This window comes from Lepidochelys kempii, chromosome 1, assembly GCF_965140285.1.
Source record: "Lepidochelys kempii isolate rLepKem1 chromosome 1, rLepKem1.hap1, whole genome shotgun sequence".
In the NCBI taxonomy this organism is placed as follows: Eukaryota; Metazoa; Chordata; order Testudines; family Cheloniidae; genus Lepidochelys; species Lepidochelys kempii.
In genome coordinates, this window is record NC_136380.1 from 282,621,097 (window position 1) to 282,909,454 (window position 288,358).

The 288,358-nt window shown below is 42.7% G+C and overlaps 2 protein-coding genes across 7 annotated transcripts; one reads left to right on the top strand and one right to left on the bottom strand.

Annotated features, from left to right (window-relative positions):
* The first annotated feature begins 28,736 nt into the window (after window positions 1-28,736).
* On the top strand, window positions 28,737-43,406 carry CSRP2 (cysteine and glycine rich protein 2). 4 transcript variants are annotated; one of them, XM_073327708.1, is made up of 8 exons: window positions 28,737-28,880; window positions 31,195-31,291; window positions 32,050-32,120; window positions 37,645-37,763; window positions 40,209-40,377; window positions 41,955-42,087; window positions 42,629-42,722; window positions 43,093-43,406. In XM_073327708.1, exons 4-8 carry the CDS (start codon window positions 37,652-37,654, stop codon window positions 43,167-43,169), a joined length of 585 nt encoding a protein of 194 aa, XP_073183809.1. In that variant the 5' UTR covers window positions 28,737-28,880; window positions 31,195-31,291; window positions 32,050-32,120; window positions 37,645-37,651; the 3' UTR covers window positions 43,170-43,406. The 4 variants fall into 4 exon arrangements, with proteins under 4 accessions (XP_073183809.1, XP_073183806.1, XP_073183805.1 ...); XM_073327705.1 differs by lacking the exon at window positions 32,050-32,120; XM_073327704.1 differs by lacking the exons at window positions 31,195-31,291; window positions 32,050-32,120 and having other exon boundaries at window positions 28,738-28,880.
* Window positions 43,407-55,121: 11,715 nt separating this feature from the next.
* ZDHHC17 (zDHHC palmitoyltransferase 17) lies at window positions 55,122-183,776 on the bottom strand. 3 transcript variants are annotated; one of them, XM_073327710.2, is made up of 18 exons: window positions 183,117-183,201; window positions 168,101-168,227; window positions 162,588-162,691; window positions 140,150-140,272; window positions 136,476-136,553; window positions 134,902-135,046; window positions 123,095-123,159; window positions 122,278-122,440; window positions 110,711-110,836; window positions 107,693-107,835; window positions 99,517-99,619; window positions 83,269-83,391; window positions 77,017-77,079; window positions 71,385-71,478; window positions 68,548-68,631; window positions 67,750-67,907; window positions 60,384-60,478; window positions 55,123-58,265 (listed from the first exon to the last, which is right to left on the bottom strand). In XM_073327710.2, exons 2-18 carry the CDS (start codon window positions 168,125-168,127, stop codon window positions 58,127-58,129), a joined length of 1,833 nt encoding a protein of 610 aa, XP_073183811.1. In that variant the 5' UTR covers window positions 168,128-168,227; window positions 183,117-183,201; the 3' UTR covers window positions 55,123-58,126. The 3 variants fall into 3 exon arrangements, with proteins under 3 accessions (XP_073183812.1, XP_073183811.1, XP_073183810.1); XM_073327709.2 differs by lacking the exon at window positions 168,101-168,227 and having other exon boundaries at window positions 183,117-183,774; XM_073327711.2 differs by lacking the exons at window positions 136,476-136,553; window positions 168,101-168,227 and having other exon boundaries at window positions 55,122-58,265; window positions 183,117-183,776.
* Between the last annotated feature and the right edge of the window lie 104,582 nt (window positions 183,777-288,358).

Genomic DNA, 288,358 nt, shown 5'->3' on the forward strand with positions numbered 1-288,358 from the left:
TAGGCGCTGCATTAAAGCACTTGGTAAAGCATGTGCTATGCTGTAAAGACCCATGCTGTCCCAACAGCCCATATGAAAATGCTGAACACAGTACATATGGCATTGATTTTTCATCTCATCTCAAACTGGGAATAGCAAAACTAGAAAAGAGCCAAAGAAGGGCTTACAGGTGTGTGGGTGAGGGAGCGGTAGAGCTCCCCCACAAAGAGGGATTTAAAAGCCAATGTACCGTAATGTGCCCTGCACTTCCCATAATGCAAGAACAACAGAGCATTTCATGGAATTAAAAGAAAAGTCAAGTAAAATGGATAAAAAGAAGTATATAGAAGTATATGCAAATAAATAAACACTATAACAAATTGCCATGGACAATACTGAGGCAGTTAGCTTAGTAAGAGTCAGGAAGGGGTTAGACTTATCTGAATACAAACAACATCTGAAGATACAGTAGCTAGAAGAATCATTACAAAAAGCTACCAGTTCTCCTCCTTCATGGTCACCCACTGGAGTCAAGAAGAATTTTGTCCCATCATATAGTGTTGTGCAATTATGCAACATATAGAGACAGGAAAGTATTGATTCCAATGGCATTACGACAATTCACACCAGCTAAGGATCTAACTAGGATGCTGGACTATGTCAACCATTGGTATGGTGAGCCATAAGAGCTAAATTCACAAAGGAGCATAGGCATTGTGATGCTGAGTGCTGCAGTGATTAATTTTTAGGCAACTGGGGGTATGTCTACACTGTGTCTGACCAATGCCAGCTGACTTGGGCTTGCGGGGCATGGGCTAAGGAGCTGCTTAATTGCAGCATAGAGGTTTGGGCTTGAGCTGCTGCCTGAGCTCTGGGACCCTCCCACCTCTCAGCATCCTAGAGCCTGGGCTCCAGCCTAAGCCAAAATGGCTACACCACAATTAAACAGCCCCTTAACCCAAGCCCTGTGAGCCCGAGTCACCTGGCTTGGGCCAGCTGCGGGTTTTTAATTGCAGTGTAGACATATCCTAGAAAACTATGGGGATTCACAAAGGGAGATAGGTGCCTAAGAATGGAAGTCATAAAAACCCAGCAGGCGGAGCTACCTACGCTAGCCAGTGGGAGGGTGTGTCCTAAGCCCCACGCTGCTCAGGAAGTGCAGCACCGAAGGCCAGCCTGAAGGGAGGTGCCCATGTCTGCTTGGGATTCTCAGCTGTGAACCCACTTGAGGAGGAGCATGACAAGAACCTCCCTCATAACTTTCAGCCCAGTGATCAGAGCCCTCACCTGGGATATGAGAGAACTGAGGTTCAAGTCCCTGGTCTGCTGGAGGAAGAGAAGGGATTTAGAACAGAGATTTGCCACCTCTCAGCTGATGTGCTCTAAACACTGAGCTATAGGATACTCTGATGTTGGGGCTCCCTCAGCCTCTCCTGTTAAAGATGTTACACTCTGGATAACTAAATAGTCTCTAACAGGAGGACTGGATCCTCCACTGCCCCAATGAGTGCCCTACCCACCAGGCTACAGAGTCACTCTCTTTCTGGCCCAGTGATGATTTATTTATCCATCCAAGCAGACCTATGTCAACAGAAGAGATTGAGGGACAAGCCCATCACACTATTCCATAGTCCAGTGGCTAGGCCTCTCACCTGAGAAGTAGCAGAGCCAAGTTCAAATCCATGTTTGCCCCATCTGACAGAGTGGGGCTTGAAACCAGTGGTCTTCCACAGCCCAGGTAAAAAGTCTAACTGGGCTAAAAGTTATAAAAGGGAAAGTCTTTTCCCCCTCTCCGCTAGCTGCTTTTTGTAGAATTAGGTGGCCTCTGCGTACACCTACTAGGTAAGGCCCTATATGCAAGATAGGTGGAGTAAATCCTATCTTCCCCCCTGTTTGTGAATTGCACTGGGGCTTTGGCATCTAGATACCTAGACTGAGGCAGCAGTGTGCATGCTTATAGACACAAAGAACTTTTACTGCAAAAATATAGGCATCAAGCGAGTTTAGGTGACTCCAGGGTTAGGTGGCAGCTGAGTGGCAGTTTTGTGGTGGCACCAAAATCTGAGACTTATGTGTCTCATGTGGCAGTTGGGGCCTAAGTCCCTTTGCGAATCTAGCCCTAAATGACTATGTAAAACTCTGTTAAGTATCACTATCAGAGCAGGGCCCTAGGCGAATTAAGGCATAATGGGCCTCTCCCCACCTATTACTAGGTTTCCAGTCTCTGTGGTGGTGGTGATATCTCCACAAGTGAACACAAAGGCTGCTTGAACACATACAATCCAGCTACCAAGGCAGGAGCACAACAAGTAAAACAGGTACGTGAGCACACTGGAAAAAGTGTCTGGCATGGTGACATACTAGCCTGTGGCCTCATTGCCAGACTTTGAATGGACAGGTTGGAAACAAAGGATAAAATTTACAAGTGCCTAAGCCCTAGTCTACCCTAGGAGTTTAGGTCGAATGTAGCAGCGTTAAATCAATGTAAACCTGCACCCGTCCACACAACGAAGCCCTTTTTTTCGACTTAAAGGGCTCTTAAAATCAATTTCCTTAATCCACCTCTGACAAGTGGATTAGCGCTTAAATCGGCCTTCCCAGGTCAACTTTGGGATACTGTGGATGCAATTAGATGGTATTGGCCTCCGGGAGCTATCCCAGAGTGCTCTATTGTGATCGCTCTGGATAGCACTCTCAACTCAGATGCACTGGCCAGGTAGACAGGAAAAGGCCCACAAACTTTTGAATTTCAATTTCCTGTTTTCATGGTCACCTGCAGCTTGCCATGCTGGCCAGAGCTCATCAGCAGAGGTGACCATGCAGAGCTCATTAGCAGAGGTTACTATGATAGAGTCCCAGAATCGCAAAAGAGCTCCAGCATGGACCGAACGGGAGGTACGGGATCTGATCGCTGTATGGGGAGAGGAATCCGTGCTATCAGAACTCCGTTCCAGTTTTCGAAATGCCAAAACATTTGTCAAAATCTCCCAGGGCATGAAGGACAGAGGCCATAACAGGGACCCGAAGCAATGCCGCGTGAAACTTAAGGAGCTGAGGCAAACCTACCAGAAAACCAGAGAGGCAAACGGCCGCTCCGGGTCAGAGCCCCAAACATGCCGCTACTATGATGAGCTGCATGCCATTTTAGGGGGTTCAGCCACCACTACCCCAGCCCTGTTGTTTGACTCCTTCAATGGAGATGGAGGCAATACAGAAGCAGGTTTTGGGGATGAGGAAGATGATGATGATGAAGTTGTAGATAGCTCACAGCAAGCAAGAGGAGAAACCGGTTTTCCCAACAGCCAGGAACTGTTTCTCACCCTGGACCTGGAGGCAGTCCCCCCCAAACCCACCCAAGGCTGCCTCCCGGACCTGGCAGGCGGACAAGGGACCTCTGGTGAGTGTACCTTTTAAAATACTATACATGATTTAAAAGCAAGCATGTTTAATGATTAATTTGCCCTGGCATTTGCAGCTCTCCTGGATGTACTCCCAAAGCCTTTGCAAAAGGTTTCTGGGGAGGGCAGCGTTATTCCACCCACCATGGTAGGACACTGTACCACACCAGGCCAGTAGCACGTATTCGGGAATCATTGTAGAACAAAGCATTGCAGTGTATATTTGCTGGCGTTCAAACAACATCCATTCTTTATCTCTCTGTGTTATCCTCAGGAGAGTGATATCATTCATGGTCACCTGGTTGAAATAGGGTGCTTTTCTTAAGGGGACATTCAGAGGTGCCCATTCCTGGTGAGCTGTTTGCCTGTGGCTGAACAGAAATGTTCCCCAATGTTAGCCATGGGGGGGGGGGGAGTGAGGGGCTAGCCACGTGGTGTGGGGAGGCAAAATGCGACCTTGGAACAGAAGCACATGTGCTGTGTATGTAATGTTAACAGCAAGGTTTACCATGAAAGAGTGTAGCCATTGTTCTAGAAAATGTGTCTTTTTAAATACCACTGCCTCTTTTTTTTTTCTCCACCAGCTGCATGTGTTTCAATGATCACAGGATCTTCTCCTTCCCAGATGCTAGTGAAGATTAGAAGGCGAAAAAAATGCACTCATGATGAAATGTTCTCTGAGCTCATGCTGTCCTCCCACACTAACATAGCACAGATGAATGCATGGAGGCAGACAATGTCAGAGTGCAGGAAAGCACAATATGAGCAGGAGGAGAGGTGGCGAGCTGAAGAGAGTAAGTGGCGGGCTGAAGAGAGTAAGTGGTGAGCTGAAGAGAGGGCTGAAGCTGAAAGGTGGAGGCAGCATGATGAGAGGAGGCAGGATTCAATGCTGAGGCTGCTGGAGGATCAAACCAATATGCTCCAGCGTATGGTTGAGCTGCAGGAAAGGCAGCAGGAGCACAGACTGCCGCTACAGCCCCTGTGTAACCAACTGCCTTCCTCCCCAAGTTCCATAGCCTCCTCACCCAGACACCCAAGAACGCGCTGTGGGGGGGGCCTCTGGCCACTCCACCCCAGAGGATTGCCCAAGCAATGGAAGCCTGGCATTCAATAAGTTTTAAAGTTTTAAACTTTTAAAGTGCTGTGTGGCCTGGTCCTTGCCTCCTCCACCACCTCTCCTTGTGCTTCTCTCCTCCACCACCTCTCCTGGGCTACCTTGGTAGTTATCCCCCTCCTTGTGTGATGAATGAATAAAGAATGCATGAATGTGAAGCAACAATGACTTTATTGCCTCTGCAAGTGGTGATCGAAGGGAGGAGGGGAGGGTGGTTATCTTACAGGGAAGTAGAGTGAACCAAGGGGCGGTGGGTTTCATCAAGGAGAAACAAACAGAACTTTTGCACCGTAGCCTGTCCAGTCATGAAACTGGTTTTCAAAGCTTCTCTGATGTGCACCGCGCCCTCCTGTGCTCTTCTAACCACCCTGGTGTCTGGCTGTGTGAAACCAGCAGCCAGGCGATTTGCTTCAACCTCCCACCCCGCCATAAACGTCTCCCCCTTACTCTCACAGATATTGTGGAGCGCACAGCAAGCAGTAATAACAGTGGGAATATTCGCAAAAAAAAAGGAGTACTTGTGGCACCTTAGAGACTAACCAATTTATTTGAGCATGAGCTTTCGTGAGCTACAGCTCACTTCATTGGATGCATGGGAATATTGGTTTCACTGAGGTCTAACCGAGTCAGTAAACTGCACCAGCATGCTTTTAAACATCCAAATGCACAGTCTACCACCATTCTGCACTTGCTCAGCCTGTAGTTGAACAGCTCCTGACTACTGTCCAGGGTGCCTGTGTATGGCTTCATGAGCCATGGCATTAAGGGGTAGGCTGGGTCCCAAAGGATACATATAGGCATTTCAATGTCCCCAACGGTTATTTTCTGGGTCTGGGAATAAAGTCCCTTCTTGCAGCTTTTGAAACAGACCAGAGTTCCTGAAGAAGTGAGCATCATGTACCTTTCCCGGCCATCCCACGTTGATGTTGGTGAAACATCCCTTGTGATCCACCAGAGCTTGCAGCACCACTGAAAAGTACCCCTTGCGGTTTATGTACTCGCCAGCTTGGTGCTCCGGTGCCAAGATAGAGATATGAGTTCCGTCTATGGCCCCACCACAGTTAGGGAATCCCATTGCAGCAAAGCCATCCACTATGACCTGCACATTTCCCAGGGTCACTACCCTTGATATCAGCAGATCAGAAGTTCCTAAGTCTGATAGGCACTTTTGAAAATTGTACCCAAAGATGCTGAACAGGAAGGATGAACCACACAGTGCTGAGTGAGCAGGTGGTCAGTACATCAGAGGCTCTGTTGCTGGGCACTGGATTTGCCAAGCCCTCTTTGAACTCAAAGATAGCACAAGTGAATGGCTACTACTTGTATTTGTCAGCAAATACAGTATCACCAACAATTAAAGTGCTTATCTCTCAGCTGATTTTCCCAGTTTATATAGGGCCTGATCCTAAGCCCAGTGAAATTACTCAGTCTTTCCATTGATTTCAATAAGCTTTGGTCCATAGAAAGTACAATCAAACAATAAAAAGTAGTTTTAGTCCATCTTGTGTTTATTTGAAATAAGAAATCGTTGTACTTTGTATTACATTCCACATAAAATGCCTGCCTTTTAGCAACAGTTGCTCAGTTTTGATTTTGTTAACATGTTTGGCTAAGAAAATAATACTGAATTGAAAAAGATATCTGACTGCAAGACAAACTAGAAGGAATGTACGTGTAAATAAATAAAAAAATAATTTAAATTGTGAATTTCAGAAACAGATAATTATTTGCTTAACATTCAAAGTTAGTTGTGAAGGAATATATACAGTGCCTGGTGGGCATAAGATGGAGTATTATTGCCAAGTAAGAACAGTCTGGAATGAAAGTCCCTGTGTTATAATGTACAGTGAAATGTATAGGTTAGATTTCAGGATGCAAAAATAATACAAAACAAGCTTTAATATTGCAAAATCCTGTTTGATGGTTATACTTTTGCCCCATTATTTTAGCTATGAGATGCTCCATTTTGTAAGATACTCCAAGTTTGTTAAATTTTGAATGTTGTCCATGTGGCCAGTGGAGGGGAAAAAATCTGAAACTGCAGACCAGAAATGAAAAACAAAAGGCTGTTTGCTAAAGGAATGGTACCATAAGAATAACCCTGAGCACTTTACAACTTCAGAGTACCAGTTTGCATATGGTCTCATGATCTGGCCCTACCTACTTAGGCCTCACCACACCTCCTGTGAAGTTGGTTATTATTATTCCTGCTTTACAGATGGGGGAAACTGACAAAGAAAAGGATTAATGGATGTCCAAAACTCACTGAAGTCATTGGGAGTCTTCTAATTTTCTTCACTGGGTTTTGGATTAGGCTCTGTGGTCTTGTCTAGACTAGGATTTAAAGGAATGTATTGTTAGAACATGCTTGCTGAAACATATTAAGTCTTTTGTAGACAAGACAGTATAGACTTTAACACATGTTAAATTGGCTAAGCATGTGTTAAATGGCATGTGCCTTTGTCTACTCTAGACTTTTAAAATATGTTAGCTAATGTGTTAAGTAGCATGCTCTAACAACATACTCTGAAATCTTAGCTCTGGTCTACACTATGGGGTTAGGTTGAATTTAGCCATGTTAGGTCGATTTTAAAATGACTGCATCTACACAACCAACCCCGTTCCATCGACCTAAAGGGCTCTTAAAATCGACTTCTGTACTCCTCCCTAGTGAGAGGAGTAGTGCTAAAACCGACCTTGCTGGGTCGAATTTGGGGTAGTGCAGACACAATTTGACGGTACTGGCCTCTGGGAGCTATCCCAGAATGCTCCAATGTGACCGCTCTGGACAGCACTTTGAACTCCGATGCACTAGACAGGTAAACAGGAAAAGCTCCGAGAAATTCTGAATTTCATTTCCTGTTTGGTCAGTGTGGCAAGCTCAGCAGCACAGGTGACCATTCCCCCCAGAACTGCAAACGAGCTCCAGCATGGAGTGAATGGGAGACACTGGAACTGATTGTTGTATGGGGAGAAAAATCTGTGCAGGCCGAACTCCGATCAAAAAGAAGAAATGCTAATATATATGCCAAAATTGCACAGGGTATGGTGGAGAGAGGCTACAACAGGGACACACAGTAGTGCCTGATTAAAGTTAAGGAGCTTAGGCAAACCTACCAAAAGACAAAGGAGGCAAACGGTCACCCCAGGTCAGAGCCCCATACATGCCGCTTCTATGATCAGCTGCATGACATTCTAGTGGGCTACCCTACCACTACCCCACCACTGTCCGTGGACACCTGCACAGGGAGGAGGACTTTGTGGATGAGGAAGAGGAGGAGGAGGAGAATGTGCAGCAGGCAAGCTGTGAATCCGTTCTCCCTGGCAGTCAGGACCTTTTCATCACCTTGGAGCCAATACCCTCCCAAGGCGGGATCCCCGACCCTTAAGCCGGAGAAGGCACCTCTGGTGAGTGCACATTGGTAACTACAGTACAGGCTTTAAAAGCAATAGTGTTTAATGATTGATTTGCCCTGAAGAATTGGGATGCATTCGCGGCCAGTATAGCTACGGGAAAAGTCTGTTAATGTGTCTGGGGATGGAGCGGGAATCCTCCAGGGACATCTCCATGAAGCTCTCCTGGACTTACTCTGAAAGCCTTTGCAGAAGGTTTTTGGGGAGGGCTGCCTTATTTCGTCCTCCATGGTAAGACACTTTACCATGCCAAGCCAGTAGCAAGTAGTCTGGAATCATTGCAGCACAAAACGTGGCAGGAAATGTCAAGCACCATTCGATCTTTATCTTTCTGTATCAGCCTCAGGAGAGTGATATCATTCATGGTCAGCTGGCTGAAATAAGGGAATTTTTGTAAGGGAACAGTAAAAGGACCCTGTTCATGCTGGGTTGTTTGTGCTTGGCTAAAAGGGATCATCCCAGAGAATAGCCACACGGTGGGGTGGGGGGAAGCTGTTTGCTGCACATCCTCCCGTAAACCACAGCCCCTCCTTTTAAATGTGAAACCCAATCCATTGCTTGCTATGGGAAAGGATGGCGCTGCAGTTTGAAATCATTCCCACATGTTATGAAGGTGTAAGAAGCCAACCCCGCATACCAAAAGGCTTACCATGGCTGCCTGGAAACCGAATTCTGTTGCCCAGCCATTTGTGATGTGTCACCAAACCGGCAGGTGCTCAATATAAAAGGCAAAATGCGACCTTGAACCTAAAGCACATGTGCTGTCAGCTGTGAATTGCTTGATTCACTGTGAAAGAGTCTCCCTTTTGTTCTCAGAAATGTATCATCTTAAATTTTACTCTCCCTTTTTATCCCCCCGCAGGTGCAAATGTTTCTATGCTCCCCCTATCATCTCTGTCCCTGAGGTTATTGCAGATTAGAAGGCGAAAAAAACGCACTCGCCATGACGTGTTTTCTGAGCTCATGCAGTCCTCCCACACTGATAGGGCACAGCTTAATGCATGGAGGCATTCAGTGGCAGAGGCCAGAAAAGCATTAAGTGACCGCAATGAGCAGAGGCAGGAGGTGATGCTGAGGCCAATGGGGGAGCAAACAGAGATGATGAGGTGTCTGGTGGAGCTTCAGGAAAGCCAACAAGAGCACAGACCCCTGCTGCATCCATTGTATAACTGCCTGCCCTCCTCCCCAAATTCTATATCCTCCTCACCCAGATGCCCAAGAACGCGGGGGGAGGGAGGACTCCAGGCACCCAGCCGCTCCACTCCAGAGGATGGCCCAAGCAACAGAAGGCTGTCATTCAAACAGTTTTGATTTCTAGTGTAGCTACAATAAGCAATGTGGCCTTGTCCTTCCCTCCTCCAGCACCCCACCTCACCTGGGGTACCTTGTCAATTATCTCACTTTTTTTTTTAATTAATAAAGAAAGAATGCATGGTTTCAAAACAATAGTTACTTTATTTCCTTTGCCAGCTGTGATCGAAGTGGGGAGGGTGATTGGCTTACAGGGAATTAAAATCAACAAAGGGGGCAAGTTTGCAGCAAGGAGAAACACACACTACTGTCACACCGAAGCCTGGCCAGTCATGAAACTGATTTTCAAAGCCTCTTTGATGTGCAGCCTAGCTGTGCTCTTTTAATCGCCCTGGTGTCTGGCTGCTCAAAATCAGACGCCAGGCAATTTGCCTCAACCTCCCATCCTGCCATAAACATCTCCCCCTTACTTTCACAAATATTATGGAGCACACAGCAAGCAGCAATAACAATGGGAATGTTGGTTGTACTGAGGTCTAACCTAGTCAACAAACAGCACCAGCGAGCTTTTAAACATCCAAAGGCACATTCTACCACCATTCTGTACTTGCTCAGCCTATAGCTGAACTGCTCCTTACTACTGTCCAGGCTGCCTGTGTATGGCTTCCTGAGCCATGGGAGCAAGGAGTAGGCTGGGTCCCCAAGGAGAACTATTGGCATTTCAACATTCCCAAAGGTAATTTTCTGGTCTGGGAAGTAAGTCCCTTCTTGCATCTGCTCAAACAGCCCGGAGTTCCTAAAGATGTGAGTGTCATGCACCTTTTCCGGCCATCCCATGTTGATGTCGGTGAAACGTCCCTTGTGATCCACCAGTGCTTGCAGCACCATTGAGAAGTACCCCTTGACGTTTACATACTGGTTGGCAAGTTGGTCCAGTGCCAAGATAGGGATATGTGTTCCATCTATCGCCCCACTACAGTTAGGGAACCTCATTGCAGTAAAGCCATCCAGTATGACCTGAACATTTCCCAGAGTCACTACCCTTGACAGCAGAACGCCAGTGATTGCATTGGCTACTTGGATCACAGCTGTCCCCACAGTAGATTTGCCCATTCCAAATTGATTACCGACTGACCGGTAGCAGTCAGGCATTGCACGCTTCCATGGGGCTATCGCCACTCTCTTCTCAACTGTCAGGGCAGCTCTCATCTTGATATTCCTGCGCTTCTGGGTGGGGGAAAGCAACTCACAAAGTTCAAGGAAAGTGGCCTTATGCATGCGAAAGTTTCGCAGCCACTGTGAATCATCCCATACCTGCAACACTGTGTGGTCCCACCAGTCTGTGCTTGTTTGCTAGGCCCAGAATCGGTGTTCCACTGTATCAACCAGCCCCACTGCCGCCATGATGTTCCAATTGCCACAGGCCATGCTTTCAGGAACGTCTGTGTCCATGTCCTCATCACAATCATCCTCATGCTGGCGTCTCTTAGCCCGGTTCTGCACATACTCCAGGATAATGCTCAAGGTGTTTACAATGCTCACATCAGCAGCAGTGAGCTGAGTGGGCTCCATGCTTGCCGTGCTATGGCATCTGCGTGGGTAACCCAGGAAAAAAGGCATGAAACGATTGTCTGCCGTTGCTTTCAGAGAGTGAGAGAGGGAGAAAGGGAAGGGCAACTGACAGCATGTACCCAAAACTACCCTCGACAATGTTTTTGCCCCATCAGGTATTGGGAGCTTAACCCAGAATTACAATGGGCAGCAGAGACTGCGAGAACTGTGGGATATCGACCCAAAGAGCACTGTTCTGTAAGTCATGCTAGCCATGGTATTGAGGACACACTCCACCTACTTAATGCACTTAGTGGTGTCATACACAATTGACTCTATAAAATCGATTTCTAAAAATTGACTTCTATAAAATCAACCTAATTTTGTAGTGTAGACATACCCTTAGTCTAGACAAGCCTACAGCTTGCTCAACAAAACACATGAAGTTAATATCATAATCAGGATCAGAATTTAGGCATTCCTTTCTCCCAGACCTGTGTGTGTTCCCGGCACCACACTGCTTCTCTAAATAATAGCATGCTGCAGAATGGTCACAACAGGCACTTCAACTCATGAACTCATAGACATTAAGGCCAGAAGGGACCATTGTGATCATCTAATCTGACCTTCTGCACCTTGCAGGCCACAGAACCACGACCATCCACTCCTGTAATAGACCCCTAACCTCTGGCTGAGTTACTGAAGACCTCAAATTATGGTTTAAAGTCTTCAGGTTACAGAGAATCCACCATTTACACTAGTTTAAACCTGCAAGTGACCTGTACCCCATGCTGCAGAGGAAGGTGAAAAACTCCCAGGGTCTCTGCCAATCCGACCTGGGGGAAAATTCCTTCCCAACCCCAAATATGGTGATCAGTTGAACCCTGAACATTTCGGCAAGACCCACCAGCCAGACACCTGGGAAAGAATTCTCCATAGTAACTTAGAGCCCTGCCCATCTACAATTCCATCTCCGCCGTTGGGAGTTTTTGCTTCTAGCATTCGCAGATGGGCCCCATGCTATTGTAGGCAGTCTCGTCATTCCATCCCCTCCATAAATTTATCAGGCTCAATCTTGAAACCACTTAGGTTCTTTTGCCCCCACTGCTCCCCTTTGAAGGCTAGTCCAGAACATCACTGAAACTCCTCTGATAGTTAGAAACCTTTGTCTAATTTCAAGCCTAAACTTGTTGATGGCCAGTTTATATACATTTGTTCTTGTTTCCACATTGGCCCTTAACTTAAATAACTCCTCTCCCACCCTGGTATTTATCCCTCTGGTGTAGTTATAGAGAGCAATCATATCTCTCCCTCAGTTTTCATGTGGTTAGGCTAAACAAGCCAACCTCCTTGAGTCTCCTCTCATACGGTAGGTTTTCCATTCCTCTGTCATCCCTCTCTGCACCTGTTCCAGTTTGAATTAATCTTTCTTAAACATGGGAAACCAGAATTGCACACAGTATTCCAGATGATGTCTTTCTCCTCCTCTGTCACTTCCAGCTGATACATCCCCAGCTTATAGCAAAAATTCTTGTTATTAGTTTTTAATTGTATGACCTTGCACTTTGCACTATTAAATTTCTATTACTCCAGTTTTCAAGATCCTCCAGATCTTATTGTATGATGTTCCGGTCCTCCTCCATATTGGCAATACCTTCCAACTTTGTGTCCTCTGCAAATTTTATTAGCATGCTCCCATTTTTTGTGCCAAGGTGCGACATTATCTGATTAGAGTATGACCATGCAAATCATTATTGCTACCACTGTTATATAATTGCAACGAATCTTATACAAAGTGTGACGCATGGCCAGAAAGGATTAAGCAGCTTGCAGGCTAATTGACCCAGATTCAACCTTTAGGAACATATTGGTAGATAATGTTTGTGTTTTTGTGTATTTACATATATACTGTTAGAGGTTAACAATGTAATCAAACAGTCCCTGTCTAGGCTGTATTCTGTTAATTCAGAGATCAAAAGGACAACTTAACATTTAAATGAACTGTAAACATAGTAATATCACTGTATTAATCTCTCTTTGAAATGTATAGCAAATCACCTGTGAATGGTGGAAAAACAGACAATTGCCTTATGTTAATCCCGGTAGCTAATTATTGCTGATGATTAGGAAATAGGTCTACTTCAAAGTCTCCATGATTGCCTATTGTTCACTTAAGGACTCCGACCTGTCAAGAGAAGGCCTAGAACTGTATAAAAACCCCTTGGGTCCTGATCCTTTTTACCTCAGATCTGCTTGATGCTTCATGCAGGGGAAGTGTAAGTCATAAGGCTGAGATCTCCAGTCCTAACTGGATTGCCCTGAACATGGACATTGGACTAATGGACTAATTCTGAAAGAACTATTTGCAACTGCAAAGCTCATCATCTCTACTATGAATCTGATCTCAGAACTGTACTTATATCTGTATGTATATTGATCTTTTAACCAGTACTCTCTCTTTTTTATTTTTTAATACAATTTAGTTTAGTTGATAAGAATTGGCTGTAAATGTGCATTTGGGTAAGATCTGGGAGGTAATGTGTCCAATCCTTTGGGATGGGTAGAACTTTCTTATATGATGAATAAGATTTTCAGTAATCCTCATCATATTTGACTTGGGTGTCTGCGTGGGAGCCTGATGTTGGGTTGCTTTAAGGGAACTGTATTGTTGGCTTCAGGGTAACCGGTGAGGTATTATAGAAGCAGTTTTGTGCTGGCTTGGTGAATCTAAGTATTGGAATATCCACCAGCTTTGGGGATTGTCTGTCCCATTCTTTGAAGTTCACCCTAACTGAGTGACCTCAGTGCAGCTCCCCGGGACTCTGGTCACACAAGGTCATTAATAAAAATGTTAAATAAAATTGGTCCCAAGACCAATCCCTGGTGAACTCCACTAGTAACTTCCTTCCAGCTGGAGAGTTCACCTTTCTGTATAACCCATTGTAGTTTCCCCTTATCCACCTTTCACCTCTCATGTTACTCCCCATCTTCTCCAATTTTACTAATAATTTCCCATGTCGAACTCTATCAAATGCCTTACTGAAATCCAGGAAGATTAGATCTACTGCATTTCCTTTGTCTAAAAAAAAAAATCAGTTATCTCTTCAAAGAAAGAGATCAGGTTGGTCTGGCATGATCTACCTTTGTAAAACCACTTTTATGGTTCAAACTTCTATAGCCCACATCCATTATAGCACAAGCGGCTTAGAATAGATTTACCTGGAAAATCTGGTTTTGTATGTTTTAAACAGTCTGTTCAAAGCAGCCAGAAAGGAAATAAGAAGAAAGAAACAAGCAGGAAAACATCTGAAGAAATTTGAGAATCTATGAATTTATACTTGGAGTAGTAATGACTCAGTAAGTAAAAGCAGGAAAGAATGTTTTACTTTAGGAAAGAAAACACTAGTAAAGGTACAGAAGATGCAAGGGGAAATATTGCAGGCCATAATTTCATACTTTAGCCAAAAGGGAACTGCAATTTAGAGAAGAAAATGAATGGGGAACAATAGATAAAATCTCAGAAAAAAGATTTTCAGTGGCACTAGTCATATTTCCATTGGGTTGGGTTAGAAGAAGACAGTTTTTACTTAAATGGCCCACATCTGTTTCCACTAAAGTCTGCTGGGCAGAATAAATAACATTGTATGTGACTATGGTGAATGAGACTTCATTATGTATATACCAAATCCTACTTAAAATTCTACCTGCTAAGTCAGTCTCTATAAACTTTATTTTTAGACAAATACTTTTGCATTCAGGAGATATACTTTTGGGGGATGAGTTAATAAAAATCATTGTTGATGGTAATAGAATATAAATCAATGGGCTCTTTATTAAGAATACAGGTAATGCACTTCCAGATACATTAAGAGAAGCATCAGAGTACCGGGGGAATTATTCTAACAACACAGCTGGCATGCAGCACTTGGGAAGAATATAGAACATCCCTGTGCTTTACAGAAAATGTTTTTACTTCCTGAGACCAGGAGGCTGAGGCTATAAAATTAAGTTTCATTTTCTATAGAAAAGGTTTTACAACCCTACTATTAATAGAAGTAGGTATTATTTCCTTTTATTATTTCCAAAATACCATTATCTTACTGTCCCTACTACTAACCCCCTTATCAATGGTCTGGTCATCTCTTCCATTGATTACTGTAACTTGCCCCTGTTCAGCCTTCCTGCTTCTTACTGTATCAGATGTAGGCTGCCTCTCCGCATCTACAAGGCCCTACATAATCTTTCCATTACATACTTTTCTACTTTTACTCCCCTACTCCCCATCTTTCTTCTTTCTGCCATTTATGCTCTTATCCAGTCCTATTACATTTTTGCTTTCTTTGTCTTCTTTTGCCACTCTTGCCTTCTTCATACCTTCTATTGTTCCTGTGATGTTACACCCCATATTCTTCATAGAAATATGGTTATGATATGAATATGGCCTACGATATATTTTATGTAAGATGGGTCTTGTAAGGTATCATAGGAAAAGTTATATTTTACTGAATGTGATTATCCAATTTGTATGCTTGTATCATTTCTGTATGTAAAGTTAGGAATATTGACTATGTAACAATTACAACTGTGTGTGTATTTGGGAAACACACACCAGACAACGGGCCATCTCAGCCTTGATGAGCCATTAGGAAGAAACAACAAGACTGTGAAGACGTTAATCTCTCTCCTTCCTGAGAGGCATCCTGGGACATAGCTGTGACACCATTAAATCAGGTGGTAAGATCACCTGATACAAAATACCACCTTGGACACTGCTGGTACTTTTCCTCTGTAGGAGGATAGGGATCAAACAAAGGTTTACCGCCTTAGGTAAATCCTTTTTAAGGCTGGGGAGGGAGTTAATCTGGACTCTCCTCCATTGCCTACGCAAGAAGAAAGACTGCTGAAAGTACCTGAGGAAAAAGGCAGGGGTGGGTCCAGACTGAGACGGGGGTCCCGTCTATAAGAAGAGATAACTGGAACTCTAAGCTACAGAAACTCTGCATCTGGCCTTATTCAACATTTAGGGTGAGAAATTACATTTTGTAACCTGTTTCTTCAGTGAATCAAGCTTAGTTTGAATGTTTTGTTTTATTTGCCTCGTAATCTGCTTTGTTCTGTTTGCTATCCCTTATAATCACTTAAAATCTGTCTGTTGTAGTTAATAAACTTATTTCTTGTTTATAACATAACCCAGTTTGTGTAATCAATATCTGGGGGGTGGGGGGGGGGTGGGAAGAAGCTGTGCACATCTCTCTTCACATTGAGGGAGAGGGCGAATTTTTATGAACTTGCGCTGTGCAGATTTTTCTATACAGCACAAGACAATATACTTTTGGGCCTGCACTGCAAAGGAGGTGGGCACCTGAGTGCTGGGGCAAGTCCCTTGAGCTGAGTCTTCCCAGAGCTGATCTCAGTGTCTGTCTCTTTCTGCAGCTGGGTGTGGCCCTGCCTGTGTGTGTGCTAGAGGAGGCTTAAGAGCCTGGCTCAGCAAAACAGGGTAAAGGGGGGCCAGGCTGGCAGGACAAGTGGGCTCAGTGGCATCCCAGTATATCAGGTGGCAACTTAAAGGAAGGCAACCCGTCACGGTGCCTATAATATTCCCCCTGTTCTCACCCACCAAGCACCCTCCCTCATCACACATAGACACATAGATATTAAGGTCAGAAGGGACCATCATGATGATCTAGTCTGACCTCCTGCACAACGCAGGCCACAGAATCTCACCCACCCACTCCTGCAATAAACCTCTCACCTATGTCTGAGCTATTGAAGTCCTCAAATCATGGTTTAAAGACTTCAAGGTGCAGAGAATCTTCCAGCAAGTGACCCAAGCCCCATGCTACAGAGAAAGGCGAAAAAACCCCAGGGCCTCTGCCAATCTGCCCTGGAGGAAAATTCCTTCCCGACCCCAAATATGGCGATCAGCTGAACCCTGAGCATATGGGCAAGATTTACCAGCCAGATACCCAGGAAAGAATTCCCTGTAATAACTCAGATCCCACCCCATCAACTTTGAGTCCCCTCTTAAATCCCACCTTTTCAAGCAATAATCCCCATAGTCACCCTCTCCTGAACTCCTGTCCTTGTGTCTCATTTTATTTACACTGCAAGTTTTTTGGGGAACAGTGCGTGTCCTTCTACATGTGTACAAGGCCATCGACTTTATGGGGTCTTTTAAAATTTTAAACTTTTAAAATTATTATTATTTACAGTTGAACCTAGAGGTCCCAACCAAGATTAATGCCCCACCATGCGAGAAATTGCAATGAATTAATTATTTTCATGCACTGTAAGCAAATACAAATAAAATTCAGTTTGTTAAACTAAACATTCCCCTGCAATGCTGGAAAAGCAAATATTACAGCCTTGTGCTGATGCACGTCAATCAAAATGATAAATTGACTTTCAACAGAGAGCAAAATCAATCAGACGCAGAACACCTATGCTCACTCTCCAGGCCCAATGAAATGTCAAAAGCAAACCAATGACATAAAAGAATAATTGATTCAAAAAACTATTTCAATCTCAATAATCAAAGTTGCTGCCAGAAGACAGGTAAGGAAAACCTTGTAGGTTGTGTGGTTTTTATGTGAGGAATTTCCCTTTATCTGAAGATTTTATATCACTTGAAAAAAGAAAACAACATTCTATAGAAATCTCTTTAGTGCTTTCTTCTCTTGTACATGAGTGTTTTGTAGCTAGTGACGAGTGTACTGGACATGTCCTGTTTTGTCTTGGAAAACTAGGTTTGTGCGCTGTTACTCAGTGTGTGTTATGTAACCAGGTCCATTCAAAGTGGAGCACATTGCTAAAGACAATTAATAAGCAAAGGCTTGAAAACAAACCGTCAACAGCATGGAGAAGTGGCCCTGAATGCCCTTGTAGCCATACTGCTGCTGTGGTCCTGTGCCAGGATATGAAGATCACTGCCAAGATTCTGCAATGCTGAGTGACCGTAGCTCTTAGTACTCTTCTTTGATGCACAGCTAGTTTTTCTCAATATGTGAGGTAGGGAGTGATATAAATTATCATCCAAAGAAACCACACAAGAGAAGAATGCATTATGATGCCTGGTTACTCAGTGGTACACAGTCTGGGCTGCATGCCTCGGATTAGGTGTCCTGTTGACAATAATGAGGGCGCACTGTAGATTATGTTGGCCTATATGTCAGCATTAGCTAATTACCACACAGTGACATCTGCAAGCATTCAGTCTTGACCTGAATGCTTTTCCTGTTGAAACCTCCCCTTCTTTCCCCCTGCCACACACACACACAATCAATGTTTCCAGGGTACATTTAATTATTCGCACCAGTAAAAGTAGATAATTAATTAGTAAAAGAAGTCATTAAAATACCTGCACCAACTATAGTAATTATAACACAGACTTAAGACTTGAGGATCATATGCTTCTTTCCATTACACAGCATTGATGGGCGCCGCTGAGTTTAAGTTATACCTGGGAAAATACAGCTAAATGGAGTCATCATGTGATAGCTACCACTAACCCTGCACACCAACTATACAGGTCAGACAGCACAGGCAGAAAAGGGGGACAACTGCTCTCATATATTCTTGTCCCAAAGTAGTGGAATTTATGCCAGATGGGCTGCCTGTGTGTACCCTGTCAACCCCCTCAGAAGAGCCACAGGAATGCAGTGACACTGGGGGAACACCAGGAGCATGGCTACTGAGCCTGCTGTACCACTAGGAAGCCAGAGAGAAGCAGCGGTACAGCTGCTGTGCACATAAAGACTGAGCTCCCCTGAATCTGAGCAATTCTTAGCCACACGTCCTCAATCAGTATGGACTGGAGACCATGCCCACTGCCCTTGTGGGGAGACGCTGCTATTTTTATATATGGATGCGGAGTATGGCTGCAGAGACCAAAGGTCATCCTCCATTTTGGTCATCCCAGATGTCAGGGAACAGAACAGACAATAGTCGGCTGCAGGTTCTGGTTGCTGTTAGGTAAAGTTTAAATAAAAATAACCGAATTGATAAAAACAAGCTCCCCATGCTGTAATAAGAAGCACAACAAAGCCCTTTCTGCGATGCCACATATTCAGCTTTGCCAGGTGATTAAGGCAGCACAATTCTGGCTCATCAGCAGCCCTTGTATCTTTGAGCATAAGTGTTCTCCTTCAGTAGGTTTTCCACAGAATGGAGAACATCCACCCTTCAATATTTTGTTACTGTGAACTGAAAATGAAGGATTTCTGTAGTGTACCTCTGATGCTCCCTATCACAGGTGGAAGAGACAAAACAGGATGTGATCCCACCAAGCTCCTCTATAGAAACTCCACGTCATTAAAACTCTGTAAGTATGAGGAGACATGCTTGGGAACAAAGGAGTTACAGAGCAACCTCTCACTTCAGTTTACTCCCCTTAGGACCTGGCAGATTTCCTGCCAGAAGTCTATTCAGGGAGTTAGTGCCCCTCCCTTTCCATTGCATTGGAGGGGAGAGGTAAGGGTGTGGTCATTGTGGGGAAAAGACAGTGGCGTCATGGATCATAAGCAAGCCATGCTGCCAAAGGGAGGGAGGCCAAAGGAACAGTATGAAGAGGCCAGAATCCACAGAGATGAGGTATGATTTTCCAGTGAAGTTTAGAATGCTGCTGAGTTTATAGATTACAACCCCTTGGCTTCTTCTGTGAGGTCCAGAGTCCCTCTCCTTTTATGGAAAGATGCAAAGGAAATTCCACTAGGAGAATCTCATGGAATTCTGAATGGAACTTGTGACAGTTCCCAGGAGCACTTAGGGTTGTGAGGCACTTCACTACCATCTGCCCTTAGCATGAGGAAGCCTTGTCTGTGCCTGCTGTGAGTCAGCTCCCCAACTCCACTGGCAACCACGACACCATTCACTCCCCTCTAGGCCTCATGGGCCCCGCTGTCACAATACAGTTTAGCAATTGGCACACCCCAACCCTCGAGCCCTCCAAGGTTCTGCCTGGAGTGTACAGCCCCTGGTCCACTGGACACTCAGATTCACTTCTTCCAGCTTACCAGATCCACCTCAGATCACTGCTTCACTTAGCACACACAGCACTTAGATATGTTTGTAGTGAAATGAAGTATAAGTTGAACAAACAAAGCATAGAGATTCAAGAAGTAGCAAATACAAGTATTGGAAACAAATGGATACCTATAAAATAAAATTATAACATGCCTCCTAGGGCCTAGACTTAATTAGCAAAATATTCTCATGTCTGTAGAGTATTGCTCACCCAAAATCCTTCCAGTGCTTTACAGCCTGGCTGGCTGTGACCCTCCTTTCATGAGATAAGCATACTGTGAGTATGCCTGCCAGGTGAAGTATTAAGTGTGTCTTCTTGTATTCCCAGATATACCAGACTAATCCTGTATCTTTATTCATGAACAGGGCACTCCCTGTTGTTCATTTAATCCCGTAGACTTCTTCTCTTGCAGATCTCTCAGTATTTCATTCATTCAGCCTCTGGCTCAGTATGTAAATAGGTACACAGTGTGAGGTATACAATACACAAATGGCCAGACAAGAAGATAGGTGTCTCTTACCTTCTGCCTGAAAGGAACATTTCCAAGTTACCTCATCTCGAGGTAACCAGCCTTAACTCCAAGACCATAACAACATAAGCTACATAATTCCTTAAATATTATCCACCCATACATTTCACAATGATTATGATGACCAGTGGGCTACTGGCTCTCAGTAGAGACCTCACATGCCTCCCTTTGGTGAACTATTATGCAGATATCTGATCCAGGGATCCCTGTAAAATCCTATGGACTCCCTGTGCCCTCTGCCAGTTGGCACCAAAGGGATCCTTGGGTCCCTCCTCTCCTTTCCTACCAAAGCTTACAGTGGGTTGGGTCACCTAGGACCTCACAGTCAGCCAAGAAAATTAGATCTGAGGTGGGTATGAGAGGGGTTGGTTGCCTGCAAAAGAGGGGTGACACAACCAAGCCTGAAGTGATGCTCTCTAGCTGGCAAACAGAGAATGCAACAATAATCCCCTACCCTGGGGTATTTTCTTTTATGTTTTCTGCTCTTACAGGATATGAAGCTAGATGCAATGGTGCCACAGTGCTTGGGAAGGCCACAGGGTGCTCATACTGGGAACAGAGTTTGTGTAAATATGAGATTTATTTCCAATCTCATCGATATATTTCGGTTTGTCTTCTGATTTTTCATCTCATGGCAATACTGCCATCTGCTAATCAGATGGTCCCATATCAGACACTGCTGTGTGACCAGTCTGGGCCCATCCCCAGCAAATCTCTCAGCAGTCATGCCACATTGTGGCAAAGTCAGCCCATTTCACCCTGATAGCCACTCTGTGTCTGCTATCGAATATTAAAAGCACTTCGTTTCTGTCTTCAAAGAAAGTCACAGCATTATTGAAACAAGCTGTTTGGGACCTCAGCTTTAGTTCTGCAACTAATGAAATTCTGTCAGACAGTGACAGCTCCTGTAAATCTCTGAGACCAGTTAAGCCCTCACCCACAGGTTTTTCCATGGCACAATCTGGCCCTGTAAGCACAGTGAGTAAGTCAACCTTTATTAAGGAAACCAATGCTTTCAACCAAAATTATGTTCCCTGCCAGGAGAGTGATGTCATTACTAATACAGGTATTAGCATTCTGCTGAGCTGGCACCTTAAATGGAGTTCAAGTTTTGCTAAGCTTTTCTGAGAGCTCTTCTGAAAACCTCAGAACTTGAATATAATAACTTCAATATTTTGCTCAGCTTCTAAGCTCAATGACCCTGATAGCATCAGCACCAGCGGTCTGCATGGCAAGTTACTTCACTAGATGTATTTAGGATTAAATACAAATTGTATGTTTTTTTCATCTTCTTTGTGGGTTTTTGATAAGCCTACAGAGACCTCAACCAGGATTTAAACATGGGGTAGAAAAAACAGAATAAATATAAGACATCTGCCTCTTCAAGCAATGTCTTATAAAGAGTTGCTTAAACAAGGAATTTCACTCCACTCACGCTTCTTTAATGAGGAGCTGAGCCATTTACAAGAATTCCTTTACAGCCCTGATCAAATTTAGCTGAAAATGTTTTGAAAGCCCACATCTAAGGATTGTAAAACAGTACAGCCTATTTGCAGGCATGTTTCAGAAAAACTGAGGTCTTGTGACTGCAGGCTGGCCTGTATGTGTACAGCCCTGCACATATCATGACCCCGTTTAAGTCAATGGCAATCCACCAGGGCATGAGGACAACTGAGCAGAACAGTTTGCTGAATTGGATTCTGAGAATATGATCCAAAGTTGAAAGATTCCCCTTGATATCCATGGCCTTTAGATCAGGCCCTAAGTACAGATGCAGGTCAGCATTAGTTATCATTTAGAACAAAACTTAACCTTAAAAATAACCTTTTCTAATCTTAAAAGCAGGCAAATCTTCAATGAGAGCCAATGTGTGAATAACAAACTCCTTTGAAACTATTAGGCATTGAATGTCATGCTGTATGTCATTCGCAAGGTCACTTTGCATAGACTTGAAATAAGGTCACAAATCTGACCTATGACCTTGATGTTGAGTAGCATCAATGATCTTCATGTAGGTAATATACAGGTAAACAAAGATGCAATTCATAGAATCATAGAATATCAGGGTTGGAAGGGACCTCAGGAGGTCATCTAGTCCAACCCCCTGCTCAAAGCAGGACCAATCCCCAATTTTTGCCCCAAATGGCCCCCTCAAGGATTGAACTCACAACCCTGGGTTTAGCAGGCCAGTGCTCAAACCCCTGAGCAATTGTTTGTAGATTTGATAGAACTGTATTGATTAAGGAGCGGAAGATCATGTAATTCAGTAATCATTAAAAAAGTAAGTGCTCATTGTCACTAGGTGATAATGATTTCCATACAGGTGAAACACATGTAAACAAACAGGGCTTTTTAGATTAGCTAGAATTGTATGAATTTACAAAGAGAACCTCTCAGGTTAGGGGAATTACTTTTAAAAATGTAACTTACTTATACAGAAGCTTCCTTGGACATATATCTCTAACTAACTCTATATTTTGGAACTTAACAGCTCATTCAAAAGTCATAATCATAGGTCTTTGTACAGTAAACTCTACAATTATGTTGCCTGTGCTTCCTTCTTTGTGCATTTGTTCAAATTTTGTTGATTTATCATTAGTTTATATTTTTGTTCAATAAATTAAACAGTTGGTTGAGATTACGACTGAAAAGCACTATGTATGAGGAAAGCAGTATTAAAACGTATGCAAATTTAGACAAGGAAAAAGCATATCTGATGAGGGGCAAATAAAAGTCACAGCATGAATTGCTTTCTCTTCTCTTTCTCACTAATACTGTGTAAAGCTTACTTTACAATCCCCCTTTGCTATGAACAGGTTTTGAGAAATTAATTGAGATACTGAGGATATCACTGTGAATACTTGGCCTTTAAGGTTTATAGCAATGAGAAGGCCTACCTTTGGCTTTAAAATAATCTTTCATATTAAGTGGGGGGGAGGGATGACTTACAAATCTTTTTATTGTTGTTTTACTGACTACAATATTTCAGCATTCACAAGAATACTTTTATTAATATTACAAGATACTCTGAATAATAACCATGTCAGGGTATAACTATCAAGGCTCATTAAAATCCAGAAAGGGAGAAGCAGAATAATTCCCCACCACACAGACACACATACAAAATAATAACAAGGAGCAGTAATAGAACAGCAGATTGACATTCTTTGTTTTAAGTAGACAGAAGTTGGGGCAACATTTATAAAAGCAATCCAGGATAAGATGATCCCAGGTGCGTGGAAAGACCTTAGTGGTTTGTAAAAAGGCTAAAGATTGCGACATACAACAAATGTTCTAGAAGCAAACTAGGTCAGACAAACTGTGATTTATTCAGCCTCAAAAAAAAAAGAAGCAAAACCTACTGTCATATATTACAGCACAGCTTTGACCAAAGATTTGGGGAGAGTGCGCATGCTTTGTTTCAACGGTTTTACAAGTGACGGGAGAGTGCTGCTTGTTTATACTTTCAGAAACTTTATAAAGTCATTCAACACAGGCAAGGAAATCAGAAGGAAACAGAATAATACTTCCCTACCAACAATCTAAACCTATATATGCCACTGCCATAAAGGGAGCAAAAAAATCAGTAGATGTTTTCAAATCTTTTTATCCAAACTTAAACCATTTTTCTAATTATAAAGTGCTGAAGTCAGACTGGCCGCTGGATCCAGGTACCAGATCTGGATTTTTGTGGCTGTGGCACTCTTGCACCAAGGCATGTCAAAGGTTAGGTTGGGGGTTTTTTTACTGGGGAAGAAGGGGAGGGAGGGTTGTGTGTGCAATTGCAGCAGCCAGATTTGTTCTCCATTTAAGCCAGTAGTGGGCAACCTGCGGCCCGTCAGGGTAATCTGCTGGTGGGCCGGGAGACGGTTTGTTTACATTGAATGTCCGCAGGCACGGCTGCCCACAGCTCCCGGTGGCCGCAGTTCACCGTTCCCAGCCAATGGGAACTGCTAGCGGCCGTGCCTGCGGATGGTCAATGTAAACAAACTGACTCGCGGCCCGTCAGTGGATTACCCTGACGGGCTGCGTGTGGCTCGCGGGCCTCAGGTTGCCCACCACTGATTTAAGCAGTGGAATTTGGGGGCTGGGGCCAAACACTGGCAGGATCCAGTTTTATCTAGACTCAGTGTCATGGAAATAATAAAGCTCCCCTTACAAAAAAATAAAAAGCAAAATAAACCCTAAACAAATGAAAAAACACCTCCCCCCGCCCCCAAAAAAACCCCCTGCCTTTCACACGCACCACAGTGAATCTAAATGTTGATTTATAGGAGATGGACAAAGAAAGCCTTTTTTCATTACTTTTAGAGTGACTGGGCACATACACACTGTCCTTTGCATTGAAGTTCTATACGACTGATTGAAGAAAGGTCTATTTACAATGACAAAGGTGTATTTACAATCCACAGGAAACCTTCATGTGGGCACACACAAGCCAGGTTTTAACTCACCCCAGAACTCTTTCATAGCTGACAATGCTCACAGTTGTGATATTCCACTGCAAGGCAAACACATCGCTCTGGAGTACAGCTGGTCCAAATCTTGGCCTACTCTTGAATTCCAGCCTGGCAGCCAGGCCTCACCCCCACCCCCTGGACATTGGAATCTGGAGTCTCCTTCTTTCTTCTTCTATGTCCAGACTTGGGCAGGCTGGCTATCCTCTCTAGTTAGTGGGTGGTGATTGCTGGCTGGTGGATCTGACTTCTCTTTATGCCCGATGTCTATGGTAGCTGAGACTTTTGGGGACAGCTAGCTGGGTTGGGGACATTCCCTATGAAGTTGGGTGTTTTTTACGTCATCTGGGTTCCTGCTGCTGGGAAGCAAAATCATTCTCCAAATGTTGGTTTGGCCTGGCTGCATATGTCAGGATGGCGCTAACCATGTTTGTGAAGGCTATTGAGGAGATGGGGTTGGCTGTCCAGGTTTGTGAGTCAAGCTTCCGGCCCACCAACTCCTCCTCCTCCTCTTCCCTGTCCCAGGCTCCAGTGGCTGCCAGTTTCATTTTCCTGGCCACTGCCCCATGCTACTATCTGTCTGAAAGAGGAGCTCCTACTCACAAGTTCCCAAAATGGCACAGGAGTCAATTATGATTTTATCATTATTTATATTACTGTGGTGCCTGGAGGCCCCAAACAGGAAGTAGCCTCCCCCCACCCAAGTGTTAGGTGCTGTACACATATATAATTAAAAAGACAATTTCTTCTTTAAAAAGTTTTCCCACACAAAGAATTTACATCCTAGTATAGGGTGTAACAAACAAACAGAGAGAACAAGTAGCAGTAAAACAATCCTGTTTATTCAAATAAGCAGTGATTGGAGGGAATGAGCTACCGCTGAGCTTGGCTGGGCAGACCTTGTGAGGGTCAAAGGAGGTGTCAATGACTAGACAATGGAGGAAAGGAAAGAGAGAGGGTCTTAGAGCAGAAGTGGAGTCATGGTCATTGATAGACTGGAAGTTACAGAAGGCCTGGAAGAGGGGATAGATGAGCAATGTTGAAGGAGTCAGGGTGGAGGTCAGATAGAGAATTCAGCAATGAAGAGTAGGAATTAACCATTCAGCATGATATCTTGAGGTGCTGCACTAATGGAGGTGCCATCCTTCTGATCAGATATAAGTAGGAGGCTGTGTCCATTTGTGGGCAATAAAGACCTGATCCAAGGTTGCAGATTAAACAAGGAGGGAAACGTAATGAGACAAGGTGCTAGGGGATCAGATGCAAATTTTATCTGCACAAAGTTCTGAATATACAATTTCCTCCCTTTATATGACCTTTGAAAGAACAGAAAAATCTCAATTTTTGCTCCCTTGACTGGAAAGTTTATGTTTATCAACAGGAACAGCCAGAATCAAAACAAATATATTATTTGGAGAAAAGCGAAACACAGGTGAAAATGAGTCCTGATTCTTGTTTTCAGACAGTGATTCTACAAAATATAGTGAATACAGAGCTATACAAAATTCTCAAATATACAATACTGTTAATTTTTTTTCTGGAGGATTTTGCTGTGCGTCAACACAGTCATTGATGTGTCAACAAACTTATGATTGTCTCCCTTTCCCCCATAGTTATGCCCCTACATTAGACTGACAAAAGATCAAAAGTGGGGAAACTTAGTCTTGGAATTAAGACGGTCAGCTAATTTATGTGAACTCACTCCATAGTGTCAAGCTATTGTACAGGTCTCAGCCTCTAGTTACAATAAGACAAGTTATTAAAAACAGTGCCAATTGGTTTCTGAATTTCCTTGTGTTAGGTAGTTTCAGAATCTTAACAGAACTGTAAAGTCATTTTATTCTAATTTAGATTTCCTTTGTTTATATTTATAATAGTCTTTAGAAAGCTTTATCAAAAGAAAAAACTTCTTAGCATATGGAGGAGAACCATGGTGAAGTGATAAATATTCTATCTCCAAGCTAGCTCACTGTGGGGCTGGGAGCGGGATTGGTCAGACTAGAGGAAATGTGCATTAGACACGATAAACAGAATCTGCAGTAGCCAAACTTCTGGCTCTGTCCACCTCTTTTGTTCTTTCAGAGGAGATCCTTTCTCTTATTGCAGTGTCAAAGGAAGGACATGAAAGTCAGCTAACAACTACTTCTTTTTTCTTTTTCTCTAAAGCCCATAGGGCCTCTCATAACATAAATGCTAGCATTTTTTGTGCTGCATCAGTGTGGAAAATCACTTTGGGACAGGCTGCCATGGTTACTTACGATGAGTACTACCTTACTCCACAAGAGAGCAAGCAATGAGTTTGATCATGGAGTAAAGCTCTAAGGAGTGCATAAGCAAGGCAGCAGAATGTGGCCCTTCATCATTCATTGCAGTGAGAAAGAAAAATAATAATAACGAAGGAAAATATCTGCAAGTAACCATCACAAACACAGGCAGCAACCTCTGAACACTAAGTGCTCCTATTATCTCATTCTAAGGGGAGAGGCCAGCTAGCATTTGTTCTTGTTATTCACATGCCTGTTGTGCATGTAATTTTTAATCTTATAATACGGACAATTTGTGGTCTCTGAATGTGCAGCAGGTGTTGTGATTTAGGGCTTACACGAAGTGGTGCTATCAAAAATGCCATTTTACTTTAGAATAATTATAGTGTTTTGTAAGAAAATGTCCACACATAAGAGTTTGCTGAGAAAGTACTCCCTGTGCTGAAATAAAGAGCACCTTTGTCTGAATACTCTGCTGATTTAGTGTTTGGTTAATAAACAGGGCTTCTTCTTGATCAGAGAAAACACTATAGATAGAGAGGAATCAAAAACAATCAACGCACTAGGTCCTGTTGATACTAAAGAAGGAGCCATGTTTAAAATGACATTAAAACACAATTCAAACATGGCTCCCAGAGAACTGTTTTCTAACACAGAATTAAACATTATTCAAAACCCAAGTTCACCACTAGTCAAGAATTCAATTAAGAATTCAGGATGATATCTTGAGGTGCTGCACTGATGGAGGTGCAATCCTTCTGATCAGATATAAATAGGAGGCTGTGCCCATTTGTGGTCAATAAAGATCCCTCAGCATTTGTGCAAGAGTATGGAGTTGTTAGCCATGGTTAAATTGTAATTTGGATATGTACCTTTCTATATCATTATTACGTATAGGATTTTTCACATCCTGTCCTTCTATCCTGTAACTCAGATGCTACACTCTGCTCCAGAAGCGGCTGCATTTCAAACCTGGGTGAAGTGATTCATGGCCATATGCCTTTTGTAAAACACCTTCGGATCCTCTTGGGTGAAAGGTGTTGTAGAAAAGTAAGCTGCTTTGTCTTATTAGCAAACCTCTCTCTTTAGTAACAAGAGGTTATAGGTTACTGACTTTCAAGAGCCGGAAAAGTGCTGCTCGCACAATTATTTCCTCACACATTTATCAAAAAATAAGGGTTTTCTCCTAGACAGATTTTCTGCTTTACGGCTTTCTTTTTTAGATGTCTACCATCTGATTGCCACCGTCCTCTGAAGTGGGTTCTGAAGGATCGCTGCGAACGCAGCCTCAACACTTACTCCAGACGCCTGCGTTGCTATGGCAGAAAGCAGAGTGAAACGTGCCGTTTATTGTGGTCACCCCGGATTGCAGTTGTAGGCGACGCTCAGTCTCAGACCAGCTAGCGGAGCTCAGCTGTGTGACACAGCTACGGGCTGGGAGCGGGGAGAGAAGAGGGGGAGGGCTGGGAATAAGACCCCGTCTCCAAACTACCTGCACGCCCAGCCCTAGATTAACACTCCCCCCCTGCGGCCGCGGAGCCTGGAAATCCAGCTCCCCGGCTGAGCACTCCCCGAGCCGCCCGAGCTGAGCTCCTGCAAAGCGGGACCCCAACCTTCCTCCAGGAGACGTCCGGGGCGTGGGGGCAGGGGCTGCAGCGGAGGCCGCTGGTTCAAGGTCCCCAGTGGCTGGGGCCTGCGGCCGGCCAGGGGCGAGGGCCGGGGACTGGCCGGGGAGGCGCGCGGAGCCGGGCGGGTGGGGCTGGGCTTCCCGCTCTAGCTCCGCCCCGGCCGCGCTCGGACCCTTTAAACAGGCGCCGGGGCCGCCCCAGCGGCGGCTACGGAGAGTGAGTCCGGCCGCCGCCGCCGCCTTTCCCCGAGCTGCTGCGAGCCGAGGCGCTGCGGTGAGTATCCGGCTGCCCCGGGGCCGGCGGCTCCTGGCGGGGCGGGCGGCGTCCTGGCGCTGCAGCGGGGCCCCGCCTTGGGACTGGCGGTCCGGGGGGCAGCGCGCGGGGGCTGCCGGCTGCTCTGCCCTGGGCGCTCCCCGGGGCTGCCTCACAGCCCGAGCGCCCCGCCGCTGGGCGCGTGCCGGGCTTCGCGCTCCCCCCCGCCGGCTTGCGGCGCGGGACGAGAGAGACGCGACCCCAGCGCACACTGACTCCCTGGGTGGTGAGCGGGGGCCCGCGGGGTCGGGCTAGGGCGGCCCGCTGCCCTGGCCGGGGCTCCTCCGTACTGCCGCCTGTTCTCCAGCCCCGGACGCTGGGCTTTCCGTGCGAGGCCGGGCGTCATCACAGGTGGCTCACCGAAGAGCGTCAGGGTTCATGGCACCGTGCAGGGCCTCTGAAGCCGAGCCACTCTCTGCCAGTTCCCCTGCGGGTTGGGAAATCCCTGGCCTGTCGGACCTCCTAGATGCAGTGACTCCTTGGGGCGGTGCATTCGTGTTGGAGCCTGAAGCTGGCCCAACCAGCCCTGGGGGCGGATGCACCTCGAGTGAGTAGGGCAGTGATTTCAAATGGCAGCGAAATGGCTTTCGCTACCTCATGAGACCAAAATACCACCTGTGCGGGTTTTGTGGTCTCCCAGTAAACTTGAGTATGTGCCCCCAATGCCGGGCATTTCTGCAAAAATATATTGGGTTAATTAGGCTAAGGGCTGGATTTACGCCATGCGTGCCCCTGGGAACAGCACCCACCCTGCCTACAGCTGACATTCGTGTTGCACAGAGTTTTAGAGGGGTCAGGTGCCCCTAGAACACTAGTGCCCCTAGGCACCTGGCTAATTGGAAATCCAGCCCTGCCTTTCTCCTTGGCCAAATTAAATCCCTGGATATTGGATGGTTTAAATAATGCGGATATCGGTGGGTGCTTGACTAATTAGTAGTTTGCTAGAAATGCCTTGACCCTGACACGTACATCTGTTTGGATACACTAGATTGATACTTGCAATAACTTAATCTCCTAAAACTATGCTATATAGCATTAAATTAGCTAAGTTAACTAACTGGCAGTTTCTGTGGGGTAATGGTAGTGTAGAATCAGTAGCCCAGCTTGTTGTGGGGTACTGAGTTCAACCATATCTTCTACTGTCTATGAATCTCCAGCATCTTGGGGGGCCGGGAGGGCAAGAGAGCGAAGAGCTGCTTCAAAATCACTTAAGAATAGTGGGTCTGGAGGGTTTGCATTTCAAAGTTTGAGTTGACGGAAGGCAGGAAGGTGTGAGTGGACTAACGTACATAAATTCAAAACATCAGTTTATGAAGCAATCTAAATTCACTTGCTATCTGATACCTGTGGAAAAGAAGCACATACAGTAGAACCTCAGAGTTACGAACACCTTAGGAATGGAGGGTGTTGGTAACTCTGAAACATTTCTAAAGTTGTGGTGGTTCTTTCAAAAGTTTACAACTGAACATTGGCTTAATACAGCTTGGAGACTTCACTATGCAGAAGAAAACCGCTGCTTTTAACCATCTTAATTTAAACGAAACTAGCACAGAAGAGTTTCTTCACCTTGTCTAATTTTTTTAAACTTTCCCTTTATTTTTTTTGTTAGTTTACGTTTAACACAGTATGGTACTGTATTTGCATTTTGTGCAGGGGATGGTTGGTTTGTGTTTCTCCTGCTGCCTTGTTGTGTACTTCCAGTTCCAAATAAGGTGTGTGGTTGACCAGTCAAGTAGAAACTCTGGTGTTCATAACTGTGAGGTTTCACTGTAGTGGATATGTGTGCACATAGCATTAGCTTGCCAAGCTGATTACTTATGTTCCTGGCCAAAACAATTCCATTTTCAACAATTCTATTTTTGTCACAATAGTTACACTAACAAATTTGGAGTAGTACATGACTAGAATGGCTTGGTGGGGTCTCTTATTAAAGCTATTAGAAAAGCTAGTCCGATGTACATCTAAAACTGGCTTGATGTAAGATTAGGAGCTTGAAAGATTTCTCTCCCCCCTCCCTCAGCGTTCTTCATAAGCAGGGGCTCACTTCCCTGAAGCAGGGTTTACTTCCAGAAGTTCAAGTACACAGCAGGTAAAACTTGATTATCTGACTATTAAGTGCTAAGTGCTGACAATGCTGTACAAGACAGTTCCTGCCCTAAGAAAGTTGCATGGGTTTTTTTGGAGGGGGAGGAATCTCATGCTACAACGGCCTATCAGTAGAAACTATAAATACTAAACACTAAATAGTAAATGCTTCACACTTCCCTGTTTCTAGGTTGCCATTTTATGAAAGCATCATGGAGGTTTTTTTTTTTTAAAACACTGCATCGGGAGCGTCTCTAAAAGTAGTGCAACATTTTCCAGACTCTAAGGTGAGTTGTTTTTTGAGGCAGTTTTGTACAGTGTAGCTAAGTTTTGTGCAGATTTGGACAGTTGGGGTAAGGTCTCTTGCTATTTTGTCAGGTTCCATGACTGAATGGTTGAACCAGCTCAGAGCGCTCAGCAAATAAACTTGCAGGGCTTTTGCAGGAGACAGTCCTCTCATCCAGTGGAATGACAGAGAACATTGTGAAGCAACAGTCCTCTTGGGGTGTTGAGGGCATGGGGGAATCTCCACTGGCTCAGAGAGCATCTTAGTTTTGCCCTGCCTTTTTTAACAGGATTCCAAACAGGTCACTGCCCCATGACGTATCCAACCAGTAGTGCGTGTTTGTGGAGTTTTTTGGTTTTGTGGTTTAGTATCGCAGGTGGCTAACTGGGCTCTTCTGTGCCATAGGGAGATTGTACTAGTGCGTGCTCGTATATGGAAGTGTTGTAGTGATAATCCTAGTATCTGCATGCCTGTTTCCCACAACTAGTTCTAGAAGTGGGATAAATATTGAAGTGGAAAATGGAAAGTGTCATTTTGGGGATCAGAGCTGAGCAGGAGAAACTAAGTAAAGAAATGCTGCATTTTCCCATGGGCCAGGACTCCAAAACCCAGGAACAGTTAGTTGTTTGCAGTTCGCTTGTGAAGGCAACTTGGTTGTGAACTGTTCAGCTATGTGAACATTTCATGCAGCTCTGTGTAAAATATTATGTGCAGGGGAGTAACCCCACTCTTTAAGTTCCTATTGCTTTAATTTTATAGCTTTTCTGCTTCTGGCTGGCTCTGACAAAACTCTAGTCTTTTGACTGCATCCAGTGGAAACTCAAACCCAGGTATCCTTTTTAATGTGTAGATAATGTATAAGGTTCCTGGATGGGGAGCTGCCTGGAAGGCACAGCTCTACCCATGCACCTACTACTGTGTGTACGTATCTCTTCTTTTGGTAGCAAACAGGGTTGGTCGCCTAATTGCAGGGCACAGTAGCTGCCTCTAGGTGTTCTTGAGGCATCCTCACTGCCTTGATCCCTTTGAATTGCATAGGAGTATGGCTTAGCACTTTCCTCACATGCTGCTGTTTAGCATATTGCCTGTAAAATATCTCGATCAATTTTGGCTCTTGTGTCCTTCACTAGTACATTGAGTTCTGTCATCATGGCTAAAACTTCTGAAGGGTTAAAGTTGGCTTCTTTTCCGGACTGCTGCTTAGGCAAGATGTCCTACTTGTGACTCTACAGACTGTGCATGTTTAAATGCACAAAACAAGAGTCCAATCTTCAATAAGAATCAAAGCTTTAAGGTCAACTGCCTACAGAATTTTTGTCCAACCCTCGGACAAATGCTTTACTTAACATAATATGAAATGTGAGTTTCTAGACCAATCACTGAGCAAGGGCAAGGAACACCTTTTAAGATAAGGTGTTTTTTTTAATGTAGAATGAAACATTTCAAACACTTGCATTGTTTTATTTTTAAAAAAATTGCTTAAATATTAGTGACTGCTGACTTAACCCTATATTCCCATCAGAGAATGGCACCGAACTGGGGAATGGGAGCGGGGTAGTACAGTCATGGCTTTCAACGTGGCGTAAATCAGAGCACCACTCTGAGAAGGGGTGCAGGGTATAGAACTGAGTACCTCTTGGCAGGCGCATACTGCAAGTCCAGGTGTATGCTCCTGTGGAGAGGAGGGTGGCTGCCAAGAACTCCTAAAACAAAATAGTTCAGAATTATAGGGTACCATTGGTACAAACATCTGGAAAACTTAGTACCACGTCAATGGCTCTTAAATTCATTAAAGGCCTGCCTGAATGAGCAGAAGTTTTATCAAGTTCTGCAAGCAGCTTTCATGAGCTACAACATCCTCCCTACCCTTCGGAGGACTGAAATCAGAATGCTATTAATCTGCCTGTGGGCTCTAATGTGTAGCATAGCTCATGTTGGAATAATGTAGACAGAACACATGATATCTAGCTTTTAAGTGGAAAGAATTGATCTTTAGGGCAGGACTACATACCGTGTTCTCTAGCTATCTGACCACTCCGAGGTGCTGTATGTGGAACAGATTAACAGACTGCTTCTCACTGAAGTCCGTCTTCTAATCTTGACTGCTTGGGGATGACTTGTGCTGATAGCTCAAGGAATACTGCTATAGAAGCTCCTATGGAAATGTTAAAGGGGAGGACAGTTGGCCTTGGTCTCCTCAGGGACACCCACCTTCTTGAAGCACTAACCTTTGTTGAAGTTTGAAAATCAAAAGCCTTAAGAACATCAAATTCTGACTTCCTTTAAATTCTGTCTAGATACTTGCATAGCCTTTATCACAGTAGTATCTGTGCATCTTGTAATTCATAATGGATTTTATCCTCCCAGTGCTTCTCTGGGGTATGGCAGTGCTTTCCCTATTTGACAGCTGGGGAACAGAGACACAGGGTAGATTAATTGACTCTCCCAGTAAGGCTGTAACTGAGCTGTGAACCTGGGTCTCAGTCCCTGTATCCAATCACTGGGGCTATCCTTCTTACTAAATATTTTTATAAGAAAGAAGAGGCAATTAAATAATGTGTGTGTACATAGGGGGGTTCAAATGTGAAAACAAAAACAAAAGGCAGGTCAGTGCCTTGTAACAGTGCCAAAGCCCTGAGAGGCCCAAGAAAGAAGCTTATTTAATAAACAAAATTTCAACTTGGCCTGTTCTCAGACGCATACAGAGTGGGAAGGAATCTCTTCTCCATTCTGCAGCTAATGTACAAGGGTTTGGAAGAGGAATGCAGCCTGTATCCCTCTTTCAGAGGACCCTGTTTGCCATGATTGATGTCAGCTGCTGTGTGGTAACACAGCCAAACACTTGAATAAAAGAAATGGAATCTTAATTTTTAGACTCTACCAATGCCAAGAATGACAAATAGTGGTGTCATAAAACAAATCTTACTAGCCCGCTCAGAGTATTAGTTATTGCCAACCCATTGAGAAGCAACTGTGCTAACCTCTTGGAAAGGGTGCACAAAGAAATATTTCAGTAGTTAAATTAATGTCACCACCACAAATGGAACAGCTACTAAGCCACTTCTGTATTAAACAGAACATTTCCGTAAACCTCTGCTTAAGAATTTGCTTAAGATGTCCCAATTTGAGTTAATCAGCAGTTAATCTTGTTTTCCCACATTCCACTAGTGGCTGTCCTGTCCTGTCCCCCCCCCCCCCCCAATTGAGCAAAGGTCTCTTAGCAGTTACTAAGCAACATTCCTTTTGAAGGGCATGCTGTCACCCTTGTCCTGAAACTGTATTTTCCCCTCTGTGATCCCCCCAAGGGCACCCACTTAAAGGTTTCCAGCTCCCAGTCCTTCCCTCTCTGGGCAGAGACGTGTATCTCACTCCCTTCTGACTGGATTTTTTTTTTTTCAGGCTGCACAGCTCCCTGATCTATGCTGTGATATCCCCAGCACACCAGTCTGCCTAAAGTCTAGTGTCTACACTTGGCTTTCTCTCCAAGGGCAGTGAACAGTGTATTGCTAGCTGTGATAAGTTACCACACAGCTCCTTCTAAGCAAGCACATTTACTCTTAAGGGAAAAACCATTACAGCGATAGCATATAACAGTAAAAGAACCTACATGCATGTTTAAAAGCACACCAAGGGTCACCCCAAAGCCAGTCTGGGGCTCTAGTAGGTGTCAGTCCTTCAAATCCCCACCACTGGGTTTTCCCTGTGGTTAAAGTTCTGATCAGTCTCTAGATCAGGAATCTGAATGAAGACCCCAAGTCAGTTTAAGGTTAGTCCATTTATCCCAAAGTCGTTTGTCTATTGGTCTCTGGAGAATCTGGTTTGAGAGCCTCCTAAGAAGGTGGTACTTCTCTGGAGGTGTTTATAACCACTGTGCTTTGCCTTAATCATCCCCGCTATTGTTTTCAGTTCCTCAAGGAGCTGTGGTAACCCTAGAGACACAATCCTTGGTCTACAAAGATACAGAAGCCATTCATACAGCCTGGTTTCCCAAAGATAGTGACTCGGAAGCATTCCTTTATAGGACACTAGTCAGCCTTACAACTCCAATTCAAAACCCTGCAGACAGCAGTGAAACTATCAAGAGCATGGGTGGTGGGTGGAGCCCCCCTTTGGAGAGGCTAGCCCCCAGAGCCACAAGCCCCCCACCTGGAGGAGTCATGAGCATCTGCCCCCCCTTGGCTGGGGGTGCCTTGGGCTGGCTGGAGGCCCAAGCACTCCTCCTTTGACTGGAGGAGCCCTGGGCCAGCTGCAGCTGCGCCATTCCTCCCCTCCCCAGACCCCAATCAAAGGTCTCACTGTCATCGGAAGAAACTTTTCATATGCCCCATGCAGGTTCTAGGGTGGCTGAGGAGGCAGAATTTGCCACTCAGCTTTCTGGGTTCATCAGTAACCTCTCTGGAGTCTCGGGAGTGCCAGCACTAGGGGAAGCTGAGCTTCCCCTGGCCTATTATACCCACTGGCCATGGTCAGGAGTCGTACTGACTACAGTACTTGCTACTGCTCTTTGGGGGAACTACTAGGAACAGCAAATGCAGGTTTGAAAGTTGGGGGGGTGGGAGAAAAATACTTCTCCACTTTTCTTTCTTCACATCCTCCCTGAACAGAAGGTCCTGGATGGGTGAGTGTGAGGGAGCTTCAGATGTCATTCCTATCAACCTCTGACTAATCAGATGGAGTCCAAAGCACAGATCAGGGACAGGTCTGCCTTTTCAGTAATTGGAGGTAGCAAGAGAGGCTGAGTTGTGCCAGAGAAGCCTCCACTTTTTTTCCCCCCTCCATGTCTACCTCTGATTCGTATAGGAGACCTTTTCAAAGGCACCAAGGGCTGTTAGGCAGGCCTTGTGGCCCTGTAAACTTTCCCTATGTCAATACCCTACTGCCGTAATATTTACACATAGGTGAAATCCTTGTCTTAAAACTACAACATCAATGGAATTCTGGGTCTGCATTAAAAAACTAACAACTGGGCCTCCTCTGTGGTGTTCAGCGTACAGTCATGGGCCCTGCCCCAAAGAGCTCACAGTCTCCATTTGAACAAGAGCCAACAAATGGAAAAAAGTAGGGGGAGGGAGCATGAGGAAACAGCTGAACTCTAAGATTTATTTTCTCATTAAAAATCCTGACCTCTTACTGCAACAGCACTCTATAAAGAAGATTTAAGAACTAACAATGTTTTTATCTTGACTGTCTGGAAAATTACATCTAATGAACAGTCTCATTTGAGAAACAAAATCCAGTTGTCCCAAGGGCCTCCCAGTGTCTACCTTAACTGTAGTGCTCTTCTGCTTAAATTGGAATTTTTTTCAGCAGTTAGCTTTTGGCATTCACAGAAGTGCCATCCTAGCAGCACTAGTTTTCCTTTACAGCTGTAGGGGGTGGAGTGTCTCTACGAGCAAATATTTAAGTATCAAACCAGTAAGTGCAATAATGATGGTGTTCCTAAAATTTACTGCAGCTTAGTACGTGACAAGAAATAATACTACATGCTTGTGGTTGTCAGCCATTTTCTTTCACAAAATTACTACTTTGAATATTTGGGCTCACTGCACATGCCTGCCTGGTGAAGGTGAGATTTTATGTCACTAGCACGAGGATGCCTCAGAAATGATCCCCATTAACCACTAAATTTCAGACACTAGTTCAGAAAAACACTGTTCTTAGCATAGCAAATTGCTCTCCAGTTAGGCAAACCTTGTGGTTTATGCCATTTTCCAAGGCATAGACTCTGCAGAAAAACAAAATGCCTTTGTTGGCACAATTGGTTGGCTTCCATCAGAAGAGAGAAACCGGATTAATGAAGTATAGAAACTGAAATTACATCCGTCTGGGAGGGTGTTCATTCAAGGTACAGTAAAGCCATTATGCATGCAACTTTGTGCATATCCAATTCATGTAACTTTCAAAATTCTGAACAGGCAATGTAAAACAGGGAATGTAAAAAAAAATTGGTTTTTGGGAGGCATTATCTTCTGTTTCCAGGTCTCCTGCTTAATGCACCAAGCCATATTGCATACAACAGTGGGAACTTAAGGGTTTAAAGATTTGTTCCTTATGCTTAATTGGAGGCTCCTGCAGCATTACAGATAAGCCCATAAAGGCTGTTTGACCCTATGAGTACTATCTGGGATGTAGAATGTGTTTAGTACTCACAATCTGACTACTATAGACACTTTCTTATAGAACTAGGCTCAAAACGGCCAAAAATCTGGCAGACTGGCAGCATTGTGTTAAATTACTACAGTTCTTAGCTCAGACTCTTTTGTATTGACTCTTTGAGAACTGTACCTGTGAAATAATTCAGTGAACAATCTCGATCTTGCTGCTCTGTCTCAGATTACTGATGTATCTTCACAGAGTCAGGATGCCAAACTGGGGAGGCGGTAACAAGTGCGGTGCCTGTGGACGAACAGTCTACCATGCTGAAGAGGTTCAGTGTGATGGGAGGAGCTTCCACAGATGCTGCTTTCTTTGCAGTAAGTATTCCTCACATGCTGCTTTTCGTGTCATGCCAACTCTTGTCAATGAAAGTTTCAGTGGCTCTGTTGCATGTCTGACTGAACAGTGTCAGAGCAAGATGTTCTTCTACAAATGTATCCATAGGGGTTACATAATAAAGGCTCTGAGTTGGCATGTGGGAAACTGAATGGCAGTGCAAGTTACCAGAGTGGTCTAGTTTTGGGGGCCCCCAGGAATGCTATGAATGCTGTCAGATTTAGGTTAACTTGTCACCCTTTCCCTTATGCCTCATAAGGACCTCCATGTCAGTAGAGGGAGAGCTCATCCAGAACCACTGAAGAAAGGTGTTCCTCTCTGGTGTGGGAGAGGTCCTAAAGAGATTTGTTAAACTGAGCCTAGATCTCTCCTTCACAACCTTATGTCTGGAAAAAGGCAAGGAACATGTTTTAGAGTGAGAAATCTACATTTGAATTCTGTCCAAACAGGTAATGGCACAGCAAGAAGGCTTGATTTGTTTCGATACAGTTTTGTAGAGCCAAGCTTCTACCTCTGTATCTGTTGGAAAGTAGATGGAGGGCTGAAGGAATAATTAAATGAGTCCTCCCTTTCTCTCTTTCACCCAGGTCCATGTAGATTGCGTAGGATATTAAAGCATCAGTAGTTTGGCTGAATTTCTAACTAATACGTTTAGCGGAGCGAAAATCCTAGCCCCCCCCTTGGCATAGGAGGCTGTGGGTTATTTCAGATGAACAGAGTCCAAGTCACTATTTTTCAGTCTAACCAACTCATTCAGGCATCAAAACTAGCTTTTTCTGCTGTAAAGATTGTTTATTAGTTGGAAAAAAGGTATTCTTATAAATTCACAAACTGCCTGTCTAACAAAATCAGAGTACTTCAACTTATTGCAAATATGCAGTGTCACTTTGCCCAGCTTTCTGGCCTCAACTATCTGGGGACAGAATTAGGGTTCAGCCTTGCTTTAAGGAAACTACAGTTACAAACAGGAAGACTTTCAAAATTAGCTTGCCACTAATATCTGCAACATCCCATCTATGTGTGGTGATGGGATATAGGTGTGTTTATATTCCTTTTCCTGGTACTCTACAGCAATTGTAGCAAATTATTTGGCTGTGGCTCAGTTGGCTTAAGTTCAGTTTTTATAGAAGTTTCTTCTATTAAAACTTGGAACATGCAGTCAAACAGTTGGTTGGTTTAGTATATTTCACTATGAGCGAAGCCAAGGTCATGTTTATGTCTTTAAGTCTTTATGTTTTAAACTCAGCAAAACTAAAGACTTGTATTTTAAAATTGATTAATTGCTCTTAATTACTATAAAATGCCATGTATCAACTGTCTACTGCAGGGGTTCTCAAACTTCATTGCACCCTCTTCTGACAACACAAATTACTACATGACCCCAGGAGTGGGGACTGAAGCCTGAGCCCTGCCACCCTGGATATGGGGGGCTGAAGCTCATTAAAACAGGGTCATGACCCACTTTGGGGTCCCGACCCACAGTTGAGAACCGCTGGTCTACAGAATCCATGCAATAAACAAAGGTTTCTGTGTATTTTGAAGCTCTTACAGCTTTTTTTAAACAAAGTCTTAAAGAACTGGGTTGTAGTTGGGCTTTCAGTCCAACCTGCACCCTGTACAGGCATCAAAATGCTATGACTGGAGAAAGGGCACTAAACTTAGTTACAAAAGCAATGTTTAGAAGAGGGAAGCAGAAATAGCTGTAGTCCTTACAATGTGACCTTGGGCAAGTCTTAACTTCTGTCCTCCGATCAATCTGCATAATACATCTAATTCTTTCTTGCCTGCTAAAATGTTGCCGTTCACACATGCTTTCATTCTTCCTGAAGTTCTGCATTCCTCCGAAAAGGAGGATCAGCCACTTGCAATAGAAAGATGCCTCTGATGAAATTATTGGGTTACTGAAAGCAATCTGGTTCTTGGGTTTACAGTTCTAGTCTGGTATCCATAAAAAGTAAAACAAACCCCAGGGTCTAAAATAGCAGCACAAAAGCTGTGGAGAAGCAGCTTGCCCATGTGAACAGAGGGCCCTGAACTGTCAGACAATTAAATGCTTCTGCACTGATGCAGATGCTTGTTTCCATGTAACTTGAAGCAAGAGTGGAAATGGCTGAGTTTAGTATCTGGTTTTCTGTGTAACCTCATTAATCAAACTACAACAAGTTTCCATTCTTTAAATATCACCATGAGGGTGGGAGGGAATAGAGCCTCTTTATGAAGCTAAACATAATTCACCAATTCAAAAGAGAAGCTGCCTCCTCTAATTTTCAGCAGTCCCACAGCTCATTAGGAAGAGTTCATAAGGAACAACTGTGGACAGGGGAACCCATGACATCTGGCATTTGACTTTTTTTTTTTTGATTTACTGCATGTGCTATGGCTGAAAATTGCCCCTTCTGGCAATTTAAAACTTTTTTTTTCCCCAGTGGTTTGTCGGAAAAACTTAGACAGCACAACTGTAGCAATTCATGACGATGAGGTTTACTGCAAGTCCTGCTATGGAAAAAAGTATGGTCCTAAAGGTTATGGCTATGGCCAAGGAGCAGGTACACTCAACATGGACAGAGGCGAGAGACTGGGCATCAAGCATGACAAGTAAGTTCAACTCTTCATTATATCTCACTGCAAGATGTACAGTTGGCATGTGATCTTCATGTTGTGCTAAAGATTCTTCATGCAGGAGTTAAAGGCCAAATGCTCTTACAGATGTATAATGTGGCTATGCTCTAAACACACTAAAATGCCAGCATATCCCACAGCAGAATATTGAAGTAGAGAGACACTGTAGGTCAGAGGTGCACTGAACCCATGATGCGTGTTCCTGCAGTCCTGCTGCACACAACTTCCACTGTTATCAGTGGGAGTTACCTGAAGGCAAGACTTTAGGATCAAGCTTTTAATCTCTCTGGATTATGAAAAATTATATTGTGCTGGTTACTGGCTTTATGCAAGTTTAAAGATTACTGAACATGTCTTGTTTAGTATTCAAATCCGACTTATTGGCTGATAGGCTCATACACTAAGCTTTGACAAGGTTGTGTTCTTTTTATGAATTAAAATAAAGGAGGATTTGAGGTGGTATACAGATTTATTGTCTCTATGGAAAACTTAATCCTGCTCTAAATTGAAGTGCCTTACTGCATTTCAGTCTGTCAGGTATAGCAACTAGTTGGCCAGGCAGTAGCAAAAGTGTGATAGAATTGGTTCTTTAAAGCAGGTCAGGTAAAAGTACTTAAAGCTATATCAAAACCTGTTCAGAGTAGGAGTTTGCTATCTAAACAGCAAATGCCATAACTAGTACACACTTCTAATGACTTCTAGTTCCATTAAAGTTCAACTGTTCGTAGCTCAGTCTTGCTAAAATTCCAGCTTCTAATCTTAACAGTTGAGATGTAAATTCTCATGAGGTTGTTCATTCAGTATCTCCAAATTTAATTTAGAAACTGGCATACTGACTTGGGCAATGGCTCACCAAGTCAGCATCCGGTATTAGATACTACTTTGTGGTGTTTACACCTTCTGGGTAACTGGGAAGTACTATGGCATGGAGGAAACCTATCATGTTGTCATTAGGTCAATTATTATTATGCAAAATTGCCTTAAAATAACAGCTTCTCAGCATGGAAAACACCATTAATCAAACCACTTCAGTGTCTTGATTTAAAAAAAAAAAAAAGATAAGGTGAGGGTGGATTTTAAAGACAAATGCATGTGGCTGGGGCTGCAGTTATTATGGATTCTGGCGAAACCTAGGTGTGTATAGTTACAAATAATTATTTGTATCCTGTATTCAGATATCCCCCGCTCTCCTCTTTTTAGAGCAGTTGTCTACAAACTGGGGGTGTGCCCTCATTGAGGAGCATGGAGGAACGTTCAGGGGACGTGACAGGGCTGGGAGGGAGCACCACCCAGCCCTGTTCTGCCCTCAGCTAGACTTTGGCCCTTGGCTCCTAGCCGACTACAGCTCTGGCCCCAGCCTAGGCCTCCTTACCCCTGTCCACCCCTCCCCTCGAGTTGCGGCCCCACTCCTGGCCCTGGTTCCTGACTGTGGCTTGAGGAAGGCGGGTATAGACAGGGGCAATGGGGGCTTTGACATGAAAAGCTTGAGGACCACTGTTTTAGAGGGTAAATAGGCACACAAGACTGACCTACTATATACCTCTTCCTTCTAGCACACCATCTCCTCACCGACCTACAACAAGTCCAAATACTTCAAAGTTTGCTCAGAAATTTGGAGGTGCAGAGAAATGCTCTAGATGTGGTGATTCTGTTTATGCTGCTGAGAAAGTAATAGGAGCTGGAAAGGTAAAATAGATTTTGATAAAGTTCTTTGCTGAATAGGATGTGGGGGGGCAGGGACACACACAATCGAAGCAAGGTTTGGCTACAAACCGTTTTTTCAGCATATTTAGCCAGAAAGAGTCAGGTAGGCCAATTACTGTGATGCAAAATTCCCTTCGTATAGCAGCTTCTCTGCATGGAAAACACCATTTAATCAAACCAGTTCAGTGTCCTTTAAACCAAGATAAAGGTGGGGGAGGGTTTTAAAGATAAGTGCATGTGGCTGGGGCTGCAGTTGTTAGATTCTGGCAAAACCTAAATGTATTTAGTGTTTTACCTAAAGCATAATATTTCTTTGCTGACTTGCATCTGAAAAAATCTGTTAAAAGAGCTGGTCTCTGTCATCTATCATGTCGTTGCATTATTTAAGTGAGAAACAGAAAACTCCTAGAGTAGGATCCTTGTCTGCTTTAGGCTACAGGAGTCTGTGTACCTATTGCTATTTAAAAGTTACTCTCAAGAGTGTCTAGTAAATACAATGACTTATACTCTTTGCTTCTCTTAGCCTTGGCATAAAAACTGTTTCCGATGTGCCAAGTGTGGGAAGAGTCTAGAATCCACAACCCTGACTGAGAAAGAAGGTGAAATTTACTGTAAAGGTAAGCTGAAGAAACATGCTGGAACCCTAACAGTCTACAGTTCAGAGTAGCATGTGTTCTAAGGAGCAGAGATCTCCAGTTCGGATCTGGAGTGGGAATCCTGTGCTGACATCTCAGAAGGATTCCTCCCTTTTGACAGGGTTTGACATTTAGCACTGCAGTATTGCTAAAAATTGTTCTGCAACTGTGCAATATTACTTATTGATCTGTTTGAGGAATAGTTAAATGGCTCTAAATGCTCTATTCTCTAGCATCCTTCCATGAACACTGCTTTTGCTGAGCAGTCCTGAGCAATAGAAGTCCAGTAACTTGCAGGCATCCTAACATGTCTTTTCTGAAAACATTGCTTTTTTTTCCCCCTTCCTTTCAGGCTGCTATGCAAAGAACTTTGGCCCCAAAGGATTTGGATATGGGCAGGGAGCAGGTGCCCTTGTTCATGCTCAGTGAAAGAGTAAAATCCAAGACTGATCATGGTTCATAGAGACTCTTCCTCTGCAACAAGGCACAGCTTAAGTGTTACTAGTTACTGTGAAACTGACACTAGTGTATTATAATATTGCTTAGATCAAGCTTTTACCAAATACTAAAGCACTATATATTTCTCTATTTTTCTTGTAGACCACATGTTAATGAACACTGTGTTAGCACTGTCATTCCACTTCAATAAAGCTTTGCATATTGTGACTTTTTTTTGTTTAGTTTATCTTTAAATTATCAGGTAAAAACTGCTACCCTCTGACTCACCAGTATAAAGAGCTTGAGACCAGTGCTGGATGAAGGCACTTGGACCTAGTGCCTCAGCACCTGGAGTCATGTGGTTACACCAGTTTCTGCTTAACTTAAAAAGCTTCTAGCCCTTATGACTGGGGGAAGGAGAAGAGCCTTGAATTGCCCTGTGTATGCCATTGGGGGTTTCATTCAGAGACCTGCTGAATAGGGGCACCCTTGGCAACACCTCCTCAGCAATGGACTCTGGCATGAGAAGTGGGGAGTGGGCCCTGCTCACTTACCCCATAACTAGAATGCATCTGCATGGGTAAGTACTAGAGGATGCAGGGGGTATTACTAGGTATTCCATATGGAGACAGAGCTGTGGGGGAGCATTGTGAGTGTACCTAGGGCCTTGGGTTTGCCTTAATTTAGTCATGTTTCTGTCTACTTTTCCGTTTCCTGCCCACTGTAGAAATACTAAGTGAAATCCTGTCTCCTTAGAAGTCAATGACACAACTCCCAGTAACTTCAGTGGGTCCAGGATTTCACCAATAGGGTATACAGTGTTAGACCTGAAGGATTCTTGGAGAACTAGTGACACTGCATCAGAAGAATAAAAACCTGGGGAAGTGACCATTTCTTTTGCCAAAGCTCTAAAGAAACAATGAAAAGAACTTGAGTCGCTGATTTCCTGAGCTGAAAGCATAGGTCTCCACAGCTTGAGCTCAAGCACCAGGCTCTGTTGGTGAAGTGTGTTAGACTGATAGCCTCTGTGTTTCAGGCACAGAAAGGGACACAACCCACTCCCACTAGTGGGATACATAAGCACCTCTGTCCACCCAAACTGGGCTGACAGCCCCTTTCCAAACTCTTTTCAAGCAAAAAAAAAAAAAACACAACAGGGCACAAAGGACCATCTTTCCATAAAGTACACACTTCAATCTGTGACAGTTCCTCAGATTTGTCACCTACAAAAGATAGCTCCGCTTTGGGAATCTCCCTCACATCCTCAACTGTGAAGACTGAAGCAAAAAATTCATTTAGTTTCTCTGCAATGACTTTATCGTCTTTACGTGCTCCTTTTGTATCTCAATCGTCCAGGACCACCACCCCCCCTCCCCCGGTTGTTTAGCAGGCTTCCTGCTTCTGATGTACTTAAACATTTTGTTGTTACCTTTTGAGTTTCTGGCTAGCTGGTCTTCAAACTCCTTTTTTGGCTTTCATATTACATTTTTACATTTAATTTGGCAGTGTTTGTTCCTTCCTATTTACCTCACTAGGATTTGACTTCCACTTTTTTAAAAGATTCCTTTTTATCTCTCACTGCACAAACTAACATTTAAAGTTCAAACAAATTGTTAGCAGTCTTCTAAAACATGCCTGGGAGAACACTGCAGTCTTGTTCTAATGCTTGAAAAACAGATAATGAGTTAATAGAAACTAGTTAGACTTGAACTGACCAAGTTGGCAAGTAAGCCTTGCAAACAAGAACCCCTCCCTTTTCTTAAAAAAAAAAAAAAAAAAAAGTGATAATGCAGTTAATGGATGTAGTCTTTGAAATCCTGCAGCTCTGTAATCAACTATGTGACAGCCCCAAAGGTTGGGGGAGGGCAAGTTGTGTAGAATGGGGAAGAAGGAAACAAGCATTACTGATGGAACCTCTTAAAAGTCTAGAGAAGATAGGCATGTTCCTGCATTGTTTGTGCACGCAGCCAAAAACTGATTGACCTCTGCTGCTACTGCCAAAATATTAAAAGGGCATCACTCAATCACATCTTATCAAGGAACTTTCACCACTGTCTCTACATGTAATGACCACTAATATTTTCAGTCTTCCACACTACCATGGTCTCTTACTCTAGAGTCGTAGGTTGCCACGGTAAAGTCCAATCCTTTCATTCTTATCTCTTTTAGTATGTAGGTAATCAGTCTAGAAAGGAAAAACTTACAGGGTCCTAACGTAATTTAAAATGAAGTGCTTCCTTGCTTGCCAGACATGGTGGAGAAAGGAAGAGGAATAAAATGAAGCTGACTTATTTTTAATTGATAAGAGGAGATAGTAGCAATCACAAACTACTCTGAAGTGGCTCTGTGACCACTCCTACTGTGTGAAAGCACTGTATGTGATTAAAGCCATTTCTCCAAGTCCAAGGATGCATCGCTGTTTCTAGCTTCCAGCAACCCATAGAAAGCCAAGTGCTTAGTTCATCTTGTGTGACTGCCTGCTCATTGCAGGCCACAGACCATCACACACCTCCCCCTATATTAGACCCCCCTAACCACCAGTTGAGTTACTGAAGTCTTCAACTCCTGATTTAAACATGTCACATTACAAGGAATCTACCATTTATACTAGTTCAAGCCAGCATGTGACCCATGCCCCATCCTGCCAAAGAAGGTGTAAAACTCCCAGGGTCTCTGCCCTGGGGGGAAATTCCTTCCTCACTTCTCTGCCAACCCCCTAAATCAATAAGCATGTGAGCAAGACCTAGCAGCCAAACACCTGGGAAAGCATTCTCCATACTAATGCTTCTTTGTCCTTTTTGTTATTGGAACACAGTCTCTGGTTTGCTGCGCCCTCTGCATAAGGAACAGTAACACAAGGAACCATCTCAGCATGTTTGTTAACAAAGCAAAGTATTTTGTACACAGAATGGCACCTTTTAACACTAGCTAAGTGCTGGTTCCACCCAGGGCCTTCCAAGGTGGTTTGTACGCAAACTGAAACAACACCAGCCCCAGGGGAAAGGTTGATGTCAGGCCAGCTTGCAGACCAAGGTTAAGTTATTAACTTCTGGGGTGAAGCCAGCAGAGGGGACTTATGATTTGGCTTTTCTTAAGGAGGCTTACAAAGCCCCTGACTCGTGGTTTTTTTAATACTATCACTTATTCTTTCCTAGGGATGGTGCTGTAGTTCAAAAATAAAATGTCAAAAGTTGCAGACTTAACATCAAAGCTAGCCAGTGCAAACACCTACTCCCTGGCTCTTGATTGGGAAGCTCCAACAACAGGAGCTAGGCTCCTACACTGAGTGGGGGCATATTCCTGAGATGGTTCTACTGGGCTCATCTGACCAGTTCACATTAAGTAATATGCAAGGAATGCATATGACTCAATCAAACCCTCAAGGAGCAAACTGATGCATGGGCCAAAATCCCCTTTTCTTCTAGGCCCTGCTCAGCAGGCACACAATGGATGACTAATCCATGGATGAGGACAGGAGCAGGCCTGCAGCTCTGTAGTACACCCCTGCCACAAGTAAATCTGAGCCCCAGCACAGTCATTTCTATCACGCACACACCTCTTTATCCTGTCTATGCCACCAGCAGCAGAATTTTATTTGACAATTTCTAGACCGGCTGGAACAGCCATCAAAGGTACTTAGCTTAAGATGCACAGTGGTCATGGCCTATGTTTTCCCTGATTTTCAGAAATAACTTAGTCACACACCCCCAGTCCAGGTATCAGCGCCAGATGGAAGCATAAGGTGGATTCATGGAGCTAGGATTTTTTTTCTCTAAGGAAGGCTTCATTCTTACTCTTCACCCAGCTCTTTTTTTTTTTTTTTTTTTTTTTTTTTTTTTAAAGCTAGCCCCAACAGGATGCATTGGTTGGTTGCCCTTGGAATAAGCTATATTCATCACTGAGAGTGAGTAGGGTGAGGCAGAACAGCATTTACAAAATAGATCTGAGGAGGTGGTGCTATGGCAGCTCAAAGCAGACATCTACCTCCTCCCACAGCCCAGCTGAAAGTGCACTAAGAAAAATGGACAATGGTGGCATAACTTGCCAACTGAGGGGAAGTTTCCTCCTACCCCCAAGGCAACTAGTGGGTGGATTATGCAGGAGGATTTACATTCCCTCTAAAGCTTTGCCATTGAAAACAGAACTGTGGATGATGCTGTTTCAAAGTGTCTAACCCTTTTGAATCTTGCTTAGTTCTTGGCCTCAGTAATAGCTGGTAGCAGTATCATAAATTAATTATGCATTCTGTGTACCCCTTTTTAAATTACTGACAATTTCACCGGGCATGCCCAGCTCTAGCGTTGTAAGAAGTAGTACATGGGTGCTTCTACAGTTATATATTGCTATCGTGTCACCTCTCCCTGAAATCTTAGTCCTAACTTTTCCATGGCACCAGTCAGTTTCATTACCCTTTCTATCTCTACAATTTATGCACCTACCTCACACTGATTTCAATGGGAGATAGGTACCCACATTTCTTTGGGGCTTTGGGCCACCGTATCTAATGCTTCCCATGATGTTGATAAATTGACTGCAGTGGTGTTCTCACTCATGTTGAAGTATAATCTAGTCTAACAAGTCAAAATATTCTGATAGTTGCACAAAAGCATGTTTCATTTGAGACTCAAAGATGGCTATTGTAATGGACAGTATGGATTTATGGGAAAAGAAAAGAACTTAAAGTTAATCTTCCCTCCTCATTAGTTCCTTTTACCGTACCCAATACAGTACCTGAATCCTTTTATTCACCTACCATGAAGTGTGTGTGTGTATGTATGCCATTTCCACACCTGTTGAATTTTTGGAGCTTTCTTATATTAGTCCACCTACTTGGGCATAATTCCTCCATCCCAAAAGATGGCGACAGCCCCTTTCAGTTTTGACACAAGCCCTTCATATTTCTCAGGCTGGCTCAGTTGATGCCAAAAGCAATTCGGGAAAAATTGTCTACAAAATAGAACTCACTCCCTGCCTGAAATCAAAACTGCTAATCTGAAAACCAGGGATCTATATGACTGGTGTAGGGGACCCTGAGGAAAAAACTTTACAGGTCAGAAACATTTCCCTTTCTTTCTTCAACTTTCTGTGCCAGCCCCACATGCAGCCTCTGTAATGCCAGTATTGCCAATCCTGAATTTATACGGCAAGGCAGAATTCAACCAATGATACTTTGTAAATGTACATCAAGGGTTGCCTGCTAGAGAGAGAAAATGCACTGAGACCAGACCACGGTCCCATCCTGGGCTGTACCCAAGATGCACAGTGCTAGGGGAGACAGGTCCTTTACACCCCCAATCCTGGGACAGGCCAAGCACCAATCTGGTCCTCAACATAAGTGTGGACAGCCTTAGGATTGCTGTAATTTAACTCCTGGCTGCCAGTTCTCACAAGGAGCCAATCCAACAGCTAGGGAATGCCAGGGCATGTTAATACCCCCTTTGCCCAGCTACACTAAAAACTACTTGAAGGGGGGTTGGTGATCCTCCTTTAGCTGGTCAGCCTGCTTTATGGCTGCTTTGTGCTACTAGAGTGCATGAAGCAGCCTTAGTATGACTGAGGATATGGCCCCAAAAGGTTAATTGGGGCATCATTCTTAGTTTCCCAAGGTACATTAACAACTTGGGAAATTCACCTCATTGGTAGACCTTAAGTGAGATGGATTTTTCAGGCTCAGTGGTAAGTACCTTGCACTATAAAATAGCTCCATGGAGCAGAAAACCCATGAAGCTGCCTCTGCCAGGAGTGTATTTATTTTCAACATGAACTTGACTGGGGAACCATTAGTATGGTTCCTAGGTTGGATTAATTCTTGGTCTCCACATAATCTGTATTCCAGAGGGCAGGAGTACACAGGCTACATTTATTAACTGTACATTAATTCTTTACACCCATACATGGAGTGAAGCCCTTCACCTTCTCAGGTGCATGCTGAAATGCAGATGCTGCACTGTATACTACCGAGAGTCAAAAGAGTATACTTAAACATATCTGATATAGACTAAACAGAGCGTAGTTCAAAGAGTCCTTTTCATTATTTGTTGTAGCTACAGTAAGTAGACACAAACACTCACAGACAACAGCATCAGCAAAATTAGGGGATGCTTGGTCTATAGCTGCACAGTTTGGCATATTGTGCATTGTTCATTTCACCATAAATAACACTGCTTTTAAGTCTTGGAAAGGAAATCAGAAGTGATTTACATCACAAAAATTGGGGGTTTTCTTGACATGCCTTATGGCAAGTCACAATGATTAGTTATGGCTCCATTTTGCTCCTAGTCCCCAGGGCATTATGTTATTTAAACCACAGAAAAGCAAGGAAGCAAAATATAACCGTAATGATCGAAATTATGCCTCTCAATGTAATACAGTTAGACTACCATTGAAGTGACTTCATCCCTCTTTCACACTTATTCCAAACGTTTCAGCAGCAACAAAAACTTTTTATGAAAATCTGCTCTGTCACCTCACCTTACGTCTGGAGTAACCCCATTTACTTCAGTGGAGTTACTCTGGATTTATACTGCTGTAAATTAAGAAAAATTTAGACCCAGGAGCAGTAATTAACATGACATCGGTTTGTGGTCTAAAAGGCTCTTAACAGTACTTAGGAGTTTGGGTGATATAATTACAGGACAAAAGTTAAAGTAATTTAATTCCAAGAACTAAATTCAGCCTGGAGTTAGGAAGTCTGAAGGGAGACTGGGTGAGGAAAGTGGTCAGTGGAAGCATGTAACTAAAAGAACCAGGCAGAGGAAAAGACGGGCTAGTGAAGGAGAAATAGAGCTCAAGAACAGGTTTGCAGAGTTGGAAAATGAAGAAGGGGCTCAGCAGGTAGAAGGTGGAAAGGCAAGGAAGAAGAGAAGAGCAGCTAGTCCTATAGGAAAAGGGGAAGAGTCAATGGAGACTACACCAAATATGAGCCCCAGGAGGATACAAGATGGGTTGAAGAGGATTACAAGGGAGAATAGGAATGGAAAGAACTTGCAGCCAGAGGGAACAGGGGATAGACTGGAGAATAGCACCGTCACCAGGAAAAGGCAGGCCTATGAGATCAGGTTCTCTTTACTGAGAAGAATAGACAGGCCTGTAACCAGAGCTGATTCAGAGAATAGAAGGGTATGCGGTCTTCCAGGTGCTAAGATACGGGATGTAGACCTGAGGTTGAAAAGGATCCTAAAGGGAGCAGGAAAGAATCCCCTAATTATCCTTCATGTGTGAACAAATGATACAGCTAGATTCTCGCTGGAAAGTATTAAGGGAGACTATGCTAGGCTGGGGAAGACGCTTAAGGAAATCGAGGCTCAGGTGATCATTAGTGGGATTCTGCCTGTTCCTGAGAAGGGCAACAAAGGTGTGATAAGATGATGACTATCAACAGATGGCTTAGGCAGTGGTGCTATAAGGAGGGCTTCGGGATGTATGGCCACTGGGAGGCATTCATGGACAGCAGACAGTTCTCTCGGGATGGACTTCATCTGAGTAGGGAAGGAAATAGACTTCTAGGATGGAGGCTGGCACAACTGATTAAGAGAGCTTTAAACTAGGAATTTGGGGGAGATGGTTGGGAGATATCCAGGTTATCTCCACGCCGGATTTTAGCATTGAGAGGGAAGAAAACAAAGTAAGAAAGGATACAGCCGTGGGTAGGTAGAATGTATATAAGGAGGAAGGGCAGTGTGGATTCCAGTCTAATAGGTTATACTGGCAGTAGAATGACCGTGCCTAACAGGGTACAGAATGTGAGCCAGGCCAAACAGCAAAAATTAAGGTGTTTGTACACCAATGCGAGGAGCCTAGGTAACAAAATGGAGGAACTAGAGCTACTGGTGCAGGAAGTGAAACCAGATATTATAGGGTTAACAGAAACATGGCGGAATAGTAGCCATGACTAGAGTACAGGTATTGAAGGGTATGTGCTGTTTAGGAAAGATCGAAATAAAGGTAAAGGCGGTGGAGTAGCATTGTACATCAATGACGGGGTAGAATGTAAAGAAATAAGAAGTGATGGAATGGATAAGACAGAGTCCATCTGGGCAAAAATTACATTGGGGAAGAAAACTATTAGAGCCTCCCCTGGGATAGTGCTTGGGGTGAGCTATAGACCACCTGAATCTAATTTGGATATGGATAGAGCCCTTTTTAATGTTTTTAATAAAGTAAATACTAATGGAAACTGTGTGATCATGGGAGACTTGAACTTCCCAGATATAGACTGGAGGACGAGTGCTAGTAATAATAATAGGGCTCAGATTTTCCTAGATGTGATAGCGGATGGATTCCTTCATCAAGTAGTTGCTGAACCGACTAGAGGGGATGCCATTTTAGATTTGGTTTTGGTGAGTAGTGAGAACCTCATAGAAGAAATGGTTGTAGGGAATAATCTTGGTTCAAGTGATCATGAGCTAATTCAGTTCAAACTGAACGGAAGGATTAACACAAATAAATCTGCAACTAGGGTTTCTGATTTCAAAAGGGCTGACTTTCAAAAATTAAGGAAATTAGTTAGGGAAGTGGATTGGACTGAAGAATTTATGGATCTAAAGGCAGAGGAGGCCTGGGATTACTTTAAATCAAAGCTGCAGAAGCTATCGGAAGCTTGCATCCCAAGAAAGGGGAAGAAATTCATAGGCAGGAGTTGTAGACCAAGCTGGATGAGCAAGCATCTCAGAGAGGTGATTAAGAAAAAGCAGTAATAGGATGAAATGTAATAGTGAGAAGTGTAAGGTTATGCATTTAGAGACTAATAACAAGAATTTTCGTTATAAGCTGGGGACGCATCAATTAGAAGTAAAGGAGGAGGAGAAGGACCTTGGAGTATTGGTTGATCATAGGATGATTATGGTGAGACCTCACCTGGAATACTGTGTGCAGTTCTGGTCTCCCATGTTTAAGAAGGATGAATTCAAGCTGGAACAGGTACAGAGAAGGGCTACTAGGATGATCCGAGGAATGGAAAACTTGTCTTATGAAAGGAGACTCAAGGAGCTTGGCTTGTTTAGCCTAACTAAAAGAAGGTTGAGGGGAGATATGATTGCTCTCTATAAATATATCAGAGGGATAAATACCGGAGAGGGAGAGGAATTATTTAAGCTCAGTACCAATGTGGACACAAGAACAAATGGATATAAACTGGTCATTGGGAAGTTTAGACTTGAAATTAGATGAAGGTTTCTAACCATCAGAGTGAAGTTTTGGAATAGCCTTCCAAGGGAAGCAATGGGGGCAAAAGATCTAACTGGCTTTAAGATTAAACTCGATAAGTTTATGGAGGAGATGGTATGATGGGATAACATGGTTTTGGTAATCAAATATTCATGGTAAATAGGCCCAATGGCCTGTGATGAGATATTAGATGGGGTGGGATCTGAGTTACCCAGGAAAGAATTTTCTGTAGTATCTGGTTGGTGAATCTTGCCCATATGCTCAAGGTTTAGCTGATCGGCATATTTGGGGTCGGGAAGGAATTTTCCTCCAGGGCAGATTGGAAGAGGCCCTGGAGGTTTTCCGCCTTCCTCTGTAGCATGGGGCATAGGTCACTTGCTGGAAGATTCTCTGCTCCTTGAAGTCTTTAAACCACGATTTGAGGACTTCAATAGCTCAGAAATAGGTGAGAGGTTTTTCGCAGGAGTGGGTGGGTGAGATTCTGTGGCCTGAGTTGTGCAGGAGGTCGGACTAGATGATCATAATGGACCCTTCTGACCTTAGTATCTATGAATCTAAGTCTCTAGGGTTATGTCTACACTGCAGCTGAAGTGAGCATCCCAGCCCAGGTAGACACACTTGTGCTACCAAGGCTTGAGCTAGCGTGTCAAAAATAGCAGACTGGACATTGCGGCTCCAACGGAGACCTGGACTAGCCATCTGAGACCACACCCAGCGGGTCCAAGCAGCCACCTGAACTGCAAGGTTCACATTGCTATTTTTAGCATGTTAGCTCAGCCCCACTAGCAAGAGTCTGTCTACCTGGCCTGGGAGACTCGCTCCCAGCTGCAGGGTGGACATATCCTAAGTGGCAATCAGTGGTGTAAGCTGCTCAGAAAACGATTGTGAATTATACTTGTGTAACTAGGACTAATTTGACATTAGGTGGGCTAAGGGGAAAGCAGCCCCTGGGAGATTCCAAATTGTAGACATTCCATAGGGAGTTTGCGGAGGGTAGGTTTTATACCAAATGACAGGTCTAGGAATCAACCTCAAAGCCCTAAACAGCCACCCTCTCCCCAGCAATTCTCATTGCTGGCAGCTGTCTCAGAACTACCCACCGCCTATCTCCTTTTTAAAATGGGACTTTCCACAAGAGTGCCCTATGATAGGAAGGGTCATTATCTTTCCTCCCTGATCTTCGTAGAGCTCGTACAAGAACAATATACCTCCTCCTCCCTGACCACAAGGCAGGCTCTGGCCCCAGCCTCAGCCAACCCATTCTACTCCTAACAGGTCCAAGGAAAAGGGGGAGTGCACTGCCTTGGAGATGCTGTCTTTACATTTCTTCCCTGTGGGATGGGAAGATCAGTGCAGAGAGGGTCCCTTCCATGTGCAATTCTAAGGGGCTAATCCAGCCTGGGGTATGTTACACATGTGTAACACATGCAGGCTAGCTGGAATAAAGGTATACCAGGAACAGGAGGATGGAAGATACAGCACGGTCCATCCTCTGTTTCACACCTTGTTTTTGCTGCTGCAGAGTGTAAATTACATTTATATTGCTCATCTGCTAAAATGCCTGACTAGTGCAAGTTACACTAATTTACCCCTTCTATTTTATTTTTGATCAACTGATATCACGATCCAATTCTCATCTCATATTAGTGAAAACAGGACTAACTGCATTTCAGTCAGTGTGTCAAATGCTTGGCTGTGGTCATAAGCTACCTTTGCACTGTGCTGATCCCAAGGTCCATCCCAGCATTAGTTTGGTCCCTGATATAAATGACAACATCTTGGGCAAATTTAATGCGTCTGTCAGGAGCCTCAAGGAACTATTCTGTCAGTCCAGGATCTGGCAACCATAAGAAAGTCTGGGCCATACCCATTTCTCTCCTCCATGTCCTCACATTCAGGAGCCAGGGGTGTGTTTAATCTGCTACTCAACTTTGCACTTAAATTCCAGTGGCTGGCTAAGCTGGCTTTAGGGCATGTTTGTGCTAGCAGAGTGGCACAAAGTTGCCCCAATATACACAAGAATCAGGCCCAGTGGATGTGAGAAGAACTGATGTGAGAAGAGATGCAGACCGCCACTAATTTCTGTGTCTTCTCAGAATCTGACATCAGGAATGAAAACAAGTTATTGTATCTACCAGTGAGGCTGAACCAAAGATGCCCTTAAAGTTGTTTCCAGTCTTTATTATAGGTGGGTTTATTATTATAAATTATTTATTATAAGCAAAAGCAGGGGAAGTTTCTAATTTACTTTCCGTCTCTGCAAAGTTAAATTATTAAAAGAACCCAGTTCTTCCTAAAAACAGGAATGGTGTGTTGCCAGCATATTCCACTTCAGAGAATGATACAATTCATTGGTGGATAGTATTTATTTTAAAACACAGAGCAAATTTACTTGATGCAACCCCACAGATGAAAAGAGAGGTGTGCCAATGTTTATGTTAGTACAGAATTTGGCTCATGCTATCTGTAAAACACTTGGGAATCTTTTTGGAAAGGTGCTACGAAAGTAAATACAAGATATTACAGTATTATGATATTGCTATTTTCTTTTTCAAAACACTGTAGAAAACAATTATATTATCCTCTCTTCAGAATTACATTGGACAAAATAACATCTGGAAATGTGTTGTGCTGCACCATAAGTTCATTTAGACCCTGTCATGAGACAACTGTTCAACCATATTGCTGATGGAGCTAGACAGCTTATTGAATAAACTTAGTGTGACACAAAAAGTCAAGACAAACACTGAAACTAAGAGTCAATATTTATTTGATTAATAACTTACAAAAATTTCACAGATTTAATTTATGTAAGGAGAGCTAATTTATTAAACATTTTACAGATTTTTGTTCACCATGTAATACATCAAGATCCTGACAGTAGTAAAATGATACTTGGCACAGTTATAAATAAAATACAAAACAATGTATCCATAAGCTTAAAATGTAATGATGCTGTTTTATGCATATTAATTTTCAAAAAGAAAATCTGGTGGACACCAAAGAACACAGAAACCTGCAAAGAAACAGCACATGTTTAGGGCTGAGACAAAATTTCCATTTACTCAACCTAGATGAGATAAAGCTGATCTGATTTCAGTCTGGATCAGCTTCATGAAGTTTTGGAAGTGATGTAGTTTTGCTGTAATACGCAAATTGTAAGTTTAATAGTTTACTTGACAGAAAAAGGCTGCAAAGATGGCTTTTCCCATTCTGATGGTTTCAGGTCATAGGTCTCAGTATTCCTCAAGATAATTAACTCTTTGTATTAGAATTATTTATATGCCCTAAATCCAGGACATTTGTAAGTTGATTCTAAACCTATTATATTTTCTATTAGCCAAACTGTGAATGAAGCATAATGAAGCATAACTCCCACTAGGGAGCTATGCTCAATTAAAAACTGCAAAATTAACCTCATATTACCACCAAAGTCCACCCTTGTTTTGCAAACATTCTGGTACACAGACTTTGTTAGTTAATTGGACAACTAAAATAATAATGTACTTTAAACATCAGATGACTGGTGCTATGAAAGGTATTTACTAAACACTGTCAATTGATTGAAGTTCTTTATGTCAGCCAACCCCAAATAGAAACGGGAAAAAAGTTTTTCCTGGAGGTGCAGAACATTACCTTTGATTATAAAATAAGTAATGAAATTTTGAAGGCTTATTCCTGCTTTTTTTCCCATTTAGAAATTAAAAAGATGAATAATGGTGTCATTTGTTTTTGTTCATGTTAACAGAATAATTGTTATAATTCTAAATTCTGACAAAATGGCACAAACCTCTTGCCACCCTGTAACCAACTCCTCCCAAATATTGTATAAAAGATAATGTTGATTTTTCCCCCAGCATTAAATGTTCAAGTACACTAACGTTACGTTTCTGTAAATCTTGATATCTGGTACTTGCAAACTATGCGAGTGTCTTGTGTTCAAAGAAACAGATAAAGAAAAAAATGTCTACTTGCAAATACTGAACATCACCTATTTACAGTTTCACTGCTCCTCTTACTAAGGCAAGGGGCTGGAATACCACTAGATTGCTTTTATACTTGTAATCTGCATATTACAGAGAATGCTAATTTTGCCAAGCATCAAACATGCAGTGAATTTGCAGGGTATAACGCCTATTAACAGCAATACTGAACATCACTAAAAGCTCATTAGATATCTTCCTACACTTTTTGGTTGATAAAATGAAATGAGCAACCTTAAATATACTAACACGCACTCACAAAGAGAAAACTATTTGATAAATTATTTATATACAGATACACATTCTTTACAGTGGTCTCATCAACTACTTTCAGGTCCCCTCTGAAAACTCCCTTCACAGATTTCTCGAACCACTAGGTTGCTACAGCACTTAAAAGAGAACTAATCCAAGTCTCAGTCTCTCTGTAAACAATAGTTAAGGAAACAGTGAATAATTCACCATGAGTATAGGAAAACGCTATAACAGAAAATCAGTGCATCACATTCAAAAACAAAAAGCCCATTTGGAATGAGATTTCAGATCATTCCTTACCTTTCAAACATATTTGCAGTGTGAGAACTTAACAGAAAAAAATCTCAAGGGTGATTTCGACTTGCTGACATACCATCTTCTTCAGAATGTCCTATTAGATTTTTCCATTCATATGTGCTATTAACAGAGATCACACTTTACTTAAGCTTGGATTCAATCATTTTATATGCAAAGAAAATGAGTGTTTTAGTCAGTTTTCACAATTTGTTTTGCAATCACATGGAATTTAAAACGGTTATAAACCTTTCTTTTCCATTACTAAGATTTTGCATTCACATCTTTGGTACCCCTATACAACTTCTCTTCAAACCTTTCCAGTCACTATGCAATATATTATACTGGATCACTCTTAGTATTAAATGGCTTATATCATTTGTTCAAAGATATCAAATTAAATTCTGTTTTATTTTTTGCTGAATATCATATAGTATATATTGTGGTCTATTTTTAAAAGGTATATCATGCACTTAAGCAGGGCTTTAACTTCGACAGAAGAGCTTTACTTACTTGTGCAACTGTTTATTTTCAGACTATACAACCTCGAAACAAGGTTATTACAAGTATTTCACTGTACCGGAAACAGATGGCCATAACTGCTGATAGCCATAAAATATAGGTAACACACTTATTTGTGAACATTATATTATCCTCATGTGCCCTGCTTCCGAAGCTTAACACATTACAGTGGATCCCCAATAAAACCACATGATTTTAATCACAGTATTGAAATGCACATTTTCCCATGTACATAATACTACAGAAAATCAATATAAAATCACATTACAGGAACTTAAATGCAGCAATCTTAATGAAGTCTGACTGCATTGTGAAATTTAGTTTTAGACTCCAGATTCTTGCTCCAGTGGAATTATTCAAATTGGGAAATTAATATTTCTGTTCAGCACAACATGACTAGGTATGTCAATACTTTAATAATCTCATGCTCCTTTGTAAAAGGTGTTAAATAAAAAATCCAACAACAAATGCAGTGAATATGTTGTTGTGAATAATTCTCATGTTAAGAATGGTTAAAATCCCTTTTTGATCTTCCTCCTCTTCCTTATCAGGGTTGGCAGTTTATTCTGTCCATTTTTACCTTTGTTAATAAAACTCTGATAAAGAGAAGGTATCGTAAGATTCATCATTAGCCCTACACATAGCATGCTACAGTTCAAAGGATGTGGATTCGAGAGAGAGAAATTTTCAGGCACCACTCAGATATCGTAGGCTCACAGGACGAAGGTGGTGCTACACTAGCTGGTAGCCTGCTCCTGAAGTTTGGTCATATTCTATTGTATACTGCCTTGTCCAGTCCACAATAACAGGACGAAAAAGACCACAGCATCTGAATTCAAAGAAGTCTATAATATTCCTTATACATCCATGGCTTAAAAAAAACAAACAAGACGACATATGTTAGTAAGTAACATCACAATTCACTTAGCATAGTGCAAGTTTGTCTACCTCCAAATTTACCATGTCTGCTTGCTCTCCAAAAAGTTCCCCAAATGTAGAAAACCCAAAGTGGACGCTGAATCTCTGAGAGCACAACTGACTCTTTAACCTTAAATCAGCCATTCCCCAAGTATGCCAGGGTTATACAACAATGACTGGACATCATCCTATCTTAAAGTTAAGAAAAAATGAGAGGGAAATAAAGACTTACTAGAATATATTTGATAGACAAAGCAAACAATAGCAACAACAGAACATTAAATAAAAAGAATTGCAGCATTATCCTGCCTTTAATCTCAGATAATCCTATTTTATTTTTTCCATTTTATAATATGTGAATATTACAACTTCTAAGCATAGACTGTAAAATTACATGAACTCAAAAATAACAAAACTGAATCAGCTCAAGAGAAATTCCTGAACCAGGAACCAATCTCTACCCCACCACAGGCAATAAATAGTTTGAACCAATAAAACAGGCATTACAATGCATCCTGAAGGTCATGCTCTGTTGAACCAACAGGAAAGCAAAGTTCAGAGATCAGTGCCATCCACTAAGACCACAAATAACATTGAAATTTAGGGAAATATGAGAACAAGAGCTTCCAAAGTACAGAGTATGAAGAAGCTAAGACACAAACTATCTAGAGATTTATAGACAAAAATCAACACCTTGAACTACACCCATTGATGAACTGGAAGCCAAGGTAATCTGCAGTGCACAGGTGTAATATATTCCATGCCACAAACATTGCTAACTGTTTAGCGGCCACATTTTACGCTAGCTGAAGTTTCAGAGTAGTCTTGAAAGCTAGTCCCACACAGAGTGTATTGGAACCATTCTGGAAGTGGCAGAATGGTTCCATTCTGGAAGTGGCAAAGGCATGGATAACTTCGTAAGTCCCCTATCCAAAAGGAATCGTTGCATCATTAAGAAGTGCCAGACATGAATATGAAGTGATTGTCCTCCCAGGATCACCTTCAATTTAATTAATACTGGTCTTCAGATTATGTGGTGGTTCATAGGCTACAGATCAAAGATCAGTGTGAACCCCTGAACACTACAAAATATAGAGTATACACATCTCTGTGGACCTAGACAAGAGTGATAGCTTCCAAGTCCAACAGCTGTTACATCATAGAGCTTATTGTCAATTTCTTAAAGTTTTACAGTCTCTAATATGTAAAAAAATCTCAGGAAGGAAATTGATTTTTCATCGGAAAGTTTCTTTTTGCTTGTAATTACACTGAAGATGAGTAGGCCTTGATTTTCTGGAAATTAAAACTTAGGTAACAGGATGTAGACTAGAAAGATCAGAAGTAACAACGAGAATATCTGAATTCCTGAAAGGACATTGAGTAAACAAACCGTGGTTGACACCTTTGCTCCATCTTGTAGGCAGTGCTTATTTAGTCAGTTCAAACACTTGTTTCATCATTTTAAGAAGCACATCCTCTAAAAGCTCCTAAGCTGATAGAAATGGCTACAGGATGTGGAATTTGAAATCATGAGGAAAGCAATACATTGCATCTGCTCTGGGCACAGCCTTGTGTTCCCCAGACAAAGAGAAATCTGATTGCGGCTGTGCTGCATCTCTAGAAAGGTCATGACCACAAGAAGTCATGTTACTAGTCTCACTTGCTAATTTCGTCTGCATGGTGGGACTTGAGAAGAAATGTTGAAGGCAAGTCCTTTTACTAGCACAAAAACAAACTTAGTGAAATAGCAGCATCCCCTACAAGGAAGGTGCTTTCTATTTTTTTTTACCAAGAGAAAGACTATTACCCTCCTGGGAGCAAAAATTATTTTATGTTAAATCATCAATGGCTGGATTCATTTAGAAATATTAATAGTAATTATAAGTCACTTTCCATAATCAGATACATTAGCTTATGGTAAAAATAGCTGTTCAAATTCAGCTTTTAAAAACTGAAATTTTGGGATCCTATCAGCATATGGAAGACAGTTTTCAGCATTCAGTTGTGAAGTTCATTTGTGGTTTGGCTATCCATATGAGAAATAGCGTTTTACACATTTTTATAAACTTACTTGAATGGGCTTTCAATAGATGTTGTTGTGACTTTAAAGTGCTTGTATCGTCTTGCATTCATCCTTTCATTGGTAGTGATACCTAAACAAGATATCTAGAAAAGATGGGAGATACGCAAACAAACACTTAGAATTTCCAAAATTAAAGGCAAACCAGGAGAGAGAAAGGCTGGAAAAAAAACTCCACAGGGCTGTTTAGTGTGGGACCACACACAATGCAAGCTGCATCACTCTGCCTGTACATTTCAACCACCTGTGTTATTCGAGTCTTTCTTGAGTGAACAGAACCAGCTGTGTCAAATTGTGTAGTAGTTTTCATTTTTAATAAATCTTGATATCCAGAAGAAAAATCCCTAATAATCTATATTGGAGATAATAAATAAGATAAGCAATTATTTTTATTATAGTAGATATTTAGGAATTATCTTAAACAATTTTGAAACAACTTTTCTTCCTTCTTGGCGCTGATATTTAAAGTAACTGTGAGATATTTTTGTAATTTTTTCCCCTAAAAGAAATAATAAATTGGGCTGAAAACACCTTCTGCATGGGTCACTTGGCTCAAGCAGTGTTAACAGTTTTCAGCAACTACTCCACCATTTTGTCTTAAAAAGGGGGAGTCTGAAGAAGTCTTCCATTATGCAAGGCCTGGATTTACTGTAGTGTATTGCATGTGCAACACTGGAAACAAAAGTAGTAGAACTCCCTTAACAATTAGGAGCACTATCATAAGCTAAAACGTTAGAATTCTTAGTGTCATATGGTAACTCAGCCCCATGTTATGGGATCAACAAGTCAGGTCTGAGAATCCTGAGCATTCAGGAAATTACACTCAGGTTTACTTGCCTTTTCTGGATATACTGAAGTTTTGTCCCTTTAACAGACAGGTATCTAAAGAAAGAGGACATGATTTAAAAAAAATGAAAGCCTAAAGTTAGGCACCTATGGCCAAGTTCTCCAGGAAGAGGCCTGATTTTCAAAAATGAATGAGAACTCCTGAGTACTCATATTCTCTTTTAAAAAATCAAGCCACTTATTTAGGAGTTTAACTTTAGGAAACCATTTTTGAAAATCTTGGCTAGGTCTTTTAATCTTCTCCAGGGAATAAGGAAGCTGTTTGGAAGACAGGACAGAGAGTGGTAAAAAATGATAGGAGAGTGATCCCATCAGAATGGTCAGCCAAGGGATCAGTCAACTTTACTTTCAAGCCATCAAAGAGGAATCAAGAGACGGGCTGTGGAGTTAAAAAAGCAGAGAACAAAGCTCCTAAGAAAGGCCAAGTTAGGATCTCTTAGAACAGATTTTGGCAAGTTCTTTTAAGTTACCTTTTATCTTCCTTCACACAATCGTAAAAATAATTATTTGGACACATTTAATAATGAAGTTATTGCACGTTTCATTTTTCATATTTCCTACACTGCATGTTTTCTGCCTTGTAAATAGTATTAAATACTACAATTATAATAACTTTGTCTTCATCACATTTAAGGGTGTAAAGCATTTCATGAGGCACCGTGAGAAAAGTGTTCTTCCAGGTTCCATAGAATTTGAAGAAATATCTACCAACATATCCCATTCTAAAGTAATTTATGTATGGAGTTTAATGGATCCTGGGATTATTGGGGATTGGAAGGCACATTGGAAAGTTGTATGTTCACATTGCTTTAGTACTCTGGTACTTTATATTGGTTTGGAAGCCACACTGAATAGATATGGTCACCCTGGCTCATTTATCTTGGGCAGGAAATCCCACTGGAAGGTAGTGTGGTGGCCCTGGTTCACAAGTATAAACTTGGAATCTATATTCGTGGTTGCTCTAAATCATCGTTACAGGAGAGAAGGAAAAAGCTGAGATGCCTGATAGTTTACTTCAAAGTTTGGAGTGTGGATCTTATTTCTGATATAACGGGAAACACTGAAGTGGTAACTAAGCCCTTGTGAAGAGACTTGTGATAAGACTTTGTTCTTTACTGTTAGAATAGATAAGGAAAATACAGCTAATGTGATGTATTTGAATATTATTTTCCTGTCTAAACCTGTAGTTGATAATTCCATTAACTATAAACACTTGGCCTATGATTTTGTTAGGATATTTTAATAAACTTTCCTCCTTTGGCTTTTGTACTGACAGATTGTGCAAAACACACAATGGTCTCATTAGATGGGCAGACATGGGAACATTTGAAATACAGATCCCAGCCCCCACAGAACATATTGAACTGTTTGGCTCATTCCAAGACTACTCAGACAGATTGTTCATCCATGCTACTGTTTTGGGTATTGGTTAGAGTTTCAGTCTGTGTTACAAGAGTGCTGGTCAGACATGGTAATGAGGTATCTGGGAAGGAAGACTGACAATTACATTCAAAGGAAAAGCTAAATGTCTGATCACAAGAGATCTTTAGTGTGAGAAAATTCAAAGAATCTAATTCTATTTCTAGAATTACATATTATGTGAACATATTCATTGATTTCAGTGGGATACGTGAATACTCAGTGATTCTTAGTGAGGAAAACGCACAAAATGCATGAAAATTGTTTCAGTATAGTGCATCTTTTACTCCTGACAGAATTCTGCACCTCTCTAGGGGCAGAGAATTTATATGGTCCGCATATTTCTGTGCCCCCCCCGGGCACAGAAAAATGCAAAAGAAATCTGCAGGGGGACATACACCTCTTCCCTGGCAACGCGTGTGTTCCAGTGTGCCTGTAGCAGACTCAGACATGCAAATCACTGGGGAGGGAAAGAGGTGCCTGTGTGGGAGACGTTGATCACCATCAGTGGGTGGGGCTAGGCGTGTGTGCCTGCCAACGAGTGAGAGAAACTCTGTCCCTCTCACTTGCTACTAAGGCTCACCTGGCGTGGAGGGGTAGGGCTTTTTATTATGCATGAGGTAGACTGTCCTGGAGGCAGAAATGTAGCAGCCTGCCTGCACAGTAATATTGTTAACATTCCTATTGTTAGTTAACTGTTCCCATTCTCAGACAATTCCCCCAGGAGCATAAAACCTCTAAAAGTTTTAAGGCCACTACATTGCCAGAGTGACAGTAAGGGAATCAGCTAGGAAGATCTATGTGTTTTTTCCTGTGCCAAAGTGGCACAATGGAGTTAGTTAGATTACAGCTCAGAATTTATTTTACTTATCGATAAAAAAAAAAAAAAAGACTGAGGGAAAATAAAATATTTACCAAGCAGTCAATACAATGTCAGGACAATCAGAACCAAGCACTTCCCAAAGTACCCAGCCAGGTCCAGGACAATGATTAGCAAAGCTAAATGACTTTCATGTGTGAAAGTCTGAGCAATTTAAAATGACATTCTACTTTTTCTTCCCCCCCCCCGTTTGGTGTTCTGTAATGTAATTTAAATGATAATCCAGGATTATAACTGGAATGCAGGGTATCAGTTACCAAGTGTTTGTAACTTATCTTTCATGTGTTCAGGTAATGTTGAATAGTTATTGTGACTTTTTTCTGTATTGTAGTTTAAATAAATTACCAAAACAATTGAAACTGGTCTGATTATATTGCATTATTTTGACAAATAAATATGGAGAATTTTGCAGGATTATTAATTTTTTTGGCGCAGAATCCCTTCAGGAGTACTCTTTTCCCAATGGAACAGCTGCATAGCTCTTTCCTTGTCTAGATGTCTGTTCAACCCTCCCATTATCATTTTTGAGAGCTTTAAGAATGGATTTATAACTGCCACCATCCTTTCCACAAACTATACCAAAATATACGTAAATAACCTATTGACTTTGAAAAACTAATATAGTTCTTGGTATAAGAAATATTACCTGCATAATATCAACTTTGATGTTTTGTATTGTACTTTACAGAGATGTATACATAGACTTTTTTGGAAGAGTAAAGTTAGGTTTACAAAACTGGATCTCATCTGTAACTACTCTGATCTACAGCAAATACACACAATTTATTTCTTTATTATATGCATTTGTAGTTCTATTACTTTTATTTTATGTAACCAGCCAAGAGCCTGAACTAATTTTGCATTGAGCTAACAATATGTAGACCCAACTTACTATTTTTAGACTATATATGTACTAGGAAAATCACCACTGCTGACAATAGTTAACAACAATGGGTCCCCTCAACTGGTGCTGGAAACTGTTTAACTATTAGTGTAGATTCCATTGAAAAGGTTTTGTCCAGTTAGTTATACAATGCATAACTGAGACCAGACTTACACAACTTGTATGCACTCACAGTACTGAACTGTTTTAATCATGTTTCACTCCTGCCTTCTGCAATGGTGTTAAATATTTTTGTCCCATTACACAAGCAATTAAACAGTTTGCAAACACGAGTTGAAAAAGAGACAGTGAAGACCTACTACTGACAACCACTGTCAGCAATGGGCTAGTTTTCCAATGTAGACAAACCTATAGTCTAGGGGTAGGCAACACATACTCTGCTGCAAGCTAAATGCAACTTCTGTGGCAAAGCCATTCATATCTGTGTGCTCCAGTAGGAGAAACTGGAAATTCTGTGGCAGTTTCTGCTAAACTAAGGATGAATGTTTTTACTAAATTAAGATGAAATTGAATAATACAAGTAGTACAGTATTGCATCTATAATTTATTTTGATATCAAATTAAATTTATTTTATTCCTCTATATTTTCCCTGTGCCACAGGGTTTTTTTAGGGCTGTCAATTAATCACATGATTAACTAAAAAAACCTAATTGTGATTAAAAAAAATTAATCACACTGTTAAACAGAATACCAACTGAAATTTATTAAATATTTTTGGATGCTTTTCTACAGTTTCAAATATATTGATTTCTATTGCAACACAGAATGCAAAGTGTACAGTGCTCACTTTATATTATTATTTTTATTACAAATATTTGCATTGTAAAAGTGATAAACAAAAGAAACTGTATTTTTCAATTCACCTCATATAAGGACTATCGTGTAATCTCTTTACCGGGAAACTGTAATTTACAAATGTAGAAATTTTTTGCTATATAACTGCACTCAAAAACAAAACAATGTAAAACTTTAGAGCCTACAAATCCACTCTGTCCTACTTCTTGTCAAGCCAATCGCTAAGACAAAAGTTTGTTTATATTTATGGGAGATACTGCTGCCAGCTTCTTATTTACAATGTCACCTGAAAGTGAGAACAGGTGTTTGGATGGCACTTTTGTAGCCCGAGTTGCAAGGTATTTACATGCCAGATACACAAAACATTCGTATAACCCTTCATGCTTTGGCCACCATTCCATGCTGATGATGCTCATTAAAAATTAATGTGTTTGTTAAATTTGTGACTGAACTCCTTGGGGGAGAATTGTATGTCTGCTGCTATGTTTTACCCGCATTCTGCCATGTATTTCATGTTATAGCAGTCTCGGATGATGACCCAGCACATGTTCATTTTAAGAATAATTTCACAGCAGATCTGACAAAATGCAAAGAAGGTACCAATGTGAGATTTCTAAAAATAGCTACAGCACTCGACCCAAGTTTTAAGATTCTGAAGTGCCTTCCAAAATCTGAGAGGGACGAGGTGTGGAGCACACTTTAAGAAATCTTAAAAGAGCAACACTCTGATACGGAAACTACAGAACCTGAAACGCCAAAAAAGAAAATCAACTTTCTGCTGGTGGCATCTGACTCAGATGATGAAAATGAACATGCTTCAGTCTGCTCTGCTTTGGATCTTTATCAAGAAGAACCCATCATCAGCATGGATGCAAATCCTCTGGAATGGTGGTTGAAACATGAAGGAACATATGAATCTTTAGCACTTCTTGCACGTAAATATCTTGCAACGCCGGCTACAACAGTGCCATGCGAATGCCTGTTCTCACTTTCAGGTGACATTGTGAACAAGAAGCCAGTAGCATTATCTCCTGAAAATTGTAACCAAACTTGTTTGTCTGAGCGATTGGCTGAATAAGAAGTAGGACTGAGTGGACTTGTAGGCTCTAAAATTTTACATTTTTTTATTTTTGAATGAAGGGGTTTTTTTTGCACATAATTCTACATTTGTAAGTTCAACTTTCATGATAAAGAGATTGTACTACAGTACTTGTATTAGGTGAATTTATTTTGTTTTTTACAGTGCAAATATTTGTTTTAAAAATAAATATAAAGTGAGCACTGTACACTTTGTATTCTGTGTTGTATTTGAAATCAATATATTTGAAAATGTAGAAAACATACAAAAATATTTAAATAAGTGGTATTCTATTATTGTTTAACAACGCAATTAATTTTTTTAATCGCTTGACAGTCCTAGTTTTTTTTTATGACAAGGAACTACATGGAAAATGTTGTAAGAGGAAAAAGCTGGAAGTTTGGTAAGTTGGGGACCTCAGCACCTGGGAGGACCCCGGTGGGAGTCAATTTAGCTGGAAGCTTCTGCTAAAATCATTAACAATGAACAGTTACTGTTGACATATAAACCATTGCACTGAATTTTTGAAACAAGACTATGCAGATGCAAATTAGATACCTTTTAGAGCATGCCAGCAGGGTCTACCTGGGGCAATTAGACCACAACATGTTAGAGTGCTTTATAAATCACACCCCTCTAGAGAGCTGTGCCGTGCCATGTAGACAAGCCAAGCAGTCTCAAGTTCCTGATGACTGCTCCACTAAAAGCTAGGAGCGTCATGAAGGTGATAAGTGAAAGAGTATCAGCATTTAAATCTCTTTGAGTGCCATTTAGAAGCACTAATAATTTGCAACAGGCTTTACCATGTAATATGAAATAAGGGTACAGTTTTCAAAAGCACTTAAGTGACTGAAGAGCCTAAGTCCCATTTTGAAAAGTGACTTAGGAGGCTAAGTCTCATTGAAAGTCAATGGGACTTAGGAGCCTAAGTGCCTGAATTGCTCTTAAAAATGTGACTTAGGCACTTTTGAAAAAAATTATCCAAGGTTTCAAACCAAGAAAATGTCAGCCAAAAGTGATTGAAGAAAGCCTTATAATCTAATTCAATGACTGTCCTATTTAAACTATCTTCACTTGTATGGCTGTCAAGGGAGCTACTGAATAGAGACTTCTGATCCCTTTCACTCTTACTAAAATGATCATTTGTACATGTATACAAAGAACTTCACACTCTTTCAAATCCCAATAAAACAATTCCCCTTTTGCTTGGTGACCCTAGATCCCCTCCCTATCCTAAATGAGGCAACCCCTATGACTGACAACACAATCAGCTTTCTATTCCCTCTGCAAACCTTGTTTCTGTGATCACTGAACGTTGTTTTATAACAATGTTAAGTAAACTGAAAAGGAATATTTGATGTAATGGGAATGCAAATTTACTTTTAATATTCAGGGTTGACTATAATAAGTAACAAATAAAGTGCCTTTTCATACCTGATACATCTGACACATGAGTAACACAGCCACCCACATGAAATGAAACACACTATTTAGAAACATCCAAAACATCCAAGGTGAACAGGTGGCAATTTGTGTAATATATGTCCACAATCCATCCTTTGTGTAAGTAGTCTCACAGTGGATTCCCCAGTCTGGAAGAAGAAAAAAAATTATAGATTTAAAAATCATATAAAATCCTCAGATCACTCATTTTTTCTATATATCAATGTACTATTTAAATTTGAACTGATCAGAAAACTGACAAAGGGCAATTTTTTTAATGAAATATGGAAATAATTTGCAAAAATCTTCCCAATTTCTCCCTCCTTTTCTAAGCAGCTGTAATTTAAATTCGCAGAGATGATAGTAAGTTAATGAAGGGCATGGAATAATAGTAACAAGGACTACATAGAATTCTTAATTAGATATTTTTTCTGTAATAACTAGGTATTCTTCTATTCTAGAACACCTAAACTGGGCAGTTACTAAAGCAAACCTCAATTCCTGGAGGTAACTGGAATGGGTTACCTAGGGAGGTGGTGGAATCTCCTTACTTAGAGGTTTTTAAGGTCAGGCTTGACAAAGCCCTGGCTGGGATGATTCAGTTGGGGATTGGTCCTGCTTTGAGCAGGGGGTTGGACTAGATGACCTCCTGAGGTTCCTTCCAACCCTGATATTCTATGATCCCAATACAAAAATGGTATCAAAGTATAACTCTGATAGTGCACACACTCATAGGAGGAACTAAATGAAATATTGTACTTAAAAACAATTAAGAAAAAATTTACTCACAAGAGATACAGCCATAAATCATCCAACAGATCATAAAAAGCAAAAAGAACAGATAGCCCATAAAATAGCGATGGTTCCCTGCCCCTAAAGATGAACACAAACAACAGGAATTAATTTCTTCCACCCTGAGAAAAGGTCAGTAATACACTTGAGGGCTGATGTACATGTGAATTCAATTTAAATTATTTTAAGACAACACTGCTAATTACTTTATATGGAAACATTACTCTCCAGAAACATTACATTAGTCTGTAAAATCTATATGACTTCTTAGAAGCTTGAAAATAGGTGTTTTTCTCCCTTACAACTTTGCCCTTTCAGTAGGGCCAAACATTGTTTTATTTTTCTGTGCTCCTACCATACTGCAGCTGAAATTCACACACGCTTGTGTAATTTACGATCTGCTTTATTGATATCAACACAGCTTTAGGAACTGGTTAGTTAACAGCTGTTGCAGAGCCAGGAAGAGCTCAAAAACTGTTTTGGTATGTCTCAAAAATACTGAATTACTTTTGTTTCTTGGCAGCAGAGGGCAGGTGTTTTTAATAAGACGGACAGAAAATAGAAATCTGGACAAAAATCCACATCCTGTTTTGACAATTAAAGGTATAGGAAAAGTTGACCTTAAACTGCTTGACAGCCAATTGAAAAGAAAACATACAAAAGATGGATAGACAACAATTTAGGTTAAACAAGTTGTTAAAAAAACTGGTTATATTAATGAATGAAATTTAAAGAATTCTACTTGTAATTGAATTTAAAATTGAGTGAATGACCCATACCATACCATAACAGAATTTGCTCAAAATGAAACCACTTTTACATGTGTTAATATACCTGATAGATGCATTTCTAATATTGTGATACGTTTATTTGTATATATACACTATTCAGAACTTCTCAACTTTCCCTCAATTTGTAGAATACATTCACTAGTACAGCACTCCAATGACCCAAGGATGTGCACTAATCACACAGACACTGCAGACGATAATAGGCTACAAAAGATGTGTCCCTCAGTATCCAAGAAGCAGAGCACTTAATTGGTCATTTATGTCAAATATTTTGCCGATTAAACCAAGAGCTTCCTCCAGAGGCAAAAAATAATCAAGTGCTTTTAACAAGTGAAATGAACAAATAAATAAGCAGAAGCAGAAAACCCAAACATACAAATTAGAACAAGCACACAAGGCACTTCCTTCCTCCAAAATCAAACAGCTTCCTTCATCTGTAAACATGTAATGTTGTTTTTATAAGCAAAGAATATATGAGGAATGATGTTGGAAGTACCTCAAGTATATGTTAGAAGGTGAATGTGAGAGACACAGAGACTGTGTGTGTGTGTGTGTGTGTGTGTGTGTGTGTGCGTGCGCTGATCAGCTGGGAGGCACTTTAATCTCTCCTGCGCAGCCACCCAAGTGCGCAACTTACAAAGAACAGTTTCAGGGCCACATGGGGACAGGATGGTGCAGGGAAACATGGGATGGGGTAGAGGTATGGGGGCAGATGTGCCTGACTGAATGAGAGTCAAAAGAATTGTTCTATACTCTCACCCACACGCAACAACCCTCCAGGTTCACTGCCAGGATCCTTCCCAGCAATTACTTCCCTCTCCCTCAGCTCCCCTGACTCCCCCAAGCCTTTGTACTGCTTCTGAGGGGTGCAGGAAATACAGTTCTGTATTGTAGTTTAAATGAATTATTACGCAAAGTTCTGTATTAATATGCCTAGTAAGGAATCTATTCGTAAAAAAAACACATTTCCTGAATCTTTTTTGTTGTCTGTATTATTTCAGACTTCCTTGCTGAAGGTATTTTGAAATAATTTACCAAAATAACTGAAACTGGCATGATTATATCGTGTTATTTTGACAAAAGAACTATTCAGAATTGTGCAGAATTTTAAAATATTGTGCACAGAATTTTTTTTTTTGTGTGCAGAAATTCCCCAGGAGTAGAAAATCCACCTAGATGGGAAGCCATTTTGAATCTACGGACACATAGCAAGAATTAATTGAGCACTTGACTACAGTTCCCTAAAGGAAAATACTTGTTTGTGAGTTTCTCTGTTACCCAGGCTTTAATTTCCTAGTACTCCACGCTTCACCTCATATATATATTAAAGAGAATAGTCACCACTGCAGTCAGTATATGCGCTCTTGTTTTTGTAGCAAATGAAAAAGCTGCTGTATTGATAAGTATCTGAAAATGTGATTAACGATTTGCTTTAGAGTTCATATTTGACAAAAACATACTTACATACTGTTTATGTGGTGTTATAATTATAGCTGAAATAAAATGTTTAAATAGGGATGAAAGCAATTTACTTAGGACTTGTCTACACAGAGCAGAAATGTGCACCAGAGGGGTCTGCTTTCTAAAGGACACTTACGTGTCGTATTCGAACTGGCCTGTGTAAAGCCTGGTGATGCAAACATTTTAGTTCATGTCAGCAGGAATACCATGGGTCAGTTAGTGCACACCCCTCCAGTGCACATTTCTGCTCCATATAGATAAGCCCTCAGAAACAAAGCTAGAAGTACTTATGCGTGGATTGGTAACAGAGAAGAGAACTGTGAATAATGCAATGAATCAGAAAGAAAGAAAATTTAGGCTGAACATCAAGATGCTTTTGGTGAAACTGAAGACCTAGAATAGTCTTTCCCAGGAAGTTGTCAGAAACCATGTTACTGTGGTCATTTAAAACAAGAATTTACAATGTATAGAGGAATATACTGTAGAGAACAATCCTGCACTGAGAAAGGGGTGGACAAACTGACCTAACTGTATTTTTCCCCTCTCTATTTGTTAAGATTCTATGTTTGAGCAATCACTTACCTACACAGTTACCCACCCATGGGCAGTGGTGGTCAAACTTTGCTATACATCGATTGCACACGCCACAATGTTTAGACCTCACTGGCTTCCGTATCTGTTTGACAGATATTTATGGACATATAATTACAAAAAGCTTTACAGCAAAGCGAAAATAAAAGTCTGACATTTAGACTGGCAGAAAAAAATGAACTTTAATGCATGTTAAAATACTTTGCTGCTGTTAATCCCTTAGATCAAGGTCAACAGGAATTTAAAAGCCTAATGGGTAATTCAGATTCCATTAAACAATTAGTGTCTTAAAATTTCATCATACGTCAGCTATAATATGCATGGTATAAAAATCTATTTAAAATCTTTTCCCTTAAATAAAAATGTCATATCATAAAAAGTATCAAATATTTATTTCTCTTTCCATCCACCCCAAGCCCTCTAAATCCTCTAGGTATCTGAGTTTTGGGTGCAGATTTGTTTCATTTCAGCTATTTTATGTTGACAGAGTATTGACATTATGATTGAGATGATTCTTTGGGCATTATTCATAAATGAACCCTAATGTAAACAGAATGCTGTTAATGAAGCCTATTTACCAAAGACAAGAATATGAATTTAAAGAGAACTTCCAATGGGACTTTTGCTCCAATGTTCACTTTGACAATTTTGAAAACCACTCCCAAACTGAGTATATTTTGTAAATTAAATATAACATGGTTATGATGAAAAATCAAGAACAAAATACACAAACAAACCTTGAAATACAAAATATATGAACAAACCTTGACATTAAAATACATTTAAACTTTAAAACTAAATATTTAAAAAAAACTTAATTACTTATCCCTTTAAATCTGAGTTTAAAGTTCTATGTTTATTATACAAAAATTAATGACACCATAAACATTATAGAAAAAGTACTTCCAATAGCTGTTTGTCATGTCATTAATTCTTCCATGGGAAACAAAATGCATACTTCAGGTCTCAGTAGGTAAATGCAGGAAGAAATTATTTTTAAACAGTTTGTTTCAAAATGTAAACATAGTTGCTTAGACTTGCAAGTTAATCCACAATTAGGAAATGTTAAAACACTTCAGGATTTAGAGAAACTTTCCAGTTAACCTGGAAAATATCTAGACAGTTATGACACAAAGCAAAAGATACTTCTTTTTCAGGCTCAACGTGTCATTTAACCCAAAGTTTGTTCTAGCCCATTTTAAAATAAAATAATAGTTTTGAAAGGCTTTGTGAAGCTTACTTATCTCTTAAGAGCCTTCCCCAAATAGATTTTATTGTACATAGATCCTGAAACAACTAATCTGAAATGCATATACCCAGAGGGGTTTTCCTTTGTATGGTAGAAGGGAGTATAACACAACAGTTCAAGAAGCTTTCACAATAACTAATAATGATTTTGTGATGTTGCCTATACGGATCAACAAAAGACAAAGCCCCATGTGACTAAACTGTATGTAGACACACATACATGTATATACGTACGTACATCATGTTACATTACATCAGAAAAATCAAAGTACTTCAGTTTCACAAAACCTCTGAAAGTATTAAAGTTTTTAAAAAACCATTACAATTCTCATGATTCAATAGAAAAAGGCCTAAACTTTTTGTTAAACCAGCAATGGCAATTCTGAGTCAAACTGAAATGTTTACTGCAAATATTCATAATTCTCCCCTTTCCCCCACCTCCAAAAAATCACAGAATACAAAGGTACATAAACTTCTCAACATACTTTTCTTTTTTATAACACAAAACTTCTTCAACCAGGATACTTGGGAGAAACTGAATGCTTGTTCAAACTATAAGAGTTTTGCTACATAGCTTGAAGTTGCTGTAAGGATGCAACAACCAATCACATTGGTTTATTTCAATAAACCTTTTATAAAATGTTATTTTTATTTGTCAAAACTTTGCAGCTTCTCACAAGATGTGTCCTGTATAAAGGCCAGAAGGGGACACGGTCATCATCTAGTCTGACTTCCTGTACAACACAGGCCATAGAACTTCCCCACTCTTGTGGCTCTTCTCTCAACCCTCTCCAATTTATCAACATCCTTCTTAACTTGTGGGCACCAAAACTGAACACAGTATTCCAGCAGGGGTCACACAAGTGCCAAATACAGAGGTAAAAGAACCTCTCTACTCCTACTCCAGATTCCCATCTCCTTTAACCGCAGCAACATGCTGGAAGCGCACATTCAGATGATTATCTACCACATCCCCCATACCTTTCTCAGAGTCACTGCTTCTCAGGATAGTCTCCCTCATCCTGTAAGTATGGCCTACATTCTTTGCTCCTATGTGTTTCCATTTAGCTGTATTAAAATACATAGTTTGTTCACACCCAGAATACCAAGCGATCCAGATTGCTCTTCATTATTTATAGCTCCCCCAGTTTTTGTATGATCTGCCTAAATATGGATTCTGATGCCCAGGATTAAGGCAGCCAACTTTGAAAAGGTTGCCAACTGTAGTAAAATAGGCCCACATTAGGCTTAAGCAGGCTATGGTTTCAAACTGAGTTTGTATTTTTAGCATGAGTGGTAGGACTGAAGCATGTAAAAGGATGAGATCATGAGAAAACACAAGTTATTTGTGTTAATCTTGTAGTGACCCTTAAAAATACCAGTGTTATCTCATTTAAGGTTTGGGTTGAGGTAACAGAAATAAAGAAAATATAGTTAATTGGGCACCAGGCATGGTAAATAATTGGTTTGTTTAGTTTAGTATAAAGAAATGTGGAGTTTGGTAGTCAAAGAGAAATACAGCCAAATGAGATAAGATGCAAACCTTGAAGAAAGAGGCCCAGTCATTAATCTTGTCTTGACCGGGGCAGAGGACAAGGGTCAAACTTAGCTCCTTCATCTGGAGTTAGTAAGGTCTGACAACAAACAATGACATCACCTGTTTGTTATAGTGTATTAAAAAAGCAAGGTTTTCTCGGGGTACTTTGTCAGTGCATTTCCGTATTCCTCTGGAGTCACCCCATGATGGGAAGGTCCCTCCCAGGCCTGATCTTGTTGAGAGTATTTTGGCCAGTATTTATAACTGTATTGCTGTTGGGTACATAATACAAGAGTATATGCTTATGTTCGTACATTGGGTGTAATTATCACTAAGCGGCCATTGAATTAATGAAGGAATGCTTGTGTGGAAACTGAGTCGTGGTAAACCTTAATAAACTTATTAAGAAAATAATTTCCAATACCAATAATACAATTTTGCATGTTCTTTGATCTTGATTTGCTTTTTCCACGCCAATGCCACATAACAGACTGCTACAAAGGATATTATTCAGCTGTCCCTTCTGTTGGCACTAGGGAGGCAGCATGCCTTTTGTTATATGGCAGATAGCTCCTACTCCCAACTGCATGGAACTTTAGGTAACAAGATGGGTTCTGCAGCTCAGATAGAACCACTACTATTAAAATGGGGTTAAGATTATTAGTTAAGTGATTTCTCTTAATAGCAGCAAAAGGCCAATGCTTGGCCATTTGGACGAATAAAACGGTACTGTATGTGTGCATATTTAAGAAGATTTGACAATTTTTTTAAAAGTTGGCATTTTGTTATTAGTATTCCATCTCATGCAAAGCATGAGTATGTACTATTAGTAGACTTTATAGTCTTTTATATTTGCTAATCACACTTTAAAAGGAATGTGCATATTATGTTTTCTTGTGGAACTAGATAGCGGCCCTTGTTTTCTTGAAGCTGATTTCCATTTTAAAATGTTTTGAGGGGGGTGTGAAAATTAGTATTTTTTCTTTTTAAGATTATAGCCAAATTTAAAAAGTCCAGCTTACTTTGGAAAGAAACTATTTTCACGCTCTAAAGGAGATTATTTTAGTTATGGCAATGCCAGATAGAATGTTGTAAAGTCCAACACCAGAAAAAAAAATGGACACATCAATGTAAAATATTATTGAGTTTCTAGAAACTTTAAAAAACACAACTGAATAGCGCATTTAAAAACTGTATAAAATTAGTTATCCAATTCTCTTTTTAATAAAAAATGTAACACACATATTTCCTTTAAGCCTCTGTCCTTTCTAGTTGCCTAACAATCTGAAAGTCCTAGAAATGTGAAGAGCTAGGAATGGTTCACTAGTTTTCCAAAACTGAAGCAATTACATTTAGTCTGGTTTGGTTTAGATATCCTTCAAAGTTAAACTAAGGTGTTCACAAAGATACAAGATTTAGCGCAAATTTTGTCCCCTAATAAACATGAAGTTAAAACAAAGACCTTGATCCTCCAACTAAGAGCATGGGGGAATACACTTTTGAGCCTGCATGGAAGCTAACCGACTTCCAGCGGGCTCTGCATGGATGCAGCTATCTATTTACACTCTATCAGTTGCAGGACTGTGTCAAAGTTAGCAAAACTCAATCCATAGGGTGTTCTCCATCACAATTTTTACCCCATGCTGTTCCTTGATTTTACCTGCTGCTATAGAAACTATCATTTTATCTATAGAAATAGCTAATACCTCATTAATGAGAAAAACAACTTTACATTATACAAAGGCATAATTTAAAGTTGTCATCTTTTTTACTGTCAGACAATTATCTAAAGAAAAATGGTTCCTCATACTGAATGACTCCATAAATGATTGTATGCCATATGGAAACTGCTAATCAAAGCACTCCTTTAATATTATTGATTAAAAAGTATGCTCTTCCAAATAATTATCAAAACACAAAAGGGTTTAAAAGCGTACAGGTATTAAGAAAACAATAATGCTTATAAAGTCATCGGCAAGCATGCCTGGAAGTACAAAATACATTGGTCAGTAGCGTGAACTGATGGTCAAAGCTCTCTCATCAGTGCATTAGCTAAACACAAGAAAAAATGAGATGAGAGTTCTTGACTGCAACCCAATAATTGGATATTATTAATCAACTTGCAGAAGCGAAAAAACTATTAAACTAAATTCTGTGGATAAATGTTTCAGCTCAAGGCAATCAGGATACTGAAGAAACTATTTAACTACGACATTTATCAACAGCATTTAATTTAGTTAGTTTTACTGAAATTTCACAAGTCAGTGAATTTAGGAAGCAAAAGACTAAAAGGTGGAAACAGTATCAAGTTGAAGAAGGAAAAATGAGCCAACCTATATACAAACTAAACAAGCGAGTTAGATGTGAGTCAATGAGATCAAATATTGGGCTAAATTTTGCTCTCATTTATATCAGTCAGTACAATCCCATTTACTTCAGACTGGTTGCACAGAGAGAGCAGAATTTCACCCCCACAATCTTCATAATATGTAGCATGCCCAGCAAATAATTTTTTACTGGGTAAAGACACTTAGATTCTAGCATTGTGTTAAGATTAACAAATTCTCTGCATAAAGTCAAAATTATCTCCCCCTGACATTACCGTAATTCTTATGAACAGACCCACTTGAGCTTTTTGGAAAACACTATTTTGATGTAAGTTTTTTTAAATAACGTCGATCTCTGAAATAACGTGGAGAAAAGGGGTGGTGGTATCTCATTTACTATATAAATATCCAGTTTTGCCCACCGCACACAGCCTCCCACCCCCAACACTGATATTTACATGTCAATTAAGTGGAAACAAAAATAAATAAATAAAAATAAAAAGTATACTACCAAACAGGTACTGCAGAATATACTGAGGTCCAGACTTCCTGTCTCTGCAAGTTCAACTATTGTCTTCAGAAGAAACAAGAAATAAAATTAGTATTTAAACTTTTAAACACATACCCATCAAATTTCCCATGTTAAATTATTTCTGTAGCTCATATTCAGGCCTGTATGCTCAGACTATCTCAGGCTTTGCCTACACACGGAATATTTAATTTAAATAAATTTTAAACCTATTTAAACTGGAGCAAAACTCTATGTAGACATTTATTTCCAATTAAAAGTGGCTTATTTAGTTTACCTGAAACCTGTTCTTAATTGATTTAAGCTAAACAGATATAAAGCAGGTTTAGACTGACTTAGAACATCCACACAGAATTTAGCACACAGGTTTAACTAAATTGATTTTAAAATCACACATTTAAACAAACTATTTTGCATTTTGATAAATCCTCAGAGATTACCTTCCAGTCAGGACCCATCAGTCAAGAAGGAGATATTTAAATTCAGTGGTATACAGTCCAAAGTCTCAAAGCTGCAATTACCTACTCCATAGAATGTTCTTTTCGTAACCACAAAAGTAGTAATAAAAGCCAAACCTCCAACCCACTATGCATCATGCTACGCTTATGGCTCAAGTGATATACAACGGTGGATTTCAGTTACAAGATCCCAGTTTCCTTACATTAAATTAGATCCTTTCATTTTATATGTCCTTCCAGTATCTATTTTGTTATTGGAATAGTGGTGAGTTATTACTCTAGGAAATGAAAATAGTCTACATTTCCAACAAACTTTATATTTCAGCAGCTGAAGATTGTGCCACAAGAGGCTTTTATATAAAGTCTGCAGTGTCTGGAAAATGTATAGTCACAGGAATTGTCCTGAAAATGTCTTTTGCCAAAGCTACTTTTCTTGGCCCGGGAAGAATTCACTCTGATTAGCATGAATAGTTAGGGAATAAAATTAAAGACCAATACGCTTGTCTAATGTGTACCTTCAGCCATAGTACACAAAATATATTTTAACCATGGTTCTGGGTTTTAAGTGCCCTGTCACGTTGGTGTCTTTGGATCCATATGATTTTAACTCCTTCCTCACCTCTCTCGATTAGAAAAGGAGCAGAAGGTACTTACGACTATTCTGTCAGTGGAACAAGCCAAATGAAGTTGGTATGCAAGAAGGTTTACCTTTACTTCCTAGTTTAGATGATGGCCACCAAGGGGGATACCTCAATCGAAGATCCCCAAATGCCTTTTCAATTCTTCCAAGACACTACACGGAGGAACTGGCAGGGGGTGAATATGGAAATACACTAGACCCTGGGGCTCCTTCTCCAAAGCAGCCAGTAAAAGCTACAGTCAATGGTTCAGGGAAAAACCAGGGCCTTCTAGTCCTCTCTGCAGAAATCAGAGGAACTAAATGTGGCACTAGGACCAGTAGCCTCTCCTCCCTCCTCCAAACGGGAAGCAGCAGCAGTTTCCTTCTCCCCTTCCTCATTCCTCTCTCTAACAATCCCTTCCTCTACGCTACACTTCAATTCCAAGTGACTCCTCCAAAAAACTAATATAAATAAAACAAACAGATGAAAAACAAAATACACAGAACAGGAGGCATGTCCACCATCACTGTGATCACTTTGGGCTGGCTTTTGATACCGTCTTGCATGTTTGGGACCTCTCCAAAGTAGTTCCATTGAATTCAATGGGAGTAATTGTAGAATAAAGCACTATTCAACATGGTCTGTTGCTTATACAATACACTGCATGCCTTTTACTCTTTGGGGTCTGTTTTCCTGTATGTTTGTTCAGTGAGACAATCCAGGCCAGATCCTGACTGGTGCCTTTGGGCACTACCAGAATAAAAGTAAATAAATTGCTACTACTACACCTAATAATAATCTGAATACAGTTTGGAAAGTGGGAATTGCCTGAACTACTTCAAATTAGTCTAGGAAGCAGAAATACGTCACTGAAAAGGGCAAGCATGTCAAAAGAAAAAACATCTGGAAACTCTGATGTTGCTGGCATTTCCAGATACACTTACCGTGGTCTGCTGGATTGCCTTGCCTATTTGTTCAACAGGGAGGGGAAGCACAAATTATTTGGTGCCCTGACTTTGGTTCACTTTAAGGTAAGTTACGAAGCAATGTGTGGAAACTACTACAATGCCCAGAATATTTTAGCTGGTCATTTTTATGATGGTCCATTCTAGAGCTGAATTAGTTGCAAAGTGTGTGCATCAAAAAATCCATAACATTAGCACAATGACAAAATCCTAATGGAAGAAGACTGGAAGCTGGCTAATTTTTTTAGACCCTGATTCAGCAAAGCACTGAAGCATGTGCTTAATTTGAAGTAGGTGAGCAGTCCCATTGACTTCAGTGGGACTCCTGTGTTTATGTGGTTTGCTGACCTGAGGCCACAAGGAGGCTTACTTACTACTCGACAAAGTGTTAAAATTCTACTTACCATAATTATTTAGTCCTGCTGAAGGAATGGTACTTAGATTGGACTAAACCAGCATCCAACTTGGTGGATGTACAGTAACGGAAAAGCGGTTCTGTATGCCTGAATCTGCACATTCACTGATATTAAAGAAACAACTGATCTATCATGTAAACAAAAATAATCTAACCAATCACAACCTCATCAGAGATTACTACTCAGCACATGGACAAATATATAATTCCAGGCAGCCTGATGTCATTCCGCTGTGATTTGCAGAGAGTTGCATAGCATGCTGGAGACTGGGATTCCTAGGTTTGATTGCTCAAAAACTTCATTTAAAAAAAGGGCAAGTTAGAACTGCTAAGAGTAATGGGCTTGAGTATCAGAAAATGATTATGGTAAAAGATTATAAATGCATCTGGTCATAAATTATATGCCAAGATGAATTACTCTCAAATGCCAATGAAAGCTAATCTCAGATGTCTATCTCAGCATCAGAACCAAAGAAGAAGCTTAACTCTAACAGAAGTCAATATTTTGTCAGTAGAAGCTCTAGCTTTATTGGTGTAGTATATTTAAATTACAGTAACTTGTAAGTTTTATTCATTTTTAAAACAGAATTGGCAAAATCTTTAAGCAATGACATTTAAAGTGACAGCTAGTGTAACACTGAAAGACCCCGGTCGTCGGGATTGAACCTGGGACCTCTGGAGCTTAGTGCATGAGCCTCTATAGCATGAACTAAAAGACAACTGCTTTTTAGCTACAGCTATAGAGCAGACTCATTGAACTCTAAGTGGTCTCGGTGCCACTAGATGGGACAGAACACCACACCCAGGAGGTGTGTGGGTTACATACTTCCCTTAGGTGAGGAAGCGCATCCTGAGCTTCAGAGACTTCCCAGTTGAAATCCGGACGAGCCCCTACTTAGAACGCAGACAGACCCCAGTCATCGTCGGGCAGGATCAAACTGGGGACCTCTGGAGGTTAGTGCATGAGCCTCTGCAGCAGACTCATTTAGACTCATCTCTAAGTGATCTTGGTGCCACTTGATGGGACAGAACACCACACCCAGAAGGTGTGTGGGATAGACTAGTATTAGAGACAAGATGAGTGAGGTAATATCTTTTATTCAACCAGCTTCTGTTGCTGAGAGATGCAAGCTTTCAAGCTTAGACAAAACTCTTCTTGAGGACTGGGAAATGTACTCAGAGGGTATGTCTACAATGCAATTAGACACTGATGGCTGGCCCTTATCAGCTGACTCAGGATCCTAGGACTTGAAATAAGGGGCTGTTTAATTGGGGTGTAGATGTCTGTGGTTGGGCTGGAGCCTGGCTCTAGGACCCTACAAGGTGGGAAAATCTAAGAGCTTGGGCTGCAGCCTGAACCCAAACGTCTACATCACAATTGAACATCTACTTAGGCTATGTCTACACTAGAGAACTTATGCTGACGGGAAAGAGCTCTCCTGTCAACATAATTAAACCGCCTCCAAAGAGTGGTGGTGGCTATGTCGGCATGAGAAGCTCTCGCACTGACACAGCGCTGGGCACACTACCACTTATGCTGGAGAAACTTGTCACTCAGGGGCGTGTTTTTTTCACACCCCTGAGCATCAGAAGTTTTGCTGACATAAGTGGTTCAGTAGATATGGCCTAAACCTGAGTCAGCTGGTACAGGCCAGCTGCGGGTGTCTAACTGCAGCGTAGGCATGAGTGTCACAACTACACACAAGGTGCAACAGATTGTTTAGCGTAAACAGTTAAAACGTATTTCACGAGATCATTCAAGGTGAAGGGGCCAGTTAACACCTCTCCAGTAATAGGGGGAAAACTGGGACGGGTGTTAGTGGGTTATAGATCAGGGGTGGGAAAAATACAGCCCGTGCGCCAGATCTGACCCATCTAACATTTCTGTCCAGCCTGCCAGGCTCTTTGGCTGCTCCCTCGCAAACTCTGGGCAGCTAAAAGTCCCGCAGTGCAGTGGGGGCTCAGACAGGCTGCTTGCCTGCCGTGGCCCCATGCCACTCCTGGAAGTGGCCGGCTGCTGCTGGCATGTCTCTGTGCGCCTCTGGCAGGCGGAGGAGGTGGCTTCGTGTGCTACCCCTACCCCCAGCACCGTCCTCACAGTTCCCATTGGCCAGAAACTGCAGGGGATGGTGCTTGTGGGCACTGGAGCGCATGGAGACCTGCTGCCCCCCTCCCTCCAATGGGCACGCAGAGACGTGCCAGCAGCAGCTGACCGCAGCCACTTCCAGGAGTGGCGTGGGGGCACAGCATGCAGGCAGCCTGCTGAGCTGCGGTCCGGGAGGGCCACCTGTGGTAAGCACCTCCCGGCCAGAACCTGCACCTTGAACCCCCTTCCCTCTCCTCTGCCCCAGGTCGGAATCCCCTCCTGCACCCAAACTCCCTCTCAGACCCTGCATCCTCTCCTGCACTCCAATCCCCTGCCTCAGCCTGGAGCCCCCTCCTGCACCAAACTCCCTTCCAGAGTCCACACCCCTCACCCTCTCCTGCACCCCAACACTCTGCACCGGCCCGAGGCTACCTCCTGCACCCAAATTCCCTCCCAGACCCCAAGCCCCCTCCATTAATATAGTAGAAATGTGCGGCCCATGACGACTTACCAAAATTTGTGGAGTGGCCCCTGTGAAAATTATCGCCCACTCCTGTTATAGATTGTTGTAATATGTCATAAATCCAGTGCTTCTACTCGGTCCATGATTTTTAGCGTTTAGCAAAGTTATGAATTTAAGCTCCCAGGCTGGTCTTTTGAAGGTGCTGTGCATCTTTGAGGATGGGGACTGAGAGGTCTGATATAGAGTGATCTCTTTGTGAAAACTGGTCATCCACAGGTGATAGAGTGCTTTTGTCATTTTTCTGTGCGAGTTCATTCAAGAGCATAGTGATTGGCTGGGTTTCACCCACATAGTTGCTATTGGTGCATTTAGTGCATTGTGAGGTACACCACATGTTGTGATTAGCATGTGTAAGACGCATGGATCTTGATAGGTATGTTGTGGGGGGTGTTGATTACCTCCCGCCCCTAGCTTTTTTCCCCTCCTTTCTTCTGGAGAGGTGTTCACTGGACACTTCACCTTAATGGTCCCTTGAAATATATGTTAACTACTCATGCTAAACAATATGTTCAACCTTATATTTAGCTGTGACACTGAGTACATTTCCCAGAACTGAAGAGCTGTGTGAGCTTGAAAGTTCATCTCTTTCACCAACAGAAATTGGTTCAATAAAAGATATTCCTCACCCAACTTCTCTCTTCAATATCCTAGGATCAACATGGCTATAACACTGTATACAGCTAATATTAAGTTAGTCCCATAATTAAGTACATTAGGCACTCAGGTACTACTGCAATGAGAGAGGTACAAGAACGTACATAGAACAGAGCAGATTTTTAGGCTTCCATAAATAAATCTGGATTACCTAATTTATCATCACTTTTAACCTCATCTCCTCACTTTTTGAGCCTAATATAAAGACTTACACACACTACCATCTCATTAAATTTAAACTACAATTTTATTTTGTGAATTAAAACATCATGAATGTTAAATTTAGAAAGCAAGAACTGCACACTACTTGCAAATAAAGACAAGGGAACGTGTAAGATAAATGCAGAATCAACCTTTTGATATTGCTATGCTTTTGTTTCACAACAATTTACTCTTATTTCCCTGTGCTAAACAGCAAGTGACTCAACATTTGGAAACACACAGGTAACATCCTTCAAAAAGGACATGGTATTTTCTCCCCATCCTCCTAAAAAAGTCTGTCGTATTTTTTACCTTTTTCTTTTGTTCTTCTGTGGCTTTAATGATTCCTGGGTCTGATTTCCAGGATTTTCCAAAATTGTAGAAAAGTGCAACACTATTGGCAAGGAATGGAAGATGTATAAAGAGAAAACTGAGATGTGTTTAAAGTCAAGGAATCTAAAGAAGTTCAAAATGAAAAAAATTACAGAAAGACCAAACCGGGCTGAATTAACACCATCTGTCAACTTGAAATAAGATGACCAAGAATCATTTTGTTCTAAAAAGTTGCCAAAATCAACAACACTTAAAATAAGCACAAAATATTGTGTCCTAAGGACATCTATTGCACTCTATAGTCTGTAGAAGTTTTCTTAAGGCAGTTTGACTGTCTGTTCATAACTATTTACACTATGTTAAAATATGAATTATCATAATTCAGTTATTCCTATCTGTTCTTTGTTTTTAATTTAAATTCCATATAATATTATCTCCTTAAAGTATTTCCTAATTTTACAGTAAACATCTAGAAGTTCTATTTATAAGATGCTCATTTGTCTGCTTATGTTTTCATTGTCTTAAAATTCCAGTAAAATCACCAAAAAGAATGCTTTTAACCATATAAGGGATTGTCTAACAGAGAATGATGTTACATGGCCATAATCCCTCAACCTATGCTCATTTCCAAGATACTCAACTCAGAATTTATACACTAATTTGAAAGCTCTCCCAGTGTAAAGCAAAATAATTGAAAAAGCAAAACTGTTGGGTTTTTTGGGTGCTGTTTGAAACATGATCCTCTTATAAGCAAATACTCATATTTCAGACCAATGAAAACCATTTTAAAATATATAATCTAATACCTATAAAATAAGAATTCTTAGTATTCCTGAAAGTGTTTATAAATTCAAAAGCAATACAAATACAAGGAATAACCACTAGTTTAAAAATGTTTCCTATGCTAGAATATACACAGCTTTATAGTGGTTTAAATAATAGAATTAACAGATTTCCTAGTAATACCCAATAATGAGCATGAAGTACAGCACTTCTGAGGGAGCCAAAAATCTGGCACGTTAGTGTACCATTCCGACTAACATGTACATGAGTAAAGTCACTCATGTGTGAAGTCCCACTGACTTCAGTTGTCATTGGGACTACCCATATGAGTAAAGTTTGTTATTTATGTACATTTTTGCAGCATCAAACCCTGAATATGGATTGATAAGCATAGTGTTTTACATGGCTGTATGTACTAAAATTGGCATCTGAACATTTTATGCATTGATAATCTGTAAAATTTTATGTGAGGAATTTTATGGAAAACTCTGAGAGTCAAGCCCACAGTATTTAAACAATTGTTTGCTGAAATGAAGTATATTTCATTAATTCTGTATGTCTTGTACCCTATCATACTCTAAACAAACTTCCTTGCTCTGATTCGGTTCTCTGAAGGAAGACACTCATTGTAGATTTGAACTGTAACTGAAAATGTTTGATAAGTTAATTTTAATTTTTAATATTGTGCTCTTCACAGTAGCCTCTTAGCATTTTAGCTCACTATAAAGACTAATTAAGCTTGAATAGAACAAGCTCTTTTTAGTAAATGTATAACTAGCATACCTCCATGTACACCATAACTTACTATATGCCCCACTGCATTTGATCTCTACTGATTAAAAGTTGAGTTTAATCTTTTTTTTACTAACTCAGTTTCTTGCTAAGTGCATTTTTTGAAATTAGCTCTTGCCAAAAATAAGTTCACTTTATTTATATTGCTTTAAGGGTTTACATTTTCTCTAAAATACTTACTATTTTCACTGATATTTGTGTCATAACAATAAAAAAGCAGGACAACTGAAACATCTTCTATTTAAAATCCCTTAAACAGACATCTGCTATGAACAATAAGGTACAACTGAAAAAAATTACGATTCATTCCAAATTACTAAATGTCACGTCTAGACTGCTAAAAAGAAATACAATGACAATTTATTTTCTGTCCAGTAAAATTGCTTTATAACCTTCAATTTGTGGCCTTACTTTTAATCCACTGTATTAAATCTACTGTATAAAATTTGGACAGTATGTTCCTGTGACCAAAACACTGCTCATGCACCTGGGTCCCACAAGCAGTAACTCAGAGATATTTTTTTTCTGCATGTTCCTCTCACCCTGTGTACCCTTCACTCACACAGATTATATGGACAGAGTCTAAGGATATGTCTATACTACAAAATTATGTCAATCTAAGTTATGGCGACGTGTAGCCACCACAGTAATTAAATCGCTTGGGCATGTCCTCACTACGCTCCTTGGGTTGTGGTGTGCATTCTCACCAGGAGCACTTGCACCAATTTATCTGACAAGTGTTTGCCATTGTGGGACGGCTTTTGAAAGGCAGCAACAATCAACGTAAGCAATGCAGTATCTACACTGACACTGCATCAACCTAACTACATCAACACTGACTCTATGCCTCTTGTGGAAGTGGAGTTATTAAGTCAGTGTAGTGGGCAAGTTACATCGGTGGGAGTGACATTTTAGTGTAGACACTTACAGAATTAGGTGGATGTAAGTTGCCTTACATCAACCTAACTCTGTAGTGTAGACCAGGCCTAAGAGTTCTAAGATAAAATGGCAAAGTTCAACCCCTCCCTTGCTATCCTTTATTAGGAGGACTCCATAAGATAAGTGCAGCGTTGATAGGGAAACTATCCTCGTGAAGACAGAAAATAGGCCATATGCGTACTGCAACTGAAAGGAAGGCTGAATGGGGCAGTAGGATTATGGATGAATGACAAGGGGATGGGAGTAGGTCAAATCTCAGCAGAGAATTTTGGGAAAATGAAAACAGGGAGCAAAAAAGTGAGGTGAACAAAGAAGAATCTGAGTGGGGGAAGGTTATGCTGACAGAGGCAATTCAGAAGCCTCCTGGGGAAAAGGGCAGGCACACTCTGGACATTAGAGTAATTTACTTCAAGGAAGACCTATGGCAATTTACAGAACTTTTACGGACACCTGCAGTGTATGTGGAAAAATACATGACACTTTGAAACATCTACAGTATAGGTGACATTCTACCTGGAGGCAAAGCACTGATGGCTGGAGCGGGATGAAATTTTTTGGATGAAGAGTTTATTTATCAGAAAATGCAGTTTCAGGTCTACAAACTATTTGTGAATTCATGTCAAGTTCATGGACTAATTTTGATGGAACCAAAAGAGTCAAAATGCTTTGTTAATATCAAAATGAAAATTTTGTTTGGACTTTTAGACAGACATTTTCACAGCAAGCAAAGGATTCACAAAGATGGTGTCTTTCCCCCCATAAAAGAGTTAGCCCAGTGGTTAACATGCTCTTCTGGGAGGCAGGGAGACTCAGGTTCAAGTCCACACACTAACTGAAACTGATGAGGAAAAGGGATTTAAACTTGGGATTCCCACATCACTGGAGAGTGCCCTAGCCACTGTGCTAAGGGATATTGTGAGATGGGGCTTTTTCACTCTCCCCTCTGGAAGCTGTTTTCTTTTCTTTTCTTTAAAGGAGCTTATAAGGGAGGCCCCACCCACCTCTTCCCTGCTGCCACTTTTGTTTGTTTGCTTTCGTCAAAATGCCTGAAAGTCTAAACGAAATTTTTCAGGTTAAAACTAAACATTTCCTTTTGACATTACCAGAAAGTTTTGTGTTGAAATTTTTCATTTTGGTAACATTAAAACATTGTGATTAACCGTTTTTTTTAATTTGTTTTGTTTTTAATTTCTACGCACTGAAAAATTTAAACAACTGTTTTTGGATCAAGCTGAAACTATTTTATTTATTTTTCAAAACTCCCAATGAACTCAAAACTCTGTTATCTGCCCAGCAAAAGTTGTGGCCTCACTTTTCAGCCCTAATATTTTCCTTACTCAGACCCAAGTAAAGAGAAGTACACAGCTGTAGGGGTGGCTGCAAAGCTGAAGCATAATGTTGGCAGCAACTGCCCCTCTGCAGATTTCCCACTCGGCAACTTTCTATGCAGTAAAGGGTTCCAGAAATATTTAGGTCTTAACCCTAAAGCAAAATACTAAAATGAACTTAACCAAGACACTTCCCGGTTTTCACTGTGTGAGACAAAGTGCAAAAATCCATGACCCATTTATTACCTTACTACAAAGTAACACCTTTCACTGTAATTATCAGAGCAGTCTGAACAATTATTATTGTCCCATTTAAGTGACAGAATACATAAATGGTGATGTGAATATTTGATTAGCTAAGTTCGATCCAAAACTGCAACCTATTTAGTGGCTTCAATTACACACAAATTGCTGTTAATTTATAACTACATATCAAGCAAAATATTGGTTGGAACCAGAGCTGTACATTGAAGGAGGGGGCCAGAGGGGGGAGAGAAAGAGAGAGTGTGTGTACGTAAGTGTATGTATATAAACACCGACATATCAGGACACTCCCCCAGAGCATTCTGAAGAAATCCAATTACTCAACAGGTCTCAAATCTACACTTCCATAACTAGTAGCCTCTTTGTCTTTTTGAATGTAAGTCTTCCTTTGTTCTTTTCTTGGATTTGTCTCTATAATTTTGACTGTATGTATGTGTGATTACTTCATTTTGTAAAGTTTTATTTAAAAAAACTATGATCGTCTTATCTGTTCAGCTATCAGCATTAACTGGCCAACTAGTAGAAATTTAGGGAGGGAATTTCAAAAGCATCTAAGGGAGCTAGAGGTCTAACTCCCATTGAACGTGAACGAAAGTTTATGCCTAACTCCCTTATCTGCTTCTCAAAATCCGACATTCAACCATTATAACATGAGGGGATATCAAAGGTGAAGAAAGGCATAAAAATGATATAATGTAGTCAGTTTTTAATTGGACTAGTGATTGCCATTGATTTGTTTTTTTGACTTGCGAGTAAAAATTATACTAGAAAGGCAGATCTGCTGTATAAACAAAAGGGTTTTCAAGCAGCATTTCTTGAAATAGACTTAATATTGTTCCTAATTCTTTCAGATTGGTGAAGCAAGACTAACTGCTTAGTAGGGTGCACACATGAAGTGTAAGATCAATATATGGTGGAAAATGAAACTCATCTGTTGTTTGGAAGCCAGATAGCATCATGTTCAATTTTTGGCAAATAAGAGCCAAAATGCAGAATCCTTAGACACTAAACCATCTCAGATTTGTTTCCCTCTCCTTACAGGTTTCCTTTTGGTTTTTCTTTAGTTGTTTACTTGTTAGATCTTTACTTGGGAATTACATGCCGAGTAAGAACATTCACTGGCAAATAAACATAGTAAACACAAGAAACTAGATAGTATTATAGGTTTCAGAGTAGCAGCCGTGTTAGTCTGTATTCACAAAAAGAAAAAGAGTAATAGTGGCACCTTAGAGACAAATCAATCTATTTGAGCTCACTTCATCGGATGTATTCCACTGAATGCATCCGATGGAGTGAGCTGTAGCTCACAAAAGCTTATGCTCAACTAAATTGGTTAGTCTCTAAGGTGCCACTCCTTTTCTTTTTTAGCTAGTATTATATTGATTTTTAAAAAGTTAAAGTTGTAGATCATTAAGAGTCATTTTGACATTTAAAGGTAAGTGCCCCATAAGCCTTTGCAACAACCTCATTGTATTCAAAAGTGACATTGTGAAAACTAAGTTACTATTAGTATTTTTTCATTAGGGATGAGTGTTTTGTGACAACCTAGTTGAGAGACTGAATTCTGTAAGCTGTCATAATTTAATTGATAATTTTAAGTTAGAAGTCTTTGTAATAAGATGCCAAATTCATTCTAGTTCTTCTGGCAAATTGCCCTATAGCTTTATTGAAAAAAAGAAATTACATGCCTGCTTTATTTTTGTAGCATAAGACAGAGAACTGTGGTCAGAGTAAGAATCTTTATATTTTTACAGCTTTACATGATTACTTAGAGCAGAGCACAATATTTCTTTATTCTCTGTAGTGTCGGTAAAGTGATATCTGATGAAATTCCTCGTTGTGGCAGTTTTCATTAAATGAATCTGGCAAGTCATTTTACTCAAAAACACTTCCAAAAGGATTCATTACACATCAAGTTGCTTTATGGGGACTTTCAAAGCAATAATATTAAGTAAAAATAATACTTTGCATTTCCATATTGCCTTCTATCTAATGATCTCAAGATCTGTTTAGTTTTCATGATCTGTTCTACTTTAAATTTATGTTCATTTCTGAAAGTGTTATAAAGTAACATTTAACAGTCCAGATATGTTTAATAATAAGCACTCTTATTTATATAGATAACAATTCAGTATACACAATTCAACGTCCAGTTAAGGTAATACAACTTTCTACTTCAGAAGCCAGTGAGTTAAGAAACTGAATATCATGACAAATATTTAAAAACTTTAAGATTAACAGCTGATTTTCTGCAATTCCAGGGTAGTCACGTGAAAAGTGAAGCAACTTAGCTAAATCACAAGGTTTCACACATTAGGCTTTCTGTTGTATCTTAAACTGATTTGTTTGTTACAATCCCTGTCTGATGTGGCTCTAAGTGGTGGGAGTGATCACACAATGCAAACAAAATCTATGTTTATTTCTGTGGAAATGAACTGAAATAATTTAAAAGTAATTTACCTGAAAGTACATTATGATAGTAATATGTGATACAGCAGGTCCCCAGTATACGTCGGGGTTGTGTTCTTGAGAAGGGCGACGGATACCGAAATGACATATACCGGGGACCTGCTGGTAGAACAGTGGTATAGGCAGAATGGGACACTCGGGTGACAGCCGGAGGGGTAGGAGTGATCTGGCCAGGGGCTCCCGGAAAAATGGGGGGAAGGCGTAAAAATGCACCCCCACACCACCACCTGCTCTGCCTCCCCCACCCCGCAGTGCTCGAGGCTTGCCCAACTCTGCCTGGCACTCCTACTGGGAGGGGAGTGGGATCAGGGTGCAGGGGCTTGCCCCGCTCCGCGCTCCAGCCAGACCCCACTCCGCGACTGGAGCGCCGGAGCTAGGCAAGCCCCGGTGCCCCGACCCCGCTCCTCAACTGGAGTGCTGGGCGGGCGGTGTGGGGCAAGCGCTGAAGCGGGAGCAGAGCCGGAACTGGGGAGGGGTGGGCCTGGATGTTAAGTAGGTGAACTGCGGCCCACCCATGACTACACATAGCTGTCGCTCATCAATAGGGGAACGTGTTCCAATTTACATCAGTCCCAATCCACATCAGTCCCAATCCGCACATCCGTCGTTTACAACTTACTGCAAATGGTGGATATGCGGCTTGGGACGGATGTGAATTGGAACACGTTCCCCTATTGATGAGTGATGGATATACAAAACAACAGCTAAGAGGGAGACATATACCCCCCAGCAGTAATTGAAAATGGCTCCATGTGTCCCACTGTGTCTTTTGTGTGTTTACAAGTGGAATTTGACCCCATATCTGTTGTAAAAATACAGGATATACAGTAGTGTATGAATAATAAAGCTGTTTGTGCAATCTCTTCTCAAATACAGCTGAGTAAGATATTTGCAAATCCCTAACAAATATCAAAATGCTCTTTTATAGGAATAATTTTCCAGGATATCTGCATTTCATAAACTAAACTGTTCATAGTATCATTTTTCTCTGTATAGACATAGCATGCAACTGATTTTAGATATTTTCTAGCCTCTCTTTTATACAATGCAAGATTTATAACTTAAAGCAGCTTACAGAATGTGAGCCAAGTTAATTCCAGGCCAAAAGAAGTTTGTAGTTAAATTTCTCCACTGATATGAAAAGGCATTCCCATTTGTGTATTTTAACTTGACAAAGAAAGGGACCTGAAATTTCTCTTTAAATTGATAAGTTTTGCAGGGGAAAGGGGAACAAAGATACTATGTGCAGCATATCATTTCATAGAGGTGTTTTTTTTAGTAATGGTGCTGAATGCAAGACAGTTCATCATGATTTTCAGATACAAATCAAAGAGCCTTCTATAACTTTATAGAATGTGCATTGTGCTTAAAATTTTAGTGTGTAGCCTTCATTCTTTTCCATATTGTATCTGGAAATGAGAGTCATCAAATTGCATAAAGCAACATTATCCAGCTGATGTGCATTCATTTGCTTTAAAGAGGATTTAATCTACACGTCTGCTTCCGTTTTCATAACATAGCCACATGATACTACAGCCAGTTATTTAGTACAATCATCAGAAAAAACAGACCTAAAATTCTCTTTCCCTTGGTTTGCACAAACATTTTCTATTTGGTTCAGGACTGCTTCTGTTACACAGATCATCCATTGCGGATTCTCAGCATGTGTTCTGAGGTAAAATAATTTGCCCCAAACACTCTAATATCCAGCATTCATTCTTCTCACTACTTTTTATACTAGATGTTTAATTTCTACACTTATAGATGAGGAGGTTACTTATCTGTAATCGGAGGTTCTTTGAGATGCGTGGTCTTTATCTGTATTCTACTGAGGGTTTATGGATATGCACCATGCATCCTGAGCCAGAGATTTTTCTTGTAATAGTGTTCATTGATCCACACATGCACCTGTGGCTCACCTCACGGGTGCATACCAAGGTGATAAAAGCTGGGGAAGACTGACCGCGTCTCCAGTTCCTTCTCTACCGCAAATCCAACAGATCCACAGCAGAGGGAAGGAGTGTGGGAAGTGGAATACAGATAGGGACCACACATATCGAAGAACCTCCAGCTACAGGTAAGTAACCTCCTCCTCTTCTTCTTCGAGTGATGACCCCATTGTATTCCACTGAGGGTGATTAACAAGCAGTATCTAAGCCAGAAGAGGGTGCAAGGACGAGAACAGTTGAGCGTAGGACACTGTGCTGAATGAGGCATCTGTCGCAGAGTTCTGCACCAAGGCATAATGTGTGGCAAAGGTATGCACTGAACTCCATGTGTCCACTCTACATATATTCTGAGGCAGCACATCATGGAGGATGGCTGTGGTTGAAACAGTAGAGGCAGTATTGATCTTGCTTGCTGACCTAGAAGGAACGTAGGCAGGAGGAGCAGATTTTTAAAGCCTGGATTTTTGGCATAGTCCAGTACCCGCACGTGGGTACTGCAGTGGGAGTATTCACGGGGATCCACAATAGGGCCAGCACAATGGATCCGGAGGGTGCTGAGGAGGGCCTTATGGCACAGGAAACCAGTGGCTCTGCAGCAGCTGGAGTGGAGGATACTGCCACAATGTAGAAAGCCTCCGTTGGTACTCGTAGTGGCAGGAAAAGATGGATGCCCCCTGACTTTCATTCAAGTCCTCCAAGCACGAAAACTCAGCCCTGGTCTACACTAGGACTTTAGGTCGAATTTAGCAGCATTAAATCGATGTAAACCTGCCCCCGTCCACACGATGAAGCCCTTTAATTTGACTTAAAGGGCTCTTAAAATCGATTTCCTTACTCCACCCCTGACAAGTGGATTAGCGCTTAAATCGGCCTTGCCAGCTCGATTTTGGAGTACTGTGGACACAATTCGACGGTATTGGCCTCCGGGAGCTATCCCAGAGTGCTCCATTGTGACCATTCTGGACAGCACACTCAACTAAGATGCACTGGCCAGGTAGACAGAAAAAGAACTGCAAACTTTTGAATCTCATTTCCTGTTTGGCCAGTGTGGCAAGCTGCAGGTGACCATGATGGAGTCCCAGAATCGCAAAAGAGCTCCAGCATGGACCAAACGGGAGGTACGGGATCTGATCGCTGTATGGGGAGAGGAATCCATGCTATCAGAACTCCGTTCCAGTTTTCAAAATGCCAAAACCTTTGTCAAAATCTCCCAGGGCATGAAGGACAGAGGTCATAACAGGGACCCGAAGCAGTGCCGCGTGAAACTGAAGGAGCTGAGGCAAGCCTACCAGAAAACCAGAGAGGCGAATGGCCGCTCCGGGTCAGAGCCCAAACATGCCATTTTAGGGGGTTCAGCCACCACTACCCCAGCAGTGTTGTTTGACTCCTTCAATGGAGATGGAGGCAATACGGAAGCAGGTTTTGGGGACGAAGAACATGATGATGATGAGGTTGTAGATAGCTCACAGCAAGCAAGCGGAGAAACCGGTTTTCCCGACAGCCAGGAACTGTTTCTCACCCTGGACCTGGAGCCAGTACCACCCGAACCCACTCAAGGCTGCCTCCTGGACCCAGCAGGTGGAGAAGGGACCTCCGGTGAGTGTACCTTTTAAAATACTAAACATGGTTTAAAAGCAAGCATGTGAAAGGATTACTTTGCCCTGGCATTCATGGCTCTCCTGGATGTACTCCCAAAGCCTTTGCAAAAGGTTTCTGGGGAGGGCAGCCTTATTGCGTCCTTCATGTTAGGACACTTTACCACTCCAGGCCAGTAACACGTACTTGGGAATCATTGTACAACAAAGCATTGCAGTGTATGTTTGCTGGTGTTCAAAATCTGTTCTTTATCTGTGTTATCCTCAGAAGAGTGAGATATAATTAATGGTCACCTGGTTGAAATAGAGTGCTTTTCTTCAGGGGACACTCAGAGGAGCCCATTCCTGCTGGGCTGTTTGCCTGTGGCTAAACAGAAATGTTCCCCGCTGTTAGCCACGGGGAGGGGGGAGGGTTGAGGGGGTAGCCACGCGGTGGGGGGAGGCAAAATGCGACCTTGTAATGAAAGCATACGTGCTATGTATGTAATGTTAACAGCAAGGTTTACCCTGAAAGAGTGTAGCCACTGTTTTATAAAATGTGTCTTTTTAAATACCGCTGTCCCTTTTTTTTTCTCCACCAGCTGCATGTGTTTCAATGATCACAGGATCTTCTCCTTCCCAGAGGCTAGTGAAGCTTAGAAAGAAAAAAAAAAACGCACTCGAGATGAAATGTTCTCCGAGCTCATGCTGTCCTCCCACAGAGCACAGACGAATGCGTGGAGGCAAATAATGTCACAGTGCAGGAAAGCACAAAATGACCGGGAGGAGAGGTGGCGGGCTGAAGACAGGGCTGAAGCTCAAATGTGGCGGCAGCGTGATGAGAGGAGGCAGGATTCAATGCTGAGGCTGCTGGAGGATCAAACCAGTATGCTCCAGTGTATGGTTGAGCTGCAGCAAAGGCAGCTGGAACACAGACTGCCACTACAGCCCCTGTGTAACCAACCGCCCTCTTCCCCAAGTTCCATAGCCTCCACGCCCAGACGCCCAAGAACGCGGTGGGGGGGCTATCGGCCAACCAGCCACTCCGCCACACAGGATTGCCCAAAAAAAAAGAAGGCTGGCATTCAATAAATTTTAAAGTTGTAAACTTTTGAAGTGCTGTGTGGCATTTTCCTTCCCTCCTCCACCACCCTTCCTGGGCTACCTTGGTAGTCATCCCCCTATTTGTGTGATGAATGAATAAAGACTGCATGAATGTGAAGCAACAATGACTTTATTGCCTCTGCAAGCGGTGATCGAAGGTAGGAGGGGAGGGTGGTTAGCTTACAGGGAAGTAGAGTGAACCAAGGGGCGGTGGGTTTCATCAAGGAGAAACGAACAGAACTTTCACACCGTAGCCTGGCCAGTCATGAAACTGGTTTTCAAAGCTTCTCTGATGCATACCGCGCCCTCCTGTGCTCTTCTAACCGCCCTGGTGTCTGGCTGCGCGTAACCAGCAGCCAGGCGATTTGCCTCAACCTCCCACCCCACCATAAACGTCTCCCCCTTACTCTCACAGATATTGTGGAGCACACAGCAAGCAGTAATAACAGTGGGAATACTGGTTTCGCTGAGGTCTAAGTGAGTCAGTAAACTGCGCCAGCGCGCCTTTAAACGTCCAAATGCACATTCTACCACCATTCTGCACTTGCTCAGCCTGTAGTTGAACAGCTCCTGACTACTGTCCAGGCTGCCTGTGTACGGCTTCATGAGCCATGGCATTAAGGGGTAGGCTGGGTCCCCAAGGATACATATAGGCATTTCAACATCCCCAACAGTTATTTTCTGGTCTGGGAATAAAGTCCCTTCCTGCAGCTTTTGAAACAGACCAGAGTTCCTGAAGATGCGAGCGTCATGTACCTTTCCCGGCCATCCCACGTTGATGTTGGTGAAACGTCCCTTGTGATCCACCAGAGCTTGCAGCACTATTGAAAAGTACCCCTTGCGGTTTATGTACTTGGCGGCTTGGTGCTCCGGTGCCAAGATAGGGATATGGGTTCCGTCTATGGCCCCACCACAGTTAGGAAATCCCATTGCAGCAAAGCCATCCACTATGACCTGCACATTTCCCAGGGTCACTACCCTTGATATCAGCAGATCTTTGATTGCGTGGGCTACTTGCATCACAGCAGCCCCCACAGTAGATTTGCCCACTCCAAATTGATTTCCAACTGACCGGTAGCTGTCTGGCATTGCAAGCTTCCACAGGGCTATCGCCACTCGCTTCTCAACTGTGAGGGCTGCTCTCATCTTGGTATTCATGCGCCTCAGGGCAGGGGAAAGCAAGTCACAAAGTTCCATGAAAGTGCCCTTACGCATGCGAAAGTTTCGCAGCCACTGGGAATCGTCCCAGACCTGCAACACTATGCGGTCCCACCAGTCTGTGCTTGTTTCCCAAGCCCAGAATTGGCGTTCCACAGCATGAACCTGCCCCATTAGCACCATGATGCATGCATTGGCAGGGCCCATGCTTTCAGAGAAATCTGTGTCCATGCCCTGATCACTCACATGACCGTGCTGACATTGCCTCCTCGCTCGGTATCGCTTTGCCAAGTTCTGGTGCTGCATATACTGCTGGATAATTCGTGTGGTGTTTAATGTGCTCCTAATTGCCAAAGTGAGCTGAGCGGCCTCCATGCTTGCCTTGGTGTGGCGTCCGCATAGAAAAAAGGCGCGGAACGATTGTCTGCCATTGCTCTGACGGAGGGAGGGGCGACTGACGACACGGCTTACAGGGTTGGCTTCAGGGAACTAAAATCAACAAAGGGGGTGGCTTTACATCAAGGAGTATTTCAGGCAGGACTTCATGAAGGGTTCCAATAAGAAATGGTGCACCTAAGTTATTGTTCTTATTGGAACAAGGAGGTTAGCCTGGCCTCTGATTGATACATGGCTAGATTTACCTCACTGCACCTTCTCTGTGAGTGACTGCAGTGTGACCCAGAGGAATGAGTCCCCTAGACGGGGGAGGCGGCAAATAAATACAAAACAAATCTGGTCTATTTCTTGTTTTGATCCACTCCATCTATCTTTTACATCTTTGGCTGGCAGCAGACGGTGCAGAAGGACTGCATGCCATCCACATCTCATGGCTGCTCGGCAGAAGATGGTACAATACGACTGCTAGCCATCCTCATCTCTTGCCTGCCTGGCAGAAGATGGTACAGTACGACTGCTAGCAATCCGTATCGCCTGCCTGCTCACCATAAGACGGTTCAAGAGGACTGACTGCAGGACTAAAGAGAATGACCTGGTCAAGTCACTCCAAATTTAGTCCCTGCGCCCATGTCTGCCCAGGCGCTCCCAGCCGACGTGGCCAGGAGCACCTCGGACATGACGAGGACGGCTACCAGTCGTATTGCACCGTCTGCTGCCAGAAGGCAATGGGTTGCTGCTACTGTGTAGCAATGCCGTACCGAGTCTGCCAGCACCCAGGAGACATACGGTGACGGTTACCTGAGCGGGCTCCATGCTTGCCGTGCTATGGCATCTGCACAGGTAACTCAGGAAAAAAGGCGCGAAACGATTGTCTGCCCTTGCTTTCACGGAGGGAGGGAGGAAAGGGGGGCCTGATGATATGTACCCAGAACCACCCGCAATAATGTTTTAGCCCCATCAGGCATTGGGATCTCAACCCAGAATTCCAATGGGCAGCGGAGACTGCGGGAATTGTGGGATAGCTATCCACAGTGCAACGCTCCGGAAGTCGACTCTAGCCTCGGTACTGTGGAAGCACTCCGCCGAGTTAATGCACTTAGAGCATTTTCTGTGGGGACACACACACTCGAATATATAAAATCAATTTCTAAAAAACCGACTTCTATAAATTCGACCTTATTCCGTAGTGTAGACATACCCTCAGAGGCTGGTTCACTGGTGGAATCGGCAGAATTGTGCACACCGTCAGAGTGGGGGGTCGAGCAATGCCTCAAACATGGCATGTCTGGTGCCAGAGATAATATCTCCCTGGAAGTAGAGGGCCCCAGAAGGTGTGGAGACCTTGGCTCTCTAGGGCAAACCTGATTGGAGCTCTGGCACTTCTCCCAACCTCCCCGGAGTCAAGTCCCTGGAACTGGAGCAACAGTCTTACCCAGAGTGGATGATTCTCTGACCCTGAGGGATGCTGATGTGTGTGCTGGTTCCACTTGATACCAGTGGATCCATCAATTTATGTGGCTTCTTTCTGTGTTTGCGTGCTTTAGGGCACTCCATCCCTATGACTGGAACTCATGGAAGGAGTCTCTCCCTTCTTAGGCTTAGAGGAAGACTTATAACCTTACCTCCTGACTAGGCCCTGGCGCAGGGACCACAATGGTGGCACCGTTGGTGCCTGCCTCAGACTTTGTAATTAGAGGTGCACTCCTGGCAACCTCAAACCAATATATCGGGGGGAGAGGGAGGTTGCTTGGCCAGGGTCCGAATGAGGTCTCATAGTGACTTCCACGAGGTGCTTCCATATTGGAGAGTCTGGCATTCTCAGGTATGACTTGGAAAGGGCTGGCAGATACTGCACCTGGATGAAATGTGGGCTTCTCTCAAGCAGTAGAGGAAGTATTGATCTTCCTTGCTAAAACTACCCCCAAAAAGGAGCCCCAATCCTGCTCCTAAAACTATCAAACTACTAAAGATTACTATAAAAACAATAAAAATGGTAAAATTATGAACTGTATATTTTTTAAGTATGTCACATGTAAGAGGACACTAATAGTTCCAACCCAGACGATGAGGCGGTGAGAAGGAACTGGAGACACAGTCTGCCTGCCTTGCCCTTTATCACCTCGGATGAAACCATGAGGGAGCCAAGGGCACATGCACAGACCAACAGACACTAGTACTTAAAAAATCTCCAGCTCCAGATGTGTGGTTTAGATGTGTAAACCCTCAGTGCAATCCAGTAGGGACCATCAATCAAAGAAGAACTTAATGTTATATATCTTTGACTGATTATGTTAGACAACACTTTTTAAACAAGATTCTCAAAGTTTTTAGGCACAGTGGCACTCAAACTTGTATGTTTACATCCTAAGAGACATGAAAGACCCAAAAAGAAAAACAAAATTTGCAACACTACTTTTTAACTTCAAAGTTGGGCTTAAATAGTATCTAGGAGTAACAGATCACTCTTTAATCATGAAAAAGCAGTGGTAATCAAAGGTATATCAGTGACTGCAGTGATATTGGATTGTCGAGCCAATATCTTTCATAAGCATTACATTCACTTAAAAATACTTAAAACTAGGAACATTAAGTAAAAATTAAACAGGAGTTAATACAATGTGTTGGTTGATTCTTTGTTCAAATGATAAAATATTATTAAAATGTGTGATCCCAGAGAAAGTAGAACAGAAATTTAACTCAATTAATATGGTAAACTGAATTTTTGATGAAATCTGACTCAATTTCTACTTTCTTTCTGAACATGGCAAGTTTATGTCTAGGCAGATCTAGTTATATGTTCTGTCCAGTGGCTAATATTTATAAAGATGTGATGTTGTCAAATCCCAGCAATTCTAATTATTTTCGTAGAATATATTCTATTTAGTTTCATAAGCTGTTTGAAATATTTTATTTAACACATTTTTTAAGTCCATATAAAATGGAACTTGCAAACTACTTAGGAATAGCTAGTTATGGCTGCACTGCCAGTAAAAATGCCAGAAGTGATAAATATGAGTGAACAGTGAAAATGAAGTTATCTATTTATCCTAGGAAAAGCATATATGCTACTGAAGTTTAAAGACTATAGGTCACGGTGAGTTCATGTAATTATAACCTTTTTGGCAACATATGGCCTTGACATGTCTATACAGCCACTTGCATTTCTCTGCTAAAGAAATGAAAAAAACACAGAGAAAGTTTGGATAGACATTTTTAAGGAAAAGGTTTGAGGAAAACATTGTTACTGGTATAAAGCAATAATGTAATTTTAAAGCAGTACAAAAATAACCATTAAGAGTTTTGATTACTATGGCATAGTAAAGTTCTATTTTAATAAAACCAATTAAGCATTAAGAATTTTAAACGGTTGTAGTTATTTTTAAAATTACTATTCATTCTTTACTTTTGAGGTCATATTTAGAACTCAGCACTGACGTTAAACATATACAAATCACTAAAATGAAAAAGGATATCATTCCAAAACCAGAAAAACCATGTCACATACATCCAGAATTTAGTTGCCAGGTATATTCCAAGAGGCAGTGCACTATGCATTGAGTGATCAAAGAATGATCTGTAAAACAACAGAAGTGATGTCATCATATAGTATGTTCTTTTGTACATAATTTAAATTCAGTATCAGTACACATGAAAAACCTCCTTTTAATGTAATACATTAAATAAGAATTAGATCTCCCAATACTGTTAGTAAAAGATTTTGCTTCTGGAGGTCCTCAGAGTCTGTAGAAGTCCCATTTTTCAAGATGCCCTGATGCAGAAGGATGGATGAGAGTCAGTTAATGTCACTCCTCAGATGGTCAAAGGGGTAACTATGGTGTAATATAAGACACAAGGGAAGCGGGGCTGATATGAATCTTTAATCAAACATAATGTTAACGTTTTATGCTATCCCTAGGTCAATACATAAACTCTTAAAAAAACAATTTTAAACCTAGTCTAAAATAAGATATTAATGGTTGGACTCAATCTGCATTGAGTTGGACTCAATTACCCCATTCTCCTCTATGTTCATAGACATCATATCATTTCCTATTAATGGATTCCAAGACCTGAAGAGACCACTGTGATCATTTAGTCTGACCTTGTACATAACAGAGGTCATAGAACTTTTCCTCACTGTTTAAAATGTATGCCTTATTTCCAGTCTGAAGTTCCAGCCACTGGATTGTGCTATATCTTTATCTGCTAGATGCAAGAGCTCATTATCAAATATTTTTCCCCATGTTGGTACTGATGGACTATGGCCAAGTCACCTCTTAATCTTCTCGCTGTTAAGCTAAATAGATAGAGCTCTTGGAGTCTACTACTATAAGGCATGTTTTCTAATCCTTTAATCATTCTCATGGCTACTCTCTCAACCCTCTCCAATATATCAACATCCTCCTTGAATTGTGGGCACCAGAACGGGACACAATATTCCAGCCAGGGTTCCACCAATGACAAATACAGAGGTAAAATAACCTCTGCTTCTACTTGAGATTCCTGTTTATGCATCCAAGGACTGTATTAGCCCTTTTGGCCAGAGAATCGCACTGTCAGCTCATGTTCAGCTGATTAACCACCACAACCCCCTAATTTTTTTTTCAGAGTCACTGCTTCCAAGGATAGAGTCCTCTATCATGCAAGTATGGCCTGTATTCTGTGTTTCTAGAGACATATATTTATCTTTATACTTTTTATTTATATATTCATATTTAGACATATTAAAATATGTATTGTTTGCTTGTGCCCATCTTACCAATGACCTGTTCTCATTATTTACCACTCCTCCAATTTGTGTGTTACCTGCAAACTTTAACAGTGATGATTTTATGTTTTCGTCCCAGTCACCGATAAAAATGTTAAACAACATAAGGCCAAAAACTGATTCCCACGGGACCCCACTAGAAAACATACCCGCTCAATGATGACTCCCCATTTACAATTATATTTGGAGACTTATCAGTTAGCCACCTGAATCTTATAAATTACATGTGTAATCAGTGATCAGGCTCTTCACTTTTTACCACAGAAACAACAACAACAAAACAAAGAAAAGGCATTCAGTCTTCTGTGTAATCAACAAAAATCTTTGAATTGATTATTTTAAAGTTGCTCACACAAGTGTCATGTTGCCTTAATCAGTGACTCAAAATATTTTTAGTAGGATAACATGCTTAGATTATAATACAATACTTCATATGCCACTGACATTACACCATTTTAGAACTGTTGATGAAATGGAGAAGTCTTAACAAATGTTTACTCTAAAGCCACATGCTGACAGCAGTTAGAAATCACTGCTAAAGTGCTCACTCAGCAATATTCACATTGCGGTTATTTTAATAGAGTTTGAAGTGAATTCCTAGCCAAGAGAATGGACAGAAGTTGTGAATTACATTTACACAAGAGATTCCAATGTCAGAGTGTTCAAGAAAACCATACAACACAAAATATATTTTTTAAAAAAGATCTAAAAAAGGAAATATATATGCCTTGTTTTCCTCAGTCTGTAGTTACAACAAAAATGCCTGTTTTCTCCTATCTCTTGCTTTTCTCTCATTACAGCTTCAGACAGAGATTCTTCACAGAAACATTATCAGAAGGAAAACAGTAGAGTCAGTTTTCCATTTCATTTAATTCACTTATTTCTATGACAGGAAGCTAGTTCTTCAATTAAGCCAAAAAGAAACTTAAACACTGCATATAAGCCAGCTAATTCTCAAGAGCTGTCCTGAGTTCCAGCTAAGAATACCTATGAAAACATTTACCATTAAAAACAATCTCAACGATACATATAAAATGATGGAGTCTAAATTAGCTGTTACCACTCAAGAAAGAGATCTCAGAGTCATTGTGAATAGTTCTCTGAAAACATCCTCTCAATGTGCAGCGGTAGTCAAAAAAGCTAACAGAATATTGGGAATCATTAAGAAAGGGATAGATAGTAAGACAGAAAATATCATATTGCCTCTATATAAATGCATGGAAGGCCCACATCTTGAATACTGCATGCAGATGTGGTTGCCCCATCTCAAAAAAGATACATCGGAATTGGAAAAGGTTCAGAAAAGGGCACAAAAATAATTAGGGGCATTAAACAGCTTCCATATGAGGAGAGATTAATAAGACTGGGACTTTTCAGCTTGGAAAAAGAGATGACTAAGGGGGGATATGACAGAGGTCTATAAAATCATGACTGGTGTGGAGAAAGTAAATAAGGAAGTGTTATTTACTCCTTCTCATACCACAAGAACTAGGGGTCACCAAATGAAATAAATATGCAGTAGGCTTAAAACAAATAAAAGGAAGTATTTCTTCACACAATGCACAGTCAACATTTGGAACTCTTTGCCAGAGAACATTGTGAAGGCCAAGACTATAACAGGGTTCAAAAAAGAACTAGATAAATTCATGGAGGATAGGTCCATTGATGGCTATTTGCCAGGATGGGCAGGAATGGTATCCCTAGCCTCTGTTTGCCAGAAGCTGGGAATGGGCGACGGGATAGATCATTTGATAATTACCTGTTCTGTTCATTCCCCCTGGGGCACCTGGCATTGGCCACTGTCAGATGACGGGATACTGGGCTAGATGGACCTTTGGTCTGACCCAGTATGGCCATTCTTACGTTTTAATGAAAAAAATTGAGCCTACCTGTCACAGAATAGGTCAATCACTGGGAAGCGGGCCATTCAAGGACACACCTCAAGGTTCCTCTCCACAACACTGAACAACTTAAACAACCTTCCCACATCCTGCCTTCCATCATACCTACATAAAATAGTCACCCTCATCCAATGTTCCCTCTAATTTTTTTTCCATCCACATGCAGAATGAATTTGGTTATGTGCACTATATTGAGGTAATGTGCAGATGTGTGCCACCAGTAGAAACAAAATACCTAGATATAATATATATTTTTAAAAAGTTACTATGGGGATAATTACTCCAGCCAGGACAGGTTAGGCATTTTATAACTCACTATTCAAACAATTAAATTTAAGCATAAGAGAGAACTAAAAATTATGAAATGCACAGATCAGTCAAAAAACTAAAAAAGCACGCTTTGAAAACAGTATCAACAAGTACCACCACCACCACCACAAGTATGTGTTGGGAGATGAGAGAGAGAGACACACACACACAGACTCTGTGTGAGTGTGTGTGAGAGAGAGGCTTGCCCCTTTACGTAGATTGACACTCACCAGGCTGAAGCCTGCTTGTTCAGACACAGCAGCAGCTACCAGCAAGCTCTCTCCGTCCCACTCCTGAGCCCTGTTGTGTCCTGTCCCCCAGCTCTGTGGAGATGGGGTACAGGACGGGGGGACACCCTGACATCAGTGCCCCCCTCCTACTTCCCCACTCTGCGAAGCAAGCGGGAGGTTCCTGTGAGCAGCTGGCCAGGGGCTGCAACGCAGAGGCAGGAGCAGTGCGTTAGTGGCAGGAGGGGCACCTGAAGTGCGTGGCACTTGATAGATTGCTGAGCGGCCACGCAGCTTAGAGGGAACTTAGCCCTCATCTACATCACACATTTACACCAAGGGGATTCTCTGGTGGAGACACCCATCTTTAGAAGAATCTTGCTTTATGATTAAAAGGAAAATTAGCTTTTAGTTTTTTTCAAAAATTTACTTCTGGGGTGCTTTATAATCAGTTTGTAAACTGCTCTGAGGCTTTCCTCTTGAAATTAGCATGCTTCAATCAGAGTTCTGACACAGAAATAAAACAGACACTAGACTGAGGAACACTATAACTCTCAAAGGCAACTTTGGAGACAATCAGAAACTTACTGAAGTGGTAACTGTGAAAAGTAAAAACTACTTTTTCCATAAGTAATTATTATATGAATGCTAAATATATCTAGCACAGTACGTGTCCTACAAACTATCTACAGGGCAGACTGAAAGGGCTTCCAAACATCTTTCTTAGGAAAACAAGCTACACATGCATTTGCTAAACTTTCCTGAATACATACTTACAGATTGATCTGGGAGTTTGTTTTTAGGTTAAGAATTTAGAATGCTATGTAAGTTTATCTAGACACAGAGAAATCACCACCACAGGAATCAGATAAATATTCTAGCAGTAATATTATATTGTAGCCATCCAATAAAATATTCTTTCCTTAAAAAACAAACAAGGAAGCTAAATACAAAGAGGTTAATTTAATAATATTACAATTATAACGAATCAATAGAATGTAAGGACTTCAAATTTAAAGGTATTCCGTACCCAAAATTTACACTGAGAGTTTTCTGTTTTAATTTGGTAACCTGTTTGCTCTGTGGTATTGAGACAAAATTGGTGTATAAAATCTGTATTTAACCTGAAAACTAACAAAATAATATAAGTCTAAAGAAAAAAAACCCTTATAATTATTTGGATTAATTAATTCTAGTTGCAATTTCCCATCATTTTAAGTGCCTGTGAAACATATAGTATGGCAGCATTAATATTACAGAACACATTAACTTTTCTTCTTACAGTATAGAAGAACCACTGATAATTATATAAAAAGGCAAAGAAAAATATAATAATAATAATAATAATAGTTTGGTATACACCTGGTTTTAACTTTAACCCAATCACCAATTCTCATACCCTTTCAACCTAACTCTTTCACATATCCACCAGCCTACTCCCGCAAGCTCACTCACCTGTTTACCAAGACATCCAGTAAGAACAATCCCAGCTTCTGTTCCACTATATTGCTGTCTGACCACCACTTTATCACCAAAACATTTCTGTCAGCAGTTAATACCCACCCTCCAATAGCTAAGAGACTATTCTTCATTACCTCTCCTTTACCCAGAATGGGAGAAAGAAACTTGTACTACATCTTGGATTTACACAATTACGTTTCTCTTCTAGTCAACTGTTATCCATGCATTATCTTGCTTTTCTTCTCAGTTTGTCTCATATTCTCACTAGAAAGACAAGGTGGGTGAGGCAATATCTTTTATTAAGAGACAAGCTTGTCTCACCAACAGAAGTTGGTCCAATAAAAGATATTACCTAACTCACACTCTTGTCTCTCTAATATCTTGGGACCAACATGGCTACAGTAACACTGCAAACAACAACAGATCATATCCTTACTGTTATTTAAGTTTGTTTTTAAAAAGAGAGGTTACTTACCAGTAACTGCTGTTCTTTGAGAGTGTCGCCTCTGTGTATTCACACTTGTGGGATTGGCACCTCCAGTCCAAGATAGGGGAGTCTACCAATGTCACTGGGTCTTTGCTGACCCTGAAGCAGAACTGGAAATAATGGGTGTTGTCCTTGGTAATAATGAGATCTAGTTGGGACTTACTCCCCTTGTATAACAAATACTGCCAGATTTATACCTAAGACATTTGTGCTGCTGTACAAAAATTCTGTTTAAATAATCTGCCTGGACATAGTTTTTCTCTGGCAAAAAGTTTTGGTCTTGAGCAAAGGGAGAGAGTCTTGCAGGCTAGGCAACCAGCTTTCAACTCCAGAACCATGATGTGTAGACAACTCCTAGAGAGTCCACAAACCTTGAAAAAAGACTGAAAAACAAGGAGAACATGCCAGTCCACTATGTGGAAACAACACACTAAAGGTAAAGGAGGTGAGAAAAGAATCCCCTAATAAGCTTGTGCTACTTTCACCTTTTGCATTTTCTATGAACCAAGACATTAATGGGTCAGGTGTAAGTAGAATAAGAAGCAGTACCTTTGCTATCAGTTGTATGGAGGCACAGACATAGCCTGGATAGCAGTATCACCTAGTTACATTGTTACAAAACGTGTCTGTGGATCAAAGTCTAGAAACTTGTGAAATCAGGGACTTGTTGCCACTTATACCATATATCAAACCATTTCAGGCAAGTGGCTTATCAGAGTCAATCGTGCTGAAACCTCAACACCAGACTCAGTCAACCTAAATGGATCCAAAGACCAGGTAGATTTTCGGGGAGGGCAAGCAGGATGGTTGCCCTGGATGCCAACTTTTGGAGGCACCTCATCACTACGCCTGGTTTTTTTTTTCCTCCTCCTAAGCTTCTCAGGGGGCACCGAAAACATTTACTATCCTGAGAGGAAAAATATCTTGGGCCAGCCCTGCTGAGGACTGATGTCACTTGTACTGGTACTGGATCACTTCACTGAGAAGTTCACCAGAGTCCAGCATGCTGGACTCAGTCGACCGAGATGGATCCAGAGATCTGAGTGCCACATACAGTATGCTCTGAACCACTCCTTGTTCTCTAGTCTATGGTGCCAAAATTTTGGTGCCAGTGCCAAGACTTCGGCACCAAATTAGGCAGACAAGTCCAGATTTCCACGTGGACTCTGGTACTGTGACGGTGCCAGAACCTTCATACCGAATTATGCCAATCCAGCCAGAGCCATATCTAAGGGACTGAGACCACAGCACTGAATTAGATCAACCTGGAGGAATCTGGGGATCTTGGTGCCTTGTTCATGGTTTAAGAACCTTGGAAATGACTGCCAACCAATTAAGACTGAGGAGTTGGATAATATGTAAGCCAGACACAGAGCCACTTAGGTTAGCACATTGCCAGACTTAGCAGACCAGGCCTGAGGAATCTCTTTTAGCAGTAGGGATGTGTGAGGCAGCCCTTGTGGTCCACATAGTTCTAGATGACACCTGTGCAAACAGATACCATTTCTTCTTTTAAATAAAGAAACCCATAGTGATAATTTAACTAAAACAGCCCTGAAAGGGCAAAAGAAAATCACTGACAAAAGAAGCGAGGACACTGCATGTGACCCAAACTCACTACCTCTTTTGGCAGTTAAGGAGGAACTGAGGGACAGTTTTATACCTTTGAAATCCTCCACATGGGGCAAAAGAGGAAGAAGAAAGTGGACACAGAGGACACTGGGTCACTCAGTGCCAGGGAGCACCAAGCTCACATGTGGGAATATTCAGAGGCTACTCAAAGAATATAATGTATAGTACTGAGAAGTAAATTAAGGGTCAAACAGTCCACATACTTTGCAAGTCCTCTGGAGAGCCTCAGAGGATATTGATATTTACAGTCATTATTCAAAACATAGAACATAATTATTTTAATGACTGGATGACAGATTTAAAACAACAGATTTAACTAACTTTCTGTTTGACAGTCATCTCTTCTGGCCACAGCAATAATTCCTGATGTTATATTCCACTTTGTATGAGTTTCTGAATGACTTTCAAAATGTTTCAGAATTTTAATTCTGAACAGTAATTAATTATTAACCTATTTACAATTCTACCTTGCTTCCCCTATCCCTCTCTAATAACTTTCCTCTTGACTGTTCCCTTCACAGTTTACACCAATGGTTTAACAGACATTCAGTACCCTCCCTCTGGAGACTGAATGTTTCTCTGCTCCTAGCCTTATTAGCTCAGTGCCTTTCATCTAAAATTAATTCAAAGGCTACATTTCTGAGATGACACAGCATTAGAGAGCCAAATCTCACAGACCTTTTTTCTGAAATGTAACAGTGATAAAACAGAAGTTCTTGCAAAGAATGCTATATATCCAAAAGATGCATATAGATCTGTCAAAGAAATCTAATACAACTTTTATTAAGTAAATGAACAAGACATATTTTAAACATTTGTCTGGGTGTACTAGATTGAAAAAGTTGCCTGATAAAATACTTACTTTGAAAGAAACTGTACCATAGCCCATACACCACCATACATTAGCCCTTTAATGAGCCACGAATCAACATCTAGGTCTGCTATAAACCCAACCAGCCAAATAACTAGGAATGGAGTTCCTAGCATCACCTTCTGACGAAATTCCTGCACAGAAACAAATATTTCAGTAAGCAATTTACAGTTCTTTTAGTTTCTTCTTTACAGTTCTTTAACAATCTAACTAAAACAGTCATAACTCATTTAAGTCTAAGAGCCTTAGTATGGGAAGGGGGAAAAAAGCTGCTTTTCTAAATGTATTTTTCTTCTTTTAAGCCTGCTCATACTATGCAAGCCATTTCTTTCCTAAATGGAAACTAGAGATTTCCTACTAAAAGATGTCTTGATTTCTCTTCTAGCATCAGTGATTAGTCAAACAATTTTCATGTGTAAAATGCTTTTTATTCAATTAGACTAGTTAAAGACCAAATTCAGAATTCATAATTTTTGAGCAAATCAAGTAACACGGTTGACCTCTGTAGATACCTGAGTCGTTCAAATTGGCAACTATGTTTTACACACTAAGAAAAACTAACATAAAAGCCATAATGCAATTAGGTTGGAAGTTAGAGACAAATTAAGAAAGTAATTTATTTAAAACATGGAAGATTGTAAAATCATTTGCAGCATTGCATATGGAAATCTAGTTAAGAGTAGATTGATAAATAAGGGGTAAAAGCAACTATAGTAAAGTGGAGTGGAAAATGGCTAAAAATAGTACCGTGATGTTCCACATTTGTGTCTCAATCACCTTCAGATCAAAAAAGTGCTAAGATTAGAACTAAAAAGATTTTATACATGCCATAGTTGCAAACTCACTCTGGGATATAAAGTCAAGTTATGTTCTTTCTGACTAGCACATTATCTCCAGTAACCTTTACCCAACTAAAATATATTTTACGTGTAGCACAGGAGCTATTGAGATGTATAGCTCTATACATCTTGAGGTAAATATTCTCCAATTGGAATTCAGTTAACAATTATACTGATCATGCCCAAGTGGGAACAAAATCCAGCTCACTATCAGCACCATAGGGGCTCTGCTATCCTAGCAGGACAGAAGAATAGTAGAAACTTATTGCTGTCAGTAGGTTAATCTAACACATAGGAAGCAGGTTTGTGGGATGAGAAAGTTCTACGTTTACATAATCACCTTTTTCACTTTTGTCTCTGTGACAATAGCCACAGTTTAAAGCAAACCTTTTATTTCGGTTATCCCAATAGCGCAGAGCCAGTACACTGAAATTACATAAAGATACCCCAGTAGAGATGGGTGGAAACAACTCTCTGCATTGTACTAGACAGTGACATGAAGCACAGGTGACATGCTCAATAACTCAAAAAGGGAGTTAGCCACACTATCTACAAGAGGCCATATAACTCTGAGTTTAGTATATATGACGAGAAAAGTAACAACTAATGTGTAAAAACAAAATAAAAAGATGAAAGTGGTTCATTTTGGTGCACAAATATCACACAAGAACACTACTTTCATGGTAACTCTTGATGATCTGACATATAAGCGAAGTGTAGGCGGTAACTAATAGCCAATTACAATTTAAATACGCAGTTAGATCAGAATACAGGCTACATTCAAGTTATCAAGCAATCAGCAGAATTATGCAATTACTATATATTACATAGTAAATGCTATGAAGCTTACAAAAAGTAAAATTGCTTACCTAATATTCATGTAACTTTGATCTCATATAGTTAGACTGTAAGCATTTTGGGACAGGGGCCATCTTTTAGTCGTGTGTGTCTATACTGCCAAGCACAGAGGGGACTCAATTACTGACTGGTATACCAATCCTTAATTGGGGCCTCTAGGCACTACCACAATATGAATAAAGACTAACAATTTAAGTATTTACAAGTGTTAACTTAAAAATGCCGGAGAAAAGATTTTCTCAAAGACTGTAACTAAGGTTTTCATTACCAAGATACACTATCTTCGAACCAAGAAACAATAATTTCAAGCCTCATGTGCCGCATTTACAGAATATCTGGCATCACAGCCATCTCGCTAACAGATGAAAATTAATTCTAGATGGAAATCCCCTGTATATATTTTATATAGATAGCTATTTATTACAGAGACTGACAGATCTCTCTCCTAGACACCTCCATTTCCCACTCCTCCTCAAAGATCCTACAATGTATTCCATCCATTCTTCCTCTGTAAGATTTTAAGTCAGTAAACACCACTCAGCTCAGGTCCAATATTCTTCCTGTGCACAGAGTTCGAAAATAAGCCTAGGTTCTAAATTGTCATTCCCTGGGTAACAAAAGATTAAAATGTCATTAGCCCACCACGCCAGTGCACTACAAACAATTTTTAAAAGCAGTTCATTTTTGTAGAAAATGTATGTTTTTGTTAAATTGAGCTGCTTATTTTTAAAGCTGACAGGTGAATTGCTTATCCATCAATCTAATACCACTGCTAAGGTTAAATATTCCAATTAGAATTCTATCTTACAATCAAATAAAAAGCCTTTGAAAACTAGGTAGCTTCATATGCCACCATTATACTGTCGCAGTCAGCCTCTGTGTTCCTTCACTTTGTCATACAACACTCACCAGCAGTTATACAGGAGAGCAAAGTTTAGGAAATAGCCTGAAACTTCTATTATCTGAGGGTGATTGAGAATCAGATTTGTCAAAGTATCTTGGCTCTCCGCAGGAAGCATACCGCATTGCTCCGAAGGCACTCTCCCTGCTGCTCAGTCAATGCAATAACATTGCCGTTGACCCTTGGAAAAAACTACAAGGCTGCTATGGCATTGATATAGAAGATGGATATAAGACGACGATATGAGATAATCCCAGAACTGAAACATGGGAAAAAGTTCTTGTTAATATCTATCTACACGAGCTCTCGTGCCATGCCAGCCACTGTAGTATTGAAGCACCTTTTTTGAAAAGGGAGGAATATGCCAAAAATATGGTTTTACATAATGAAAAATGTGAGGTTTCTTCTCACCTTATCAGCCTTTAGCTTTCTGAGAAATGATGGACTGTCGTATCCCTTTGCCTGTCTTGCCTCCTGTAAGTGGTTGATCATCCAAACATTTTTTCTCTGTTTTGCCAAATCAAGCGGTGATTCTCCCTGCCAGGAGTTTGAAAAATGGGAGAAATTTAATTTAAAAATAGAAAGTATTCAGAACAGTTTTACTTTTAAAATAGAAAATCACCCACATAAAATTATCATCATATTGAAAAGACATTAAATAATATTCTGGTATTATTTCACTCTGATGCTTACTTTGACACCAAATAGACTGTTCATTCCCTCCAGTCTTTTTCTTTTCACTTCCCTTATAACTGCGTGAGTGATGAGCACAATGCTAAATCCATGCTCATGACATAATTTCTATGTCTCAAATGCGACAACAACTATTGCCTTTAGGGATCCTCTGGCAAAACAAATCTGTGTTTAAATGTCCTGAACACTCAGTCTCCTTATCTGTGTTCCCGCCCCCCCAAACTATTGACAGGCAGCAGAAACTAAACCAAAAACATAAGCATTTGTTGCCCACTGGATCATGGAAACTCTCCACTGTATATGATTACTCCTCAGTTACTTCTTTACCTCAAGGAAGACATCATCACTAGAAGTCACTAGTACTACAAAATGTTTTCTATGAGAAAAGTTTCTCACAATTTAATGTTACTAGGTCAGCCCCAGCCTTTGTGGTCCTAGGAAGAAAATGGAGAAGGACAGGAAGTATATGGATTGCTGGCATCCAGTTTATCCTACCATTATGAGGTCCTTATGCTTGGCTTGTGCCAGGTTCTTCACTTATCTTGAAGGGTCCCAAGGCAGCAATGACATTGTCCTAGTTTCTCTCTCATTGCACACTCAGGAGGGGAGTTAGAGAGAGTGAGAGAGCAAGCGAGCGCACGGACTAAATGGATTTCCATCCACAGAGATTGACATCTGTTTTCTACTCCAAGAAAAAGAGCTAAGTGAAAATTCATGACTAGGGTCAGATGTTATAGCGGAGGCAAGAGACAACCAATTGTAGGTACCTCCAGCTCCAGTTTCGCATTTGACTCCTCCTCTCTTCTACTGGAGTTAACTCCCCTCCTAAACAAAGCATTCATGGAGGCTTGAAAAATAGCTGAATCCTCCATCACTCGGCCATGCCTAAAAAAAAATGAGACAGGTACCAGAAACTGAAGTTACCCAGAAAGGGCACAGTGTACTAGCAACTGAAGAGGAGCCTTTCAAAGCCACATAGGACAGTCACCTAACTACCATTGAATGCTAGTGGGAGTTGGGCACCTAACTTCCATTTGAGCCTTTGAAAGTCTCATCCTGAGTCTCCATTAAGGGATTAAGTAGTACATTATGGAAACCCTGAAGTGCATTTTTGTGGCTCCTCTGGGGAGTTTCCTTCCACGTCCTATATATGAGTGTTGAGCCAGCCTAGTCCATCAGAAACTTACACCAAAAGTTATCTTTATTCTCATTGTTACTCAACCAGAGTATTAAAATATAGGTTAAGCTAGCTCAACCCTCTGAGGAAACAGAAAATTCTGGGGATCAACCACAGTGAATACCCTGTCTACTCACAGATCTATTGGTTTCTTGGATCACTAATCTCTGGAAAACCCTGAGACACTAAGTTTTTGGTGTCATTTTACATATCCAAATTATAAAGATTACCTGTGGACAAGTAATCCCCTCTAGGAGTTGTTCTCCTAAGTAAATCCTGCAGTTGCCCCATTTCCAGCTGATCATCCCTTCTACTAGAGGGCCATGTGACACCTAGTGACTGCTTAGATAAAAAGACTGCAGGAGCTTTAAAGAAATCCTTTGACTATCCTTCTAATCAACTGGCCATTTTAGTGTATTCCTTTTATTAATATGGAGGCATAACTGATTTATTAAATACATTTTAATATTTATAACCTACATCAGGGAAATCAATTCTGGTCTATCAATACACTTATCTCTGTGCCAGTAAGTAATAACTATTTAGCTTGATGTGATCCATCATGTGTGATCTTAATGATCAGAAAACAATAGTCTAAGGGCACGTTAACGGGACATTCACAGTCAAGCCTTTAAAAGATATGACTGAAACCTCATACCAAGAAAACACATCAAGGATCCACTCTAAGATTCACTGGTAGAGTCAGTTAATTCCTCTTTCAGTAAATGCTCTCCTTATTTTAGAAATTCATGATTTAATAGCATAATTATTACTTTCATTCTTCCTTTGGAAATGGAAGACATTACAAGTACTCAAATAAGATTTCCACTGATTTGTTTTAATAGACAAAATACTTGCCTCATCTATGAGACTACCTCAGTCCGTTCAATAAATTATGGGTAAAAATACTGGATAACTGTGAGAGAATCATTATAACATGGGGTTACTGCCTAAGATTCAGTCCTTTCTCTCAGTAATGAAAGTCATTCTATCTCCTTTCCAATCCAATCCTCAAAGGAAAAGAATATGATCTTACCACCAGGAAGAGTTATTTATCTTCTTATTTTTATTGTTCAAAAAAGAGTTGAAACAGACAACCCCATATTAATTAAATTAGAAATGGCAAATTGATGCTATATCATCAACCCAGTATACTGCCTAGTGTCATCAGATCTCCAAGATGTGTGTCTCCATGTTTCTAAATATCAAGCTGACTAGATTCACTCTAGAAGCTTTTCTATTTCAGTAGAGAGCACTGATTTTTCTCCCTACTGTCTCTTGATCATTAACCAAAATCCTGGAGGTAGTCTTTCTGTTCAAAAGAAAACCATTGCCTTACTTGGATAACTGGTTCTGACCTGGGTCAACTCCCTCAAAAAAGCTTAAAGGGTAGTGTGATGTCATTTACTAACATTTTTAGTGCCTGGAGCTGACTGCAAACTTTTCCAAAAGCTTGAGCTCACTTGTAACATTTCAGTCTCTAACAAATCAGGAAATAAGATGGGTTTTCCATCCAGAGGATTCAAGAAATACTTGAAATACAAGAAATACTTTAGCTATACTACATTTTCAGTCAATTCCAAGCTCTCTGAGGAAAGAACTTTACTAGACAGGGTTATGGATATGTCCAGATCACCATCTGTTCCACATCAACAGTTCAGAATTGACAAACGTCTGAAAAAAAATCAAAATCTGATTTAAGGATAACTAGCTATGATTAAAAAGGCAGGAAAATCTAAAGTTGAAGCATTAGTCAACTGAAAAACTGGGAACAAGATGGGGCAATTTTCTTCTATTATGGACAGCATCAACTTAATTTAAACCTACATTTCTAAAACAAATTTTTATTTTGAAAACGTTCCTATAATAGAAAGCCAGATTTTTGTGACCAGGCCTCCTCAAACTCAATAAGGGAAACCTATAAATGTAAAAGAGAGAGAACAGTTATTTATTTTACAGTAACTGTTGTTCTTTGAGATGGTGTGGTCAGTGTGGATCCTCATGTAGGCGTGTACGTGCCTTGTGTGTGAGACTGGATTCTATAAAATAGCAGTATCTGCTGAAACCATGCATGAGCGTGTGCCTGTTTTTGCTCCCAGACAAGGGCATCAAGGGAGAAGCAGCTGCAACCCTTTCTCACTTCCCTTGCATTTCAAAGCCTCTGGAGCAGAAATTCTGATATTTAGTGTTGTCCCGCGTGGCACAAAGATCTATTATGGAAACCTCTAATGATGGGTATATGCTTTATGATGGATCTCCACAGGGACCACTCATGATTAGCAATAGACTATTTGTTCCAGAAGTCTGTCAGGTCGCTGCTCATTTGCAGGAGGTATAGAGCCATTGGGTATGCCTACACTGCAATGAAAAACTCGTGGTTGGCCAGTGCTCAGGCTGCGGAACTGTTTCATTGTAATTTAGACTTCCAGGCTCAGGCTGGAGCCCAGACTCTAGGACAACTGCAAGGTGGGAGGGTCCCAGAACTTAGGCTGCTGCGGAAACACGGAAGTCAACACTGCAATGAAACAGCCCCACCAGCCAAGCCCAGCAAGCTCAAGTTGGCTGCCATGGACCAGCCACAGGTGTCTATTTGCAGTGTAGACATACCCGTTGGGGTAACCCATTTCAGTGGTACCATGTCCAGAACTTGATGGCCCCTAGAAAGAGAGGAGACAAGCATACACCTCCTTGCTTGCTGACATAGTGCTTTGAGCTGTTACAGCTGCTCAGTGTTTCTATTTGTGGAACTCCAGTGTTACTAACGCCAGCATAGAATGCGGCTTGCTAACTCAGCAAACCCTGATGTTATTCAGAAATAACTCCAGGCATGGTTCAGTGACAAAGGCACTTGGCGAGGTTTATTGCCCTTAAGGCACAGTCCCAGCACCCTGGCTCCATGGTTACAGGTACACTAAAATGTGAGTGCCCTGTGGTAAGGAGCAGTTCAGTCAGCAGCAGGAGTCTCTACTGTCCCCAAGGCCACACAAAGGGTTAAGGCAAGGTACCCCAACATTTAGAGACTAAGACAAACAACTTATGTACCCCCTTACATGTTTCATAACATCCACTTGTTACCTCCCGTTGTACCTTGCTTACAGATGTCCCAGGCAAAACATCCCTATTCATCATTTCTGTCAAACCCTCTTATCTGGTGTCAAGTCGCGAGGTACCTGGGCTAATCTTTTGGAGTGTGTTTATACACATACCCAGTATTTGTTGCTTCTTAGGAATACTTGTATTTTAGCAACACTAACAATACCTTTGCCAAGGTCATGTATCAGACAGTAAACTTATAAGGATCTGCTTTAATACATGGCCTGACTTTGGTTCATGGCCTAACTTTGCTGACTATGGTTCAGGCCTCAGATCTTTCACCAAGCCCAGTGCTCCAGGCTCTCTTTCTCCTACAATGTGGAGACTTATGTCTTCTGAAGAACAGGTCCCCTGAATTTGTAGATGGTACAGATGGGTTTCCCAACCACGACTGATATATCAATATTAAAGTTCTTGCTGGGGAACTAGAAGAGAATGGAATCCTCTCACTAAAAACATTCTTGGTTTTCTTCCACCACCTCAGTTCTGTGATGACATGAGAAGGAACCAAAATATTCTTGTTCAGCTGGTGTCTCAACAGTGAACAGACAGAGCTAGGGTGGCCACAGGTGAAGCCTGGCAAGTGGCATTATGTACATGATTGAATCCAGAATGACTCGATTCTCCTGTCAAATTTGCTGCCTCTGAGAGGAAGCCAGGTTAGTAAAGAAGGTGGAAGATGGGCACTTTCTAGAGAACATTACCTTCTTTCTTGTGGATACTTTGGCTGACAACTCTCTGAGTATGATGGAGTCCTCTGCCAGGGCTGGTATTCGTAAGACTTCCTATAAGGAGTAGCATATAATTCTGAAGGACTGTAGTGCTGCCCATGAAGTTCTTGAGGGAGTGGCGTGTGTTGTCCACTTTCTGTCTGAAATGCTCAATTCCCATTGACCGGGGGTTCTGTCACATGTGTCCATGGCCACGTGTAGTGATGGTCTCTCAAACATTTGGCCCTTCTTAATTTTTTCCTTTAACTCACCCCGTTCTCTTACAAGATTTTAGATAGGAAGGGAAGGACCCTCTCCCAAGTGAGAAAATTGTATTTAGTAAACGGGGCTTGGTAATTTGCCACCTGGAGGTAGAGTAAAGCTGATGAATATGCCTTGTTCAAAAAAAAAAAAAAAAAGGCGGGGTGGGGGGGAGTGGTCCATCCAGCTTTTCGGATCTTTGTCCTTGGGTGTGACTTTTGTGGACTTCGATTTTTTCCAGTGCTGTTGAAACAATCGGGGACCCTGAGTATGGATTAGCATAAAAATGTTCAAAGCTCTTTGGTGACATCTAATATTCCTCCTCCATTTTTCTGAAGTGAGAGCAAGAGTAGTGTAATCCTTTGACTGGTTCCAGTATCCCTTCATCAAATCAAAGAGTCTGTGAGACTTCTCACCAATGTAGAAATGTAGTCTCAATATCTCAGGCCTCCATAATGCAGGACAGGAAGCCTTGAAAAGCTTTGAAGACAATTTATTTGAAGGCTGTGGCTGGTGTCACCACCTTGTCCAATGAGGAAGATGACATCTTGTGTGAAGATGGGAGGAGTTGTGATCCCTCCGTCATTGCTGACCCTTGGGGCTCACATCAAGTTCTGATGTGGGTGGCCTGGCTAATGAGGCCACCAGGGAATGGGATCTCCTTTTCCTGGAAATATGGGAGGGAAAATCTGTTCCTTGACATGAGAGACAGCAGTCCCCAACAATTCCAGTATGACCAGGATGGTATACCATATGGGTGCTGGCCAGATCAGTGCCACCTCACACCCCAGTACTCTCTTTGGGAGTTGCATTCTTAAGGCAGAGGAGAGGGATCTCCACTTGATGCCCACAAGAAGGAATTTATTTCCTCTTTAAATGTCAGTGCTGTAGAGAGATATAGTATCAGGACCGGTTCCAGTACAGGAAACACCTCTAAACATGATCCAAATTCCTCCAGTGGGTATCTCGCACTCATGCTAGGCTCCCCTTCACAGATTCTGGTGCAGAGGTCAGCCACAAAGGTCTCATTCCCTGTGCTGCTTCCAGTCTGACTGAGGAATCAGACACACTATTTGAACAGTGATGTTGTGTGTCTGTCTTCCAGAACTTCCCTTCACATATGAGCTATAATTGGCCTCTATGAGTGAATGTTGTCCTTACATACAGGCACAGGTGCTTGCTTAACTGCCTGGGATGCAGGTGCTATAGCTGTCAATGCCAAGGCTGTCAATACTAAGGCTTTTGGTGCTGAGATTTCCAGGGCTGAGGGCTTTGTCTATGTTGACATAGCTGGTGTTGAATTAATTGATGCCAGCTCCACTCGTGCTTCTTTTTACCTTCTTTCCAGTGCGTGACCTTGGGGTCTAATTGTGCTTGTGGGAGAATCGGCCAATTCTGGCTTGTCTAGTAGTGACCATCACATCCAGGTCCAATATGGACTGCTCTAGCACATGTTGCTTGAGTCAGGCATCCCTGGATTTGTGGGTCCTGGACCAAAAGCATTTGCCCATAGAGCACCTGTCCAGGATGTGACTCTATCCTATCATCCACCGTGTACGTCCTTAATAGGGATCAGTCTGTCATAGTACGGGCAGGGTTTAAATCCTGAAGGTTTGCAGTCTGCCGTGAGGCATGGTGGATGGTGCGAAGTGCCTTGCTCCACTGTACAGAGGGGTCTGTATTAACTTTTCTTCCATTTTTTTTTCTTTTTTTGTGGTACAGCGAATGAAAGGATTGTGAAGATGTTTTCTTCACAAACATAATGAAAGAAATGGTTTTAATGCTTCTAAGAAAAGTAGCAGGTTGGACACTTGCTAGTTTCTGTTCCACTGTCACAGGTGATCAGGGGGCGGGTTGTGGCTACCTGCCCTTTATGATCTCACATAGCAGGATGAGGCAGCACACGGTACATGTGCAGCCCTAATGGACAGTGCTATTCAAAAGAATGATCTTGCACCCATGAAGCAAATGTGCACCTATGGAGGGATCCAAACTGATACACATGCAAAGAAGAATCTCAGATTTCGTGTTTTAACCAATAAAGCTGATGGAAAAAATATATGAAAAATAATCAAAATCTTGTTTTTTCAACATTTTCTGACAAGTTCTAGACAAAAAGGTCTAACCTTTTCCTTGCAAAGATAACCTTGAAAATGCAAGTTGACAAAAGCCACTGTAGAGCAACTGCTAGATCTGAATGTACATTACTGATTTTTCTAGGGATCACAGCTTATTCTTGGTTTCACTTATAGCCACTTGGCAGTTCATCTCTGGGAGGGCCCAGAGTAGGACACAGTCATGCTGCCAAAGGTGGCATTAGGGCCTCTGCAAGTTCTCTCCCAGTCCGTTATATATAGTCACATTGGTCCCTTTTCTGAGCAGCAAGCATAACCATTCGGCCACAAGGAGGAAGAGCACAATAGCATGCTATGAGCACAGTAGCACAGGTGGGAAGAATGTATCCAGATCCGGAATAGCAGAGACTTTTTAGCCTTCCTCAAAATTCTCCGAGGGTAAAAGAAGCTCACCCAGACCTTTCAACAGCTGAGGAAAATGGATGAAGAGACAAACCTCTTCACCTGCCATAAAGGGAAGGCACTTCACATTTATCTGACACCTATTACCAAAGATTGCTACGAAAGACAAAAAAGTCTCCACCTCTTTAGAGACAGCAACATGGCAAAATTTCAATAGTTACCCACTTCCAAGTGCACAGGTTTGGGAATCTAACTGGGACGGTAGACCCTGGACTTTGATGATAGATTCTTCCCCTCCCATCTCTGATATTTACTAGTAGGCTTAGTTTTTCAGCTAGTGGCTATCGAAGTATTTGAGCCCCACCTCTCCCTCTAACTCTCATGCACAATAAAATAAGAAATTAACTTAAGACAGAGCCTGAGCCACTATTAGTGGTTACAGAATTGCCATGGATTTGGTATGCATATTTATATCTAATCAGCAGAGATCTTCTATAATTCTACTCCTGAAAACCATGTCCCTTTTATAAGAACTACCAAAGCTTACAGAAAGATAGCACTTAGGACCAAGCTAGTAAAGTTAGAGAGACTCTCATAAAATCTAACTCTGAAAATTATTGAGTCTGATGATTTGTCACATGGAAGCATATTAAGAGTATTATTCCCAATGTGTACAACATTACATACAAATGTTATTATTCTTACAAGGGGACACTAGGTAAGAAGTTGCTACAAGCACTCTTGGGGTTCAATATTTATTACTGTCTGTCTTTACACTCGACATGTAGTTGTGATCCTTTACTCACACACCTTTACAGAACAGACTGCATTTATAACTCCCTTAAATCTATTATACTTATCTGGAGTTCTAACTTTCCCCTGAGAAAGTTCTGTCACACTAGATTAGGCAATCAAGAAGATCTCAGTTTTTCTTACCCTTGAAAGCATTTTTCTGGAATTGTTTTCCCAGCCTGAAGGGGGATAAACTGCTGGCCCTTTCCTGCAAATTTCCTTTTATAGTGCTCTTGCAAGAAAAAGTTGTTCAAAGGCCAGAGCTTACATTTACTCTGAGAGTTTACTAAAATCTTCATTTAAATCAGGACATGCCCATGCCTATTTCCCTCCTTTCTCCTATCCCCCCCAGCCCCCGCAAAAAAAACAAAAAACAAAACACCCCCAGCTTTATACCTAGAGTGAGTATTAAAGTTGAATATTTACGCTTCAAGACTGTTTGTATTTTGCAGGAGTCACAAAATGGAGCTATCATTTCCAAAACTCAAATTGCCTGATTAGTTCTATAATGTACTAATAAGGACTATTTATGACAAAAAAAGGTTCCTTGTCCAATTTCTATTAAAATTAATTAGGTCACAGTTATGGGTTTGTCCTAGGTAGAAAAAGGAGATACTTCTGTACATGAGATATGTACATGGTCTCTCTCAGTCTATTATTTTATTAAGTAACACAGAATAGGAGCTTTTGCTGCAAGACTTGGACAGCTGCTGCGTCTGTTCAGAATCTACCCACACTGACTACAAAGACCACAGAACTTCACATTAGTGAATCAAGTGTGCAATAAGAGTCATGATCATTTGTTTTCATGACCACAATTAGCTTATTCTTTCTAATAAATAAGATCTATCTGGCTATTTTATTACACAATAGTTTATCCAGCTTTTTAGATCAGTGGTTACATATTTTCTTCTATCCATTTGTAGTTCCTTTCTATATTTGACTTTGAAAATCATAGACTAGGGAGTAAGCACCTGTGATAGAGAAAGAATGTCTGTGGAGAACATACCATGATCCAGCAGGTTAAAAGCCTATTTTCTGTCTGACTGCTGCTGCCTGCCAATAACCGAGGAGACGATACAATATGCTGTTCCAGACTAAAGGATATCCCTTTATGAAAAGCAATATTTTTAGGTGAAGTGATTTATTATATATAATATTACATATACACTGCATATATGGTCATTTTATAATTAATAGTTGAAGAGATGCCACAGAAAGTAGCCACATGTTTGGGCTTGTAAGAGTTGAGGCTGAAAATATAATTCATCCATGGTTAACTATACAGGTAACTAGTAGAGTATTACAGCATAGTCATGCAAGCAAATGTGTGAGGCTAGCCACTTTGGTTCAAAGCATGGAAAAAGCAAAGTAGACTTTGTGATGAATTTTCATTCAAGAATACCAAGATTTGTGACCGTCTAGAATGCAACAACATAGCTTCAATTGCTGTAAACTTATATTGCACTTGCTTGCGGGTCTGACCTACACTGGCCAAGAAAATGGATACCCTTAACAATACTGTGTGAATTCATATAAAATATGTATATTACTTAAAGTTCATAAGTTGATTGTCTCTGCGGCTGACAACATAAGACAAATGCCTTTATCACCTCGAGTGAACCCACAGAACAAATTAACTGACCTATACCACATGCAGTATGTAATAATTGCAAATATCGGGCTGGGTTCTCCAGTCTGTCCATCCTTATTGTGCCACCCAGGATTCAAGCTAAAAATGGCCACTGGAGAATCCCCCTTGTGGAGATGAACACACCTCTGGCACGCACAAGCAGTGGAGCCTGTTTTTATGCCAGCTGCCACAACTCTAGCACACATGGTGTGCTGGTAAATGGCTGAGGTGTTGCAGCTCCACTATTCCAATTATCTATTGATCCCTTAGGGTACACTGCAATAAAAAACGGGTGCCACAGAGTCTCAGAGCCCAGGTTAGCTGACTCTGGCTTGCACAGCTCAGGTTGGGGGACTAAAAATAGCAGTGTAGATGTTCAGGCTCAGGCTGGAGCCTGGGCTCTGAGACCCACCCCCCTCCAGGGAGTCTCGGAGCTCAAGCTCCAGTCTGAGCCCAAACATCTACATCACAGTTTTATAGCCCTGCAGCCCGAACCAGCTGACTCGGGCCAGCCATGGCTGTGCCACGGGTCTTTTACTGCAGTGTAGACATAGTGCCTTTGTGCCAGTGGCATAACTTGGAGCAGCTACTTGGCGGTTCTAATGCTAAACCACAGAACTGTAACTGGCTCCCTAATGACTCCACCCCATCCCTACCATCAAGCAAAACTTAGTCACATGGGAGAAAAATGAGACAATTATATTCCTTTAACCAATATTCTGTAGTTATGGAACATTCTGACTGCCTTGTGAGACGGTGGAAAATTGGAGCTTCTGTCCTCTTTCCAGAAAGCAGCAAACATCCCACACCTCAAATCACCCCAAAACTTTTAGCAAGATTAAATTTTCAGTCACACTCTTTCAATTTTATACTCAGAAGCATATGCTCCCACAAAAACTGATGTGCACATCTTTGAGTGCTTATGTGTTTTTGCAGATACACATAGTCACAAACGTATTTTTGCAGATGCAGAATTAGAGGATATGGGCCACTCTTGCTGAAAAATGGGTCCCAAATTTAAACAATATAGTTGCACAGTTTCCTCAGTATCATCATGACCCCACATCACCTCCTAGCAATTATCTAACTTCTAGTAATAATATTACTGTACATCATTTATAATAAAAGATTAAAATGTTTACCTTGATATTTTGGGCATCAACATTAGCTCCAGCTTCTAGTAGAAGACTAATTACTGTAGTATTTCCTGCTAGCACAGCCCAATGTAGTGCTGTATTTTTGTGATATTTGTCCCCAAGATTAATGGAAACATTAAAAGTAAGCAGCAATCGAGTTGGATCCACACTAGAAAAATAAAAGCTTGGTTAGATCTACAAAGAATTAAAAATCACAATGCACTTTGTTTATGGGTTTGATTTACTTAAGCATCTTAGTGCATCAACTCAGACAATATTAATCAGAATACCCCTTTTTTATAGTGTTAAGTACTAATGGCCAATTCTGCTTCCACTGAAATAAATTATAAAACTACTTTTGAATCCAATGGAATCTGCACAGGGCTATAAATTAGTTAATAAGTGTAACAAAGCTTCTTCTAGATGGTAGCAGAGCACATATTTTCACATAAATTCTTGTTTTCCCATGTATCACAGAAAAGTGACAGTATCATTACAAATATATAATACCATGCAAATGTCTACGTATTTGATGCATAGCAATGAGGGTACAAAACTTCTCTCGTTCCTCATCATCACACAACTCCTATAGAAGAAGCAGCAGAGGAAGGAGAGGGAAGAAAACACAGTAATAATGTTAAACAAACAATGCCCTCTCTTCTTCACTAATTGTCATAAATCAGGCAAATTATAGTAGGGTTGATGACATTATGGGAATAATTTAGCTAGCTAAAAAGATAGTGACTTGTTTGTTTTTGTATTTTATATTGTCTGATTAAGGCAAAGTGCTTTGAACAGGTCTGTATTATAATGAGTTTATTACCTGTGTGTTCTGTAAGCTGCCCACATTAAAGGTGTCATTCCATTTTGATCCATCATATCTACATCCTGATAAAAAGAAAAGCATTAGTGAGAGAAGTAAAAAATGCTACAATTTCAGTATACTATAGGAACAGAGGATTTGCCATGCTGTATCAGATATTGGTCATTTAAGTCTGGTATCCAATCTTCAATGTAGACACTGAGGGCTTGTCTACACAGCCCCACGGTTAGGACTACAGGGGGATGAACTGCAGCACGCACCAAAGTGCTGTGCTGTAACTGCCCCACCATCTCTGCTGGTGCAAACCAAAAGATACCTAGTTTGTATTAACATAGTACTGGTCTGGAAAGGCCTTCGTTAATGCAAACCACGTATCTTTTAGTTCATACCAACACTGCCCACATGGGTGAATTACAGCACAACTCTTTGGCGGGTGCTGCAATTCACACCCACATAGTGCCTATTGCAGTGCAGTACAGACATAGCCAAACTGATGATTCACAAGAAAACAAAATATAATGAAGTTGTGCATTGCAAAACCTGGGAGCAAGAGACGTTTTTCCCCCCTCTGTGCTTGGCATAAATAAGATAATGCCCTAATATTTAAGATTTGATGAATGCCTGCAGGAAGCATAATCAAGCACTTCTGCATTTTAATACATCTTTTGTATTTACAACGCCAGGTTTTGTATCCACAAAAATCAGTATTGAATTAACATTCTCTCCTCCAGGATATTTGTATTAACTATTGTTGAGGAATACTGGAACAAGTAACATTAACTGTAAAATTAGTGAGCAAGTCCATAAAAAAGCGAAATTGCAGTAATGTGCACTTGCGAATGTTTTTAACTGGCAGAAAGAATCCTTACATGGAAATTTTTAAATATGACAATTCTAAACAGTACCATGTTATAAATAACATATTTTAGCTAGATGAAATGAATGAGGCAACAGAATGTAGTTAGTGACAATGTTAGGTTCTCAGAATGATAAATACTGGCTAAATGTAAAGTATTTGTGTTTAATTATGTGTGGACAATCATTAAATGGATAGTAAGAACATGCTTTCATTCTTTTTCATTTTTGTAGATTAGCAGCCATTTTATTTTCTGAATACTTAAAATACCTTATTTCCCCCCTCGTTCTGCTTTTAATAACTTTACTGGTAGGAAAAGGATGTTATATCCAACAACAAAAAAAATCGCTTTTTAAAACAAAATAGATATTATGTGTACATATGCCCACACACATAACCCCTAGAATACATATCATAGATCACTGGTTATATTCTCTCTCTTAAAAATTTGAACAAGCTATTTGCTTAGAAGGATGACTGACTGACCTTCTACAATGTCTGGAGTCTGGCTGACACTTTAAAAAAAAAAAAAAGTAAGTATCGTGACCAATTAGTTACTTGATCCCCAGCCCAACTCCTGTAATATTTTTGGTTTTGTATCACCACCAAATAAATTATATTATTGGTTTTGAGCCACTGGGGCTGTTTGACATTATTGTAACTAATTTTCCTTCAATTCTTGAATGTGGGCTGCCTTAAACTGCACCATAAGAAACATGTAATTCAAACAACCTAATTTCCCTTTTTGTATCTGTGATAGATGGTGTCCAACTTGTCAAATATGAATGTTGGCTCCTAAGTAATTTTAATACTTAGTATTCTATAGTTATGTTTATGATCAGCTATGCTTTTAGGTTAACTGCAAAGAAGGTAAATCTCAGTTTGTATGACAACAAACCATTCTAAAAGGGTCTAAAGGCCATCAACTGGATGAATACGCCAGTCATTTACAAATGGTCAAAAATTTCTGGCTAAAAATGTCCTTTTTGCAAAACTGAAGTTTTCCATATGAAAGTTTTGATTTTCCAACAGGAAAATTGTAATGTTTGCCTCTTGGCTGCTTGTCCAAAAGGCTCTTGTCAATTTCACTTTCTGCTAGTGAAACTGATAAAAGCTTTCCCCTAGGACTAGTGAAGCACAGAGCCCCCACTGTCTGTTGCCTGTCTCCCCCGTACCCCCATCCCAGCCAGCTCTGGGAGCTGGAGAGGCAGAGTGCGCTGATGACAGGAAAACATGAGGAATTCTGCCACCATGGGAGGTGTAGTCATGTCCAGGAGGATGGCTCACAAAGATCACTGCCAGGTGTGTTCTTACTGAACTGAGGGATACACTTTATAATTTTAAAGGAAGTAAATAGACCAGTACAACTGGATTTGGAGCTGCTACTGGAGAAATCCAATGGTGCCTTGTCCACACAGAAAATCTCTTCCACTGGGCTTTGTATGTCACTCTGGTTCAGGGTTTCTTGCTTTGGACCAAGATGTCTTGAGAATACAGCCGAGCAGCTTTTTCTACAGATGTCAGCCAGCTAACATCCAAAATGCCAGATTCAGGGATGTCTGATTTGGATGCAGGACTGGACCATTGTTCTGCAAGACCAGATTCAGTAGGACCAGCGAGGTCATGGGTCTCCATACTTACAGGTTAATAAAGTTTGAGTACCAAATTGTCTAGCCCATGTCTGTGCTATCATAATGACCTGAACTGTGTACTGCCTCAATTTCCTGAAGAACCTGGGTATCATGGGCATTGATGAAGAGAGGTATAATAGACCAGGAGCCCACAGAATAAGGAAGGCATCCAAAAGGAAACCTGGGCTCATGTCTCCCTGGAGCAGAGGCTGAGGCACTTGTGTCATGGTGCAAACAGGGCCACTTTTGTAAATCCCTATTTGTGCAAGACGCTTAAGGAGGGCTGCAATCTTGAGGCACAACTGAGGGTTCTCTGATGAGTCAGTCCGCCAGTTTGTTCTGGAGCCTAGGAGGTGCAGAGCACCATGAGATCCACCAGTCCATGGGATCCAGAGAGGGGAATCACAGAAGCAAGGGTAGCCATATGGAATTTGAAACAAGCAAAGAAGGTTGAGATAAAGATCAAGGATGGGTCTCCAACCCCTTTCTTCTTTTTGATTAAGAAACAGTTGGAATAAAATCCCTTGCCTCTGAACTCTGTGGCATTTCCTCTACCCATCCTAGTTGAATGAAGGAGTCCACTTCTTGCTTAAACAGTCTCCCATGAGAAGGGTTCCTGAAGATGGACAGGATGGGTGAGGAGCGGACAGAAACATTTTGAAACTGGATAGGATATCCCTTGTTGATTATCTGAAGGAGCCACAGATCTGAGGTTATCCCATGCCAGGCGGTTGCCAAAAGGAGTGTTGGACGAACAAAGATGTGAAAGTGATCCAGCCACAGTCTCAACACACACATCAAAACTGGTTCTTTCCCGAAGCCCCAAGTTGTGAAGCAACCAAGGAAGAAGCAGAGGGTTGCCTCTCGTAAAATCACTGCTTCTTCCTCAGGGTCTCCTCGGACAGTTGCTTAGTACCATACTGAGATTGTGGTCTCTGTCGGTAGAACAGTTGCTGTTTTGAATTCTTCCTCCCTGGAGGCTGGGACATACAGGCCCAAGAATCTTAAGGTTGTTCTGGAGTCTTTAAAGTATATGGAGCAATTCATATGTACCACTATTAAAGAGGTAATTGCCCTTGAATAGGGGGCCCTCAATGGTAACCTGACCTCCCTTGGAATTCCCAATGCCTTAAAACTAAGCAGACTTCCTCATCACCATGGCATCTACCATTGTCCTGGCTGTTCTGTCTGATACACTGAGTGCTCCTTGGAGAGGCATTCAGGCTGTGAGCTGGCCTTCTGTCAAAGGGGACTTCACTTCCTCATGCTGGTTTTTCAGGAGTCTGTCCATAAAATTGCAATCTTTGTCCCATATTAAAAAAAAAATGTATTTGGGGAACAGCTCCTGATAATTCGTTACTCTCATCTGCAAGCTTGCTATGGGGTACACCTTTCTCCCAAAGAGGTCTAACTTCTGGTCTTTCTCCCAAGGGATGGTCTTAAAGCAGCATAGCCAGCCTGACTTCTCATGAGGACTATGGTGTTGGTGAAAATATTCCAACCCTACAGCAGACATCTCTCAGCACTTTTTGATGTGATGTGACCAAGGCCAGCCTATGTCAAATCACTTTGGCCAATTCAAACAGTCTGTTATTAATGGGCATGGCTGACTGTCCCATAGAGGAAGGCTGCACTATACCCAGAAGTCTGTGTTGCTTCTCCTGGGTAACCTGCAAAAGGATAAGCAGCATCTCCACCAATCTTTTTAGCAAGTACCTTTAGCTCATCCACAGAAGTGGTGGATGGAGGCTTAACCAACTCTGTCTGGACAGAATGAGCTGACTGGAGGTTGATATACTGCTGGAGAGTAGTATAACCTCACCTGCCAGAAGCTGAATTCAATACTGAAGTGGAACCCGAGATGACTGGAGCTGCTTCTTTGACAAGAGGGACCTGGCTCTCAAGACTGGATAAAGCCACCTTCCTGGAATAGGGATTCACCCCCACTTGAGGGACCAGTATAGCCTCAATTGATAGGGATAATGAGGATGGCTCTTGAGTGGGTAGAAGGTGGGGTGTGCTCTATGGATCCCTGATGATCTTCTGGTGCCCCTCAAATATTCTTCCTTAGATTCTCTGCCTGATTCTCACTGTGACACTCACAGAGGTGTGGGAGCAACTCCGGAGAAGAAGCTCTGCTGTGTACCTCTGGGGAAAAAGAAAAAACGTAAGCCTCTTCCAAAAATGGGGCAGATCTATCAGGTGTACTCCATCTTGTGGGCAACTACCCCCCCATAGCCTCTCAATGAGAGGCGAGTCCGATACCATTCTTACAGAGAGATGTCTCACTGGTGCTGTGGAGGGTAGTGGTGCCGACAAAGAGAGTTGGCACACAGCTGAAACTGAAGTCAAGGAAAGAGATCTGATTACACAGACACTTGGTGCCATAATTCCCAGTGCCTGCGTGAACAGTGCCAAGATGCTCAATGATGATACATTTGGTGCCAAAGTCTGTGTCTTTCTATCAAACCCGGAGGCAGCACTGTCCTTGGTGTAGGAAGAGGCCATCTACAGCAACTTTGGGTTTGGTGCTGGGGCGCTGGTATAGGATTCCACTTCAAGGCTTTTGGAGGAGTAAGCCTTAGGAGAGGCTTTCTCCATCCCACGCTTGGAGAGTGGGATTGGTGCCTGCCCTGGTCCCTGAAGCGGTGCTTTTTAGGGCCCGTTTCTGAACACATCATCTATGCGGCTGACAAGTGGGTCTTATGAAAAGCCACCAAGAGTGGCATCTCAATTCATCAGGGCATAGGCAGTATGGAGCTGACCAGACACCTGGAGCGTCTCTGAAGGTCTACCCGGATCCAATGAGGCTTGCATCTTTCCAAGAAGAAGAGTTTCAGCTTTGCCTCTGTCGTCTGAGTCCTCTTGAAGTATGACATGCAGATTAAGCAGCACTCGAGAGCACAGCCTTCTTCAAAGGACAGCAGACACAAGGAGCATCTGTTGTTCATGGGCATAGCAATGTCACAGGAGTAGATCTTTAACGCCGGTGACTTAGGGTTAACCACTGTACAAGGGGGCTCTGCACAAAGGAGAGATCTCTTGTATGGAATGGAAGTGGGAACTATCATTACTGTATCTAAAATTAAGTACTTCAAAGCAATGGGCAAAGAAAATTTATCAACAAGAACTAATGCTAACAAACTTTTCCTAGTGAGAGAAAGAATTGTGCTAGCTACTTGCTAAGATCAAAGAATGTGGATATTACAAGGTCTAACAGTCACAAGCAGTAAAAAGGAACTAAGTGCAGGTTGCAGCTGGCCCACACTTTATCATTTCAGATTCAGGGAGCGAAAGTGCACTCAGGGCACAAGCATGGACCCAGTGGACACTGCTATTCAAAGGAATCCAACCTCACACGCCTGAGTTACATGTGCACCCAGAGTGGAATCTGTGTGGATAAATCGCTCAAAGAAAAAATTCCAGTTTCCACACATCTTTACTCCTAATGGTGCAGTGGGAACTGCCCAGGGGAAAAGGGACGAGGGTTGGGGCATGCTTATATCCCATTGATCCATGGCTGCCAGAATGGTCCTTGGAGCCAGGGACATCCAGTAATGCTTAGAGCAGCCTCATAGCTACTTTAGTTGTGCAAGAGGGCCAAGCCCAGAAACACAGGGCCCAAGCTTCATGAGTGCAAAGGTTACATACACACACACTCCACCCGCCAAGTAGTCCTTGGCACTGCTCAGAATCAGAGTTTCTGAGCAGTACTGCAGCTATGAGTGTTAAAAAAATGAATTAGTGCTTGGCAACGTCTTCATGATTTTTCAACAATTTACGTAAGCAACCTTTGAAATTGGTTTGTACCACTTTATGTAGTGACAAGATAAACAAGTACAGTGGTTTTATTTTAAAACCACCTTGCTTCAAGTTTTTCCTCTCTATTTCATTGATCTGTAGAAAGAATCTGTTTTTATCTATGACAACCTAAACTGGGTTGTAGATTCTGATACTTGTGGACAGTGAGTGACAGGAGTCTTGGAGAGACACTGAGCACTTGGTAGAGGAAGGTCAAAATTCACAAGTAACAAGATAAGGATCCTATCTGGGCAACAGTAATTGCAATTTCCAGTCCCAGACAGTGCCATAAAGAAGCAGGTGGGAACCAGAGTGAACACAGGGAGAGCTGAGTGACTGCAGGGCATCAATTCTGCAAATGAGTAATTAACTTCCTGGATCTGAGTATTCCTATTGAACTCACTCAATGGGGCTAGTCGTATGCGCAGTTACTTGCATCCATTTACAGGATGGGAGTTTACAAGTGCAATGGCAGAATAGTTTCATAAAAGGTTGTATAAAATTTTTGCTTTTAAAATACACATAGAAGTGTGGTTTTGTAAATTTTCCACTATCTTTCTCTATTACAAAACATGAAATAGTATTTTAACTTCAATAACCATAAATATGTAAAAACATACCTAAATACATAACACCACAATGTTTATTGATTAAATTACTATGCATTTTGATAACATATGCAGGCACAATGCTTAATTTTTCAACTTCATTTTCTCAGCTGTTTTCCAAAATAGCCAGAGTAATTAATACAGATTACAGATTCTTCATGTAATATTAAATAGACATTGTAAAGGCAAAATGGGCACAATTTTTAGGTTTAGTAGTAATAATCTTTTACAAAACTCATGACCAGGAGAAATGTTTCCATGAGGATATTTTTAATTCCAAAAGAAATAAAATACAGCTACACATCCATACACTCACACCTCCCTATACACACAGTTTCTTTTGAAATAAAATTATATATTTATACATATATTACATATGTAATAAAAGTTTATTATTTATATAGTATGTAACAATTATAAAGAAACATTTCTTTGGTGTTTTTGCAACTAATATACAAGATTTTATTTATTTATTTATAAATTTGTAGTTTGATTGCAATAAATATATATTTTAAACCCAACAGTGCTGCTTTAACCAATGACTTTTGAAAGAAAAAACACTGTGTATATATTACACATACATAAAAAGCCTTACCAAAAGTCACTGTTTTACACACACACACACACACAAAAATTCATTAACAAAATGCATGATTATGGAATTTTCTGATGCAGGGCGAGATCCTTAATAAAAATTCTATTGATTTCTGTCTACACCATTTATGCTGTTCAAACACACGTTTATCTACTATGTTTGGTCAACATCTTCATGTGTACCTTACTGCATAGTGATTAGTATAACAAACTTTATCTGTTTAACTACACAAACAGTTTAATAAAAATTGTACGGCTGTCAATTAACCGCAGTTAACTCACACGATTAACTAAAAATTAATTGTGATTAATCACACTTATAACAATAGAATATCAATTGAAATTTATTAAATATTTTTGGATGTTTTTCTACATTTTCAATATTGTATTCTGTGTTGTAATTGAAATCAAAGTACCCAGTGCTCACTTTGTATTATTATTTTTGATCACAAATATATACACTGTAAAAATGATAAACAAAAGAAATAGTATTTTTCAATTCACCTCATACAAGTATTGAAGTGCAATCTCTTTATCGTGAAAGTGTAACTTATAAATTCAGATTTTTTGGGGGGGTTTACATAACTGCACTCAAAAACAAAACAATGTAAAACTTTAGAGCCTTCAAGTTCACCCAGTCCTACTACTTCTTCTGCCAATCGCTAAGACAAACAAGATTGTTTACATTGACATGAGATACTGCTGCCTGCTTCTTATTTACAATGTCACCTGAAAGTGAGAACAAGCATTTGCATGGTACATTTGTAGCCAGCATTGCAAGGTATTTACATGCCAGATATGCTAAACATTTGTGTGCCCCTTTATGCTTCAGCCACCATTCCAGAGGACATGCTTGCATGCTGATGATGCTCGTTAAAAAAAAAAGTGTCAATTAAATTTGTGACTGTATCCTTGGGGGGAGAATTGTATGTCTCCTGCTCTGTTTTACCCACATTCTGCCATGTATTTCTTGTTATAGCAGTCTCGGATGATGACCCAGCACATGTTCGTTTTAAGAACACTTTCAGAGCAGACTGACAAAACACAAAGAAGGTACTGATGTGAGATTTCTAAAAATAGCTACAGCACTCGACCCAAGGTTTAAGAATCTGAAGTGCCATCCAAAATCTGAGCGGGACGAGGTGTGGAGCATGCTTTAAGAAGTCTTAAAAAGCAACACTCTGATACAAAAACTACAGAACCTGAACAACCAAAAAAGAAAATCAACCTTCTGCTGGTGGCATCTGACTCAGATGATGAAAATGAACGTCTCAGTTCGCACTGCTTTGGATCATTATCGAGCAGAACCCATCATCAGCATGGAAGCATGTCCTCTGGAATGGTGGTTGAAGCATGAAGAGACGCGTGAATCTTTAGCACATCTGCCATATAAATATCTTCCAACGCCAGCTACAATGGTGCCATGCGAATGCCTGTTCTCTCTTTCAGGTGACATTGTAAACAAGAAGCAGGCAGCATTATCTCCTACAAATTGTAACCAACCTTGTTTGTCTGAGTGATTGGCTGACCAAGATGTAGGACTGAGTGGACTTGTAGTCTCTAAGGTTTTACATTGTTTTGTTTTTGAATGCAGGTTCTTTTGTACATAATTCTACATCTGTAAATTCAACTTTCATAATAAAGAGATTGCACTACAGTACTTGTACGAGGTGAACTGAAAAATACTTTTTTTTTTGTTTTTTTACAGTAAAAATACCTAATCAAAAATAAATATAGGTGAGCACTGTATACTTTGTATTCTGTGTTGTAATTGAAATTAATATATTTGAAAATGTAGTAAACATTCAAAAATATTTAAAATAAATGGTATTCTATTGTTGTTTAATGGCATGATTAATTGCACGATTAATCACAATTATTTTTTTTAATCACTTGACAGCCCTAAAAATTGATTACTGAAAGCAACAGCTTTGAAAAAGTATTTTAAAAGTTAGAAAGAATATACCAAGACCATTTTCTGCTACTGTTGTCACTATACAGCAGAATCTAAGCAGAAAGTAAATATGAGGCAAGGATTGATATACAGCAATATGAGATTGAAGATAGTTATCTGTGCTACAGCACCATCTGCTGTTCCATCTCAGCTACTTTATAAAGGAACTAAATATAATACAATATACTCCCAATTATCCAAATAGCACGGGGGACACGGGTTTTATCTGGATAAACTAGAGTGTGAATAATCAAGAGGGTAGAAGCCATTCAGTAGTGGGATAGCCTCCCCAGCAGCTGGAGTCTCGTCGTCGTCGTCCTCCTCCTTGCAGTCCTGGCCAGGGGTCTCTACTCTGCCCTGCTCCACTCACTCACTCCCCTGACAACAGGGCTGCAGAAGGCTCCCTGAATTATTGAAGGGCTGGTGACACCCAGTCTCTGCAGGGGCAAAGTATGGGGCAGAGCACAGACTCTGGGACTGGGACTCTGCTCTGCCCTGCCAGGACTTCAGTCTTCCCTCTATCTTGTGCCTTTAGGGATTGGGTGTCACTGGCCCTGCAGCAGGGCAGGGAGCCCTCTACAGCTCTGATGTCATGGTCCTACTCATTCACTCCCATGATAGCAGGATGCAGAGGGTTCCCTGGGCCGCTGCAAGAGCTGTTTAGCAGCAGGGTGACCTCCTTCATGGCCGGGAGTTCCGCCTCTTCCTCAGAGTCCTGTTCAGGGGGTCTCTGTTCTATTATCCAAACCTTCACATTATCTGAATCCCTTCTTTATGCCCCAGCATGCGATACATGGTGGACAAGAACGGGATTCAGAAAATGCAGAGGTTTGAATAATAGAATTTTGGATAAATGGGAGTATACTGTATATGTTTACAAGGTCAAAGCAGCCAGAAAACAAGAATAAAGTAGAAAACAGGTTGATGGAGCTCAGTTATGCCTGGATAGTCATTGCCTGCTACAGAGCATTTACCTGGAATGTATTGTTTTTAATTACACAATATGCTGATACTTAATAGCTATAGGATTATTTGCACAAAGACACCGATTCTACAGGGATAGAGGTGTTAGATTCACTAGATTTTGTTGTATTGCTTAAAAGATTGTTACTACAAAGAATGGGTTATAGTATGTAATGCTGGGATGTTATTAAAATTATTTCAACTTATATTTTACATAATGCGTAAGTGGTAACAGACTAATTTTTTGTAACTGACTTTTATGGTCATGTTAAATTTCATCAGACTGATTTGAATGAACAGCAGCATAACAAAGATACACAATTGGAAGTACCTAGTAAAAAAATATAAGAGGGGATTTTTTTTTAAATGAGTTATGGAGACCATACCTGAACTCTCCTCTACCAAGAACAAAACAGTGCTGAGTCATGTGTGCAAGCTAGCCAATAATTACGGCGAAGATATTTTCATGGATATTTTTAGTGAAAGTCACAAAAAGGTCATGGGCAATAAAGAAAAATTCACGGAAGCCCGTGACCTGTCTGTGACTTTTACTAAACATATCCCTGACAAAATGGGGAGCCCAGCTGCAGGGTCCCCACACTGCCAGCAGAGGTTTTGGCAGCTGCAGAGACCGCTCTCAGGTCCCCCCACCACTCCCGGCCGCTAGGGCTGAATTCACAGAGGTTGCTTGAAGTCACCGTGACTTCTGCAACCGTGACAAGATTCCGTGACTTCTGCAACCTCTGTAAAAAAAAAAAAATCTTAGCCTTATCTATAATTTATTTCGAAAATACTAATGGTGACTTTGGTTTAATACCTTTCAGACACACAAAATGAAGGATGGTGGGACATTAGATGAGTTAATCTGAGAAGCAAATTATTTTTTATAGATGTATTGACACATCCCACAGCAAGGATGGGGAGATTGTTTTATTAATTGTTTTGTTGGGTGTATGCACAAAGGTGTACAGGGAGCTAAAACAAAAATGTTCAGTCTCATGATATCATCATGCCTCTTTTGCCTTGTTTGGCTGTTTACGTGAGGTTTCAATGTTTTGGAGATTTGTGGATAAGTGAAATATACTTAATTAAAATGACATTCAATGAAAGTAAGGAAAATAATATATAAATTCACTAGTATTTACACATATTATACTGGCATTAAACACATATGAACAAAAGCTAAAGTGCTCGCACAACTGTTAACAGATGGTATATGCTTCAATTAAAATGCAGTAGTCTAAAACTACAAAACAGTAATAATACAAAAAGACATTACAGTTTCCAAAACGACAGAACATTACTCAAATTGTAAGCACAGTTTTTAACTATTTTCTTACTACTGAAATATTCTCTTTAGGAGTCTATTTATTAAAATGTGTTATTTTATTTGAATTTACCTGTCCCTTTGCTATCAGGTAAGCAACAATAGATGTATGCCCAAACTGGGCAGCCAAGTGAATACAGCTGCATCCTTCCCCATCAATTAGTGATGGATCTGCACCATACTTCATCAGTTGTACAACCATGGATAAGTGACCCTGTCTAAACATAACAGTGAACACAAACACACCTGGTTAATTATATATATAAAATTTGGTAACATATTTGGATAAGAAAAATGTTAAATTCCAACATTTTTAATTAATTAAATAATTATATCATTATATCACTCTGAATTGAAGATTAAGACAACTTTTCCTTTGAAAACGATGATCACTATGCATCTGATTCTGCAAATATGTGAACAACCAAGTATGAGACTAATTAATTTTAAATTTTGGGTTTTTTTTTTTTTTTTAAAAAGTCTATGAACAGATTAGTTGATTTTTTTTTTATTTTATTTTTGCAGGGAGGAGATGCAACGTATCCTTCTATTACGGGGAAAACGAGTGCTGCTTTGGGACCGACACTTTTCCTGCACTGCAGTAAAAGCATCCACAAAATCTTTTTAGCATAATAGCCATCAGGGTTCTCACCATTTTTGTGATAAGGTGCCAAATATGCACAGTTGTCAGTTAGTGCACAGCTGCGACACCACAAAACAGGCCCTTCCAGTCAATCAGAATATGGCTTTGGTCAATTGGTGTTCAAAGTGACACAAATTTTCTCTGAACCTGATTTAATTTAGAGCAGTAATAATCTGTTTAACAGTTCACCTTATAATACATATATAACCAAATATGATCTTTAACCCAAAAGGAATAAATTAGTTTTAATATTTAAAATTAAGCCGAACACATTAGCTTAATGAGTGGATTTTTCATTGCCAAGTATCAACATAATTTAATATTTTAAATGTTCCAAAGGCCAATATCCCAGGCCTTCTTTTTGCAGTACATAATTATGAATATTAGTACATATATACTTCCTTTCCCATTCATTTCTACTTAACTGTATCTGAAGGAGTAACTATTAGAAGACAGTTGTCTGTCCAGTACTGTACACAGGAGTTCATCCACCCCTTTTATTCTTTGACAGTGTCCTACATAATAATTCTGGTCTCTCCTGGTGTTTAAAATGCACCTTTAATAATCTCCTGAATTTATGAGGCAATGCTCTGGACAGCATCAGACACAAACTGTCTCCTGACTGTCATCCTCCACTTCTGTATTACTAGATACCACCAGATACTCAATAGCAAGATTCTCAAAGCAACAGTGAAGAGCCGCAAAGCGACAACTGACTCAAATTTTTATACAATATATATCCTCTCTTATCATAATGATCAGCCTCTTCTACATCTATAGACCAGTTTGCTAGTTTCAGATGAACTGAATGTCCCGTCCTTAGAGACCAAACATATAAATGTACTCAGTTACTGCCACCAACCCAGTTTCTCAAGTTCACTCGTACATGGAGACACAACTCATACCCATAATAGAAGTATATAATGGAATCTAATTCAAATAACAAACAACAAATTGCTGTCTAATTAAACTGGAAGTACAGAAAATCCAGACTTTTTCCCCACCTCGTTGCCCAGTGAAGTGGGGTGGAATTTAAATCTCCTCCCAGCTGATCAACAATAGCACCCTTTGATATGTAGAATCTAAAAACATAATGAAAAATATACATTTAATCTAAATTGTTTTGATTACAATCATAAACATGAAAGATAAGTGACAAACATATAATTAAAAAGAGACATAAGATGCAGGTTTAAAAAAAATATGCCCAGCCTTCCTATAACAGATCTTCTCCTTGAAATTACCGGTCTTGAATTTTTGATACACACAGCTTTTTGCTGGTCTAGTCTTATTTTAACATTACTTTTATTAACTGCAAGATTGCTAATTTAGTTATCACTATATGTGTTAATGTAAAAAGATTTACATTATTATAAATAGATGGAAGGTTATTTACAATATTTTTTTAAAAAACTAAGTTATAATTTAAGTTCAGTGGAGTAAAAGAGATCTTTGTGTTTGACTATGGAAAACAGACAGGAATACTTGCAGAATTTTAGTGAAGGTAAAACACAGTTTTAGACAATTCAATTTGTAGCATGTATTATCACTGGAATGTCCCTACTGAAATCACTGTTCCAAGAATGAATGTTTCTGTTATGCTTTTAACCAAGTGTAAAGATTTTACACGCTTCTCAATTACAGTTATTAGACAGAGGACAAAAAAACATTAGATACTTTAAAAATGACTGGATAGAAATTAATTTTTCTGAAAAACATTTTTTAGCAGACTAACCACCTGTAGGACAAATTGAATTATCCACATTTAATCTGTAGCAATTCATATTTATAACATATGTGCAGTTTTTGTGAGCTGAGATAATTATTTTCCCTACTGAAGTATGCTTTCCCTAAGAGATTAAATTGGTAAAATGTAGAAGACAATGTAAGTCATAACTAACTAACAAAAAAGGCAAACATTTTTTTAAGCACAAGTCTTGTCAGAAATTTTAACAATACAGTTACTTCAGTGCAGGTCAATGGAAACCTCTAACAGTTAAAACTGAATCTTACATGCAAAATTTGGTCTCAGATCCAGATTTCAGGCATCTTAAAATTTGGAGGTGTTCAGCCCAGTATAAAGCAAGAATCCACCTGTAAAATTCTGATCTGGACTCCAAAACAACCCTCCAAGCCATCCCTAACCTGGTGGATCTTCAGATCTGTCATTTTGGTTCATTACCCTCTCAATTTTCAATAAGTTATTTTGCTAGTAAATCATGTATGAAGAAATCATATGATAGGGCTCAAAACACCTAGTTACAAGAACATCTACAATAGAAGAAACATGGAGAATATTGGGTCTCTTTTTTAAATTCTAAATGCCAACAAAGAGAAGTTATATATCACTAACTGTTTGCCTCTTTCACAGTGAGGCAGGCCTGCATGCAGCCAGTTAGGAGTGACATAACTACAGGGTTTACATTTGCTTTTAAATTTAATAAAGAAAGAGGGGAGCAAGTGCATAGTCAGGAGGGAGGTTTTTTATATATAACTTTGCAGGTGAATTTAGTGGTTATGAAAGTGAGTGAATAACTACACTACTCAGAACTAGCCATCATACAGGCATGGTACTGTGCAGAACTTCCTCATTAACTTCAATTCTCACCTACATCACTTCTATACTTTCAGCAAATCCCTGACAAGGGAATGACCTTGTAGGGGAGAATAGTTCCATTTTTGGAGGGGAGAATAGTTCTGTTTCAGCGCTCATTCAGCCTTTGGACTCTATTAAGAACAGTGCCAACTGAGAGGGGAGTATTTGTAATACGAGCACATGTCATCCAAGAACTCAACACTGGTCAACCCCTTGGATTTATTGAATGAATAAGAAAATACAAGTAAGATTACTTTTTAACAATGGCTTTCAGATGCTACTGTACCTTTTTTAATAAAGCAATATAGATACCAGACAAAAAAAATACATATATGTTGGTAGTTTAAGTTGTTTAAGACTTCTTTGACATTCCAGCCACTGCAGTTGTCAGACAAGCCAGAAGGAGAAGGAAAATAAGAAGGGGTATAAAAAAGGGAAGAAGAGCAAGAAAAAGACAAAAACCTCTCTCACAAAAGAGCCCTGGTTGCTTAAAGAAATCAGGTGTCTTACATTTTATCAGTTCTGTACATAGACTCTCCCTCAAAATGATAGGGAGAGGTAGAAGACTGCCTGTTGTTTTATCTAAAAGAAAATGGACATACAATCAGTCTTGTTATTCTTTTACACTTTTCCATGACAGTGTAAAAGGAGATTAGTTGTCTTTGCCATGGGAGCTGCAATAACACTTGTTCTTCTGTCTTTCAAAACCAATGACTAATGTACTTCCATGTCTGTATTTCTCCATCAGTGGTTCTGCATAATGGAAGGCAAAATGAACTGCAACAGGAAAAAAGTGCCCTTAAAAAGCAAATCATGATGACAACTGTGGCTTCGTGAAGGATCTGGTGGCCAAAGAACCTATAACAACAGATAGGACCTAGAGACTACCTGGAGAATCTCTTTATGCCTCATTTTTGCCTTTTCATATTTGGTTGTGTGTGTGGCTGCACATGCACATTAACACAGTAGAACTATTTTGAAACCTGCCATTGAGTCAGTGAACTTAATGTCAAGTGCTCTTGGCATCCTGCCAACCCCCATGTTATACTGACTACCTATCTAGTGTATACATTTAGCTCATTTTTTTAATTAATGCAAAAGGAATCATATGTAACATTCACACACCTATGACCTTGCAGAGTAACAAACACTAATGATTATTCCTTACTTACTTTAGTCTCTGTTCTAAAAACCTAAAGGATTTTTTCTTTGGTCATCACTTCTTGTATTGTATAAGACAAAAAAAAAAAACTGGCTACTAAGCATTTAACAGGTCTTATTCTTGGGTACTACGGCATCACAGAGATTCTGCAAAATATCTAGACTGGGGTTTCTGGCTTTCATTTTTTACTAGGGCTGTCAAGCTATTAAAAAAATTAATCGCGATTAATTGTGCTGTTAAACAATAACAGAATACTATTTATTTAAATATTTTTGGATGTTTTCTACATTTTCAAATATACTGATTTCAGTTACAAGATAAATCTAAAATACATTTTGTATTCTATTTTTTATTACAAATATTTGCACTGTAAAAAAAACACAAAAGAAATAATATTTTTTTCAATTCCCTCATTACAAGTACTGTAGTGCAATCTCTTTACCATGAAAGTTGAACTTACAAATGTAGAATTATTTACATTGGTACAAAACTGGTGTACATACAGTACTTGTATGAGGTGAACAGAAAAATAATATTTCTTTTGTTTATCATTTTACAGTGCAAATATTTGTAATAAAATTAATATAAAGTGAGTACTGTACACATTGTATTCTGTGTTGTAATTGAAGTCAATATATTTTGAAATGTAGAAAAACAGTCAAAAATATTTAATATATTTCAATTGAGATTCTATTGTTTAACAGGGTGATTAATCATGATTAATTTTTTTAATTGCAATTTTTTTTTTTTTTTAGTTAATTGCGTGAGTTAACTGCGATTAATCGACAGCCCTATTTTTTACCCTTAAAATTGAGAACGAGTGTGCTTAAAAAGGAACTATGAAATCTATTTAGCATTATAGACAAACACAAAAATTACTTAAAGACATCATTGATGTTTAGCTATATATTAATACATACTTCACCAGATCTATTCTGTTGTTGATTGCAGCCCAGTGGAGAAGTGTAACGTTTTCTTTGTCTGGCTGCCGTACATCATAACCTGCTTCCACCAACTCTCTACATCGTTCATATATTCCATACCTTGAAGAAGAAAAAAAATTTCAACTTATTATCATAAGCAAAAACCAACACATAGGAAACAATCAGGTACTTAGATACCAGAGAGATGAGCACAGTATAAGAACTTACGCAATTACAAGATTGTTCTCACCTGCTGGAGATAAACAAAAAGTGAGTAAGAAACAGCAAACTTCTTATGCAGAGGGATTACCATGACAAAGTTTTCTTTTTTCCACCTGCTGCTAATAGGAGAAGCATGAAGACAGGAAACTTGTGCACAAATAGGACAAGACAATCAGTCAACTGCATAAGGAGTTCTTGAAAGACTATATTACGTCTGTGAAAGAAACGAAGATTTTGCTCCTCTGCCATAGAATTTCATTTTTGAACTAATTAATCAATCTAGGTCGACCTGAGACTACAGTTTAGGTCGACCTGAGACTACAGTTTTCCACCAAGAAGTGCTCTCTTCCCACTTCCCTGGGAAAAAAAAAACAGACAATATAATCTCAGTTTATGGAAGAATAAGCAGAAGCAGAAGCACTGAAAGCAGTGACCCCTGTGCAACCACATGCAAAACTGACTGTTCTTCATGGATAGTCAATACTACCTGGGACCAAAGTTGACCAACATCAGCACTTCCTTTCAGGAGGAAAGTTTACTAATGTTGAGAAGCATGTAGCTGCTTGGGCAGAATTCAAAAAACTACTACTAGCTACTGATAACCCAGCTAGCTACTACCCTGTCTCCATGCTCCTTTTCATGGGCAAAATTACAGGGAAAATTATGACAATACCTGTACTCTATTAATGTCTGAGTCCTAAATGCTCAAGCTCCAGACTTTGATAAGGAATCGTGACAGCTCAGGTTGCACTAGTCTCTCTCAATGTCACAGCTGAAACACAAACATTCTTGCTGATGCACCTATCAGCAGCTCTCAACAAAGTTTATCAAGAAGAACTGCGCTGGAACCACAACTCTGAACTCATTTGGGGGGTAATATAAAAAACCATAATGCAGACTGTTGCATTTAACACACAGCCAGCTAAAGGATTATGCCCATGTGTCCCTTCCTCACAGGGGGCAAAGTGACCCATTCTCTCATTCCTTCACCACTCAGAGTTTCAAGAGGAGTTTCTGAGCTGCAAGTATGGATGATGGGGTCGTGGGATCCACATGCACAAAACATCTCAGAGAACACTACTTACTATTAGGTAAGTAACTGTTTCTTTTTCTTCAAGGTCCTCTGCATGTGGCTCCCACTTATGGTGATTAACTAGCAGTTTGGTAAGCTAAGCAGTGAGAGATAGGAGCTCATCTGCACATGGACAGTAGAACTGGTCTTCTAAACTCAGCATACACCCCAGATGCTGATACGAGAGAGTAATGGTTGGTAAACATGCAAACTGAGGACCATGTCACTGCTCTACAAATTTCAATGACTGGAACTCTGCTGAGGTAGCTTGGCTACTGGTAGAATGAGCAGTCACTCAACTTGGTAGCTGTAACTTATGGATGACATATGAAATCTTGATACTGTTCACAATCTATTTGGTTAATATCTGAGATGAGTTTTGTCTACATTTTGATACATTTAAAGCAGTGGTTTTCAAACTGTGGGTCATGACCCAGTACTGGGCTGCAGAACGTAAAGCACTGAGTTGCAGCAGTTCTGGTCAGCACCGCCGACCGGGCCTGTTCCTACACCGCGCTGTGCCCTGGAAGCAGCCAGCAGCAGGTCAGGCTCCTAGGTGAGGGGGCCATTGAGCTCCGTGTGTTGCCCCCACCCAGAGCACTGGCCAATGGGAGCTGGGGAGGCGATGCCTGCGGGCAAGAGCTGTGTGGAGCCGTTTGCGCGCCTCTGCCTAGGAGCCAGACCTGCTGCTGGCCGCTTCCGGGGCGCAGTGCAGTCCGCAGTGCTAGAACAGGTGGAAACCCTGCCTCTGCACCACGCCTGCGCCACTTACTGGGGGCCGCCAGAGGTAAGCCTGCACCCCAATCCCCTGCCCCAGACCTGATCTCCGCCCCCCCTCAAACCCGTAGCCCCTTCCTGCATCCCAAACCCCTCATTCCCAGCCCCACCCCACAGCCCTGACCCCCTCACTCATCCCAACTCCCCGCCTCAGCCCTGAGCCCCCCCAAACTTAGAGCCCTTCTGCACTCCAAACTCCTCATTCCCAACCCCAGGCTAGAGTCCTGACCCCCTCCCACACCCCAATCCCATTCCCCAGTCCAGAGCCCCCGCCCACACCCTGAACCCCTCATTCCCAGCCCCATGCCGCAGCCCTCACCCCCACACCCCAACCCTCTGCCCCAGCCCTGAGCCCCTCCCACACCCCAAACTCCTCATCCCCAGCTCCACTGGGTCACGGGCATAACAATTTTCTTCAACTGGGTCGCCAGAAAAAAAGTTTGAAAACCACTGCTGTAAAGAGTTTAAGAGATTGTCTGAAAGATCTCATTCTAAGATAGTACAATAGGGCTCTTAAATATTTTGTCAGTTGTATAAGAAAACACAAAGAACCTTGAATAAAGGATGAAAGTCTGAGATTGCAACTTTGATGAAGTTAAGCAAAAGTCCTGACTTTAAGCAACAGAAGATATATCATTAATCCTGGACTAGATGTTCAGAGGCGATCAGAATATTTTGACCATATCCTTAGGAAAAAATGTTTTTATTGAGCTATGTATGTTTTCCTAGTCAAAGTTTTTCTAACTTTCCATGAAAATTCTCTTGACTTCATTGGAAAATTCTTTATCCAATCATATTAACTTTACATGTTAACTATCCAATCATGTTAACTTTTCCTGGGGGAATTCTGTGCCACTGCAAAATGCAGAATTTTTCAGAAATTAATGTTGGGCATGCAAAATTCCCCCCGCCCCCAAAATGGGCTGCAGAGATGTTGGCTGCCACTAGGGGCCACTGGACCTGGCAGAGGCCAGCTCCCAAATAGAAGACAAGGCCAGGGGGAGGGAACCGGAGGGTTCCCAGCAGCTTCAGTTCCCAGCATGCCCTGAAGGAAGGAGGAGGCAGAATGCAAGGAACTCCTTGCAAGCCCAGGGACCCAGCATCAGGCTGTTTCTCCCTCTGGATCCCTGGCCTCTAGGAGAGTAGGGTCTAGGAGTGTCTGGGCTGCAGCTGGACTCTGGAGAGTGTGAGTGTTTGGCTGGGGGGGCAGAGGGTGTGTGTCTGGGCCCGAGGGGGTGGGGTGTGTGGCTGGACTCTCGGAGGTAGGGGGTATGAGTGTCTTGGCTGGGGTGGGTCCCATGGCTGGGCTCTGGGGCGGAGGGAGCAGAGAAGCAGGAACTGGGTTGTCATAGGGGTTTCTTTAAACTCTACTCCTGGGGAAATTTGGTTGTTTGTCTGTATTGTTACAGACATATTTGCTGACAGGTATTTTGAAATAAATTACCAAAATAACTGAACCTGGCATGATTATATAGTGCTATTTTGAAAAATAAAATTTGCAGAATTTTATAATATTGTGCAAGGAATTTTTAATTTTTTGGCGCAGAATTGCCCCAGAAGTATAACTTGGAAGTTTCCAGGTCGTGCGGTGAAGACACAGTGGGTCCAGATACAGCGGGTCCAGATACAGCAGGGGTCGGCAACCGATGGCACACAAACCAATATTTGATGGCACGCTGCTGCATGCCAGGTCCCAGCCATCGGTCCCACTCAGCCCGCTGCCGAACCCAGGCCGGCAGCGAGCTGAGGGGGGCTGGCGGCTGGGACCTTGGCAGGCAGCAGCATGCCATTAAAAATCCTGCCCATCCCGGCCCGCTCTTCTCCGCCCCCATCCCCCCCCCCCCACCCTTCCCCCCAGGAGCAGGGTGAAGAAGCTTGGTCCTGCCTGCTGGTGCAAGGCAGGCAAGCTCCCCACTCCCCCGCCTCTTCCCCCAGCATGCTGGGTTCCTGCCCCTCCTCCCTGCCGCTGATCAGCTGATGGGACGGGGACGGGAGGGACGGGGCCGGGGGAGGGGAGAAGCGGAGCCGCAGCATGCTCGCTGCTCCGGGAAGGAGACAGAGAAGAGGTGGGGGTGGGGGTGGGGACGGGGCCTTGGGGAAGGGGGGTGGAATCAGGGCATTTCCCCTCCAGCCCCCTCTGTGAGCCGCTCTGGGCTGGGAGCACCCCCATGACCATAGCCCACAACCCCAGCCCCCTGCCCTGACCCCTGCACTCCCCCACACACTCCCAGCCCTCTGCCCTGCCCCCTGCCCTTATTCCTGCACCCTCCTCACATGCCTCCAGCCCCATGCCCTGACCCCTGCACCCCCCCAGACATACCCAACCCCCCCCACTCCATGCCCTGACCCCTGCACCCCCCCAGACATACCCAACCCCCCCCCACTCTATGCCCTGACTCTTGCACCCCCCATATTCCCACCTCCGACCTGAGCATTGAACGGGAGCTCCTGCACCCCACCCCACATTCCCACCTGCACCCCTCGCACCAAATGGGAGCTGCCCAGGTAAGCACTCCACACCCAAACCTCCTGCCCCAACCCTGAGCCCCCTCCCTCATTTTAGCTCCTGGTCAGACCGTACACCTCAACAGGCTCCTTCACCCCCAGCCCTGTGCTCTGTGCACTCCCACCCTCAGCTCAGTGCTGAGAGAGAGGAAGAGAATGGGCTAGAACTACGGAGAAGGAAGGTACCCACTCTATGTGAGCAGGGCCGGGATCCCAGACCAGCAGCGGGCTGAGTGGCAGTGGGCTGAGCCGCTCAGCCCACTGCCGGTCTGGGGTCCCGGCTGCCGGCCCCACTCAGCCCGCTGCTGGTCTGGGGTTCTGGCTGCCGGCCCCTTGCCAGCCAGGGTCCCGGCCACAGGCCCCACTCAGCCTGCTGCCGGCCTAGGTGAACAGAATCCCAGGCTGGCAGTGGGCTGAGCAGGCCGGCAGCATAAGATCAGCATTTTAATTTAATTTTAAATGAACCTTCTTAAACATTCTGAAAACCTTGTTTACTTTACATACAACAGTAGTTTAGTTATACAATATATAGACATAGAGAGAGACCTTCTAAAAAATGTTAAACCTTAAATTAAAAAGTGAATAAATGAAGACTCAGCACACCACTTCTGAAAGGTTGCTGACCCCTGAGATAGAGTATGCATTCTGAGTCACGAGAGATTATGTCTGGTAGAAATGGGAGAGTTATTGGACAAAATGATTGGAAAGTTACAATAGGTCTGGATACCAAAACTGATGAGTCCATCCTGGGGGTACAAGAATCATCTAAGCACTGTCCTGCTGCACTTTACTTAGAATCCTGGAAAGTAAAGGGGGGGGGGGGTGGAGGGGGAGAACACAGACAGTGGGATGTGACCCGGAGATTACTCATCTGCTAGAGCAGTGGTCTCCAAACTTTTTTGATTGAACACCCTTATCAGTAAAAAATTTTTGAGCACACACTCCCAATATATGTATATTTATTTATGTATAAATTATATACATGAACTACTGTACTAATATATTGTGTAAATTATAAAACACAAAAAAAGAAATTAAAAAACAATGAGAAAGATGAAATAAACAATATTTTTAAAATAATATTTTATTTATTAACGGTACAAAAGACCTTTTTGCTTGCACTAAAAAATTAATAATAATAATATTTTTAGTGAGAGCAATGTGATTGAATATGCTTTATTATTTTTGAAAATCTTGGTTTAAAACTTTGTGATACAGCGGGCACCCACGGTGGAGTGTGCGGTCTGGGAGGGAGTTAGGGTGTGGGAGGGCACTCAGGGTAGGGGGTGGGGGAAGAGGCTCAGGGCTGGGGCAGCTCTGTTTGGTGCAGGGGGCATGCAGGTGGCTCTCTGCAGCGCAGCACCACCCCCATGGCCACGACTCTGGGAGCCGCCCCCCACCCCCCCGGGGCAGGCAGGCCCACCCGGAACGCAGGGATTCTAGGAGCTTCAGGTCCCTGGGCTAAGGGGGCCCCGGGCTGCAGCTCTAAAGCCCCTTTCGGAATGCGGCCCTGAGAGCACGGGCCGGAGGACTCAGGAGGAGCAGGGGCAGCTGCACAGCCAGCGGATGGAGAGAAGTGGGTGCTTTCCCCTTCAAAGTGCCGCTTCTCTCCGGTCGGCTTTGAAGGGGAAAGTGCCGCTTCTTTCTGGCCTCTGGCTGCGCGGCTGCCCTTGCTCCTCCACGGGCTGGAGGACTCAGGGCCGCCCCCCACTTTTTTCCCCCTCCAGCGGTGCTCCTCCTGCCATGCCACCCTTTTGCTCCAGCTATGCTCCTCCTGCTGCGCCCCCCAATCGATCGGCTTGTGCACCCCACTTTGGAGACCACTGTGCTAGAGAACCCAGACCCCTCGAGAGCAAAAGAGGGCATTTTTTCTTATCCTTGGCTGCAAAGATATCTATTTTCTGATATCCCCATTTTGGAAGATATGTGTTAGCAACGACTCCTTCAGAGACTACTAGTGAAAGGAGCAACTTCTCCTAGTTCATCTGCCAGAGCATTCGATTCCTTTGGGAGACATATCACTAGGAGAGCTATGCAGTTACTGATGCACTATTCCCAGAGTAGAATGGTTTCTTGACAGAGGGTGACTGAATTTTGTTCCTCCCTGTCTGTTTATGTAATACATTATTGTGGCGTGGTCTGTTAAAATCTGTACAGCTTGGTTTCTCCACAGCAGTAAAACGATCTGCAAGCAAAACAAAAAGCTCTCAGCTCCAGCATATTTATGTGAGTTGATAGAGCTACTGAGGTTCATCGGCTGAGAGTCTGGAACTGACCCAGATGTGCATCCCAGCTGCTAATATCTAATATCAGGGTGGAAGATACGGGGGAGAAGGGCATTCCTAATAAATATTGTCTGGCTCTAACCACTAATGAAGGGACAAAAGAGTATCAACTGAGGGAATCATGATTTGCTGGTTCGTCCTGTGAATGCTTGGATCCAAGATAGAAAAGGTCTCAGTCTCAATCTGACAAAAGATGTCACCTGGGTGTAAGAGCCATGTGACCGAGTAGCCTCAAGGCTACTGAGGGTGTGACTGAAGCAACAGGATCAGACGGGAAAGATTCTGAAATCTCTCCATAGGCAAGCCCTCAAGGTGACACTTCTCAGGGCACCCAGCGCCGAGTCTTTTGTTACCACCTGCCTCCAGTGCAAGGGAGTCTTGCCTGTGTTAGCTGGGTGTTAGTGCCACAATGCAACCAGCCTGTCAGATACTCAAGCACTCTTCTTTGGGCTATACCAGCCCTTTCGTTGCCTTTCAGGTTGACAATAGATGGCCCTGAGTCCCTTCGAAGTATCCCCGTGTGGAATCCAACCTCTGATCACAGGATACCCACAGAAATTCCAGATCCTCTGGTCCCAAAGGAACATAGCTTACCAGTTTTACCTTAGATCACCACTCCTATATTACACACAGCAATTGAATTCAATTATAAAATAAAAAAAATCATTTAAGAAAGAATAGAGATTAAAATAAAAACTAGTTTAAGAGATGGGAACAAATGGTTACATATCAAACAAAATCATAACACACATTCTAAACTTACAAAGTGGGTATTTACCCACAAAAGCTTATGCTCCAATACATCTGTTAGTCTGGATCTGTAAAAGCGGCAAAGAGTCCTGTGGCACCTTATAGACTAACATGGCTATCCCTCTGATACTAAACTTAACTAATAAGTTATCCTTCTATCTAAACAAGTTTATCTCACACAAAGTTCTTTTCAGCATTTTCAGCTAAGTCTGGCTGAGATCTCTTTTTCATGAAGCAAACCTGCTGTCAGTTTAACTTCCTAAATGAAGGATGTCAGGGTGTCTTTCTGCTCCCCCAAATATACCAGAACAGATCTTTGATGTTGACCTCAAAACAATGCCACCTACACACTGTTTTCCTCTTCCTAGCATAATGACAGGTTTCAGAGTAACAGCCGTGTTAGTCTGTATTCACAAAAAGAAAAGGAGTACTTGTGGCACCTTAGAGACTAACCAATTTATTTGAGCATGAGCTTTCGTGAGCTACAGCTCACTTCATCGTACACTCCTATTGTATGACATACAATACATAATGGTCCACCATGGAGATAAGCATCTCCCACCCACCTTCTGGAGGAGTTTATCTCATGACATGCTAACTTTGAGTGACCCGCTTTTAACTACAGACCGAGATAACTTATTTTTTTCGTGTGTATATATATATATATATACACACACACACACACACACACAATTCCTCACATATATCATTGAGAGATGTATGGTCAGAAAATAAGGACCACCAGTGTGGCATTACCCCTTTGGTGAACCAATGGGGTCATCGTACCCCTATGTATTCCTGTGCCCTTGCCAGCATCAAGAGGTCCTTGGGTCATACTCTGTGTTTTGGAGTCTAGGAAAGTACCTATAAACTTTATGGTTTGGGATGGAATCAACTGAGATTTCTTTAGGTTGAGTTTCACTCCTAAATCTGAAAACAGGCACAGAATCAATCTTACTGAGTTGGAAACCTGCTGGACTGATTTGCCTCAGACTAACCAATTATCAAGATATGGGCACAAATACCCTGATGATGTAAATGAGCAATAATCACTTATGGGCACTTTGTAAAAACTCAAGGTGCAATCAAGTGACCAAACAAGAAAACCTTGAACTGATAATGGTCCTTTAGTACTGCAAAGCAGAGAAAGTTTCAGAATGATGGGTGTATTGCCACATGAAAATAAGCATCTTGCAAGTTGAGGGTACTAAACAAGTCCATAAGATCTAATGCGGGTGTGATGGATGCCAGGGTCACCATGCAAAGCTTTGGATTGGACATATAACTGTTGAGGAGCCTGAGATCTAGAATAGGTTGCCACCCTCCCTTTTTCTTTGGTATCATAAAGTAAGCAGACTAAAATCCTTTTCCTCTGAAGGCAAGTGGTATCAGCTATATGGCACCCAACTCCAATAGAGATTATATCTCTTGGTGCATGAAACTTATTTGAAACTGGTCCCTGAAGAGAGATGGGGAGCCTATCAGGTGTATGATATAGAATTGTAGGGCATAAGCTTATTGAATGACCTGCAAGACCTAACAGTCTGATGTTATTGTGGCTCAGGTATCCCTGAAGAAAGAAAGGTGGGAACCAAAAGGGGGAAGGGAGATATAGATCCACAGATCTGTTCAGTATTTTCCTTATTACTGTGGTAGATCAGCATCTGACTGGGGTCTCAGATTTTTCAGTTAAAAAGAGCCTCAGTCCATGTTCTCTGGACCTTTGTGTGCGGTCTTAAAAGCACTTGAGATAGCACACTATGAGATTCCCCTGAACAAAAAAGGCAATGGTTGTCTTCATCCATGAGCAGAATGACTTTCCTGCAGGAAGGCCAGAACTTGAAGCCTGATGAGCAGGCCCTCAGCATCAAATCTGAAATTGACACTCCCAGAATTTGAAACCTGCAAACAGGGCTCAGCCTGAAACTGACAAAGTAATTGACTAACCTCACAGACCACTATAAACTAGCTGTCTTTTTTTTAAAAAAAGTTGTCAATGACAAGGCAACTAATAACTACATTAAAAGATTAATAATTTGTAACAGTAACTAACTGAACAAGGACACAGTCTTCCCACTTACCTTTGAAGGGCAGTTAGAAGGAACCGAGGGTGAATGGGTCGCACTGCCTCCTTTATGCCTGGGCATGTCAGCATGAAAGGTGCCTGCACAACCCCTACTGGACACTGCTATTTGAACTTCCAAACCTCTGTGCCAAGGGAACTGACACAGTACATGGGAGCCACTTTATTTTCTACTGAATGCATCCGATGCAGTGAGCTGTAGCTCACAAAAGCTTATGCTCAAATAAATTGGATAGTCTCTAAGGTGCCACAAGTACTCCTTTTCTTTTTGCGAATACAGACTAACACGGCTGCTACTCTGAAACCTGTCATTATGCAAGGCACTACATTTAGCAGTATGGAATGGAAATCTATCAACTTCATGAAAAAACTCGTACAGATACAGACACCATCTTCCTTTCCAAACGCAAACAGATGGACATCGTACCAAAAGGACTGAAGGTAAAAAATCCATTACAATCTACATACCTCACAGACTATGCTGACAGCTTGTGCCACACGCTCTCAAAGAAACTGTGGAACCACCTGATCAACATCCTCTACAGCAAACAGGGAAAGATTAAGAATGAGCTCTCAGAACTGGATACTCTCATAAGAAACCAACCTTCCACACAAACTTCCTCGTGGCTGGACTTTACAAAAGTTAGACAAGCCATTTACAAAACACTCTCTGCTTCTCTACAAAAGAAAAAGGACACTAAACTATCTAAACTACTACATGCCACAAGGGGCCACACCAATGATTCCCTTAGCCCACCCAGCAATAATGTTAATCTATCCAACTATATTCTTAGCTCAACAGAAGAATCTTGGGGCCTCTCCTTCTGCCCCTCCACCCCCACGAACATGATACAGTTCTGTGGTGACCTAGAATCCTATTTTCGACATCTTCGACTCACGGAATATTTCCAACACACCTCTGAACAACATACTAATCCACAGAGACCTTCCTACCAACACTACAAAAAGAAGGATTCTGGGTGGACTCCTCCTGAAGGTTGAGCCAGACTGGACTTCTACATAGAGTGCTTCTGCCGACGTGCACGGGCTGAAATTGTGGAAAAGCAGCATCACTTGCCCCATAACCTCAGCCATGCAGAACACAATGCCATCCACAGCTTAGAAACAACTCTGACATCATAATCAAAAAGGCTGACAAAGGAGGTTCTGTCGTCATCATGAATAGGTCGGAATATGAACAAGAGGCTGCTAGGCAGCTCTCCAACACCACTTTCTACAAGCCATTACCCTCTGATCCCACTGAGGGTTACCAAAAGAAACTACACCATTTGCTCAAGAAACTCCCTGAAAAAGCACAAGAACAAATCCGCACAGACACACCCCTAGAACCCCAACCTGGGGTATTCTATCTGCTACCCAAGATCCATAAACCTGGAAATCCTGGACACCCCATCATCTCAGGCATTGGCACCCTGACAGCAGGATTGTCTGGCTATGTAGACTCGCTCCTCAGGCCCTACGCTACCAGCACTCCCAGCTATCTTCGAGACTGTCAAGGTTCGTCCCCCACTCTGAACTCTAGGGTACAGATGGGGACCTGCATGAAAAACCTCCTAAGCTTATCTTTACCAGCTTAGGTCAAAACTTCCCCAAGGTACAAAATATTCCACTCTTTGTCCTTGGATTGGCCGCTACCACCACCAAACTAATACTGGTTACTGGGGAAGAGCTGTTTGGACACGTCTTTCCCCCCAAAATACTTCCCAAAACCTTGCACCCCACTTCCTGGACAAGGTTTGGTAAAAAGCCTCACCAATTTGCCTAGGTGACTACAGACCCAGACCCTTGGATCTTAAGAACAATGAACAATCCTCCCAACACTTGCATCCCCCCTTTCCTGGGAAATGTTGGATAAAAAGCCTCACCAATTTGCATAGGTGACCACAGACCCAAACCCTTGGATCTGAGAACAATGAAAAAGCATTCAGCTTTCTTACAAGAAGACTTTTAATAAAAATAGAAGTAAATAGAAATAAAGAAATCCCCTCTGTAAAATCAGGATGGTAGATACCTTCCAGGGTAATTAGATTCAAAACACAGAGAACCCCTCTAGGCAAAACCTGAAGTTACAAAAAAGATACACAGACAGAAATAGTTATTCTATTCAGCACAATTCTTTTCTCAGCCATTTGAAGAAATCATAATCTAACACATACCTAGCTAGATTACTTACTAAAAGTTCGAAGACTCCATTCCTGGTCTATCCCCGGCAAAGGCAGCATAAAGACAGACACACAGACCCTTTGTTTCTCTCCCTCCTCCCAGCTTTTGAAAGTATCTTGTCTCCTCATTGGTCATTTTGGTCAGGTGCCAGCGAGGTTACCTTTAGCTTCTTAACGCTTTATAGGTGAGAGGAGCTTTCCCCTGGCCAGGAGGGATTTCAAAGGGGTTTATCCTTCCCTTTATATTTATGACAGAGACACCACTGACTTCCTGAGGAAACTACAATCCATCGGTGATCTTCCTGAAAACACCATCCTGGCCACTATGGATGTAGAAGCCCTCTACACCAACATTCCACACAAAGATGGACTACAAGCCGTCAAGAACACTATCCCCGATAATGTCACGGCAAACCTGGTGGCTGAATTTTGTGACTTTGTCCTCACCCATAACTATTTCACATTTGGGGACAATGTATACCTTCAAATCAGCGGCACTGCTATGGGTACCCGCATTGCCCCACAGTATGCCAACATTTTTATGGCTGACTTAGAACAACGCTTCCTCAGCTCTCGTCCCCTAATGCCCCTACTCTACTTGCGCTATATTGATGACATCTTCATCATCTGGACCCATGGAAAAGAAGCCCTTGAGGAATTCCACCATGATTTCAACAATTTCCATCCCAGCATCAACCTCAGCCTGGACCAGTCCACACAAGAGATCCACTTTCTGGACACTACGGTGCTAATAAGCGATGGTCACATAAACACCACCCTATACCGGAAACCTACCGACCGCTATTCCTACCTACATACCTCCACCTTTCACCCAGATCACACCACACGATCCATTGTCTACAGCCAAGCTCTACGATACAACCACATTTGCTCCAACCCCTCAGACAGAGACGAACACCTACAAGATCTCTATCAAGCATTCTTACAACTACAATACCCACCTGCTGAAGTGAAAAAAACAGATTGACAGAGCCAGAAGAGTACCCAGAAGTCACCTACCACAGGACAGGCCCAACAAAGAAAATAACAGAACGCCACTAGCCATCACCTTCAGCCCCCAACTAAAACCTCTCCAACGCATCATCAAGGATCTACAACCTATCCTGAAGGATGACCCATCACTCTCACAGATCTTGGGAGACAGGCCAGTCCTTGCTTACAGACAGCCCCCAACCTGAAACAAATACTCACCAGCAACCACATACCACACAACAGAACCACTAACCCAGGAACCTATCCTCGCAACAAAGCCCGTTGCCAACTGTGTCCACATATCTAGTCAGGGGACACCATCATAGGGCCTAATCACATCAGCAACACTATCAGAGGCTCGTTCACCTGCACATCTACCAATGTGATATATGCCATCATGTGCCAGCAATGCCCCTCTGCCATGTACATTGGTCAAACTGGACAGTCTCTACGTAAAAGAATAAATGGACACAAATCAGATGTCAAGAATTATAACATTCATAAACCAGTCGGAGAACTCTTCAATCTCTCTGGTCACTCGATTACAGCCCTAAAAGTCGCAATATTACAACAAAAAGACTTCAAAAACAGACTCCAACGAGAGACTGCTGAATTGGTATTAATTTGCAAACTGGATACAACTAACTTAGGCTTGAATAGAGACTGGGAATGGATGGGTCATTACACAAAGTAGAACTATTTCCCCTTGTTTATTCTCCCCCCACCCACTGTTCCTCAGACATTCTTGTTAACTGCTGGAAATGGCCCACCTTGATTGTCACTACAAAAGGTTTTCTTCCCCCCACCCCCTGCTGGTATTAGCTTATCTTAAGTGATCATTCTCCTTACAGCGTGTATGATAACACCCATTGTTTCATGTTCTCTGAGTATATAAATCTCCCCACTGCATTTTCCACTGAATGCATCTGATGAAGAGAGCTGTAGCTCACAAAAGCTTATGCTCAAATAAATTTGTTAGTCTCTAAGGTGCCACAAGTACTCCTTTTCTTTTTGCGAATACAGACTAACACGGCTGCTACTCTGAAACCAGGCACAGGAAGAAGAAACTATGGTTATGAAGCCTTGGTGGCTTCTTGAGAGATCTTTATTTTTATTGAGCTGTGAATATTCTGCTACCAGCCATTGCTACAACCCACCTTCCCTAAAAGCTCAGGGTATATTATTAAAACAGCAAGAAATGAAGGTTATTCACCTTTAACTGGAGTTCAAGGTGTACTCTGCATATTCCCACTCATGGATGTGATGACGGTGCAGCTCTCACATTGGAATCTTTTGACAGAAGTGCCTGTCGCAGTGCTCCTGCAACCACTCTTGCCCCCTCCCCTCACTGTTCATGAATGTTCTGAGTGCGAGTAACCTTCGTTTCTTGACTGAGCGTCCTCTGCACATCTCTGACTCATGGGATAGTTTGACCAGCAATTCTCCTCTTTGGGGAAGGTGGAACATGGAGTCTTAATTAGAGAGAGATTGAAGTACTGTTTTGCCAAACTGAGCATCCAATTTGAACACTCAAGGCTTGTCTATATGGAAACTAAGCATGCAAGAATCTAGGACTGTAAATCTACAACACCCTACCTTGCCATGTACTAACTGGCCAGGTGGACCCTGCTACCGCACATGAAACTTCCTTAGTGTGTTTTGTTGTTTTAAAGTACATTACAGAACTTTTAGCATGTGGTAGCAGGGTCCACATGAACAGTTAGTGTGCTGTATTTACACCATGATCTTCCATGCACTAAGCCTCATGTGTAGACAAACCTTAAGCCCAAATAGAAGCGTTGTGTACACGAATATCTGGAGCTTCATGTTACAGAAATCGGGAGAGTGGTAAGTGTAATGCACTGAAGGCATCCTATTGAGGTCACCTTGGCCCTAGTGGAATGGGACCAAAATCCTTCAGGGATAGAAATAGATGTCAATATATAAGCCTCTTGTGTACACAATCATTTTGATAATGTTTGAAAAGAGATTGTTTGACATTTTGTATAATCAGCATAAAATATGAAAAGATTTGGAGACTTTCTGAATTGTTTAGTCCCATTCAAATAACAAACTTAAAGCCCTTTTTGCATTTAAAATATGCAACCTATTTTCACCTGCATGTCCATGCAGTCTTATGGGAGGGAGCAATACTGACAGATTAGTAACTTAGTCAATACTTTAGGTAGGAACCTGGGATGGGGACATAGGACAACCTTATCTTTATGGAATACAGTAAATGGCAGACAAGCCTTAAGGGCTTTCAGTGCAGCCTCTCTAAAACAGGAAGTGTAATTCTGTTTTTGGATGGAGAACCAAGGACGTCAAAGATGCGGCAAGAGACATCTCCTCTACTATTACCAAGGGAATTTTCAGAGTAGTTGTCAGCTATTTCATGAAATACTGCGTCCTCTAACAAAGACGCAATTCCCATATTTTTATCCAGAGATTTCGGGTCTTCCAGTCTGTTTCTTTATGTTCTTCGACCACCCCAGGTTCATCCTCTTCTGAGAGCATGTCTGATGCAATAGTTGGGGATTGCTCTCTTTCCCTATGAACTGCAGACAGATCCATGAGCTTTGGATTCAATGAATGAAATCTTCCCAAAGCTCTCAAAAGAAAAATGGATATGCTGTCATTCTTGGTAATGCCTGGGAGAGGGCCAATAGGGCCATCCAACTCACGGTGGGTGCCAATCCAGCCAACAGTCCATTGCTATTCAATCTCACATTATCTGCTACAGCATGCATCTTTTCCACATGTTTGTTCAGCAATATATCTTCCCTTAAGAAAAGGACAATGTGGCAATTGAGTGGGTTAATCTCTGATTCCAAGTCTGACAACAGATCCGATTTCTGATCCAAGCATGATAGTAAAGGAGAGATTAGAAGTAGTAGCATTTTACTGGAAGGGGAGCATTAGGTGGCAGGAGAGGTGGTGAGAGACAATAGCTCCTCTGTCCTTCACTTCTCTGGAGGGGAAGTAGTATTATGTGGATCCAAAGAAGCTCCTCTCTCTCATGTCTTTATCAGTCCCCTCCAGATCCAAGGTAAGACAGGGCTAAGGATTTTTACAGTGGATTTGAACTACCACTGTTATAGGAGATTGCTGAGCAGGCTTGAACTGAGTCTGATCTGTGGGACCACACATTAACTGCCAACTGCACTAGATGTTCAGGATCCCTCTTTCTCAATTTAGGATCAATGATCTGGGATTAAAAGACACTGGATCCACCAATTTCCTCAAGTATCTTTTGAATCATTCTTACACACCGAGTCTCCCCTGAACCCGAGTTCCTGGATTTGAGGGAGGTTGCTCCTACAAAATGGCTCCGCTTACAGAGGCCGTCACCAATGGAGTCTCTCTGCTTTTCAATTTCAGGCACAAAGATCCGAGATCCTTTTTAGATACCACAGGGTTCTTGGAGCTTGGAACCAAAGAAAGGTCGCACTTCTTGAAGCCAGGACTCTTGACTTTCAGACCCAGCATCTGATCCCAACGGCAGAACTGAAGCTCCACTTAACAACTAACTAGAAAACCTTAAGAAACAAAACCCAATACTAAAACTAAATAACTATTTACACTATAATCTAATCTAAAATGTAAGATAAAAGCATAACAAGCCACTGTTCAAGATAAGGATCTTGGCCACTGGCCCCGAATGGTTCCCGATCCACTAGCTGCGGAGGTTGGAAGAACTACAGTAACCACAGCACCAGGCCCCCTTTTATAGCCTCACCTGTTGTGACATTATCCCGGGTAAAATCTGGACCGATAACAGCTGTGTCCTCTCAGTTCTCCAGCCTAGGATGCCTTTTACACTGCTTTGCTGTGAGAGCAACCACTGCTGCCTAGCTCACACACAGCCTCCAGCATGTCAATTACTCCCAGTTATACTCCGAGTGCTACAGCCAGCCACCCTTTATTTACACTGCAAAGTAACACCAGCAAATCCCCAGTCCCAGACCTCCTCCCAGAAGCGTGTCTTGTATTGCTCAGCACTCTCCTGGACAATACAAGCTCATATAAAGTCCATCATTTTATTAATTGAAAATTATATGCATAAATCTGTTACCCCAAATGGAGCTTCCCAAATACTTCAATCCAAACACACTGGTCTAAATAAAACAAAAATACAAGTCTATTCACTTATACCTTCTGTAGTTATTACAAGTAATGAAGCATAAAAGTCAGAATTGGTTACAAGAAAATAAAAGTAAATTGCAACTAATGCCTAACTTAACAAACTAGTGTAAATTCAAAACAAATGTCTCTCTCAGCACATGTTTTAGCAGCCTTACTGGCTGAAAAATGAAGGAAATAGCTTTGGACAGGGAGGGGATCAATCAGGATCCCTCCCCCAGTCCAAAGCTATTTCTTTTATTCTTCAGGTGTTGTGGATGCCATGGGTAGAGAGACAGAAGGAATCAATTGGGGTGTCTCCTCTCTCCTCTTTATAGCTCTCTCTCTTCTTTGAGAAACATCTCCAGCTGAGGTTCAGAAGACGGAAAGTCTGTGTGGATGGGAACCCAGCTGTTTCTTTGTCAAGATATAAATTTTACCCACATCCTCTTTCCTGCCAAAGAATAGCTATTTAATCAGGTGACAGTCCATTTAATTTTGCTGACACCTGACTGAGGCATTGGCTAACCTTTTGTCTCTGGGGAACTGATTTGTGGCTGCTCCCCCCAGACTTGGAACAAGTCTAGCAATGCCATACAAAGGAATCTTACAACTTTACATGCAATGTTGCTACACATATTTTACCAGGACAATAATGATCAGTAAATTATGAGTTTTCACATGATACCTCACAAGGCATACTTTGTATGAAATTTATCATAATTTTGTAAAAGGGGTGAACACAGGGGTACAGACGGTCATACCCTCAGAGCATTCAGGAGCACTAAGAACAGAGGATGTGAGAGTGCTCCAATCAGCACTGCTATGAAAAGGTTCCACCATCAAAGCAACACCAGTGGCACAACCCATGAGTGGGAATATTCTGAGAAAACTGAAAGAAGAATAAATAATTTAGATAGAAATATGCTTTCCAATATTTTTACTGATAGCGATAAAAAGAGAGCTGAAGGGTGGCAACATTCTTTCACAGAAAAATGGAGTTTGCCATACTAAACTATTCCAATGGTCCACATAATTAGTATCCTGCCTTCAACAGTGGCCAACACTAGTCAGATGTCTGAATCACTAGGTTATTTGCTTTGTCCAAGATATAAATTAGTGGAATACCCTGACTCCCATTTACAATAGGTGTCTCACCTGTGAAATTCATGGCCTACTGAAACTAAAGATACTCAGCCAGTCTCATCATTTAAGGACAGAGTAAAGAAATCTCAGGGTACTTCTACATTGGAAAAAAACCAATCAACCAACCAAAACATGGCAGTGAGTCTCAGAGCTGGGCTCAAGCAACTCAGGCTAGTACTACAGAACTAAAAATAGCAGTGAAGACATTACCGCTAGCGCTAGAGACCAAGCCCCTTCACTGGGTTCCAGAGCCAGGGCTCTTGCCCTAGCAGGAACATCTAATGCTCCCATTTTTATTAAGAAGAAAAGGAGTAACTTGTGGCACCTTAGAGACTAACAAATTTATTTGAGCATATGCTTTCGTGAGCTACAGCTCACTTCATTGGATGCATTTCAGTGGAAAATATAGTGGGGAGATTTACATATTTTTTATTTTTATTGTAGCATGAGCCCTGCAAGCCCAAGTCAGTTGAGTCAGGCTGTTAGACTCACTACCACAATGGGGTTTTTTTGCAGTGTGGACATACCTTATAATTATATTTATTATCATTATATATAATTATATAATTAATTGTTCCTTATCATTGTTAATAACTGAAAATTACATTATTAGTAGTATTATTATTTGTAGCGCACCCAGAGACATTGTTGTGATGAAGGCAATACAAGTTGTTGATGATGATTTCACCAGCAAACCTAATACTAGCTAGTGGCTGATCTGATAGACGTAATCACTGCAACATCATTTATTTGCCTACTGTTTTGCAACTGCACAATGTATCTTTGGGCATTGAGTCCAGAAGTACAGATTTTGAGACTTCCACTACTATAAAAACACTAACTAGTCCAGTAATAAGGCATATTAATGGTTAAGCCAGTTAAGGAACGAATAATTTCAGTACATTTGCAATATCCAGTAAAACCACTGATTACTGTGAAACTTGTAAGTCAGCCAGGCTCCAGGATGGGAAAGTTACATTTCCATACTAAAAGGGTATAAACTACAGCAGCAACTCTATAGTAAAATGAGATGGTATTTTTAATCCTGGGTATCAATTATCACCATCTAGGTCAGTATCTGATATTTTTAACATGTTTTCAAATGCTGTCCAATCATGTATCACTGTTCACGTCTTCTGTATAAAACAAAGAGCTTGGATCCTTTTTTGTGCTTCCAACCCCATAGCACTGGTGCAAACACGATGGATTCTGATTTTAAATAGCTAGTGGAAAATTCTCCAAGTTGAGGGGAACTTCTCGTCAACAAAGCTAGCAGAGCTGGCTCCTGAGCCAGCCATCTTTTGATTCCCATCTATGTGACAACGCAGAGATGGGGCTGCTAGGTACACAGTTTACCTTTCCCCTGCTACTCCCCATTGGTTTAAGGACCCTCTAAAACCTAAGCTGTTGTAACATGTCTGGACCAGGCACATATAACATCATAACTGGCTCCCTGATGGCCCCTTTTCCCCTCCACAGTGCTAAGAAGAGCTCAGATAAAAGGGAAAATTGAGCCTCAAATATTTAGTAGGCAAGAAAGCATGAAAGTCTCTGAGAAAGGGGTTAAGTTGCTATTATTATAGTAATTTAAAGAGTAACAAATTTACAAGCTGTACAATTAACTTTTAAAAACACTCTATAGAAGAAAAAAATATCGAGTTCCACACATGCACACACATTTTAAACAGTAATCTTCCACCCCCACCCTTATCCCTCCCTGCACTGTTTCTTTGTAACCATTCACATTTCTTTCATGCCTTCAGATTCAACTATTGATATGGCAGTATGTATCCAGCTAGTGTAAGAGATGTATAGTACACTCCACCATTTCTGTACCTTTTACAGGTGTGTAAGAGCCTCTTCTTGAATGGCCTTAAGATGTGAAAATTGGGGTATTATAAAAATTACCTCTGTATAGTTATAAAACCCTAATAAGACACTCAAGGAAGCAATCACATAGAACCAGGAGCCACAGAAGCATTTGTCATTGATATCATTGACTCTTAATATTCATTTTTAACTAATGTTAATAATGGTTATTTACCACACCCTCAACATAATAGGAAATGGCTCAACTCCACTGTGAATATGTATGCCTACTGAGATTTTCTGAACGCAATGCAAATCATGAAATAATTATTTAAATAGCTCACGTTTCTCCCTCCTAAATATAAGAAATATTTTTCACCTGCACAGCTTTACAGGTTTACTTTTAAAATAAAACAAATATGAGGCTGCATGCTTTAAGTTTTATTATGCTAACATGGTATTTCTGATTACAATTATAGTCATGCGATCATTTAAAATGACATTCCAGAGTTGTGTTTTGAGGGGACTATAAACACTACAAAAATCAAAACAAAACACACTTTCAGGGTTGTCCAAAGCCCCCACCTTGCAAATTTCCTTTGTTTACTGGAACAGGGGTGATATAGAGGTAAGGAGCAGGGTGCCTGTCAGTCCCATAATCTCCCCTTCAATGTGTGCAAGGATCTGGGGGCCCTTGCCTCACTGGTTGTCTGAGCCCGTCTCTCAGCCTGCCATGTGGAAGATGGGATCTGGGGGTCCTTTCTCTTTGGGGAGCCCCTCTCCTTCCCCGCCAGTACATGCATTGGGACAGATGCCCCTGTCCCTCTGGGAGGGATCTGAGCTCCTCTCCCTGCCTCCCGGTATGCACAGGGATCAGGGGAGTCCTGCCAATATAAAGGGTCTGAGCCCCTCTTTCTCTGCCCTCTGTGCATCTGAGGGACCGTACCCCTCTGGTGGGGATCTGATCTCCTCTCCCTGGCCTCCCATGTAAGCTGGCACTGGCCCTACTGACACAACCATATCTTATTCCTGCACAATGACCAATAGTAGCCAAAGCTTATTAAAAAATTGTTTCCCCCAGAAAATATAAAACTTTCCCTCTTTACATTAAGAAAAATAGGCAATCTCAGCCTCCCCATCTACCTCCAAAAAGTCAGTGTTCACAAAGAATTAAATATTGGCTGGCTACAGTTCACTAAAGAAATTACCCAGGCTACATCCACCCTCCAGCACTTACAGCAGCGCAGCTGTGCCACTACAGAGTGTGTGGTGGAGATGCTCTAAGCTGACGGGAGAACTCTCTCCTGTCAGCTTAATAACTCCTGCCTCCATGAGAGGCAGTAGCTATGTTAGCCAGAGAAGCTCTCCCACTGACATAGTGCTGTCTAACTGGTTTTTAGGTCTGTATAACTTATGTCACTCAGGGGTGTGAGCAACGTAAGTTATATCGAAGCAACCTGTAGACAAGGTCTCAATCACATGCAAGTGTAAATTTGTTAGTCTCTAAGGTGCCACAAGGACGACTAGTTGTTTTTGCTGATACAGACTAACACGGCTACAACTCTGAAACCTGTAAAAGAATAACGTTTCAATTCATTTACCATGTCAACTAAAGTACAAGTGAGGTTATCTTCACTGTGTTGCAGAAAAGATGTTGCATTGTTGTCACATGGAGATAAACAAAAATAACCACAGCAGTTCAGCAAGCCAAAAAGGCTCAGTGTACTCTCATATTTTCTCTCATACCACTCACAACACAACTCTATATTGTACTGCATGCACTCCGATATTATAATTATGAAAATCATATAAGCACCCAAACTGCAGGAGAAACAACCAGCCTCCCTCTCCACTTTCTGCATTGTGTATTAATATAAAATAATAACTGCTTCATATTTGAGATAATCTGTTTTTTATGTAATTTAGCACCTATATAAAAAATACTTATCCCAGTGATTCATTCGTACAATGATTAATTGCTACTGTGCTGATTGGCAACCAATTTACAGTTTTATGGCAGTGTTGAAATTGTAGATTTAAAGGTGATCAGGCGAATCCCACCTGTGCGCCAATGGTCTAAGCACCTAAAATCACATAAGCATTTTGTAATTGTGTATGATCCACTCCATCTAGTAATTTATTTGTATTTTAAAACATAAGGAACACCATAAATAGAAAGAAAAACTAATTTCGGAAAGCATTTAATCTCTTCTCCATCATCCACCCAAGCAATAATCTAAATCTCAAAACTCTGCATAAATGCTTCTGTATATTTTCATACAGTGTGCGTAAATTTCCCTCAAAAGCATTTTTTTCAATTCATTTTTCAAATCATGTACTATAATCCACCAGCCCAGGATTGCTGTTTCTGAGGATACAAAAAATAAATTATTCATTCAAAGTTTATGCAACTAAAACAAAGAGATTTTACTGTCATTCCACTAATGGAGATATTGACAAATTTAAAACTGCAAAAAAATGCACTTACTGTGTAGCTTTGACAATGTCCCATGTGCTGTAATCATCAATGTGGCTTTTCCGTCCAAGAGAATCACTGTATCCATGGTTATAATGACTTTGGGGCTTGATTTCCTACAAAATGGAAATCTGCTATTAGGACATGAGATTTAGGTTTACTGCTAGAATTCTTAAAATATTTGTAACTGAACAGCATTTATTTTGAAATATTTCCATATGAATACAAAAATACTATATCCAGTTGAACATAGAATAAAATCAGTTAAATCTGGCCAGGATACATGATCAAAACTTTTTAAATGTTGTGAAATGTACCACTGTATTCTTTAATAAATACATTTCAAGACCTTAGTTTTAGGTCTCATCCAAGAGATGGCACACCTGCAGCAGTGCAGTATCACCAAATCCCATGCTGCAGGCATTCATTCAGTACTGTTTTAGAAGACAGAGTGCCTCCTCAACCGTAATGGCCATCTTTACAAGTATGTAAAATATGACACCTTATAGCTTTTGAATTATATATCAACACAATCAAAAATGAGTATCAAATGTATGATTGTTTACTTTTTGTCTTGAATTCTGTAACTGTACGCTGTTGAACAGCTGCCATATTTTACCCCACAGATGATGCCTATTATATGCGTAGTAGTAAAGTGCTTTTGGGATAATTACTACTATGGTGACTATAACCTAGTTTTTATATTTTATTGTAGCTCTCTGATCATAACTAGGAGCTTATCAACTGGGCAACAGAAATCACATTTGAAGACTCTGAGACACACAAAATACCCTACTAACATGAAATGAGTTCCCTTCTTTTGTTATAGACCTAATGGAAGGGAAAAGAAAAAACAAACAGGAAACATCCTCATCTTACTTCAATTGGGGGGGAGGAGTGAGAGTGAAATAGGGATGTAAATATTGATTAAAAAAGTTAACCAGTTAAACAATTAAAATTATATAGTTTAACAGGTTAACCGAGGTTGCTCCAGCTGGTCTGGTGCAGGGCAGCCAGGGCTGGGGGTCCTGCTGCCCCGGCCCGGCCAGGGGTCCCACCATCCCGGCACAGCTGGGGTTGCTCCGGCCAGCACAGCCAGGGCCAAGGTCACTCTGGCCAGGCTGAGGACCCGCTGGCACGGCCAGGGCTGGGGTCCCGCCAGCCAGTGCTGCCAGGGCTGGGGGCCGCAGTCCCGCCGGCCCGGCACGGCTGGGGTTGCTCCATCCAGCACAGCTAGGGTCAGGGTCGCTCCGGCCGGGCTGACGCAGCCAGGGCTTGGGTCCCACCAGGACAGATGGGGCTGGAATCGCTTCAGCTGGCTGGGCCTGGGGTCCCACCAGCCCGTCCGGCACTTCACGGCGGGAGTCACTCCAGCCAGCCAGCCCGGCCTCGCCACCAGGGCTAGAGTCCCTCTGGCCAGTGCAGGGCTGCCGGGGTTAACGGTTAAGGTCGGTTAACAGTAAGCCTAATACTTACCGGTTATCCTTTTACCTCCCTAGAATGAAAGTGAAAGAATGAGAATGAGTGAGAGAATGTGTGTGTGTGTAGACAGCTATTCTCAAGTATATAAAAACATATGACCTTACAAAAATTGGATCTACCAAAAGAGTTAAGAGGTCTAGGCTTCAAAGCAAAAATGGCCTAGTCTGTTCATTGTACAGCCTTGATTTAGCACATACATTTCCTAAGTCAGGGACCATGTTTTCCTCTGAGGTATAGCGCTCAAATTGTCAACGTGCAAGTAACTGTCAGCTGCAGAGTCTCTCAACCATTAATCGCTTTAGCTATATCATGCCACCTCCCTTTAAATAAGTTTTTTTTGTTCTCCATCATTACTATAGTGTTATCCTGGAGAGCACGAATTCACTCTCATCCTCATCAGCACATTAAATACAGATAAGCAAACAATCATACTTAGTAGTCCAAACCAAACAAAAAGACTGCTTTCCCCACTCTAAGTTATAATTTACATAAAATTTTAAAAGAAAGATTAAATGTCAGTTATTTCATTTAGAAATGTAGTTTACTACAACCTACAGTGCTGTAAAAGAATGGCTAAACAGCTAGATAATACAGAAGATGTGATTCTTTTCAGCAAGTCTGCAGGTATAATGGGCTCAATGCAGCAGAAAACAGGCTTCACAAATAACTTCAGCTATTTCCTATTCGGACAAGAAAGTACCTCTTCCTACAGCAGTTTAGGAATGTTATATTAATAATTTTGCAGCTGCTCCCTTCCTGGGGCAAAGTTTGTAATGGATGATTGTTTGCTCACTCACCACACTTCAATAGGTCCTGACATCCTATTCTTTCCAGCTAACTGAACATTTTGGAGGTCAGACAGTTAAATTAAGAGAGGAACTGTACAGCCTAAAAATTGTCTCTCCTAGCCCTCCTACCCCCCAAAAATGAATCAATGAGGTGACAAAGAGGGGAACCAGTGTTAGAAAGAACACATGTCCAACCTGCTTTAACAATAGTTTAACAATAAAAAGAAACTAATGACTCAATTTCCTCATTGTTAACCAGTAGCTAATAAAGCAGATTAGAAATGGACTACCGATCTCTTCTATTGAGTTTATGGGACAATGTTGTAAATGCCATACTTTAGCAAAATGGTAACCTCCAGCATCAGGCTCAGTTACTCATACTGTATCTTTAAACTTCTAAAGCAAAAAAAAATCATCTCAGTTTATTCATGGTGAAGTGCTTCTTTAACTTGTGACATTTCAGATTGTTGGGATGAATGCAGCTTTACTTAGCAATTTTTCTATTAATATTATCACTTGGTCTCCTTAGCAACACAGTCAATAGAATTTCACCCAGAAATTTCTGCACCAAGCCCAATAACCTAGGCTTGAACCAGAACATATCTTTTAGGAGATAAATGTCAGGAGAACTGGAGTGAAAATACAAAACAAATAAGTTCCCAATCCCATTTCCGTGAAAATGTATCCATGTGTCCCACCACAGGATCATAATACCTGCAGCAAAGTTTGCTGTTCTGCCTTGGTGGAAATGAGTCCCACTTGAGGTCACAACCCTGTTTTACTCAAGTACCTGGGATTCCCATGAAGCAAGACTCAGAAATCAAACATCGCAGAACATGAGTCAATTCACCCTGCAAGCAGAAATTTTCCAGTTTTGGTCTCTTTCTGGAGGTGAATGATTTGGAAAGTCTGAGCAAAAACTTTTCATGATCTCAGCATGATGGAAAACTTATTTTTTCCACATCAAAAATTATTGAAAGGGATTTTTTTTTAAAACAGGTCTATCACTGAAACAACTGGAGATTCAAAAATGAAATTTTACTTAGAAGTGTTTCTCTTTACAATGAAAATCCCTGAATTATTTAGTTATAAGCCTCTGGAAAAAAAAGCATTTTGCACATGTATGGTACAAGTGATACTACTTTTACCACACTTATTCATGAATATTCAGAGAGGATGAATATACAGAACTCCTTAACTTCATGGATTATTCCAAAACTGCAAGGGCAATTTCCAAAAGTTTTATGGTAATGCCAGATAGTGTTCCAGCCTAGCAGGTTACCAATGAAGTTGAAAGCAAAAATCAGTATCAACTTGTTCCAGCTCTGAGCTCGGGTTGCCAACATTCTAAAAACACACAAAACTGAACACCCTTGCCCCACCCACCACTCACTCCGTCCCCACTCCCTCTGTCACTCGCTCTCCCCCACCCTCACTCACTTTCACTGGGCTGGGGCAGGGGTGCAGGAGTGGGTGAGGGCTCTGGCTGAGGGTGCAGGCTCTGGGGTGGGGCTGGGTATGAAGGATTTGAGGTACAAGAGGGGGCTCCAGGATGGGGCTGAGGGGTTGGGAGTGCGGGAGGGGGTTCACGGTTGGGGTAGGGGGTTGAGGTGCGGGATGGGGTGCGGGCTCCAGCTGAGGGTGTGGGCTCTGGGGTGGGGCCAGGGATGAGGGATTGGGGTGCAGGAGGCGGTGCCAGGACTGGGAGAGAGTTTGGATGCAGGAGGGGGCTCAGGGCTGGGGTGCAGGCTCTAGGAAGGTGTGGGAGGGGGCTCAGAGCTCAGGCAGGGGGTTGGGGTGCAGGAGGGGACTCAGAGTTTTGGCACGGTGGGAGGGGAGGTTCAGGGTGTGGGCTACGGCCAGGCGGAGCTTACCTCAAGTGGCTCCCAGAAGCAGCCAGCATGTCCAGCTCCTAGGCAGAGGGGCCATGGGGCTCTATGTGCTGTCTGTGCTGACGGGCTCTGCCCCCACAGCTCCCATTGGCTGCGGTTCCCAGCCAATGGGAGCTGCGCAGCCAGTGCTTTGGGTGGGGGCAGTGAAGAGAGCCCCCTGGCCCCTGCACCTAAGAGCCGGACATGCCAGCCGCATCTGTGAGCCGTACGGAGCCAGGGCAGGCAGGGAGTTCTGCCTTCGCCCCACTGCGTCACCAATGGAACTTTTAGCAGCCCAGTCAGCACAGGGTCCCTTTTCGATCAGGCGTTCCAGTCAAAAACCGGACGCCTGGCAACCCTACTCTGGGCAATAAATTTATAGGACAAATACACGATAAGTGTGATAGGTCATGCAACCCACAGAAGGCTTGAAGGGGCCAGGTAGACCAATTAACTCCCCAGGCTGCATCTGGAGGAGGAGTCAGGGAGCAGGGATTGATTAAATGAAGCTCAGCTGGGCAAAAACAGGAGGGGTCTGTATAAAGGAGCTGAGAGCAGAAGGGGGCTGTAGTGAAGTAGTCTGCAATCACTCCCTGGGGGAAGGGAGGTGTGTTTGGGGCTAGAGATAGGTTGCCTGCAGTTACTCCCTTGGAGGAGGGAGCTTGGACTGGAGAACCAGAAAGGCAGGAAAGGGTAAAGGCAGCAAGGTATGGGGTACAGAAGACCTTGGCTGCTGAGAGGGCCCCTGAGCTGGAACCCAGAGTAAAGGGCAGTCCCAGGTTCCCCTACTAGCCACTGGGGAAGCAGTGCAGACCAGACAGTGGAGAGCAGACTGCCTGGGACAGTTCTCCTTGGAAGGCTTTGATATCCAGGAAGGGGAGGACCCCAGTGACATGGCTAGAGTGCCAAGTGACGAAGAGGAAGCTGCAACTCCTGGAGCAAGAGGAGCTGCAGGATGAGAGAAGATGGGTGGAGAGATATCCAGAGGAGGGTCTAGCACCTGGAAGGAGCTAATCGCCAGGAGCAGCCAGGAGGAGGCCCTAAAAGAGATACAAGGGGCACTAAAAGACAATATTTAAAACCTATACTCAAGAGTAACTCAAACCAAACCACACAAGATGATCTAAATTTATGTTTCTATAGAACTTCCTTGTTCCATAGGGCAAACAGTCCATAATGCTTGTGGGGGAAGGGGAGGGGAGAGATAGGGAAAGAGTAAGAGCTTAGTCACTATACTGTATGTCTAATGTTTGTTACACTTTTCAGATTAGTCAGAATGACAACATAACAAGAATACAACACCTTTGTTTCCTCAATGCCATTCTGAAGACAAAGGATATAAACCTGTAGAGAATCTACGAAATAAACTTGACCTTATGCTTACACTGGCAGTATTCGTTAGCAAACGCATCTGGTACCCAAATCATCAACACATGGAACGTGTTTTCCCATTTCACCGTCATACTACTTCAACATAGTTCAGTCCTTTCAACATTCCATTAGCCTGAAAGCTAAGCAGAAAAACTGGTTAAACTCTCTATATTCCAGTGCTATGCTGCCATCTATGCAAGACCCCTAATAATAGCAGCAGGGCACCTACTGCCAAAGCAAATGGGAACCAGGCATAGTACAGCTGTTGCTCTAGGTGTCTGGGAAGGGAGACACATTATGTCTGCAAAGGAGGAGGCAGCTTTGCAGAAATTCTCTCTTTGCAGTCTCAGAATAAATCAGGCTCTCTTATATGGAGGAACAGTGCTGAGAAAAAGTACCAAATATAGAAAGAGTTGTAAGATGCAAATCAAGGCCTAAAATAAAGTAAGACAAAATCCAAACATAAATGGCTGGATGTTGCCCTTTTTACTTTGAATTTGAAAGGTGATGCCATGCAAAGTTATCACAGTGCCAGTAACTGTATCAGCACTGTTCACCTACAGCTACACTAGGCAGTAAGGATTTTGCATACCACAAATCATAGTAATCAGAGCTTGAAAAGCTTACTGGATACATACTAATGTGAGGATAAACCAAGTAGAGAAAGGTTAGTACAAAAGATGACACTATAGAATTCCAGCACAGTACTCTAGTTCAGCCTATTTCTTGCCCTTTCTCAGATGCTTAGAGATGGACCATCTCTTTTTCCTATTCAAGCCTCCTAACTGCTGTAAAGCAGACATTAAGGCTGGAAAACTTCACTATTTCCCCAATCCCCTCCTGGATGTTACTTGGGGGGAGTCATGCAACTATGTAGCTTAAGTATTAAATCAGAGGGAAGAGTCTTCCCGACCTAGATATCACTTTCCACAGCACTTTAGTTTTCCATGGTAGCCTTTCCTTCAAATAATGACTACGCCAATTTTGCTTATTGTATAAAACCTGTCAGGATTATGGGCCTAAACTCACTATAATCTGTAAATAATCATTTAAACAACATGAATATTTTTTTAAGTGGTACATGTTTGCTGGTGAAGTTTTAAAGAAAGTCAAATCATTGGACTTATGGAAGCCCTGGAACAGAGTTGAAGTGCTAAATCAGCTTTTAGCAGTCAGTAGCACCTTCTGCAGGTCTAGAACGAATATTTTCTTCATTTCAGTTTATTCAATGAGTTCAGCTTAATGACTAGTTCAAAGCTGAGAAACTGACTGGAAGTTGAAAAAGCAGGAAAGCTTGTTTTCCTCTTCCAGTCTATGAATAAAAACTAGGTGTGAGAGAATGACAGCTACTACAGTGCCAAAGTCTTGAAGGTCAGGGTGACCAGAAACAGTTTAATTCACTAGCTTCAGCTTTAACAAATCAGTTCGTTTTAAATGCAAAATATGTTTTGATAAACTCACTTTTTCTTATATATCCAGCACATTTAAAGAAGTTCTATTTAACTAGTAAAATTAGTTAAAACTAACGCTGTTTTTATGCGTTTTAATTGAATTCCAATTTCCATCCAAATGCAGCTTGACACAATTTCATGAGTAATTCATCATCATCTAGTAAATGTTAGTACATGTAACATAAGAAAATGTAAAAGTTAAAAATGTGAATATATGATAGCTTAAATGTATGCGTGTATACACATATATATAGGTATACTGAGAGAGAGAGAGAGAGAGAGAATCATCCTGATTACCAGTCGTAACAAATTTAGTGTACTGTAAAGGCTATAGTTTTTGTAAATACACATTTTAATAGTTGCCAACTAGAGCAGTGTTTCCCAGACTTGGGACGCCACTTGTTCAGGGAAAGCCACTGGGGGGCCGGGCCAGTTTATTTACCTGCCACATCCGCAGGTTCAGCCGATCACAGCTTCTACTGGAAGCATGTCCTCTGGAATGGTGGCCAAAGCATGAAGGAGCATACAAATGTTTAGCATGTCGGGCACGTAAATACCTTGCAATGCCAGCTACACTCTTTCAAGTACGCAGTCCTAGCCCTGTTTTGTAGTTACAGATATTTCACTTACAGTACATTACTGCACCTGGTGCCACTAACATTAAGATGCCTCTATCCTTGTAACCATTTTCAGAACTGGACCTGTGCTAGGTCCTGCTTCTGAAGTCAAAATAGTTGGAACACAATATGGGGAGAAATGTGTAAGAGAAGGGGAGAACAGAAGTACTTGAGGACCCTCTTACTTTAAAATTTTATTTTATTTGCAGGCAATTTTTTAGCTACGTTCTTTGTGTAAAAAAAAGTGAACTGAATTAACAAAATTATGGATACAATCTAATTACATTATATATCTAAATATGAATAAATCTTTGCTGAACAGTAGTGATACTTCAAAAAACAGATTTCTCCAGTATAAAGTGTACAAAAATACGTATAAAAGAGACTTCTCACTAACCCTCCTCTAAGATTTGAGAGAGAGGAGAGGATTCTGCAGACCAATAAGATCAAATCAGCTGTAACCACATCATCTCCATACATAACTACTCTCTCTCGCTCTCAAAAAAAAAAAGCTTACTAAAATAAAAGGCATTGTAATGGCTAGTTTTCAGCTATTAAACCATTAAATCACATAAAGCGCATTGTCACAAATTTACTTTTTAGGTTTTTACACTTTTTTTGGTAATACAGTCATAGAAGCTAGAAAATTTGTTCCCCTGCCAGCACAGCCCTTTTCCATCTCCCAAACATTTTCTCATACTTTGAGAGATTATTTTAATATGGCTTTTTAAACTTAATTTTAAATTATTTCAATTTTAAAAGCACGGGATGTCAAAACACAGTATCTGTGCACCATCATATGGATTATGACCTTGACCCTGCAAGTGCCCCACACAGACAGACCCCTGAACCTGCCAAGAGCCCTGGGGAAGTTAATAGGAAGCTAACCAAATGAAGCGGCCTGTCAATCTGATTTGAGGATAATAAACCAAATTCATCCCAGGTGTCACTGAGTTAAATGGAGTTATATAAGGGTTGAGTCTGGCCCAATAAATTAGTCAGCTGTTTTTATTTATGGTGGAACGGAAGATTAAAGCATGTGAAAATACAGATTATTTTCCGCACAGTTAACTTAAAAGGAAACTATCAAATTACAAATCCTACTCTCAGAATGTTTTACCTACCATTATTAAAAGTAAGAAAGACAACAGTAACAAAGATTAACAAAAAATAGCTTCTCATTTCCCCCCTACTTTGTTTACTTTCTGCATTTGACAGCTCTTTATATAGTCAGTCTCATTATTTCGCTGTCACCATTTTCCAGCTTTATGTGGGTTATTACTCAATAGCATGGGAAAGAAAAACATTTTTAAAAACCAGAAAATATGGCTGCAACACACAAAACTGGAAGGTGCAGGTTTAGCACCAGAAGCTATTTTTTTTTGCTTGTTTTTATAATTGAATTCATTTCAAATTGATGGTGAGTCAACATTTATGTCAAATTTTTACCCTAAAATTTTGTCACTCTCTCTCTTCACAGAGGGGGTTCAGAACCTTTCCAACCTAAACAGAAAAGATATTCTCAGTATTTTTCCACATCTAGTGACAAAGATATTCTCTCTGAGAATCATCTTTGAAACATAAGCCCATTAAGAAACCAACAATTTCTAACTCTGTGGCTACAAAGAAAAAACACCAAACATTAATCAACCAATGCAGTATTGCCTTCCCAATTCAGAAGAACTCCAATCCATCTGTTGCCGCTCAAAGCTTTTACTAATTTCAACAGTTAAAACTGACCAGATTGTTGTCTGTTTTCACTTCTAATAGTCAGAAGGGCAGCAGTGAAACTGTCAAGAAGGAGCTCAGTTGAACTCTGCTGCAGATTGGGAAGACTACAATGCAGCAGAAGAGGCAAGGATTGCTGCTACTCAGTAGCACCCTGCTCCCTCTGAATTAGTGAAAAAATTCTCACACTGATTTCATTAGTGCGAGATCCAGACCCAGGGAGGAATACTCAAAAATGTGGGGGAAGGGTAGAGAAATGGAGAACCTCACCCAAATTTGTACCAGCCAGGTGGCTCTGAAATTTGGTGGGCGAAGGGGGGAAGAATGGAGGAGGAAGCTCCTTCCTTCCACACAAGTGGGGCTTCTACTTACAAGCCAGACACAGTCCAATCCCAGATGTCTACACAGCAATTAAACAAACAGACCCAATTAAACAGCCTGTGCCCAGCAAGCCCTAGTCAGCTGACATGGAGCAGCTCTGGATATTTAATTCTAGTGGTGACATATCCAAAGTGACTTTTCTGAGAATGAAGAAAATCTCACACACCACTGATGAGTAGGACCAGTTTAAATGGAGATTTACTGACATGTGTGGGTTTAAGCTTTCAACCTTAACTCTGAATCAATTTTCTGTAGACACATTTCTTGTTTCTTTTTAGAAACAGAAACAAGTGACTGGCATTTAAAAAAAAAATCAACCTTTCTCACAAAATACACAATACACAAACAATCCTGCATGCCCATCTTCCATCTAAAGACAAATACAAATTTCCCCAATTTTCCAGTAGTAGATGAGGAAGGGGGAGAAGTTTGCTAAGCACACATAGAAGAGGATCCATAGGAAATGTTTTTTTAAAAAGAAGTTTTAAGGTTGTGTGAATAAGTGGTCTAAGCACAGAATACTGAAGCAGTAGCAACTCCAAAGTATATATAGCAAGAGGCAACAAGCAGGTCAACATGCCTGCTTGGGACATAAGGAGTGGAGTGAAATACTATTGCTTGCATCTGTTACATATGGTTGTGGAGGACAAAAACAGATGGCTAGGACTTTTGTTCCTTTAAAATGTTAAGTAATATTGCTGCCACGGGGTAATGTGATCAAATTTGTACAGTCAGATTCTGGTTTCTGACAGAGTTAATAAACCAATGCTTTTCAAAGGGAATCCTAACAAAACAAATAAATACCAATAAGGTACTACAAGTTTCTGTGAAAATGCAGAATTGCATATAAAGGCATGGTATGCAATAACTAGATGAAGATTAGCTTTAAGAAATCCAGGAAACAAGGAGAGATTGTGGTAAGACTATCAGCTCTTCAGGGCAGGGACTGTGCCTACACATGTGTTTTGTACAACAACTTGATCATGACCAGTTTCTCTGGGTACAACCATAATAAAATATTAAACCACTTAATTAAATAAATAATAGAACTAGTAATTACAAGAAGTGTAGTTTAGTTTGTTACAATCGATTTTTTTCAAAATTGTTGCCTCTGAGGACTAAGGAGTGAAAAACAAAAATTGTGGATCATTACCTAATATGGAGTGAGAATTCCTTAAAGCAAAGTGACCCATGAAGTACAGAGAAGCTGAATGCACTAGTTTTACAAAAAAAGGGGGGGGGGGGAGGGAGGCACGGAAATCATATGTTTTCTGAGAACAAATGACTGACTCTACAAACTCCAAATTTACTTGCTTATCATGGACCAATACTACCGGTAAGATGCTCACAGTAAAAATCTCTCTAAAATGGGTACATAAAGCAATTAACTGCATTGCAGAGTGAACTACTGAAAATCTTGCAATTTTCTTCTCAAAAACAAGAGTTCCTCCTCTCAAATTTGGGTAGGATTTAGGAAAACTTAGGACACACCTAATGCTGCACCTTGCTTTGATTAACCATTCCTTTTATCTTACCTTTCATCCTTTCCTGACCCATCCCATTCTCTGGCCCAATGACTGTTCCACAGTCTATAAATACTTGGGGGGAAGAGGGGAGAGAGAACAACTCTACAGTCCAGTAGTTAGGGCATCCACCTGGGAGACCCAGTGTCCATTTCCCCTACTCTGATGAGTCTATTTACAGAGAGTGAAATACCTGCAGCACGAGAAATTAAGAGCGTCTACACTACAATAAAACAGCTGTGGCTGGCACAGGTCAGCTGACTGGGCTCCTGGAACTCGGGCTGCAGGCTATAAAATTGAAATGCAAATGGTAGGGCTCAAGGTGGAGCCCAGGTTCTGGGATCTTGCTCCCTCATGGGTGTCAGAGCCCAGGCTCCAGCTAGAGCCTGAATGTCTACACTGCAGCCTGAGTTCTTTGAGCCTGAATCATCTAACCTGAGCCAGTCACGGGTGTTTTATTGCTGTGTAGACATATGCTTAAGGAGCCTCACATCAGAATATCACATAGCTCAGTGGTTAGAGCCCCTTCCTGAGACTTCTGTTCAAAGCCTCTCTCCCTCTCCAGCAGATGGGGGAAATTGAACCTGGGTCATCAACATCCCATGCAAGTGCTTTACCCACTGGGTTAAAAATTATAAGGTGGGCACCACCACCTCCACCAGCTAGATTTTTAATGTGACCCAACCCAGTAGGCAGCCAAACACTGATCCTCCCTGGTTAGCAAACTGCTCTGGTGTTTAGGCTAGAGATACTTGTTCAGACTCCTAGAGTGAGGCAGCAGTGCACATGCTCAGAGGCAGAAACGTAGGTGCTTTGAGAGCTTTTGCTCTGAAAATTGAAGTGCCAAATGAGTTTAAGCACCTACAGGGTTCAGTGGAGTTTTGTGAATCACAGTGGAGCCTGAAAGTGGGACTTAACTGCCTAAACCCAGATATAGGCACCTAAATCTGGGGATTAAATGCCTAAATCCCTTGTGAATCCAGGCCTGAATCATTAGTCATTCTAATTCAATCCCAGACTCAGGGCATAGACCTTGGCTAACCATGGGCAATGATGTTCAATCTATTCCTAGTAATTTCATATGCCAGTAGACCTTTCTTTTTTCCTTTAGAGAAACACAGCTCCTGTACAATTACATGATCATGTCCTGATTGTTTAAAACTATAGTTCAAACTGTGGTCTGCAAAGCTCCAAAGAATAGAATCATAGAATAGCAGGGTTGGAAGGGACATCAGGAGGTCATCCCCTGCTCAAAGCAGAACCAATCCCCAACAAAATCATCCCAGTCAGGGCTTTGTCAAGCCTGATCTTGAAAATCTTTAAAGAAGGAGATTCCACCACCTCCTGAGGTAACCCACTCCAGTGCTTCACCATCCTCCTAGTGAAAAAGTTTTTCCTAGGTCAGGTTTAAGCCTGACCTAAACATACCCTGTAGCTATGCTAGGAAAAAGGTAGCATGATTTTAGCTGGTCATGGGGTAGCCTCGGCTAAAACTGAACCAGATAAAACCCTGGTTTAAAGAGATACCATTATCTTGCGTGCATACACGTGCGCACACACTTTCATTGGGAATTTTTTTTCCTACTGTATCACAATATTTTTACTGCTACAAGATGAGTAGCAAAAATGACAAAAAAAATAAGCCCTTTATTCTCCAATAGTCATTATTCAGTTTGTTTACTTTGTGCATTTGAAAACACTTTGGGTATAACTTACTTCCCTTGTACATCAGTTTCTCTTAATTGTGGGGGTCTTTCACACAGCAATAAGGGAAAACACTTTTTAAAAAAAATTAAAGCTGGAAAGTGTGATTGTAAAAAAGTTGCAGGGAAAGTTTTGTACCCGAAACAAGATTTAACTTTTTTTTGAAACTAAAAAAAGTTCAAGTGGACAGCGTTTCCTTAAAAAAAAAAAAAAGTCAAAAGAACTCAGAAAAACGTATTTGAAAAAGCCTTCTGTTATTTCAAGCATTCCAAAATAATCCTTTCACTGAATGCAAAAATTGAAAGTGGAAAAATTCTTCTTAGCAAAGTCAACCACCAAACTAAATGATTAATCCTGCACATTTCCCAAAGCAGATGCAAATTTTTACTTTATAAATGGGTGGATAAAGATACTCAACTGGAGACATTAAGCCAGAGGTGGTCCACATGCAGCCTGCGGGACTGTCCTGCCTGGCCCCTGAGCTCCCAGCCGGGGAGGCTAGCCCCCGGCCCCTCCCCTGCTGTCCCTCCTCCCCCACAGCCATGCCGCCGCTTGGGCAGCACAGCTTGCACCCGTCTACTTCCCATGCTTTCCAATAAACCTGTCCTGCCGCTCTTAGCGGCATGGTAAGGGGGCGGGGGGAGGTTGGATAAGGGGCAGGAGGTCCCGGGGGGCACTCGGGACGGTTGGATCGGGTGGAGGTTCAGGTGGGGGGGGGTCAGGAGATAGGGAACGGGGGGGTTGGATGGGGGTGGGGTCCCAGGGGGGCGGTTAGGGATGGGGTCCTGAGAGGGGGCGGTTAGGGGACGGGGACGGGGACTCGATGGGTCGGGGGTTCTGAGGGGGGCAGTCAGGAAGTGGGAGGGGGCAGGGGCCAGGCTGTTTGCGGAGGCACAGCCTTCCCTACCCAGCCCTCCATGCCATTTTGCAACCATAATATGGCCCTTGGGCCAAAAAGTTTGCCCACCCCTGCATTAAGCCAATCACTGTATTTGGAGGTCAGAAAAATCATGGGATTTCATGAAGAAATGAAGGAGTAAGTCATGCTTGTTCAAAAGTGAGGGCTTGTCTACACTTACACTGGTGCTGCTGTTGTGCTGTAGCACCTAGTGAAAACACCACCTATGCCGACATGAGAGCTCTGTTTACACCAGGAGTTAGGTTGGTATACTTTTGTCACTCAGGAGTGTGGATTTTCCACACCCCTAAGCAACACAGTTATATCAACATAAGTTTGTAGTGCGGACCAGGTCTGAGGGATAGTCTACTTTACAGCAGTACGTTCCTGTGGCGCATTTGGTGAAGATGAGCTATGACCATGGGAGAATGCTCTCTTATTGGCATAATTACTTCACCTCAATGAGAGGCAGAAGCCATGTCAGCAGGAGAGTGTCTCCCGCTGACATAGCACAGCGTGGACACCGCTTTAAGTTGATGCAACTTACGTCACTCAGAGGGATGGCCTTTTCACACCTCTGAGCAACATAAGCTACATTGACTTAAGCGTTAGTGCAGACAAGCCGTAAGTGTCCAAAATTGGACCATTCTGATTAGCTGACTTCTAGTCATTCAGTGCCTTTAAAAGCACCTCAGAATTAAAGGATAATATTCATTTTAATACACAAAAAAAGTTAAGACATTTTAAAATGGTATTTCCAAAATATCCAATATTTGAGCACACACTAGAATCGTGAGGTATTATTTAAAGACAAACATACATACATTGAAGTTTTACAAACATAGGCAAGGCAATTTTTTTTTTTAAAAGTTGAGTACAAAGCTTGAGCTATTTAAATTAGGAAAGGTTTCAGAGTAACAGCCGTGTTAGTCTGTATTCGCAAAAAGAAAAGGAGTACTTGTGGCACCTTAGAGACTAACCAATTTATTTGAGCATAAGCTTTCGTGAGCTACAGCTCACTTCATCGGTGCCACAAGTACTCCTTTTCTTTTTAAATTAGGAAGTAAACAAAAGAATAAAGACAAAAAGTTAAAATAGTATTTTATAATAAATTAGTATTGTGTTTTATAAACTATATAAAAGATCAAAAATTATTTTCCAACAGGAGCTCTTTATATTCATCTTAAAATGTTTAAGCAAAAATATTAACTCCTAATGAGTTTGAATTAAAATATTTTGTATGTTATTTACTGCTTTGTTAAAATTTTAACAATGCACAAATCCTCACTTAACAGGAATCTACTTATACAGCAATATTTAGCAACTGAATCAAACCTTTGCCATGGCTGTAAGTAACGCAGTATTTCATATCAACATGTCTCCAAACTTTAGTTTAAGTATGGTACTTGATACAAAATACACAGTGCTAAAAGCAGAACTTTGTTAACGAGAGGTAGAAGCTTCTTCAGAAATATATTGGTAGTGCGATCACGGTTTTAGTTTTAGTGAACAACAAAATACTATGGTGAAGCTGTGCCAGGTTGGACAGGTTCTGAGAAGCGTTGTAGAAATTCCCTCCGTACACGTGATTTGTCCCCTTTCTCTCCTGGGATTGTGACTAAACTATACAAAGGCAGCAGCATCTGCTCAACACCAAAAAATACTGTAAATGAACTGATTACTCCATTCTAACCCAGCATTTTTCTTTACAATAGCAACAACTTACAACACTTTTCACAGGTGCCAACACCAATGCAACTTCTTCAATTAGTTCGAGAAAAATTTTGTTGAAATCCTCCCTTTAAAGACTTCTGGCAGAGAGAAACTAACCATAGATTAGGTCAAAGTTGTGGAACCAAGCCACTGACTCTCTTTGTTCTTGGGGAATTTGACTGGGGAGAGAAAAAAAAAAATCATCTATGCATATACCTAGTACATCTGAAGAGCTCAGGGCACTTTACAAGTGTGGATAAGCATTATTAGTTTGATCTCAGAACTGCATGAGAGACACTGTAGCATAATGGTTAAGCCAAGTTTTTTGGGCATTAGAAATCATGATTTGTTCAGAGCTCCTCCATAAACTCCCTTAGACCTTTGGACAATTATCCTTCTGTTCTTCAGACACTCACCTATAGCAGACTTGTGCAACTGCTCCCTCAGGTCAGAGGGCAGTTGAAGGGAACGTGAGAGTGAGGAAAAGTAATTTTACCTTATCCTGTTTCTTTTAGGGTTTGAAAAGTAGCCCAAGACAATGCAAATGTCATTATCATGAAATGTCATGAAATTATCCATCATCAAGATTTACTTCCCCTATCTGTCAACTTCAATGACAGAACAGTGTCTAGTTTTCCAACAGCCATTTTTAAAACACTGTACTATCCCTACCCTTGAAGACTACCTCTTCTTAAAACTTATGTGTGTCAAATTTTGTAGTGTAAAGTTATTTTGTTGGGAAAACAGAGGAACACTATGAAATATTACATATTTTACAAAAAAATTCAAAATTCAGACATTTTACTCTTTATTTCATGAGAATTTCTCTCACATACCCTGTATTTTGCTTTTGGGTTTTGTTTTGTTTTTTTTAATTACAAGAAAGATCACAATCAACCACAGCGAACGTCTACATATGTGCTGGGAGGTGCAATACCCGTGATAGCTCTCCTTGAGCTAACATGCTAAAAATACCACTATAGCCAGGGTAGCAAAGGCAACAGCTTCAGCTAGCAGCCCAAATGCATACTCCCCTGACCTCCTGGGAATGTACTCAAGAGGCTAGCACAAGCCTTTGGAAACAATGCAATCCTGGACAGTCATGAAATCACTGCTGTACTTCAAGTAAATTTATTACCTAATCCATTAAGAATCTTTTCAAGTAACAGGCAATGGCAACAAATTCCACTCCTAAAAAATGCCAAATACTGAAAAACTATTTAGAAATAAAAACTAAATCCAACTGCTAACTTCAGCTAATTTAAGGTGTATGTGTGGAGGGGAGGAGGGAAATATTTATTGTTAGAAACAACAGCACTTCAATATTTGAAAGCATTTTTTTGCAATTTGCTGCTGCATCATTAGTGATGTGGCAACACACCAGTGGAGAATCCCAACATTTCTACAGTCAAGCAGTACATACTATCCTGTACATAAACAGGAATCTATTATACTGCTTATACTGTAAGCTCCTTGAAGCAGGAACTGCCTTTATTTTTTGTGGTCTTGGGCAGAACTGAGCAAGCTGTCAACCCTAAAAGAGTAACAGAATAATGTGATTAATATATTCTATCAGACACAGATGAACTTGCAGTAATATATGAGCATTTTCTCTAAAATTCTTTAGTTTAGATGCAGATTTTTTTTTAATAGTGTAGCCCCAAGGAGCCTCACTGTGCTAGGCACTGTATAAACACAGAACAAAAAGATGGTCCCTGCCTAAGTTCCCTCTAAGCTGCACAGCCACACAGCAGGCTGTAAAGGGCCGCACAGGTGTGCAGCCACAGGGGCCTGGAGAGGAGAGAGGTAAGGGGTGGATGGGGAGGGGTGCAGGACTGCTGGCAGGGAGAGGTGCCTCTCCCCCAGTGCTGCTGCAGTGAGAGAGGGCTGGGGGGGACTCCTCTCTCCCCGGGGCAGCCTGCACCCAAACCCCTCATCCCTGGCCCCACCCCACAGCCCTCACCCCCTCCTGCATCCCAACCCTCTGCCCCAGCCCTGAGCCCGCTACCACACTCCGAACCTCTCTGCCCCACCCCCGCCACACATCACCCCCATATTGATGCACATAACACAATTCATTCCGCACAAGGATGTAAAAAATTAGAGGGAACACTTTGTCTCTGCCCCCAAAGAGCTTACTATCAAACTAACGAGTTTAGATTTTAAGCACTCTTCTCCATCTCCGTCCTTTCTGCCAAAATTCATTATTAATCTCTTGTTTTGCAGCTGAGCTTCTTGTCAACACAAAAATATCAAGTTTTGTCACTTGGACAGGAATGTGTGTCCTTCAATGCTTTTCTGTAAAGGTAATGTTCCACAGTCTACAAAATCCTCCTTAATACTGAGCTGGCAGCATTGGTGTCCAACATAGCTCGGTCCTTAGCCATAAGGTAATTGGACAAAACATTGAAATCAACAGACACAAAACAAAACAAGTTGTACCAAAAAAAAAAAAATACTGAATTATAAAAAAATACCAAAGAAAAAATATATGAAAGACCCTTATTAGAAATGGATTACTCTAGCAGGAAAAAATATATCTCAGCAACAAGAAAGGATCGTCCACATTCTCACATAAAAACAATTCAATTTTGAATTTACGCAAATAAAAAAATTGATTATAAGGTGCAGTATGTACTTCAGTATTTATGTTCTAAAGATCTGGAGTCAACGATTCTTTAAAAAGTACCTGGGGATATCTGAGTATTTAGGCCCCTATCCTTCAAACACTGAACAAGTAGCCCCAACTGTCTTCAGTAAGATATGCTTGTGCAGAGCTCTGTCACGCAAGCAAACGGTTCACAGGATCCTGTGAGTACAACTACTGAATGTCTCTTTTTCAATTCCAGTAACATCATCCATATTCATCTCTCTTCTGCTTTAAAAATCATCTGTATTAAGGATTCCAGGACCCGATCCAATGCCCAAGGAAATCAGTGAAAAGACGACAAGATGACTAAAGGAGAGAGAGTCTAAAATTCAATCCTCTGGTTGAAGTCTAACCATACAAAGTAATTCTGGACTGTCATTTTCTTCTTTGGATTTAAACAGAAGTCTCCTTTGGTAAAATTTTAAAGTTTGGTTTGGGTAGAGGCTAGGAGGAAGAGCATAGTTATTGTTTACGCTACTTATTCTATCATTACTTTGTAAACTATTCAGTTTCAGATACCAAAGAAACAGTATCTGATTTTACTGCCTTATCACCACCACCTTGGCATATAAAACAAATATGCAAGCAATGTTGAGAATACCTTTGTTTACTATGAACTCTGCAAATATAATTATTCCAAATCAGCAAACAATTTTCAGCTCGCAGTGATTCTCCTAACAATTTGAACATGCTTTATTTTTTTGTTCCTTCATATTTTGTCTGTAAATTAGGGTTCGGACCTTGCAATGCGATCAGCATGGGCAGACCTTTGCAATTCTCTGAGGACTTCATGTTTTCTGCAATTTTTAGAATATTTGACCAATATTTTCCTTTACATCTCACTCCAAAGGAGAAAGTATCAGCTACAGAAGAAGGTTAGACAAATACCTTAGGCCAATTTTGAAAACTCCATTCATAAAAAGAGATGACGTAGAACTTCTAATAACAAGAGTATTTATTCAAAGTTAGAAAGGAGGTGATCTCCTAGCACGGACAACAATAAGCAACATGCAGCATATTTACTTGCACTCCACCCAAGCTACCACCAAAGGACCCGTTCGCAGAGCACTGCTTGTCACTTAGGCCCAGAGTTTTTAAGACACTTAGGCATTGCAATGTCTGATTTCGGAGTCTAGATCTAATTTTTAAATGAGATTTAGGCATTTAGGAGCATACTCCTGTTGACTGTGAGTGGTTCCTAAGTGTCAAAAGCCTGGATGAAAATGAGAAGGACAAACAGTCACATTTAGCACTATAGTGTCTCTTTAGATATCAAGAAACCTAAAAGCATCTTTAAAATATTTGTTATGGAAAAGTAATACCATCTGTTTGACAAAACCTGGTACTTGGCACACCTATTTATCTTTTCATAGGCTAAGAAAACAAGTCTTACAATCCTCACCATATTAGGTGGGTAAGAGATCACACACAAAACTTTTGTTTATACTATTTACAATGTCCTTCAAAACCATCAGAGGGGATTTGGATAATGTTTATACATGGTTGACACACAAAAAAGGACTCTCTTTCAGTATGATACATTACTGAAAGTAACCTCTACATATTATCAAGAGAGGTTACAGTTTTATTAAAGCAAATATTAAAAAACATATAGTACACAAGATTAAGAAAAGAGCATCTGTACAATTACTCCAGCACTTGTCCAGTATACTACTGAGGGGGTGAGGTGGAGTAAAGACAAACACACACAGCCCAGCAAGTTCAGGACTGAGTCGGACCAGGCCCAATTTCTTACAGCGAACTGCAGCTCAAGAAGAGCAGGAAGCGTTTATTCCAGGTCTGAACCGTTTGCCACCAGCAGCTTAGCGGTAACCCTCCCATGCTGTATAAACAAGCCCTGCGGTGTCACGGATGGCGGGGAGCAGGGTGCAGCTCCGCCCGGCGGGGAGCGAGGCTGTGCGGAGTCTCCCACAGGGCCTTGCAGGGCCGTGCCCGCCCAGCGGAGCGTTCACCTGTGGACCGGGCAGGGATGCCACAGCCCGCACCTCTCCCCGCGGCAGGGAGCGGGCGAGCGCCCCGCTCGCAGGGCCGCTCGCCACCCCGGGCGCACCCCGGCGGGACCCTCCCCCTCGGCGTCCCGAGGCGGTGACAGGGCGCCGCCCCGCCAACCCTTCGCCCCGGGGTAAGGGAAACGGCGGCCTCCTCCCGCAGCGCAGCCGCCCCCGCTCCCCGCCCGGCCCCCGGGCCAAGGCAGCCGCAGCCAGCGCCCTCCACCCCCGCTCCGGCGGCCGAGCCACCCGCACAGCAGCCGCCCCGGGCCGGGAGCGGAGAACGGGCGGCAGCCGCGCCACCCACAGCCCGGCCCCCCCGGGCGGCGCGAGAGCAGGGCGCGGCGGGGCTCACCTCGGGGTGCAGGATGGGGACGCAGCCCGCTTCTTTCTCGTACTCCTCCAGAGGCGCCGCCATCTTGGTGCGAGCCCGCCGCCCGCTGCATGCTGGGTAGCGCGCTCCCCCCAGCTCGCGCTGGGGCGGGGAGGGAGCCCCGCAGCGGGCGGCCGCGGCTGGGATGCTGCGCTGTGGGAGGGGCCGGCAGGAGCGAAGCTGGTGACCCAGACTCGCCCCCCCTCCCCGGCTCGAGCCCCTGTGGCGCGAGCTGGGTGGGGAGCGCGCCCAGCAATGACCCGCCCGGGGACGGGGTCCGCTCTCTGCTCCCCCGCGGCTCCGGTTGGTCCCGAGCCCTCGCTCCCTCCGCGGGCAAGTGGGCAGCCCCCCGGGAGCAGCGGTCCTGGGCCAGCCAAGAGCCGACCCCAGCGGGCGGGGGCGCGAGCAGGGCCAGGGTCTTTCCTCCCGGCGAGCCGGAGTCGGCGTGCGCCAGGTCGGGGCGGTGAGAAAGCTGGTGGCCCCCAGCCGCCTGTCACAGTGAGTTATGAGGCTACGTCTGCACTGCAAAGGTAAGTCGACCTAGGTCAGGTCGACTTACAGCTGAGGGCTCCGCCGTGAAACTGGCAAGAATGACCGTCCCCCGTCAGTGTAAGGAACACGGCCTCCCCGCCTCCTCTCGCTGCACCGACAAAAGCCCTGCGCCTCTGGATGAGGTGGTTTTATTATGGCAGCTTAGCAGGGAAGTTACATCAGCGGGAGGAGCATCTCAGTGTGTACACCTCCACTGTTTTGGCCACAAAACGGTGTACTGTTGGCAAGGCTTCAGTGATGGGGCTCCAGCACCGCCTCACAGCCTGACAGGGACGATGGAAGGGGGAACAATTGTACCAGGAGCCTGTGCTCATCCTCCCCTTTCCCCCCTAGTCTGTGATATTTGTGTAACTAAATCAAAACGGGACAGGTGGGGGCGTCATGAATATGATGTAGGAGGGCTCCAAATTTCTCTCCAGGGGCTTGAAGCCTAGTCAAACACCCAGCATTGTAACTGGCACGAGTGTCGGCATGCTCAGCATGCAAACCAAGGACTGAAAAGGGACAGGATGCTGACTTACTCCTCCCAGCCTGAGGCAGGTTGACAGCTGTGTACAGAAGCTTCTGCTACCCCTTCTTTGGCAAATAGATTCATAGAGTCCAAGGCTTGTTGATCTCTAGTCTGACCTGTATAACACAGCCAGCCATAGAACTTCCCCCAAATAATTCCTATAGTACATCTTTTAGAAAAACATCCAATCTTGATTTAGAATCATAGAATCATAGAATATCAGGGTTGGAAGGGACCCCAGAAGGTCATCTAGTCCAACCCCCTGCTCGAAGCAGGACCAATTCCCAGTTAAATCATCCCAGCCAGGGCTTTGTCAAGCCTGACCTTAAAAACCTCTAAGGAAGGAGATTCTACCACCTCCCTAGGTAACGCATTCCAGTGTTTCACCACCCTCTTAGTGAAAAAGTTTTTCCTAATATCCAATCTAAACCTTCCCCACTGCAACTTGAGACCATTACTCCTCGTTCTGTCATCTGCTACCATTGAGAACAGTCTAGAGCCATCCTCTTTGGAACCCCCTTTCAGGTAGTTGAAAGCAGCTATCAAATCCCCCCTCATTCTTCTCTTCTGCAGGCTAAACAATCCCAGCTCCCTCAGCCTCTCCTCATAACTCATGTGTTCCAGTCCCCTAATCATTTTTGTTGCCCTTCGCTGGACTCTCTCCAATTTATCCACATCCTTCTTGTAGTGTGGGGCCCAAAACTGGACACAGTACTCCAGATGAGGCCTCACCAATATCGAATAGAGGGGAACGATCACGTCCCTCGATCTGCTCGCTATGCCCCTACTTATACATCCCAAAATGCCATTGGCCTTCTTGGCAACAAGGGCACACTACTGACTCATATCCAGCTTCTTGTCCACTGTCACCCCTAGGTCCTTTTCCGCAGAACTGCTGCCTAGCCATTCGGTCCCTAGTCTGTAGCTGTGCATTGGGTTCTTCCGTCCTAAGTGCAGGACCCTGCACTTATCCTTATTGAACCTCATCAGATTTCTTTTGGCCCAATCCTCCAATTTGTCTAGGTCCTTCTGTATCCTATCCCTCCCCTCCAGCGTATCTACCACTCCTCCCAGTTTAGTATCATCCGCAAATTTGCTGAGAGTGCAATCCACACTATCCTCCAAATCATTTATGAAGATATTGAACAAAACCGGCCCCAGGACTGACCCTTGGGGTACTCCACTTGATACCGGCTGCCAACTAGACATGGAGCCATTGATCACTACCCGTTGAGCCCGACAATCTAGCCAGCTTTCTACCCACCTTATAGTGCATTCATCCAGCCCATACTTCCTTAACTTGCTGACAAGAATACTGTGGGAGACCGTGTCAAAAGCTTTGCTAAAGTCAAGAAACAATACATCCACTGCTTTTCCTTCATCCACAGAACCAGTAATCTCATCATAAAAGGTGATTAGATTAGTCAGGCATGATCTTCCCTTGGTGAATCCATGCTGGCTGTTCCTGATCACTTTCCTCTCATGCAAGTGCTTCAGGATTGATTCTTTGAGGACCTGCTCCATGATTTTTCCAGGGACTGAGGTGAGGCTGACTGGCCTGTAGTTCCCAGGATCCTCCTTCTTCCCTTTTTTAAAGATTGGCACTACATTAGCCTTTTTCCAGTCATCTGGTTCGCCACGAGTTTTCAAAGATAATGGCCAATGGCTCTGCAATCACAGCCGCCAATTCCTTCAGCACTCTCGGATGCAACTCGTCCGGCCCCATGGACTTGTGCACTTCCAGCTTTTCTAAATAGTCCCTAACCACCTCTATCTCCACAGAGGGCTGGCCATCTCTTCCCCATTTTGTGATGCCCTGCGCAGCAGTCTGGGAGCTGACCTTGTTAGTGAAAACAGAGGCAAAAAAAGCATTGAGTACATTAGCTTTTTCCACATCCTCTGTCACTAGGTTGCCAATGACGGAGAATCCACCACAAGCCTTGTTAAATTGATTCAATTGTTAATTACTCTCACTTAAAAATGTATGCCTTATTTCCAGTCTGAATTTGTCTAGCTTCAGCTTCCAGCCATTGGATCATGTTATACTTTTCTCCGCTATACTGCTAGGACTTCATCAAGGGCTGTCAAATCTTTCCTGAACAGTAAATTAATTTAAAAACAAATGAAAACTACTTGAGCAAATTATTTATAACTGTTTGAATATGTTTTGAGCCCAGCAGAAGTAGAGGGTTACATTATTAGATGGTAGTTAATGGTTTAATTGTGTTTCCTCATTGTTGGGCATCCAACTTGAGAAATCTAAGGTTTAAAAGGGCTAAAATGTGGTCTAGTGAACAGAGCCCTGGATTAGGACACTGGAGATCACTGATCTATTCCTAGCTCTACCACAGGTCTGCTGTGCCGCCTAAGGCAAAATCACTCCCCCTCTCTGTGCTTCAGGTTTCCCATGTATAAAATGGGAATAATGTTACCAACCTCCTTTGTAAAGTGCTTTGAGATCTACTGACAAATATCTAGCTGCTATTACTTTTCAGAGGTCTGAGGTTTCTTATAGAGGATACCTAAAGCCAGTGGACATGTTTAAAAATTTTTGCCCTATTTTTCTGTTTCTAAATTCTTATTTTATAATGCAATCATTAGAGGTTTTTAGTGATCTAGATTAACTGGAAAGCAAAAGGCTTTTGCAGGTGAGTGAGTGAGTGAGTGAGTGAGAGAGAGAGAGAGAGAGAGAGAGAGAGAGAGAGAGAGAAAAAAAAAAAAAAAAACTCACTTAGAATTGTACTTCCCCAGGCAACTATTTTATTTGCCAACATGCTACCCTTGAAGGCTGAAAGTTGGTAGGCAGTGGCTCATTTTAGAAACTAGTTATATTTTTCTAAAATATGTTTCTTTTAGAGTAAGGGGCAATATTTTATTCTGTAAAAATCTGGTGTTCATGCAAATCAGATAGTTGTAGCATTGACTAGAGCCAGACACATTACTGGCAGACTTTCACATCTTCCCCACATAGCTATGTCTGGCTACCTACTCTGGAAGATCTTCTGGAAAAGACAGCAGTCATAGCGTATTCTGCCAAATTATGTGTTGGTTTTGTGATGTTCACAAATGTCCATGAGAATGGTGGTTTTCAACCTGTGGTCCGCGGACTATGTTTAAGATTTCCAAAGGAGTCCACACCTCCATTTGAAATATTTTAGGGGTCGGCAAATGAAAAAAGGTTGGAAACCACTGCACAAGGGATTAAATGAGACTACCATATTCATTTCACTGATTAATCCTTTTTGTAAGATCGTTCCAATCTTCTCTTGAGGTTCTCTTGATGAACCCTTATAATATCTTTTGTCTACATAGAAAGAAAGAATTTTAAAAAAATATTTTCCTTATCAACTTTAAGAATAGATTTTAAAATCCTGTTAGTTATATGAAGGTCCACAAAGTGTTCTTTCTGATCCTTCAAAACTAACTAAACTGATTGTTTTTTGTATCCTGTCATATATCCTTTCCATATCGCCAAGCTACTATATATACAGCAGATTTCAGGAGTCAAATTAGAGCTTCTGGGAACTAGGTTTTTTATTTTTCATATTTTCTGTTATGAGCTAAGCAATAGACATTCAATCCATGGTAGAAATTCTGAGACTGTATGAGTAGTCAAAACCAACACCCTTTAAAATTAACTTTTTTATAATTATTTTTTTAATTACAATATGTTATTGCTGATTGTTGCTTTATGTTGTTACTATCTACAGTGCTCTCATTTGTCTTTGTGAAGAGACAAATGATACAACTGTTGATTACTCACTACTGGTTTCATAAAATGTAGCAGAAAAGCATCAGTAAAAATATAGAACATTCTAATAATGTTAAAGCTATAAATACCTTTTGCTACGTAAACATATTTATATTTACAACTGTCAAGAAAAAGGAGGATATAAGACTTAGAAACAGCAGGTGGGAAAGATGACAAAAACCACAGGTATGAAGCCTTGAGATACAGAAGTCACAGAAACAAAGAACAAGATACGTAATTGTTGGGGCATTTTAAGCACTGGATGTTGTAATACACATGTGTAGGACCCGTGGGTCTTAAAGGGTATATTGTGGCTGGGTATTGATCATTGTAGCAGTGTAGCTATGTCTGGAGGTTTTGCATCTGTTGTTCTGACAGGGGTCTGGTGCCACTTTGAGTCGGTGGGTCCTGGTCTGTGGATAGCTTGCTTCTAATGAGCTTGGTGAGATTGCGGGGGTTGTGTGAAGGCCAGAAGAGGGGGTTCAGGAAAGATTTCTTTCAAGATGTGGTCCCCATCAAGTATGAGTTGTAATTGTTTGATGATACCCAGTATGGGGTCCAGTGTGGGTTGCATGGATGGGGGTGAACCACCAGTTTGGAGAGGCTAGCCTGGGGCCCACCCCTTCTGCCTGAGGCCCCTTTCCCTGCCAGCCCAGATTCCTCCCCCCACACACATACAGAGCCAACAATCATCATTTCCCCCCCCCCAAGCCCTAGACTACCTTTTGGCGTGCGGCCCCCCCAGAGCACAGGGCAGTGCACAGCCCCCCAGAGCAACAGGCAGGCGCCAGGCCCCCCAGCCCCGGAGCACTGGGCGGGCAGACCCGCCCCAGCCCTGGAACGGCGTGCAGTCCCCCCTCCCTGTCAGCCCTGGAGCTGGGCAGCCCCAGCTACCCCAAGTCCTAGCCGCACTTCCCAGAAGAGGAGCAGCCTGCTGGGCTGGGGCCAACTAGCAGCCGGAGGGGGCCTCTGGATGGAGTATGGTTGGGGCCACACAGGGCTGTTTGGGGAGGCACAGCCTTCCCCTGCTTATTAGACTCGCAGCCCATGGTGGGGTGGTAAGTGACAAATAGGGGTGTGCAGTCAGTGGAGTTTCTTTTTCCTGTATTGAGCTGGCTCTAGGGTATTTGGGTGGCCCATTCCATAATGTAATCTACTTCTCTAGTGGAGTGTCATCGTTTAGTGAAGGCAGTTTTAAGTGTGTATCCCAGACTTTGTCTTCAGAGCAAATTCTGTGGTATCTGAGTGCCTAGCTGTAGATAACAAATTTCTTTGTGTGTCTGGGGTAGTTGCTGGATCTGTGGAGATAAGTACGGTGATCTGTGGGGTTCTTATATATAGTTGTTTTTAGGTTTCTGTTGTTGAAGCTGATTATAGTGTCCAGAAAGTTAATGCTGGTGCAGAAGAAATGGTTACTTACTGTAACTATGGTTCTTAGAGATGTGATGCAGACATGTATTCCAAGTAGGTATATGCGTGTCCCGCATGCTGGAGCCAGAGACTTTTGCCTAGCGGTACCCGTAGATGGGTAGTGTATGTGCCTCATGCCTGTAGCCCCTCCCCTGTCCTGTGAGGCAGCGTCTCCCTAATCCCCCTCAGTTTGTTCGCACTGAACATCCAGGGAAGACTCCGATGCAAAGAGGACAGAGGGTGGATCGTGGATTACATGTCTGCATCACATCTTGAAGAACCACAGTCACAATAAGTAACCGTTTCTTCTGCTTCCATTAGATGCAGACCTGTATTCCAAGTAGGTGACTAGCAAGCAGTACCCACATATGGGGGCAGGGCTTGGAGTCTACTTGAGTAAGGATCACAGGACCATGCTTCCAACATTAGCATCTGCTCTGGAAAATTGTGATCACATAATGGTCCATAAACATGTGCGTGGATGACTGCGTAGCCACCCTACAAATGTCCAATATTGAAATGTCATTGAGGAACACCACCAGCATTGTCTGTGCTCTTGTTAAATGTGCCCATGTTTGCTGAGGAGTCATAGCCGACACTATCTTTTATGCAGTCTTGATGCAAGACGTTATCCACCTAGAGATGGTCCACGCAGAGACTGCATATCCTTTCGTGCAATCTGCATATGATATGAACAGGTGAGGTGAAGCATGAAACTGTTCAGACAGATGCTGTCTAGCCTTCTAACATCTTGTGTATGGAGGCATTGCTCCTCCGGGGAGGAATGGGGCTTGAGGAAAAAATACAGGCAAATACGCCACCTGAGAGACCACCTTGGATACAAACTTCAGATGTGCCACTTTGCCCCTGGAGAACTGCATGTAACGAGATCCAGCCATCACAGCTTCAACTCACAGACCCACAGGGACAAAAGGCTGGAGAATGTCCACAAGTTTATGGGTATTCTCCTGGAGAAACTCTGCCTAAATACCCAGCGATGAGGCCACCTGATGTAACATGTCCTGGTATGCCCTGAAGTCCTCCAGGTGGACAGGGAGGATGAACCAAGCAACACCACATCATCCAGGGATAAGAACGAGGCTGTTGGCTGGATTAAAGGCAGGTCTCCAGACAAGGAAACTCCTGTGGCTCCATGGGAATGGGAACAACAGGCGACTGTACTTGCAGATGGTCTGCAGCCACCAATGCAGCATAGGCAGGGGATCTCGCTTTTGACTTTGATGGCAAGTGTGACCTCCGGGAACAAGGAGCTTCCCTTTAGGCCCAAGGCAGCCACTGGTATGGGTTAGGCATTGGTGGCCAAGAGGCGCTGGACCAGGGACCCCCATCCCACCCTTGAGGCACATGCTAACCTTGGTAGCCATATTCATCCATCGGTAGCCCCCACACTGCTCCCAGTGAAGTAGAGCGGGAGGATGAGGAGCCTGATTCTGAAGCAGAGGAGTCCTGGGACCTTGGAGACATGGGGAGAGAGACTCCAGAGAGATCTAGAAGGCAATCTGACTTATACGTAGCCCAGAACAATGTCGGGATTGGTGCTCCTGATGTGGATGAAGGTAGTAGTCAGCACCACCAGTGCTGAAAAGGTCAGTTCCACAGGCAAAGTAGGCAAAAATGGTAGCAGGGCAACTGTGTGCCTCGATGTCGAGGGCAGCAACAGCCTCCAAGGAACCATTTGCGGCGTCGACTGTGGTAGCCTAAGATATACATTCATGAGGTTACAAGCAACAACAGCACAGATCTCTGACTCCAGCCAACAGGCTGTGAGAAGGAACTGAGGGGGTGTGATTAGAGCAGCATTGCCTCATACAGCCAGGGGAAGGGATATAGGCGTGAGGCATGAGCACTGCCCCACTATAAATACTGCTAGGCAAAAGTCTCCAGTGCACAAGGGACACACACCCACCTACTTGGAATACATGTCTGCATCTACTCGAAGAAGAACCAGCACTCTAGGGATAATTTGATAGATGGGTGAATGTAGTGAGGTGTAGTGGCCTCCCATGGACCCAGAGAGAGAGTAGCCCTTCAGTGAGCCCTGGTGGGCGGAGCCAGACCATGCTCACCCCTCCCGCCAGAAGTCTGTGGGTGGGACAGGAAGTATAAAAGGCAAGTCTGGGAACTCAGTTGGGCTACAGCTGCTGGAGAAGCCAGACATCTCCCTGCTACTGAGCTGGGAGACTGCTGCAGGCTTCTGGGGAGCTGAGGCCTGGCCGGGGCCATATGCTGATCAGACCATGGAGGAATTGTCAGGCTATCACAGGCCTTCTACCCTGATGATCTGGACAACACTCTACAGACCCAGGTACACCCTGAGGGGGAGTTAGGAAGTGGCCCAAGGACAGCAGACCCTACTCTGGCTGCAGCACCGCCTGAGCTTATGTCAGCGTGTTGCAGTCAGGATCTCCACTGACTCAGTGGCAAATCCCACTGCCACTGTTAGGGCCCTGAGCCAGGGCGCTGTGGAGTGGGTGGGCCTGTGCCTCCCCTGCCACCCCAACCCTAGGCTGAGAAGCCAGTGCTTGTTGGCCATCTGCCAGAGCTAGGATGCCTGAACCCCTTGTTGCTCAACCCTGAACACAGGCCTGAGCGATAAACTCTCATTGCCCCACCCTGTCTAAGACCCTGGGCTCCTTGACTGCCTTTGCTGCTTGACCCCTGACCACAGGCCCAAGCTATAGACTTGAGCTGTAGACTGTTGTTGGCAACAAACACAGATGTAGTGAGGCGAACTGGCCTCCCACAGACCCAGAGGGGGGAGAGCCCTTGCCACTAAACCACCTCACTTGGTGGAGAATACAGGCATCAGTCCAATCCCTTCAATAAAGGGTCTCGCAGCAGCCCACCATCAAGATCCCTGATGGAAAAAAGAATGGAGCTTGACAAACTCATTAAATATCTGTCCGAGAGCCAGCAACAGCAACAACTGGTGCAGCAGCTGGGGGCCCAACAGCAGCAACTGGTCCGGGAATTGGGGCCCAACACCAGGAGCAACAGTGCCTCCAGCAACTCGTGACTCTTCTGCCCAGACCTAGTGGGCCACCATCAGGGGGTGTGGTGAATCCCCCCGTTTATAAGACTTTCCAAGATGGAACCCGAAGCATTCCTCGTAACCTCTGAGCGGGTCACAGTGGTCGCGGGTTGGCAGCCAGACCAGTACCCCGTGGAGTACTGGATCTAAGGAGAGAGGCCTAGGAACAGCCTGTCAGCCTCAGAGGGGCTTCTACAATACATCCTATGATTGCAGGACTGACTTGCTCAGGCAGGGGCCCTTGCCCAGGAGAATCTCCAGACAGCCCAAGGGTCTCAGGAGCGATAATATAACCAGGAGGCTTGAGACCGAACCTTTGAGCCCAGTGACCGAGTACTCCTTCTTCCCTCCGAGGAGTCAAAACTCCTTGCCCAATGGCAGGGCCCCTATGAAGTGGTCCAGTGAGTTGGGCCGGTCACATATGAAATCCACCAACCAGACCGAAGAATGAAAAAGCAGGTTTATCACATGAACCTTCTGAAGCCCTGGCATGCATGGGAAGGAGTGCTGGTCACCCCTCATCCTCCTGAGCCAGCCTTAGCTCCCCAGGTCCCAGACATGTCCAAGACCGAGGAGCCCCAGTTGGGGGACACTCTCACCAGAACAACAGAAAGAGGCTCAGTGCCTGTTGAATGCCTTCCATACTACTTTCACTGCACTCCCAGGCCAGACTAATGTCGTACAGCACACCATCCCTGGGGAGGTGGTTCAAGAGACCACCTGCCCACTCCTGCATCAGACATGGGAGAAGGAAGTGTGGATGGAACTGTGAGTTGTAGAGTGAGCACAGAGCAAGTGGCGTAGTCCCATCGTGCTGATTCCAAACCCCACCAGGACCCTCTGATTTTGCATAGATTTCTGAAGCGTAAATGCAATCTCAAAATTTGATGCATACCAGATGCCCAGAATCAATGAGCTCCTGGATTGCCTTGGAACAGCCAGGTATATCACGACACTTGACCTTATGAAAGAGTACTGGGAGATACCCTTGGACCTGAGCTCCAGGGAGAAAACTGTGTTTGCCACTCTAAGTGGGTTATATCATTTCACCCAGATGCCTTTCGGCCTCCATGGAGCCCCGGCGACCTTCCAGCACCTGATGGACCATCTCCTGAACCCCCACATGGAGCATGCCATGGCCTACTTGGACAAAGTAGTGATCTACAGCCATCAGGGGAACAAACCAGGTGGCTGCTGTCCTCTGGACCCTGCAAGGGGTTGGACTCGCTGCCAAAAAAAATTTTGAATCGACTAGCAAGAGACTACGTACCTAGGATATACCCTTGGCCGGGGTCCTGTCTGCCCCCTCATAGGAAAGGCACAGGCGCTAGTGTTACCCCAGATTTTTGACCCAAGGCACTTCAATATTGGTCTTCCTATAATTATAAATTGATTTCTTAATTTATTCTGTCCAAATGGGGAGAAAGGTAGTGACCCGCCCTAAGGGAATTGCCAGGATATTACCAGGAAGTTTGTCTCTGACCCACAGAGGACTCCCCAGAGCAAACTAATCCTGCTAACCCTTGAAAGGACACGGATAAGCCCTCTGATCAAGAATAGGCATACAAGCAGCAATACTTCGAAAACAGAGTCTTATTTATTAAAGGAAAGTTAGATGGTTACGATGTATCTAATAAAGCGGAAAAAGGAAAAGAAAAATAAATTACAATGTAGGCAATAAGGCATAATTGGATTACTTTAAAAAATCATGTATTTAAGAGACTACACAGACTGTTAAGACAACTACAATGTTGCAATATCAGTACACTCTGAACTTTTCATACATTTGCTTAAGGCCTATAATACAATAACCTTAGATGCACTACAGTGTATCATGCAAGTAGCTGATGCATATGCATAAAACAGTGTTACAATATAGCATTAAACAAACATGAAACAATTAACAATTACCATTCTGCAAGCAGTGGCAGGTTGCCTACAACAGTGGTCTCCAAACTGGGGTGCGCGAGATGATCCCAGGGGGTGCGCGGCAGCAGGTGCGCCGCCGGACGGTACTCCGCCTTTTTTTTTTTTTCTTCGGCAGCAGCTCTGCATGTCCATGGCTGGTGTTCCCCTCCAGCGGACTGCCAGTGGCAGGTCTTCCAGCCCTGTTCTGTCAGCAGCGCACCTGTGGCAGGTCTTCCGGTCTTTTTCCGTCAGCGGCGCATCTGCGGCAGGTCTTCTGGTCTTCACTCTGGGGGTGCGCGAGCCAAAAAGTTTGGAGACCACTGGCCTACAAGATGGGGTGGGGCAGTTCTCACTCAGCAGCAGGCATCCGGCTTTATTGACAGGCATACACACAAGCGGTCCTTTTGAATTAAGCAAAAATCAGACTTAAATGACCCATCTTGATTATCATGCACATTGTAGGGAGAGTGGTCACTTTGGATGAGCTATTACCAGCAGGAGAGTGAGTTTGTGTGTGTGGTTTTTGGGAGGGGGGTGAGGGGGTGAGAGAACCTGGATTTGTGCAGGAAATGGCCCAACTTGATTATCATGCACATTGTGTAGAGAGTTGTCACTTTGGATGGGCTATCACCAGCAGGAGAGTGAATTTAGGGGGGGGGGTGGAGGGTGAGAAAACCTGGATTTGTGCTGGAAATGGCCCAACTTGATGATCACTTTAGATAAGCTATTACCAGCAGGACAGTGGGGTGGGAGGAGGTATTGTTTCGTATTCTCTGTGTGTATATAAAGTCTGCTGCAGTTTCCACGGTATGCATCCGATGAAGTGAGCTGTAGCTCACGAAAGCTCATGCTCAAATAAATTGGTTAGTCTCTAAGGTGCCACAAGTACTCCTTTACTTCTTGTCTCAGTTCCTCTGATTCATCTTAAGGTCCTTCCGCTCTGTCATTCTTGTGCACTTTCCAGTCTCCGATCTCCTTCCTCTTCCTCCGATCTCTCTAGTTTTCTTCTGCTGCTGCTTCTCAATGATCTTCTCCTACCAGACAACTTCTAGCTTGCCAGCTATCTCCTTCTATTCAGTTCTCTGAATGGTTGACCTTTCAAGCTGCCTGCTCCCTGCATGGGTGACAACTCATTCAGCCAGTCAGCTTTACCCTTACCTCATAGCTACTCCTTTGTTCGACCCTTGTTTCTGATTTGCTATTCATCAGTTTAGTCCGTCCTCCATCTTGGGAGTTCCTAATAGAAAATAGTGGTGGCCATGGTGGATTTTTAACTACAAACTATCATTAATTATACTTTCCCTAAAGCATCTAGCTTAAAACTAACTACTATTCCTTGCACACTAAAGCACTCTGATGCTAACACTACCTTTGAAATGCTAATTGGGAGAGGTGAATTGTTTAGTGTTTTACACACACACACACACACACACAGTTGTCAGTATTTCTCAGAAGTTAAACAAGTGAAGAAGAAAGGTAAAAGCAAACCTCTGGTAACAACAGGCCTGCCCAGCCTCAGCGACAAAGCAACAGGTAGAACAGTTCCTAGGTCTGGCTGGGTACTACTGATGGTTTGTACCCCAATTTGCATCGATCGCAATGCCCCTCATAGCACTCCTCACGAAGGACAGCCCACTCTGGGTATGCTGGTTGATTGACTGTGAAGATGCCTTCTGGACCATCAAGGAAAGTCTGTGTCAGGAACCTGTCTTATTCAGCCCCAACTTCAACCAGGAGTTTCTGGTGCAGACAGATGTTTTGGAGGTGGGGCTCAGGGCAGTCCTCTCCCAGGAGGTGGATGGAGAAGAGCATCCCATCCTCTATCTTAGCCACAAGCTCTTCCCCTGTGAATGTAAATACTCGGTCACCAAGAAGGAGGCCCTCACTGTCAAGTGGGTGATAGACGTGCTCCAGTACTATCTTCTGGGAGCGCCCTTTGTCCTGATCACCTGCCATGCACCCCTTAAGTGATTAAACACCATGAAGAACTCCAACACCAGGCTGATGCGCTTGTACCTTACCCTCCAGCAATATGCCTTTACAGTCAGGCACCAGGCAGGTAAGGAAAATGCCAATGCTGACTTTTTCTCCCACCTAGGGGGGAAACAAGAAGCCAGCCCCAAAGACCGGGAGCTGGACTAGAGGGAGTGTGTGTGTGCAGTGAGGTGGAGTGGCCTCCCACGGACCTGGAGGAGGACGAGCCCCTCACTGAGCCCTGGTGGGCAGAGTCAGGCCATGCTCACCCCTCCTGCTGGAAGTCTGTGGGTGGGACAGGAAGTATAAAAGGCAGGTCTGGGAACTCAGTTGGGCTGCAGCTGCTGGAGGATCCAGACACCTCCTGCTTGCTACCGAGCTGGGAGACTGCTGCAGGCCCCTGGGGAGCTGAGGACTGGCCAGAGCCACCAGAGCTGTTTGCTGACCAGACGACAGAGGAGTTGCTAGGACTACCGCAAGCCTTCTACCCTGATGATCTGGACAACCCTCTACAGACCCAAGAACACCCTGAGGGGAAGTTAGGAAGTGGCGCAGGAGCAGCAGACCCTCGTCTGGCTGCAGCACCACCTGAGCTTAGGTCAGCATGTTGCTTGTCACGTTTCCTGCTGACCCAGTGGCAAATCCCACTGCCACACTAGGGCCCTGGGCTGGGGTGGCAGTCTCCCCCTGCTCTAGGCTGAGAAGCCAGTGCTTGTCAGCCATCTGACAGATCTAGGATGCCTGAACCCCTTGTTGCTTGACCCCGAACACAGGTCTGAGCAATAGATCCTCATTGCCCTGCCCTGATTAAGGGCCCGGGCTATCCAACTGTATTTGTTATTTGGCCCTGACCGCAGGCCTGAGCTATAGACTTGAGCTGTAAACTGTTGTCAGCCCACTAATTCCCCATGGTAGGTGACAAACAGACATCTTGAGGAGGACTGGACTCCCACAGACTTGGGCTACAATGGTATTTTTTTGAAGTTGTGGTGGAACTCTATCAGGGAGTTTAGATCATATGTCCAGAGGGTGAAAATATCATCAATATATCTCAGGTATATCACTGGTTTCCTGGTCCATTTTTCCAGAAATTTTTCCTCAAGATGACCCATGAAGAGATTAGCATATTGGGGAGCCATTGTAGTACTAATAGCTGTTCCCATGCGTGACAGGGCAATGCTTTGTACCCTTCCTCTGATGTCCCAGAAACCACTCAGACCCACTTTCTTTTAATGTGCAGTCTGTATCTTATTCCAACCTCTTCTACCAACACCAGTACAGTGCAAGATTTTAATCACTATGTCTTTCATTCCCTTTTTACCAGGGCTGTAGGAGGAAAAGAAAGAGATCGCCCTGTCCTGGAAATCTGGGCTCAACTAGTCCTGTCCTCCCTGCTCCTGATTTTTGTGTTCTGTGAAGGAATATATAACAATTCCTTTTTCACTTTCTCCACACCATTCATGATTTTATAGACCTCTTATCATATCCCCCCATTGTCATCTCATTCTCTTTTGTAAGATGAACAGTGCCAGTCATTTTGATCTCTCCTCATATGGAAGTTGTTTCATGCCTCTAATCCTTTTTGTTGCCCTTCTCTGCACCTTTTCCAATTCTAATATCCTTTTTGAGTTGGGGTGAACAGAACTGCACACAGTACTCAATGTATGGACTTATATAGTGGCATTATGATAAGACAGAAACTATCTATCCCTTTCCTAATGGTTCATAACATTCTATTAGCTTTTTTGACTGCTGCTGTACATTGAACAGATGTTTTCAGAAAACAATCCACAATGACTCCAAGATCTCTTTCTTGAGTGGTAACAGCTAATTTAGACCCCAGGGGCTCTTGTATATAGAGTTGGGATTATGTTTTCCAATGTGCACTACTTTACATTTATCAGCATTGAATTTCATCTGCCATTTTGTTGCCCAGTCACCCAGTTTTGTGAGATCCCTTTGTAACTCTTTGCAGGCACCTTTGGACTTAATTATAATTAGTAATTTTGTAACATCTGTAAACTTTGCCACCTCAAAGTCTACCCCTTTTCCCAGATCATTTATGACTAAGCTATGATTTTGTCAGGGAGGCAGCGGAAGTCATGGAATCCTTGACTTCCAAAGACCTCTGTGACTTCAGCCCCGGTGGGGTACCCCGCAGCTCCCAGTCGTTGCCAGTGGCAGGGGGATCCGCACAGCTCCCTGGCGTGGCAGTAGCAGAGGGATCCCCACAGGTCCCCGGCTGTCACTGCGGCAGGGGGATCCCTGCAGGTCCCCAGATGCTGCCATGCCAGGGGGTCACCCACAGCTCTCCACTAGCCGTGGCGGGGGAAGGGAACCCTGGCAGCTCTCCACCAGCTGCGGTGGGGCAGGGGGACCCGGGCAGCTCCCCGCACCATGGCAGGGCAGGGAGACCCTGCCAGCTCTCTGCTGTGGAAGGGGGATCCCCGCAGCTCCCCACCGCAGTAGTGGCAGCGGGATCCCTGCAGCTCTCTAGCAGGGGAGGGGGACTCTGTAGCTCTGAGCCCCCAAGGGGGGTGGGGGCCGTAAGAGCTCCCAGGCACCCCACAGCTGCCCAGCCCCTTCCCATTTTGTCATGGATATTTTTAGTAAAAGTCAGGGACAGGTCACGGGCTTCCATGAATTTTTCTTTATTGCCCATGACCTGTCCGTGACTTTTACTAAAAATATCCATGTCAAAATCTTAACCTTATTTATGACTATGTTGAACAGCATGTTGACTCTTCCCCAACATATCATTGTCATTTATACGTCTTAGAATTCTATTCTTTATTATAGTTTCAACCCATTTGCCTGGTATTGAAGTTAGGCTTATTGGCCTGTAATTGCCAGGATCACCTCTTGAGTCTTTTTAAAAAATTGGCATTATATTAGCTACCCGCCAGTTATCTGGTACAGAGACTGATTTAAGCAATAGCTGACATACCACAGTTATTAGTTCTGTAATTTCATATTTGAGTTCCTTCAGGACTCGAGTGAATGCCATCTGGCCCTGGTGACTTATTCTTCAATTTGTTCCAAAACCACCTCTATTGAGACCTCAATCTGGGACAGTTCCTCAGATTTGTCACCTAAAAAGAATGGCTTCCTCTGCAGTGAAGTCTGATGCAAAGAATTTGTTTAGCTTTTCCACAATAGAAAAGTACTTCAGTTGTCCACTGATTTTCCTTCTTCTGATGTAGTTAAAACAAAATTGCTCTTAATTTGTGTGTCTTTGCTAGCTACTCTTCAGATGCTTGTTTTAGCCTGCCTAATTATACTTTTACACTTGCCACAGTTTATACTCCTTTCTATTTTCCTCAGTTGAATTTGATTTCCCTTTTTTTTCAAAATGTCTTTTTGTCTAACTGCCTCTTTTACTCTGTTTAGCCAAAGTGGCTTGTTTTTTAGGGGGTCCTCTTACAGTTTATATTTAAACTTGGGGTATTGTTACTTATGAGCTCTGTGTTCTTGGGGAACCAGGGCGCAGTATCCAGTCTGTCTGACTGATGAAAGACCTTCTCCCCGCCCAGCCTCTACTTGAACCAAAGCCGATCAGAAGAAAGACTTACAAAAAGCAATGAAAAGGCAGTAGAAGACTCACCTAAACCCCTCCAGACAAGGGTGACAGGCTTAAGGAAGCTCCCCATACCTCATTTGCATCAAAGATGGAACAGGGAGGCATCTCTATAAGCATACAGAATGGAGAAGAGAGATTCCAAGGCAAGAACCGCACTGAACTCTGGGACCAGAAAAGCAGGAAATGATGGGGAATCTCTGCTCCAGATGTTAATGAACCTATGCCTGCACACTCCCAGCTCAGTAGTTATCAGACCAGTTCTAGTAATGAATCCTTTATTGGTATCCAAAATACTGAAGCTGCCTAATTGCATTGTGAGCTCCCTCGAAGGAACACCGCCCATAGCCTAGAACGATCAGTTCCTACTGTCTACCCTGAAGAAAACAACTTTGGTATGCTCTCTTGAGCCATCAGTTTACCCATAAACAAATCTAGTGTTCTCCCTTGAACCATTGTTCTTTTCCTACAAAAACCCATACCCATGCTCAAGTAAGTGCTCTGATAACTGGATCCAAAATCTGCATCAGTTCCACTGGGACTTCATCCTCTCCTGACTGATCGTGCTGGAGGCTCTGCCTGTCTCCAGCACTCTGGACCCTCAGCTGCCATCAACACCTGGGAACCCCAATCAATTCAAGCTTCACTGAGTTGTGAGACTCTCTCTCAGTATAGCCTTCTAACCCTGATTTGTGTGATCAGTTAGTTTTCTAAACCTGACTTCTAAACTAACTGACTTCTAAACTAACTCAGGTCTACCATGTTAACCTCCCAACACCTGGAAGGAGCAAGAGAGCTTATTTACCACTCTTTATCCCCCTGCATCAGACCTGAGGGCTCAAGTGCTCACCTTCACCCAGAACAGAGGGCCCAGGTAAGAGGCTTAGTAAAAGCCTTCTCAAAAGGTGTTTGTCTTCTGGCTGGGAAGGCTCATCTTGTGCAACACTGTATCCAAATAGAATCTGGGCAACCCCAGAGCCACTCCCCACAAAATGGAGGAGGCTGTAAGGCAAAAGGTCCAGGCATTTGTTATATTAAAACTGCTGGCTATTCTGGATTATTTAGATTGTTGGACAAAAAGAAAATAAGCCAACACTACTCACAAAACCCTTTCAAAAATGGGAGGCAAAGTGTCGCATAGATTCCCAGTTCATTTAAAAGAATTGTTCTTTAAAATGTTTGCATGCAGGCAAGTACAATATGTGTAGGCCCTAACACAATCAGCTGGGCTGTGCTTCAACAAGGAAAGTTGGTGGTAGCTAAACGATCTTTTTGCCCTTTGGAGAGTGCTCAAAATGCTAAATTAAGAAAAAAAATCAAACCACTTTTAAAATAAAAGGCATCTCCAGTTAGAACATATGCTTCACTCCAGTCACTTTAACACAATCAATCACCATTAACACATGATGCAACTTCTATATCTCATCTGTAAAACAAACAAAAATAGTAGTGTAAATATAATGTATTCTGGATCTCTAAAGACTGAATTCACTAAAATGTTAAGTTTAGGAGGCACATAGGATAATCAACTCCATACTAGAAATGGCAGAAAATGAACCATTTGCATGAGGCTCACTTTTTGGAATTACACAAGAGAACTTGACTATCACTTTACAGCTGACAATACTGATCCACGTTCTAATCTTAAGTACAAAGATCAGTGCCACAAGATGATGGAAATCCATAAATCTCATGTTCCAAAACTAGTTCATTGTTTCAGATGATAACAAGACAATACCTATGATCAGAAACTTTGAAAGCTACAGGGAAAAAATATTTGATCCCAGAAATAATTAGTTGTTAATTGTCTTATCCTTCCCAGCTTTTCTGAAAGTGTGCCTATGTGTTAGAGCAATATGCTTAGACTAAAGTGTCTGTCTTGTACTATTTCTGTATTCTACTATAACAAAACAATTTGAAAGAAAGTTTTTATTCAATAGTGAATCTGCACCACTGGCAAGTTTAATATTCTTAGGTTCCAATCCTGTAAGGCAATACCCCCTGAGATGTGCTAGCTGTTCTCAGATCACATGGGCTATGTCTACACTGCACATCACTGGCAGCAGCATGTGTAGCGACGTGTATCGATGAAAGGCTCTGGCAGAGGGGAGGCAGCAGGCAAAGGCTTCGGCAGCACCCTGCTGCGGAGCCTTTCACTACAGTAGGGAAAGGCTGTGGTGGAGGAAGGCAGTTGGGAAAGGCATTGGATTCCTTGCTGCCGGAGTGTCTTACCCTCTGGCAGGGAAAAGCTTCAGAAGCAGGGAGGCAGCCGGACACTACGCTGCTATGGGGAACCACACTGTGGGTGAGTAAACAACCATGCAGGGTATGTACTTGAATTCAGACCCCCACCCTTCAGGCATGTCTTTACTCACCTAAACAATGCCTCATGGTGTACATGGCTATTTTTACCCATGCTAAGGGGGCTAGACATGTGGGTACTCTACACTCAGCTGAAGGAGGCATGCAGTGTAGACATAGGAGTTCACAGCACTCCATCTTGCAGGATCAGGCCCTCACTCATTTTGTGCTGTGGGTACATCTTAAATCTTTTATTTTTAGCTTGGGCCTTGCCTCCTCCTCCCCCACTTAGGCTTTCAGATAGTGTAACTGCAAGGTTTGGCACACTGCATGAACAGAGCACAGGCATTGAACAGAGGAGAGTATAATAGCACTTTTAGCTGTTACAAATGGATATATATTGTAGTACAGTAATAGAAAATAATTGCACTGGCATTTTTATACCATAGCCTGCTGCTGTTAGTTTGTTCCCTATTTATCTTAGGCGTAGCAATTTCTAGTAGCTTATACATATGCTTTCAAAAATGTCTGCAAGGAAAGCTGCACTGGAAGATTGTTTTTGCTGTCAACCTTCTTCTCAATAAAATTCAATCTGGCATTTACAAAGCTACAGATCAACATATTTAAAATGCTCCAGGTTGTAACAAGGTTGGGCTTCTCCCCAGCTTCCAATAACCCACTGCCATGCCCAGAGTCTCTTGAGCATTTTTATTGTCCAAACATAAACAAAAAAACAGTTCCTCAGCTAAGCTTGGGCTACAAACCCCAAAGATTTACCTCTCAGGCTCTCATTGCTTCCCCTCCCAGGCAACTCTGGTAGTGCTGCTTCTATGCTATGCTCTCAGAGCAAAACACCATCCTAGGCTTTTCTCCAGTAAGGCCCCTTTTAAGAATAGCTCCTCCCAGGGAAGGCTGGTGCTTTAGCTTCCTATATTTGACTCACTGAATTTCCCTTTTCTTCCAAGCCCAGCTGCCCTCTTTTAAACTTAATTGGGGTCAGCTAACAAGGCACAGGTGCATTGACCCTGTTCCCTCTTAAAGGACCAGTTGGACTAGATGACCTCCGGAGGTCCCTTCCAACCCTGATATTCTATGTTATTCAAGTTCTTAGATCTTAGAAATATCTTCATTTTCCTCTATAATCTCAGTCTACCTGTGTCTAGAATCTTCAGTTCCCAAATCTTGTAGCTCCTCTCCTCGCTTGGCAAATGGACAGGCTTGTTGTTGACTAGATATAGACGTTAAAGGTCTCTTTGCACTTGATGCTCCACTTTTCATCTTCAAAGTGCATGGAAAATATTCAGTTATATTTAAGTTACCCAAAGTTAAACAGAGAGAAAAATAAACTGCAATCCAATTTATTTTAGCATAATCCATATCTCTGGAATAAAGTAACTATAAACCACTCGAAATATGCCATTTTCCCTCAAGCAAAGCAAAATTGGTTGGCCGCACCATCTAGTGACATTGATAGCTTCATATCAGAACCAAACTTTCAAGTATTAATAGTAACGCTGTTATAGTATAACATTTTCAAAAGCAGCTAAGTGACTTAGGAACCCAAGTCTCATTTTTAAAAGTGACAAGCTCCTAAGTCATTTAGATGCTTTTGAAATTTTAGCTCTAACTAAAAGCTTTTGGATTGAATTAAGGCCAGACTTTATTTTGGAGTCATATCTCAAGAGGTTCTTAAATGATCACACTCATTTTCCTAGTCCTAATCAATTTCACCATCCTTCCTCTATGAATCAAAGCGAACAAGGTCAAAAGCAATTAGGGATGAGTAAATTTGTACAGACAAAATGGGAATTGCCCACAGCTTGAGCTGAACCAAACTGAAATAATTTTCTGAGGGTTGAAAAAGCAAAAGAAAATTTGTTAAAATATATATTTTGTAACAACACCACTTTCTATTCTTGGCCAGGACCAGATAATCCCTCCCCCCGAAAAAACCCTACCTTCTTGCAAGTTTGACCTTACCAAAACCAGGAAATTTTGAAAATATTGCAAGAATAGCTATTGTTTTTAAGATTTGCAGCTTTATTTTTCAACCAGTGTTCATCTTGTCCTCTCTCCTCCAAGTGTCTCTCTCCAGTCCCACCTGCCCCACTATCTGCCTTTTCCCCATCTTCTTCTCTGATTCTAATAAACTTCTGTAGTCCTCTACAATCAGACAACATAATCATAGCTACTATTCTCTAACTGGTAGGACGTTTCCCAAGATCGTGAAAATGGCTTGTCTAGCCTGATTCCTTCCCAGGTGATATGGCTGTAATCCAGTAGGATGTGCATTCTTAAAAATCTCTTTTTGACAATGCCGCATCTATGAGACATGCCCTGTGCTGAGCATGTGAGGAGCATCCGTTGTGACACTGGGAATTCTGAAAATTATTACTGCTGAGAACATAGCAATGCCCAAAAATATCACAATGTGAAATAAATAAGATGCAAAGCATTTTTCAATTAAGTAAAAAATAATCTTTTAACAGTTTTCTTAATACTTTGGGGAGCGGAGGAATCTTTTTCTACATATTTTAGGTATCCCAATTTCCAAACAAATTACTTATTGCCATCCAAAGTTAGAGAAGAGTAGAAACTAGGGCTTAGGATGGAATTCTATATTCAACTCTAACCACAGTCACACTTGATGCCTTTATTTTAAAACAGGGAATCTGAGGTTGGGTTCTTGGAAATTCTGCTGTATTGGCCATGGACAGTTGGGAGAATTGTAGAGAGGTTATGAAGATTGTCCCCGGAAGAACACTGTCTGCAGGTGTTTTTGTGTGAGCTTTTTATTGTAGCACTAGCATAAGTGCCCTATGGATGAAGCTTTACAGTATAGGAAGGGGACACATTTATTAGAACAGGGAGAAATGGTAGTCAAAATTAAAAAGCAGTGAACTGCCTTCCCAGAGCATCCCTTATGTATAGTTAGAAAGGCTGAAAAGAGGGAAATGGAAAGCTTTTGTTCTAATGACTGATGTCCTTGCTGCAAAGGAAGAAGAAAGAAATAGGTGATTTGCTTGTCTGTCATGAATCCACAAAAAGGAAATCTATGGCAGGAAGTGTGTTTTTATGGGAACATTGGACATATACATTGTTCTTTTTTTAACCTGATTTATCACTGGGGTTCATTTTTTCTGGATTTATAGTTGTGACTTCTATTGGGAACAATTGCAAGGAAACAATATGCCTCTGTTGTCCTGATCTAAATTCGCAATAAAATCTAGTGACTGGAAAAAAATTTTGAATCCGTAAGGGAGAAAATATAACATCCTGATAACTGTTTAGCAATGGTAAAACACTGAGGATGCTGTAGGGTTATGAGGCATGAAATTATAGTTCTAATACCTTGCATTTAACAGACATAATTAATTGAGATGTTTCATAATACATTGAACCATGAATTAAAACCTGATAAATTTTGTCTCATTTTGTCAGTCGTCTTGAAAGAACAGAAAGCAATGATCAAATATTTTCTCCAAGGATTTAAGGATTATTTTTCTTCTCTGTTTTTGAGACAGAACCTGGAGTTGCCACCTCTAAAAGCACATAAATACTGGGGTAAAAATCTAACTGCTATGGTTTGAAGTGATAAAAACCCATGTGAAACGCAATGAAAATTTTAGAAAATACTTGGAAAAAAAATCGGTGGGCCTGAGCCACCACTGTTAGGCCAGTTACACTGGTGTAAACTAAAATAACTCAATTGAAATCAATGGAGTTACTGGTGTAAAACTGATAAATCAGGCTCAGGATGTGAATGACGGTATCTTTTCTTAAAGTTAACATACAGAGGCAAATTCTTAGTTACACCAATATAAATCTAGTGAGACTCCACTTGCATGAATGAAGTTATTCCAGATTCACATTGATGTACTGAGATCAGAACCTGCTGCCCATTGCCCTTCCCAGTCCAGTGGAATACCATTATTAGGTATCTGTGCTTAATAGATTAGACACTAATAAATAATTACAATCTTAAGAGCTATGATAGAGTAAGATGGATTCTAAACAGGTTAGGGGTGGGGGAGAGGGGGGTGAGGGAGGGAGAAGGAGAACATTCTCAAGGTGATTAGGCTTCAACTGGAGTATTGTGTCCAGTTCTGGGTGCCACATTTCAGGAAAGATGTGGACCAACTGGAGAAAGTCCAGAGAAGAGTGACAAAAATGATTAAAGGTCAAGAAAACATGACCTATGAGGGAAGATTGAAAGAATTGGCTTTGTTTAGTCTGGAACAGAGAAGTCTGAGAGGGGACATGATAAGTTTTCAAGTACGTAAAAGGTTGTTACAAGGAGGAGGGAGAAAAATTGTTTTTCTTAATTTCTGAGAATAGGACAAGAAGCAATGGACTTAAATTGCAGCAAGGGAGGCTTAGGTTGGAAATTAGGAAAAATTCCTTACTGTCAGTGCAATTAAGGCCTGGAATAAATTTCCTAGGGAGGTTGTGAAATCGCCATCACTGGAGGTGTTTAAGAGCAGGTTAGACAATCACCTGTCAGGGATGGTCTAGACCAGTGCTACTCAAAGTGGTGGTCCGCAGACCGGTGCTGGTCTGCGCGCACATTGGAAAAAAAAATTGCTGGTCCCCCACATCAGATATCTAGACCAGAGCTTCTCAAGCTAATACTTAGTCCTGCCATTAGTGCAAGAGATCGGACTAGATGCCCTCTCAAGGTCCCTTCCAGTCCTATGATTTTATGATTCTGTGATAAGGTACTTACTTTCCAAGATGCTCGTGTTACTTGCTTAGTTTTCTGTCTACAAGGGCACAGTGCAGAGTACTTAAGTCTACTAGGTATACTACGCTGCTAAAGCCTTCAAGAGTCCATCCTCTGGTGTGGAGTCAGATCTTGCACTATGCTAGTAGCCTAGCATTGTCTTGGTTCCGTCTCAATGAATTTGCCAAGAAGTAAAGCCAGGGAAAGGATAAGATAATCCGGAAGAGGCAGAGCTACAGGTGAGCACAAGAGAAACCAGAAGAATGGTGGTCAGACAGGGAAGAAAATAAATCAGTAAAGATGAAGTGAAAGAGAGCCAAAGGAAAAGAAGGCAGACCGTAAGAGATATGGGGAAGAAATAATGAAAAGAGAGAGCGCAGTGGTGCATAGAGGAAAACAAGGATTCCATGTCAGAGTCTGTCTAATGGTGCAAACCGTTAAATTTTCATCAGTTGCTCTCCTGTCAAAGTCACTGCCCTTTTTCTGATACGCTCTCTATCGTCTCACATAGAAATGTATGTAGCCAGGGGAGATAACGAGTTCTCATTAATTTTATGGGGAGTATGAGTCACAATTCCTTTTGCTGGTTACACAGTATTTGAGTTTTAAACTTAATTGACTTTGAAATGCCAAGAATAGTGTCTGTGGCTGTGGTCTGTCCATCCTCTCCAGAAACTCACAGCATCCACTACTGAAAAGTAGCTGCTCTTCTTCCAAATGGCTCAGGATGGAAATGATGTTTTACAAAGAAATGCAAATAGAATTAGAAAAGCAGACAGCAGAGCCTCCCTTTCACATAAGCAGCTGTTATCAAACCCAAGGATTGTGTGCACAGTGTGAGATTATTGCAGTTCCAAAAGAGGTGGAGCGTGTGCATAAAAAGCTTTACACATCTTATGCATAACTGCATGAACAAAAGATATTAATTTAAGAGTCTATCTGCTTCTGGTCATCTCGCCAGGGTTGGGATAGAATTAGGTAACTGGCACAAGATGCTTAAAAGCATCATGCTCTGTCTAGTAAAAGGCCTGTACTTTTGCTTGGTCTGATGAATCATTGACTATTTAAAGGCCACTGGAAAACGGAGAATCCCAGTCTTCCAAAGATATATGGCAGTTTGTTTCATGAGATATTGAACCAGGCCACTCTGAATACCATCTTCCCTTCCCATTTTGATTTACATCAACTCTGACCTAATTTTAGTGGCTGCTGTCTCAAAAATGGTTTGCATGTGAAAAAAATACGGCCCTTCCTCGGAAAACTTATCGTATTATCCTCCAGCTCTATCGGTTTGTGGGAATCTTGGCTGCTAAAATAATGCTGGAATGGAAGTATGTGAGTGTATAGTAAGATGATAATCAGAATGACCAATGTCAAGGTATGGCATTATCACATTTATTAAGTTGCTTTTGCAAGGCTTCTGTTATTTTTCTCTTAGTGTATAAGAATATATATCCATATCCAATATGTATTTAATATGAACTACTACAAAAACAAAGAAGGAATAAATTTGAAGTACTCCAGAGAGAGAGAGAGAGAGAGAGAGAGAGAAGGAAAGTGAGGTACAAAAAGCATAAGTGATTTGGTTAAATTCACACAGTCTGTGGCAGCACTGGGAATATAATTTATATATAACTCTCACATATATCTTCAGCACAAGACCATCTCTATTAATTTAGGCTGAAACCATGTCAGAGATAGTTTTGCCATCAACTTCACTAAAAGCAGGACTGATCTATAGTCTCTGTGCTAGGGTGACCAGATGTCCCAATTTTATAGGGACAGTCCTGATTTTTGGGTCTTTTTCTTATATAGGCTCCTATTATCCCCCAACCCATCCCTATTTTTTACATTTGCTGTCTGGTCACCCTACTCTATGCCACAGTTTGTCATCTGTATGATAGGGATAACAATACTTACCTGCCATTCATCCTGTTATAAAATTACATGAGAATGCCCATCTGGGTCAGACCAATGGTTCATCTAGCCCAGTATCTAGTCTTCTAACAGTGGCCAGTGCCAAATACTTCAGAGGAAATGAACAATATATAGTAATTTTGACTGTTCCATTCCCTGTAATCCAGTCCCAGCTTCCAGCAGCTGAAAGTTTAGCAACAGCTTGAGCACTGGGTTGCATCACTGACCATCTTGGCTAATAGCCATCGATGGACCTATCCTCCAAGAACTTACCTAATTCTTTTTTTAACCCAATTGTAATTTTGCCCTTCCTAACATTCCCTGGCAATGAGTTCCACAGGCTGACTGCGTGTTGTGTGAATTTCCAATTCCAATATAATTTTTTTTAGTATTTAGACTGCTAGTGTTTATATATAAGCACTTATACGTTTTGTCAATAGTCATTTGCTTGCCTTCATGTGTTATATTTGTGGAAGTATAAGTATAGCGTTGTATAAGGGGACATGGTGGATACATTGTATATGAGAGGGCATGCCAAAACATGTTACAAAGTATCTGAGGGAGCACATGTAGGGACAGTTACCTTTTGAATGGAGAAGCAATTAAGATAGAGCCAGCACGTCTAAGAAGCAGGCATCAGAATGGAAGGTGTGAAGGGCAATTAGTTAAGTTAACTGGAAGCTGTTAAAGGAGATTGTTAAGGGTGGCAGGTAATTGAAGATACGTGACTGGTCTCAGGGATCTCGAAGGGTGGTGAGTAAAATCTTTTTTCTTCTTTTGTCTGTAACTTCTCTGTAACTTGTTCTCCAAAAACTGTATAAATTAAGAGACAAGCCCCACTCGGGGGGCTCACTTCTAAATGTATTAGCAGAGCAGCTTTGCTAATAAAACAGAGTGGTCTGATAAATTGTGAGTCTGAGTCAAACTTTGACATATTTAAACGGGATTCTTATGTTTCTCACTAGCTCCTACCTGTACTTTACCAACTTCTAGTCTCTCCTCTTTACTAGGATATAGAGTTCAATCTTTAATAAAGTCATCCTTAGGGGTGTCTCCACCTGAACCATGTGGTCCTCTGCATCTGTTGGCTTTCCCCCAGCCCTCAGTTTAAAAAAATCCACTATAACTTTTTAATTTTATATATAAGTAGTCTCATTGCATTTTTGGTTTAGGTGGAGCCCATCCTTCCTCTCTAGGCTTCTCCATTGCCAGTTGCTAATAAACCTAAAACCCTCATCCACTCATTGAGACCCTGCAGTTCTGCCTGTCTTTCTGGACCTGCACATGGTACCAGAAGCATATCCGAGAATAGGAGTATTTATGGCACCTTAGAGACTAACAAATTTATTTGAGCATAAGCTTTCATGAGCTACAGCTCACTTCATCAGATGCATTCAGTGGAAAATACAGTGCGGAGATTTATATACATAGAGAACATGAAACAATGGGTGTTACCATACACACTGTAAGGAGAGTGATCACAACAGTGGCTACCTTAACCCACCCAGCAATATCATTAATCTATCCAACTATACTCTTAGCCCAGCGTAAGAATCTGTCCTATCTCGCCTCTCCTTCTGCCCCTCCACCCCCACAAATATGATACAGTTCTGTGGTGACCTAGAATCCTATTTTCTACGTCTCCGACTCAAGGAATATTTCCAACACACCTCTGAACATCATAATAACCCACAGAGACTTTCCTACCAAGACTACAAAAAGAAGGATTCTGGGTGGACTCCTCCTGAAGGTCGAACCAGACTAGACTTCTACATAGAGTGCTTCCACCGACGTGCACAGGCTGAAATTGTGGAAAAGCAGCATCACTTGCCCCATAACCTCAGCCATGCAGAACACAATGCCATCCATAGCCTCAGAAACAACTCTGACATCATAATCAAGAAGCCTGACAAAGGAGGCGCTGTTGTCATCATGAATAGGTCGGAATATGAACAAGAGGCTGCTAGGCAGCTCTCCAACACCACTTTCTACAAGCCATTACTCACCTCTGATCCCACTGAGGGTTACCAAAAGAAACTACACCATTTGTTCAAGAAACTCCCTGAAAAAGCACAAGATCAAATCCGCACAGACACACCCCTAGAACCCCAACCTGGGGTATTCTATCTGCTACCCAAAATCCATAAACCTGGAAATCCTGGACGCCCCATCATCTCAGGCATTGGCACCCTGACAGCAGGATTGTCTGGCTATGTAGACTTGCTCCTCAGGCCCTACGCTACCAGCACTCCCAGCTATCTTCGAGACACCACTGACTTCCTGAGGAAACTACAGTCCATCGGTGATCTTCCTGAAAACACCATCCTGGCCACTATGGATGTAGAAGCCCTCTACACCAACATTCCACACAAAAATAGACTACAAGCTGTCAGGAACAATATCCCCGATAATGTCACAGCAAACCTGGTGGTTTAACTTTGTGATTTTGTCCTCACCCATAACTATTTCACATTTGGGGACAATGTATACCTTCAGATCAGCGGCACTGCTATGGGTACCCGCATGGCCCCACAGTATGCCAACATTTTTATGGCTGACTTAGAACAACGCTTCCTCAGCTCTCGTCCCCTAATGCCCCTACTCTGCTTGCGCTACATTGATAACATCTTCATCATCTAGACCCATGGAAAAGAAGCCCTTGAGGAATTCCACCATGATTTCAACAATTTCCATCCCACCACCAACCTCAGCCTGGACCAGTCCACACTAGAGATCCACTTCCTGGACACTACGGTGCTAATAAGCGATGGTCACATAAACACCACCCTATACCAGAAACCTACTGACCGCTATTCCTACCTACATGCCTCCAGGTTTCATCCAGACCACACCACACGATCCATTGTCTACAGCCAAGCTCTACGATACAACCGCATTTGCTCCAACCCCTCAGACAGAGACAAACACCTACAAGATCTCTATCAAGCATTCTTACAACTAAAGTACCCACCTGCTGAAGTGAAGAAACAGATTGACAGAGCCAGAAGAGTACCCAGAAGTCACCTACTACAGGACAGGCCCAACAAAGGTAATAACAGAACGCCACTAGCCATCACCTTCAGCCCCCAACTAAAACCTCTCCAACGCATCATCAAGGATCTACAGCCTATCCTGAAGGACGACCCATCACTCTCACAGATCTTGGGAGACAGGCCAGTCCTTGCCTACAGACAGCCCCCCAACCTGAAGCAAATACTCACCAGCAACCACACACCACACAACAGAACCACTAACCCAGGAACCTATCCTTGCAAAGCAGCCCATTCCCAACTGTGTCCACATATCTAGTCAGGGGACACCATCATAGGGCCTAATCACATCAGCAACACTATCAGAGGCTCGTTCACCTGCACATCTACCAATGTGATATATGCCATCATGTGCCAGCAATGCCCCTCTGCCACGTATATTAGTCAAACTGGACAGTCTCTACGTAAAAGAATAAATGGACACAAATCAGATGTCAAGAATTATAACATTCAAAAACCAGCCGGAGAACGCTTCAATCTCTCTGGTCACTCGATTACAGACCTAAAAGTTGCAATTCTTCAACAAAAAAACTTCAAAAACAGACTCCAACGAGAGACTGCTGAATTGGAATTAATTTGCACACTGGATACAATTAACTTAGGCTTGAATAGAGACTGGGAATGGATGGGTCATTACACAAAGTAAAACTATTTCCCCATGTTTATTCCTGCACCTCACCCCCCACTGTTCCTCAGATGTTCTTGTCAACTGCTGGAAATGGCCCATCTTGATTATCACTACAAAAGCTCCCCTCCCCCCGCTCTCCTGCTGGTAATAGCTCACCTTAAGTGATCACTCTCGTTACAGTGTGTACGGTAACACCCATGGTTTCATGTTCTCTATGCATATAAATCTCCCCACTGTATTTTCTACTGAATGCATCCGATGAAGTGAGCTGTAGCTCATGAAAGCTTATGCTCAAATAAATTGGTTAGTCTCTAAGGTGCCACAAGTACTCCTTTTCTTTTTGCGAATACAGACTAACACGGCTGCTACTCTGAAACATATAGGAGAATGTTACAATGGAAGTCGTGGACTTTAATTTCTTACCTAACATCTTAAATTTGGCCTCCTGGACCTGTCTCCTACCTTTTTCTATGTCACTGGTACCTACATGTAGCACGACCACTGGCTCCTCCCGAGCACTGCACATACATCTGTCTAGATGTCTCATAAGATCTGCAACCTTTGCACCCAGCAGGCAATTTACCATGCACTTCTCCTGGTCATTACAAATCCAATTATCAATATTTCTAATAATCAAATCTCCCTATTCCTATTACCTGGTTCTTCCTACTAACTGGGGTTCCCTCCCAAAGAGGTAACCTCAGTGCGAGAGGTTGCCATGACATCTGAAAGGAGGGTACCAATTATAGGAACATTTCCCTCCACTCCAGCTTGTTGTTCTCCTTCCCCAAGACTTTCATCCTCAACAGGACAGTGGCTGTCAGACTAGGTTGGGACCACTCTACTGTATCCCTGAAAGTCTCCTCTGTGCACACTCTCTCTCCCCCTTAGCTCCTCCAGTTCAGCCACTTTGGTGTCAAGAGCCCATACCGTATCTTTGATGGCGTGTCTACACTGCTATTAGACACCCACAGCTGGCCTGTGCCAGCTGACTCAGACTCCTGGGGATTGGGCTAAGGGGCTGTTTAATTGCAGTGTAGAGGTTTGGGCTCAGGCTGAAGCCTGAGCTCTTGGACGCTTCCACCTCACAACGTCCTAGAGCCCAGGCTCCAGCAATTAAACAGGCCCTCATCCCAAGCCCAAGTCAGCTGGCATCAGCCAGCAGCAGGTGTTAAATAGCAGCGTAGACATAACCTGAGGGCCATGAGCTTCTTGCACCACATACACACACATGCCACCTTCCCACAAGGCAGGTAATTATACATGCTGTGTTCAATAAACTGGATTGCCCTCACTCTGCTGCTCAATTTCTGCTACATTAATTTTTACTCTTGCAGGGATTTGTGTTGATGGAGGGTGGGGGTGGAGGGAAATGACATGTGAAGGTTTATTGGGTTAAATTTAGAATATATTTGGTAGGTGTATTGGTTTCTTCCCCCACCCCATGTTTCTTTTTTAAGAGACTTTTCTAGCACTCTAATTGTTAGATTATAGTCCCTCAGCCTCCTCCTTCTGCTTTGTCTTATGCTCTCTCACAGGGCTGTGTCTGCTTGAGAGTGGGGCCTGGAAGGAATACATCTCACATTCCTACACAAAACCCCTGTTTGCTGCTCCTGTTTTTCAGGCTGTTTGGCTCAGCACACAGCTCCCAAAACAGACCACACTAATCTTCAACCAAGCAAAAACTGAACAGGAAGTCAGACAGACAGACTCACCCCAACGATCATCTAGTCTCGTCGCCTTCACCTGGAGAACACCCTCACAAAACTCCCCTGTTTGCTGCTGTTCTTTGCTCCTGTTCATTAATACTTGGATAGCTCTTTTCTTGTGAGATTTACAAACAGAGGGCAGCAGGGAAATGCAAATATTATGATACTGTAAATACACAAGAGATGGTTACTTACATTACAGTAACGATGGTTCTGCAAAATGTGTTGTTCACATATATTCCACTCTCAGTGATCATGTGCCCTAGATTTGAATATTTTGGCCAGCAGTATCCATTGGAGCTGCACATGAATTCTGAGCATCCTCATGCTTATACAGAGGGCAAAGAGGATAGAGTGGGCCCAAATACTCCTCAGCTCCTTCACCAATATAGAATCTAAATGTTAAAGACTCTGGTAGTGCTGGGGAAGGAGGCTAGGTGGGTCATGCTCGGTGTGTGTGTGTGTGTGTGTGTGTGTGTATACACACACACACACACACTATGGACTACACGTCTCAAAGAACCACAGTTACTGTAAGTTAAGTAAGTGTTTCTTCTTCTTCGAGTCGTTGCCCATAAATATTCTACTCTTGGTGACTCACAAGAAGTGACCTCACAAATTGGTAGCAGGTACTTGTAGTCTACCCAAACAGAAAATGTATTACAGTTCTGCTAAGAGAAGCAGCAAATACTGATGCTTCCACTAGAGACTAGTGCTTCTTCAAGGCATCGATTAAAGCCCAAGTTGCTGCTCTGTGTATTTCTGAGGTGGGCATGCTCCTCAAGAAAGGTGCAGATGCTCTCTGAGCTCCAATAGAAAGAATCCTAATCTGACCGGGGGAATCTACGCTTGCTAGCTCATCACAGACACTAGTGCAGCTGGATGCCCATTTCAAAAGCCTTTTGGCTGAAATAGTCTTCCCTTCAATAAATGCTATAAAGAATGTCAGGGAGACTCTAAACAATTTAGTCCTGTGTAGATACGATAGTGCTCTAAGGACAGCTAATATATGCCACCTAGCCTCCCCTTGATTCATTCACAAACTGGGGGGGGGGGGGGGGGGGAAGAAAACAAAAAAAACAAACAGGTAAATGACTTAGATTCATAAATGAAAATCAGGGACTATCTTGGACAAAAATTTGGGATGGGACATAAGGGTAACTTTATCCTTTTGGGAGGCCCTGCCATAGAAGCCTGAGTTTCTCCAATTCTCCTGGCTGAGGTAATTGCAACTGAAAATGCTATTGTAATGGATAAAATGGAACAAAGAATAAGTTGCCAAAAGCTTGTGGGGGGAGGGCGGTGGAAGAGTCTTAAGCCTGCCAGGACCACACTAAGGTTCCAGGGAAGAGGTGGCTTTCTAATTGGGAGTAAAACATCCAGAAGCCCTTTAGGAATTTGGTTAAGTTGGCTGGGAAAAAACTGTGGGGACATTTTTGGCAGGGAGAGGGTGACTAGACTACCCAGGTCTGATGCAGGCATCATAGACCTATCAGGAACAACATAAGGAAAGTATCCCTCAACTTCTGGGTCCTTTTTGAGAGGACTTGCAGATAAAACATGTATTAGGGATGTGCCTCTCCCCAAGACACAAGAGGCACTTTGCATGGCTGTTATTGAGCCACGTGGCTACCTTGCTGAAGGGACAGTACCAGAAAGAGGGAGGCTTAGTCTCAATCAAACTAACAGGAATTGGGTGGATAGTTTAAAGAATGTGATAGATGAAGAGTTGAATTTGTTTGGCTGTGATTCAAAGGGTCAAGCTATTTGTCAATTTTCAAACTGCTAGCAGCTGTGTGGGACGTTTTTGTGAATCCAGAAAGTTTCCTAAGTTTTAGCACAAATAATTATTTGTCTGAAAATTAAGACAGGTAGTTAATTATTTCTGTAAAGGGAACAATGAAAAGTCCTATAGAATGTAATATAGGTAAAACTAATATGGTGATATGAAAGTAATTTGCAATCTATAGTTTACTAGACAATGAAATCCCTTCTATAGTTTTAATTTTTTAAGCCATCCTATAGAAGGGATCCAATTTTCTTCTCATAAATTCTATTGGATGGCCCAAAACAACCCATAGAAAGGCTTGTTTGTTTTTTATGCATTGAATAATATAGGACTATCCATAATGGTCACTCTTTGCTATTAGTTATTCTTTTGGTAGAAACATTTCAGTCATCCATTCAGGGAGTTGAAACAGTGTGATGTGATTTAGGTAACCAACCACACAACACAAACAGATTAGTAGAAATAATTCACAGCCTAAAAATTATTCATCTAAACTATTTGATGAATATTTGCCAATAATGAATACAGCTGAAGATGATAAAGGTCTTTTTGTCAACAAATTCACTTATTAAGAAAGGGTCTAAATTTGTAGGGTAAAAACCTAGCCCTATTGAAGTCAATGGCAAAACTTCCATTGATTTCAACAGAGCCAGGATTTCACCTGTAATGAAGTGTTTAAAACCAACTCTATATGTGACTTACCTTGGGAATATAACTGCAAGGGTAAGAACAACTCCAGTAACTGAATAGCGATAGTGTTCTAGAAAAGGATTGTTTTGCTGTAAGAACCTGAGTGCTCTCTCGCCATGACGTGGAACTCCTGCTCTTATAAGAGCGGTAGGAGTCCGACTCCGAGGTCTCCAAATATAAAGACCACGGAGGAGCTGTGCTTCAGGGCACTGAGCGTCCAGAGCTCAGGGACTGACTGGGTTCTCTCTCTGGAGGTGTCGGTGCCAGAGGGTGCTGTGAAAGAGCACCGGGACATCATCGCCGGCTTCCCTCTGGATTGCACCTGGGGTCGCGGTGGTGCAGAGGGGGCTGGAGCCACCTCTGTGCTAGGGGGCGAGAGCGGCACCATGAGATGCAGCAAGTCATGAACCACCTCAAAAACCTCCGGTGTCAAGGGGAGTGGCAGTTGCTGGCCAGTAGGGTCCGGCAATTGTGATGGGCCCAGACTCAACTGCCTCGCCTGGGCAGGAGTCGAGGTGGCCCTGCCCGGGGACCTGGTGCTGTGGCCCAACTGGGATCTCACAGCCATTGGCTCCTTATACTTAGCCGTGGGAGAATGGTCCCTCTCCAGCTTCTTCTAAGGCACTGGTGACTGAGACCGGTGCCTGGCCAACTGGCCACAGGAGGAGCCATGCCAGCGCCAACCATCTCGGGAGGAGTCCTTTTTCGGCACAGATTCCCAGGATTGAGTGCCAGGGCACTTCACTTCGACGAAGACGTGCTGGGTGCCGTATTCCCCACCCTGGGGTCTGAGTGGGGGTGAAGAGTTGCCTCCCTTAGGAAAACCTTAAGCTGCTGTTCCCTTTCTTTAAGAGTTCTGGGATGGAACTTGTGGCAGATCCTACACTGGTCCTTTTGGTGACCTTGCCCTAGGCACCTTAGACAAGAAGTGTGGGGGTCACTCTTTGGCATGCGCTTAGTGCAGACTTACAGGTTTTGAAACCTGGGGACCACAGCATACCCTGGTTCTGGAGAGTCGGAAGGGTGGGGAAACCCCCAACTAACTAACTACTATACAACTAGAGAGAACTATATATAAAAAAAAGGAGATAAAGGCACTTGCTAAGCAAGGGCTATGGGACATTCCAGCTGTTTACATCTCTCCACTGTGAAAACTGACCAATTATTCCTACCTTTTATTTCCTATATTTTAAACAGTTATTGATCTATGAGAGGACCTTCCCTCTTATCCCATGACTGACTATTTTGCTTAAAAGCCTTTGGTGAGGGATCTAGCCAAATGCTTTTTGAAAGTCCAAGAATGCTAGAGCTACTGGATCACCCTTGTCTACATGTTGGTTGACCCTCTCAAAGAATTATAATAGACTGGGAAGGCATAATTACCCTTTACAAAAGCTGTGTTGACTCTTCCCCAACATATTATATTCATCTATGTGTGTGATAATTCTGTTCTTTACTATAGTTTCAGCCAATTTGGCTGGTACAGAAGTTAGGCTTTTGAGACTTCTGAAAGCATGCTCCACACCTCATCCCTTTCAGATGTTGGAAGGCAGTTCAGATTCTTAAACCTTGGGTCAAGTGCTGTAGCTATCTTAAGAAATCTCACATTGGTACCTTCTTTGTGTTTTGTCAGATCTGCCGTGAAAATGTTCTTAAAATGAACAACATGTGCTGGGTCATCATCCGAGACTGCTATAACATGAAATATATGGCAGAATAAGGGTAAAACAGAGCAGGAGACATGCAGTTCTCCCCCCAAGGAGTTCAGTCAAAATTTAATTAATGCATTATTTTTTTAATGAGCATCAGCAGCATGGAAGCATATCCTCTGGAATGGTGGCTGAAGCATGTAGGGGTATACAAATGTTTAGCGTACCTAGCACATAAATACCTTGCTATGCCAGCTACAAATGTGCTTTGCAAATACATGTTCCCAATTTCAGTTGACATAAATAAGAAGCCAGCAGCATTATCTCCCATAAATGTAAATAAACTTGTTTGTCTTAGCAATTTGCTAAGAAGTAGGACTGAGTGGACTTGTTGGCTCTAAAGTTTTACATTGCACTCAAAAAACAAAACAGTTATGTAACAAAACAAACAAAAAAATCTACATTTGTAAGTTGCACTTTCACAATAAAAAGAGATTGCATTACAGTACTTGTATGTATGAGGTGAATTGAAAAATACAATTTCTTTTGTTTATCATATTTACAGTGCAAATATTTGTAATAAAAATAATAATATAAAGTGAGTGCTGTATTCTGAAAACTTTGTATTCTGTGTTGTAATTTAAATCAATATATTTGAAAATGTAGAAAAATATCCAAAAATATTTAATAAATTTCAATTGGCATTCCATTTAACAGTGCGATTAAAACTGCAATTAAATCAGGATTAATTTTTTTAATCACGATTAATTGCAGTTAACTCACGCGATTACCTCAAAAAAAATTAACCGACAGCCGTATTTAATTTATCAGCTTGTTCCAAAACCACCTCTATTCACACCTCAACCTGGGACAGTTCTTCAGATTTGTCATAAAAAAAGGAAAGAATGACTCAGGTGTGGGAATCTCCCTCCCATCCTCTGCAGTGAAGACTAATGGAAAGAATTCATTTAGCTTCTGCACAACAACCTTGTCTTCCTGGAGTGCTCCTTCAGCACCTCAATCATCCAGTCACCACTGACTGTTTGGCAGGCTTCCTGCTTCTGAAGTACTTAAAAATTCGCTGTTAGTTTGTGTCTTTTTCTAGTTGCACTTAAAATTTTTTTGGCCTGCCATTGAAAGATGAAACAGAGAAGAAGAAAGTCTCTTGAAAATACTGCAAACTTAGAGTAAAGAACATTTCTGAATATAAAGTGAGCCAGGAAAAAAAGTGTCATGCAGACTATAATATGTTGTAGTATGAAAGATTTTAATATAATCTGGAGAAGTAGAAGTTACTTATTGGCTTGTATTTCACTGGACATTTATGGCTATCTACACAAGTACAGTGATGCACACGTCTATTAAAAGGACTGCAGCGTGAACCATCCAGACCTGCCAAGAACCATGTTTTAGGGAGTTAACCTCTCTAATCTTTTTGGTTCAGTTAAAGTTCTTTCTACACACATGCTGATTACATCACTCCAGCTAATGAATTATACATTTGTTCTATGCAGATAATTATAAACAGACTATTCAGCATAAAATGAGTTCCACAGACATTTTAGAGTTCCCCAATTGAGTTCCCCAATTTACTTTTAAACAAAGAGTTAAGGTACATTTGATGCACCATTAAAATTGCCTTGATTAGGTACTTACGCAGAAAATGCAGTTATATAAGTGGAAAATGTAGCTCTTTAGTAAAATACAATAAATTTGGCTGCAAAGAAAGAATGAAAAACTTCTAAATCTCTGCTCTTGTGTGCATGTCTCCTCTCCAGTAGCTTTGATTTTGCCTCTTTTCCACTCCAAAAGTCAGTTTGGAAAAGTTACATCTTGTTTGAAATTTTTCATCAATTGGAATTATCTTCCAGTCTACACTTTCATATGACTAATTTTTACTCCTGGGGGAATTTTGCATCACTGTGCATGTGCAGAATTTATGTCCTGCGTAGAATTTTTTTCTCTGCAGAAAATACATTCTGCCAGACAGGCGCTGCAGTTATGCCTTTTGTCCACCAGGGGCTGCTGTAGTGGTAGAACAGCAAGAACCCAGTCCTGGGCAGGAGCAGCCCCAGCTGTGGATAGGGAAGAGAACAGTCTGCATTCCTCACAGCTCCCTGACCATGGGGCCAGGTCAGGAGGCATGGGATATGGAGGGATGGACTGCAGGGGACACATGGGGCTGCTGGGGGATCACAGACTGTGGTTCAAAAGGGCGAGTTGGGGGGACAGACTGGGACTGAATGGGTGTGGGGGTGCAGGGACACATGGGGATGGGGAGGAGGGGTGGCTGAGTGGGGTGCAGGAACACATGGGAACAGGGGGAGGGAGTGCAGGAACACATGAGGATAGGGGCAGATGTGCCTGACTGAATGAGAAATGCTAGGGGTGAACCAGGGGCTGCATGGGGAAGTTCCCTAACAATCCCCCCACCCCCAAAAAACCCACCCTGTTCCATACTTCTCCCACCCATACCCAACAACTCTCCAAGTTCACTCCCAGGCTCTTTCCCAGCAATTACTTCCTTTTCCCTCAGCTCCTCCATTCCCCTGACTCCCCCAGGTCTTTGCACTGCTTCTGTGGGGTGCAGGAAATACATTTCTGTGTTTTAGTTTAAATGAATTAGTCAAAGTTCTGTATTAATATGCCTAGTAAGGAATCTATTTGTCAAAAAAGATTTCCTGAATTTTTGTTGGCTATACTGTTAGACATACTTGCTGATAGGTATTTTGAAATCAATGACCAAAATAATTGAAACTGGCATGATTATACTGTGTTCTTTTGACAAATAAAATATGCAGAATTTAAAAATATTGTGCACATAATTTTTTGGCACAGAATTCCCCCCGAGGTAAATAATTTTGGTGTGTTATCCTGCCCTTTTCCAAAACAGAGGAGTAAAGTTGCCTCTTTATGCCTTTGAAAAGCACACTCTAGTTCAAATATTATGTAACTGGATTCTGACAGAATTTTCAGGTCACTGATCCCCATTTCACTTTATGTCAATGATTTCTTAACACAGCCTTAGTTTTGCATAGATATTCTTGTTTATATAAAAGCTTTTCTGAAATCACTGGTTACCAAATGAAGTAGACAAAAATCAGAAGCTTTGCACTAAATTAATATATTTTTCCAGTCCACTTGTCCTCCTTCCCATTGAAATTGAGCACACAAGGCACTGATATTTTCATCTTTCGCTAACATTTATTTAAATGAGAAACTACTAAGAAGCAAATCCTGCTTCTTCCTCTGCAGTGCAGAAGGCCCTACATGTAGCAGAACCAGTGTAGTTCTACTTCACAGTGAGGGATAGGAGGGTCAGAGATATAGAGAACCCTCATAGGGAGTCCACAGGGATGTCTCTGTATGTCCTTCTTACACACTAGGGTTTGCGGGGTAGAGGCAAGTGGGGGAAATGAGTAGGGCAAGTTTGTGGATCCATCAGTCATTGTCCTTACAAGTGAGAATGGAAGTATTAGTGCAGAAGCACACACTGTGCAGCCTAATAAGGATTCCATCCTACCTGGTCTACATGGAATAATAATAATAATCATTCCGTGTGGGATGGGTTATTAGCCCTTTATGAATAAAATAATAGCTACATCTTCTTAATGACTATTAAACATAATATGCCATATACTATCCTGACTTGTACCCCATGACAACTACAAATCAGGGAAGAATGTGGCCCAAATAGACTGGATAAAGTTAGGATGATTTTAATTCTATATACTGCCATTTCCTCTTTCTCCTAAATTTGGTAGAGATACCGCTTTCCTGCAACTTTCAAGGGAACAACAACATAAACTTGCAAAGTAAAAATAATGTACATGTCTACAGTCTCTCTATTTTATGGTAAGAGGTTTAAGAGCTTCAGGAATGGTTACAGAATTCTTGTTTCTATCTAAAGATCTTAACTTGCCTTACCCCTCCTCATTTTTCTCCTTAATCTCTCACTTTCATCACGTTCCTTCCCCTCACAAAACAAATATGCTTTGGTTTTACCCATCTTAAAAAGTAATGAACCTCAATTCCATCTCTCCCTCAAATGACTGCCTCATCTCTGCTCTCCCCTTCTTTTCCAAAGTTACTGAGCATGTAGTCTTAAGACAGCAGTTGTAGTTCCTCTCCTCTCATTCCTTTCTCGACCATCTTAAATTCTGCTCCCGACACTCCACCAAAACAGCTCCTTTTGGCTTTTTCTGGACAAATTTCAGGGGTGGTACTCCATTCTCAATCTCTTTGACCTCCTGGCTGCCTTTGACAGTGTTGACCACATTCTTCTTTTCAGAAGTCTATCATCCCTGGGCTTTTGTTACTCCATCCTCTCTTGGTTCTCCTCAATTCACTCCTTTACCGTCTCATTCTATGGGTCATCTTCCTCCCCTCTCCTGCTTTCAGGGAGGGATCCCTCAGTGCTCCATTCTTGGCCCCCTCCTCTTCTCTCTCTGTATCCTATCTCTGGCACAAACATGTTTTAAATACAACCTTTATGCTGATCTATGCTATCACAAATCTACCTCTCTACTCTCAACCTGTTCTCCATCCAAATTTAAAATCTTGTCCTGTCTTTCTGACATCTCCTCATGGAGTGTCAAATGAAACTTAACTGATTTTTTCCCCAAGCACTCCCCTCACCTATTTCTATCATGCTGGACAACAAAGCTATCCTCCTTGTCACTCAGGCTCATCATCTTGGCTTCATCTTGGACTTATCCCTCTTCTCAGACCCCAACAACCAGACTGTGTCTAAATCCTGTTGCTTCTTCCTGCCCAACATCTTCAAGACACAACCATTCCCCTCTACCCATGCTGCTAAACTTGTCCAAACCCTGATCATCTCGTATCTTGTCTACTGTCATCTCCATCTCTTTGGCCTTAATCCCTGCAATCTTGCCTCTCTCCCTCAGATCCATTCAAAATGCTGCTGCTAAAAGTCTCTTCTTGGGTCACCATTGACTACATCATTGTGCACTTTAAGTCTCTCCATTGGCTCTCCTTCTTACTATGTAGCAAACACAAGCTTATTGTGCAGGGCTTTGAAAGAAAGGACAATTTTGCCTATCTTATCATAAGGTCAATTTCCACCTTTATGCTGCCAATGATGCTGACCTCAATCACCCTTCATATCTCTGAGAAGCATGGCGGTACTTACTTCCATGCCACTACTTACAAGATGGAAGAGCTCCCAGACAAAATCAACAGAGCCATTACCTTCTCCTCCAAGTCCTTCCTCACAGCTCACCTTGGATAGAATGCTTATGGTAACATACAGCCTGAAAACAACTAGGCAGGTGGCGAACTGTGATCACTACCGTTAAATGGCTAAGAATTTGCACAACCTATTATACTTGTTACCCCATCTCATCCAACTTTTATATCTTGCCTTTAAACTGTAAGGTGTTTGGGGAAGGGACTATAATTTATGACTATGCAGCACTTACCAAATTGGGCCTTTAGGTGATACCTCAGTATAAATATTAAACAATAAAATAATTGGAAGAGCAAGTCTAGTGCCTTTAGTTTACAAAACTGTCCATAATATCTCTTGGATTAGATTTATACTAGATTCCTAAACCCAGATGTAGAACAATAGGGCTCAATCCTGCCCCATGCAAGTTCCCTCCAGCTACTCTGATGAGCCTTAGGAAGCTCACAGCCTAAGCTCATGGTCTTAGGAACATCACTGGAAACTTTCCCAAACCTTTACTCTAATGCAAGCCTCAAAAGGCTCATTGATAGCCCCCAGCTTCCAGGCCTACAAATTTAGAGAGCCAACGTAATTGCAGAGCCACTGGTCCATGTTCTAATAATGCTAGTAGATTGAGCCCAAACAAGCAAGCCTTTTTTGGGGATAAGATTTAAGACCAGTTTCCTCCAATAATATAAAATTTCTACGAAATATAATAATCATTTTTCTTAAAAAGGTGCACTCTGAGACAGAACAATCCTCTGGGTATTGTGAGTCCAATCTGTGTGGTCCAGCTTTTCTAATTGCCGGCCCCTGGGCACATTCTGTCTTCCTTTGGGGCTTGTACAGTTTTGAGAATGCTTTGGTGCTCAAAAAACAAATAAATAATAATAATAAATCATAGGGCTGGGAGTCAGGAGACTCTAATCCTAGCTCTGATACCGACTACGGGTATGACCTGAGGGAGGGCTTTTAGAAGGATTATTTGATTAATATATGTGAAGCACTGGAATATCCTCAGATGGAAATCACTGTGGAAGTTCAATTATTAAGGTGATACACCTTACAAATTGAGGAATTCAAAATTAGGGACATTCAGTTCATAGAGTGAAAGTACTTGGTAGATGCACTAATACTGTTGACTAAACTACAACAAAACTATTCCTACCTTATTCCTGCTAGTCACAAAGGTGGCTCTGTCCAATTACAAATTAAGTTGCGGAGAAATTGGAAATATAACTAGTTTTCAGTATCCTAAAAATCAGTTTTAGCAAGTGGAAAATTAAACTGCCCCCTTAGAGTTTAAAATGCCTATATGGTAGTGTTGAACAAAAAAAAAAAAAAAAAAACCCAGCTTAGTTCAATATAGGCCCAATGAAGAATAAATTAAACCTCTGGTAGGTAGATAAGAAAACAATAAAACCTTAGTTTGTAAGACAAAATAAATGCAATAAAAAATGTACATACTTCCTACAATTCTGTATATAATTAAGGAGATTCCCTTAGCCATATACAGTAAATATTTCTGATTTAAACAAGCAGTTTTCGACATTTGGGAGTTGGGAAAATTTCCCGCTTGACAAGCTATATTAATTGCAAACGCACAAAAGATGAAAATATATAATGAACCATTTACAACAAACAAGGCATACGTGGGCTAAAGCAAAGTGATAAATCTAGTTATAAAAGAAAAAAAAGTGTCCAAAGCATTTTCCCTCCAAACTAGTTTTAAGCACAACACATATCAGACTCTAATGGTTCTCATATTATAATCTGAAGGACCCTTCCTAGGGTACAGCCAGGCAGCCAAAATGCCAGTCTGTCTTGCTGACAGAGACTTCTCCCTACATGGGGGAATTGGTGAGTAGCATAATTGCACTGTAGTATCTCCTATACTACTCCTCTCAGCCACTGACACAATGGACATGGTCAAAGAAAGGGGTAGGGGTCATTTACAGAATTGGAGCTACACCGATTTACCTAGCTGGGCTATATAATTACATATATACTAGGGTTACCATATTTGAACATTCAAAAAAAAAAAAGAGGACACTCCACGGGGGGGTGAGGGGTATTTGCTTGTGCCCCCCAGCCCTGCCCCAACTCCACCCCTTCCCCAAAGTCCCTGCCCAAACTCCACCCCCTCCCTTCCCCATTGGACCCCTTCCCCAAATCCCTGCCCCAGCCCTGCCTCCTCCCCTGAGTGCGCTGTGTTCCCCCTCCTCCCTCTCCCTCCTAGCCATGTGAAACAGTTGTTTCAGGGCGCAAGCACTGGGAGCTAGGGTGAAAAAGTGGGCACTCTCTCAAGTGATCAACATTCAGTCTCTTTCTTGAATGATCAACTCTTCTTTGGGAAAAAATAATAGTGGCAAAATCCCAGACATTTTTAGATATTTAAGAATTCCTCCCAGATAGCGATTTAAGAATCAAAAAGCCGGACATGTCCGGGAAAATATGGGCGTATGGTAACCCTAATATATACTTGTCACACTATTCATCTTTTATACATCAAAGTCACTTTTTTTTTTTAAGCCACACACACAGCTTGCTAGTGTTGGGAGTTTTGCCCTAACTGGTGCAGTAATGATAAACCAGAGACATTGGGATTACTAGAAGTAGCCCCTGAATCAATTTCCAGTCTCCCAGTCCTCCAGTTTGCTATTTGTGATCTTTTAAAATTGCACACTTGAGGGGAAGGGATGTAACTGTACTCACTGAAAACTGGAAATAAGTTTTAATGATCCATTAAGGCAATTCTGTCAAATCTTGGAAACTGTCATTGTAATTCAGAGTCATCCATCCAACCTAGTAATGGTAATTGTGTTGACAATCATTAACCATGCAATACAAAAATCGGATTTATTAATGTAGAACAATCCTTTAAACAAAGACATAGCTCATTAATATTGCATACCTAATTGGGATATTGCGTTTGGTATACTTCCCAGGTGACAGCAGAAGACAGAGGGCCAAATTCATTCCAGGTGTAACTCCATTGACATCAAGGCACAGTGAATCTGGCCGAATATTTTTCCTGTACTTGAACCAATTGCAAATAGATCATTTTGATTAATATAAAAAGTATGAGATCAACTGTAGACAGGATTTTGAAAGCTATAGGATTGAGAATCACACTGATCCTAGACTCTATATATTACATATATTGATTAACCCTTTCCACTGGATCCTTTAACTTATTATCCATTTGACTGCTGCTGTTGACTATTCTAGATATTTCCTTGTGAATCTGTCTGCTGTACTGCTGAATATATCTGGTCTCCGATTTCCATGACATACTAAATGGACCATATTAGAGCAGCAGGCACCATGCTGTGTAGAGGATCTGCAGTGAAAGGGTTAAGTTAGTACAAATACATGAATGTTTTCCAAGTAGACATCACTGCAAAACTTCCAATGGAGTGTCAAACAAAATACACCAATCCTTGAAAACTACAGAATTACACCTGTTCTTAGAATGAAATTCACCCTGGTGTTAAGAACCAATGAGCCACTTGAGCCCCACTTCAGCCCTATTTTGGCTCTCTGCACAGGGGTGAAATTCATCCCTAAGAATTAGAAATCTCTTCCTGGTGTTCTAAACAAAGCACTGTTTATACAGTCACTGAGTCTGAGCTAAGACAAGCCACTGCTACTTAGTGTACCAAAGATGAAGCACTGATCATGCAAGCACATCAGACAGCAATTCTAGGGGGTGGGATTGTACAGAGCTCACTTGTATTTCAAAATAATGAAACACTTTCAAGATCTCTTATTAAATATATACCAATAATTTAAATTTATTTACCTATTTGGAATATCAAGGTAGGAAGGGCGTAATTTTAAAGCTCAGATTCAGACCTTTCAATTGCTGGGACAGATTCTGTGGCTTATTACATCCCCTTTGCACCACTCTAGCAGCAAAAAGGGATTGTAAAACCAGTTTAAATGGTCTCCTAAAGATTCCCCCAGTGCAGAACAATCCTCAGATGATGTAGAGCAAGCACACCTAACTCTAAAGTCCCATGCCCCCTTTCTCTACAGTGCTTTGACTTTTGGAACAGTCCTCTGGGATTATAGGTCATTGAATACATTTTTAAGCACCCTGGAAGCTGCTCTAAGTTGCACCCCAGCCAGCCTCAGGACTGGGGGAAAATGCAGAGATGATGTAAAGCCACCTTTGTTCCATCCTTGGGGTCTGCACTGAGCAGAGCTCAGCCAGCCAGAAGAATGTGCCCTGAGATTTCTAACTGATTATCTATAGAGTGAGACTATATAAAAATGAATAAAACCACTGGCAGATTTTAAAATCTTTAAGTAGAAAGAACACACTCCCCCCTCCATATTTTTCCCATAAAAGGAGAACATGTGTGTCATAAATATAAAGGGAAGGCGAACCACCTTTAAATCCCTCCTGGCCAGAGGAAAAACCCTTTCACCTGTAAAGGGTTAAGAAGCTAAAGCTAACCTCGCTGGCACCTGACCAAAATGACCAATGAGGAGACAAGATACTTTCAAAGCTGGAGGGGCAGGGCGGGGGGGAGGAACAAAGGTTCTCTCTGTCTGTGTGTTGCTTTTGCCGGGACCAGAGCAGGAATACAGGTCAGAACTCCTGTAAGAAGTCAGTAAGTAATCTAGTTAGATATGTGTTAGATTCTGTTTTGTTTAAATGGCTGATTGTCAAGGTTCCTCCCCCCCTCTGAACGCAAGGGTACAGATGTGGGGACCTGCATGAAAACCTCCTAAGCTTATCTTTACCAGCTTAGGTCAAAAAGTTCCCCAAGGTACAAAATATTTCACCCTTTGTCCTTGGATTGGCCGCTACCACCACCAAACAAATACTGGTTACTGGGGAAGAGCTGTTTGGAAACGTCTTTCCCCCCAAATACTTCCCAAAACCTTGCACCCCACTTCCTGGACAAGGTTTGGTAAAAAGCCTCACCAATTTGCCTAGGTGACTACAGACCCTTGGATCTTAAGAACAATGAACAATCCTCCCAACACTTGCACCCCCCCCTTTCCTGGGAAATGTTGGATAAAAAGCCTCACCAATTTGCATAGGTGACCACAGACCCAAACCCTTGGATCTGAGAACAATGAAAAAGCATTCAGTTTTCTTACAAGAAGACTTTTAATAGAAATAGGAGTAAATAGAAGTAAAGAAATCCCCTCTGTAAAATCAGGATAGTAGATACCTTACAGGGTAATTAGATTCAAAACATAGAGAATCCCTCTAGGCAAAACCTGAAGTTACAAAAAAGATACACAGACAGAAATAGTTATTCTATTCAGCACAATTCTTTTCTCAGCCATTTAAAGAAATCATAATCTAACATGTACCTAGCTAGATTACTTACTAAAAGTTCTAAGACTCCATTTCTGGTCTATCCCCGGCAAAGGCAGCATAAAGACAGACCCCCAGACCCTTTGTTTCTCTCCCTCCTCCCAGCTTTTGAAAGTATCTTGTCTCCTCATTGGTCATTTTGGTCAGGTGCCAGTGAGGTTACCTTTAGCTTCTTAACCCTTTGTCTTTCCTCAGCCTGAAATCTGGCTAATTCCAGCTTTTGTCGAGCCATGGATTTTGTCATTCTAATCTCTCTGTTTTTAACTAACTTTACACCTGAGGTTTAGAAATAAACAAACAAAACTTGGCTGTAAAATATTGCTGTGCTGGAATAGAATACCTATTCTCTGATAGTGGGATTCTCTATGTTTTGAATCTAATTACCCTGTAAGGTATCTACTATCCTGATTTTACAGAGGGGATTTCTTTACTTCTATTTACTTCTATTTCTATTAAAAGTCTTCTTGTAAGAAAACTGAATGCTTTTTCATTGTTCTCAGATCCAAGGGTTTGGGTCTGTGGTCACCTATGCAAATTGGTGAGGCTTTTCACATTTCCCAGGAAAGGGGGGGTGCAAGCGTTGGGAGGATTGTTCATTGTTCTTAAGATCCAAGGGTCTGTAGTCACCTAGGCAAATTGGTGAGGCTTTTTACCAAACCTTTTCCAGGAAGTGGGGTGCAAGGTTTTGGGAAGTATTTGGGGGGAAAGACGTTTCCGAACAGCTCTTCCCCAGTAACCAGTATTTGTTTGGTGGTGGTAGCGGCCAATCCAAGGACAAAGGGTGGAATATTTTGTACCTTGGGGAACTTTTTGACCTAAGCTGGTAAAGATAAGCTTAGGAGGTTTTCATGCAGGTCCCCACATCTGTACCCTAGCGTTCAGAGGGGGGGGAGGAACCTTGACACTGATAAAATAAGCTGTGCTGAATGGAATGGATATTCCTGTTCTTGTGTCTTTTTGTAACTTAAGGTTTTGCCTAGAGGGATTCTCTGTTTTGAATCTGATTACCCTGTAAGGTATTTACCATCCTGATTTTACAGAGGTGATTCTTTTACTTTTTCTTCTATTAAAATTCTTAATTTTAAGAACCTGATTGCTTTTTCCTTGTTCTTAAGATCCAAGGGTTTGGGTCTGTGTTCACCTGAGATCTCTGCCACCTCCTCAGACACTTCATGCAAATGGAAACAAATGGTCATTAGTCCAAGGCACAGCATTATGGGGATCTGGATTCTTGTAAATTTCATACTCGTGCCTTTTGTTACGTTACAACACGTGCTAGCTTGTGCCAGGGGTGGCACTACTCTGCAAGCAGAACAGACAGCAGCACATCAGGTCAACAAAACATTCAGCAACTGGTTTTGTTTGGGTAGCTGTGGGCCGGTGAGGGGAGAACATCTGATGGTTTACCCTAAGGCAACGGAATGCCTAGAGACTCTCGAGCTGCATCTCAGGGCTAGCGTGTGCCACCAGTTCACAGCCTAGTTCTACACTGCCTCCAAGGTCGCAGTAGTTTTCTGTTGGCCTGTTCCACAGTAGATTTCTGTCTTTGCTCCACTCTACCAGCTGGCATGTTACAAGGTGGGACAGCCATGATCCTGCCTGCTCCCCCATTCTGTGAGGAGATGGGGAAGCAGAAGATGCACAGTGCCTGTTTATCCCTGTGCAACCTAATCTAAGGTAGCCCATGCAGGGGCTTATGGATACGGGGCAGTTTTACTGTCCCTTACACTCTGGCATTAGTACATAGGCCAAGAGATCATCTACCCTGATGGATTTGTCTCTTGTCCTGAAAAAGAATCATTAAACAGAATCAGAAACTGAGTGGGGCACAAAGAGGCTTACAGGATATCGGTTTCTAAAAACACATATGCCAATACTGAGAAACATTGTCTCATGGAACAAAAAATGCAGTAGTGGAACATCCAAATCTACCAACATCAATGCGGGCAAGATACTGCCACCTTTCCTCGCAGGGATAGCTGTGGCTGCCTGAAGTGCCTATGCAGGCAGGCTGCTAGGGGGCCCAAGGGGAGAACTATAAAAGCTCTAAGATAGCAGGACATAAAGAACTTTCAGTCACTCCCCTTCATTCAGATGTCAAGACCTCCGTGCATTTGATGTTAATCCCCATGAGAAGCGCCTTACTCTAGGAGTAGTCCTGCTGAAGTCAACGGGGACCACTCGTGGGACAAGTTACTGCAAGGAATCTGCACTGGGTAAATTGGCTGGTGCGCTCTTAATCCTGCTCTGAGAGGACAAAGCTCACCAACAGGGTAGGTTCTGTGCAAGTTGGAAAGGGGCTAGGGAGGAGTGGGGCTCAGAGCCTGGGCTGGTAGGGGGGCCCTGGGAGAAGTGTGGGGTTGCAGACAGCTTGGTTGGGTGCTATTTGTGACTCACCAGGTGCTAGAGCTTTAGCAGCTGAAGTGCCTACAGTGCTCATCTGAGACATGATATGCCTGGCACACTACTAGGGACTGTTTCAAGAGAGTTTGATGGCCGTATTACTCCCCTATGAGGCGCAATGATTGCAGTATCATTTAGTGTGAGCCAGAGTACCAGCATCTGACTCTGAATTCCTAAGAGACTGATATCAAATGAAGTTATAAAAAGCACAGCGAAAAGCTAGCACCCAAAAATGGAAACTAAATAGCATTGCCAGTGACGCAAAGGGACTCTAAACAGTGGCTCTCACTCAACACCAGAGGACACTAAAGCAAAGCCAGTTCCTCCAATGGCTTCAGAAGAGAAAATTGCAATTGAAGTCTAGGATGTCCTTTCGGTACCCTTTAAAGAATAGGACTGAATCATTCTGAGGCGTTTTAAGAATAACTTATTAATCAAAGTGGTTTCCCTCCTGAAATAAGGGCATGAGACCCCAAAATATGGACCTATAAGGAATTTTGAAAGAAACAAAAAAAAGTTTCTTAACTTGGCAGGGTTACATTTTACTTTCCTTTAAACTTGTACAATTGATGGGTTTCCACTAAGGGAATAGAGATCAGACTTTGGCCCGCCCAGTGTTCTCAGAAGACTGACTTTACAAACTGCCACAAGCAAGAGCAAACTGTGAAACAAACTGTGACCCAAAGAAGAGCGCTGTGTGGCTTGAAATCTTGTTGCTCTCACCCACCTTGTCTCTGTGAAACAAAGACATTTAGCACTTCTCTGGGTCTGTATTATGGGTGATAGTTTTACATCAAGTTAGCTGCCAAGACTGAAATGTACAAAGAGTGAAGATAAAAAAAACCCACAGGAAAAAGGAGCTTGTGGGGCCAGCCAGCAGCCCAGATCCCTGACCCTGCTGGGCCAGCCAGCAGCCCCAGACCCCTCGTCACCCCCCCGCCAACTCCCAATCCCACGGGGCCAGCTGGGAGCCTCGCCCCTGAAACCCTCCCACACACAGGGTTGGCCATCAGCCCCAACCCTGACCCCGCTGCACTGGGTGGCAGGGTAGCCCGGCCCCCACGGCACTGGACAGCCAGGAACCTGGACCCCGCCAAGCAGTCCGGCCTTTAGCGCACAGCTGAGCTGTGCGCTAACTTTGGTTGGACATATTCCTGGAGGTTTCAGCAGATGATATAATCTTTAATCAAAGATTAATCTTTAATTCCTCGAGACTCCCAGACAATCCTGGAGGGTTGGCAACCATACATGTGGCCTGCAGGCTCCTGTCTGAGAGCCACTGCTTTAGAGGAACTAGAGAATTGTCCGAGCTACAGATTCAGGTCTGAACCCAGTTCTGTATTTCCACAATGTTTGAGGGTGTTCAGATGCAGGCTTTTCAGTCAGGAATATTTTGACTATGAACCAGATTGGGGAACAAAGTAAAAGATAATAATGATCAAAATTTTGCACTTATATAGTGCTTTTCATCTGAGAATCTCAGGATGACCAAAGAAGTCTATCAATGTAAATAATCTATTTTGGGGGCCCAATGGTACCAGCATGCTCCAGGTCTCAGGACAGGAAAACGGAGAAGGAAAACATGATCCCCTCGCCATTGTGTAAGGCTAGCAACTATTTTTTAGGAAAGGTTCAGAACTGGAGTACCAAGGGCTTTGCAGGTCACAACTGGGGATACATTAGTTAAGCTGTGTGAGAGAATCTGTGTAGGCCCTGCCTTCATAATGGCTCTGGACTGTGTTTTTAATAACACTTTTCCATGAGCATCAAATTCACACAGAAAGTCATGACACTATAATGGGTTAATGAGATTTATGTGAAATATTATGCCTCATACTATGCACCTAGAGAATCTTTTAGGACAGGGACAGAGATCAGTCCTTGGGTTTATTGTCCTAAGAGCCCGATGACACCAGTTTTCATCTTGCCTTCTTCATTTTCCTGCCTTTGTTTGTTATTCCATCCCACCTTCTCTGCTAAAGTCTGCTGCTTTTCTGCTGTGTAAAACCCGCACCACCAAACAGGGCTTTATGTCAATCACTCTAAAGGAACTGCTTTTCTAGGTGCTGACTTAGGGATCAAGGCAAGAGGGGCCAGAGATGGATAGCTGATGTGAGAAGGAGGACAGGATGAGGGGTTTTAAAGTGTTTGATCACTATTTTCGGAAGCTTAGAAAGCATTTGTAAATTGCGGAGGGTTATTCTGCCTCTGACAACCTTCCTGCATGTTTAATTGTTTACCCTGTACATTGTGAAGATACTTTTGACTGTATAATCCAAGCACCACTATTTCAAAGGGGTCTAGTTTCCCTATGGGACTTGTACAACCTTGACAAACTCCTGCTGACACTAATGTCTTCATTTTCTTTCCTCCATTCTTGTTTTCCATAGCCCTTTCCAGTCAGTTCTCTCATTCATGGCCAATGAGTTCAGCAACAGCATGTGTGTGTGTAGGATGCCACTTCTCCCTTTGTCAGATGCCTAGTGCTTCCCAGGCTACCATAAATTCAACTACATCTTTACTCCTGGGGGAATTCTGTGCCACTGCACATGCCCAGAATTTATGTCCCCCACAGATTTCTTTGCTTCCCCACAGAAAATGACTATCTGCCAGGGAAGCCACAAAAGCAGTCATATGACCCACCCCAGCAGTATGTTTTGGGTGCACAGGGCAGCCGGCAGACTACTGTAGGGCAGACGGCAGGACTGGGGAAGACCCAGCTGGTGGCTCCTACCCTGTGCCGGACTCAGTTACTAGTCCCGGCTGAGCTGGGGAGCATGGGACTTCCTGTTCCCCTCCCGCAGATTTCTCCCCCAGCTGTTCGATGCTCTGCAAGCCCTCCCCCCCATGCCCCCACTTTCTGCGCCCATCACACGTCAGCTGCTACCCTCAGGTATAGGGAGCTACTACCCATCCGCCCAATCCCCACGCATCCAGACCCTCCCACCAAGCCTCACTGCCCCCACACCCAGACCCTCCCACCAAGCCTCACTGCCCCCACACCCAGAACCCCCCTCCCCCCCATCAAGTCCCATTGCCCCTGGACCACCCCAATGAGCCACCTACATCCGGATCCCCACCCTACTGAGCCCCAACCGGCTGCACCTAGTTCCCCATCCCACTGAGCCCCACTCCCCCAGCATCTGGAACCGCCCCCAGAGCTCCCCACACCCAGACTCCCCTGCTGAGCTCTATACCCCCACACTCCAGACCCATCCCCACACTGAGCCCCAACCACCTTCATCGGGACGCCCCTGCACAGTCCCATGGCCCCTGCACCCAGAACCCCCCCCAGCAAGCCCCTGTGCATCCAGATCTCCCCCTGCACCCAGATCACCCACTGTCCTGCCCGCACCCAGATTGCCCCACACAGAGCCCTTTCAACCCATACCTGGATCCCCATACACTAAGCCCCTCCACACTTGGATCCTGCATTGCTGAGCCTGCAATTTTAATATGCTCTTGCCATCTAGACTTTTCCTTACATCAAACTTAGCAATGGAGGTCTCCTCCTCTAGGGAGGACCCCCCTGTTTTGTTCTTCAATGGAGCACAGGACTTGGTTTGTTTTAGCTACCACATTTTAAACTGGCCCATCTGAGCCTTGGCTTGCAGTGACCACCAAGCTGGACTTTTAGCTTTACCAGATGCGGTCTGATCACCACAGAAAATCCTGCCCTTCTGATATTAGATCTCTGTGTAATTACAGCTCTTTAGTTCAGTACGGTATTAGCTCAAACTGTAATTCGTTGACTGCACTAGAATTACCGTGCACTCAGTCCAACAGTCAGCTATCCCCTAGAAAGGGTGGGTTCCCGGTGTTATTTTTAACAATCCGTTGGCAGCCCTTATTACCTGGGTTTTCAATCACAACATCTGAAACTGGACAGGCATTTGGCAGCCTCATTAGCAGATGCTCTAAATCAAACCTCTCTGGATGTTCCTAAGTGGTTTTCAGGTTGCTCTCATTTTTGTCTCTCTCACTGTCACTGTTCCTTCATTGAGAAATTGACAAACAGAACAAAAAACAAAAGAAACAGAATTGTGGAATCCTACTCCACTGGATCATAAATGTTTGTGGGTGTAGGAAGGGGCCTTTATCTGTTAGCACCACCTTGCAAAAGGATGGGGAGCTACACCAGGTGACTCCACCCCCCGTACGCAGCCACACTCAATTCTGTGTTTGTCAAATTCATCATCCGGCCCTTGGGTCGGGGCCTCAGGACAATGGGGAGTTGGAAGTTCCATGGCTCTAGTGGAGGCTAGACAGACCTAGATCTCCTGGGTTTAGAGGCTTCTTCTCCCAAGTCCTTGGCTAGAGGAGGTAGGGGAACCCAGGCCCATCCACTCTACTGGGTTCCAGTTCAGGGCCTTTCTTTGGAACAGCCAGAACAAATCCTTCTCAGTCCCTGGCCACACCTTGAGATACCTCTCTGCCTCTGTGGGCTTTCCCAGCCTCTTTGTTTCTTCCTCTTTGGAGGGTTGACTTCCCAGGCAGCTTCTCACCAGTCTGCTGGAGGGATCCTCTCCCTCTCCATTCTCTCTAACAGCTGCCTTTCTTCTCAGGAGATTCCTCTCTAACGGAGGTCCTTAATCTTTTATCATGCCCAGGCCCTTCCCTGCCTAATTAACTGCCTCCCAGTTACTCAGCGCATTAACTACTCCCAGGTGAACCTGAGCTGCCTCATTCCCCCTATGTGGAGCCTGCCTGAGGTAGACTGGCCCCTACTCCTTCAAAGGGCCAGCTACCCTTTGACAGGGTGGTCCCCCTTTAAAAATTCTAGTGATTTCATTTTTAAAAATTTGGAGTCTACTGTTAAAATTCAGAGTTTGATCCTTGGGAATATCTAAATTATACACTTGCATTAAATATTGTAGTATCAGAGGTGGTCCAAGGTAAAACTCTGACATCTATGACCTTTCATGGGGAACCTACTGTCATTAGAGGCACCAGATGCTTAATGGCTGGTTCTCATAAAACACAATTTAAACTAAAACCCTTTGATGTCACTTTAGAACTTACATATGGATAAAGTAATGGCTCTAATAAAAAGTCAGTCTAAAGAACGGTCTCTCTCCCCTTGTTGCATGGGAGATTTATGCAGCACATTTCAGTTAATGCTAGTGGAAGTTATTGGATAAAGATGAGCATAAATTCCACCATCCAAGTGTACAAGAGGAATCAACTAATTAAAACTGTAGTGGTGGTTTTGTGATATAAAAATGTATCCACTAAACCAGGGATTGGCAATCTTTGGCACGCGGCCCATCAGGAAAATCCGCTGGCGGGCCGGGCCGGTTTGTTTACCTGCAGCGTTCACAGGTTCGTCTGACTGCAGCTCCTACTGGCTGCGGTTCACTGTTCCCGGCCAATAGGGGCTGTGGGAAGCAGCAGTCACATCCCTCCCACACCCCACACCTCTGCCTCAGCCTGGAGCCCCTTCCTGATCTCCAAACCCCTCATCCCTGGCTCCACCCCAGAGCCTGCACCCTCAGCCAGAGCCCTCACCCCCTCTCGCATACCAACCCACTACCTCAGCCCAGAGCCCCCTCCCACACCCTGAACTCATTTCTGGCCCCTCCCTGGAGTCCACACCCTCAGCCAGAGCCCTCATCCCCTCCCGCACCCCAACACCGTGTGCTAGCTGGGTGAAAATGAGTGAGTGAGGGTGGGGAGAGCAAGCAACAGAGGGAGGGGGGATGGAGTGATCAGAGGGTAGGGTAAGGGTGTTCGGTTCTGTGCAAGTAGAAAGTTGGCAACCCTAGATAGCTAGATAAATGCAAAATGGCAAACTGCGTAATGTCAGATGAGAATATATCATGAGTGAATCTGCACAAATAAAGCCTCATTTTTGACTTAGACAAAGGTGTTCTGAAGGCCTGAAGCTAGATTTTAGTGTGTGAGAAAAAGAGGTTTGCTGACAGTAGTAAACGGACACAACTCTTCTTCGGTCAGATAATCGAAAACAAAGGATCAGATTAACACCCCAGCTTGCCGAGAGCAAAATGTTTGTGTAGATAAGCCCTACATCATCCAAAACTCCTGTGAAGGAAGCTTTATTATGCCCATTTTAAAGATGGGTGAACTGAGGCACAGAGAGGCTCAGGATAAAATAGTAGCTTTCTGCCATTGCTTGAATTGCAGGGGTGAGGAGAGCTGTATGCCTGGGGCTGTTCCAAGAGGCATTTCATCAGAAGCAATCACAATGGCCCCAGGAGCACTGGAGAAGCACACACAGCAGCTCTTATGGCTACATCCTTTTACGGAGTGAGCTTGTGCTCTGCCTACGCTAATATAGCTCTTGGAAAGTGGAGCGGGCAGGAGAATCAGAATCCCATCATTGCCCCATCCTGCCATGTTTGCTTCTGGAGTGCTATTGCTGGAGTGCAACGGTGGGAAAGGTTTCTTGAGCCCTCCTTATCCACAGAAGGCTAGGTACAATCTAGCTGTAACTAGTGAGTAGCAAACCTGGGAACAGAACCCAGGAGTCCTGGCTCTTTCACCACCTTCTTTAAACATACACAAAACCATCTGAGAAGCTTACTATTGGATACAGAAGAACACATTGATTCTAGAATGCTGACCACAAATTCAGCACTAGTCCACCTCCGCCAAGGATAAATTTGCATTTTGTCTAGGCATTGAAAGTTAGTCACATAGTTTTATGCTAAGAAGTCCATTTCCACTTTTCTCCTGACCCTCTTCCTTCTGTTTCTTGTTGTTAATTGTATTTAATCTCTCTGGAATATCCCACAGTCATAAAGAAAGTGTAATGAAGCTTGCACTACCAGCATCCTGTTTCTTCAACTGTCTTCCTTTCTGTTTTGTGTCCAGAATAGAATGGATAATTTAGATGATTTCACTGATGATTGAACATTACTGTTACTTCAGCACAGCCAACATTGCAGGAAAAGTAATAGGCATAATTGTCCTGAAGCAGCACTTAATCTAGGGATCTTGAGGGCAAATTCTTCTAGAAAGAAACATTTGTATAAAATATGTTATTTGGCACAGTCTTTAAATGTGTGGCAAATTGCGATTTCTCACTTTAAAACTGACTTTCTAAAGTCTCACAGGAACTATTATAACCGTTTTTCCATTTATTTCCTTTGCCAGTCTTCCTTTTTATAATTTCAAACTCTTTTCTTCCCATAGTCCTGATGTTTCCCCCCTATATCTTTGTGCCTTTTTTCTGTTTACTCTTCTGTTTCTAGTCTCCTCTACTTTCGTCTAGTATGTAGGGTGAGGTAAACAATTCATTTAAAAACACTTTGATGAATTTTGCCACTTTTTCTATTTGCAAACTAATTTTTAGTCTATTTGTAAAATGACCCTATGTCCTAATTTTACCAGGACAGTCCTGTTCTTTTTCATATGATCTCCTTGTTTCCCAGGATCATCTTTCAGGACACCTGAAATGTCTTCCTAGTCCTAGCCTCTTTATCCATACAGTCCTAGCTCCCAACCCCTACCGTCCTCTACTAGCTCCTGGTCCTAATCTACACCCTCTGCCCCTGAGCCAAGAACAGGGGTGGGCAAACTTTTTGGCCCGAGGGCCACACCGGGATGCAAAACTGTATGGAGGGCCGGGTAGGGAAGGCTGTGCCTCCCCAAACAGCCTGGCCCCCACCCCCGATCCACCCCTCCCACTTCCTGCCCCCTGACTGCCCCCGTCAGAATACCCCCCCATCCAACCACCCCCCTGGCTAGTTGTCCCCTGACCACCCCCTCCCGGGACCCCACCCCCATCCTACCCTCCCTGTTCCCCATTCCGCCCCCCCCAAACCTCTGCCCTATCCAACTGCCCCTGGCTCCCTGTCCCCTGACTGCCCCGCAGAGTCCCCTGCCCCATATCCAACGCCCTGGCCCCCTTACCATGTGACTCAGAGCAGCAAGTCTGGAGCCGCGCTGCCCGGCTGGAGCCAGATGCGCTGCCCTGCATGAGCGTGCAGCCCCGCCACCCAGAGTGCTGAGGCTGTGGGGGAAGGGGGAACAGCAGGGGAGGGGCTGGGGGCTAGCCTCCCCGGCAACAAGCTCGGGGGCTGGGCAGGATGGTCCCGTGGGCCGTAGCTTGCCCACCTCTGGTCTAGAGTGTGCTGCTCAGCCCTTGCATCCCTGGGCTGGAGCATCCTCAGCACAGACAGACAGACTGGAGAATTAAGCTGCTGAACTCTAAGAAGTCTGTACTGAGCATCTGTGAACTGAGATATTTCAGGGACAGCTAGCCTGGCCACATTTGTGCTGGTCCTGTGAAAAACAGCCCACGACAAATCCCTGACATAAGCAGGGCCCCCTTGCCAGATTTCAAGTCCCTGCTCCAAAGCCTGGAGGTGGGTGCTGGAATGTCTCAAAAAACTGGCATCAAGAATTTTTTTTTTGACTTGAGCAAAACAGTGTATTTTTCCCTAACTTTATTCTCAGAAACAGCTGAACAATTTTTGCTGAAACTTTCCAAAAAAAATTCAGCCTGAGACCAGATACCTGGCATGGAAAATTTTAGCTTGACTCGGTAAAATCTGGCAACGTTATAAGCCACTGTAAACATTATAACCCACTGTAAACAGGGTCTCATAACAGGATGTGTCAGGCAGCCTTATCCATAAGCAGTGCTATAAGCTCTCCCTATAATTAGTAAGATTCATTACTCTGAGCAATATGAAAAATAATCAGCAAACATTTAAATAAGGCAATAGAGTACAGAGCAGGAGCTTGTATACTAGAAATCCATTTAGTTCCATGCACATTAGTCACAAGGCAAGTAGAATGAAACAAATGAGTATTCAAAGTGGCACGGAGATGGACAAAATGACCTGATGAGTCTTTTTCATCTCTAATTTCTGTGAAGTGAGTCAATTAATCTCAGGCAAGGTATACAAGTTTACAAAGGCAGCAACTAATGAGACAGGAAAATGAGTTAATGTAACACAAAACCTCCATTTATCTGATCCTTTTCAAAATCCATAAAGGGCTGCCATATGTCATAGCAGCTCAAAGAAGACAGACCAGCCTTATACACTCAAATCTCAGAAGGCTACAGTTCATCAGCATAGTTAAGCCAGTGCACAAATGAGGAGATAATCACAGACTCTCCATTAATTCTAATCACTTTTCTTGCCAAAAAGAGCACACTGTATAGTGGAAGCTCATCATACCAACTCTGGTAATGTGCTGGCCTGTGTCGATGTGTATCACTGCCCTCTGCTGGACAGAATCACACTGGACTGAGTGTTTTGTGGTCTGTCATCGTCTAATCCAGTGATTGATCTGTAAAAGAAAGTGATTGTGTGCTCCCTTCCACTCAGCTCTTTTTCCCACCCCCAAATATCGACCCCTTTTCTCATAAGATGTGAAGATGAAGTATGTTCCTCCCATTCAAGTACTCCTATTTTCCTATAGTGACTAGCCTAAGAGGATGTCAATCTATGTCCCAGGGTACTGGGAATCTTCTTCAGTCAGAGCAAATTCAATGAGTTGGGTGCCTAACCCCTTTAGGCTCCTTTGAAGAACTCAGGCCATGTTTGTACTGAATATTCACATAGCACAGACCAAACTCCCAATATCTTGCCCCAGGATTCACCAAGCTGCTGTAAAACCTGGGATGGATTCTCTGGGGGCAGTGTAGTCAGTATTTGTTCCAACATCCTGGTCATGAGTGACATTCCCCTACTACTAGAGAAAACTTAGGAAGGTTTGCTTTTAGCTCGCCTAGCTTTGGTTTGCTTTTATCTGAGTAGGTGGTGTCCCCAGGCAGTACATACTGTACTGCACTTTTGCATCTTCTTTGTACACCACTTTGGCAACAGAAGAGGCATAACTGGCCAGCTGAGGATTCCCCAAATCCTCTATTGCTTAAAATTGGTGTAGCTGGCTCCTATGCCCCCTCCCTGACCCACCGTATAAGGCTTGTATGGGAACATGGCTGGAGTGCTGCTGCACTCTATTGATCCTTAGCCATAGCCAGCAGAAATAATATAGGCTGCTGTAAAATATACCAGGGCTGGTGGAAACTGTCCCTGTGATCAGGGAGCTGCAAGTGGCTCCTTTGGGGCTCCATCCCAAAGCTTATTGAGCACAGCTGAAGACCGAGCCCTCCATATTTTGTAAAGACAAAGGCCATGCTTATAATAATATTTTTGTAAAGATTTGGGTGGGGTCATGTCTATGACATGCCAGAAGGATATTTCTTGAGTGGTTCACTGCCATGTACAGTAGCAACACTTGCAGTTTGGCTCTCCCAAGGACCTGAAGACCATGTGCAGATTTCTAGTAATGACGTATCTTAATGTAAACTGACCAAATCCTACTCAGACACTAGAAATGCCAGGATAACTGCAACCACACTACTTCTCTTTGGGTCTAGTCTAACATCCCAATCCCAGGGAACTGCACTGGCACAGATCAGGCAAAATGAACAATGCTACTTTTGAATATTTCACTGGACACATTAAATGAAAAACTGACCTTGCACATTCAACCAGAGGTGACTGTTATGAATGCAGCTGTGGAGAACAGTCTTCAGTGTGTAAGGCCAAGCTCTCCCAGGGATCAAAGGAAAAAACAATTGCTTCCCCTCTGTGTTCTCTCTCCTTCCCATCAGCCTATCAGCCCCTAAACCATGCCATTGATGGAAACTTCACCACATATGGAAGAGAAGGAGTAAGTGTTGTGTTTACATTTAATACAGTGCTTCAGCCAGGTAGTGCTGAGGGCAGTTGGACTGTCTCAGCGCCAAAGGGAACATTAGCAGGACCAGCCAAATAGCTACAGGAAACGCCTGTCCCTTCCATGCACTGACAACACCTATTACTAAGGGCAGCTTGATGAAAGGATTTGGCCCATTGATTTAGTAAAAAGCGTGTTAAACCAGAAGACTGCCATGCTGTATCCTACATAAAAACCTTGAGAGCATTGGTACTCAGTCATAAAGAATTTGAGTAATACAATTGGGTCAAAATGCAGTGACATTCCATATTGCTGCACTACCCCAGTACAAGTATTATAATGCATTGCCACCATATCATTTGCAACTCCGCTCATTGCTGTAGCTACTCTTACTCATCTCCCTCACCTTCCTGGCTGCTGAGACCAGGGGGTATTTTCTCCTTTGCTTCCTCCTCCCTCTCCACATTGGTCATTGTTCCCTTAAACGCTTAAGGGCGCTTCAAATTCTCTCGTAGTAGGTAGCACATCTTCATAGAGAACTTGTCTCAGAGCCCCCATCTCTCCCATTCAGAATCACTTAACATCCACACGGCAATACTGCAGTTGCCTAGATGGAAAAGTAACCTTAAGAAAGTATGTAATATAATTTAACTGTCTATTAATACATCTTAGCAACTGGAAATGAAGAGGAGGAACCAGCACTATGTAACAGCTCTCCATGGACTATCAACAATTGCTCTGTGGAACACAGTTTGAGCCTATAAAGCTTCTAATACAATAGACATAGAAGCAACTCATATTCCATGGTCAGACAACACAATTGCAGATGCTATCACTGAATATTCTGCCTCTTAGCTGGCTATACTTCTCAAAAGGTTTTCCAAGGTGAACTCAGCGAAGATAGAAATGCCTTTAACAAATCAACTAAGCTACTAAAGAAATACACGTTAATGAAATGTGCTGTCTTGTCTGTGGACCAGCATCACACCATGTACACATTTCCTCATTTATAACTGCTATCTGGAGTTTTACTATACAATATGTATTATTATTAATTTGTATTTTTGTAGTGCCTCTGACATCTTAAAAAATGTATGATCCCTGATTCTAGGAAAGATGCAAAGACTTAAACACAGAAACTATTATTGCACAATGATCAAGTGCACCAACAGCATTATGGGCATTTCCCCCTAAGGTGCAGTTTGCCCTGTTGAACTTTTCCAGCTTATTCATTACTTGTTAGAATAGAGAGCATCTACCTCAAAGTCATCAGAATCCGAAGAGGACTAGGGTAGAAGCCTCTTCTCTACAGCACTTTTGGAGAAAAATGGTGGAAACTACTACATTTTGAAAGTGAGTTTTAAAGAAGAGGAGAGGGCATTGGGTAAATGAAAATAGCTTATGCATGAACCAGACCTCCCACCAGTAGCCAATGGGCCCAATTCTCCTCTGCCTGGCATCTTTTATAGGCATTTATATCTGTGGAAAATGAGTGTGCAAAGTCGGTGTAAAAACAATACCAAATTAGATTGTCTGTGTTTTACACCCACTTTACGCAGGTAGAAATGACTACACAAAGTGAAATGACTACGCTAACTAAGGGTACATCTACACTTAAAGCACTAGAGCGGCCGAGTATGTGATACTTATTACAGTGATGGGGGCGGGCGGGGGTCCTCCCATTGCCATTGTTAATTCACCTCCCAGAGAGGTAGTAGCTAGGTCAACAGAAGAATTCTTCTGTCAATCTAGCACTGTCTACACTAGGTGTTGGGTCAGAATTGCTATGTCTCTCGAGGTGTGACTTTTTCACACCCCCAAGAGACATACCTATGCCAATGAAAGTTTTCAGTGTAGACCAGCCCTTAAAAGTACTCTTCGCTTAGTGATAGAAGAATAAATGGTTAATACATTACCTTTCTAGAATTTGGGGGAAATGTCTACTCTCCTTGACTCTCTTCAGTCAGACAGGCTGTCTCCCAGATCTTTCCCCTACTCCTTCAGCCAACTTGTTTTTAAATCCCTGGATCCAGGGTCATCTCATATCAGTTTATCATCTCTCAGGGTGAGGTTACAGCAACCTTTCCACATGGTATTGCTTGATCCAGTACTCTGTAATACTCCCTATTCCCCATACAATAATTCCACCTGTCTTGAATATTTATCTTAGCTACTTATATGGCCCCCTTTATCACACTATGGGAGTGCCTCACAGCCTCTGGTGTCTTTATCCTCCCAGCACCCTCGTGAGATGGGTTAAGAGTTCTTTCCAATTTTACAGATGGGGCAATTGAGGCACAAAGAAACCAAGTGACCTGTACAATATCACATAGGAAATCTCTGGTGAAGAAGGGAACTGAATTGGGCTGTCTCAAGTCCCAGGGCAGTGCCCTAGCCGCTGGGCCAGTTATTATTGTCCCATTCTTCGGGTATCAGCTCCACACTAGCTCTAGAAGGTTCCTCCACCTTCCTGTCTCCAATCTGACCCCTCAGCTGAGACAAGGTGGACAACTCAAACCAATTCATTCTTGTTTCCCCTCTTCATTCTCTGAGGGTTACATTGTGACTAGAGCTACAGCCCTGAGCAAGGAGTGGCTTAGGCTGTCCCAGGAAGCATTGTGCCTTGGAGACACACTGGAGTCACATTCTTTTCCTTCTTGCTCCCTTGGCTATCTGCTGGAGTAAGATTCTACACATTTGTAAGGGGATGAATTAGCATCTTCTTATAGATTCCTAGTTTGTAAAGTCAGAATGGACCACTCTGATTATCTACGGTAACACCCATTGTTTCATGTTCTCTGTGTATATAAATCTCCCCACTGTATTTTCCACTGAATGCACCCGATGAAGTGAGCTGTGGCTCACGAAAGCTTACGCTCAAATAAATGTGTTAGTCTCTAAGGTGCCGCAAGTCCTCCCTTTCTTTTTGAGGATAAAGACTAACACAGCTGCTACTCTGAAATCTGATTATCTAGTGTGACCTCCTGTATAACACAGGCCGCAGAACTTCCCCCAAATAATTCCTGTCTGAACTACAGCATGTATTTTAGAAAAACACCTCTTGATTTTAAAATTGCCAGTGATGGAGAATTCACTAGAACTCCAGGTACATTGTTCCAATTATTAAATTACCCTCACTGTTAAAAAACTACATCTTATCTCCAGTCTGAATTTGTCTAGCTTCAACTTCCAGCACTGGATCATGTTGTGTCTTTGTCTGCTAGACTGAGGAGCCCATTATATATATATTTGATCCACATATAGGTGCTTATAGACTGTGATCAAGTCACCCCTTAACCTCCTCTTTGCTAAACTCAATGGATTGAGCTCCTTGAGTCTCTCACTATAAAGCACATTTCTAATCCTTAAATCATTCTCATGGCTTTTCTCTGAATCCTCTCCAATTTATCACCATTCTTCTTAAATTGTGTACAGGGGTGTAGGTGACAGCACCTTACTTTCTGAGTTGTCCTATTGCTTTTAACGTGACAGCTTGCAAAATAAGGTACTTAAAGTGAGTAAGCACAGTAGAATCAGGCCCTACTAAGAAGTATTTTACTATTTATCACATATTGTAAAACCAATTAACACAAAAACCCCTTCAGCACAAGTTACTGTAAGGATCATCAGGACTTGAACTCAGAGCGATCTGGCAACCAATAGCACCACACTGCCACCCAGAAGCAGCTGTAACCTGTTACTCCCTGTGACCCACAGTCCACAGAGGTGCAACACTACTGGACATTCCAACTCAAGAGATCTGACTGACAGTGGTCTTAGTGATCCCTGGCTGGCTCCTTGTCCCTATATAAATCCATGGTGCATACCAGGAAGTGTCCAGGCCACAATGTGGATTCCTAGCTAGCTGCTGTGACTGAATTCTTCCCTTAGCCTAGATACCATCTGATTACCTACAGCAAGAGGAGAGTACCTCCCGTCAACTGCAGGTCTACGCTGAAGCGCTACAGAGGCCCAGCTACAGCTGTGTCATTGGCATTTTAAACGTAGACATAGCTGGAGTTTCTAAAATTGCTGGAACAAAAAACTCTAATATTATAAGGGAGGACTGCTGTTACCCCATGTAATGCTGCTTTTATAAATGGTCTTGGGATTATATTGGTTATAGATTAGAACCTAGAGGTTAAAATGAGAGGAGACAAGAATCAATCCATGTTCTCAGTTTATGCAACATGTATGGGTTGGTGGAGTGTGATGCTTCTTACAGTTAAGGCTTATATCACCCTCCACCCCCCCACACAAATTCACTCTCCTGCTGGTGATAGCCCATCCAAAGTGACAACTCTTTACACAATGTGCATGATAATCAAGTTGGGCCATTTCCTGCACAAATCCAGGTTCTCTCACCCCCTCACCCCCCTCCCAAAAACCACACACACAAACTCACTATCCTGCTGGTAATAGCTCATCCAAAGTGACCATTCTCCCTACAATGTGCATAATTAAGGTGGGCCATTTCCAGCACAAATCCAGGTTTTCTCACATCCCCCCCACCCCCATACACACACAAACTCACTCTCCTGCTGGTAATAGCTCATCCAAACTGACCACTCTCCAAGTTTAAATCCAAGTTAAACCAGAACATCTGGGGGGGGGGGTAGGAAAAAACAAGAGGAAATAGGCTACCTTGCATAATGACTTAGCCACTCCCAGTCTCTATTTAAGCCTAAATTAATAGTATCCAATTTGCAAATGAATTCCAATTCAGCAGTTTCTCGCTGGAGTCTGGATTTGAAGTTTTTTTGTGGGGGGGGGTGGAGGGTGAGAAAACCTGGATTTGTGCTGGAAATGGCCCACCTGATGATCACTTTAGATAAGCTATTACCAGCTGGACAATGGGGTGGGAGGAGGTATTTTTTCATATTCTCTGTGTATATATAAAGTCTGCTGCAGTTTCCACGGCATGCATCTGATGAAGTGAGCTGTAGCTCACGAAAGCTCATGCTCAAATAAATTGGTTAGTCTCTAAGGTGCCACAAGTACTCCTTTTCTTTTTATAATATATAAAGATCTCTATTGTGTATAGAATGCCACAAGTGTACATAGTGCTTTACTATAGGCCTGATTCTCCATTCTCTTGCACCAGTTTTATGCCAGTGGACTTACACTGCTGTAAAGAGTTTTCAGTCTAGTTCAGATATATTTGATATACCACTTTAGCGAGATAGGGGTTGCAGATGTTGTCAGTTAGCAGACCAGCATTGAGCAGCGCTGCAGAAGAAGAGGTTTAAAGAGAGATTTAAGAAGCAATAAAGTAAATACAAAGGAACTGCCCTAATAGAGTTCCAATTTATAGTTATCATTCTAGCAAGGAAATGAATAGTCCCACTGCTGTAGTAACTGAGCACCTCAGAAATATTAAGATATCCACACAATTCCTTTGCGAGGTAGGGAAGTATTATTCCCAATTTACAGGTGGGGAACTGAAGCACAGAGTGATTAAGTAACATACCTGAGGACACACACAATAATGTTTGTGGCAGAGCCAGGAGTTAAAACCCTCATCTCCTGAGTCTTGGTTTAATGCCTTAGCCACAAGACAGTGGACAACACCAGTAAATAATCAGAGTTGCACAATCGTCATTGTAAATGATTTTTTAAAAATTAGAAATGTGGCTTTCAACTTAAAATAAGGATTTGAGCACAACATTTGAATCATCAGAAAAGCTTTCCTTGCTCTCTCGAGTCTGAAATGCACGTCGACTGGCAGTGGGCTTAACAAGCAACTACTTGTCCTTGCTGATATCCCTAGGTTGGAGAATCCAATCCAATCCCTACCAAAGCAAATGCAGTCTCCCATTGATTGAAAAAGAAACTGGATCTGGCCCTCTGTTAGCTGGCTGTGTTAGTGAGAACACCCTGCCCTCTACTGGACAGAAGATCTATTCTGGCTCCCTTTTATTTGCTGTCTCCAGTTGTACCTTCTTATTTTTTCCTCCAAAGCCAGATGTTCTGGTCACAGTTTTTATTTTGATTTTTTTAAAAGTAAGTTATTTGTTATTAGTTACAGTGCTACTCCTGATTGTTTTATCATCTTGTGGGTGTAGTTTCTTGATTAATTCCTTTTATGTGCTGTATCTACTAACATTTTGTCTTAAATGTTCTGCTCTAATCTCAAACTTCCAGGACTAATTAGCTCTTTGAGGACATTCATGGAGCATAATTCTCCACTGTGGTTGGGCATAAAACATCCAGTTAACATGACCGTAAGGTGGTTATAGACAAAAGGGCTTATGTTGCAGTATTTTCTTTATACTGATTTAGGCACAGCATGAATCAATTTAATACAATATTCCTGCAAAACCAGCTTGTCAAGCTGACTAGAACAGCATCCAAAGTCGTATATCCTAGAGCAGTTTTCCAACGTACTACAGCTCTTTATTAATGGCTTTACCCACAACATCTCTTTAGACCACTCAGAGAGCAAGAAGAAGTAGTTTCTGGATGCCTCAGTACATCAATGGAAATAACGGAGCTGCCCTAGATCCTTTGTTCAACCACAGTACAGGTGGGCTGAGCAGCTTAACTGAACAGCTGTGCCTGTTTCAGCAAATATGCTTTTCCATGCATTAGATTATCTAAGAATGAAAACCAAGAAAGGAATATAGGACTAATTTCTGCACATCCTCACCAGCTGTAAAACTATACCTGCCTTTTCTTTAGGAAGCAATACAGCAAAAACCAGCAGGGACCAACGTAGGGCTGGCTTTCTTTTATACTGCCTGTCATTTGCAGTGCAATGCAGTGACTCATGTAAAAGATTGGTAGGTTCTGACTGGTTTTGTATTGCCAGTTCAGAAAGTGAGCTCTCACAGTGGGAACCCAATTCTTTTGGGATCCCTGGCACTACTGTCTTTCTGCAGGACTTCAAGCTAGCACGTGCCATAGACAAAGCACAAAAACCAGGCTTGATAGATTTTTCCATCCTACGGTATCTGGCATCTGTTTAAACTTTTTGAGGCTATCTGGAGAACACACTGATTATAGCATGAGTTCAGTTGAAAAAAATATTAAATCGTGCTTCCCTGTTTACCCTAGAAAGCAGGTATTATTCTACAGCTTTATTAAAGACAACAGAAGCCATCACATTTGCCTCAGTAAGCAGGTGCTTCAAACACAGGGCACGTGTGTACCCACACGTCCTGTTTCCTGTCTGACCTCCCCCAGTAATGTATGTTTGACAGCTACAGGCTTCTATCTGTTTCATTTGTACCCGTTTTAATGCGAGTCATTCTCCATTCTGTACTAAGCCCAAGAATAGAGATAAATTGAGTGTGGTTGCTAGAGTCTTACAGAGCCCCTTTATACTGTCAACACATATATAAATGCAAAATAAGCTTTTATTTTCTCTGTAAACACTGCTGATATTTACTCCCAAAATAAACCTGGCTTTTCAGTATGATGCAACATCCCACTATGCTGTAAACAGCAACAATACAGCTAGACATATGGAGAGTTCAAAGAATATCACGGTTGGAAGGGACCTCAGGAGGTCAGAGAGCTTTTCCCCCGCTCAGTTCCACAACTTAGAAATAGAGGCCAAACAGGTGGGTGCCTATACTTGCCTAAATGCAGGCACCCAATTCTGAAAACCTTAATTTATAATTCAGTAGTTTCCAAAAGTACCATTCTTAAATAATTCTTTAAATCAGAACCATAAACATGGCTGTTTGCAGTCGCTGTGGCAGTGTTGTCTCTCAAATCAAAAACATTGTTAGTCACTCCAGTGGCATGTAAATCAAGCAAACAAAACACTAAAGCTACATAGGTTGAAAACATTGGTACTCTGCTTAGTGCACATTTAGAACTGACAAAAACTCAGATCTTTTATGTCCTGATGAACAACTGCCTATGTTACGAAGTAATAAAACAATCAGGGACAGTATAAAAATAAAGAACGAGGTAGTGTAAGTAGCACCAGTCCTATTTATTATTTATTTCTTCAAATGTACAAAATACAGCTATAGGCGCTTATCCTATGGTCTGGGAACTTATCTCCTAGGTTAAAAATACAAAATAGCGCAAAAGGGCTGCCCATGAAGATAGCCAACACAATCCACAGCCTGTTCTCGCCTAAATAGCTGGTGAAAATAGAGTAAAGACAGACTTTCCAGTGTACCCAGAAGGTTAACAAATCCAGCTCTGGCAGACCAGGAAGTTCCTAACAAATTTACTATATACAACAGGTCAAGTGCATGCTGACAGTGAATGAGGAGCCTGAGAAATTTTATCACAAAGCTCTAACCTGTAGTAGCAGCTGTGGTACACCTCAGTTGCTCTCTCTTTTGTACAGTTACAATGTCCTAGCATTTTTCATGGTCTTCCGCCTAATACCCAAGGCGCCTGAGACAGGACAATTCCCCTCCCCACTCCCCCCCACAAGCGTGATCCTGCTGCTGTAAATTATAATTGCCTCATGAACAGCCAGAAAAACAATACAGGGCCCGTGTGGTGCCATAGGTTAGAATGATAATTAATTATTTTGATTTGAAGCCCTGTAAATGAAAAATATCAATCTATAAAACAGTTCCTTAGCTGCGTTGTATGTACACTTAATGGAAGCATCATACACTCAAGCAGTGTCGGTATTGTTAAAGAATTAAGAGGGATATATACACAGTTAGGAGATACTACTTACTCAAGGGGAATGTTGGTTTTGATTATGATTGACCAGACTCTGGCATATTCTAAATATACTGATTTTGAGCTATCTTTCTATCAGCTCATCTAAACACAACGTACCAAATTAAAACCTTCAAAAGCTGGTATTGCCCCAAGATGGTACAGTAACTTGAAATATTTTAAACGTACCCATTTCCAGCCATCTAGCCAAATTAGGAATTTCTTTTGGGATGTGTGAAAGAGGTGTACAAAGGGGAGATGTGGAAGAATCAGTAAAGCTGAATATCTGCTAAGGCTTTTTTATTAGAGACAAAGTGCACAAGGTAATATCTTTTATTGCGCCCACTTTCGCTGGTGAAAGAGACAGGCTTGTGAGCTTATACGGAGTTCTTCTTCACATCCGGGAAGCCAACTCACAGTATTACTGCTAAATACAAGGTGAAACAGGCTGTTTAGTACAAGTAGTTAACACATTGCAAGGGACCATTCAAGGTAAAATGGCCCGATAACAATGTTCCGGTCATAGGGAGGAAAGGAAGAGGGAGAGGTTGCTAGTGGGTTATAGATTGTTGTAATAAGACATAAATCCAGTGTCTCTATTCAGTCCATGATTTTTAGTGTCTAGCAAAGTTATGAATTTAGGCTCCGAGGCTCGTCTTTTGAAAGCATTGTGCAGGTTTCCTTTGAGGATGAGGACAGACAGAGCAACTGGTTTGTGAAAAGTGCTCACCAATAGGTTACAGGGTGTTTTTGTCTGTATCATTTTCCTGTGGGAGTTCATGAGAGAGAAGCGATTGTCTGTTTCACCACATTGTTGCTATTAGGGCATTTAGCACCTTGGAGGAGGTATACCAGATATTGACAGGCATGTGTAAAACCCATGGATCTTGAACAGTGTGTTGTGGGGGTGCTGATCATTGTAGCAGCAGAGATATGTCTGCAGGTTTTGCATCTGTTTTTCTGGTGCCACTTTGAGTTGTTGTGTTCTGGTCTATGGGGAGCTTGCTCCTGATGGTAAACTTGGAGAGATTGGGGGATTGTTTAAAAACCAGAAGACAGGGGTTCAGGAAAAATTTATTTCAGGATGTGGTCCCCCTTGAGGATGGGTTGTATTTGCTTGATGATACACCAGTATGGGTTCCACTATGGGGTGGTAGGTAACAACTAGGGGTGTGCAGTCAGAGGGTGGTTTATTTCTGTATTGAAGTAGGTTCTCTCGGGATATTTGGGCGGCTCATTTCATGATGCAATCTACTTCTCTGGTAACGTCGTTGTTTGGTGAAGTCAGTTTTGAATGTCTTAAGGTACATATATCCCAGACTTTCTCCCCAGAGTATATTCTCTGGTATTTGAATGCCTGGCATATTTCTTAGTGTGTTTGGGGTGGTTACTAGCTCTATGAAGGTGGGTGTGGTGATCCATGGTTCTCTCGTATATAGTTGGCTGTAGGGTTCCATTGCTGAAGTTGTAGACCAGGACACATCAACTCAAAGCAGCACCAGACCCTGCCAGAACAAACAAACAGATACAAAACCTTCAGGCATATCTCCACGGCTACAATGATCAACACCCCCCCACAGGCACTGGCTTTCTCTGGGCCCCAGAGATGCTGAACACCCTGCTCTGCCCCAGGCTCCACCCCCACCCAACACTTTCCCACAAACTCCTACCCCACCTCTTCCCACCCCCACTCCACCCCTTTGGTGCGGCTACCCCCCAGCTCTGCCCCTTCCACCCATGCCCTCCCCACAGGTGGAGCCTCAAGACCTCCTGCCCCCCCACCCACACACACACAGAGCCAGAGCCACAATCCCACCACAGGCCAGGAGCGCCCCCTCCCCGCCACCCACAGGAGCCCTGGCCTGGCCACAGCCTGGAGCACACACCCCCGTTGGCTGGAGGAGCCCCAGCCTGGCTGCAGCCCCACACTCTCTGGCTGGCTGAAGCCCCAGCCCCCTGCCTGCCCCAAGAAGCCCCAGGCTGGCCGAAGCCACGCCATGCCTCCCCTCCCTGGACCCAACCCACCTGGGGGAAATCTTCTGTTACCTAGAAGATGCTTTTGATATGCCCCATGCAGGTTCCGCGTGGCTGAGATGTATGTGCTTCCTCAGGAGCCCCACATCCTGCATGGGGCATAATAAAAACAAAAACTTCACTGCCAAACCCCGCAACCAGGGGTCCGGCCTCCCCAGCCTATTATTCCCACCGCCCCTGCCCAATAGCAACTATGTGGGTGAAACCAGACAATCATTACACCCTCCCAAATGAACTGATACCTGAAAATGATAAAAGACAAACACACCCTATCACCTGTGGTTGAGCACTTTTCACAAAGCCATCAGTCCTCATCCTCAAAGGAAATCCACATAACACTTTCAAAAGATGAGCCTGAGAGCTTAACTTTGCTAGACTCTAAAAATAATGGACTGAACAGAGACACTAGATTTATGGCTTATTACAACAATCTGTAACCCACAAAAATAACCACCCCAACTGCTTCTCTTCTCCCATCCTACCCCTTCCCTCCCTATGACTGCAATGGTTTTAACTGGCCACTTCACCTTGAATGGTCCCTTGAAATGCATTAACTACTTATGCTAAACAATCTTTTTCACCTTTAGAAGAGCTCTGTGTGACTCACAAGCTTGTCTCCCTTACCAACAGAGGTTGGTCCAGTAAAAGATATCCCTCATCCACATGGTCTCTCTCTGATACGCTGGGACCCACATAGCTACAACAACACCACATACAGCCAGGCTTTCTTATATTAGCCACCCAAGCCTGGGTAATTCAAATTGTAAATGAAGAGCCATCACTAAGCTTGAATACACACGTGCATTGATTTAATCAAATTATGTTTTTATATGGACTTAAAGTAGTGTTCTTATGTAGACACAGTTAAATCATTTTACACTTAACTTATCTTGATTACCAGCTGAAAGTAAATCAATATAAACCAATTTAAGTGTGCCCACACAAGGGGTTTGCACTGGTTTAATTAAATCAAATTTAAATCATTTAATTAAACCGGTGCAACTTTTGTTTATAGACACGACTTGAGATATTGAACTGCTTAAGGCTTGCTCAGTATGGCAAGAATACATGCAAAGTGTTTCTCAAAGTGTGAAGCAGAAGTACCAGCTGCCAAGCTTCTCAGAATAAATAGAAAGGGTAAATCCCAATCCCACTAGTTAATGGCAAAACTTCCATTAACTTCAATGAGGCCAGAATTTCACTTAAAAATGGAAAGAGACAAGAAGCGGAGAGGAGAAGAAATACAGCCCACATGTAGAGGAGGTGGAAGGAACAATGATAGAAACTAGAAGCAAAGGAGCTAGTGAGGGGAAAAAATGAGAGTGCACTAATGTGTTTTTCTGTGTCTTTGTCCTGCAACTCACATAGTAATTAAATTAGTACTCCTTTACCCTACCAAATGATGATGGGTATTATAGGGCACAGCTGGTAATGAGAGCTGGCCAGAACTGTTCTGATGGAATGCTTTTCCATGCAAAACTGCTAATTTATTGAAAGCAAAACACTTCATGGAAACATGTCAATAGTTGACAAATCTTTAACAGAACACAGGCATGGTTTGAAACTCAGCTGCCAGGCTTGTTTCCTGCTAGCTAACCTGCCTAGCTCCTCAGTAGCCTGCCTGAAGGGTTATCTTGGAGTTAGGACCCCAGTACTTAGCAGGGCTGCCTCAGAACAGCAGATCCTATATCAGACTGACCTGGAGCCAAGCTTTCAGACCCTTGGACTCGCCTGCTTCCTGAGCTACCAGGCTCCCACAGCCTGGGGACATGGCTGCCACAAGAGTTGAGAAGTTCAGGGAGCCAGCTGTCCCGAGAATCTGTCAACCCTGCAATCTCCAATGTGGTGACAGTTAGCATGGTGCGGCTACCATGGAGTCAGGGACCCTGGAAGCCCAGGCAGCAGCTGACTGACATTGACATGTCAGTTTCACACCTGCTGCACCAGGCAGTCCTGAAACTGACCACTGCTATAAGGTGGTGCACACCTGCTGCACCAGGCAGTCCTGAAACTGACCACTGCTATAAGGTGGTGCACACCTGCTGCACCAGGCAGTCCTGAAACTGACCACTGCTATAAGGTGGTGCTATAAGCTGTGATATTATAGGATTCTTGTCAATTTCAGTCAGCAGTTGCCAGGGCTCCAAGGGAGCATATCTGATTTCAGAAACACAATCTGTTGGCATTTCCAAAACAAAATATTGTGGGATTTCAGTTCCATGAAAATTTGAGTTTTTTGCTTTTTGTCCCCATTTGTTTGCTGGAAACTCAAAAATCATAAATTGATAAATAAATCGTAAATCATAAAAAAATCATAAAAACAGAAATTCTGTTTCCCAGCCAGCTCCAGTGGTGATACCTATAGCTAAGGTTGCCCAACACATCTCATTGCAAGATCCCATTTTCAGTTGCTTATAACTTTGTCAAATTGTAACTGTTTGAGATGAAACTTTCCATGCTGGGTGTCTGCCTCCTGCTAAATTTTTCTGAGAGTTTCACCTAAAATAGTTCAGCCATTTCCAAGACCCAGATTAGGGGGGAAAAAAAGATATTTGTTTTGTCCGTAAACCTGCATAGCCATTCCTCCTGGTCTCTCTCTGAGGGAGGCCACACCTCTTCACTGTCAAGCCCTTAGCACTGCAATCAATTAGTGGGGAATTAGCAGTCTTTAGAGCTCAGTCTGCTTGATCTGGGCAATAGCAAGTCTATGAACCCCAGCCCTCAGGCAGGGCAGGCCATGAACAGTTAGGGGTCTGGCCTGCAGTCAGGGCAGAGTAACACAGTCTATAAACCCAGGCCCCTAGTCAGGGTGGGGCAGCAAGCAGTTAGGGGCTCTGGCCTGCAACCAGGACAGAGTAACACAATCTCAGTGCTCAGGGGTGAGCACCAAAACACAGGCCTCCTAGCCTAATGCAGGGAGGTTACCACCCCAGGGGGGACACATAAGGCTCACCCAACTCCAGCAAGTCCCAGCCCAGGAGGGGCGTAGCAGTGGCAGAATGGTCCACCATTGGGTCAGCTGGGATCTGCCCACAGCACACTAACCTAGTATCAGGCCAAGGCCCAACCAGACTGTCATTTAGTTTCCCTGGGCTACTTCCTACCTCCCCTGGGTTTGGTACCTCTGTGCTGTTGGTGTCCTCTGTCTCCCTGGGATTGGTGGTCAGCAGTAGCCCAGCCGCTCATCAGCACCTCAGTTGGCTGGTGGCTCTGGGAGCTCTGGCCAGTCCTCAGGCTGCAGACCCAGGAGTTCCTTCTCAACATCCCACTCCAGCAGCAAAGAAGAAGGGTCTGTCTCCCTCAGCAGCTCCAGCCCAATGAGCTGCAGGGACTGCCTTTTGTACTTCCGCTTTCTGTCCCACCCCCCAGCTTTCAGTGGGCATGGCTTCCCTGGCCAGCGAGTGAGTTGTGGTCCTTTAGTGGTCTCTGAAGGAGGCCAGGCCTCCTCGCTACATCGCCCATGTAAAAGATAAACATTTGTGAATCTTTTTTTATTGAGAAGCTTTAGCACCAGCATGCTTTGGAGCAAGGTCTTGATATTTGGCAGAGAAGTCATTGTGGTGTCACAGACCTGCCTTTTCCTGTCCCAATTAAAATCTACCAAAATTTGTCCAAGTTATAAGCCTTCAAAATATCTCAGTTAACACATTCTTAGTACAAACTTGTTAAATTCTCTGAAGATTCCCTCTACACTGGGCATGCTCAATCCCAAAGCTGCAAGGCTAAGCAGGACTTTCCCTGCCTCTGTTGCTCCCAATTGCTGTAGGCCACTGTGGGACCCAAACACCAGAACTGCGAGCAATGAGATTGTCTCTCCTGTATTCTCAGTGCTCCTCTTGCTGACACCCAGACAGTGAGGTGGAGGAATCTTGATTTGAGTGCAGATAGGACAACAGTTGAACTGGTTAGTGATGGGGAACAGTGGAAAGTCTATACTGGAACAAGGAGCCTGATGGGAGACAGAGAGAGAATGAAAGAGGTGCCAGGTTGGAGAGGCGACTGGGCAAGGGATCTGAGACAAAGAGCCTGGAAGGAGAGATTGAGATGAGGAGCCTGGGGAGGGAGACTGGGGCCTGGTCTATACTACAGAATTTCACTCTCGCTGATGGAACTGCCCCGCTATGCTTACTTAATTCCACCTCCATGAGAGCCATAGAGTCAACGTTGACGTAGTTAGGTTGACGCAGTGTCAGTGTAGACACTGCGCTGCTTACATTGACTGCTACTGCCTTTCAGAAGCCATCGCACAATGCCCCACACTGACAGTACAGTCAGTACAAGTGCTCCCGGTGAGGACGTGCACCGTTGACACAAGGAGCGTATGTGGACCTGCAAAAGCAGTTTAATTACTGCAGCAGCTGTATACTGACATAAGTTAGGTCGACATAATTTTATAGGGTAGACATGCCCTAGGATTGGGAGCAACGGATGGAAAGAAGACTTAGATTGGATGAGGAGCTGTAGGGTTGAGGGAGAAGATTGGGACTGACTGGGCAAGGAGATTGGGACAAGTAGCTGGGGGTGGAAGCAGTGGGGAAGAGGAGATTGGGCAAGGAGACTAGTACAAGGAGCTTGGGGGACTGGGATTGGCTAGGTGGGGAAATTGGAACAAGTTGCCTGGGAGGGGAAGACCGGGACCCAGGAGTAAAGACTGCGATTGGATGAGGCAACCTGCCTGAACTGATCAGCTGTTAAGCCAGGGACTAAGCAGGTAAGGAAATGGGTGGAAAGAAGACTGAGATTGCCTGGGAAAGGGTACTGGGACAAGAAGCCTGGGGTGGGGCAGTGAAGAAACAGGACAGAGACAGACTGAAGGGGACTGTTAGGGGGCGTAAGGGACTGCGGAAGATTTTGTTACGGCCTAGCTAGGGAACTTCCGCTTTCTCGAAGCCGCCCGGTCACTTTAGGACATGGGGAACCAACTCTAACTGGTTTCGGCCGGTTCTCTCTGCCCTGTGCAGGGAGCGGAAAGCCCCCATTGGGAAGTACCTTCTTATATATTCATGAGCTGATTTTGTGTACTGCTTATTAGGGCTCGCTGTTTACCCCTTCGTCGGACTCCGTCCCAGGCAAAGCTCCGGTGTGCTGGGTTCTCTGCCTCCGTGACAGCAACGCTTGCAGTCCCCGTTGCGGGTGTGTCACTAACCTCCAATAAAGCCAATAACTCACTGCTTAGCTGCGTGTGGGCCTTGTTTTCCAATACAACCTCTGCCGGCCTGCGGTGCTTAGAACACCTTGGCCCAGAACAGGAGGCTTATTCCTTCACCCACTTACTTCCCTGGTCCTTCTCGCATGAACAGAGAGCAACAACACCCGAAGTTCAAAGGTGCAAACAATTTGATGTTTATTGGGGTGAACTTCCAGCAAGCATGATTCCAGTTTCCTTCCTTAGCGTCCCCCTTCCCAGCTCTGACACCACAGAGCCTTACCTATGGCCCTGTTCCCATTCCTGCCCTTAGCAGGACATGATTCCAATTTCCCCACCCCCATTCCCTGTTCCCATTTTCCCCACACACACACACCCACTCACTTCCTGATTGACTGCAGGCTATATAGTAAAACGTGAGTTCTGCTTAGCTATACCTTAACCAATCATTTTCCTGAAATTTAACTAACCAATCCTAACATATTGTAACATGATTATGTAACCAATTATATCCCACCACCTTAATTAGTTTACACCCAGCAAAATTAATTATACAGCAGACAGGAACAATCACAGAACCAGACAGAGATTATACAGACAAACAACAGCAAAGTGGGAACTATAATGACAAGACAATACAGAAGTGAGGATTTCACATCCCAGCTATTGATACGTGAGTTCTTGCCAGACAGGATGCTATCAAACTAAGTTTCCTTTTACATTTTCTAGGCACTTCTCTTTCTCTGGAGGTGATAGGCACTATCAGGACAGGATTGTATTCCTAACAGCCCAATAGAACCTTATTTCAATGTGACTAGTTTGGAATGTGAGGAGGCGACCAGTCGCTTCCCAGCTTATGACTGCCTCTGTTGCTTAGCCAAAGGCCTTAGCCTAAGAACAGGGCCTCAGACTGTCACAGTAACAGAAGGACCTTACACTGGCAGACAGTGATTTTGATTCTTTCTTTTATACGTCTAACTAGCCAAGTGATAAGAATACACCTAAGTTCTTCGAGTATAGGCCTTTACAGACAGGCCGAATATCTATATCCTAACAGCGACATGGACAGAACGGGTCAAGATTGGGAGCAAGAGGGTCTAGAACCACTACAATATATTTCCCCTGCAGAATCTGAACAGGAACCCAAGATTCCTGATGTCACCATTCCTCTGATGTCAGCAAAGAGCTGTGAAATCCAATGGCAAAGTGTCTTGGGCCCCCCTTTAGCGTTGGGCCATGCAGAGGATGACAACCTACTGCTGGTATCAGCTACGGTTAGCTAAGTGGCAGAGGTCTGTACTGTGGATCTAAAGATTCCAATCTTGCTGATGATCCATGTGAGTGTCAACATGATTCCGTATGATAGAACTGCTGGTTTTTTAGTTGTTTTTTTAAAACCTAGGAAATTACACATGCCAAAAGCTATACTAAAAGAATAATAAAGTACAAAGTCAATCACTCAAAAATTAGGAAATCCCCAAATTAAGATAGCTTTTACAACTTATTTTACAACCCCACCTCACTTTGTCAAAAAGAAAAGGAGTACTTGTGGCACCTTAGAGACTAACCAATTTATTTGAGCATAAGCTTTCGTGAGCTACAGCTCACTTCATCGGATGCATACTGTGGAAAGTGTAGAAGATCTTTTATACACACAAAGCATGAAAAAATACCTCCCCCCACCCCATTCTCCTGCTGGCAATAGCTTATCTAAAGTGATCACTCTCCTTACAATGTGTATGATAATCAAGGTGGGCCATTTCCAGCACAAATTTATACACATTGTAAGGAGAGTGGTCACTTTAGATAAGCTATTACCAGCAGGAGAGTGGGTTTGTGTGTGGGGGGGGAGGGTGAGAAAACCTAGATTTGTGCTGGAAATGGCCCAACTTGATTATCATACACATTGTAAGGAGAGTGATCACTTTAGATAAGCTATTGCAAGCAGGAGAGTGGGGTGGGGGGAGGTATTTTTTCATGCTTTGTGTGTATAAAAGATCTTCTACACTTTCCACAGTATGCATCCGATGAAGTGAGCTGTAGCTCACGAAAGCTTATGCTCAAATAAATTGGTTAGTCTCTAAGGTGCCCCAAGTACTCCTTTTCTTTTTGCGAATACAGACTAACACGGCTGTTACTCTGAAACCTGTCACTTTGTCAAGAATCAGAGCCTGCAGCAGAGCCAGTTTGGAAGCTGGGGCTGAAGCAGAGCCAGCCTCTATGCAACCTAACAAATACCGCTGGCCTGTAGTAGGCTGCTTGATTGGCTGCACTGCTTGATTGGTTGGAAAGGTCAGCAGATCAGCTCTTAAGCCCAGCAGCAGTAACAGTTGCTCAAAGCATTTGCCAATGGCTGTGATGGCTCCTGTCCCTGCTTGTTCCCAGTCCTGTCTCTGCCTCACCTAACTCCAGGTAACCCAGTCCTGATCCTCGACTCTGATTCCTGATTTCGGACTTTGGTTCAGCCCCTTGGTTCTGGTATCTGTCCTCTGACTCTCCCACTCCTGGTTACTGACCTCTGTTCTGACCACTACACATGAACACCAATGTCTAGGTCACTGACACTCTTGTGCATGTGCTTTATGCTACAGTCTTTAATTACATAATCACATACTATTTTTTCCCCACAGAATCCCAGATTCATTCAGTGCACAGGTTGGCCCTGTTCTGGGGATGACTCATGGCTGTGTAAATGGTTATAGCAAACTAGTTACTACATAGTATGTGCCTGTGGAGGTCACAATAGGCATATTTTAACAAGTAATAAATGTAATGGTACATATTATTGGTTCTGAGTTATGCTGAGATCACCAAAGTAAATAAGAACTTGCAATGGATTTTATTTGGTTGAATAAAGGGATGAGTTAGATAAAGAAAATAATTCTGAACAACACAGAACTCTAGAGTAGCTCACTACTGTCTATTTGGATTTCATTCTGTGTTGTGCTCGCAGATATCTGTGTCAATGCCCAAAGTATTTCACTAACAGCATGAAAATATCTTGCTATTGCAAGGACCAGAATCAATAACTGTGAATCCTTTGTATCTGACAATATGTTATTTATGGTAAGCAGGTAAGTACAGAGCTGTTTCCAAAGGACTCCAGACAAAACAGTGTGATAGAGAGATCTGTCAGGAAATTTGCTTGTCACACCCAGCTGGCTGCAAAACAAGCCAAGTAGGGGAAGAAGGATGTTCTGCTTGATCCCCCAAACTTTCAGATGGCTCTTCTTCCTCTTCAACAAGAATGTAAAAGAAAGCAGGCAGCATAGGAGAGGCATTTCTTTCTGTGACGAAACCATCAGCAAAATTCTGAAGCAGGTGTATTAACTTGATGGTAAAGTACAGTTTGCCACACTAGTGAACAGGAATAGTAAACAAGAGAGATTTGCAAGGGAGTTCTCCAGGTGAAGGAGGAGAGACTACGTGACCCTTGGAGTGTTTGTCTGTCTGTTGTGTGCTTGCTTGATTAAATATTATAATGAGTTCTGTTGTGGGGGCAGTGTGCTGAGCCAAGAGACCTTCTAGGCTAGACTGAGAGCTTACTGAGGAGGCTCTAGCCTGCCAGAGTTTGATCCCTAATCCCCTTTAAGATATGTCTACACAGCAAAGAAAAACCCCAGTCGACTTGGGCTCACGGGACTCAGGCAGGAGGCCTGTTTAACTGCTATGTAGACTTCTGGGCTTGGGCTGGAGCCCAGGCTTTAGGACCCTCTAAGGTGGGAGGGTCTCGGAGCTTGGGCCAGCGTGGGTATCTAGTTGCTGTGTAGACATAATCTTAGGACCCCTTAACAAGGGGGTGGAGCTACCTCAGGGAGAACAGGGTTTTAAGAAGCCAGCTCCTTAAGTGACTAGAGGAGCTATGAAATGAGAATTTTGTGAGGGACTTTGGAGAGGGAGCATGAGAAGCAGATACACCACAAATATACTCTAAATTAGGCCAACAACCCTCTATCCCCCTCAAAAAAACTCAGAGAAGTTGAGCAGCAGAGTGGGGGGCTATTTAGTTTATTGCACTGAATGCAGTATGTATGATTATCTTCCTTGTGAATAGGGGGCATATGTGTACATGTGGTGTAAGCAGCTCATGGCCCTCAGAGACATAGTACAGGTGCTTGAGGCCAGAGTGGCTGAACTAGAGGAGCCAAGAGAGACAGAGAGGTACATAGAGGAGACTTTCAGGGACACAGTAGAATGGTCCCATCCCAGTCTAACAGCCTCTGTCCTGTTAAGAACGATGAAAGTCTCGGGGAAGGAGACCATCAAGCTGGAGAGGAAGGAAACAATCCCACAGTTAGGACCATCTTTCCAGATGATATCATGCTTTCCTCTCACACTGAGCATACTCCTCCTGCAGAGGGAACCCCAGTTACTAGGAAGAACCAAGTAGGAATAATGGGGGATTTGAAATACAGATAATTGGGTTTGTGATGACCAGAAGAACCACATGGTAAATTGTCTGCTGGTCTGGAGGTTGTAGATCTCATGAGACATCTCGACAGACTTTTGTGCAGTGGTGGGAAGGAGCTGGTGATCATGGTACATGTAGGTACGAGTGACAAAGAGAAAGGTAGGAGAGAGATGCAGGAGGCCAAATTTAGGCTACTAGGTGAGAGATTGAAGTCCAGGACTTCCATGCTAGCATTCTCTGAAACACTTCCCATGCACAGGGCCAGAAAGCCTGACAGAATGATAGAGTCTCTGTGTGTGGATGAGACAATGGAGTAGAGAAGCGTGTTTTAGATATATTAGGAATTGGGAAAAGAGAAGCCTAGATGGGAAGAATGGGCTCCACCTAAACCAAACTGGAAGTAGACTACTGGCACATAAAATTAAGAAAGTTGTAGATGTTTTTTTAAACTAAGGGCTGGGGGAAAGCCAACAGGTGTAGAGGGACACATGGATTGGGTGAAGACATCACTTAGGTATGAGTTTAGGACAGCAATTTGTAAAGTACAGGCAGGAGCTAGTGAGGAACAGTCAGATGTAAAAGAGTCCCATTTAAATAGAACACAAGAAGGCAAGTAACTGAATACTGACAAAATGTGCATGTGCTAAAATCTAAATACTAATATGGGTGAACTAGAGTGCCTAGAATTAAATGAGGATATTGATATAATAGGCATCCCAAAAACTTGTGGAATGAAGATAATCAATGGGATGTGGTAATACTGGGGTACAAAATATATTAAAATGACAGAATAAGTTGCACTGGTGGGGGAGTGGCACTATATGTGAAAGAAAGCATAGAGTCAAACAAAGTAAAAATCTTAACTGAATCAAACAATGCCATGGATTCTGTATGGATAGAAATTCCATGCTTGAACAATAAGAGCCTAGCAGTAAGACTATACTGTCAACCAGTAGCGGATTATCACACAGGTGAACAGGGCCTATACCCAGGGGCCCTGGCCAATTTGGGGGCCCCTGCAGGAGCGCCGGAACTCTGTCCCCCCCTGCTCCTCCTCTCCCCCCCGCCTCTCAGCCCTGGTCCTCCTCTTCTCCCTGAGGTCCCACCCCCTGGACAAGACATAAGACAGAGCCTGTGGTATGGAGAGAGTATTTCCCTCTGCCATTCCCCAGGCCCGCCGACAGAAATTCCAGGCCCAGGGCCAGGGCCGGGGCCGTGGCCAGGGCAGAAGTGACAAATCAGTCACTTCTGGGACTGCCCACGCCAGCCCAGGGGGCCCCCCAAAGTGTGGGGCCCAGAGCGGTCTCGCACGCCTAGGTGCCCTGCGGCCCACCCAAGCAATTTAAAAGGGGGGGCTAACCCAGGCCCTGCTGCATCCCCTGAGCATTCCTACATGCCCCTTTAGGGTGGCGTGCCCCACAGTTTGTGGACCACTGCCCTAGGCTGCTGTAAGAGCAACCCGGGGAGCCAGGGCAGTTGTGGGGAGCCCCAGGCCTCCACCTGCCCTGGGCAGAGGGCCGGGATGCCTGAGGACAGTCCCCAGCCCGTGTCCCTGCCCTCCAGGGTGCACCACCCAGGCCAGGTGGAGAGTCCAGGGCTCCGCACAGCAGCCCAAGCTCCCTGGACAGCTCTTACCATGGCCTGGCTTCTAGCCAGGTCAGGGACTGGGGCCTTAGGGGAAGGGGAGGAGTAGGGGGTGGGGCCCAAATGTTCTGTGTGCCCAGGGCCCCAATAAATCTTAATATGCTTCTGCTATCAACCACCTGACCAGGATGGTGAGAAGAACTGTGAAATGCTCAGGGAGATTAGAGAGTCTACCAAAATAGAAAACGCAATAATAATGGGGGAGTTCAACTATCCTCATATAGACTGGGTATATGTCACCTCAGGAAGGGATGCAGAGATAAAAATTTCTAGACACATTAAATGTCTGCTTCTTAGAGTAGCTAGTCCTAGAACCCACAAGGGGAAAGGAAATTCTTTATTTTGTCCTAATTGGAGCACAGGATCTGGTCCAAGAGGTGAATATAGCTGAACTGCTTGGTATTAGCGACCGTAATGTAATTAAGTTTAAACATAGCTGTAGTGGGAAAAATGCCAAAGAAACTCACCATAGTACCATTTAAACTTTTAAAAGGGGAAATACACAAAAGTGAGGAAGCTAATTAAATGTAAAATAAAATGAACAGTTACTAGAGTGAAATGCCTGCAAGCTGCATATAAATTTTTAAAAAACACCGTAATAGAGGCTCAAATTAAATGTATTTGGGGAAAAAAAAACAGGAAGAAGACCAAAACCATGCCACCCAGACTAAACAACAGAATAGAAGAGGGAGCTGGAGGCAAAAAGAAATCCTATGAAAATTGGAAGTGAAATCCTACTGAGGAAAATAGAAAGGAACATAAATTCTGGCAAGTCAAGTGTAAAAGTAGGCAAGCCAAAAAAGAATTTGAAGAGCAACAAGCAAAATAAAAAAAAATATTTTGCTGTTCATAGCAAGAAGCCTGCCAAACAATCAGTGGGGCTCCTGGACAATTGTGGCGTTCAAGGAGCAATCAAGGAAGACAAAGGCCATTGTGGAGAAACTAAATGAATTTTTTGCATCAGCCTTCACTGCAGAGGATGTGATGGAGAGTCCTACACCTATGCCATTCTTTTTAGGTGATAAATCTGAGGAACTGTCCCAGATGGAGGTGTCAATAGAGGAGAGAAGATTTTGGAATAAACTGATAAATTATACAATAGTAAGTCACCAGGACCAGATAGTATTCACCCAAGAGTTCTGAAGGAACTCAGATATGAAATTGCAGAGCTATTACCTGTGGTATGTAACCTAACACATAAATCAGATGACTGTAGGATAGCTAATGTAATGCCCATTTTTTTTGGGGGGGGGGAAGTCTCCAGAGGTAACCTCAGCAATATCAGGCAGGCAAGCCTAACTTCAGTACCAGGCAAACTGGTTGAAATTACAGTAAAGAACACAGCTGTACATGATATGTTGGGGAGGAATCAACATGGCTTTTTGTAAAGGGAAACCGTGCCTCACCAATCTATTAAAATTGTTTATGGTGGGTCCACAAACATGTGGACAAGAATGATCCAGGGGATATAGTGCACTTGGACTTTCAGAAAGCCTTTGACCAAAGGATTCTAGACAAAGTACGCAGCCATGGAATAAGAGAGAAAGTCCTCTCATGGATCAGAAACTGGTTAAAAGACAGGAAACAATGAGTAGGAATAAATCATAGAATATCAGGGTTGGAAGGGACCTCAGGGGGTCATCTAGTCCAACCCCCTGCTTAAAACAGGACCAAGCCCCAATTTTTGCCCCAGATCCCTAAATGGCCCCCTCAGGGACTGAACTCACAACCCTAGGTTTAGCAGCCCAATGCTCAAACCACTGAGCTATCCCTCCCCAAATGATCTATTTTCACAGTGGAGAGAGGTAAATAGTGGGGTCTCCCAAGGATCTGTACTGGGGCTGGTGCTTTTCAATAGTCATATATTATCTGTTCATTCCCTCTGAAGCATCTGGCATTGCCCTTGTTAGAGACAGGCTAACAGGCTAAATGGGCCACTGGTCTGACCCAGTATGGCCATTCTTATGTTCTTTCACTCACTGGAGAAAGCAGTTGAGATTTGGGATGGGCTTCCCTGCTCTTTCCTAGTGAGTTTCGATGCACAGGATGCTGAGGAAAATGGCAGACAGATGGAGCTGATGATTTATGTGTAGTCAGAAAAAGTAAGTGAGAGCCTTCAAAGGAGCCATTTGCAAGCTCTGTGCACTGCTTTTACAACCCATTCATTATTCCTGGACTTGACACCTTCATTATTCCTGGACTTGACGCACCCAGAGTGTTTTGTGATACACAGACAACATGCTATGAGGAAGTTGTAGCAAGAGTTGTTCGGACGAAGCCTTCTTTCACCCCTGAGAATAGGGGCTTAGCTGAGCCTTCTACATCAGGCAGGCGGCTCCTGGAGAAAATCTCCAGCTGCATACTTCATGGGATACATTTGTCACAGTTCCGGCAACTCTACCTGTATTCCCCCTCTGTGGTTCAGCAGGGGCACCCACTCCTAGACTTCTGGCTCCCAGGCTGTTGCCTCTCTTGGGCAGAGACATGAGTCTCTCCCCCTCATGACCAGTGTATTTCCAGATGTGATGGTCTTTGCTTGTGGGAAATGTTGCCTAGTAGTCTCAGGATTAGGCCCTTCAACCTTCAGAAAGGGGGGGTTAGTAGGGAAGTCCAGGTGCTCCCGTTGCACCAGGCTCTGGCCCAGAGAGCTGTGGGGGCAACCAAAGGGTCTGACATGAGTGCTTAATTTGTGCCAGGGCTTGCCAGGGCTGAACCCCGGCACCTGGAGGTTCATAGCCCCGGCACTTCTGGGCTTGCTGCTTTAGTTATGAAAATAAAAATATTGCTTGAGCTCCAGCACCTCTTTCATTTCCAATTAAATACGGACACCCAGAAGCGCCTTAAAACTGCCCTCCCTGGGCCACTTCCTACCACCCTGCTATTGTCCAAAGTTTGCAATGTGTAACAGGAGAGCGTGAAGGGCGTTCGCTCACTGCTTGGCACCTCTTTGCAGCCAGGCATAGCATGGTAGCTCTCTGCCTCCTCTCGTGCCTTGGCTCTCTGTCCAGGTCAGTTCCCTTCAGGGATAGCCCGCAAACAAAACATGGGAAATCAACACAAATAAACTGGTTAGTAGGGAAGAGGAGGAAACGCCTCCCTTTCCGGGTATAACAGAAGCAGGTCCTCTCTTCCCTCAGGTAGGTGCCTTCAGACAGATGTTGATGGGAGAGATCCTGCCTTCCTTCAGTAGCTGCAAGGCAAAGATCCACACTCTGCTATGTGCTGTATGTGTTGGTAGTCCATTGCTGATAACGATGATATTGTTGCAGTTCTCATCTATGGCCACACATCTGACTCCAAAGTCCGAAACCTGATGCAGAGTTGGCTGCACTGAGGGCAGGGGAAGTCTGTACCTATGATGTTTGATGATGCAGCTCTGTTAGCCTTTCACATGCAGGCCTGGAGATGAATTTGTTGATCCTGCTCAAACAGTTACATGCTGATCTTGTCAGAGACCACCAGTGAGTCCTATTCTGAGCCATTTGCTCAACTTCTTTGGGATTGATACCAGTCCACTGGAGACTGCTCTTCAAATGATCTTTGAAGTGCTTACCTGGATGACCCTTCTTTCTTTTGCCCTGACTCAGCTCCCCATATAAGATCTGTTTTGGAAGACAGTGGTCTTCCATTCTGATGACATGTCCGGTTCACCTAAGTTGTGGTCTCAGTAACATTTCCTCAGTCCTGGTTTGTTCTTTCAAGGGTCTGAATACTGATCACTCTATCCTGCCAGGAAATGCTCATTAATGAGCAGAGGAAGCACACATGAAATTGCTCAAACTGTTTAATGTGATGTCTATAAAGAGTCCACGTCTCAGATCCATACAGGAGAGCTGTTAGAACCACTGCACTATGGGTCTTAGTTTGGGGGCGACACAAAAGGTTATGTTGGTTAAGGACTTTTGTTTGAAGTTTGCCAAGGGCCTGGCTGGCTTTACTAATTCTGGAGGAAATTTCCTTATCAAGGGAACCGTCACTTCAGATGGTACTGACCAGATACTTGAACTGATCCACGTTTTTCAATGGTGTGCCTTGGACGAAGATGGCTGGCACTGGGGCACTGGAATCAGGTGCTGGTTGGAACAAGACCTCTGTCTTCCCAAGACTGATGGTGAGGCCAAAGAGCTGGGATGCTTCAGAAAATCTCTCATTGATGATCTGAAGGTCATCTTGTCTGTGGGCAATCAAGGCGCAGTCATTTGCAAAAAGTGCCTTGACGAGACTTTTCTGCAGCACCTTGGTCTTAGCACTGAATCTTCGAAGATCAAAGATGAAGCCATCGAGGCAGCAGCGGATGTATATCCCCTGATTCAAGTCCCTTGTAGTATGGCTGAGGACACAAGCAAAGAACAAGCTGAACAGCACTGGAGAAAGTACACAGCCTTGTTTCACTCCATTTGAGATTTTGAATGCATCAGAAAAGGCACCACTGGTGAGCACTTGCCCTGTCATGTGTTCATGGAACTGACAGGTGATTTGAATGAACCTTCCTGGGCATCCCAGTTTATGCAGAATAGCCCATAGACCCTCTCTGACCGTATCAAAAGCTTTGGTCAAATAGATGAAAACTGCATACAGGTCCATTGTTCTGCTCTAAACATTTTTCCTGGACCTTACAAAAAAGATCAAGTCCATAATATTATGACCTGGTCTGAAACCACACTGCACTTCTGACAGATTCCCCTCAGATATGTTTGCAATGAGTCTGTTCAACAGAATGCGAGCTAGTATTTTCCCTGCTGTACAGAGGAAAACAATGCCTCTGTAGTTTCTGCAGTCAGCTTTTCTGCCTTTGTTTTTGAACAATGATACAATAATAGCATCTTTGAAGTCGTGGCATTTCTTCTTCCTCCCAAATGCTACTCAAGATGCCATGAAACACCTTGATGGTGTTGGGGCCTGCTACTTTATATAATTCTGCTGGAATACCATCCTTTCCAGAGGCTTTGCCAGAGTTCATTTGTTTGATGGCTTTCATAAACTTCCTCAACTGATAGACGGAGGTCAAGATCCTCTTTGATGGGGTTCTCAGGTAAATGATCAAGGACATGCCAATCGACTGTGGATGATCTATTGAGTAGACTATTGAAGTGTTCAGCCCTATCTGTACAATTTCCTCGTCCTCTTTGATGAGGGTTGTGCCATCTGCCAACTTCAAGGAAGGTTTGCCAGACTTAGATGGTCCATAGACTGCTTTGAGAGAGTCAAAGAACATCTTTACATTGTTTGTATCTGTTTAATGCTGAACTTCTGCAGCTTTCTTCTCCCACCATTCATACTGCATTCTCCTCAGTTCAGACTGGGCCTTGCTCTGTAGGTACTTAAACCTATCTTTCTTTGAGATGGAAGTGAGATCATTCTGCCATTCAACAAATGCTTTATGCTGGTCACTTAGCAGTTTGGAAATGTCCTTGACCACGCCTGGTGTACCCTTATCTTTGGCCTCAGTACTGATTTAGCTGTGTCATAATCACATGTTTGAACTGGTTCCATTTTTCTGTTGAGTTGCCAGTGACTGGCAGACATGAAAAAAGCTTGTCATCAAGTAACTGCTGAAACTGCAACTGATAGTTGGCTTGCTTGAGCTTTGCTGTGTTGAAGGCTATTTTATTAAGTTTGGGGCACTTGTGCTGTGAAGGGACTATATGCAGGTTAAGCACTACTCTTACCAATCTGTGGTGTGTCCAGAATTCTGCAACATGCATGGCTCTGGTAATTCTGACATCACAGATGTCTCGTTGGCAGGTGATAACATAGTCGATCAGGTGCCATTGTTTGGACCGTGGGTGCATCCATGTTTTATATTTATCATTTTGCCAAAAGATGCTAGTAATGAACAGACTATTCTGCACGTTTACCCAAGAGGAGGAGGCCATTGCTGTTCATCTTTCCCACTCCATGTTGACCTATAACACCTTTCCAGTTACTGCTGTCTCTACCAACTCTGGCATTAAAGTCTCCCAGCAGGATGAGCTTGTCATATGCAGCGGTTGATCTGATGCTGGAGTCCAAGTCAGAATAGAACTGCTCCTTGCTTTCCTCTGTGGTGATCAGTGTAGGTGCATAGGCACTGATGACAGTGACATGCCGTAAAGGATTCAGGGGAAACTGAAGTTTCAGGAGCCGTTCATTCAGGCCAACAGGGAGGTCAGGAATTTGTTTCTTATTGCAAAGCCAACTCCTTGGATCTTGTCTTCATCCTCTACTTTTCCTTTCTAAAAGAAATGGTAATCACCTCCTAGCTCACTGATGGAAACTTCTCTGGCCAGTCTAATCTCACTGGGCCCTGGTCTACACTAGGACTTTAGGTGGAATTTAGCAGCGTTAAATCGATGTAAACCTGCACCTGTCCACACGATGAAGCCCTTTATTTCAACTTAAAGGGCTCTTAAAATCTATTTCCTTACTCCACCCCTGACAAGTGGATTAGCGCTTAAATTGGCCTTGCCAGGTCGAATTTGGGGTACTGTGGACACAATTCGACTGTATTGGCCTCTGGGAGCTATCCCAGAGTGCTCCATTGTGACCACTCTGGACAGCACTCTCAACTCAGATGCACTGGCCAGGTAGACAGGAAAAGAACCGCGAACTTTTGAATCTCATTTTCTGTTTGGCCGGCGTGGCAAGCTGCAGGTGACCATGCAGAGCTCATCAGCACAGGTGACCATGATGGAGTCCCAGAATCGCAAAAGAGCTCCAGCATGCACCGAACGGGAGGTACGGGATCAGATCGCTGTTTGGGGAGAGGAATCCGTGCTATCAGAACTCCGTTCCAGTTTTCGAAATGCCAAAACCTTTGTCAAAATCTCCCAGGGCATGAAGGACAGAGGCCATAACAGGGACCCGAAGCAGTGCCGCGTGAAACTTAAGGAGCTGAGGCAAGCCTACCAGAAAACCAGAGAGGCGAACGGCCGCTCCGGGTCAGCGCCCCAAACATGCCGCTTCTATGATGAGCTGCATGCCATTTTAGGGGGTTCAGCCACCACTACTCCAGCCGTGTTGTTTGACTCCTTCAATGGAGATGGAGGCAACACGGAAGCAGGTTTTGGGGATGAAGAAGATGATGATGATGTTGTAGATAGCTCACAGCAAGCAAGCGGAGAAACTGGTTTTCCCGACAGCCAGGAACTGTTTCTTACCCTGGACCTGGAGCCAGTACCCCCCCAACCCACCCAAGGCTGCCTCCTGGACCCAGCAGGCGGAGAAGGGACCTCCGGTGAGTGTACCTTTTAAAATACTATACATGGTTTAAAAGCAAGCATGTGAAAGGATTAATTTGCCCTGGCATTCGCGGCTCTCCTGGATGTACTCCCAAAGCCTTTGCAAAAGGTTTCTGGGGAGGGCAGCCTTATTGCGTCCTCCATGGTAGGACACTTTACCACTCCAGGCCAGTAACATGTACTCGGGAATCATTGTACAACAAAGCATTACAGTGTATGTTTGCTGGCGTTTAAACAACATCCGTTCTTTATCTCTCTGTGTTATCCTCAGGAGAGTGAGATATCATTCATGGTCACCTGGTTGAAATAGGGTGCTTTTCTTCAGGGGACACTCAGAGGAGCCCGTTCCTGCTGGGCTGTTTGCCTGTGGCTGAACAGAAATGTTCCCTGCTGTTAGCCACGGGGAGTGGGGAGGGTTGAGGGGGTAGCCACACGGTGGGGGGAGGCAAAATGCGACTTTGTAATGAAAGCACATGTGCTATGTATGTAATGTTAACAGCAAGGTTTACCCCGAAAGCGTGTAGCCACTGTTTTATAAAATGTGTCTTTTTAAATACCGCTGTCCCTTGTTTTTTTTCTCTCCACCAGCTGCATGTGTTTCAATGATCACAGGATCTTCTCCTTCCCAGAAGCTAGTGAAGCTTAGAAAGAAAAAAAAAAACACTCGTGATGAAATGTTCTCTGAGCTCATGCTGACAGAGCACAGACGAATGCGTGGAGGCAGAGAATGTCAGAGTGCAGGAAAGCACAAAATGACCGGGAGGAGAGGTGGCGGGCTGAAGACAGGGCTGAAGCTCAAATGTGGCGGCAGCGTGATGAGAGGAGGCAGGATTCAATGCTGAGGCTGCTGGAGGATCAAACCAGTATGCTCCAGTGTATGGTTGAGCTGCAGCAAAGGCAGCTGGAGCACAGACTGCCACTACAGCCCCTGTGTAACCAACCGCCCTCTTCCCCAAGTTCCATAGCCTCCACACCCAGACGCCCAAGAACGCGGTGGGGGGGGCCATCGGCCAACCAGCCACTCCGCCACAGAGGATTGCCCAAAAAAAAAAAAAAAAGAAGGCTGGCATCCAATAAATTTTGAAGTTGTAAACTTTTAAAGTGCTGTGTGGCATTTTCCTTCCCTCCTCCACCACCACTCCTGGGCTACCTTGGTAGTCATCCCCCTATTTGTGTGACGAATGAATAAGAACTGCATGAATGTGAAGCAACAATGACTTTATTGCCTCTGCAAGCGGTGATCGAAGGGAGGAGGGGCGGGTGGTTAGCTTACAGGGAAGTAGAGTGAACCAAGGGGCGGGGGGTTTCATTAAGGAGAAACAAAGAGAACTTTCACACCGTAGCCTGGCCAGTCATGAAACTGGTTTTCAAAGCTTCTCTGATGCGTACCGAGCCCTCCTGTGCTCTTCTAACCGCCCTGGTGTCTGGCTGCGCGTAACCAGCAGCCAGGCGATTTGCTTCAACCTCCCACCCCGCCATAAACGTCTCCCCCTTACTCTCACAGATATTGTGGAGCGCACAGCAAGCAGTAATAACAGTGGGAATATTGGTTTTGCTGAGGTCTAACCGAGTCAGTAAACTGCGCCAGCGCGCCTTTAAATGTCCAAATGCACATTCTACCACCATTCTGCACTTGCTCAGCCTGTAGTTGAACAGCTCCTGACTACTGTCCAGGCTGCCTGTGTACGGCTTCATGAGCCATGGCATTAAGGGGTAAGGTTGTGTCCCCAAGGATAACTATAGGCATTGCAACATCCCCAACAGTTATTTTCTGGTCTGGGAATAAAGTCCCTTCCTGCAGCTTTTGAAACAGACCAGAGTTCCTGAAGATGTGAGCATCATGTACCTTTCCCGGCCATCCCATGTTGATGTTGGTGAAATGTCCCTTGTGATCCACCAGAGCTTGCAGCACTACTGAAAAGTACCCCTTGTGGTTTATGTACTCGCCGGCTTGGTGCTCCGGTGCCAAGATAGGGATATGGGTTCCGTCTATGGCCCCACCACAGTTAGGGAATCCCATTGCAGCAAAGCCATCCACTATGACCTGCACGTTTCCCAGGGTCACTACCCTTGATATCAGCAGATCTTTGATTGCGTGGGCTACTTGCAGCCCCAACAATAGATTTGCCCACTCCAAATTGATTCCCAACTGACCGGTAGCTGTCTGGCGTTGCAAGCTTCCACAGGGCTATCGCCACTCGCTTCTCAACTGTGAGGGCTGCTCTCATCTTGGTATTCATGCGCCTCAGGGCAGGGGAAAGCAAGTCACGAAGTTCCGTGAAAGTGCCCTTACGCATGCGAAAGTTTCGCAGCCACTGGGAATCGTCCCAGACCTGCAACACTATGCGGTCCCACCAGTCTGTGCTTGTTTCCCGAGCCCAGAATTGGCATTCCACAGCATGAACCTGCCCCATTAGCACCATGATGCATGCATTGGCAGGGCCCGTGCTTTCAGAGAAATCTGTGTCCATGCCCTTATCACTCACGTCACCGCGCTGCCGTGTATCACTCTGCCAGGTTCTGGTGCTGCATATACTGCTGGATAATGCGTGTGGAGTTTAATGTGCTCCTAATTGCCAAAGTGAGCTGAGCTGCCTCCATGCTTGCCGTGGTATGGCGTCTGCACAGGTAACTCAGGAAAAAAGGCACGAAATGATTGTCTGCCCTTGCTTTCACCGAGGGAGGGAATGGGGGCCTGACGAGATGTACCCAGAACCACCATTGACAATGTTTTAGCCCCATCAGGCATTGGGATCTCAACCCAGAATTCCAATGGGCAGCGGAGACTGCGGGATAGCAACCCACAGTGCAACGCTCCGGAAGTCGACGCTTGCCTCGGTACTGTGGAAGCACTCCGCCGAGTTAATGCACTTAATTCACTTAGAGCATTTTCTGTGGGGACACACACACTTGAATATATAAAACCGATTTCTAAAAAACCGAATCCTATAAATTCAACCTAATTTCATAGTGTAGACATACCCTCAGTGCTACAATATCAATATTGTGGCAGGCAAGTTCTCAGGAGACAAGAGCTGTTCTTCTCTCAGGCCTTTGTGCATCACCTCCATCCATAAGAGTGCAGACATTCTATACCCCTAAGGTGAGTCTTTTCTTCTGTATTGTTTTTTGACCACCGTAGGATGATTTGCCAGTCATGGTAGTCTGGCCAGATGTTATGGGGAAGGCAATGTTTAGGGCACCTTTTCTAGTCCCTTCTAGGATGTAAGGATGAGGAGATTTGATAAAACGATGTTAATGGGATGAGAGTTGCGAGAAAAAGATTTCCCACACAGGTTGAGTGAGAAAGCTGTTGCACAGGGGCAGTCCCACTCTTGGCCGTGGAAGCCAGATTCCAGCGGCACGAAGAATCGTTACGGCTGGGGACTTCCTTAGCTGCAGTGGGTGATCAGGACATCTTCAGTGCCTTGAAAAAGACCCATTGGCTATGCTCACTGTAGGTGCTGTATAAACACAGAACAAAAAGGTAAGTACTTTTGTACTGTAAAAACATACAGTAAGAGACAGTCTAGGCCTCAAAGAACTCCCAGTCTAATTTAAGAAAATACTTGAGTAGGTGTAACAAAGAAGGGGGGGAGGGGTGGAGAGAGAGAAGGAGGGAACAAGTGACTATGTAGACAGAGGTCCAGGCAAAATTATCAGATTTAGAATAGAAGTTTTTTTTTAAATATAAGCAAAGAAGTTAGTGATCTCAGTATCCCTGCAGGCAACCTGCCAAGCCATTTTCATCTGGCAATTTACCATATTATCTCCTGATAAAGTGGGTCTTGAGGAAGGATTTAGAGTACCACCAAGCAGGAGGTTTATGTACTACTCTGCAGAGGGTGTTCCCATCCAGGAGTAAGAGGCAGCACTGGAGAAAACAAAGGGATGGCTGTGGGAGAAGTGCTAGCAGACTCATAGATAGAGCCCACATCAGCTCTATCCTCAAACAATTCCATTGGCTCCCCTTTCATTTTAGGAATCCGTTCAAAATTGACCTTGTTTCCTTAAACCTTCTGAAACTTGTTTCAGTCATCTTCACAGACCTTGTCTACCTTTGATCCCTTCCCATCCACTTGTCTAGCCCTGGCCCCTTTCTGTCACTACATATAATCTTGCAACTGTTAGATTGAAAGCCTTCTTTAGCTCTTATTATCAGAAGCTTCTTTCCCCTTCCTCACTACTTCTAAATCATCATTTGTTTTCAGGTTTCATCTCAAGACATTTTTCTTCTATGCCTATACTTCCCTCTGCCGTTGCTTTTTATTTTAGCTTCATAGCTATATCATTTAACTCTGTAAAGTATTTTGAGATACACTTGTAGAATGCTATATGCAATATTCTTTTATTTTGCTTTCCGTTATACCACTGCAAATCTAAAGTAACACTAAATTTAACTGAGTTACACCAGTGTAAGTGAGGTCTGGTTCAGGCCCACTGGTATTCAGAATGTTGAGACATATCAGAAGCAATAATCTGGGCCTGGATTCCGCCATAATTACTCATGGGGAGTATTACTTCATTCGACAAGTAACCCCATTGAAATCAAAGTTGCAGAATCTGCCTCCAAATGGCTATTTCTCAAACTTCTCAGCCTCCTGAACACAATGAGATTGAATGTTATCTTTCTTTCATGGGTATAGTCAGCTGAAATCAGTGGAATCACTCCAGATTTACCACAATGTGACAGAGCAGAATCAGGTCAGAAACATGCAGTCAGGGCTTCCATGAAGCATAGCAAAGGGCTCAAATTCAGAGCAGTCATTTTTGTCAAGTGTATATTTCCTTCTATGGTTACTCTACTGATGATTTACAATAAATGTGGCAAAGAGTCTTGTAGTACCTTATAGACTAACAGACAAGACTATAAGGTGCCACGGGACTCTTTGCTGCTTTTACAGATCCAGACTAAGACGGCTACCCCTCTGATACTTACTACAATAAATGTAGTTGGTTTGGCTTTATGCAGTTATTTTTGTTTTTCTATAAATATGAAAGGACTCCTGAATGGGCAAGAATATTTTTCATGTCACTAAACAGTTAGTTTACTCAAAACTAGAATCCTGAGTGTACCTTCCCCACAGGCTTTCACAGCCTCTTCCTGCCTGGCTTGCATAGGCGCTGACTCCATGCATGCTCTGGGGCTGGAGAACCCACAAGGAAAAGTTAGTGAGTGCTCTGCACCCACTGGCAGCCAAGCTCCCCCCCAAAGTGTGCTGCATCTCCCAACACTTCCCCGGGAGCTGCCACCAAACAGCTGTTTGGTGGCCCGCTGGGAGGGAGAGGGAGGAGCGGGAATGTGGCACGCTTAGGAGAGGAGGTGGGGCTGGGGCACAGATTTGGGGAAGGGGTTGGAATGGGGGCAGTGGTGAGAGGGGGCAGGGTGAGGCCACATGGAAAGGGTGGAGTGGGAGTTGAGCACCCAGGGAAGTCGGCGCCTATGCTGGCTGGTACTCACAATCTCTCCCCAGGTTCTCTCTTCCACTCTCTTTATGTCCTGGGAAGGAGGAACCCACTTACACCTTTACCACTCAGAAGGCTTGTACTGCAGTCACTAATGTGGGACTAGGGTTGCCACCCATCCAGGTTCTACCTAGAAAGTCCAGTTGAAAAAGGGACCTGGTAACCCTAAACGGCACGCAAACCAAAAGTTACAATGGGGTGCAGGGTGGCACTGAGTCATTAACCTGAACCGGTCCCTGATCAACTGGGGCCACCTCCTACCTCCAGGCAGGCTCCTTGAGACAATCCAGGAAGCGATGCAGGGAGGGAAGAGAGCAAGAAAAGGGGCAGGGCCTTGGCGGGGAAGAGGTGGAGCAAGGGTAGGGCCTTGAGAGACTGGGTGTCAACAATCAGAAAGGTGGCAACCCTATGTGAGACTGACTTGCTGGTAAATGTGGAACACGGGCAGAACAACAGTTTCAATTTTCTTTCTTGACATCCTGCTGTGACAAAGACTTTAAGCCCTGGCCTTGCTTTCTCAGTCTTGGTTTCTTAAGTGCTAGATAATGGAGTTCCTGTGTGTCTTTGATGATTCCCCTGTAGAGGGTTTTTTTTGCGGGGGGTGGAGAAACAATTTCAAAAAAATTCTACATGGTTTCAGAGATTTAATAACTTGCTTTTACTTGCATTAGGGGCATGTAACTCTCCATATATTTTACAAGGCACATATTAGATAGGTCATCTATACATGAAGGCACTAAAGACAATTAAAAATAGATGTTATTGTTTAATTCAACTGGAAAGAGTGCCCAAGGGATCCAGGAAATTAACTCTATCTTCCTCTGAAGTCTGAAACCAACTCTACTGAATTAAAATAGATGCATTATAAATCTTCTTTGCCAAACAAAGAATGCTTCAGCAAGCAATAAACCTGGCCCTCCAAACACATATCTCCTTAAATGTGACCAAGATAGAACTCCTAAAAATACCAGTTTGAACCAGAGGGAACTAAATGTACAAAACTAGGTATTTACAGTGCAAATATGTGATGATTTCGTCAGAAGGCTGATAAGCTAGGACCAAACAATATGTAAAAACAATTATTAACCAACTGAACCTATGCTGGTTGTCACTTTAAAAAGTAATTGCTGGGCACAACAATGAAGCATAGGTTAAAGTCATTAAAAATCATCCTTGAGCAAAACAACAGGCTTAATGTCAAATCTGGGCAATTTTATCCCATCTAGACAAGCCAGAAATAGAAGGCACCTTGAGGCTGATATCATTAATAAATGTAGTACTATTGCCCACTAAATTTTACCCCCAAAACAATCACTAAACTAAGCTGGCCAGACAGGAACAATCCATCAAGGAAATTTATTTAAACAGTATCAAGTTCCTAATTATCATACTTTCAGAGAGACACTATAACGTTCTATTTGTCTTCATCTCCATTGCTGCTGGCATATCAGTTGACAGGAGGGATGAGGAGTTCTTTTCACCATCTCTAAATGGTAAATAAACGAGCCTTTTAAAACGTTTTGGTTCTAAACCTGGGGATGCCTCTATTTCTGCTAATAACATGAGTTACCTGAGCCACTTTAGCAAGAAGGGTATTTATCTAGTCTACCAGGCCTCCTGACTCCATTTGAACATCCCAAAGCATCATTCATTTTTTTGGTTTCCTAGATCATTTCACTGTGAACCCCTATGTATTACACTTCATATTTGCACATTGTAGGGAGAGTGATCACTTTGGATGAGCTATTACCAGCAGGATAGTGAGTTTGTGTGTGTGGTTTTTGGGAGGGGGGTGAGAGAACCTGGATTTGTGCAGGAAATGGCCCAACTTGATTATCATGCACATTGTGTAGAGAGTTGTCACTTTGGATGGGCTATCACCAGCAGGAGAGTGAATTTGTGTGGGGGGGTGGAGGGTGAGAAAACCTGGATTTGTGCTGGAAATGGCCCAACTTGATTATCACTTTAGATAAGCTATTACCAGCAGGACAGTGGGGTGGGAGGAGGTATTGTTTCGTATTCTCTGTGTGTATATAAAGTCTGCTGCAGTTTCCACGGTATGCATCCGATGAAGTGAGCTGTAGCTCACGAAAGCTCATGCTCAAATAAATTGGTTAGTCTCTAAGGTGCCACAAGTACTCCTTTTCTTTTTACTTCATATTTGGTGAAGCTGCCCGATTCAATTTAAGCAACATTTTTAAGCTATGGGCCTAATCCTGTAAGATGCTAAGTAGCCTCAGTTGCTTAAAAGCAAGCATGAATCCCAGCCCAGCATACTAGCCATACAAAATTTATTCCAACTGTGCATTTTATTTGGGGTAGTTAGTTTCCTCCAATATGTTTAGTGACAGAAGAAAGTATAAAAGTAAGTAAGAGCCATCACAATTGGCACTAACTGGCAACTTTAATAGTAGTCTCAGTAGAGGCCAAGGAATAAATGAATACCAAACAGACAGTACAAAGTTCATATTATTGTGAAACTTGCCCTTAGTGCATACGTTTGATGTACTATATTAACTCTGGCAACACTTCTATATGGCCATGTGTATATAGTTGTGAATCTGGAGACCAATCTATCCTTGCCCCCCCCCAGAGATCCCTGTTGGTCAGGAATGAGGCACACGACTGGGGCAGTTTGGGCAAACTTGTAGCTTCACTGCTTGTGCTGTAGCTATTCCATGCTGTGACTCTGGCAACTTTCATGACATCTACATTCACACAAATAAAAATTAAAAAGGAAAGAAGGGCCAGATATTTCCTGTGATACAAGTTGTAATGCTCATTGGAATGTCCTGGTGGATTTGGATATGAAGCAACAACACCCAGACAACAGCTACAGAACACAGAAATGCAACACAGAGGTATGACAAAAAATCCCCTGTAGCCAGGCACACTAGAAACTGCATGCATCATCTATTATCTGTGCTATTCGCAGCAATTAAGCATGTGCCAAAATAAAAAAAATACTTTTCAATCTATCAAGGCTGTGAAACTAGATTTTAACGTGTGTGACAAAGACCCAAAATGAGAGGTGAAATGAAAAACAACGGAGAAAGGACCTCACAATTACATGGGATGAATTTATTTAATATGCATGGAGTTTTCTGTAAACTTAGCATCAAGAATCAGGCTTCTTAACATCAGTAGGCTCAGTAATAAATGGTCAGATAATACTGGTAAAAATAGAGGAAACTTGCATGAGTTGCCTTTCGCTAATTTGAAATTGTTTCATACCCTTGTGACGCTGGAGACTACATAACCATGTGTAGGCTTGCAGAGCTGTCCCTCTCTGTCTGCATTTGAGGCGGGGGGGACACCTCCTCACAATTTGGGTCTGCTAAAGCCTTCTCTAAGAAGAAGAAGGGTGAGAGAATTAGTGAATTCAAGCAGGGCAGGCCGTACACAGTCGGGCTCTGGCTGTTGACCAGGGCAGGGTGCAGCTGTCTATTCACCCAGCCCTTAGTCAGGGCGGGGCAGCCACCAGTTAAGCCTCTGGCCTGTAATCAGGAAGAGCTGCAGTAGTCTATTTCCACGATCCTTAAGCAAGGCGGGGCAGCCAACAGTTAAGGCTGTGGCCTGCAATCAGGAAGAGCTGTCATACCAGCCAAGTGCAGGGGCTCAGGTAGGGGATTGAACACTACGCAGTCTCAGGTTTGGGGTGAGTGTCACATGCAGTCCAGGACACGCAAGCAATGGGTTGAGCTGAGGAGCACAGGCCTCCTGGCCTACAGAGTGGGAGTACTCCACCCCAGGGGTTGGGTGGCACCAGCAACACAGGCCCACCCAACTCCACCATGTCCCAACCCAGGGACCTATCAGTGGCAGAGCAGTCTGCCACTGGGTCAGCCGGAATCCGTTCACAACATGCTGACTTGGTTCCAAGCTCGCTCTCCAGCGGGCTACTGGCTGGCTCCCCTGGGTTGCTTTCTTCTCTCCCCCTCAGGCTTACCTGGATCCAGGAGTCAGCCTCAATGTCCTTTGGGTACACTGCCAAGGGTAACAGTAGCAGCTCCTCTGCATCGAGAGCACTGGGGCTCCCTGGAAGCTCATGCTGGTCCCTGGGGCAACAGTAGTTCTTCCTGGTGTTTGCCTCCAACAGCAGGGAAGAAGTGTCTATCAATCACCTCCAGTGGCTTCTTCCCAGATAAGCAGCTGGGCCAGCCTTTTATATTTCAGCTTCCTGTCCCGCCCCCCTCCTTCTGGTGTGTGGGGCATGGCTCTCCTGACTCCTCCCACCTGGTGGCATGCGGAGTTCCCTGCACATCTGCATCTGAGGGGGGCAATGCCTCCTCGCTACAGAAGACATGCCCTTGCAGGAGTGGGTGGAATCCTAATTTGGCTCCTCAGAGCAAAATAAAGATTTCACCAGAACTGTGGGAGGAGCTTTTATTGTCATCTGAATTAATGGAAAAACATCTGTAAAATAAAATCAAATATGACACCAGACTATTTATTACAAAATCCCCACAGCATTAAACAAATAACAACGCTGAACAGAGACATTTGTTTTATGTTCTGTTTTCAGTAATTATTTGCCAAGCAACTACAGGATAAGTGTACTTCACTCTACTTTCCAAGGAAGTACAAAGGGTTTTCTTAAAATGGCAACATAGGAATTGGACATTTCCCCCTCTTATCAACTGCTCCATCTGGTAAAGAACTTTGATTAATTGCTTGGCAAGATTCTTTCTGACCTCTGTGGTGGTTTGGGCGGGGAATATGTCTCTATACAATTTACAAATTCCAGTTTGGTTTTATGAATGACCTGTATTCTTCCATCTTATGACTGTCTTCTTCCTGTGCTTCTTGTGTTAAGTAAACAGGGGAGTGGTATCAACGTATTAATCTATGAATAAGTCAGTCATTAAAGACTATCAGCATCTGAACAGCTCTTATCTGGGAAGAACAAAGGAGTGACTGGAAAGAAGCCAATAAATGTATTACCTTACACACCTTGTCTCTCTGTTTTCTTCTAGGCTCTGTCTACACTAGAGAGCTTATAGCTGTGCAGCTATACTGATGCAGCGGCACCACTGTAAGATCTCTCGTGAGGCTGCTCTGTGCTGACAAGAGAGAGCTCTCCCATTAATGTGACTAATCCATCCCCAATGAGCAGTGGTAGCTATGTCAGCGGGAGAACATACATAGCACTGTGCACACTACCATTTATGCCGGCATAATTTATGTCGCTCAGGGGGGTTGATTATTCACACCCCTGAACGACGTAAGTTTTGCCAACATAAGTGGTAGTGTAGATATAGCCTAACGTCATTAATAAAAGTGGAGGGCTAAGAACTGATTCCTGCAGGATCCCTTTATGTAAGGGGACTTTACTAACATTCAGTGGGGGTGTTTTGGTTGGCTAGCTCCCGGAATTAAAAGGGGAAGGGTGGATGGGAAATCAGGACCCTGAGACTGACAGTCCTTAGAAACAATGGGGAGACACCAATGCTCTAGGTCAGCCTGAATGACAGGGCGGGCAGGCTAATCAGAGAGTCAGGAGGCCAGGGGGGTCCTGTCCTCCGTGTGAGCTGGATTTGCCTGCGTCAGACAGAGTGGGGCTGAGCTAAGGAGCAATCAGGGGCCCAAGCTGAGCTGGGGAGCAGAGCTGGACCAGATCCAGAGGGACCAGAAAAGCAGCCCAGAGAGAGCAGACCCTGTCCTGGGAGCAGAGCTGCAGCCCCAAAGCCAGAGGCACAGGCCAGAGAGAGCAGACTTGCCCTGGGTGCAGAGCTGTAGCAACCAGAGCCAGAGGGGCCAGAAAAGCAGCCCACGAAGCAGCCCATGAAGCACTTCTGGGAGCAGAGTCACAGAAGCAGTCCTCAGAGCAGACCTGTCCTGGGAGCAGAGCAGCAGCAACCAGAGCCAGAGGGGCCAGAGAAGCAGCCCAGGGAGCTGGAGGCAGAGCAGCAGCAGCAGCAGTGCTGAGACAGAGTGGTGGAGCTGGGGCTGGAGCAGTCTGGAGCTGGGTGAGGTGAGCAGCTGGGGAGAGCGAGGGCAGTGGGCCCAGCACAGGGAGACGGCTCAGCCAAGAGGCTCTGCAGGCCAGGCTTGGATCGTAACCCTGACAGGGCGGGGGTGACACTGGGAAGAAGGGTCCTACCACTTAGAGCCTGAGAGCGTGTGGCCACCACCAGAGCAAGTGTCCAACCCGCAGCATCCCTACAGCACAGCCAGGGCCTGAGAAGAAAGTCTGGGACCTACAAGGAACAGACTGTGAACTGCCCTAATATTCCAGAGACACTGTTTGTGATGTTCCCTGCCACAGAGCGGGGTGATGTGTTTTCCTTTAACCTTTCCCATTTTTCCTTATTCCTTTTTATACTAATTGTTGATTAAATAAATTGTATTTGCTTTAAATCATATGTAATGATCAGTGGGTCAGGGACGTGTCCAGCGCAGAGAGAGTACCCCGGAGTGAGGACACTCCAGCCCCTTCCCCAGGTGACTACAGCAAGGTTAGGGGTTGAGCCCCCCAGGAATCCTGGGCCCAGCCTTGTTGGGGTTGCAAAGACTCTGCCAGACAGGAGAGTGGGCAGGAAGGCCTCTGGGTAAAGGAAGCGGGAGCGAGGATCTGAGGATCCTTCCACTAGCCCATTTAACCGGGGTAGTGCAGAAGCCAGGAAAGTTCCCCACAATAGCGGGACCATTCCCCAGCGTACATCTAGAAACACACTGTTCAATAACGATTCCCCATTTACAGTTATATTTTTACATCTGCTAATTAGCCAGATTTTAATCCACTGAATGTGTACCATGTTAGTTTTATAACATTCTGTTTTTTTAATCAAAATGTCATCTGATACCAAGACAAATGTCTTACAGAAATCTAACTATATTACCTTAACACTATTACCTTTATGAACCAAACTTGTGATCTCATCAAAAAAAGATATCTAGTTAGTTTGGCAGGGTCTATTTTTCAGGAACAAATTGTTGATTGGCATTAATTATATTATGCTCCTTTAATTCTTTATTAATTGAGTCCCATATCAGCCATTACATTATCTTGCCCAGGATTGATGTCAGACTGACAGGTGTATACCTATCCCATTTACCCTTTTCAAATCTTGGCACATTAGCTTTGTTCCAGTCTTCTGGAACTTACCCAGGGTTCCCATATTTGTTGCAAATCAACATTAATGATTCAGGGAGATTCTCAGCCAGCTATTTTAAAACTTTTAGATGCAAGTTATCTGGACCCATTGATTTTAAAATGGCTAAAATAAGTTACGGCTGTTTAACACCTTCCTGAGATACTAGTGTAATGGAAGGAGTGCTATCATCAGCATGTGATGACACTACATATCTGTTTTTTTCCATAAAATAGAAATATTTATTGGACACTTCTGCCTTTTCTACATTAATATTGATTATTTAACTATTCCCATGTAGTAATGGACTAGTACCATTGTCAGGATTCTTTTTGTTCCCAATATACTAAAAAGAAACTTTTTCTTATTGTCCTTATCTCTACTGGCCATAGATCTCTCCTTATGACCCTTTGCTTCCCTCATCAATTGCTATAATTCCTAGCTTCTGATTTATAGTACTACCAACTTCTTTTTCTTCCATTGTTTTTTATGTCTAATTATTTTTATAGCTGTCTTCACTTCCCTTCTAAACCAGATTTTTTTTTAACCAATATGGCCTTCTTACTTAATTGTGGGATTGTGTTTGGGCATTTAATAAAATGTTCTTAAACGATTCCCAATTATGATTCACATTTTTCTGATTAAATTATGCCTCCTAGCTGATTTGGCTCATCATTATTTTCAGCTTTGTGAAACTGCCAGACCTGACTAGACCAGTGGACCACCTAGTTCAGTGTCCAATCTTTGACAATTCCACCTTCTTCTGAAGCATCTGGTACTGGCAAGAATTATGAAACAACCTGACTATAGGGATTGTTTTTTCTAAGTCTTGGTAGTTAAAAGTTGGTTTGTGGTCTGAAACATGAGTGTTTATATCCCTTATAAATGTTTATCCTAGTCTATATAACTGAGCATGTTCTCATAATCCATTTGCCCCCAGCAACAAATACTAACACAAAGAATTCTGAGAAAGTGGGCTATAAAGATATGTAATCCAATAACCAAGCAACAGAAGGTGCAGGAGCATTCAGTATCTCTGCTGCCAAGCACTTCCTCTCAGCAGGATTATCCAATTAAATACCTACTGGAACAGCTAAATATAATCTGACAAAGTGCACTCTACTATACATGAGAAATTTGAAGCTCTGCACACAAAAATGGGGGCTTTTGCGGCAAAAGCTAATTGCACTTGACAAGAAAATGGGGGCAACAGAGAAACATGTGGAGATGAAAATTGTCTCTCAGGACAACATGGCAGTTGACAGAGTGGATATTAAAAAATGCTTGTCAGGAACAAACTGCAGATTGCAGAAAGGAACCAGCTCAGGCGTAAGAATATTTTAATGCAGAGAGTGCCTGATGATAAAGACCTGTTTGACCTGGTGTCTGTTTGAATCCCAAATTCCATCACATCCTAGATAATCAAAAATGATGCCGTGGAGTAGAGATGCCACATTAGAGAGAAGGAAAACCAGAGCCAGATGAGGTGGGACTGTAGTCTTATAGCATTCTCCGATGCTGATGCCTGCAATAGAGGATCTCAGCAACTGAGCTGTCTATAAAATAAAAAGTGATCTAGGGTGGAGGAATTTTCCATATTCATTTTTTTGCACTGATGCAGCTGCACCACTGTAAGATCTCCCAGGTAGCTGCTGTATGCCCGTGGGCGAGAGCTCTCCGGTCAACATAATTAAATCACTCCCAACAAGCGGCAGTAGCTATGTTGGCGGTAGAGTGTCTTCTGCCGACATACTGCTGTACACACCGGTGCTTCTGCCGGTGTAATTTTTGTTGTGCGGGGGGGGGTGTTTTTTCACACCCCTGAGCGACATAAGCAACAAAAGTGCTAGTGTAGACATAGCCTCTGACAACACACAGAAAAAAACAATTAAATATTCTGAAAAACAATTCCATAAAGATAGCAGTATAAGTCAAGAGAAATGGAAGACAGTGCCATTACTTGTGATTACCACGGGTGTAAATTAGAGAAGACTCCAAGCTAGTGTCCTCAACACAGCTCTTTGGACCAAATTCTACTCTCAGTTATTCCCATACAACCACACTGACTTAAGATTGGAATTTGGGCCCAGGGTTTCTCATGAAAATTATCCCTTAATCATGATGTCAGAACTGAGCAAATCTTTTCAGAACAGAACACAACTCAGTGGGGCACCACTGGCAGCCCTAACCCTTCTTTTGTTATTATTAACTGTTTGTATTATCGTAGCATCTAGGAGCCCCAGACATAGGCCAGGACTCCATTGCGCTAGGCGCTGTATAAATAGAGACAGGATAGAACCTAGGAAGCCTGAGTCCCAACATATTCTACTGCTGTCAATAAAATAGTAATGGAAACCACTTGCAGAACATGTTAGCGTGTGGGGTAGAGGTCTGTGGTATGGCTCAAAATACTACAGTGATGAGCATCCTACAAAAGCTTGTAATTACTAGACATTTTTTCAAATAATACTTCAGATAGCTAATAATGCTGGAAGTAATATGTCCTTTAAATAAAACCTTTTAAATAAAACCTGTAATTCTGCAGATGAGAAAACCTCTCTTTGATTAGTTAAGCACATGGTAGGGATCAAATGTATCATTGATGTAAGTGGGTGCAGATCCATGGGCTTCAATCAGAACCTGCCCACTTATGCCAGCTGTGAATTTGTCACTAGATATGTAATGCCATAGTGAGCAGTTATCACTACTGCACCAACATTTATCATATAAAATTATTACATTTACATCTATCATTGGGCATAATTGAAAAGTAAAGACTCAGTCCTGCAAGGTGCTGTGTAAGTCCTACTATGGACTCAAATGCATTCAGCACCTGCAGGAAATGCTCAGCATCTTCAGGATTGAACTTTAAGTAATTATAAAAGAACATTGTCAAAGGATCAATATTTCCTACTCTGAAAATAAGCTTCCCAGCTCTAGGTGAATACATTTCTCATAATTTCCTCTGCTTTGCCTCAATTATGTAGTGGTGGCATTAGGAGACCTTTATGCTGTGATAATGTTCCATAGACATTATCTCTAATTCTGTTGCTTGAATAAAAACTGAATTTTCTTTCCTCAATAATTGTTTCTTTTAAATACATTTTTGAAAAAACCCTAAAATTTATTCCTGAGTACAGAAGATTTCTTCTTCTTCTTCTCAACAATCAGAACTGAAATGCTAATCACCTACTTAGAACATTTTTTCACAATTAGAAAGAATGGATTTTAATAAAGCTTCCCTTAATTAAGCAATGGTTCTTACATAAGAAGTCCCCAAAGGGAGATAATTCACTCTGACATGAGTTATACACCAGGACTTTCTCAGTGTAGAACTTTAATCTCTAAGATCACCTGAAGTCTAGTGGATTGAGGGTAGCTCTGGGTATCAGGAGACCTGGATTCTATTGGTGACTCGCTGTTGCCTTGCTTTGTGACACTAGACAAGTCACTTGCAGCCATGTTTTCTAAGATATCACCCTGCTTCAGTCTGGGGTGTTCAGAAAACTGGGGAACTTTTAAAATCATGTGTTGAGCACCTATGGATCCTGAAAACGTGGTCACATGTCTAAATGTGCAAGGCAAGTGGGTGCCAAAGACATTGCTGACCATCTCGGTACAAACTTGTCTAATGGACACGCTCATATTTATCCATGCCACATTTGTTCCCTCTTCCTAAATGTCACAAGTAAACCCCTGATGCCCTTAGCACGCTCTCCTAGCACTACAGTACCCCCCGTATTTGGACACCTGTTGTAGAAGGGGACAGCACACAGAGCCCAATATCACCAACCATGGCCGGAAACCCTAATAATAAGTGAGAAGGTATGGGCTTCAGTTCATGTGGTATGATGAGGCGATGAAATATTAAAGCTGGTTTTCATAATTTTTGCCATAATGTTGCAAACCTGGAATATGCAACAAAGGATATTATGATAAAGGGGCTCCCATATTGTAAAGGGAAGATAACAGAATGACCCCATATTGTTATATTTTAAGTGTATACTCTCACCATATTGTGCCTGACATTCTTGCCTACAGATTTGAAAACGCAGAACATTCTGATATATTGGGGTGGGCAAACTTTTTGGCCTGAGGGCCACACCGGGGTGCAAAACTGTATGGAGGGCCAGGTGGAAAAGGCTGTGCCTCCCCAAACAGCCTGGCCCCCGCCCCCTATCCACCCCCTCCCACTTCCCACCCCCTCACTGCCCCCCTCAGGACTCCTGGCCCCAACCCATCCAACTCCCCCTGCTCGTTGTGCCCTAACCACCCCCCGGGATCCCACCCCTTATCCAACCCCCCCCCATTCTCCATCCCCTGCCACCCCCCAGAACCTCTGCCCTATCCAATCACTCCCTGTTCCCTGTCCCCTGACTGCCCCCGACCCGAACCTCTGCCCCATCCAACCGTCCCCTGCTCCCTGCCCCCTGACTGTCCTCCGGGACCCTCTGCTCCTTATCCAACCCCCCAGCCCCGGCCCCCTTACCATGCCACTCAGAGCAGCATGTCTGGAGCCATGCCGCCCTGCATGAGCGTGTAGCCCTGCCGCCAAGAGCACTGCCCACGTGGCGCGCTGAGGCTGGGGGGGAACAGTGGGGGAGGAGCCGGGGCTAGCCTCCTGGGCCAGGAGCTCAGGGGCTGGGCAGGATGGTCCCGCAGGCTGGATGTGGCCCGCGTGCCGTAGTTTTCCCACCTCTGATATATGATAGGTAGGCGCTTCCCCTCTTAGCAGTGAGAGGTATAGAAAGATGGGCAAAATATTAATAGAGGCCCCCATG

Excerpts from the sequence above, each read along its gene's own strand:
- CSRP2 (XM_073327708.1), top strand. The coding sequence starts at position 37,652 with ATGCCAAACTGGGGAGGCGGTAACAAGTGCGGTGCCTGTGGACGAACA. Across the intron at positions 37,764-40,208 it reads CAGATGCTGCTTTCTTTGCA|TGGTTTGTCGGAAAAACTTA; the intron begins GTAAGTATTCCT and ends TTTTTTCCCCAG. Across the intron at positions 42,723-43,092 it reads AGGTGAAATTTACTGTAAAG|GCTGCTATGCAAAGAACTTT; the intron begins GTAAGCTGAAGA and ends CCTTCCTTTCAG.
- ZDHHC17 (XM_073327709.2), bottom strand. The coding sequence starts at position 183,179 with ATGGCGGCGCCTCTGGAGGAGTACGAGAAAGAAGCGGGCTGCGTCCCC. Across the intron at positions 99,620-107,692 it reads ATGGTACAGTTTCTTTCAAA|ATCATTCTTTGATCACTCAA; the intron begins GTAAGTATTTTA and ends GTTGTTTTACAG. Across the intron at positions 71,479-77,016 it reads TATTCTGCAGTACCTGTTTG|ATACGGAAGCCAGTGAGGTC; the intron begins GTAGTATACTTT and ends TCTGTCAAACAG.